Genomic DNA, 284627 nt, shown 5'->3' on the forward strand with positions numbered 1-284627 from the left:
AATGACCATTACGAAGCCCTGCCCCGAAGTAGAAGCCACTATTAAGGAGAGGTAAGATAGTAGGTCAAAAGCTCAGCAGAATCTTGAGAGGTTGCTTTCTCTTAATTTGATCCTCTTAGGTATCTCCTGGACAGGCTATTCCTCCCTTTCTTGTTTGAGGGGGTTACATTCCTGAAAGGAAAGGGCTAGCTGCACCTGAGATGGTGGTGGGAAGGAGCATCAGCCCTGCAAGCAGCTCTCTGTTGCACAGGAGAACACAGAGTGTGCGCAGAGGAGCTTTGGCTCAGGCTGGGGCACAGAGCTCTGGGTGTACTTGTTTTGCACACACAGTTGTGTCAGTGACACAAAGCAGGTCTGCAGCTTGAGCTGCCCTCCAGGGACCTCCCTCTGAGGCTTCCTCCAAGTGGAGGGTCCACAGCAGAGACAGGAATGACTCTGATGTGTTTGTGTTGTTTTTGAACTGAAGATTAACAACAGTAAACAACAAATGAGAGTTCTGTCCTTCCTGGGGTCTCAGCCGGGATGCTCAGAGAGCAAAGGGACTTGTGTCCCTCTCCTGGGGGGGCTGCCAAGGCTCACACTAAGCTGTGAACAACTACACCTACTGGAGCTCTCTCAGAAAAAGGTTTGCTTTCCACCAGCCAAATACTATGAATCTGCAACTTCCCCCCTAGACACCTTTTATTCATCCCCAACAAAACCAAAATGACGTGTGGCGAGGTATAACACCTCAGGCACCCTCAGGTCTCCCAGCACATTCCCTTACCCACGTGCATCCTCTCTGTTTGCAGGCCAAGCAAGTTGCATTTGCTCATCCTCGGGGGCTGGGAGCTCGCAGCCAGCTCCCTCAGTCTCCAGCTGACACACCCCTGCAGCCCCCAGCTCCCTCCCTTCCTACAGGGTTCCTTCACTCGCAGTTTGGCTTGCACCCCTCTCCCCAGCCTTCCCAAAGCAGCCTCCCAAAGACAGGAGCTGGAGTTCAGGGATCCCCCTCCATCCCTCTCAGCCTGGTTATCCATTTCTGTCCAGGGGAATGATTTTTATCCAAGCCATTGTTTTCTCTTTCCTGCCTGGTTTCTTTAGTTCCAGTACTGCCTCCTTTAAGCCTGCATTTCCAGTTAGCAACACAGAGCCAGGCTGGGAAAGCAAATTGTAAGGGATAATCATTTAAAAAGGAAAAAAAAAAAAAACAACCCACAACAAAAAAAACCCACCCCATACCAAACAAACCCAAACATTTTGGGTGCTTTTCCCCCACATTAAGAGCTATGCAGAAATTGCTGTGCACAAAAGCACAGGGATCTCCTGTCGGGGTGCTGGAGCACAGCGGGGAGCAGCAGAGCAGCAGAGGCTCCAGCGCCGCGGCAGGCAGGCAGGCAGGGTGCTGGGGAAGAGCCTCCCCCGAGGTCTGGGCTTTCCTGTGTTTTCCAAATAATCTGACATGTTGAAGGTTGAATCCCACAAATGAGTTAAGTCCAAGCCTTAAGTCAGTTGGTTGCAGTGAGAATGAGTTTCACCATCCCTCTGCTCCTCCCTCCCAGAAAACTGGCACACTGCTCAGGTTTTTCTCTGCAAACTGCCAAACCACTATTAAACCTCAGACTTATGCCACTGGAGAGAGGAAACTATTTATAGAATAAAAAATTGAATGAGTTTGCTGGCCTAGGTTCATGTTTGGTGACTTCAACAAGTTATATAAAGGGCAAATTTTAAACCAGCACTTTTGGAGAATCCTTCTCAGGGTTTTCCCACTTTTTCTTGTTCTTTTTCTCTCCTCTGCTGATTAGAGCTGGGTATCATTCTGCAGGAGTGTTTTAATTGGTACATTTTTAATGTTTTCTTCACGTGAGAGTTCTTTGGCCTGGCCTGGCCTGAGGATCTTGCTCAGCCTTGCTGAAAGCAGTAGGATCCTGCAGCCTCCTGAAGTCAAGGTAGAATTCCCCTGTAGTATACTCACAAGCCTGATAGTGTGGTGATGGTCATGGAATGGATGGAAGATATTCCCTTCCTTCCCATTGTTTAGCATTTATCAAAAGTTCTTAATAAAAGATATGTTGTAAAAAGCACTACAACTTAACTTGACCTATTGTTAACAAAAGACCTGTCTTAAAAAATATGTCATGGCTTGCATAACAAATGCAGGATAGTTAATCATAGTTAAATATATAAATTGAAACTCAGAACTGAGCTGCCAGAAGCCTGGGAATCATGAGTGCTCAGTACTTCTGAGGACATTAGTTGTCCTCAAAATTGAGATGCAAACAGCTACCTGATATTGACTTTTTCAGTAACACAACTCTGAAGATCAACCTCAAGACACAATTTATAATCCAGAGGAACAGAGAGACCTGCTGTCCCATTGAAAATAGCTTCTGCAGACTTCTAAGAACCCATCACAAAATGATATCAGCCCCAGCTGCCAGCAAGAGCCAAGGTGTTTTAAGTGCTCGTGCAGCATTTCCATGAAGCAGAGCTCTGGTTTGCAAGTGGTGAGAAACAATCCACAATATAAACAGGGAAGTGTATCCCTATCAGCATGCAGTGCTGCTCTCAACTCATTAAGAAGAAGAAGGATTACTTTTCTTATTTCAAGACACATCACAGCAATACCTGACCTTTCGATTAGACAAAGGTTCTGGTGCAATCTTCAAAAGCATTGCAATGCATTTGACATCTCCCAGAGCTGACATGCATTAGCTGCTGCAGAGTTTTATAAGACAGCAGCCTAGGGATGGTTTTGGCATCCCTGCCTACCTCAGGTTCATATGGCACGACAGAAAGCAGTTTCTCAGGTCACATGGAAGGTGTGTCTTGTTTCCTCCGGTTAACGGAGACAGGGAAGTGCCCCCTGGGGACCATGTTTTAGTTGTAGTATTTCCTTTGTTGTAAACAACAAGTTATGCTCTAGGAAAGGACCTGCTAAAATGATCTGTAGGGTGAAATGTGCTTTTCTTGTAGCTTGGCTAGTCTTGGCTTGGCTTGGCTTTGCCACCAGGCATCAGCCAGCTCCCACAGCCTTTAATGATGCTTTTGAGTTAATTGACAGAGAATTAATACTCTTAGTGCAAGAAATCTGTTAATATTATCTCCTTTTTTTTTCATAACTGAGGCGGTTGTAACGTTTAGGAACCTTAGATCTGTGGAACCTTAGAGCTGAAATTCTAAACTGAACTGAGAAGTGTTTCAGTCCTAAGGCTCAATGAGTGCTTCAGGTTTCCTAATGATTTCAGCTAAATGATGTGATATAAATTTAAATGTTGTGTAGGCATACACCAAAAAAACCCAAAACAGGCAAGGAACTTGCCACTTTAAACAAAAGCAAGAAGTTGCATTAAGTGCAAAAGGAAAGAAATTATATAGAGTGTTGTAATATTACTTAGATGTTAATGTTCAGTTTTAACAAGCTCTTAAGCAGTGCTTGATTAGATTAGGTTAGATTAGGGATTAGCAGGGATTAGACCTAATTAATGAATCAGACAAAGCCTGAAAAACTCTATGAGAGAAATGTGGGCAGGAGGTTTTGGTAGCACATAAGTGACATCCAGGCAGTGGGAGATGATGAGAGCAGGGGCTGTGTCCAACAGCCTCCCTCCTGTATCTGCAGCTGCTAAGGGTGAGCAAAGCTTTCCTGGCTGCACAAGTGAAATGCTGCATTACGCTCCAAATACTTCTTCTTTAGAAAGATCCCAGTGTCTTCTCCAGCTTCTGTACCTCTGGAAAGGGCTGATATTGGAGGCATGGGCAGGACTCAATTCAGCAGTAACCTCATACCTGCAGGGGTCCTGCCCCTGATACACCCAGTACAGGCATGATGACAAAGTGATAGGAGCTTTACAAAGGTACTGTAGGCAGGGCATCACTGCCTGTTGCCCAGGCATTGCTTGAAAACACACAGGACTCCAGGTTATTGCCTTTAAATTGTTTACATCCTCTTAACAACTCACTGACACACCTGGGTGAGGCAGGCACTCTTCCACTACCAGGCTTCAAGCTTTAAAGGGGGACTCAGCATCTCTCAGGATGCAGAATGACAACAGAAGGAGAATTGTCAGGGTACTTTGTGACAAGGGCAACACAAATTAGAGTGCAGGTTCTGTTGCCATAATTGTAATGCCTTTTACAGGCATGATGCACATCTTTGAAATGCTTTGACAGAGATCAGATTTCAGTATAAAGTCCTGATTACTTTATGGCCCTAATTTCTCTATTCAATTAGATTGATACAAAAAGCTGCGAGGTGCCTGTTTCACTTCATTTTCTTTGAGCAGCGAAAAAGCAACAATTCCATCTATTTTCTCTAACAATGGGATGCACTGCTGTGGCCACATTCCTCCTTTCAGCTCAGAAGCTGGCATAAAACAGGTTGGGATAGTTTTGCCAGGCATTACAGAGGAAATGTCTGCTTTGGACAATGCTTCAAAGGACAAATGCTTGAAGAAAGCAAACATCATTCAGAGCAGATCCATCCTGGCAGATGTATACCTGCAGTATCATAGGAACTAAGCTTCTCCCAAATATTTGGCAGTGAAAGCTTGCAATCAAAATGGGAATGAGCTAATTACTGTACAAACAAGGCACACTGTCTTTAGTGTACCTTAACATGTGTCACATCCTTCTGGAAGTGTGCTAGGAAGTGTCTGTCCAGATTTGGGGAAACATGAATGGTAACATTCACCCAGGAAGGTAGACAATATGATGTCCTGAGTTCAGGGACCAAATCTGCTGCTGGTCATGACTTTTTCACCAGGGGAAGGAAACCTTTCCTCTCCCCATCCCTGGAAGGGAATAGAGTTGAACAGAGGGTATTTGTTCCCTTTCCTTGTAGAAACAGATTCCAAATCCTTCAATGGAAAGAGCAAGATGCTCCACGAGGCACACTCCCTGTTCTCCTTCAGGTTAACATTCACTAACATCTATCCCTGTGCCTCAAGGTAGTGGCTTTGCAGTAGGCTCATGATCTGGTTAGTTCTCCTCCAGACCCAACCCTGACTGTGAAAAAATGTAAAGAATGTGGCAAAACGGAAAAAGAGTGATCTACTGTAAGGGATGACCCAAGAGAGTGATTTTTGTCTTTTCCTTTCCATCCCTCACTCCAGCTAGATGGGTGTCAGAGACAGGAGTTATGTACAGTGCATTTCACAAACTTGCTTTGAGTTTAACAGCATCAAGATGAAAACTCAGTACACATAAACAGTGATAGCCATGTCCAGCTGGGAGTGGTAACTCCTACTCCAGAGCACTCAGAGATCTGCTTCAGCCTAAGGACTGGTACAACAGGGGAACTACAGCTAAAACACTAATATAGGAATGGAAAGGGCAGCACTGCACAGTCAGGTGTATCTCAAGTCAAGGAGCCATGAGTTTTTCCACCTCCCTTTTGGCCTTCTGAGACAAGAGAGAGACCAATGCCACTGAAGGAAGAAAGTCACCCTTGCCTTCTCCATGGATCCTTGTAGGACAGCTTGTAGAATAGTGTTAACTAGGCTTGCTCCTGCAGTTCATGTTTTTTACTGCAAACTGGCAAAGATTTAAACCCATTTTGCAGGCAGATTCAGTAACCTGTTAGAGGAGCCTAACCCTTTCAGGATAAGAGGAAGTGGACCCGTCTTCTGAAAATATACCCTATTCTTCTACTGATATCCCAACATATTTTGCCAGATACCTGTTTTTTTCTGCAGCCATTGCCTGCCTTCTTGCATTTTGGCAAAGAGCAAAGTGCTGGTCTTCAGTATTCTAGCTGGTGGCAAGCTGATTTACCACCAGAGTTCCATACTGAAGTCTGGAACTGATGGCCTTTTGAGAAGCCTGCCTCTTGGCCAAATCCCTAGCAACTGCTTAGTGCAGAAAAAAACACAGATGAGTAATAGAGAGGGATAGTTAGGACCCTTACTGTGACAAAAATAAATAAATAGAGCAAGACTTCAAGGCTGGTACCAGGGCCTACTACAGTACACTGTTACCAAGACCTGACTGCACTCTGGTTCTGAGTCCCAGCTGGAGCATCTCTCTATGTTGTAGACAGGGAGGTACCATTCCAAAGGATGGGGCACTGGAACAAGTTGTTCAGAGAAACTGTGGATGCCTCATCCCTGAAGGTGTTCAAGGCCAGGCTGGAAAGGGCTTTGATTAATCTGGTCTAGTGGAAGGTGTCCCATGGCACTTTTCCTGATATAGGTCAGGATGTCATTGGTCTTCTTGGACACCTAGGCACAGTCTAGCCCCATGTTCAGCTGCTCCCAACCAACATCCCCAGATCCTTTTCACCAGAGAAGCTTTCCAGCCACTCTGCCTCCAGCCTGTAGCACTGCATGGAGTTGTTGAGACCCAAGTGCAGGAGCCAGCACTTCTTGTTCACGCTCATTCCTGGCCTCAGCCCATGATCCAGCCTGTCCAGATCCCTCTGCAGAGCCTTCCTGCCCTCCAGCAGACTCACACTCCCACCCAAATGGATGTCATCTTTGAACTATCTGAGGGTGCACTCAATCCCCTTGTCCGGATTGTTGATGACACGTGTTGCCTCCTCCTCCACTGAGCTGACTGCCCAGGTGATAGGGCATTATTACATCAGTCAAAAAAAAAAAAAAAAAAAAAATCACAGCTAAAGGAAAACCACAACAGTTGGAAGGTAAAGTTCTTTTATTCTAAAAGTGCTTACTGTAAACAGAGGAAGAAAACTTCTAGGCTTACAGTTTAATTGGTGCCCTCAGTTTTGAGCCAGCATAAATCATTATTATGAGGGAAATTGCTGAGGTCAGGCTATTCAGACACTTGCTAAAGGAAAGCAAATCTGAGTGTTGCTATAGGGAATTCTCTGCAGCTTTCCTGTAGTTTTCAGTGTACTTTACACTGACCTGCTAGAATTAAATTAACTTATACCAAAAGTAGTGCTGTCCCTTAGCATGAAGATTGTTCACTGACACAGCTCTCTGGTGGTGCTCAGACTGGGAGGGAGTGTGCTTGTGCCTAGGGCCCAGTGTTCTGGAGGAATAGGATTTATTTTTCATTCTCTGTCCTTATCCTCATTTTTAAAGTCCAGTTTTTCTTGCTTGCAACAAGTTTGACAGTGAGATCGTTCAAACTGAGGGCAGCCCTACACATGCCCACTTACTAATTTGCCTCTCTTGCATACCCCATACCAAAAGCAGCCATCAACCCTCCTAATGGAGACACACACAACCCCTGAAGCCTCTCCCAGTTCACAGCCTTCTACCCTCTACTCTTTCCCTGGCTATCTAGGAATCCATGCCATGTTTAATAAATTTCTCCTTGAGTTACCAGGAAAGCACTGCCATTAGACAACTGCCTTTAGGCTCAGGGGACAAGGAAGAATTTGGAAAGATAAAATCCTTGTAGCTTCAGATTTGTTTAGGTCTGGACAGAGTCTGTGAGAAAGAAGACCTAAACCTAGGAAAAAGCTAAAGGACAACTGCACTGGGTTAACATCTGTAAATTGGAAAGTAACTTCTTGGTTTTGTCCTTTGCGTGTCCCCAGATCATCAGTGTGATAAAGAGGAGACAGAAGAGTGTGAGAAAAGGGCTGATACCCTTTAGCACAACAACTTTGGGGGATCCTGGAGGGGCAGATAACTTTCCTGAAGCTCATGGTTTTAATACTCTTAACTGCTTTTTCAGATGCTTAGTAATGTAGTTTTGCTTAGTGTTTATGTGCTTCCTGCTATTTAATTTTAAAAAAGCCCACTGAAAATGTATTTCTTTCCACAGAAAGTGCAATTAATTCTGCACATAAAATAAGGTAAAAGGTACACATGAATCATGACGACAGTATTCCATATACAAGAAGACATGCTATACGCTTGACTGGTGGCTTATATAAAGACATATCTGTAGTTCACAAATGGCTGTTTGAGCCATGCCAGGAGCACAATGCATTTCTGATCTGATGGCCCCAAGAACGTACAGCATTTCTGTGAGACTCCTCTTCTGCCTACTCAGGGGTTTGGCTTGTGTATCCTCTACTTTTTCCCACATCTACACGATACCCTCTTGCTTGTTTTTCCCTTACAAAGTTGCTGCAGGAGTATTTCTGTCCTACTTCCACCTCAACATCGGTGCTGTCCATTCAATCATGATTCATCCAAATCATATTTCACAGTCCTTATAAAGCTACCCAGGCCATAGGATAGGGGGCTGTTTTGCTATCTGTGTGCAGGACAAATGACTGAAATGAAGCAGCATCCTATGAACAAGCAGAATAACTCTACAGAAGACATCAGGATTAGGCTGATTTGCTCCCATGAGGATCTCTGCTGTGTCTTTTGTTTATCTACAAAATGTACCCTGCACATCCAATTAAAGCTTCTTCAAGCTTGAGACCTTGGAACTGATCTTATTTAATACTTTCATTAACAACCTTGGCACAAGAAAATGAAAACATGCTAATGAAATGAGCATATCACAAGATTCAAAGGCTGGGTCAGTGCAGAGGAAGATCAGAGTATTGCACAGGTAGGCTAAGAGTAAAACAGACAGACTAGAACTGAAGATCATGGAGTATAAAGTCACGTATTTAGGGATTAACACCAGAATTTCTGCTAAAAACTTAGAAGCCCATAATTTAGCAGCCAACTAGGAACACCTTATATTTCCACATAAGCACAATCATCCCTTGCTAAGGTGGTGCAGGGCTGAAAAACCAAAGTTTGATGCCAAGAGATATGAGTTAATTTCACCAGTAAAAAAGTTATTGTGCTAGTACTAAAAGTCTGGAGGGGATCTAGCTGGGATATTCTAAGGAACTGGGGATTTTTTTGTTGAACAAAGACAAGTTCAGGCTCAAGAGGTACTGAGGCTGTTTTGGTAGAGGGAAGGAAGTAGATACAAATGGACTAGCACTTAGGTTTAGGCTGCACTTGCACAGACAGCATGAGTGAATTGTAAGGTAGGATTGCAGAATTTGAGGCAGATATAGGCAACCAGACATGCTCCTGCCTCGAAATGTGCACAGAATTTGTTCTCATGCTTCACTGAACAAGCACAGAGCCTTCCAACATCCCCTGTACTGCCTTCCCCCAGCATACTTCTGCTGTTCATAATTAAAGGCAAACGTGAGAGGGGAGACAGGCCTGCTGGAACAACTCCCTCAGAAGCTGCCATAGCAAAATGTGGAAAACTGATGTGGATCTTCCTTGCCAAATTGGACTAGACATAGCCATCTCCTTCCAACTAATGAAACACGTCTTTTTGTTCCCATTTCTCAGCTGTGGCTCCTATCCTGGTGTTTTGATATTTGATCCCATTTTTCCCCCTCTGCTCATATATTCTCTCCTCCCTCACCCCAACCTATTCCCTCTGCAAGTTGCCTATGTGTGTCTGAGGGATGAGATGAACTACAGAAGGGAATGTCTCACATCAGGCTCCCGTGCTGCAACATGGGCATTAAGGAGCTCTTTTGCAATGAAGAAGCATCAATAATTCAGCAACATGAGAAGAGTGCAAAGCCCATGGCTGAGTTGGAGCCAGGCAATCATTTGGGAATGTAAAAGATGCCAGGAACTAAGTATTCCTATGTTGAAGCTTTGGGAATATAACAGCAAAGAAAGCAAAGTTTCCAGGGATTGTGGACTTCCGCACTCCCTCCTGCATGTTGACTGACAAGCTATGTACAGAAATACATCTCTCCAGTAATGACTACAAAGACTGACGGAAGGGAGAGGAAAAAACACAGAGTGCCTCCATCGATCCCAGCGCAATGGAGCCTGAGGTGCACAGCCTTCACCACTCAGCAGAGAGCCCAACACACCCCATTTCCTCTGCCCAGCCTTCCCTGCCACCCACAGGGTCAGCTGCCAGCCGGGGCAGCCTAGCGTGCTCTGACCCCAGATAACAAGTGCTTGGCTCTGAGGCTGTAGGAAACACTCATCTGTGGGCTCCACTCTTTCAACTCCTACAGGTTTCTTGGAACCACTCTGAGACTCTGATGCCACCACAGCTGCTCACAACATTTTTAATTTTTTTTTTATCCAAACTGTTTCAAACTTCAAACTATGCTAAAGTCTACTGGGACAAGATTTATTTGGCCACCTTCTCAGATGCATCAAGTTGTGCTATTGTCACTGATACAAGCAAAAAGGTGGGAATACAGGCTTTACTTTTCACTCAGGCTAAAGATAAACTGTATGGTGCCTAAAGATGTAGGCTACTGCTCAATGTCTTGACTAATGGTCTGGAAAAGTGTGTGAATAGGGCAAGTTTACAAGTGACACAATGTTATCTGACAGTCAAAACAGAACTCTGAGACAATGTTGTGGAAAACCTTTACAGACCTAACAAATGCTGGTTGAATGGACAACACGAAACAGAAGAAATGCCATGTTATCAAGTATAGTCTTGGACAAAATGATTTAAGTATTGATGTGGTCAGCAAAATAAGAACACGTGCACAATGTTCAGTGTCATTTTATAAAGCCAACAGAATATCAGAAAGAATTGTACTGAGAAAAGTCCTGAAAGCATTAAACCATTGTTTAAATCAAAAGTCTCACCTTGAAGCAGTGTCCAGTACCAAGTCTTGCATTGCAGAGATATATGAGAAAATAAAGAGTCCACAGAGGTGTAACTGAAGAATTTCAAAAGTAAGGACAGACTAAATGAGATGGTACAAATCCTACAATGGGCTTACAATAAGAAATCTTCAAAAGAATTAATTAAATACAAAACACACACATTCAAAACAGGCAGCATTTTTCTCTGATTTACACCAGACAAAAATCAGGCCTTACCCTTTTAAAGTGAATCAAAAGGAGCTTGTGCTCTGGGAAAGCAACATTAAATGACTCTTGATGACAATCGCCCTACTTATCACACCCTGCAACTACTGTTCCTTCAAACAAATTAAATGGCTGTGCGCCAAGAGTAACAATAAAACAATTGCATCAGAAATAAGGAATATTCCTCTCCAGCTGAAAAAAACATATGACTTTGAATGAAAGTACATAAGTATGATGCAAAAGGGGAAAACGTAGAAAATTCAGTCCCCTAGCAAATGCCACTTTATACAGTATGAAATTGAGCCCTTCATACAGACCTGATGATCATTTATGTGCTTTCTGAGTGAACATAACCTGCTCATAATTAATATGTAATGTTTGTCTTGATCCATTAGGAGTAATCTTCAGCCATTATGAATATTCATTAAATTGTTCTCATATTTGTAGACTTTGGCTTATGTTCAGCCTATTTCGTTTTATTTAGTTGCTTAAGGATCTGGAAACAGACACTTTCAGAATCTCAGTGAGATGGAAAGAATCATTCCCTGGAAGTATTTTCCAAAAGTTACACTGAGATGCTGGGGCTACTATGCTCAAAAATCCAGTAACTACATCTATTGGAGAGAAATCCAACTCTGTCTTTCTGTGGAGCATCCTAACAGTCTTGGAAAACAGAACTGACATTTCCAGTATACACACTTCTCTTTATCTGTAAGAGAGACCTTATTTCAGCCTTTCAGTATATACAGGGGACTTACAAGAAAGATGGAGAAGGACTTTTTACCAGGGCCTGAGCAACAGGACAACAGTTTTAAATGGAGAGTTTAGATCAGACATAAGGAAGACATTTTTTATGATGAGGGTATTGAAGCATTGGTATGCGTTGTCCAGAGAAGTTGTGGATGCCCCATCCATGGAAGTGTTGAAGCACAAGTTGGATGGGGCTTTAAACAACCAGGTCTAGTGAAAGATATCCCTGCCCATGGCATGGTGGTACTTTCATTCATACTATAGAAGCATGGGTTTGGTTTTTTTTTTTTTTCCATGAGAAAAATTTTGCAATCTTCTTCTTCAGGGTAAGAATTCCTGAAGAGTTTGAGAAAGCAGGACATTTGTTTCCTACCTAGCTGTGATGACAGTAGCATGGGTACAATAAAGCAAGCTGGTCAACCAGTACTCCTCCAATATCACACCCAGGAAAGTAAGATACCACCCCTCCTGGAAAACATTTTAACAAAATAGCTAACAAAGGTGGTAATCTGTGACAATAGAAAAAAAACCTCTATGAAATATTTGATACATTTAATATAACATTTTATGTTATATTTCCCCTTATATTTCCAAAACTTTCACCTTAATTATTTTATTATTTTAATGATCCATGTATAGCTTTTAAGCTCAGCTAAATATGTATAGAAACTTTGTATTTAAAAAGGAAATAAGGCCAATTCATAGAAATGCCTGTTCTTAAGAAGGGGAGCAATGCTAACTACATAACATCTGAACATTCACATACACTTTACTGAAGGTTACAAAAACAACAACAATTTGAGGAACGCCATAAAGGAGCAGAATGAAATAAATACTGGCATTTGCTTACAGCTGTTCTGTGTGCTCTATCTGGAAGTCTCCAGTGTTCAAACACATGGAAATTAGATGTGAAAACTCCTCCCAAGCATCAATGTTTAACACTGTGAACATCTAGCACCTTCAGACTGAACTCCTCAAGTACTCATCCATGGATCAGGACCACACCTGAATCTCCTTGTTCAGAAGTGTATCTCCTGCTACAGAAGTGGCTTTAGCTGCCAACATCAGCATGTTACTATGCTCTCTATGTGGTAAGCATAGCTCTTCACCTCAACAGAAATCTCTGCTCCCTAATACGCAGTAGAACATGAAAATAGGGAAAGGGAGGTTGCATCTCTCATTTGATTTTTTCTGGAAGGCGAAACCTCCCACTGGTAAGCTCAACCCACCAATGCAGGAGGCAACCCCACACTCAGCCACTTCTTTCCCTCATCTGAAGCTTTTTTCCTTGCTTGTAGCTCCATGGACACTCACCCTGTGTACCTGAAACTTCCTACAACATTAATGCAAGTAATTATGTGATATAATTTGCATTACCACAGGTCATCATTAAGCAGTTTGCCTATAATGATGGCAGACAAGTACAACAGTGATAAAATATTTCAGTAAAGCAAAGATGTAGTATGTTAACTGCCAAAATTAATTCACGTACTTAAGACATATGAATAGTGCCCTGTTCTTGGCTTGTCAAAAGGGCATTTCAGCCTAAAATATGTACATATATGCATATGCTATGCCCTTCTTCCATTGAATAATTATTTTATTCTACATATAAATCACTATTAATAGTGTACCAGATAGATAATCATAAGTAGTGAGACATCTAATATGCTTTTTTCATAGTTCTCAGACTTCTGATTTTTGTACATGGAAGACAGTGCTGAGTCCCAATTAGACTCATAACCAAGAACCTTGTCATTAGAAATTGTATGGAAAAATTCAATACATACACATCCTATTGCCACATTGAGCTGATGGAAGAGCATGAACTTTTCCAAACCAAAATATCTCACCTTTGAACAAATTTCTGAGGGCTTCTACACAATTAATTTCGGTCTGTAAAATTCAGATGAGAAAAGATAGTTATAGTACATCTTCCCACAAGTATCTCTACTTAACCACTTGACTGCCTTCTTTCCATCAGTATCTTTTTTGTCTTCCCCCTTTCCTTACTTTATTCTTATGGCTGTTCTACACTGGGAATAGTCTGATAATCCTAGTTTGTTTTTATTGCTCCCCTAGCATGCACTGTATTTCAGAATAAAAGTGGCTTTCTTTATAGAATGCAGTTTCCATGTAAGGAATTACCCCAATTTACTTATAGTTTACAGATATAACTATCTATTCACAATTCCTTTACCAGTCAGTTTACCTGTATAAATGAACACTTGACCTTCAGACATCCATCAGTCTTAATATTATATGACACAGAACAAAAAAGTACATTTAGATTATACAGAGAAACAATACTAGTTCTTTCAATCAAATGCTTGTCTATTTTTCAAACTGTTAATTGATACAGTAAGAAATATTACCTTTCTGCACCATCTCTTCCTGCTGGCATCCCTACCCATCACAAAACCAACAGGAGTGGCCTGCAGTGACTTGCCTGCAGGACCCAAGGCTTTCTCAAATCATGCTCCCAACTACAACTCCAACTACAGCTCCCTGCTGTGTCACTTGGCTGACTGATGCCCCTTCTCCCATTTGAATAACATGCTCTTACAGCAATTGCAGAGGAAAGAGAAGAAGAGAGAAAAAAACAGGAAGTGCAGAGGTCAAACAGACAGAGCTCTCCCTGAATTCAGTAAATCTTTATGAAACCTGAAGCTTTTCCAAGTACCAGTGCATCTTCATGCATTTTGGTCTTATTCCCTAGTGCCCCTTTCCCTTCCAATACTTCTCATTCCCTAAAAGGCACACTAAATGTGTGCAGTGTTAGTGCTCTCTGACCTCTCCATATCACTTTTGCCTTGCACATCCACCCTCACTACCTGTTTCTCATTTGTCAATGATGACCATTGGCAAAACGGCAGAAGAACCAAAAATCTATACCAAGCTATTGCAATGCAGACGTTTTCTGAAACCACCAATCTCACAGCATTACAATAAACTGTTAATGGATGAGCAATTTTAATGGTCCACTCCCATAAACTGGGCAATTTTTCTTAGATAAAAGCAAAACATATAATTAGAAAAGGGAACTAGTTACTTGTAATGAAAGAATAATCAAATCATCATTAAAAGGACATGAGCTACATTTGTCTTAATTCTAGGGGCCCTCTGTTGCCTCCAGATAGGAGGATAAAATTTACTTGACAATCTGAATGATTTTTTCCAGTTGTGTTTGTTCATGTAAAAGGGGACCTTTTATCAACCTTTAGCAGAGCAAGTTGCATGTAACTGAACAAAAGCCATTAAAAGGCTATTTGCTTCATTTCCATAAAAAAGGACACACCTCAACTTTAAGGGATACCATGAACTCCAGCTGGCTCCTGTCCTCCCACTTGCAAGAGAAAGTAAAAGAGAAGCCCATGGAAATCTGCAAAAGCTTTTTGTCCAGCTAGACCAGTGCAGGGTATTCCTGGAGAATACCTTAACCACCAGAACACAGGGCCTTAATAAACATAAAATATGTTCTCTCGCCACTAAGTGAACAAACACAAGATTAGTTGTAAAGAATCTCCATCCCACTCGAGGCAGGACACAAAATGAGCAAGTTTTTCTACTGCTACCCATGACAGGACTATTTTGGATAATTCAGGAGCATGCTGCATATCCAAAGAGCTCACTCACACTGTTGTTCAGTGGTAGTCTGGGTAAATCCCATGACAGAAGTCTGTTTTGGGGGGTGTTTGTTTGTGTGTTTAGCTTCATTCACAGTGCTATACGTTTGCTTGGTGAGATGCCACTTTGACCTGCTGTGTACCTGTTGTACAGACAGTAGGAAGGAAGCTCCTGCCTGTACCATCTCAACATCCTTTGCTGTAGAGATGGAAAGCATTTGATGGAAGGGCCTGGTTCTGCTGAGAAAAAGCAAGAAAAGTCTCATAGCAAATAACAGAGGCTCTAGAAAACTGTTTTCTAACTCTGTTGTAAAGTTCACACGTAAGTCTGAGGCGTTTGCATTATATATATTCCTCATTTTTCTCCCACACCCCAATTGAGTAATTTGTGGTGTGAGCTGCTAAGATGCTGAATGTGAGTAGGTGCATCTGAAGTCAGTGGGAGGTGGACCTTCTCTACATGCAAAGTAGCATAAAGCATTTACCACCTTGGAAATTAAGGTCTTTGATATGGTATTTACCACTTGGGAAATTAAGGCTTAAATTTCTTCATATAGGTAACCAGAAGTGCTGATATTTTTAATTTCCTGCACACAAGACAGAATGATGCCAACCATTTCATAGTGGTGACAAGGGTAAACTCCTCAATGGTCAGTAAGAATATAGCACTCCTGAAATGCTCTACAGGAAATTAGGTTTTTTAATTCAATAAAGGATAATGTTATTCAGTAAACTGTACATTAAAGTACACATGGACTAAGCATGTATAAGAATATGTAATAAGCAATAAAAGAAACACAGATTTGGAAAGCTTCTGGAGCTTATTCTCCTGCTATCCCAGGCAACTACATCACATAAGCACTTTTATAAACTCATCAGGCTCTGCTCTCTAAGTGGATGGGCTTCCTGCCCTCAGCACAGGGAAACGGTCTCATGACCTCATGGCTCTGAAAATTCCAAATCTTCTAAGTTACAGTCTAAATTAATTACTGACCATTTTACACACATTTGTCTTCCATTTAAACAACAATTCTATATCCATGCCATTTACTCTTCCTTTGAGACAACATCAAATCTCCTCCTAACATTTATTTTTCTCATCTAAACACAAGAAATTCTTCAAGCCCCTTCTCTGAAAAGCTCCCCAAAGGATAACATTCCTACTCAACAATAGGATTCTTCTGGGGAAATAAGCTTATGGCTACGTGATTAAAATTGATATTGCTGGGCCAGCTTATGGCATGTTAGCCCACAAGACCCAAGACTGAAAAGCAAAGAGCACAGAGGGGGTTTGAAGTCAGACAGAAAGGCCACACAGCTGCTCTGCACACATACATCAGACTGCATTGGGCATGGAGTTCAGTCCACATCCATCACACTGCTCTGCGCACACAAACTGCTCTGCTCAGCACTGCCCAACTCTTAACTTGTTCTGTATTTCTGTATGCAGCCTCTCAATTGGTGGGAGAGAGACGGGAACTGTTAGGAGGGTAATTCTTAATATCTTCCCCTTTCTGAGGTGAATCAGTGAAGCAAGTAGCCTCAATTAAGTCAGCTGTCCTTCCTCAAATAAAACACACTCACCCATGCCTTAGAGGTGGAATGGTTAGTTGATAGAGACATGGTGCTAATAAAAAAAGTATTGTTATGCAATTGGTCGGTTTTGGTCTTTACTTCATGTAAATGAAGATAATGAATAGGGACTAATAAAAATGAGAACACATCCTACTAACAAGCAAGAATAAATGGGCATCCTAAAACTGTAGCAAGTTACCAAGAGGTAACTTCTGGGGGAGACACAGAGTGGTTTCTGAGTTTGATTACATTTGAAAAGATTGTTACCTATTGTTCTATTTTTTTTTTAAATAAAGCAATGTTTCCCAAACTCAAATGACAAAGTGTCTTGTTCACAGTACAGCTCGAATTTCCACATACATAATCCCAGTCCTAGTCCAAACACAGACCAAGAGCTTTATGAGTTGAGACAGTAACATCCTGAGATTGATTCAGAGAATTCATCATCCCATCCTGATGCTGAAGTTCCTCAGTATGACTATATTTGGTGATGCAGAAAACAAAGGTGAGAAATCTCATCACTTGACGCACAGACCTGGCACTGCACAGACATTGGAGAACCTGACCTCGCCTGAGCCCTGATTCACGAGATGCATTTGACCCGATTTTGTGCGGCAAGACCAACAACACAAACCCACCGTGTCCTCACCACATCCTCAGAGGCAGCATGAGCGCACACAAGCCATGCATCTGCTCAGCCAACGATTTGGACCTACATATGGCTATAGGTGCCTCACCTTTATCCAGCCACGGGTGGGTAACACGCTACTGTGGTATGTCAGAGCATGGTCTGACCTCTGGAGAATTAAGGTGAAATCAAGAGGATGAAAACAAGCAAGTACACTGATCGTTGCTTTTGGGAAATGCTGCCTTCACCCGCGTGAGGCTCCGGGAACACGTACTGGGGAATACTGGGGAAGCCCCGCAGTGCCCGTACTAGACCCGGCCGGCCCCCGGCACCTGGCGGCGGCAGCGCCCGGACTTCGTGCGCTCCGCTCCGCTCCGGAAGGGCCGCAGGCCGCTCCCAGCCCTGCCGCGCCCGAGCCGCCGCAGGGCCGGCCGGGCAGGGCCGGGCTCGCCGCCCGCTCCTGCGGGAGCTGCCGCCCGCCGGCGCTGCGGGGAGCAGCGGCCCGAGGGCGCGGGCGGAAAAACAGCCGCCGTGGTGCGGGCCCGGGCACCGCCTCGCGCCCCCGCTCCCGCCCCGCCGGCACGGGCACCGCCTCGGCCGGGCCCTCCCACGGGGAGCCCCGGGCCCCCTCCCATCACTTCCCCCATCCCCGGTCCCCGGTCCCGGTCCCCGGTCCGCATCCCCGGTCCCCGGTCCGCATCCCCGGTCCCGGTCCCCTTCCCGGTCCCGGGCGGGGGGGAGCAGCGAGGGCGGAGGGTGGGGTGGGGGGGGAGGGGGTTGTAGCGGCGTCACCATGGCGACAGTGACGTCACTCCACCCTGGATCTCATTGGAGGAAACCCCGTGGCCCCAGCCGCAGCCCACGGGCCCAGCCGAGCTCGCGCCCTGCCCGCGCTCGCCCCCGCGGCGGCGCGCTCCTCCCCGATTGGCCGGCGGTGCACGGCGGGGCGGGGCTGGGCGCGCAGGCCGGGCCGCTATTGGCCGTGTGGGCGCGGGCCGCGCAGCGGGTCGGTGCGCGCGCCAACGCCCTTCAGCGCTGGCTCGGCCGAGACGGGAGCGGCTCTTTCTCTCCGCCACAGCCCCGAGCGCGGCACCGACCGGGTGCGGCCCGGCCCCACAGCCCGGCGGACCCAGGTGAGCGCGGGGCCGCGGCCGGCGGCGGGATGGGCCCCGCTCCGCTGCCTCCTCCTGCCGCGTCCTCCATTTTGTGATCGCGGCGTGGAGAGCTCGGCGGCCCCGGGGAGCGGGAGGTGCATCCAGCGCCGCCATTTCGCACCCGCCGCCGCTTCCTCTTCCCGCCCCGTCGCCACGGGGACTCCGCCGGCCGCCCCCGCGCCCCCCGCCGTCCCAGGAGACGCGGCCGCTGAGCCCGAGACCGCACCCGCTGCCGTGTACCGGGAGCCGCCGCGCTCCCCGCCGGCAGCGCGGGGCCCCCGCCGCGCTGAGGTCCGGATCGGCGGCCGCCGGGGCAGACGGGAGGCCCGGGTGCGGGGGGGAGCAGCGAGGGCGGAGGGTGGGGTGGGGGGGGAGGGGGTTGTAGCGGCGTCACCATGGCGACAGTGACGTCACTCCACCCTGGATCTCATTGGAGGAAACCCCAGAGCGGACTTCGTGGCCCACGGGCCCAGCCGAGCTCGCGCCCTGCCCGCGCTCGCCCCCGCGGCGGCGCGCTCCTCCCCGATTGGCCGGCGGTGCACGGCGGGGCGGGGCTGGGCGCGCAGGCCGGGCCGCTATTGGCCGTGTGGGCGCGGGCCGCGCAGCGGGTCGGTGCGCGCGCCAACGCCCTTCAGCGCTGGCTCGGCCGAGACGGGAGCGGCTCTTTCTCTCCGCCACAGCCCCGAGCGCGGCACCGACCGGGTGCGGCCCGGCCCCACAGCCCGGCGGACCCAGGTGAGCGCGGGGCCGCGGCCGGCGGCGGGATGGGCCCCGCTCCGCTGCCTCCTCCTGCCGCGTCCTCCATTTTGTGATCGCGGCGTGGAGAGCTCGGCGGCCCCGGGGAGCGGGAGGTGCATCCAGCGCCGCCATTTCGCACCCGCCGCCGCTTCCTCTTCCCGCCCCGTCGCCACGGGGACTCCGCCGGCCGCCCCCGCGCCCCCCGCCGTCCCAGGAGACGCGGCCGCTGAGCCCGAGACCGCACCCGCTGCCGTGTACCGGGAGCCGCCGCGCTCCCCGCCGGCAGCGCGGGGCCCCCGCCGCGCTGAGGTCCGGATCGGCGGCCGCCGGGGCAGACGGGAGGCCCGGGTGCGCCGCGCCCCGCCGCGGGAGGAGAAGCGCCCAGGGCCCCCTCCCCAGCCTCGCGGCCCCGGCCCCGCTCGCCCCCAGGGAGGCGGGTCCTGGAGGGGTTTAACCCCTGCTGTGTTCCCCGGCGCCGAGCTCGCCTTGCTGCTTTTATTATGTATTTTTTCCCGCCAGTCCCGGCATTCATGCCCGTCTGCCTCCGGCGCTCGCCCGCAGGGTTGGTAGCGCACGGAGGCAGGAATTTGGGCGAGGGCCCTAGGCAGGGTGGTAACCAGGAATCATTCCACGAGCCCCTGTTAGAGGGCATATTAATATGCTCACGTAGGGCACGAAGGAAAAGCGGGGTGATGGTTTTTTTCTGATGGAAAACCGGCTATTTCCACTGCTTGGGCGGCTGGCTGCCGTCCCTTGGATAGCACCGGCCGAGTGTGACTTCTCCGCCTGGGTTTCTAGGTCGTGCTTTCCCGAGGGGTGGACCCTTGGGACGAGTCCTCGTAGCCTTGCATGGAAGGGCAGGATGTTGCAGTCCGCCTGTCCAGGAGGAGCACCTGGAGATGGGGAAGGGAAGGCAAGGCTCACAGTAAATCTCGTTTTTGCTGGGTTGCAATGGGCTGCTGTAGGACCGTGTTCGATGGTGTTTATCCTGGCATCATGATTGGTGTCTTCTTTCTGTCAGGTTTTGAGGCGCATTCTCGTGTTGATAGTGTGACATCTCCAGCTTCTTCTGCTACTGCACTGCTCTTGTCCCACTGCCAGCCACCATGGATAAGACCGAGTTGATCCAGAAAGCCAAGCTGGCTGAGCAAGCCGAGCGCTACGATGACATGGCCACCTGCATGAAGGCAGTAACGGAGCAAGGTGCCGAGCTGTCCAACGAGGAGCGCAACCTGCTCTCCGTGGCCTACAAGAACGTGGTGGGGGGGCGGCGCTCGGCCTGGAGGGTCATCTCCAGCATCGAGCAGAAGACAGACACCAGTGACAAGAAGATGCAGCTTATCAAGGACTATCGGGAGAAGGTGGAGTCTGAGCTCAGGTCCATCTGCACCACGGTGCTGGTAAGTGGGGACTTTGTGATTTCTTATATTTTGTTTAAGGTAGGGAAATGCAGTATTTAAGTGTGCTGCTGTACTGGGGGAAGCATTGGGAACTTGGTTGGAGCATATCATGCCGTGTTGTGCTGGGGTAGGTGAGGCCAGTACTGTAACTTCCTCCCGTGAGGAGGAGGATCAACTGCACTATGCTATTGACCCTGTATGTGTAGAGGTATATTTGAGATACTCAGTTTTGTGAGGTACATTTCTGGGTGCAGTGATCCATATGCAGTATTTCACCAGGTAGCTGTGGAGATACAGAGAATTTAGCCTCTGTGCTGTGGTTAGTAAACCTATGGGTAAGATAAGCTGAAAACGTGAAAACTCCTTTGTTCAGATCAACTAACAACTTGCTACAAACGTTGAAACCATGTGTGCATTTTGTTTACTTCCTCATGAAGAGAAATACTCTAAAGGCGTCTTCAAGAGACATTTTGAGGACTGTTTTAACATAAATTTGACTTTACAAACTTAGACATCTGTATTGAAGAGGGGAAAGAGACATGTAGAAATTGTCTTTGTTAGATGCAAGCTGACTTCTCAGGGTATCTTTGAGATTTTGCAGTAATTATGGAGCAATGTAAAGCTAAGGTGTAAAGACTGGAATGACACTCTAAGCATGCATCAAGCCTATAAGTACATTTCTGTGGAAGCAGCAGAATTCCAGATGCCGTTGATAGGAAAACTGTAGTGGGAGCTCAAGAGATGTGTGTCAGCAGTGTGGAGGCTGCTGGACCCAGTTCTACATGACCAGGGAATTGTACTGCAAGAAACTGCATGTGCATAGTGCAGTAGTAATTCTGTGGCAGATCATCTTCAGTGGTTGATTTGCTCCTCTTAATTACCTTTTCTTTGGTGTCTAGTGTTGCTAATGTGAGACCAGGAGGAAGCAAGTCTGTAAGGAAATAGACAATTTTGAGGTAAATTCATCCTAGATTTGTTTAGGAGATGTGAATTTAAAGGTGACTAGTTTGGAAGTAACTGATTTTTCTTCTTGATTAAGTGTTCTGGCTCATGTACAAGGGAATGCTTCTTTGGATTGTGCTGAAAATACCTGTATGCTTCCTTGTATGCTGCCACCTAGGTTTGTTCTTTCTTTCTAAATCAAAGTGAGTTATCTTGAAAATAATTTTCTTATTTATTAGCTTTATGGATCAGTTAATTCCTTAGTGCATTTAAGAGCCCATGCCTTCCACAAGAGCAAAATTGTTTCTCCAGTTACAGGTGTATTGAAATTATGAAACTTTCACCTTTGTGAAAATGATGGAACTTCTGTAGGATTCCTGCTTCCTGTGACAAGTTTCACTAGAACCCTGTGTGATGAAGTGCCAGCATTTGTGTCACTCTTTTTTCTCTACTCAGTGCCCCACTTCAGAACTAACTTCTTGGGACCTCCATGTAAAGCTCACTCTTCAGACTTAATCTCCCTTTGTCCTTTTACCAAATCTAGAGCCTTTGAGAAAGTGATGCCTAAAATCTCATACTGGTTGTGCCATTTTGACAAGGAACTTTTGTTTCCGTAGGGAGAGGCAGTGAGCCCCTTCACACAGTGTCTCTACTGAAGTTATTCCACCCCATCTGATGGTGGCCAGCAGGTATGCTGGTAGCTGTGCTAGCACAGACCTCTAGTGCAGGGAAAGCAAGCTCTTCCTGTGCTGGATGAATTTTTCAGTGCACTCTCGTTTCTCTGTTCTCGTTAATGACCTGTTGGCAGCTCTCACCTTCCGGCCTGGAAGGCTGCAGGAAGTAGTGAAGACCAAAAACCTGCAGCTGAGCATGCTTTTCCTGTCCTGACCTGCTGCAAAGATGTGCCTTCCTTTGGTAGAAGGAGATGGGGCTGTCTACTGCAAGCCTTACTTTTTTTTTATTCTTCCTTTGAGGGCCATGTGCAGTTCTGTTCTCTTCTGATTCCCTCCCTTTCCTCCTCCATGTACCACTCCTATGATCCGTGAGTCAGCATGAGAGGTTGGAATTCAGGATGAGCAGGCGTTACAAAGGATGGGTTTCCTAAAGCTGAGCCACACAATGCTTTTGGCTCCTCCTTTGAATGATAATTTCTTCTGTACTAGTACTATGGTAACAGCTTGTGGCTTTTTCAGATCTCTTCAGCTGAATCTCAGAGTTGCCTTTTTAATTCTAGGAAGGCAGCTAAACTAACAACTGCTGGCAAGTAGTATGGAAAGGTTGCTTGTCATCTGGAGTATTTGGATTTAGCAAGGGTGGGTGTGTTGGGTGGAGTGTGACTGCTGTTAGTCATACTACTAACAGTTTTTTCAAAAGGCTTTTTTTTTTAACTACTGGTGTGGCATATTTCTAAATTTTCATGTAGAAGTACTTGTGCTACCATTAAAAATGCTGCTAATTTTTTAATTAAAATTTCAGGAACATGGGATCTGTAATTACTTTTTTTTCCTGCAAAAAAATGCCCCAAGCCAGTTAAGTTAAGCATTGTTTCAGGTTTGATAAAGAACTTAATTACCACTAGAATACAAACATTCAAAGTTACGTTGAGATATCTGTATATAGATATACACATAAAAATAAAGCTTTTTCTGATGATTTACTGTCATTCTTTAACTGCCTATCTGCATGATCTGAATGCTTTTTAGCTGTTAATTTTATGACTGGTCTTTCAGATGAGAAGAGCTCTTTAATGGGGAAATGGTATGGCTGTCAAACAACTTGCACAAATGTTTTATTTGAAAGATACACTAGGAGGTTTTGCTGAACTCCCTGTATTGATTGATGAATTCTTTGGTAATGTAGAGAGTTAATGTTGAATCATCCCTTATGACTCATAGTTAAAACTGTTCTTGAAACTCTCATGTTGAATAAAGAAACAGGTTGGCAACTTAATTTTTTTCAAGATAAAGTTGCACTATGTTGATTCATGTACTCTGAGGACAAAGTTCGTGTTGCTTTCTCTTGACTTGAGTGATTTCGAGATGGGTACTAGATAATGTAAAAGGGGTGGATTCAGCAGCAACTTTCATATAGTTAGTGAAATGATGTGGACTCTTTGGAGATGGAACATACAGTATAAGGTCTGCTTAATTACATGTACACTCCACTGTTCAGTGACAATAGTTTTTCAAAAAAGTTAACTTTTGAATTGGAACCTTTCTGGGGAAGCACATTAAACTGGTGGGTTTTCTGAGAGCCTTGGTCGTTTTGCATGGCTATAACTTGTGTTGCTTTCAGGCTCCTTTGTTCTTTAGAGAGCCATAATGTGAAGGCAGGGAGGACAGCAGTCCTTGCCTGGAAGCGCTCTCCACTTACAGCTTGAGGGATTTTGTGTGTGTTTGCATGTGTTCAGTTTCTAGGTCCTGATGTGTTGGAGCTCTTCTTGGAGTAATAGAGATAAGGTTTGGTAACTATTTGCCCACAGTTTAAATCTTGATGAATATGTAAAATCATTAGGGCTTGAAAACAACTGTGTCTTGATTGTTACTTGTCTCTAGGTGAAATGTTAAAGTGTTTTTTAAATATTCTTAGAAAATTTTGTGTAGAAAAGTTACATACCTGAGGCTTTTAAGTTGTTTCCCATTATCAGTTTTCACAGTGTCCTCTGTAAACGTTTTTACATTGTATTGTGTCAGGCCCATGTTGGCTTGTTTCTCTGGAAATGAGCAATGGCATTGTGAACTCTGAGAAATGAGGGAACAGTCGCATTACTTGTGCTGTTAATTCTTTTTGCCACCCTGTGGCAGTGCCTGCAATGAAAACTATAGGTGTGTATTGTCTGTATTTTTACTATCTTAAGGCTGATGGGATGCTTTGATCTTCTGAGAGATTTTACTGTTAATTGTTGAAAGCATGTATTAGTGTGTTGCTCTTGCCAGCTCCTTCCTTCCTTCCTTCCTTCCTTCCTTCCGGTTGCAATGTTGTTCCTACTGCTGCTTCACATACTTAAGAAACAATAAAAGCTAATGAAAATGAGTAAAAAAAACCTGTCCACTTTTGATTATTATCCATTTTGTAGCTCTAGTTCTAAAGTTAATCACTTAAAATGAGTAGAACAAAAATCCCGATGCTAGAAGGTAATGTTCAGAGCAGTTTGTTTCAACAGCACAAGTTCAGAGGTCCATTGAAAGTGAAGTTGGCATTTTCTTGCAAATAGATTACTCATATCAGCTAAAATATCTGATGTCTGATGATGGATAACTTTGACCATAGCCCTGTCTCTTCCCTGCTGTTAACTTTGGCCTACAGAAAAGTAAAATCTTCGTGGTTTTTATTGTACATGTCATATTCAGTAGGTATCAGCTTCATGCTGCTATCTAAACAATTTACCAAAATTTCATATCTTGTGAATTCTTTGTCTCTGTGTTCCTATTGTCAGAGAAGAGAGAGAGTTTGTGCAGAAATATGTGGTGTAGAGGTGATACCCACTAAAAGGGTATTACATACAGTCTTTTGATACAGGAAACTGTGTAAGATGCAGTTTTATTTTGAAGGTCAGGCATGCTAATCAATTAATTTTACATTTGGACTTGAGTTAGTTGTCCCAGTTGTGGTTGGGACAGTGTTTCAAGTACTACTTTTAACCTTTTGTAAGTTAAAGCAACTGCTATTCTTAAGTGACTCACTAAAAGGAAAGGCTACTTCATAAAAGTTAGGTTGGGAATGTTACTTCTTGGTAAGTCCAGAATTGTAGAGTGAATGTGAATTGGATGAATAGTTTGGAATAAATAGTCTTTTTTTGTGAAAAGTAATTTGTGGAGAGAGAGATGGTTTTTCCTTTGTGTTCTTAGCACAACTTCTAGCAGCCATCAACACATTTGTGGTAAGAATTGTGAAATTTAATAGTTTAATTTTTTTTGGTTCCATATGCTTGAAACTTAGATCTGAACTTGACTTATTCATAGTTTTACCCTCTCTGTCATCTTTCAATAGAGTATATTGCTGGAATCCTCACTTTTGTGCGAAGAAAACGTAATCATTTCTGAAAAGGGACTTAGAACAAAGCCTAGAGTGCACGAAGGTTCTTGAGCAGACTGTGAACTGTTCAAGAGTCCAGCTGAGAATCGTTCAAGGAATTCTGATGGTAGCTGAAGCCTCCATCCCATGCAGTCATTGCCTGCTGCCCCCTCCCCTTACAGCTGAATGCTGTCTAGAATTACTAAATTTCTTGGAGGACATTTATTTCTTTGGTGGCCGTGAGAAAGTAGGATGTGCTCACTAGGTCTAACCAGACAACAAAGCCAAAAATTCTGTTTTTTCTGCTAATGCAGTGAAGCTTTTAACAGATTTTATAAATCACTGTCAGGCTTACCTGCTAGACAGTTGTCTCACAGGCACTTCTACTACCTTGGATACTAATGTGATGAGGTGCCTTTTTGAAGAAAAGCACAGAAGGCTGTATGTGGGCAAGAGAGAACTTGATGGGGAAAGAACATACTTGATTTTGAAGGTTATTACACTTGATCTCTTTATCATGGCACAAATTGGGGTTGTTTAGTACAGTGTTAAAGGAACAGATTGTACCAGTTTCTGTACAGGCACTGCAGCTTGGTATTCTGGTTTCAGTAGTGGGGGGGATGCCTGATTTTCAGAGGAAGGTAGTGACGAAAACAGCAGAGGAAGGGCTGGTAAAAGTGCATGGGTGTACTTTGGTAGGTGAAGGTGTATGCTTGATTAATCAATGTTTTCATATTTAGCTTTATGCTCTTGGCCTTCGAGCATGAGGGCCAGGTGCTTTCTTACTGCCAGTAAGAATCCAATTTTGTCACAGAGGTAAGTAATAGCACTGCACTTGTGATACTCAGTATAGCTCCACCAAATTTATTGGAGGGGTGTTTACAAGTTCCTCCTCATCCTTTCTGCGTTCCAGGAAGCTGGAACCAACATGAGAACACTTTAGTGTGCATACTGCTGATTTGGAAGCTTGTCATTTGCTAATCCATCCTGTATATGAATATATAACAGTGCCTGGTTTGTGTGAGCCAGGCACTTAGGAGAGGCAGCAAAACAGTGTGACTGCTCAGTTTCACATCTTGTAGTCTGTGCTCCCACCAAAATATCAGATGTCAATATCTAAGAACTGGAAGTCCTGAATTAGCTATGTACTTTTCTCTAAATTTGTTAAAGTAATCAAGGGTTTGATTTACCGGTTTCTAATATTGATAAGGGTTTCTTATTTGCTCTGTTACTCTTTATTCTCTCCTTTAGTTTATATGATCTATTCACTGAAGTAGCCTGATACATGAGTAGTGTTCAGCTCTGAAAACAGAAGAATTTGCATTTGCTTTAATAATAGTTTTTCTAAATACACTATATATACTCTTACTTGACTGACAGCCACATCATTCCTGGATAAAACTTCTTCGGGAAGTTTTGTTCTGAAGTCAAATATATTTTGCAAAATTATTGTAAGCAGAAATTGTTTTTAATAAAAGTAGGTAACGGGGCCTTAGCAAAAAGTCACGGCTCACTTTCTGTGAGATATAACCAGGTTATCTGAAATGTTGACTTCAGTTTTTCTGACCTAAGGTTAGACTTCATTGTTGTAGGTTGTCTCATTTGGGGAATAACAAATTACTGGCACACTCTCAGTCCCAGTAGACTGAGTAAAATAATATATTGCTGGGTTTCCTTCAAGATAAAGTTGGATGATGCGAAAGGCTCTTCCAAGCTATACTATGCAATGGGAAGAAAGTATATCTGTTGTGTTATCATTTTGAGGTTCAGTGATCCCACGCCTCTGATCGAGAGCTCCCAAAGAGAGACAAGAACTGAAGCAAGTCAAAATGAGTTCTTTGTGTAAGGGCAATGTACCTTAAGACCACATAACTCCTGTGTGCTGTTGTTCCTCTTGAGTGCTGTTAGTCTAGGTATACCTTGGCCAGTCATTGAATTTTACCTTTGGGCTTCTGGAGCTGGAGAGCATAGAAGTATTTTTAAATGAAAATTTAGACTTTTTTGGTTGATTCTGTCATATTATGCAATGTCACAAGTAGATGCTGAAAGAAACTTTTAGATGGCCAGGATTCTGAAGGGAAGGATTTGGTGCCTAAAATGTGTTTGCTAAGAGAAGAGCACTTGGAAGTATTTTGAGGAATTAGAAGTATGTAAAATGCAGTAATGGAAGAATGTTAGAATCAATTTGAGATAAATATGTCAGATACCAAGGAATTTTTCCTGAAAGCTTTTGGCTGTGCTGTATAGCCATTAATTCATCAAAAATTTATAATTTTTGAAAAGAGGAATGACTTCTTTTTTAATACTCCTTTCTACATTTGATGGGGGGAAACTGGAAAACTTCAGGGCCTTCCATAAAAACTTAAGTAGTTCTCTGACTTTTGCTGGATTGTTCATTTTGTCTGAAAAATCTATAGAAAGGAGAACTTGTATTTCCATACACTTCTAGTTCCTGGCTTACATAGTTCTCTGGGGACCACAGAACTTTCTAACTTGAGGAGAAGTATAAGCAGTGAGTGTAAATTCTAGATTAAATTAATCTCAACCCCAGGTGGGAATAGTGTGGGCAGACATGCTGCAGCTCAGTCTTCCAGTGCATTTGTTAAGTGAGATTCCAGATACTTCATTCAGGGCCAATCCTAGGTATTGGCTGCCAGTTCTTAAAACTGTATAGACAAAGACATGGAACCAAATGGAAAAGATGAATTAGGTCACCCTCTCTGTTTTCATGTCAGGTACATTTGTCTCTGCTCTCAGTAGTGCTTTGTCAGGTCATCTTAAGGCCATGCCATTACTGGAAAGGAGCACACATATTTTCCTCAATACATAAACTGAAACACTTAGTTTGGAGAGGTCTGTATGAAAATCACTTAATGTTCTCCCAAAAGGAGTTGATGCATAGAGCTTGGATCCTGAAGGATGAAGAACTCAGTTCCGCTGAATTACACTGTTGAAAGTAAAGTGATCTTACTGTTGCAGCAGGGGACTCTCCCTTTCCTGTCAAGAAAACAACTGCTGAACGTTAAAAAACACCTAGGTTTCAGTGAGTCATACTGTGGACTTTGGAATGACTGATTTTACTTAAAATAGTCAAGAAGTCTTAAATACTACTCTGCTAGACGATTAAAACAGGCAGTCATTTGTGAGTAGAAGCCTTATTGAAAGGTCTGAGCCCACACCAATCATCTCTGTCAGAGACTTCGGAATATTTGATGTGTTGAAATTCACATTTAAGTTATATTAGGTGATTATGTTGGTCTGAGCTGCCTCACCAACTTTAGCTTTGCTTTTTGACTGTAGCTGGGGTGGAAACCATTTCTGTTTATGCTGCTTCTAGGTAATTTTTTCATATGGGGTCTGGATGGACTGTCAAAAATACTTGAGACTGAATAATTTTTCCAAATATTTTGCATACTGCAGCCCTGAATTTATGTAGCCTCATACACTCATGGTGTTCCTGTGAGATGCAGGGTGCTCATCTGGGTGGGACTCTGATGTTGAATCCATGTTTCAGGGTGGTGAGTTAACTTGCTAGAAGTGTTGACATGCACTCCGTGCCTTGTGCATTATTTTTAGGAACCTTGTCTCAAAATAGGTTTATTTTGAAACAGTTTCTTCACTTGCATGTGACTTTTTGGTTCTGTGGGGTTTGGCCAATTAGTGTATGGTACAACATTAAGTGATCAGTTACTTGCTGTTACCCAGATAACATCTGTTCTGGTGGCTGTGCTCCTTAATAAACAAAACAACCCAAAAGCACTTAAAGCTCAAAATAGAGAACATTCAGTGTCAGTTCAGAAAGCAAAGAAACATCTAGGAAACAGCAATAAAACTCAGTCTAGTTCCTGTAAAACCTGTGAAAAATTGGTACTCTGTGGAGTGACGGCACCTCCTCTGCTGGCAGGTCTGAGAACACTTGGACAGCTAAGAGCTGCTGAGCAGACGTTCAACTTGTTTTTTTTTTTTTGTTTTTCTTCTTTCTTTTTTTCCATATATGAACTTTTTCATTATGCAGTGAGGAGGAATATATTTATATTTTATAAGTATTGATATTTATTAGTTTTTTCTTCTGTCAAAAAATTACTATAGGATTTTGTTTTTTCTAGATGCTTTTTGTGTCATATGAATTCAAGCCAGGTGAAGGACATTGTTTTAAATTACTAAAACCTGCAAATGCCAATTACTTCACACAAACTGTTAGGATGTTCACTTTTAAAAATAACCTTTAAAATTACATTCCCAGAAGATGGAGATGGTGCTGAAATAAGGTATTTTAAACATCTTGAAGTAAGATATATGGGCTTAAGGCTCAAGGGTATTGTTGAAACACTCTGACTTGAAAAAACAAACTTTATCCAAAATAGACTTCATTCAGAAAATTCTGTGCCAGCCATTTAGAGTATTGACACGCTCCTCCTTGCCAAATACCACGCAGCAGCTTAACTTATGGGACAAACTTTTGGAGAGCATTGCTGTTTCTGATGGTTGCTTTTACATTGACTTCTTTCCTTTTAGTGAAACAAAATTAATGATAAACTGTACTCAGTGAGAAATGCAAATGACAGTGTAAATCTATCTTTTAATACCGCAACACTAAATAACTTGGTGCTGGTGGTGTGACCCAAACATGTCATAGGTGTTGACATCTGAGTGATGGTGATATTGTAAATGTTTTTGGTTACTTGAGTTTACCACATTGAGAACTTCTGTCCTTACTTAGGCACATGCTGTCTTTAATATGCTTTGAAAATTGGCCTCAAACTAGTTGTGATGAGTAGATAGTCTCTGGAGCTGACCTGGTTCACATTTATCCTCTGGTATTGAATGGTTAAGTGTGAAGAATATATCCACTAGCTAGTGGTATTGGAATATGTGAGGAGACTCACACTCATGTACTTGCTACTCTTATTGAAGTCCACGTCTAAATGGCACAACCACTGAAGGAAGCTAAAAGGTCAGTTGGGTATTCAAGATGGGCTTTTCTCCAAATTCATCTTTGCTGGTGAGATATTTTTACAGCTGGATATGTGGGAAGAGAGAACAGCACAGACCAGATAGCAGTGGTATTTTTCTGCCACTTGAACCTACCCTGTAGTTAAACTGTATAGAAAGTATTTAGAGTACACTATGGTTGAACTTAATGTCTCAATCAGTCTTGCCTTTTAAAATAGGCTTGGGTGGGGAGAGAGTGGTGGGACTTTCTGTTGTGATGTCAGCTTTTTCAAGGAGATGTTGCCCTGAAAAGAGAAAACAGAAAGCATATGTGGAGTGGGACTGGAGCATGAATTGCAGGGGAGATGTGCCAGTAAGGAGAGGTTGGCTGGATGCACACACCACAAATAATTATTGAGGAGATCTGTCTTCAGGGAGCTGCTTTGTGTCAGACATACCTTCAGGTAAAGGTATGCCTGACATTCCTTCAGGACTTGCTTTTCATAAAGCTGGAAAAATGGGGAAGTGATGAGAGCAGATAGACTGACTTAGTATTTCTGGCTCAGGTTAGTTGCAGTGGTCAGTGAGTACCACGTGTTCAACCCTTGAGCCTACTTAAACAGGAGGGAAAAGGGACTGGGGGTATACTTACTCAGTTGGGAAAGAACAAGAGTAGAATGGAGAAAGATCCAAAAAGGCAATTGAAATGTTTTCATTTGCATGTAGAGGAATATGTTTGCCAATGGCGAGAGAAAGAAAAAAAATACAGCTTTTAGGGGAAGAAGTATCTAGCTGCCAGGCTCCCAGCCTGCTCCCCATGGCTTCTCCAGGCAGCTGCAGACTTGTTCCAGGGAGAGTTAGCCCTTAGTTGCTGACATCTCTATAATAGATAAGTAAGCCTTCTTTTCATGGGAGGGGAAAAGAATATATATGAGAGTATGATGCTGTTAGGATGACAAGAGTGTTAGCACACTGTGAAGGCAGAAATAAACTGAGATGGATGAGCAGCACTTAGGAGAAGTGGAGTGGGGAATCTTGTCACGCTCCAGGAGGACTAGCAGGCCACTTGAGCATAATATGGCAGTGTGGGGGAAGCAGCAGCTACCAACCACAGACTGTTACACTGCAAACCTACTGTAATACAACTCCAGTGGGTCACAAAGGGTCTGGTCTGAGGATGGAGCTTTGATTCCTGCATCTTCATACTGCTCCTGGTTCTGAGAGGCACCCCCCCATCAGGGCAGATCAGCGGCTCACCATCAGGTGGCTTTCCTGCAGCTTCTGAGGCATGTTTTGTGTTGCAGAGCACATAATTGCTGGTTTTTCAAGGCTTGGCTTAGAAGGTGATGGGAAGAGCTGCAATTCTTAAGTGATGGTGGCAGCTGTATTTTAATACATAAAAGGGATGGGCACATTCACTGTATGGGAGCATGGATGGCAGTCTTCTTCATCCATTAAGTATTGCCTTAATCCCAGAATCATGCCTCTGGCAGTGCTTATCTCTGCCTAGGTAAAATCACAAAAACTTTGATGCTCTCTGTGGTCTACTTCATTACTTTGCCTGCCTGTAGTCATTTTACTTAATATCAGCTGATGTTTAAAATAAGAATTCCTGGTTCATTTCTCTCTGCTGGAAAAGTAAAAATGTCCAGGTGGGGAAAGATGAGAGAAGAGATGCAGGAAATCATGAGTTTTTCTGGCTATTACTGACTCACAGCAGTGTGAAGCAAATAATTTGACTTACTGTGCTGTCTGCTCTCACTGTCCCGCCAAGATTTTGTCTCTAAGAGGGAGGGTAAGATGCCTTCCAAGAAATTATGATAATCCTGAGATGAATGGCTCATGAAGTACACCAAATAAATTATTGATTTGAAAGATATAACATCTGGCTTGATAAATAATCAGCTTCACTCAAGTCTGTTTGGATTCTGTTCTAACCTACGTGATTCATAAATGAGATCTTATTCCACTTAAGGCTATTAAAAAAACAAAACTGAGTATGTAAAGTCCAGAACGAGAATGTTCCACCCTAGCTGAAGGAAAAGGCACAGGCCTCTTCCTTACTTGTGTTATGTAAGGATTAGGAGGCCCTTAAGATGAACTGGGAGTGAGAGGTGCTGGGCTACCTCAGAGCTGCTGGGCTGCTGAGCTTCTCCACCTGAGAAGTGCCTAGGAAATAACCCACTATTTGTTGTCTGAAAAAGTGCAGCTCATTCTCAGCATCACTTTTTTCTCTAAGTTTCTCGGAAGTTTGGACAGAGCCACTGGTTATCAGAGTAATGTCTCTGTGTAATGAGGGCAGCATTTTAAGGATGCACTGACACACAGGCCACAGTGCTGCTTGCTTGTGGAGGGCTGGCACAGCAAGATCCTTTCACATTCCCAGAAAAAGTGTATGGCCTACCCCATCTGGGGGGGGGAGGAAAAAGTGGGTACTGATGCTCTAGGGAATGTAGCTTTCAGATTTGGCTTAAATTTGCCATGCTAAAGCTTTCCTGTAAACATTCTTTAGTGTCCACTAGATTCCAGGGGTTAAGTATTTTTCAGCCATAACCAAGCCAGATCAGCTCCGGAGCTAAGCTGCCTCCAAAGCCAGAATTTTGTAATAAAATGGGTAATACTTCTTGTGCGCAAAGTATACAGTAAATTTCTGTGTTTTGGAAAGCATAAAAGAAAAATGCCTGATTGCCTGATTGTTCCCTTGTTGATATAGTTGTAACATCTTGAAAATTTTATTTCAGTATGTGAAAGATGAATCAAAGATACAGTTTTGTGAGATACCTGGTTTAAAATGCCATATAGCTATAGTATCTTCACTGCTTGTCTGGTCAGTGCTCCTTACACTGTGGCACAGTTAATCTGAGCACATTGATAGATCACATCTCTGCTGCTTACTGCAGTCCCAACCATAGGATGGCTTTTGGAGGCTGGTGGTTATTCTTCAGACGTCATGGATTTATGGAACATTAGTTCTAAATCACAGATGTATTATCTGTCACGTTTCATCATTCTGGGCAGTTTATTGGAAAATCAAACTCAAATGTTAGCCTTGAGGTTACCACATTGTTGTCTCTGAGACTGAAACTGGTTTGTGTAGTGTTGCCCTTTTATGGCTGACGTAGACATTGTCATAGGAGAAAAGCAGCAAAAAAACATTGAGCCAAAATGTGAAGTTTTTTCTTTGCAGAAATCTGTAGAGTGGGAATAACTCATTCTAATATGGAATGATTAATGCACAATAATAGTATTAATACAGTGTTGTATTACCCATCTGCCTATTACGTTTTAACTCTTGTTTTGAAACAGACCTAAGGTATTGCTGCTTTTTCCATAACACTAGTGAGCTGCACTGTTCTATATGTTTGCTCAAGCCCCTGCATACTTGGCTGTGTTAAATGTGACACAGATTCCTCACTTATGCCTTTGCCAAATAGCCAGTGTCTAGGCTTTGGCAGTGGTTTTATAGCCTTATAGAAACTCCTAAAAGTGATTTGATTTGGTAGGTGCAAGGGTATGTCAGGCTTGATATCATCTTACCTTCTGCTGCTTTCTCTAGGGTGGTATCAAGAGCAGGCGTGACTCTCTTCTTGCCTTACTGCCTCGGTGGGGATCTCTGAGGGAGCTTGTCCGGGCACTGCAGTGTTGCATCCATGGGACACGTACAGTTTGGATGCAAAAATGCTTTTTTAACCCAATTGGAAGTACCCTACTACAAGTGTCAGTTTAAAATAATTGCCAAAACCTCAAATGGACTGAGTAAACACTTTGAACTGGACTGCTTTGCTTCTATTGATCATTAAAGGAAGTCATAATGGTATGGTGGTATGCATAGGGAGTAAGTTTGTGTCTAAAATTAGCTTGTTTTGATTATAGTGCTCTAGTAGTCAATTAAAGTGCTAAGGATTTTTGTGCAGAAAGCTAACAGTTGCTTGAATATTTCCTTTGTAGCTGCTTCTTGTATTTGGATACATGTTCCTGTAACAAAAATCTTAACTAGCCAGCTGCAAGCTTTGTGGAAACTTTCTGCTCCTTTTTTGACCTGTTTACTTTCCAGATAAGTAAATGCAGATCTTTATCACTTACATTCCTGCTGTGAAGTTTCTCTGGGTATTGCAGGGTTTCCTTGAGTATGTGAACTAATTTGCATCTTTTGTCAACTCTGGAGAACATGAGTGGTTGTAGCAATGAGTTGGGTAAAATCTCTGGAGTTCAGGGGCAAGGTCAGCCAGAAGCTGCTCTGCTGCTTCTCAGTTCTCTGAACTACCCTGTTCTCTCCTTTCTTCACCCCTGTCTTAGGATGATTTGCAGCCTTGGAGAGAGACTTACTTTCTCTTTCTGGAGGCTTGCAAACCTTTCCTTGTCCTTCTGGTGTCAGGTAGGGGAGCTGTGAACAAGGGGAGTGGTGTTGGCAGCAGCTCAGGGTGTGCTGGAGAGCACTGTATAGCTCTTTCCATTCAGGGACTGGCAAGGTAGATACGAAGGACGCCTCCCTGCTGTGCTGCAGCCAGGTGTTCCTTTAGAGTCTTGTGAAGAGCTGGTGCAGTTTGGTGAGGTTGGCTGCCGACTGAATGGGTTTGAATCCTTGACCCCCTGTGGTAGGTAGGCTGGAGATTCCTTATCACAAGTCTAATAAACAGAATTGATGAAAAAAAAAAAAAGTAGCTTTGGAACTTTGTGTTGTATTTTGGCTTTCCAGTAAAAGCTTACTCATTTGCAATGTTTTTGAAATGAGAGTGTATTTCCTGAAAGTAAACTTGGTCCTGAAACTGTACATCAGTAAACCTTTCCTTGTTACTTGCAGTCTGATTGGCCAGTTGTCTGTTCATCTTAATGTAGTCTCTGGTTTTGTGCCTGTAGTCAGTTTATTGGAATAAGTGTGCATCTATCTAAAATGCCTTAGAACTCCATTTAGCCTTGTAGCAAACATTGGAGTCCATTCAAACTGGATGAACTCAAATCTGGGGGAGAAGTAGATTGAACTTAGTTGCATTGGTGTTTTCAATACGTCAATGTGTGTTTTGTTGTTGTTTCAGGAGCTCTTGGACAAATATTTAATAGCTAATGCAACTAATCCAGAGAGCAAGGTATTCTACCTGAAGATGAAGGGAGACTACTTCCGATACCTTGCTGAGGTTGCCTGTGGTGATGACAGAAAACGTAAGTACAGCTCTGCTCCATGGGTGAGGGGCCAGGAAATGAAATACAGACTCCAAATACACATGAGTTAGCTGTGTTTCAGTCAGAAATCTCCAGTTTTCATACAGACAGAGAGCAAAACTCTGACTAGACCTTAAGTATGCCAGGGAATTTTAGCTGGTGTTCCTGTCATCTACGCTAAATTCCTGATTAGTTGTTCCATAATGCTTACTCAAATCTTCTGGAAAACAATGTAGGTGAAGGTATGGTAATATATTTAATGTTTCTTGTTTGTAATTATTTACCAAAATAAAGTTGGTTGGGGTGAGTAAACAAATCTCTGTAACATTTTGTACTCCATGGTAGAGTCCTGTTGGTCTTCAAATTTTAACCATTTCACTGTGAAGCAGACTTCATTGCAGTCACCTGCGTTTGTGAAGAAGCCACAAAATTACTAGGTTGATACTCTAGCAAAAAAACATGAACTGTACTCTAATGTTATTGATTTTAATGGGAATAATACTGTTCCTGAAATTTTAGTTCGCCTTTTGGATTCAGCAGGAATAGCCTGGAAACTGCCACTTGATACTGGGCATGTTGAGACTGTAGACCTTTCCTAGGAGTTAGAACAGGTGCACAGGTAGTTGTAAGTACCTCAGGAAGCTCTCCTCGGGAAGATTTTAGCTCTCTGTTGAGCAGATGTATTGAATTCATTATTAAAACTGTCTTGCACGGTGCCCAGATAGTGTTGTGATGTTAAAACTCTTGGTATAGCATAAGCTAGTGATCTGTTTCTTCATAACAGACTAAAATCAGTTGTGCAGTACTGCTGTGACACAAAGGAGAGGGACTGCTGGAACACGTGGATGCTGCAGTGGCTGTCCCCTGGGGTTGGGCATGGCCGGATCTGACCCTGCTGGCCGCCCAAAACTGATTGCAGTGCACAGCAGGAGGATGGGGCTGGTTGTCTCTTCAGTAAAGACTTCGTTGGTCTGCCTCTATTGTAGGAGCATTCAAGTTGAAAGATGAAGACATAGAGAATGGAGTAAAAGTCTTTGCATTAATGAGTTCTATTCAGAAATTCCTAACCCTTAATTTGATTCAAGTAGCAGCAGCAAGTCCATGGGTAGCCGAGAAAACTTACCTTTGGCTTTCACAAAGATCATCTGATTTATACTTTGTCTCAAGCAACAGATACAAATCTGGGCTTGTCCAAGCATAGAAATACCAGCTCCTGTTTGCTAAAATGACTGAAGATAAATGCCACACATGCTGATAGGGGATACAGTGCAGGGGAGGTTGATTGATGCAGCCTCGTTAGCAGATCCTGCTGGGGTTTAGCTCTGAAGTTACAGTTTGTGTGTATCACCATGTGGACTTTTCTGCTTAACTTCTTGCAAGCTTCAAGACTTTAAGCTTTTCTGATGTTCCACCTCAAAACATCTGTTTATTTTCTCAGCTTCAAATATATTTTATGTACTTACAAGCTAATTTATCTCCTGGATTTGCTAGCTTTTTGCCTTCTTTCACCTGTTCTCAACAAATGGATAGTCCTTTAGCACTCATTACTGTGTAAGTACTGGAAAATCCAAATCTGTCTTGCTTCTTTTCAGTACTTATTATATTTTACTTATCAAGTTCTTTTACCAGCATTTGCTGGAGCAGTGCCAGTACTAGCGAGCTTCCTCACAGAATATTTTGAGCTCTGACAATGACCTTTCTTTTCCTGCAGTCTCCTTCCATTCTGCAGCATGTTTAAGGCAGCTGTTGGCCCTTTGGTTGTCTATCAGAAGTGAATCTGGAATAGATTATAGGTAGCACTCCTGAAGTATTCTCTGACCTGGTAACCTCTTTTCTCTGTGGTGTTTATCCCAGCTATTTTGGGCACAACATTTGGGCTTTTCATCTTGGCCTGTCTACATGCAGATTTTGGATGCAAACCTTCAGTTTTTCAGGAACATGCTGTACGTGCCTTCCAAACTTCCTCAAGGAATTGGGCCTTCTTTACTCTGCACCCATAACTCACATGAACATGTCCATCCTGAGAAAGGAATGAAGTACGAGTTCTGTAGAAAAAGTAATGCACAAATGCTTCCCCCCCCCCATCCCCAAAGTATCAAAGGCCACTGAAGTAGTCTTAGATGCTTGTGTTTACCAAGTTCTGTGTGTTTATCTCTCTTGAATACCTTTGCTCTGTAGTAGCTTAATTTGCTCCCTGTGCTTTGTCAGCGGCAGCTGTACTTAAGATGGGTGTACAATCATTAATTTGATTAAAGTAAATGCACTGTTTTCCTAAGAACAGGTTTATGTACAGCACTGTAGTCTCCTACTAATGGAGTCATCTAGGTAGGAATCTCTTTAAAAAAATTCAAACAAACCCAAAACCACTTTGTTTGTCATCCTTTTACAGAAACAATAGAAAACTCACAGGGAGCTTATCAGGAGGCGTTTGATATCAGCAAGAAGGAGATGCAGCCAACACATCCAATTCGTCTGGGTCTAGCTCTTAACTTCTCTGTATTTTATTATGAGATTCTCAACAATCCTGAGCTTGCCTGCACACTGGCAAAGACAGTAAGTCACTTTTTTTTTTCCAGTATGCCTGCAGGGAAAGTAGAAGAGAGTTGACGCTTAAAACTATGAATTATTGGTTCCTAGAGTTTGTGAATGAAATTATCATATTTAAAGTTTCTGTTTTCCTGGCTCATATTTTTAGTGGGATTGAAGGGGTACAAGCAGGCTGTATTTGCAATGTGTCTTAAATTTTCAGCAGCATGGGAAGCTTTTATTTTGTCTTTAGTATGGTTTTGTTTCAAGTAGAGCAGGTCATTTAACTTCTGATGTTGCCTTTTTTTTTATTTCTTAAGCTAACTTTTCTGGTAGGTTTAGCTTCTGCTTGCTTAATGATCAGTTAATAGAAAGGCTAAAGATGATTTAATTATTCCAGGCGTTTGATGAGGCAATTGCAGAACTTGATACACTGAACGAAGACTCATACAAAGACAGTACTCTCATCATGCAGTTGCTTAGAGACAACCTAACAGTAAGTTGCTTTTTTATGTATTATCTGGTTCTTTTCTCCAGGTGTTTGCTTAGACTGAATCTGTGATGGAAAAAACCTTATTTTCCTCTCACACAAAGCACAGCACTGACTTGGGCTGTTTCCTATGATACCTTTTCATAACTTAGTTTGAATGTTGTGTAAGTTGATGCCCAAGTTCATGCCGTGTAATCTGGAATAACAGCCTGGTTAGCTCACGTTCTTCCTGGTATGATGGCCTTTATGGTAGTGGGGAGAAGGGGCATTCAGCCCAACCTAATGTGTAAGATAGGACAAGGAATTTAAAAAGGTCATTGTGATTTAACAGGGAATTTTACTCAAACTTTTTTAATGACTACCTCAAAACAAAGCTTCTCCTGGTGTACATCCAGTGTAGCTTGCTTTACTTGTTGTCCTGATTTTCATTCAAAAGCTCTGAAATTTCAGTGTAGTAAGAATAAAATCAGTTTGTTTGAGTATGTTATTATAATGACAAACCATTTAAGAAAAGTGCTTTATGGAACAACTAAGTTGTATTAAAATATGCAACTATGACAGTTTTTCAGGGAATACTGCATTTAAAATTACAACAACATTTATTATTTTGCAGTAGTCTTTCAGTAGAAATGTCTGTTGTTAGCAGAGTGAAGTGCTTAGCTTCGATAACCACAGTGGCAATCTACACTTGCATGATTCAGGCTGCTGTGTTTGAAATGGAAGTTGCCTGCGGAGCTGCTGTTGGGGCTGTTGAATGGCCTGGGATAGATGGCACAGCTCACTGTTAGGCACAAGAGCTGGAGCCATTGAGAACATGTCTGCACTGCCTGAGGAGGAAAGCTCCTTGTGCCCTGTGCACGGGGAGCTCTGTCCAGTTACCTCTCCCCCAGCAAGTGCTGGAAGCCAGGGTTGAGCAGTGCCAGTGCCCTGGTACTTTGTGAGCATCCTGAAGTCTAGTTCATTATCGTTTCCTTACACTCAGTAGTTGTCTCTTTTTGGAATTCAAGCTGCACTTGTGAAAGCTGACACTGTTCTTCTTTTCTTTTTAGTTATGGACATCAGACAGTGCAGGAGAAGAATGTGATGCTGCAGAAGGTGCAGAAAACTAAACTGCACGTGGGGCGTCATTCTCCCTTTCCTTCTCAAAAAACCTTTTTACACGTCTCCATTCCTTATAGCTCCACTTGGATTTCCTATAGCAAAGAAAACCCATCCATGTGTATGGAAATCAATTTATAGTCTTTTCACACTGCAGCTTTGGGAAAACTCCATTCCTTGATTTGTGTTTGTCCTGGCCTTCCTGGTGTGCGGTTACTGCTGTAGAAAAGTATTAATAGCTTCATTTCATATAAACATAAGTAACTTCCAAACACTTATGTAGCGGACTAAAGTGTACCTGGTATTTAAAAACAAATCTGAACCAGTTCCTGCCAGTTGACTGTGTTTTGTATTACAGTAAGATATGAAAATGTAGTTAATTGCAACAAAAGAGTGTTTCACATAGCATTTTATTCTCCACATTCCCTTCTTATTCTGCAGGGTTTCCTTTCCATAATTGACTTTCACATGCTACTGTGTATTTGTTTCAGTAGGAATATGGAAGTTCTGGGCCAGATCAAGTTGAGCATTTAAAGTTTGGAAAACCACAAATTGAGTTGCTTCCCGTATCATGTAATACAGAAGCTTGTGTGTTCAAAAACAGGGGCTTCTCTTAATCTTCAATTGCTGCTGTTTAAGTTGATATCCCTTCCCAATAAAAGTTCACTTACACTCCTGCCTTTGTAGTTCTGGTATTCACTTTACTATGTATTAGAAGCAGCATGTTACTGCTGGAGTACAGGCAGTGCTTTTTGGCAGACTAAAGTGCATGTCATTTCTTAATACACTGGAATGGGAAAACCAATTGAAGTTCACATGTCCAAGTATAAAATTTAGTACTTTTCCATGCAGGTTTGTGCACATGTGAGAAGGTGTCAAGTTTGTCCAGTGATTGTTAGAGAGTTTGGACCACTATTGTGTGTTGCTAATCATTGATTGTAGTCCCAAAAAAGCCTTGTGAAAATGTTATGCCCTCTGTAACAGCAAAGTAACATTAAATAAAATTACATTTTATAAACCACCTACTGTTGACTTGTAACAATTCCATACAATAACTGAAGGGCTGAACTTAAAAAGTAAGTATTTTGTGCTGGAAATGACTTTCTCAAATTTATTGCATACTTCTTAAAAGTCTGCTTTTAAATGAACTTGTTTTTAAAAAATACCCCGGATAACTTTTCATAGTTAATCTGACATGTGGACTTCTTAATAACTAAATCTACTAAAGGAAATGGATTCACCTTAGTAATGAGCTAAGAAAAGATAGCCAATTTCTTGATACTTTTTTATGACTTGCAGATATTCTCATCTAAATGATGCCATTTTTTTGTAATCTATTGGAGTTCTCTGCTGTGTTCTCGTGTTGTGTTTTTCCTGATGGATCTCATTACGGTGTCCCAGCTACATGTTTAGTAATGCAGAGGACTTTGTCATGCTCTAGAATGTTAGTTTGTGTGCTGCTACATCATGATCTGCTTTCTCTTGTTCTTAGGCTACATTTAGTGTTACTGTTTTTCCCTCATTTTTTGGAGCTTTTTGTAACAATATGTTGCTCTGCTTTTTCTTTTCCCCCTGGATCCCTTAAGAGTTTTTTTTCCTAAATCTCTACCTCTTACTTTCCAATGTTGGTGGGTTTTTGAAAATATTTAACTCTTTTTAGTGTTGTGGCTGGACAAGAAATGACATTACAAAAAAGGATATATATTACTAGTCTTTGAAAGCTTCTGGTGGTATATCTTCCACCTTCCATGTTTTTATTCATTGAGTGTGCACAATGAGTGTTTCTACAATAAAACTGTTCAGATTCTGTGCTTCAATTGACATGCATTGCTCTAAAAAAAAAACCTGTATAAATTCCATTTTCTTGATGCAGTCACTTTGAATTGCTGTCAAAGTATTGTGTGGCAGGACTCTACATAGTAAACTCATATGCTTCTTAATCGGTGTTTTGGTTTTGTAATTTCCCCTCCCCCCACATTTCTTACTGATCCTTTGTTTGTTTCATAAAGGTTTTAGCTCCTAAGTGCTGCCATTCTCTAGTAAGGCTGTTTGGGTACTGCACGTAGCAGTCAGCTTTATCTGCTCATTTTTTGCTTTCTTTGCTCAAGGTTTGCTTTCTTTGCAGTCTTAGCTTGCACTGCATCGTCAGCTAACACTGTTCTCTTGTTTCCTTTCTTTTGCACCTTGTTGAGAGAGTTGTCAGTTTTCCTTACAGGAACAGCAGCTGGGCCTTGTATCTAGATTATAGCTTAATTTATTAAATATGCTTTCCGATTATTATCAAGCTGGGCAAATTCTAGACTGTCTCTTGATGATTGCATCTGTGTTTTACGTGAAAAAAAAGTCTTGAAACTGCAGCATCAGTTTTTAAATAATAATAATGAATACAGCAGCATCTCTCCTCATTGTTACTTCCAAAATTCGGCCAAGTATTTGCATTGTTTTGGAGGAGAGAGGGAATGAAATGTGTAGGGGAATGGGATGATAACCACAAATAAAAGGGATGGATTGTAATTCCCTAAATAACTTTGCTGAGTCTTTCCCTCCCAGGTAAACCTGGGTAATAAATCATCATATGTAGGTAAAGGGCAGACTTTTTAATTTATTCCAGATATTATTGGAAGCATACAGACTTGAGATTCCCATTGTACAGCTGAAATCCAGACTTGCATACCAAGAGCTAACTGCCCTGTTTTGTGTGAATGTGGCTAGATGACACGGCTGCTGAAAGCTCCAGCAATTACAGCTTGGCCAGCTTTCAGCTGTATAAAATGCCAGAGTGAGAAGGGTGAAATGTTAGTACCAGCTTTGGGTTACTGCCATGATATTTTCTGCTACGCTGCAAAGACTCCATCTTCCTAGAGGAATGCTTTGTTGTCTTCTGCCACATTGTCATGAGGACACTGATAATAAAGTGTAGCCTGAAATGTCATCAAGTATTTTAAAACTTGTATTTCTGTATATGCAAAGCAGTTTAAAGGCAGTCTGTGTAGCGTAGGATCTGTGCATTGATATCATGTAAGAATTTCTGAGCAGAGATTCTGTAAATGCCATTAGAAGTTGCTCATAAGCTTTTTTACTGCAAATTATATTCTTTGTTGTCCAACCTCTTTGCGTAGTTAAATCCTCATTCCTGTTGTGGTCATTGTCATTGTAAAAGCCCTCTACTTTGTAAGCAAAAGGACAGTTTGTAAAATCTGTTTGGAGGGAGAAGACTGGGGTTTTTTTGTAAGCCTTGGCTTCAAATCGCATATGGCTGCTCATGTTGCTGCTGAGCAGATGCTGGGTACTTCCAGTCTGTTGTAAATCTGTTGGAAACAATAAAAGAGGGTCATTACAGTCCTGTAAAAAGGAGGAAAACGAGAGGGAGAAGAGATGTTTGTTTCTATGCTATGAATTACTTAAATTGCATTCTCCAGGGAAATCTGGTGTGTGACAGCCAGGGAGTGATAGAGTTTGGTTTCAGCAGTAACACCAATAACAACGCTGTACATTATAGCATTCTTCACATAACTCAAGGCTTCTAAAGAGATCTTGTGCATGTGTTAAGTGATACTGAAGCCTCTGTAGTACAGGATGTGTGAATCAGCCCAGTGAAGTTTAAAAAATATTTGTGTTTCTGTTCATAGAACAAATTATGCCAATGTGAACCAGGAGGCTGCAGAATATTTGGGCTATTATAAAATGGCAGAGCCAAGGTTTTGCCACTCCCATCCCTTCTGAAAAATCCAGCCTGACACAAAACCTGCCTTTGTTCTGTTAGCAAAATTTCATTGGTTTCAATGTATAGGTGACCTAAACTTCATTTATAGAGCTAACTTGATCAGACTGAAGGGTCTGAACAAGATCTTGCTATATGATTTAAACGGTTTCAATAGTTACTAATAGTTTATTAATTACTTAATTCACATTTAATGTTAGAATTAATCCATTTAAATACAGGACCTTGAGAACATAATTTTCAATTTTCATACACTGGGTCTTCAGTAGGGTTTTATGCAAACATAGGATACGCACCCACATAAAATATATTTTTATTTGGACACTTCAGAGTATAGATATTTGTTAATATGTAGCTATGCCAAAGTGCTTCAAATAAATATTAGTGCTCAGTAAGGATTGTGTCAAGTGGAAACTCATGCCAGCTTATTGCTGTTAAGGTTTGTGGTTTGAGAGATGGTTGACAGTTTCATCAGTGGGAGGAACAAAGAGGAACTTCTCAAGGAGTACCAGAGTATCACCAAAGAAGTTTGTGTACAGTGGAATTGCAGCTAGAGCCAATTTAACTGACCCAATTTTTGATATTCCATTTTGTCCCTCCCCTCAAGTTTTATACCATCTTGGACAGTTTCAATAATGCTCAGTGGGAAATAAAATCAGGGCTTTTGTTAGGCCTGCTCAAATTATTTAGCAGCCAAGTTCACAGCTACTTTGCTGTGATACTTCCATCCCTACAAATGTGTTTCTGATCTGGTTACTCTCCTGCTCTGCTTTACTCCAGCTATCTTGCATTGCTCTTCCTTTCTACCCTGTCCTCAGGCTCTGGAGCGAGGGCTGGGCACACTGGATGGTGGTGGAGACATTCTCAAAGGCACAAATTGCTCTCAGCTCTTGCACATTGCAAATACTTGAGGGGGTGGCCTGCACCCAGGTGCCAGGTGTGTAGGATCCCAGCAGGGACAAGATACAGCAAGATGGTCACTACTGAAAATGCTGTAAGGCAGGAGAACTGGAAAACCAGAACCTGTCTGTCAGTATTGAATACAAACATTGCTGCCTCTTGTTACTGCCTTCAGAGTGGGAAGGACTTAAGATACTTTGTCACTTAGAAGTGAGGGATGTCATGCGTGAAGGTCTGCGTGTGGTCAAGGCTGAAAAGATGTTTAATATCTCTGCATGTGCTGCTCCATTCTGTCCTCTACCGAGAGCACTCACCTCTAGTGAATCTGTGGAATATGCTTCAAAATCAGTAGCTTTGATAAATAATAAAAAATATAAATTTTGAGAAATAATAATATAAATGGTTCCTGTAGAGGATACAGCCTTAAGTGTGCCAGCCTAACCAATTGAAGACTTCTGCTTCAAAGGGGGACAACTTATGCTGTGGTTTATGTACTTCAAATAAGTCTGGGGGAGACCCCCTAGATATCACATCCCACTCTATACAGTATGTTCATCCTGCTGCTATGTAGAAATCCAAATAAAAGCTTTCTCTTAGCTAGTTTCTACCCATTTATTTTTGTGTCAGGGCTGCCTGTTAGCTAAATCTTGTAAGCATTCTGCTGTCAGCAGCTCTGCATGGAGAGGAGTCTTTGATTAACAAAGTGCTCCAGGAGCATCTTGTGGTGTGCAGGGATAATACATTATGCAGAACTTCAACACATCTGTAACAGTAATTGGTTTTCAGAGGTGGGTCCTAATGCTGCACATCCTCAAGGTTTTGCTGATTTTAATGAGTATTCAGTTTATCAATGGTCTGCAATAGTTAGATTTGTATTTTGTCCGTGATAATTTGTAAGGGAGGCAATTTTCTTTGGATTGCATCTGCAAATAATCTATTGCAAAAAGAAAAAAACAATCGATGAAAAAGGAATTGTTTTGGTTGCTGAATAGAATGATCTTTAACAGCATGGGCATTGACATTTGAAAGAAATAAACATACTTTCTTTTTCCAAATGGCTGCTCTTTATAAAAATGGCTCACTTGTTAGTTCACTGTCTTCAAAGATAAAAAGGAAATTTTGCTTATCTGTCTGGCTTGGTTGATGGGTCATTTGCAAATACTGTTGTCCAATTGGAAGTGGAGGAGAAAAGGCAGATGATTCTTGTCAAAGGTGCTTTAATTTTTAAAAGATGCTCAAGCTTTCCAAATTAACTTTTTTTTCCATCCAGGTACAAATATGAGATCGATATCAGCATCCTGGGACTTCATATTGTATTCCTTGACTTTGTAAATTTCACTTGCTGAGAAAACCAGTCAGGCCTTCCTACTAATTAATAAATCACTAGGATTTATTAATTAGTAGGAAGTAGGTGCAGTAAGAAAAGTAAGAGAAAGAAAACACGTTGACTGTTCAGTGGATTTGTAATACTGGAATGTTTTGTTTTTCTCTAACAGTAGGAAATTGCTACACCCACAAAAGGTATATAATTTAGTGTGTTCTTCTGTTAGTAACCACATCCTTCCTCATCAAGTGGAATCTAGAAACCTGTTACTGCAAAAAAGCCAGGGAAAATTGTCATGTCACCATGGATCTAATCATTATTGTTATTACAGTAAAGCTTCACAACCCTGCTGTGGAGAGCATGGCATGCACAAGCATCCAAACCCTGGGAACTCCCACCTGCCATGCTGACCCTTTCATGACCAATGAATTTTGGACAACCTTTGGTAACTGCAATGACAACCTAAAACAGTGGGATTAAGCCCATTTAAGTTAAGACAGTCAAGCATTATTTATGTAAAGGAATGAAATACAGTGTTCTCATGTACTTTAAAAGACAAGTAGAATAATAAGAATTTGACAATGAATTCAGGGTTTATAGCAGAGATGGAATAACCCTGCAGTGTCTTTGTGGTTCTGCTGGGGACAAAAGGAAAAGCTATGTGGATTAATTTGAAGATTTAATAAGGCAACTGGAGAGAGTAGCCTGTTTGATTCCTGAACTCTGGAGCACCTGAGAGCACTCTTCCTCTGTTGGAGAAGGAAAAAAGGCATGTTTTATCAAGAAAATCATATTATTTCTCTGGTGAGAAAAAAAGCAACCACATGCACTTGTACTTGAAGTTGCAGTGGCTGTGATCTTTTCAAAGATCTAGAGATTACTCATTTTGTCATGATGAGCTTGTTTCTGAACTACTGAGTTTGTACTGGAGTTCCTTAAATGCTTTTGAATCCTCCCTGGTGAGAATGTTGCTGCAGGGTAAAGTTCAAACAAAATTCTCTAGTGAAGGATGATGGTCTAAAACCATCAAGAAATGATACAGATTAAGTGTGAGAAGGCAAAGAAGGATGGGAATTTGGTAGCCAAAGTGATCCAGCGAGGCTGAGCAGAGTTTGGAGAATCCCTGCCTAACTTCAGAAAGCAAGTGAACCAAACCTTAAACCAAAATACATGGTCACATCTCTGAGTAAAAATGAAGCAAATGGGTCCTTTGGGAAAGGACATCAACCTTAGGGAAATACTTGGACTGCCACTTACTAATTGAAATAATGGATTTACTCAATGAGCACGGTGATGTAGAGGTAAAAGATGGGGGATGTTTGCATTTGAGGGCAGCATGGAAGTCATGCTAAAGCTGCCATAAGAGAAGTAGTGTGACATTTCCCTATGTGTAAGTTCTATCACTGTTTTTCCATTTGTGTTCATTAATTTTTTTTCCTTAATAACCAGTCCTGCTCTGTACAGTCTGAGTGTTGTTTGCCCATTGAGATGTTCTGCTGAAGGATGGGGATCCAAGCACTTGGAGTAATTTATCAAGGCAACCTGAAATCCCTCCAGTCAGCTAGCACTAGTGCTGGGTCTCCTGATGATGGTCTGCTAAGAGTATCACAAGTACTGGATGCTTCCTAAACTACTTACTGAATTAGTTGCTTGATCTTTTTAGCAGGAATCCTATTGTTTAATTGGTAGAATTGAGTCACAGAAACTATTTCCTGTCTAATAAAAACAGTGTCCCAAATTATCCCAAATATTGCATAATATTTCTATTAAAAAGTTTTTATTGAGAATGAAATTCTGAGATTTTGATTTTTTTTCTTTGACATGAATTTAAAATTGTTAGATCTGATTCTCTCATTAAGCATTCTTGGCAAAATAAAAAGTCCTCAAAAGCTCTGGAAGCCATAGCCAAATGGGACTCTGAATTGCATTTCCATCCTCAGAAAGACTGTTGGAAAGATAACTGTGTGGGAAGTGATCCACTGCAGGGAACAGTCATGTCCTGGCAGCAAGGCTGGACCAGATGACCTAATTTCTCTTTTCCATTGGAGTTGTCTGATTCCTCAACTAGTCATGCAATCACATTACTGACAACAAGGACAAAAAAATATGGAAAGTACATCTCCCAGTGAAACAAATAAATCCTGTTGTTCTTGATTCCATCACCTTGCAAGCACTGATTAATTGAATGCCATACAGTCCTATATCATTACGTTGGTGTTTTAGATGAAACCCTTAAAACTGACTTTCAGTCTGCTCTGTCTGGAATTCAGCACTGCTTCCTCAGCTGCGTGAGACATCTGCTTGGTGTAGTTGATGTGTGAATAGAAGCAAGGCTTGAGAAGAAGAGCTCAGAGAAGGAGTTGCAGGAGTGATATACTCTATTGCCCAGTTTTAATGTTACCCCATATAACTCATCTACAAGATTTTGGAAGTGCAGCACTGTGCTGACTACTCCATTATCATACCTTGTATACATATGACATGAGCTTGCTGAGCCAAAGTCTGCAGTTGGTTAGATTGGCCTTAAGATGGCTTTTTTTGCAGCAGTTTATGAATCAGCCATAACCTGGTTATCATGATCTAAAAGGATACTTTTTCTTCTTTGTTTTTTAATTCCTTTCCCATCACTTGGTGCTTCTTGCTGTCTGAACAGGCTACCTGTTCTCCCTGAGCGAAGTAGTCCGAGGTCTTGTAGTGTCAGATCTTACCTGCAATATGAAGAATTTTAGACTCAGCATTTAGATTATTATCAAGGGATAAGTCTTTGAAATACATTTTATTAACATAACCTCATGCTGTAGAGTTTGTACATGGAATCTTATTCCCACTTGGTGCACGCCATCTGAAATCATTCTGCATTAACATTATTCACATCATACCTACAAACAAAACCAAGCATGAAGGGCGAGGAGTCCTGACCGTAGCGTTGAGATGATAATGGATTACAAGAATGCACTTAGAAACACCTGCATCTGGGTGGAGAAGTGAGGGTGTACAAGATAAAGAACTTTAAAAAGCAGAACACACAGACCAATAAAACACTTTGCTGTTTTGATGGAAACTACACAAAACCACTGTATTGTCTGAAAGAGGATGTTTATCCTTGAGATCCTTCACAACTCTGACTTTCAATTACTAGATGGATGCTCATCTAGCCAATTAAGATGCAGGAGGAATTTGCCTCTCAGAACCACTTTGGAAGAACTGTGGTAAAGGTTGATTTCCTCCTCGGTAAGAGAAAGTGGAGTAGAGTGCTTTTTGCTAGAACTGTATGCCATATACTTCCTATTACTGCAGAAACCAAGGGCCTCTGCAATGCCCAGTCTCCTGACCTCTTCTTGTACCTTATTTTTTTAGTCTTTTTCTTTAGGTATTTTGGGTTAGAGGATGTTTAAAACCTGTCTTTTAGCTTAGATTTATTGACTACATATTTTATGGGGCCTTCTGAAGTAGATGCCTATTACAGACTGGTATGTACAAGACTGGACAAGTCGTCTATTCCTTTGGCCCTGGCAATCAATTCTTTCCTACTCATGTAGCCAAAAGGAGCACTCTCTCCACCCTGCCACCTGTGGGGCCAGAGACATGGACAAGATACAGGGATGTCAGTAGTTTTCCATGCCCTGCATTCTTCTTCTAAAGTATTTTCCTGTGCAAAGCAATCCCAATTTCTAAAACAATGAGAAAAAAATCTTTGAGCTCTTAAGAAATATAAATAAATACATGTGTATTATAAAAATATCATTGGTTAGTAAGAAAAATGCTGTGATAATGAAGGTTTAACATTTAGAAATGAGGAGTGTCTGACTACTGAGGGACCTATGTGGAAAGAATGACCAAAAATTAAAAATCTTATATTTAACAGCATATTTCCTTTCTGCTCCTGCTTGTTTTTTTCCTTTGACTTGTGAAGCTTTCCGATGTTTTCCAATTGGAGTAGAGATTGCTGCTGTTCAGGGAAACTGCCTCTGAGACCTACTCCACTGAAACAAAAGCAACTGGTAGATGCAGTTTGATGTATTTGTGTTTGGTTTTCTTCCTTGTCACTGAGCTTTCATATCCATTTGCACCCACCCACACCCAAAACTCCTGTTTGCTATTAGTAATTTGTTTACTTGCTTAATTTCAAAGATCTTTACTTTTAAAACTCTACATATTGCTTCTAAACAGTGTTGTGGGATAAAATGTATCGGTCTGAGCCTTACAAATGACAGCAATCCAAAGGCTGTGCTGATTCATACTCCCTGCCAGCGATGTCTGAAGATTTTCATTAAATGGGGATTGCTGGGGTACAAAGCTCCAGTGGCAGCCTGTCCTCCTGGGCCATGTCTCCTGTGCTGACAACCAGTTGCTGCACTGAATACGTGCTCTGGAGGATCCCTCTGAGGTCACAGTTATGCAGTCAATTTAGTCCAACACAAATCCATACTGCCATCGAAATCTTCTGCTGTCTCATCTCTGCTTGTCCCTAGTCCCCCTCTTAGGCTGGCATCAGACAGCCTGAATGCAAAACTACATGCAGGGATGGACCCCTTTCCCTCCTCCCTCCCCTGCCCACATGCTGATCCTCAGGAAGAGAAATGCATGAGAGGAAAGGCCAGGAGAACTCCTCCTCCCCATGGCAATGCAAATTAGGATGGATGATGTGGCAACATAACAAAAACTCAGGTACAAGAAATTTAACATCCCTTCTTGTCAGACTCAAGGCAGGTTTGTCTACTTTGCACTGTATTCTGGGTCTGGTCTTGTAATGTTCATTGTTGTCTCAAAGTGAGTGACACTCATTAGGCTGCATGATCAAAGTCTCTTTAGGAGTAGTATCTTCCAGCAATGAAGGCTCCTGAGTCTCCAACTGCACAAAAAGAAGAGTTGTAAATAAAAGACAAAAATTAAGATCTTCACCAAGGAAAGAAGCTTGGTACCCTTAGCAGAAGCATCAATCCATATGACAACCCAGCAGAACACAGGCATGGTCAGCAAACCTGTTTTACTACAATTTCAGGTGTTCTGCATGATCCAGTTTCTTTCTACCTTCAGAAGTTGGGCTTAAGGGTAAAAACAAATTCAAGCATCAAAAGGCAAACCTTGTTTACAGTCGTCCTGTGCTGTATTGTGTGGGAGGCTGTTTCTGTACTGTTCCAGAATGAAATGTCCTGGTAGTGACGCCTGTAATCAAGGAAACAGGAGAATATGGGATTAATGCAAGAAACAAGATGAGCTGATAATTAACCACAAAAAATTAGTTCACTAAATAAGTTTAACTCATTAGAATGAAACAATCTAGAGCAAGACTCCTATTTCTTTCAACTGAGAAGTGCATTTGTAATCCTCTGTTTAAAATTATAACCTAAAAGATGCACCATATTCAGGAGAATTAAAAGGTGGGAAAATACTGAGTAATACACCAAATAGTTTCAGTTGTGCTAGTGTGTGTATACCGAAGTACATATTTTATTTATAAGTATTTTGTTACAAATATTTACACATGTTTGTATATATATATATATATTTATGAGAATTGACAGTTTGACTGTGTCTGCTTGCAGACGACTGACTCATGTGGTGTTGGAAATTAGTTATAATCAGATGCTAACAACTTTTGGTTACTAAGGACCTAGGTTGACCCCATGCCAGTAACCACACATCATTACCTCTGAGTTTGCAGTCCTGTGAGCCACTCCTGCCTTTGCATGACTTGGATTTCTGGACTCAAATGGGGACATAAAAATGTTGTTAAAATTTTGTACCAAATACATTACTTTTATTGTGGTGTCTTGGTTGAAGATTGGTTAGAAACCACATTTAACAGTAATTAATGGTCATGTTGTCTGGAAAAAGCATAAATAAAAGTCTAAATCCTTAGAAATAAACTACTCTTTTCTGGAGTTTTGTATACAGGTAAGAACAGCCAGTTTATTTATTAATTTCACTTTTCAAATAGCTCATTTGAATATGGTTTAAGTTATGATAGGAAATACTAGAAGCTTGCACAGCAAACCAGCAATATAATAGCAAAAAACTCATACAAAAAAAAAAACAAAAAAAACACCTGCTCATATTTACTTACTATGACATATGCAGTATCTTTGCATTAATAGGAGCAAGACAAGTAATATACATTTAAGGCTCTTACAAAACATCTCAACATTAAACTGTTTTTCTACATTGTATAAACTGCACACACACATTTATAAAGTGCAGCTGTTTGTTTATGGCTCCATACTTTACTGATTATGACTTTAATAGCTTAACATCATGCCTCCATTGCTCTTATCATTACACAATGATGTCAGCCACCAACAAGGCAAATATTTTAATAAAAGCAGCTTAGTTTCAATAATGCTTTAAAGTCATAAAACCATTAAGGCTGGAAGGGACCTATGGAAATTACATGGTTCATATCTTCTCTCAGAGCAAGTCCAACTTCAAAGTTACAGGTTCCTCGGGGCGTGTCTTTCAAACACACATAATGCTAAATCATCCCAATACTCTGCATAGCATTAAAAGCATTAATGCAATCAGTTGTTCTCACTAATCCACTAACAAATAAATTAAAGTTACCCTGCGTTAAAACTAGCCACTATACTTATTTCATCTTACATAAACAACAGTGTTGCTGGTTTTTTTCCTCTAAAGTCCTTAATTTCTTTTATTTTTATACTATCTATTTTTTATTTTAGACCCCTTATTGCACAGTCATTAAATACAAATATATTTGTATGGTCAGTGGGGTTGGTTTTATTCTTGGGGAACTACCATTGCATTCTGGAGATTGGGGCTTGGTAAATTATGCTTTAGACTATTTCTTAGATACTCAGAAAGCCAATAATCTGTATTCTCAAGGGAAAAATACATGGATTTGTATCAGCTGTGGTAAATGAGAAAACCTGTCCAACAGCAGCACACTAAAATTCAACTGGTTTAATTTTGTTCTAACCACTTTAGTGCTGTAAAAGGCCCTGAAAAGTGATGTTTTCAGTAATTTCAGTATAATTGCCTCAAAAACAGCAGCAACGCATCCTTGCTTACACTGGCTCCAGCAATGTTTTCATCAAAACACACAGAAGAACTGACTTTTGACAAAAAGGATGGTTTAATTTGCAGTGGATAGTCTGCTTGTCTTACTGATTCTTACTGGGAACCGACTCCTTCAGCAAGGCCCTGGCACAGACATCTGATCAGTCTGTGACCTGGCAGAGGCACCTAAGCAGGATGGCCACTGTTACAAGAGTCCAGAGCTCTTGTGCAGACACTGCTGCTGCCCTTCCATGGAAAATGTAAGTGGAGGCCCACGGGATCCCACCACAGATGTTCACCTGTGTCTCAATCTTCCCAGTCAGCTGCCTTGGAGGAGTCTTCCAGACAATCCAGAAATCCAGCAATGGTAGACCTCAATTCTGCATGACTATTTATGCCTTCCACTCCTTTTTTACCTGTATTTGTGAACACAAATAAATTTTAAAAACCCAACCAGCCAACAAAATAAACTGTAAGTGCACCTAAGAATTCAGTGTGATTTAATTACAAACACAAACAATGACAAACCATATTCAGCATCGTTTAACTGGCCAAACTGGAACAGTTTTTGTGAAGCTCAAAGGGAAAAGAGAAGAAGGTACCAAGGAGACAAGAGCAAGAGCTCTGGTGGCACTACAGAGTTTGGATTTTTTTTTTTCTCTTAAACTTTTTCTTGGTCACCTTTTTGACCTCCTCATCTTTCATGGCCCTTTTTATCACCTGTTTCAGGCTCCTTCTTTGTCCTGATCCCATGGGTCATCTTTTCTCAGCATCCAGATAAAGCAAGAAAAGTTGCCCAGTGTGGACATCTGACAGCAGAGTAAGTCTGATTCAGCTGAAGCCCAGTACCCAACTAGCAGAGAACTAGAATTAGGCTTTCCCTGTGTGTCTTAGAGATATGAACTTTATCCTTTGAACCACATTCTTGATGATATTTGTCACACATTTCCTTAACAACTTCAAAAGTGTTCGAGTCCTTTAATTACAGTGCTGTTTACCTACTATCTTAACTAACAGGCATTTGCTCAGAACAGACATTTTCTCAAACACTCCCTTTATTATGTTTGTCCCCAAGTGCAAAAAAAATTTACAAAGAGCCATATTAACATCCCTGGTTATATATAAATCAGTATTCTTTTGAGAACAAAAATATCTAAAGAGTAATAAACAAGTATGAGTTTGTGTCCTAGATTTGCAGTAAACTCTGTGCCTGTGCTTTTTACTTCAGGGACCTTAGAAACTCCTGCCTACCAGTTCTTCACTAATAACACTTTTCTCATGTGTGAGAAACACAAGCTTGATGTCACTTTTCATAAAGAAAAATACCTCAGATAATCACTTTAAAATGGGTCTAGCACTATGCTTGTTTTCAGGTCATTTGCCAGTTCTTTTAAATTGGTGCTTTTGGTCAGCTGGTGTATAATACCTTGAACACTTGGCTCTTGCACTGCACATCTAATATATATCACTGTCTGTGCTCTACCACCGAAAACTGATTCACACACAGAAAGGTGAGGAGACTTAGACAGAGTCTCTTTAATGGTACCTTAAGTTAGTTGCAGTTCAAGTATTTTGGCCAGTGGTTTCCTTACTGGGCCCCATGAGCCACTGGACTCTACTCTAGAATCATATGAAAACATGGTTTTAGGTAGAATTTTAATAATAGAGTGCAATAAGTTTTCAGAGTTGACTACACTTCAGTGGTCCAAACTGTTTGGAGACTCCTGAGCTAGTTTGACATTTGTGATTACAGAATTACCAAAGTGCTCCCAGCTGCCTTATGATGGCAGAGCTGTGTTACCAGGGTGATCTAAGCTACAGCTCAATGAATAACACAGCCAGCATACTTACTGAGGGCAGGTCTCTTGAGGCTCTCTACTACCACTACACAGAATATACTTCCAACCAAACCACTGCAGGTAGGCCAGGAGAAGGATGAAGAGCCTGCAGAGGTGTAGAAGGGAACATGCCTTCTAGCAGCACTGTTCTGAAGCAGAAGTGTCTCTTGGAAGTGCTCTTCTCTCTTGTCTTCCTGCTGTGTGCCCTGTATCAGATCTGGCTGGTGAGCACATCCCAGAGCAGTGTAATCGGGCAGGGCTGGGGAGTGGCAATTCTATGAGTCACATTTCAAGCACACGGAACTGAAAGCCCTGGAGAGGAGAGAAATGAGGCACCATGAAAATGAGACATCAAAGGCATATAAATAAGAAGACACATTAAAAAAAATGTTGAAATCTCAGATGATGGGCAGGTGACTTGAATCACACACAGATATTAAGCAGTTCAAATGCAGCTCCTTCACCAAAGCTCCATCATGAGGACGGCCAGTCTGGGTCACCTGGACCCTGAGTGTTGGAAGAAGTGAGCCAGTGCTCCTGAGCCTGACATCAGTAGGCTGTTACAAGTCCAACACATGCGCAGGCCCATTTTGCAGTGGTGAACTGCTGTCCCAGATGCAGGCTGCTCATAGAGATATCCTTTTCTTGTTGGAAACAGGTGGAATGTGTGAATTATGGTCACATGAAGATTTTGACAGTGTTCATAGACCCAAGATATTTGGTGAATTTTTCTTTGTAAAGAAATTATTTGAAAATTAATTCTCTTGGTCTCATTCATATACTCAGGAGAGCTATTTTGTCTGAGAAAAAGCTGTGAGGACTTGGATCCAGATTGCCTGCTCAGTGCAGGCACTTACACCTATTCAGAGTGTGAAGTACTTGCTAGCCTGGAGCAGCAATGCTTCACACATTGCTCAGATCAGTGAGTCGACAGGGTCAAAAATAAGTAAGGAGAATGAAACCTCTGAACTTGTAGATAGTCTGTAGACTCCAGCATCTCGGCAAAAAACTGCCTGCATTCCTCCAGTTCTGAGGTGAATGGGTTCGTTCAATCAGTGGTGCAATTTAGGGTAACTCTGCCCTGTCCTTCTGCTGCAAAGTCACCAGGTCACTACACGAGATCCTCTTGTCCTGATCTTTCCCCTCTGTTTAGATAGTTTCTGGAGGAGCATTAACACAAAGCACACAGCTTCTCATTTTACAGAAGGAGAACTGCTGCAACATCCCATCATAGCAATTTTTTCAAGAGCATCTGCTTCTGCAGGAGGCTCAGGGCTCCAGTTCTCACTGTGGAACCCAGGGAAAATGCAAGGTCTTATTTGGTTGGCTGAGGCATTTATCTCTTTTCAAGCAACTCTTGATGATGCCTCATTCACTCACAAGTGGTCTACTACAGCTCTAATTAGGAATAGCAAGCAAAATCTAACACTACATTCCATGTATTCCATGAATTGCTCCATATTTGAGGTATTGCCAAAAAACCCTAGAAGGCACAAATCCATTCCAGCACAACCTTTTTCTAGCCCACTCTTTTTCTGTTTCTTTGTAATACAGATGGTACAGAATTCAGTACATGAATTTTCCATAGCATGTTGCAGTCTCCACTTACACTTAAATCCCATATTGTCAACCTAGCTTGCAAGGGAAAAAACCCCAGGAGTACCACCCCAAAAGAGTTTAATTTGTCTCTTTCATACTATTCTAAGCCTAAACAGGTACTCTTCATATGCATATAAAGACATAGTACATATACACACACAAATGTAGAAGCAAAGAAGTCTGCATAAGGCAGAATGCCAGCAGATCCTTCCAAACCCAAACATATGCAAATTTAGTCAGTTAAATGTTTTGGGGTGTTTTGTTTTGGTTTCTTTACTATGGTATGTGTCCAGTTGTCCAGCTGCCAGGTTTTGCTTAGACTGCTGGACTATACTGGCAGTGAGTTCCCTCTGCATCTCGTACACCAAAATAGTACAGCTGGAGACTGGCCCACATTTCATTACTTTCCACAAGGTCCACATTTGCTGCCTTTATATTAACAATACTCCTGGAATAATGTCTCGTCCTAATGTCTGATCAAAAATACTGCCCAGAAGAAACACATTTTACCTTGTGTTTAGATTCTCTTTTCTTCTATTAAATTCCACATCAAAGAAGCTTTTTGTAGGAGAGAAAAGAGAATCAATAAAAATATCTGATGTCCTCTGAAGAGCAGGAATTGATACCAGAGATGTTAACATCCACCAGTGTCTGCAACAGCTGTTGGGTGGGTAAGAGAAATCACCAGGATATATGTGAAATTTCAGGATGTATTTTAGAACCAGAACACAACAATACCAGGGAATTTGACATTAGGTCCAGTGGTGTTGTTGTTGTTGTTTGGTTTTTTTTTTTTTACTGTAGCCATGAGTGTTACCAAACAATTGCACTGATGAAAAGAAAATCTGATACCAAATAAACAAAGCAAAAAAAATTATTCTTTAAGCTTAAAAGGAAGTATGCTGCTCTGTGGCATTCACACATATTTGTAAATGTGATCAAGCAGAAGAGAATGTGTCTCTCCATTATACATTGCAAGGTCTTTTCAGGCCAAATTTTGTGAAGCGTGCTGAGTGGAACCTGAAGCCACACGACCTGTTAACACTGATGCTAACAGAACTGTCTAAATTACAAAAAGTGGTTTAGGATGAGTTTTAAAACTGCCTCTTCCTTCCATTTAAAGCAGTGTCACAACTCTTGTTCTCTGAACAGGGCTGGGATGCCTGTGAAAGTATGAACCATCTTGCCAGAGTGTATCCACAGATGTCTGTAAAGGTGAGAAAGGCATGTGTGAAACTACCCAGGAAATCATAAAGTTAAGTGGTTTCCATTCATCATCTTGCTGTGGAACACTAAAAAACTCTGGAAAATTCCTGAATGGCTTTGCCAGTGACACCTGGTGAATCTTAAATATGTATGTCTGGTAGTAAGATAGTAGTAAGCTTTAAATATGGAAAGGTGTTTTCTGTTTCTCTTAAGATCCCTATTAGGACAAAAGTGTACCAGTCAGATGGCAGAAGTATCTTCATTATTTATACATAAACATGTGCCACCTTTCCTAAAAACTGGAAAGGAAGAGATGGAAGACTGGCAGCACCATCTCCTGGCAGATAAAAGAAATGGGGACCACTTTCTGTCAGAAGGTAGGGCCCAAGTAATTTCTTTGTGGATTTTAAAAGGCTGTAGCAGGAAGTAACTTCACAAGAGTATATTCCCTCCCTAAGAAGATTAAATTTTATATGCTTCAGGGAAGAAAAGCATTATGTGTTATTATAATTATAGAGAACATATGCTCACAATAATGAAGAACAAATTCAGATTGCTTCTGCCTTTAAAAAGCTCTCTCATGTTAGTCTCCGCTTTCCTTTGTGATGCAGTAATAGCAGATTTCAAAACTAGCACAGCAGGTAAGTCAGTCCAGTTGCAGCATATTTGTGTAATCCTGGAAGACCACAGGAGACCACAGAAGTTCCTCGAAGTCAGAAAATATTGGAATATGTATATTTCAAGAGTTGTAGCCAAATTTCTGTCTTTCTGAGTAAGTAGGGGAAATGTTGGGAAATCATTGGATCACTAATGTTGAAATGTTGGAAACTCCTGGATCACTTATGTGGAGTGCTATTTTACATATTTTGAAAGTGACAATAGGCCAAACAGAGCTAAGTAAGGGTGAGACCTTCAAAGTAATGAAATGCTGTATGGGAAAGAAAAACATCTATGGAGATAAAAGAGGAGACTATGTCAGATGACTTGGTGAAAGACAGACATGGAAGAGAAGAGTGGAGGAAAAAGAGGTAAGGAAGAGAGGGATTACAGAAACTTCAGAACCGGTATGCCACAGAAGTCCAGATCTCATTTAGCAGCAAGAAGGAGACGACAACCTCAGCAATCAGGCCGAAGTATACCAGTCTTCTGCCTGTCAACTCTGGCAGACCTGCTCTTGCTGTTAGGTCCCCTGTTCCATGGTATGAAACAAACACAAAACCCTCCTTGTGCAACATAAACACAGAGGATGTTTTGGTGTTGGGGTTTTTTTTTCATGTTTTGGAGGTTATTTCACTTTGAGAAGCTCCCAGGTGCTTTAAAAGTTTTGTTTTGGTTTTGGTTTTTTTTGGTTTTTTTTTTTTTTTTTTTTTTTTTCTTTCTGCAGATGAACATGAAAGTGGAAGAGATTTATGAATATATTCATCCCATCCTTCTCCCAAAGTATGAACACTTTCTTATAAGTCACTGCACTTCACAGGACCTTGCCCAGCATAGATTCAAAAGCCACATGTTATACAGGTTTCAATAATTCCCATGGGAAAATATGCAGCTTCATGAAGCCTACATCTCCCACATGGGTGGGGAGGAGCTCTGCTTATCTGTTTAGCTCAGAGCCAAGATCAGGACTTTTTCCTCGGGGGATCATTTACGCTTCAAACATTCACAAAACAAAGGTAAGCTACCATCTTCCTCCAGGGCATGCCACAGAATCCATCTTCCTTTCCAAAAAAACTACTAAACTGTATATTTTATGAATCACTCTGGGTAGTGGGTTTACCTCTTTTACCAAACAATTGTTCCTAAAGGGACCCTTCCTTTAGGGTCAGTTACCCAGCTAGCTGTCACTCCACATCTCCAGCTTTTATTATAACACAGGGAAACACATTCACTGCCTACATATATAAAATCCTTTTTTCTTTTCTTTTTATTCAATGTGCTGTACTTGTGCGATTCCTCACCAACACACAATGTGCTGTTTCCCATTAATTTCTAATTATATCCTATCTATTTAGCATATGCTTGTTTAGTCCATACTCATATTAATAAAATGGCTCAAAGTCCTTACTGTGGGAAGGAAAGAATGCATTTCTACTAATACCGAGTATCAACACCCTCCACAAGTGGTCTTGTACTGGACACAAGATAATATATTTATATAAACAAATTAAGATTTAAAAAAAAACCCCACACTCAGACACGCCATTAAACTAATCTACTGATGCCAAACCAATTATTGTTATTAATGTGGAATAAACCATATTACTAAATCAGTGACAATTTTCATAATTAATATATAATGTTATGCTATTATTAAATAGCAATAGTCTCAACACTTTAATTTAACAACTCCATTGTGGTGGGCTCTGTCAAAACCCAAAGCACAGTTCTATAACCCTAAAAATATTTACAGGCAATCAACTTTTGTTATTAAAGTGTGCTTGTGAGATAAGAAGTAAATGGAAGAAAAAAACCTAGTCAGTGGGAAAATTCAAGTAATAATAGAAAAAGAAACTTTTTATCTGGCTTTCTGTATCTTCCTTCACAAGTTACAAAATAATGAGAGATAGAATAGTCTCTCCATGGGTAAAAACATGGATCTGTACTGATACCTCTGAAGTCCAATATGTGATCTGGAAATTGGGATAAATAATTCACAGATAGAACCATGCCATTCCAAAAAGTTCAATCTAAAGTTGATTCTAAGATTTGCAGAAAGATCCTGCGACAGTAAATCACATCTGATAATGGCAAATGAAAATCGATGTTTCTAAATGTTATATGTAACCTTCACCAACTACTTACAATGATGAAGCACTTGTTTAGTTGTTATTAATGTGGAAAGACATCTTAGAAAGCTGGTGATGTATCATCTACCTGAAACTTAAATTCTGTACTCAGTGGAGGTCAAAAATTACAGAAAGTCACTAGAATCGAGGCATGGGTAGAGGAAAATTATTTATTATATACTTCAGAATGGTTGTACTATATAAAAAAAAAAAACCAAAACCACAAACCCCAAAACCAAAAGCCAAAAGCCAGAAAGATGTTTAGATTAAGCACAAACATGGATTAATCACACACAAAGGAAGGCTAACCAAAACAAGACATTTCATTTGGAGAAAAACCCAATCAAACCTGTAACTCAGAGGGTTATGGTAGATTTCATGAATGACATAGAAGGAAAGAGTCATAAAATGCATAAAATCCAATAATAAATAATTTTCAAGAGGGTCTGAAATAATCTAAGTTTATTTCAATAATCTTAGTGTACCAGGTGCCAGAAGTTGAAACTCACCAACCAAATTGACTGCAAAACCAATAAGGAGAGATGATAAAGCCATGGTGGAAAACCCAAAAGAGCCTCCTGAGTGTGTGTTCCTCTGCCGGAACACTTCATCATTAGCCTTACCTCTGATCTGTTTCAAATGGAGACATTGACCTAAAAAGAAGTTCATGACACAAAACAAACAACTTTGAGATAAATTCTCAACTGACACTGCTCACCCAGGAAACTCAAACTCAAGGATGTAATAGTTTGTACAGTGCAGTGAAATTCTAACTGTGGTATCAATTCTTGCTTAAAACTTTCTTGGCATCTAAGAAGTAGATTGTATCAAATATTACATGATTATTTTTAACTGTGACCATTAAAAGTGACACTTATTCTGCACAGACTAGTACAATTATAATTAGTGCATACGTGGGGAGATGTGATTTACCACGGAAAGGTCAACAAGGGCTTTGTCAACATTGTTCTTGCCAAGAGAAGTCTTGCATTATAAACTCAGACTGAAGTATTTTTAAATGTATCAGCAAGCACCTGGATAAGAGAGATTGCAGAGATACAGTTTGCTGAGATTTCTGAAAGACTTTCAAGACTTTCTTGCTAAAGGTTCTTAAGGAGACTAAACAACCACAGAACAAGAGAGAAGATCCCAGCATGGACTGAAATGCAGTTAAAAGACTAAGTATATGGTCAGTTTTCACAGTGAAAGTAAGTCACTAATGCACCTTCACATCTCTGCACTTATTCATAAACAATCCGAGTAAGATAAGGAGTGACAAGACAAAGATTGCTGAAGATATCATGTTATTCATCAAAGGAGAGAAAAGGTGTGGCTGAGAATTGCAGAAAGACCTCCCTCTGTTCAGGGCTCATAAACACCCACCGATGATCCACTGCATGGGGGACACATGTGCTCCAGCACAGGACTCAGCAGGGACCCCCAGACTCTCCTAAAGCCTCACTCCGACCCTCTGTGTCATCTGGACTAGCACTGGACACCTCCATGTGGACAGCTGAACAGAGATCTCAGTGCCTGGCAGGAAAACAACAGATGACCATGAAGAGGGACAGATGTAAATCAGTGCACATGGGGACAAAACATTCCTACATCACGTGTGGAATTACGCTGTCTGAAGTGACCACTACATGTCAGGAGTGTGAGCTGGGAAGTTTAATGTTATTTGTAGGACAATGCCAGCTCAGTGGAGATCAACAGCACATTGGCTATCAGAAATATTCAGAAGCAATACTGAAAATAAGGCAGGAAATATTGTTATGCCACTTTATAAATCTACTAGATGCCTTTGCCATGAACACCACATGGAGTTCCAGTCCCACCATCACAAACAGAAATAACAGAAATAGTAAAGTTCACAGAATAGCAGCAAACACTTCCTTGGAAAGGAGATTTCACTTGGACTTGTCAGTCTGCAAGAGGAGCCTTACCAGACTGCAAGGGGATTCCATGGAGGCTCTGAAGTGGTGACTGGCATAGAAAAGGCATACTTGATGTACTGTCCTTTCTCAAGCAGGGCTGGGTCATCACATGATGTCACAAAATGTCAAGTTGAAAGCAAGGAAAGTGGCTGTTCATACGTACAGTGACACTGTGGAGCTCCCTGCCACAGGATGATATGGATGCTACAAGTTTACAAGCAGTAGGTCACAGAAACCACAGAAATCACAGCAATCACAGAAATCACAGAAATCACAGCAATCACAGAAAGGATAAAGGTGGAAGGGACCACAGTGGAGCATCTGGTCCAACCTCCCTGCTTAAGCAGGGCCATTCCAGAGCATGTGGCACAGGATTGTATCCTGGTGGTTCTGGAATATCTCCAGTGAGGGAGACTTGACAGCTTCCCTGGACAACCTCTTCCAGTGCTGAGTCACTCACACAGTAAAGAAATTCCTCCTCATGTTCAGCTGGCACTTCCTGAGCATCAAATCAAGGGAACAAATGTATGGAGGAGATACAGTGGGGGCTGCTAAGCAAGACACAACCTCTGATTTCAGGAGTCACTAGATGCAAATTGTTGGAAGTTAAAAGCAGACCCACCAGAAGTTTCCCCAGAAGTTTCACCTCTTAGAATCCTCTCATCTTTGGGGACAAGAACTGGGAGACACAGTCTTGTTTTAAGTGATGTATCTGCCTTTACAGTGCTATGAAAATTTGAAAAATGAGTAATTTTATTGATGCTTTTTAAAAATTTCAGGTTAATTAATGAGCAGCACAGCTTAAGCAGGATGGGCAATGGGCACTTTTTCTCCCTTTTTGCCAAGTACATTACTTGCAATCATCTTTGCTGGAGGCATCTGCAAAAAGGTGAGATCCACCTAATTCTGGAGAACATTAACCAGAGTACTACTGCACAGCTGCAACACAAGTACATTTTCTGTGCTTTTATCTCAATAAGGCGAGCTCTTTGGGAACAGTTGCGTCATGGACCCATCACTTATTTGTACTAAGTTCCACAATCCTCAGTTGTGCTAAGGAAATTACACAAAACCTTGTCAAGTCACTGAGTGCCGTCCCTCACATGGGCTGGGGAGAAGCAGCAAATGCAGCCGTGAGTGGCACTGCTGAGCCTGCAAGGTGCGAGAGCACCAGGCTCCTGCCCAGGCAGGTCCACACCCCACGCTGTCCCCAGAGAGGGGCTGCAGAACCCAGAGCCTTCTCCCTTCCCAGGGGTCTGTTCCTGCCCTGGGAAGGCCGTGAGGGAGCTGTGGTGAGGACGTCCCAAGAAAGCAAGCGCTCTCAGCAGGAAGAACGGTATTCCCAGCAGGTAGAAGGAGGTGATCCTGCCCCTCTACTCAGCCCGGGTGAGGCCACACCTGGAGTGCTGTGTCCAGTTCTGGGCTCCCCAGTGCCAGAGAGGCATGGAGCTCCTGGACAGGGTCCAGCAGAGGCTACAAAGATGATAAAGGGAGTGGAGCATCTCTCTTATGAGGAAAAGCTGCGAGTTGGGCCTGTTCAGCCACAAGATATGACTGAGAGGGGACCTCATCAATTCAGTATCATCAATTTCAGTATCTCAGGGGAGGGTGTCAAAATAATGGAGCCAGACTCCCCTTGGTGGTGCCAAGTAATAGGAAAAGATCCAACATTGCATCCAGCGGTTCTGGAATATCTCCAGTGAGGGAGGCTGCACAGCCTCACTGGGAAAAATCATATAAATGGCATCCCTTCATAGCTCTGTGAGGAGAGTCACCAGAGAGCCCGAAGCCATTGGAGCTGAAAGGGACCTCTGGAAAAGCTTGACCCGGAGGAGAACCGCTGCTTTATTTAACTTCTGTAAACAGTTTCGCATCTAAGCTTCTGCTTTGCTATGAACAAGTTGTAGACTTTCATTTGGTAAGCAAAAGCTTATCACTGGAGTGGCAGATGGACTCTTGCGTGAGGCAGTGGCTGTGTCTTGCCCTTAAGACAGGTGTCTTACATACTTTTTGGATCCTTGTCTTTGCTCCATTTTCCTCTTCTCTGTATCACAGTTCCTCATCACTGGAGCAGCAAAATTTTTGTTTCCTTTAAAAGCTTTTTAAAGGAAAAATGTTTGGCCCCCACATGAAAACCCCTGTTTTGGAAATCAAAGGTACTGAAATGATTTTGTGATGAGTTCTGTTGCTTTCCTTGAGCCCGTTGCTGTGCAGGGTGGGATTCGCATGGGGTGATGCTGACATTCAAACCAACAATGGAACTGTTTAAAGACACTCTGGGAGCACTGTTGAAGTGATTAATCAGCTGTACATTCATACAGAGATAGCTGTCCTGTCTCCAGTCAGTGAGGCCAGCAGGGACTGCTCCAAGTCTCCTTTCTTGGCTTACATCTCAGCACATTTCGTGACAGATGTCTGCACCTCTGCCCTCCTCTCCTGCACCTGAGGTGGATGGATTTGTGGTTCTGTGCACACCTCATCAGTTTGTGGCTGTGGGAGCCTGGGAAGGATGGGGCTCAGTGGTGGATGCTCCAGGAAGTGTAATAGAAATAAAACAAACACAGCGTGTCCTTTCAACATCAGGCAGGTCAGGGAGGTCCTGAACAGAAGTTGCATCTTGGGTTCTCAGATCTTCATGCCTTCTAAAGGACCTCTCTGCTCTGAGTTTGTGCAGTCTTTATCTGCTGGCTTTTATCTGCTTGGCCCACGTACCACTGTGCCTGGACTATGAGCTCTTCAATTTTATGAAATATTGCATGGAGGAAAACCTCATTTCTTCTGTCTCTAAATGTTGGAAGAATTACTTATTTTCTTCACACACACAGTGGAGGCACTACTTTCCCAGTATCTTATTTAGCCCCAGGTCTAGTAACTTACACGTCCTTGTTACTGTTACCTGTTTGCCTGGTCAGGACACTGAATGTATTTCTTGATTAGGCCCTTAGATGATACCTGGAGGGGAAATTGTTCTGCTCAGACCCCGTGCACTACACCAGTTGCTCTTTAGTCCCATACCAGTTAGGAGTTGACCAGTTCTGTTTTTGCAGTGCTTTGTAACTCTTGGGGTAATACATTCATATCCTGTTGATTTATTGGTCATTTTCTTGACTTGTTGTAAAGCCTCTTTTCCTAAGTCTCAAACACAGGTCTTTACATATATCTTATCATGACAAAAAGTTCCTTTTGGGGAACTTTTTAATCTCCTCTGCAGTGAATACTAAGGTCAGTTAATGGTACTGGCCTTTAGCATCCCTTCTTGGGGCTGTATTTGCAGCTTACTTGTTTTACAAGCCCTTTTGGTTATTTAGCTGTGTGGTTTCTTCTCATAAAATAAAAAATATTTCAAGTATTAGCTTTCTGCCTTTTACAAGCTGCTTTTAAAAATACCTTTGCCTATTTTATTGTGGTTTTATCTTTATCTGTTGTTGGAATTCTGTTTTCCTCATCTTACAGCGTGGTTTTCTAAGTATCATCTTTTCCTGCTAATATTTTCCTGCTAATTATATATTAATAATTTCAATATTATTAATTTGAAAGCTTTGTTTTTCCACAGCTTAATTTTTGGGAACTGAAATCAGATTTCTGATGAGCACTATCTGTAAGGAAGTTTCATGAATGAACATTTTGTGATTTCTATTGAGAACTTCTTGCTTATTACTCTGAGTTCACTTTTTCAAGGAGGAAAAAAAATTATACAGTGAAAAAAATAATTTGACAAAGAATAGAGTAAGTGATAAAACAATGTGGGTAATTTTCCAGCTTTTTTCGGCTGAAGTAATCTTAGGGTGTGGTGTTCCAGGAGTCTAAACTGATCTAAAATGGGACTGCCACAACCTGACCTCAGCTTTCCAATCCCTTCCCCATTCCTGTGAGCACATTCATGGAATGTGAGCTGTCTGGAAGCTAATCTCTTTTTTTGTTTGCTTTTTCCTTGCTTTTTTTTTTTTTTTTTGAGTGGTTTGGGGTTTTTGTTTGCTTGGTTTTGATTTATTTCCAGGAAAGGGCATAGTTACTCTCTGTGAAATCCATTTTTTTTGTGGAGCAGCTAACAGTGTGACTGTCCAAGCACCTGCCCCATCGTTTTTGAGGGGTGGAAAGGGTTGTGTTCCAGGTGAGGGATGAAGGCAGAATGGTATCCACCTCCATTTGTCTCTAGGTGTACTCTTTTTAGCAATGTTGACATCAGGGGTCAATTTCTAGAGAAGTGGGACTCCACTACTCAATACTGATACTGTAGTTTGGCCCCAGAAAAATTAATGGCAACTCTTTCAAGATTTTTCTTTGTTGTAATTTATCTCTGAAGATAACCTTTTATACCTATAAAATATTTATGCTGTTTGTCTTGGAGTTCAGACATATCTGAATGGTAACAGAGCTTAATGTACTTGGAAAGAGTAACAGTGCAAATGTCCAGCTTGGGTGCTGAATAGGTGAATAGGTCACTGAGTGTATCTAAAGAACTGCCTGAATCTGTATCACAATTCAGTGGTGCAAGTTGTGTGCTGCCGCTAAGCAGCCTGTGTGCAGGATTACCCCCAACAGAGTGTGGGTGTAAAATGGGTCTTACTCAACTGTTGCGCCTTTTGAATGAGAACTTCTTGTCACAAGCTAGGCAGGGAACTAAAATAAGATAGTCCTTTGCTGGGCAGATGATACTCTTTAAATCGCTCACTGGGGATCTTTTTCTACCTGCCAAATTGCACTAATAAAATCTGAGGCAGGTACCCTGATTTTCACCAGTTTTTTCTCCACACTGCATAAATACCACACAGAACTTAAAAACTGCGTGAGCTGGAGAAATGACCTGGTACAAATGGCTCAGTGCAAACCTACCTGATGCACGTCAGAAGACTCGGATTTAGATTTGTTGAGTGAAAAAAAACAAATGGTAGTGGTGTAGATGAATAAACCAGGGGAGCTAAGTGATACAGAGGGCAACATAAATTAATTTGCAGTCAGTTTTGAATTCTTTACACATGGTGTGACAAAATGCAGGAAGTCCAGATGCCAGGAATGTAACTTGCTGCCAGAGAATTTAGGAATTGGAAGTTTAGCTCAGTGTCAAGAATGTGCAGTGAGATAATTAGTGACAAAAATCTCAATGCAAGATGAAATTTTGTCCTGCTGGACTGAAGCTACTGTTGGAGACTAAGGCAAGACCTGGGTGAGGGTCAAATGATTAATTTCTCTACCATGATCTGCCTTTTTTGTTACAGTTTCTTATCCCATTTGGACATCCTTTGAAGCAAGATAACTGTTTTAGGGGGAGCTGGTTTTGCAGTTTGTCCCCAAAAGCTGAAGGTTGGGTGTGTTTCTCACATGGTGGAGAATTCAAGGACACACAATCCCACAGCATGTGGTCCCTGCCCAGGATGTGGCGGGATTATTTCAAAATCATTGCAGGAGCTGATGCAGTGTCTTTGTATAAACAGCAAATGCTTGATGTAGACATGGCCCTATTGAATGCAAATTGCCAATATTATTTTTGTGTTGAGTATTAGCAATCTTTTCCATGAAGTTACTTAATATCAAGGTTTTCAAGTACTTTTCTCAGGTTTGTTTGCATTTGTTCATATGAATAGGTCAGTGTTTCCATTTCCAACTGAAAAAAGTGATTGAAGTGTAATTTCTGCAAGAAGTACTCAAGGTCAACAAAAAGAAGAATGTCAATGCTACATTAAATTCTAATTAATAATAATTACTTTTAACTGTTGCAAGAATTTTGATAATGGGAGCCTAATCCAGTGCTCAGCATGGGTTTGGTTTTCAGTAGTGCCAATTTGTTCTGACCTTTAAGCAGACAAAAAGTAAAATTCCTGTTTGCATTTAAGATTTGGCATGGTTTCATTTTCTCCCCAGTAAAAACTGACAACTTCACTGCTGCTATACATTGCTGAGAGCAGCAGTGACTCATCTCAGTTTCATGCTTCTGCCACTCTGGAATTTTTGTGTGTATGTGCAGAAGCCCCAGCATGGATTTCTGCTCTGTGGCCGGAAGGGCTAAGCCCAGCCAGCCATAATCCAACATTCTGCACTCTGACTTTACATTCAGATGTAATTGTGTGTTTAGTAGTTGGCAGAGATTTGTCTTTGTGATAGAAGTTTCTGTTTAGTTTCTGTTTTAAACAGGTTCTTCCCCCCCAGCTTTTAAACTGTAGGAGTCCGAGTTTGCCTGTTTGCCAGACTGATGATGGCACGTGCTTTGCTGTGAAACCAAGAGCTAGGATTTTTTAACAAAGAGCAGTTTATCCTGCTGTCCTTTTCTGTGATCTTCATGTACAGCACATGAGCTTGCCTGTTTTGGGGATGTCCAGCAACCCTGTCAAATGTTCTAATGGACTTCCTGATGTCTTTCATTCTTGCAGATACATGTGATACTACTGCCCATCTTTGTCACTTGTGGCCTGCGTCTCTTCACAGTATCCATCCCTGTCTTCCTGTGCTGCCCTAGTTGTGCATTATCTGTACTTTTTTCCCTCCTTGATATTTGCATTTTTAACCTTTGTAGGTGCATGGACTGGGAAGTGGGAAGGCAAGGGTGCCCTGTTGTGAGGGGAGGCACCTACAGCTGCCCCCCAGTAGGTGCTGATCCATAATTACTGAGGTGTTGAACAAGAACATGATATCCCTTGGTTTCCTTTCTTGCATTTTCAGGTTTTCACTGAAATAGTAAAATTCTGCCCCTCAGTACCTGTGAGGTGCCTCAAATTTTGGAAGTTCGTGTGTGAATGGGTCCATAGTTGTATCCACAAGGAAAAGAAATGTAGTCAGAAGTGAAGAGATTGGTCTCACAAATGTAGTCTAGACAGTAATTAGTGCCTACCTAGAATCAGCTCCACTCGAACTTACGTTGTGACACAGCAGGATTTTGTCATGTGGTATCTTTGTACAGTAGCGAGGCTTGTAGTTTTTTGATAGCCAGACAAATGTTCTGTTTCCAGAGACACTGCATCCCATGACTGGGCAGTTCCCCTCTGCAGGATGTATGAAAGCACGTGATTTGGGGGTGGGTTGTGCTGGGGTTTTTTGAGCATCAATCATATGATGCTGTTCTGTTGTAAGATGGGATGGTTGTATTGCCCTCGTTTCACTTTAATTATGAGGATGTTGATTCAGTAGACTTCCTTATTTTTTATAATGTCAGTGTTTGGCAGGATATTACTTTTTTCCCCTTTGAAAAGTGGTCCGTTGTCGTTAATAGGACAGGTTTATTAAATCAAGTAGATCCAACAGTGTAAGTTTTGTTCCTCACTGGTCCTTATTTAAGATGTGTTTAGTGAAGGAGATAATTTGCAAGGTTGGAAGTGTGTGAGGTAATGTGTAGGAGCCATTGTGGGTATTCAGCTGTATTCAAAACCACCAGAAACAGCAGCTTAATTATCTATACAGCTTCTGGTAAACAGAATTTGCACCCTTAAGGAAATATTCCCACTGCTTAGAAACAGATGTTTATTTTTCTGTGGGGAAAAACTTTGGAGTAGTTAAAGGTGCTGCTACATGAACAAGTTTTTCCTGAGATGAGCTAAAGGGTATTTAGTCAGCTGTTAGGTTTCCATGATACCCATCACTGGCATGTCTGAATGTGTGATAAGGAGGGAGTAGTTGCCCCGTGTAACTGCAGGAGAAGTGCACTGTGGAGTAGCTGGTGGACAGTAAAGCAGCAGCATCCCTGCCCTCCCTGCACGAGGGCTGATTAACCCTACCCGGAGGCTTTGTCTGCTGCTGAGTGAGTGAGTGAGTGAGTGCGGGCACCTTGTTTTCTCACGTGGTTTGACTCGTTTGCTGGTTTTCTCACGTGGTTTGACGAATTAAAAACATGCCTTCTAAAACCTTCAGCAGTGCTGATGTGGCTGACCATTCTTACTAACAGGTTTGCCCAGAAATTTGCACAGAAATGTGTCCAGAGTGTAAACTTTTATCTTGTTATGGTTTATTAGAATGCTGACATGTATTTGGTTTCTTGCTTTGAACTTGTTTCTCATACAAGTTCTTCTGTTTACATGTTCTTGATGAGCATAACAGCAACCGCTCTTCAGTGGAAACAAGTAAACATGATTTATCTAAACTGTTGAAAGCATGGGCTGTTTTGTGTGGGATAAGTGTTTCAATTCACTTTGTATTGTGTTCTGTGGCAATGTCTCTGTACCAGATGTACTGGAGGAAGATGTAACAGCACCTGCAAGGAATTGTTACAGAACGGCTTTCCCACGATGAACCTTCTCAATGTGTCCTCTTAGTCAACAGTCTCCTAAAAGCAGCATAAGCTGTTCAGAGAGGGTATCCACAAACATTTAATGCAGGACTGCATCACCTCCTGCCTGACACAGACCATTTGTGTGCCCAGTTGAAATATGAATATGGTTACCTGATCCATTAGCACTCCCTGGAATGGTGCTGCAGCCAAATGATCCAGCTGTGTTGCAGCCAGTGAGCAGCTGTTAACTGCAAACACAGGGGCAGCTGGTTTGTGTAGGGTGATGGACACCTGCGTTAGCTCTTGTGCTTCAAGCTGGAAAGACTGCAGTCTGTGTTTCCTAGTCTAAATTCTGAGATTCTGAATTGTATTTCAAATTACTGTGTTTGCTTACTTCAGTTAAAATATTTTAATGTACAAGAAGAGCATACAAAACTAAATAGTAACAATAAAGAATATGGAGCCCTTCTATTCAGTCACTCCTCAGCTGAATCAGAAAAATTGTTACTAGTCAAATGCTCATAAGCTTTTGATAGGTGTTTGATACCCATTGGAAATCAGCTTGAGATCAGAACCCAGATGTAGTCGATGAGTACTGCATGAAATACAGCCTGGAGCCCCTTGAGTCTTGGAGGTGATTTAACAGTCCCACTGCAAAATCCTTCCTGAATGTGTTTGCAGTGCTTGTTCTGGAACTGTGTAGGCTTGTCATCCCATTCCAGTGCCTTTGACAGAAAAATTATTCCTGCTTTTATTCCCTTGGGATGATTGTAGAAATAACTGCAATCATTCCTGCAAGCCCCAATGATTAACTAGTGATCTTTTTTAAATCCCAAAAGTAATATTTAAAAAAAAATTGGATCTTGAGTTTTAGGTTAGATAGGAACATTTTCTATCATGGGATAATTTTGAAGAGAGTTTTAAAAAATATTAATTATATCTTCTGGGTTAAAACTTCATGCTTCTAGATAAGCTTAACCTTTCCATAAATGATGCAGTGCAAAAGAATGCTTATGAAATGGCTGACTTGCCACATTTACTTGTTGGGTTCTGGACAATAGATGGGGCATGAGATCATGGGAATTTACTGTTGTACTTATGAAAGCCAAGCTGGTTGGAGAAGACTGACATTGGTATTTGAATTGCTAGCTGAGCACTGAAAGAGAAACTTCTTTTGAAATACATGCAGTGGCCTCTAACTCAAGGAGTTAAGCTGTTCTCCCATGCATTTTTGAGCTCTTTGGTGCTGGAGCAGAGTTTGTTAAAATATACTTTCCTGTGTTAAGTCTGGAAGTCTACTGCCAGGATGCTTTTAGCCCAGAAACAAGGTGAAAAAAAAAAAGAGGCAAGAGTTGGTGAGTTCAAATCTGGGGGTAGAGGTGGATCACTGCTGTGGATTTCTTTTTGAGAGCTTTGGGATATTCTCTTTGTCACCGGTGTCCCTTCCCTGTCTCTATTACAAACCCATTTTCTGTATGTTCTTAGGAGGTTTCTCCCCGGGAAAAAGGTACCATGAGGTGAAGGCTGGTGACAATAAATAAATACTTGCCATATCAGAATGCAATTAAGATGTTCCCTAAAATGACAAGAATGCAGAAATCTAGGAGGGTGTGGAAGGGAATGAACCGCAAAAAAAAAAAAATTGTTTGGGAAGCCTAAGCTCAGATCTCTTGAAGCCCGTGGGAAATGACTCTTGGACCATAATGAAGATAATGAGGAAGGAATACCAGAAAGATTTTTAAATGTGAATAAAAAGAATATGCTTTCTGTGGCTCCCATCCACAGACTGCTGTACAGTTGGACTCTGTGCAGTTCTGTGTTTTCTTTAAAATAATGGCACTTAACATTTTATTTTCAATAAGCCATGAATGTGGATTCATTTTCACAATATGAACATTTTACAGAAAAATTTTGGTTTGAGTGTGTTACCAATATATTTGTTCCACATCTGTCTGTGATACCATAATTAATTAACAGATTATGTCTGGGAGCAGTGTGTCTTAAGCCTCTACTTATGTTGTAAGTAAAATTAAAAGCAAACAAATTTAGGAAGGGTAAGAGGAAATATGAACAAGTGCACTCTTGTTTCAGGGTTACAGGAACTGGGAGTGCCGTATGTTTCGTTTGTTACTTCAATAGAATCATCTTACTCATCTTCATGAACCTCTTAGGTCTTGTTCTTACTACCCTTCCTGTGTCTCTGTGAGGCATTTCCAGAAGGGTGTTTGTGTATATTAAGGTGGAGTAGGACTTGCCTACCAAATAAAAAAGCCTGATTTTTTTTTTAGCAGACTTCTCAGTTCTCTTGCCATGAAACTGAGACATTTTGTCTGGCCATAGTGGCAACTGCGTCTTGCTTTTTGGCACAGCTTTCTCTTGGTTCTGGTTTGTCCTTCAAAAGCAGAGGTGGAAAAGGACAGGAATGTTTTGTAGCTGGGGTTGTGCCTCTTGGGCAGACCTTGTGCATGGCAAGTCCCCAACAGCACAGCAGTGGTACCACTCCTCTTGTTTCATGCCCCATCTACCACACACTTGGTCTGTGTCATAAACCAATGTCGGAGATCCTGTATATCAGCATTCACTTTAATTGAGGGGTCAGCTCTAGCCTGAGTGTAGTGACAGAATCTCGAGTTTGATTAAAAGAATTCAGAACTAAGCAGTTTAATGAGTTTTTTTTTCCCCAGAATTGATTTCTTTGCCTGTTCCTACCCCCTTCCTAGGTGGTTCTGGATGAAGGCAGATGCCAGATAAAAAGCAATTAATTAGAACAGACTTTTTAATGAAAAAAGAGCTGTTTGGAGGGGGAAGTTAGACATTTACTCGCTGCATGGCTGTAGTGAACCAGCTCTGCAGCATATGGCAACCTAAAATGAAGGCCCTGCCTGACATGCAGCAGTGGGTCACATGTGGGGAAAATCCCCACAACAGAAAACATGGTGATGGAAACTTGTCTTTGCATATAACCTGAAACACATGGTAATCATGTGCAGGTGCTCTCGACCTGAGGGTTGTAAACAGAAATCAGGAAATTGCAACTGCACTGCCCTTCCTGTGTTGCTCAAGGCCCGGGGAGGGAGAAGCCTGGGAACTGCTGCTCCGTGGTGTCTGCTGCCCAAGAAAGGAGCCGTGTGCCTCACTCTGTGAGTGGGTCTGGTGCAGGGCTGGGAGGGCTGTGAGGGTCATCTTTGCTTCTGTGCCTTGCTCACTTCAGTGTACACAAGCACACCTGTGGCTGTACGCTGCTGGTTTATTCTCCCCGCCCACCCACCCCCTTGCAAAAGGAAAAGCAAGGTGCTTTCCTTGCCCTGATCCGTGCATGCGTTCTTAAAGCTTTCCTGGGCTTTGGAGGTGTGGATTTGGGGATAAATTATGGTACTGAGTGTCAGGTGTAAAAAGCCCATATTATTTCAAGAGCTATGAGCATGTAGATTTCAAGCTGACAGTGTTGGTTTGTTACACAATAGCTGGTAAAACATCTTGTTGGTGGTGCTGCTTACCTTAAAGGCCAATAAAACACAAGAGGTGGCTTTGCTGAGTGGGGTAAGCTAGTGACCAGGGACTCTGAAGGAATGCCATCTCCCTTAATAGAAACCGCTTTGGTAGCTATCAGGTCTGGTTTAGAAACATAATTGGAAATGGAGGGGAAGGAAACAGGAATTTTTTTTTTTTTAAAAAGAATGTCTGGGTGAGCACTTCTGTCTCTTGTAAAATGCATCTGAGTCCTCATTTAGTGCAGAGAAGAGTGGGCACCTCTGGCTGAGAAGGAAAGCGGCAGTGTGGAAATAACAGCCTTCGTTAAGGCTCTAAATAGGAACTGAATCTCAGTGCTAGTGGAAGCCAGGGTGGTTGGGTGTCTCGTTGGGTGGTGGTGGTCCAGAGAAGCAAGTGTGGATGGGTGCTTTGATGAAGGAATGACTTACAAAGTAGCAGGAGGCCTTATCAGCGAGAGCCAAGCACTGTTTGCAGCTGTCGTGCACTTGTTAATGGTGGAAACATCTGCAGAATATTGATCTGAATTTGTAATTTGTGTACTGCTCCCATAGGAATTCAGGCACTTGGTCTCCTTTCTCTGAACAAGTTTTCATGTTCTGAGTAGAAAAGGAGTTTTGCATGATGGTAAGGTATAGGGAAATCAGGGTATCTCAAATGAGTTGCCTTGTTACTTAGTTCTGATTGATTGTGCTATGCAGATACCTGTTTTCTGGCTACTGTTGGGCAGAATGGCTCAATGCAGTCCAGTCTGCAAATTAACTTGGTTTAAGTCTCCTAGGTTAAACTATTTTCTTCCTCAGACTCATGTGGGGACCAGCAGGTGAGGAGAATAATTCACCCCAAAGAAATGGAGACATTCTCCCTGTTTAGTTTCTGGGGGGCAGCCAGGGAGGGCATTAGTTCTGCATTGCTGTGGCAGTAAAAGTGATGAGTTGGCTGCTCAGAAGTTGTAGAAAAAGTGAAGCAAACTCTGTCTCTCTCAGATTGTCTTGTTTCACTCTGTGATTTCTACTTGTGTACACAAAATAGGCCATTACAAAAATGTACAGTAGTTATCCTAAAATTAGAGCAAACTGTGGTCTTGCTGTTGAAATGGGCGTCTCTGGTTTGCTCTTTTTTTAATGTGTGCATTTGGAAAGAAAGTCTTTTGAAACTAAAACTTTCCTTGTTGGTCTTTCAGACACAGTTGAGTCCATGCTTTCAGACTACGACATCCTCTCTCTGTCTAGCATCCAGCAGCACTCACTGAAGAAGAGGGACCTCCAGCCTGAGACACACGTAGAGAGGCTCTTAAGTTTTTCAGCCCTGCAAAGGTAATTAAATCATCAGCGATGAAATAGCATAATATTTTCCTTCAGTTTCTGATGAGTAATGTGCAGTTTCAAACCCAGAAACTGCTGTCTTGCTTTCTGTCATGACTGGCCAGTTCTTCTAGGTCAGTGGTCTGCGTGGTTATATGACTTCAGAGAGGCTCAGAGGAAAGGGGAAAGTAAGTTCTATTTTATTTCTCTGGTTGCTGAAGTGGCAGTAATTTAGGATTTCTTCTGCTTTATTTTTAGGTTTAGTTTCATGTAGATTACTCCCACTGATAGGGTTGGATCTCACTTACACCTCATCTGGCAATATTGTCAGTACTTCTTGACTGTCCTCTGGTTCTTGAAAATCTCAGCCTTCAGTTTGGGTAGTGTGTGAGGTGTGTTGCCAAGAGATTTACTGTATTTATTTTCATGGAGGTTTAATCCTTTTCTTACTGAGTATAAATGTCCCATTAAATAAAATACTTTCATAGTAAAATACTTTCAAATACTTTCAATACTTTAAATTATTTTCATATTTTGTTTGGTTTGGTTTTCATTTTTGGTTTTTGTTATAAGATGGGAAATAAAAGCTCAGGTCAAAGGAGGAGGAGAAATAGAAGGGAGCAGGCATGAAGATTGCAGGGACTTTATTCTGAGAGTCAGAAAAATGCCTTGCAGGTATTTTGGTGCTGAAATTGTGAATCTGAAATGGGGAGCAGGGTCAGAATAACACTTTGTATTAACAAATGTAGATTGAGTTTTGTTTGTCTGACATCTTCTGTCCTCTGTGTATTCATGTGCCTTCCCCGTGTCATCTTCAACTGTCATGCAAGTTATGCATAAATTTTGAATCTCTGAATGTTTGAAAGGGCATTTTTTTGAGTTTGGAGGGGCAATTATGAAAGGTTAATGGGATCAGATGTCTGACTGTCCCTGTTTTGCACTGCCTCATGCATGCTGCTTTAGGGTGAGGTTGCCAATGACAATTACAGAGTAATTACAGAGGAGCATGCCAAAAATCTTTGACTCAAAGCCCACATAAACCAAGAGCCCATGAGGCTTCTTCCAGAAAAGGTTATCAGCTTATTTCTTGGTATAGTTTTCAGTTTTTGTGACAGTATATTGTAAAAAATGTAGGGAGTTCAGATTTCTGTTTATGGTCTTCTGCCTGTATTATGTCAGAAAGTAAGAACTTCAAGATAATTTAATTTCAAATAGATGAAGAAATTTCGTGGTCTGATTATTTATTTATTTAAATGGTTACCAGTAACTGGTTTTGCTTAACTGCAAATGGAGAAGGCACATCATGGGCAAACTCTGACTGTTTTAGATTTGGGGGATTATTTTTTTAACTTTTTTTTTAATTAAACATCTGTGACTCTAAAATATTTACTGTTGTCAATTACACAGTGTATGTTTTTGTAGTGTGCTTATCAGAGTTAATGCTTTTGAACTTCTTTTGGACCCTCAATAAAATGGAGATTTGAATGTATTTGTTATATGTATACTTTGCCTAAAAATAAATGCAAGTAAATTCTTTTACAGGCACTTTAAATTATACTTAACTGCAACTGCTGAACACTTTTCAGAAAAATTTCAAGCATTAATTGTGGATGGTGAAGGCAAGGAAAAGGAGTACCGTGTTCAATGGCGAGACTTTTTCACCGGACATGTCGTTGGTTAGTATGGAGTAGACTGTGGGTCAGTGCTGAGAAACCACAGCTTTGCTCGGGTCTCTTGGGCAGAGTAAATGGTGTATTTCCCTCATTTTCATCAGATGTGGTTAGGATGAAGAAATAAACATAATTCTTATCCTCTTGCGTTTTCTGGTTTTGTTTTTGTGGTGTTTGGGGATTTTTTTAGGTTTGGTAGGTGGTGGGGTGTATTGCATCAAGCTCTTAAGACGGGACTCTTGTGTTCAGTTTGGCAGGACACAAAGGTATAATTTACTTAAGCAGCAGCTTGCAAATTATTATTTTTTTTAAATGCTGATGGTGGCTTTAATTCCAGCTGGAATGTAGGACTTGAATGTTCCTTGCTCCAGAACACAAATCAAAGGTAGAGGTGATGCAGTAATGCCCTGTTCAATTAAAAGACTTAAAGATAGTTCTTTGTAGATTACTTTTCTGTAAAGAAAGATGCCATGCTCCACTTTCATGCAGTACTAATGCTTCTGCTAAGTTGTTTTGATTTCTTTGTTGCCTTTGTGATGTGGTGAGACTTTTCCACTGGAATGCAGGCTGACGCCATGAAATTGCTGTCTGATAGTAGTTAGATGCATGCTGCTTTTGTTGGCAGAAATATTGTGTCCCCCATTACTAATTCCCAGAGCCATCTCAACACTTCCTGCAACATTTTCTGTTAAATCTGAGTCTCGTTGACTGTGACTATTGGGAAGTTAAGACTCGGGGGAAATGCTGATTGATTTTGGTTTTTTTCTTTAAATTGAACAGTACAGAGACTGAGGAAGGTAATTTGTCATGAAGTTTAGAAATCATTAAAAACCTCCAACAAACAGTGTCTGTGCAGGAGCACATGCAAACAGCTGAATTAATTTAATGCTTCCATGTTTATGTTAAAGGAGAGCATAATTCCAAGGTTGTGGCACATATTGGGGATGAAGATTTTACAGTGCGAATCAATACTGATGGAGAAGAATACAATATTGAGGTATGCTTTGCTGTGGAAAACTGTATCCAGACAATCACCTTCTTTTCCTCTGGGTGTTCCTCTTCCTTGTTAGTTATGTTGACACTTCTGTAGCTCAAACTAGATTTGGTGGTAGTGCTTGTTTTTGGAGTGAGGAGGGAGAGAAATAAGAAACCAATTTGGCTTGCAAGTATTGACTTTTATTAGTGAGTGACATTCTCTGATAGTTGCATGTTTTAGGTACATCAGGGAGAAGGTATATTTTAAACAGGAAGGGGTTTCAGAAACAGGAATGGATAATGTCAGAAATTAGTGGTGATCATGGCCTCTAACAAACTGTGGCAGTCTAAACAGAGTCAACATCTGTGAAGCTCTTTAAAACTGGCTTTGTTACATCTTGGAAGTTTTCCCATTCTTAGAGCTTCATTGAAAATCTGATATTTTATCTGAAAATTAGTTATTTTTCCCTACTCCCTTGTTTTTCACCATTTTACTTGCTTGTGTTATTTTGAACTCTTGGTTAAAAAAAATATTCAACAAATAGATAATTAGAGACTGTCATAATGAGATGTTCAGTGCAGTATATTCCCAGACACAAGCAGTATTTGAATGGCTGAATAACAGTAATTATGGCTGAGTGTTATATGGATATTGTAATTGTCTCCAAACCCAAAGATACGCAGAATTGTGGGTAAACCTGAGAAATCTAGTCATGTTAAAGTATAAAAATGTGATCAAAATCCCCAAGTCTCTGTACTTGTGTTTTACATTGAGAACATACAGTATCTGTTTGCATGTGATGTAAAGCGTTCTTGTGTTTGTGCTCCAGAGCAGTTGTGGGTGTGCCTTGTCTCTCCGCGCGGCCAAGGCCCTGCTCCTGGCTGGCTGTGTCAGTGCAGCGGGGGGCAGGCAGTGGTGTGCAGCCTCTGGCTTGCCCTGCTGCCTCGCTGGTGTCCCCAGGTCAGCCTTGGCCTCTGACTGCCCTGGTGAGATGATTCCTGTGCTCAGTCACAGAGGGAGCATGCCTGGTCTGTTCCCCAAAGGCAGCATGGACAAAGCTGCTCTGCCATTCCCTGCTTCTCTGTTCAAGGTAGCTGTGTATGGTTTGGAAAGGCTGTGGGCCTTTGTGTAAACCACTGGTGCCCTCACACCTTGCCTTAGTGTGTGAAGCCTTCAGTTTTGTGCTGCAGACATGTGGCTGCTGACATGGCACAATCTTCACATTCTGTGACCTTTTTGCTGTGAAGTGAAAGCACAGTGTGCTGAATGATGGCTGGCTGAAGTTGGAAGAGCCCTGCCTAGGGGCCAGAGGAGACCCAGAGCCAGGTGCACTGTGTTGTGGATGCAGGCAGTCTCTGCTGCTTGGCTCTGGCCAAAGAGCTGACCCTGTCTATGTCATATTGGGGGTGTTGCTTTAGCTTTAACATTCAGATAAGAATAGGACTTGTCACTAAAGTAAAAAGATTATTTGTATGCATCTGCTGTGGGAATTGGTGTCTTTTCTTGAGATTTCATGGTCTTCTTTGGTTTTGGAGAAACTTATATGCTTGTGAGTGACTTGGGTAGCTTTTAAACATCAAAGAGCCCACATTGCGCTGTGTGCTTGAAGACTCTCTGTTACCTGCTTCCTCCTGTGCTTCTGGTCAGTGCATTTGTTAGCAGTTAAAGATATCCTTCTGGCTCCATGCTGTTACAGAGGGGAGCAGAGGAACCTGAGAAGCCTCTTCAGCTTGTTCAGATTCTGAGGAGAAGAAAAATTCTCTCCTATGGCCTTGTCAGGTAGCTGCCACTACTTTGTTAAGATGCTCTTAGACTTTTGGACTCCCATGTAGCATAAGAGAGTTGACTTCTGTTGGCTTTCTTGGGGATGTCATTTTATCAGTAGATTTGTTGCTGTGGGTGAAGTGCATTTGTGTGTGTAGACAGAAAACTGTGGAGGTACAATGGTGCATACATAAAGTTTTTTACTTATCTAGACTTTGGGTTCATTGTGTTCCTAACTTCTCCTTGTGCTGTCAGCCACTGTGGAGATTTGTAGATGATGTGGAAGATGAAAGACTGCTGGTCTACAGATCTGAAGATATCAAAGATTTCTCAAGGTTGCAGTCCCCCAAAGTATGTGGCTATTTAAAGCTGAGTGAAGATGAACTGTTGCCAAAAGGACTGGAAGACAGGAAACAAAATGAAGGTGGGTGTCCATACCTTGGGAAAGCAGCATCTTTGAAAAAATTAGCTCTTTCAATTCATTGTGGGGATGGAGGGGGGAAGCAGCACTCCTCATGCCTCTTTAAACAACTTTGTACTTCTGTGCACTGTGCAGCGAGACCTGTTTGGCCTCTATGGTCACTCAAGGAATCCATCTTGAGCTGTGATGGGGTTTTGAGAGTTTTTGGTCCCACTTTCCTCTGTTCTTTGCCGTGTCAGCAAAAGTTGGGGTAATGACTAGGAACAGGAGGAGAGGTGTTAAGGCTGTGGTAATGACCTTAAAAACTCTATAGGTAAATCTAATGAATAAGTCAGTTTCACTGCCATGCATTCTTTTCCTTACAGTAAGTATGAGGACTGTTAGGAAGAAAAAATATAAGAATAGCTATTAAAAATTTTAAAAAAGCCCCAAACTAAAACTAAACATCCCCGTTCTCCTCCCAGGAGCCCACCCACACTCAAATTCAAATCTTCAATAAGGACAGTAGGCTCAGCAGTGGCGAGTGTTTGTTGAAATATTTACTTTAGAAAGCACCCATCGGAAGAAAAGAGCCACTCCAGAGAACTCCAAAAACACGTGCAAGATGTTGGTAGTGGCAGACCATCGTTTCTTCAAGTACATGGGCCGTGGGGAAGAGAGCACCACTATAAACTACTTGGTAAGTAACTGTAGCCTGCTAAAATGTGCTGGAATAGATGCAGGAAAACACACTGATGCAGTAGTTAAAGCACCATACAGCTTATACTGCTTTTGTACACACGGCTTTTACCTGGAAAAGTGCTAAATCATGCTTTAAAAATATTCTACAATGAAGCTAATGTAGTTCAGTAGTCTTCAAATTTCACTTAAAAGCAAATTCCTTCCTGTCATATACTTCTGTTAGCTAAGCCGTTTTTTGCCCAGGAACTTCTCTTTTCTCAGTCAGAGCTCTAGAGTCTCCTGGGTTTTGAAATCCACTGCAAATGATCTGAGCATCTTTAAAGTTCAGGCATGTTTAATGAGAAGTTAAAGCAACTCATTTAGATCTTCTTTTCCAGATTCTTTCAGGATTTTCTGTCCAGAACAATAAATTAGAAGCAGGCCCAGTGAACAACTTGTTTGGTTGTACACTGGTGGTGTGGATTAACCCCAGCAGGCAGCTCAGCCTCAGGCAGCCACTTGCTCTCTCCTCTCAGATGGAATGGGGAGAGAATCAGAAGGGTAAAGGTGAGATAACTTGTAGGTTGAGATAGAAACAGTTTAATAGCAAAAGCTGTTCACAGCAGCAAAGCAAAACAAGGGAATTAATTCACTGCTTCTCATCAGCAGGCAGGTGTTCAGCCATCCTCGGGGAAGCAGGGCTCCATTGTGTGTACCAATTACTGAGTGACCCAGCTGAAACACTGGGGTTGTCTGACAGATTTTTGTGAACTAGAACAAGGTCCTTCTCCCTTTCAGCAGAAGGGGAGAGTATGGGGGTTTGGAGGCCTGTTGTTTGTCTAAAGTCTCTTTCTGAGCTTTACTCTTTTAAATGCTAATCACTCTGTTCCACTTTTGCTGGCTTTTTGACCTTTCTGTCCCCAGAAATGCTTTTACATTCCCCAGGTGAGGGGGCCACATTCGGTGTGTTTGCAGAAGTGCTCTTATCTCAGCATCTGACATGTGCTGAGGCTGACCCCTGTTGTGTTTCCTGGGTAGACGGGTATTGTTAAGAACACAGTGATTGGAAAACTAAAACATAAACTATTACTGAGTGGTTCTGAATGCCATTTCTCCTTCTCAGCAAGTTTGGTGGATTATATTTAGTAGAAGGTGTTTTTTTAAGAGAACAGCTTGAAAAGGGAGGTATTGATTGTGAGCACTGACAAGAGACTTTCTGGAACCTTGTGCTTGAACCATAATGAGGAAAATAATAGGTTTTTGGCTGGTGAGGGAAGCAAGCCTGGGGGGTCAGTTAAACTAGTTAAGCACCATGCTGAAACAAAGCAGTTAAAACAGCTCCCTTCTCTGCCTTTCCCCTCAAAGAAATCTGGAAAATTAGTGTTTGAACAAAGTGTTTCCCAAAATGTCTTGTTCTTAATATTATTGCTATTCTGCTACACAAACAAAAGTGATAAATGGAAAAGTTTGTGCTACTTTTTTATGATGGAAAATTTTCAAGTATCTTGGATAATACCGATCCAAAACCAACAGTGCTAGGGAGTTTGTCTTGTTACCTTACACGGGGCTCAATTTTAATTCAAGTGACTGTTTCTAGGTAAGTGTGTAGCAGTTTCTCTGAATGTCTTTTTCTCTGTGAAAGCTCACTTGGGTAACTTGTTTTCTCTTCCACACAGATTGAATTGATAGACAGAGTAGATGACATCTACCGAAACACGTCCTGGGACGATGGAACCTTCAATGGGTACGGCATACAGATAGAGCAGGTATTCACTGTCCTCTGCAGAGGGCTTCCAGCTTAAAGGAACATCGTTTAAACAGCAGACCTTCCTATTATTTTGTCTGGGTTAGAGCTAAAATAATGAAATCCTGCATCATTCACTCCAGCCAGGAGCATTCTGAAATTGCATCTTGCCATTGTTAATGATCTGACATGATGCCCATTTTCAGTTCCTTGTAGTGTTTGGGATGCGAATTTCTGTATTTATTCCTGGTTCAAAAGTACATTTTTCACCTGAATATGAGCAAATTCTGTTTCATTCAGACATACTCATGCATTTATTTTCTATATCTGTTGCTAGTTCTTGGCTTACAAAGCCTGAGTGGGCCTCAAACCCAGGTGAAAACAATCTTGCCTGAAGAGCTTTATTGACTGCCTTAGACATCGTGCTAGTGTAGAGGCTTGTATATGGACACAGGGAATGTTGTGACCTCAGTTTCTCTGATGGTGTCTTGAAGTGCACAGAAATCTGGAAAACAGCATAAAAAACAGGAGAACTCCATCAGCTCAGTGTACTGCAAGAGCTGTGGTGTGGGACATGGAGACTAATGGTACAAGCCAGCTGTACTTGGCTGGGAAAAGATCTGCAGGCATAAAGAAGGAGCATTACTTGGGCAGGGAGGGGGTAGAGAACATGATGAGCTAATTCTGGATTCCTGGGCAAGTGGCAGTTCTTTAACATACATTTTGGTTAACTCAAGCTCTGAAATTATTTGGGGTTATTTATACTGGTTGTATTTGTCTGGGGTTTTTCTACAAGTAAAAGGCATCTCAAAGCAGAATTTAACAGTAAAAACTTCTGATGTTATCCTGTAAAAGGGTTACTTACAATGTAATTATGATTTAGTTGGTGTATTTAACTAGCAGAGGCTGGAAAGTTAATATTAGAATCATGCTGAGTCTGCATTTTTGTCCTTACAGATCTATTGGGATATTTAAAATTACATTGAAACCTTTTCTGTAGCTATAAAATTGACAAAAATTCCTGTTCATTGTTGTTGCCCTTTTTAACATGTAGATTATCATCCACAATGAGCCAAATCCTGTAAAACCTGGAGAAAAACATTATAATATGGCAAGAAGTTACCCAGATGATAAGAAAGATGCCTGGGATGTGAAAATGCTGCTAGAGGTAGGTTGTAACCCTTGAAAAACTGTGCCCCTTAACAGAAAATTGCTCATTTATATGGCTGCTCTGTAGTAATGGGTGAAAGCCCTCTGCTCCCTGTACATGATGTTAGATGTCACATAAAGTCAAACCAGCTGCTGTGCCCTGTAGCCCTTGGTAAAGGGCTCCCTTGCATAATTACAGAGCAGACATCAATTAGTCTTATTAATGTGGTCTGAGTCAGGCAGTCCTGATATGTCTGGCCCTGAGACTGGCTGCCTTGTGACCTTCATCAAGTTATTGTACTTGGCTTTGTCCTCCCTGTGAAAAGGGAAAATGAATAGACAAGTTATGTAAATGAATGTGTACAGTGTGTTTGGGCATTAGTTTAATTTCCTGCAGCTCTGCAGGACTGCTAAACAGCTGCTGTTTTCTGACTTAACCTGATCTAGGAGCTACTCGTCTGGCACATTAAATAAATATTAATATCTACAGATTTCTAACTGTAAGCTAACAGGGATTTGACTATTTTTTTCTTTTTTTTTTTTTTTAAAGCAATTTAGCTTTGATATTGCAGAGAAAGCAGCTCACGTGTGCCTTGCTCATCTCTTCACGTACCAAGATTTTGACATGGGAACGCTTGGACTGGCTTATGTTGGCTCTCCCAGACCTAACAGCCATGGTGGCATTTGTCCTAAAGGCAAGGCTTCTTTTCCTTCTCTCCCAGTTGTGGTTTGGAAGCTAGTTTTTATTATTCATGTTTAATTCTTTTCTCCAACTTTCATGGAGTATTTTGTGTTATGTGCACACACTCTAGGAGCTGGTTTTTTCCATAGAAGGGATGGCTGTTTTTTTTGGCTGAAGCTGGAGAAAGGGGGAAGGATAAAAGTCTCTAAACAAAGTCACTAAACAAAGTCACTAAGCTATCTGGTGTGAACAGGCTGTATAGAAAAAGCCCAGTTCTAAGGGCTGCTTTGTGTGGGCACATCCTGCAGCAGTTCTGGAATGGCAGATGCTGTTGTCTTGGAAATTTCTGCTGGTTTGCCTTTACTGCAATACATGAGCTGTTGGAGCTGTGCTTGAAAGATTCCCAATGCCAAAAACTGGCAAGGTCTCACTAGTGAGCCTGTGAGAACAATAAAGCTGTAAAGCTGTTCATTTCCCCAGACAAGTATCCCTCTCTTCCCAAAAGTACCCTGAAATTCAAGAAGAATGTTTCTCAATTTTAATTTGTTTATTTCTCACTCTTTCAGCTTATTACAGTCAAATTGCAAAGAAGGATATCTATCTGAACAGTGGCCTGACCAGCACCAAGAACTATGGGAAGACCATCCTCACAAAGGTAGAAGAGTATCCTCGTCATACATGTGTGCTGGTGGTGTGTGCCATGGGATTGTGACAAGCTCCTGTGCTCGCTCAGAAAAGAGCTGCTGGCTTTCCATTTGAGTGAGATCTCTGGGGACAAGGATAGAGATCATAAAACAAAAATAATCTTTTTTGTTGCAGCTGACAGGGGGAGACAGGACTGAATGGAACTGAAAATTGAACTCACTGTGAAACAGGAATAGGAACAGCTAGTGTCTCATAGGAGCTGTAATTTCCTAGATATAAACAGGCTTTTGATGTTTAAAGATGAATTTATATGTGTTTTGTTTTAACAAAAAATCCCCAAACAAACAACAAAACTCTTAACAAAACAAACCCTCAAACAGAACAAGCAGGCAAAGTAGGAGGTTTAGTTTGAGCCTTTTAATGAAATTCTTCCACCTGATTTTTTTGTGTCCTGAGTAACTAGCGCAGAGAACAGTATAGTAGACAGGGCTTATTAGTGCTAATACTGAGCTTAATGTAAATTGATGCTTCCTGGATTTTTTTCCATCATTTATGAGATAGTAAATGCACAAAGGTCTGAATATGAGCGTTGTCTCACTTGTGAAGACACCAGAGCAGTGCCTGTGTCTGCCTATATTAAATCTTTGAAGTTTGGCATATTTGGCTTTTGCTGACTTCTGCTGGCTTCTCAGCTGTGCTTTTCTGTAGCATGATTATAATAATAGGAATTTATAATTGATATGTGGGCTAAAACTTGGCACAGAAACTGTCAAGAAGATAGGGAAAAAAGACAGTAAAGCTTTGTGTCAGAGGGATGTTGACAGAGAGCTCTCGCAATAGCTGTTGCCATGCTATTTGCATTTGTTCAATCTCCCGACTGGAGTTCTGACTTATAGTACAAAGGAGGTTTAGTTTTCTGTCTTCCAGTGGCAGGCTTAGGGCTTGGGATGATGGTTCACATTGATTTCACAGGGAAGGTGCTGCATGGTTTCCACTTTGGCTTAAAAAAACCAAAACAACCTCCTTAAAACTGTTTTCCAAATGAAACACAGTGAAGCCCAGGAGGGACACCTGGGCAGCTCTCCTGTCTCTGGCTCCCCCGTTAGCCATGCTGAGACACGGACTGGGGCAGCTCATGGCAGCTCTTGGTCCTTCCCAGCAGCTGCAGTGACAGCTCCTCTCCGGAGCTGCCCAGTCTCCCTGTGGTTATCTTCCTTTCTGTGTGAGTTTAATTTGCCGTGGCCACCTTGTGAGCGTGACACCATCTGCAGGGGAAGGCGCCGTGGGAGGCGCGCAGCGAGCAGAGCCGGTTTGGGCTCCTCAGCACAGGCAGGCGTGTCTCGCGTAAGTGGTGTGGGAAATCCATCCCTGTTGGGCCACAATTGTAGGTGTCTTTCCTAGAAATCATGCAGTAGTGGAGTTTATTCAGCATTCCTTATGTCATCGTCCATTTAGAAGAAATAATTCTAATGGCAAGATAGGTTAAACAAGAGATTGACTAATGGTAGTAGCTGGTGTTTGTTTGGATTGGGTTTTGTTTTAACTTTTTATGCCTTCCAGCTACACAGAAGCAAATTTTCATATTTAAGCATCTGCATTGCCTTGAAAACAAGTGAATTGGTATTCTAGGACAGTATTTTGCTTTAAACAGTGATTTAATGTTCAAATCTGGTCCTTGAACTTAACTTTGAAAAGGACCACAATTTTATTTACCTTAATTTCTCCAGAAAACCAGAAAAATGTTCATAGGAAATTCCCTATCATTTTGGTGTATTTTAGAATTTCTGGTGGCCTAGAAGTACCTGGGATCTTCTGTCCTCTACTAGTCAGACTGATTTTTTCCAACATTGTTTTTTTCATGTTCAAAAAAAGGAGGCTGACCTGGTTACAACACATGAACTTGGACATAACTTTGGAGCAGAGCATGATCCTGACAGTCTGCCAGAGTGTGCCCCCACTGAAGACCAGGGTGGGAAATATGTCATGTATCCTATTGCTGTCAGTGGGGATCATGAAAACAACAAGGTATGGTTATTTAGTTTTGCATCAACACAAAAGTTTCTGCTATGGTCAGTGACCCTTTGCATGGCAAATCTATTTAGTTAATGATTCCTGTAGTTTGAAACCACCAGAATGTAATGGATTAGCCATAAGAAAACATTTGCATGCAGCTGGGTTCTCTGCAAGATAAGTTCATCTTTGTAATCTGGGTTTCACTGGAGTTCATAGCATGTCAAGGTGCATTTTAATTAGTTGTTTGTAATTAGCTGTGGCCATATGCTGCTACAAGCAAGTCCCAGCAAGAGTCAAATCCATCACCTTCAGTACCACACAGCGCTGGGCTGGTCCATAGCTGCTGTTGGAGAGGGGCTGCCAGGTGCCACAGCCGTGGTGGAAGCTTGCCCTGGCAGTGTGGAGTTGGCACTGAGCCTGTTCTACAGATGAGAAACCCACATTAGCAGGGGATGGCCTGCAGTCTGCCCTGGCCTGTGCCTGTGCCCAGCCCCTCTGCCCAGGGGCAGCGCAGTCTGTGCCTCCTGCTGCAGCTTCACATCCCGTCCTGGGGCTGCTGAAGCCGTGGGAGAGCTGCAGTTGTCTCTGAGCCAGACTGCGTGGGGGAGTCCCTCAGTGTGCAGCAGTGTCTGTTACTGACCCAGCTGTTACTGTCCCATCTGAAAGTTTTTCCAAGGTATCAGACTGACAGTACAAAGAGAATAACAGCTTTCTGGAATGCCAGAGCTCAGGGACATAGGGAGGCTGTGGCTGTCTTAGATGCCAGTTGTTGACAGAAAGGTACACTCAGTGCTGCTTTTTTCCTCTGTGACTCTCTAGATGTTCTCAAGCTGCAGCAAAAAATCCATCCATAGGACCATTGAGGTCAAGGCCCAGGAGTGCTTCAAAGAGCGCAACAACAAAGTGTGTGGGAACTCCAGAGTGGATGAAGGCGAGGAATGTGATCCTGGCCTCTTGTACCAGCTGGCTGATCCCTGCTGCTCTGCAGACTGTAAACTGAAAGATGGTGCCAAGTGCAGGTAAGGGGGAATGAGCCGCAGCTTCTCTTTACACAGGAGAGAATGTTGGGCCAGGCTGAAAACTCCTAAAGCCACCTGCACTGTCACAGGCCCTTTTCCTGGCTTTAAGGCTGAATGAGTGAGCTCACAACAGTGAAAGATTTCATGAGACACTTCTGTGTGCATGCATTAATTTTTATAGCATTTTGTTTGTTTTTCTGAGAAGTGTCAAGAGCCACAAGTCAAATCTTGCAAATTATTATTGTGTTGTCGTTGTTACCGTTATTATTATTAAGCAAACTTAGGCAATCAAAAAGAATCAAAAAAATTCCTGCACACACTTTCTGTGCAAATACAAGTTTTGTTTGTGTTGGAAGGTGGCTTTTTACACTGGTACATACTGGTAATTCCAGACTGCTGCAAAATGTGTTTGAGCAGACAATACAGTGACTGCACTGAATGACTCCTCTTTCTGTTGTTGCTTTTTGGGGTGTTCATGGCCTTGTGGCAATGCAGTGTCCAATCTTTTTTTTTCATAGTTCAGCTCTACACCATGTAGCATTAGAGAGCTTGTGCAATTCCTGTTGTTCAGCAAGAAAATCCATGCATTTTAATAAGTGCTTTTGTACTAAGGGCCTTCATGTATTAGGTGAGAAAATGAAAGTAAAGACAATACAGAATACAAAGCAGGAAACCTTCAGGGCAAACAGAAGGGGGAGAAATGTTTGGGGAAGGAAAGGGTAAAAGATCTTGTCCTAAGTTACACAGCAGGTTACAAGAGGTTGATCCATGTGCCATGAATAAATACAAGGGTCCCTCTGTTATCTCTCAATATTCTGTACTTTCTATGTGATTTGACCTTCAGTACATGAAGAGTGAGTATGTATGTAGAAAGGTGGTTGTGGGAGGGGGCAGAGAGGACAAGGGTTGAATCAATGAGTCTGTCTCCAAGAAGTAGCTTTTTATTTCCTAAACATCTTTTTTCTCTGGCTTTGTCACACTAGTACTTATTTAAAAAAAAATGGTTAATATTTATTTCTTTCATTTTGATCTTTCCCCAGTGACCGAAACAGTCCTTGCTGTAAAGGCTGCCAGTTTGAAAGTGCACAAAAGAAATGCCAGGAAGCCATAAATGCCACTTGTAAAGGAGAGTCTTTTTGCACTGGTAGGATGTGGTTCTGTCCCCTGTATGTCAGCTAGCCAAGTGCTTCAGGCTCAGTGTCCTGTTCAACCCACTTTCAGTCTAGTGCCCTTTAGTCATCCGGTACATGTAATTTTAGTGACCAGTTAAGCATCACAATATTCTCCTATAATGAGTTTCATTGTAGTTCAAGAGTCACTTTGTGATTTATTGACCAGAAGAACATAAAAAAGGTTGATTTTTAAAAGTTTTTTGTTTCTTTCCCTTAAAAGAAAAAAAAAAAAAAAAAAAAAAAAAGGCAAAACAGAGTGTGTCCCTGGGAGGGAACAAGAATGAATTTTGCATAGAAAAGGTGGAATTGCTGCAGCTCTGCTTCACTTCCCCACTTGTTTACGTCCTCCTCATAGGCTTTCTTGGAGACAGGGAGTCAAGTCAGCGTGTGCTTTGCCAGGGGGGGCCCCAGGGTCTGCACCTACTGCTTGGTTGCCAGTGCCATAATGCCCAGGCTGTTGAAAGCCTCCAGAGCTGCTGCTGCCTCTCTGCAGCTGGCAGGCAGCCTGCAGTTGAAAGGCAAGAACAAGCTATTGGGGTTTTCCTGGGATAAGTCTGTATTTCCATTATTTTCCTTCTTTCTTCTGCACACTTAGGTTCTCTGCCCTTTGCTCTAACACAGTCCTCCCACTCTGCTGACTTCCATCTGCAGGGAACAGCAGCGAGTGTCCCCCTCCAGGGAACGCTCCGGATGACACAGTGTGCGTGGACATGGGGAAGTGCAAGGATGGGGAGTGCGTCCCTTTCTGCGAGAGGGAGAAGAACCTGCGGTCGTGTGCATGCAATGGTGGGTGACACAGAGGGAACTGAAACGGGGCTGGGACTGAAATTTGTATTTCATCTCTGCTCCTGGGAGACGCTGGCTTCACTGTGGGCTGGCCTGGTGGATGGCTGAGTTTGTGGTTTCTGGAAAAGTTTAAACTGTTGGGTTTTGTCAGGTGTTCTCTTTTTAAAAAGGGAATGTGAATGTCCTCCTGTCTTCTGGTGGTTTGGGTTGAAGACATTAAGATGAGACTTAGGCTCTGACACTCCATCTAAAGGAGAGGACACTCCTACCTTCCAGCTCTACCACAGATGGAGAAGAAGGGATTGTAAGGAGGTTTCAACCAATCTCTGGATCTGGCAGAGGAGTAGTGGCCTCCAGCAAGGGGTTAAAGAAAGATTTCAGAGACATTAAAGTGCCTTGAGAATATAGAATGCCCAACTTAATTCCCCTGCTAACCTGCCTGCCATATACTTCTGCCAGTGATTTTTCCTGCTCCTTTGCTGTTCATTTTATCCCCTAAATGTGGAAAAGCAGCTGGGAGTAGGATGAAAACTTCACAGGGGCAACACAAGGAACTGCTGTGAGCCCCATCATTTGAGATGGAGGGCATAGCTGAGGAGACAGGTGCGTAGAGGACTCAGAGCCCAAGAAATATTTAAATTTGTCTTTCTGGATGTGGTTGAACCTCTTCATTGGCCTGTTGATTTGTGCAGTTTTGGGGTATCAGCTTGGAGAACTTGGTCCCACTGTACCCCTCAATATGTTGCACAGGGCATGTTGTTGAGTTTTAGGCTTGTCAGAGTGCCCAAAACTGGGCGGCTTGGTCCTGCTTTCCCTGTGGGGCAGCTGTTCAGGACTATGCTCAGCCAGGGGACACGAGGATTGTGGGTTGCAGGTGACTCTGTGCTTCCAAGGAATGAGTTTGCTGCTCTATTTCAGAAACAGATAATTCCTGCAAGGTGTGCTGCCGGGACGAGCAGGACAGGTGCACGCCATACGTGGATGCCAACGACCAGTTCCTGTTCCTGCGCAAGGGCAAGCCTTGCACTGTGGGGTTCTGTGACACAAATGTAAGTGTGCCCAGCTCTGCTCTGCTGAGAGGAGGACTGTGCTGGGGAGGAGAAGCCAAAGCTTGAGCAGGGCAATGGGTTTTAAGTACCTCTTCACGGGGTAAATGTCAAAGAATGTTGGAGGCTGTGGGTGTTGGAGTTCTGCAGAGACCCATGCAGGAGGAAGCTGTGGAAGCTGTTCCCTTCTGGAGCTGCTCATTACCCCCTCTGCTGCTCCCCACAGCTCAGCAGCCTGGCACCCTGCACAGCTCAGCAGCCTGGCACCCTGCACAAAGGAGGGGACTGAGTGCTGCTGTAAGCTCGGTTGGGTTTGCAGCGCTTGCCTTTTCGGTTGTTCCCATTAGCCCAATTAGTTTTTATTCCAGTAATCCAGGTCAGGGAGAAATCACATGGAAATCCAGCCAGCAGTATGTGAAAGGAGCCTGTGGCAGGGAGACTGGTGGGCCGCTGGCATTCAGTGGCCTTTTCCGTGGTACAGCTGCACGGGTACCTGCAGACCCCAGTGGCTGGAGCTAAACTGGGTGTCAGCAGAAGTGAATTTGGGAGGGCATGCCCCAGTCCTTCTGCTCGCAGATCTGGAAGATCAAGGTTCTGCTGTGTTAAACCAGCACAGCCAAATCTGGGAGTGAGTTTGTCTGTAACCTTGGGCTCCTGAGAGCTGCAGCCTTCTTTGTGGATAATGGGAACTGAGGCTTCCAGTGTTTAAATCTCTCCAGAAATATCAGTTTTATGTCCCCTAACATGGGCCAAAGGTGGAGTGGATTTTGCATGTTCTGAACAATAAAATGATCTGATTCAGACCACAATTGAATTCAAACTGGTTTGATAAAAATAAAGGCAGTAAAAATGGACTGCTGCAATTGGGCAAGAGAGTAATTCTGTATTCAGAATGTAAATGAAGTCATGCTGTGTCTGTAGTTCTCATTTCATTACTGTCATTGTACCTCCCTCTCCAAGAAGGCAGTACTTAATACTTTGGTAGTATAAGATCATTTTGTTACTTTTGCAGGGCAAATGCGAGAAGCAAGTACAGGATGTGATTGAACGATTTTGGGATTTCATAGACCAACTCAGCATCAATACTTTTGGTAAGATACACAACCATGTCCTTTGGGGATTTTTGAGTTCATGACATGAATGAACCTTTAAATCCTTGGGGGGAGTTAGCTGCCTGGATTTATTCACCGTGTGCAAGGGTAGCTGTGCTTGTGGTATATCGAAGTGTATTTTTGCCTGAAGTTTGACACTACTGATTGCACCTTTTAAAGCTGAAAGGATGGGAGATTGTTTTGCATTTTTCTACTCCATTTTTTTCCTAGGCATCTTCCAAGCTTGTGAAAGGGGTGATAGCCTCTTGTCTGAATACCAAGAACTAGGTCAATTAGAAAAAAGCAGGTAACAGTCAGTCTCTTTAGAGGTCAGCTAGATTCAGTAGGGTATAAAGTGGGCCTCTCAGTGGGATTTAAATGTCAACAGAAGGGGAGGGGAACACTTCCTTTCTCTGTCATTTAAGAAAACCAGAGGTCACACACCTCAAGCTGTGCCTGTACTGAGTCGCTCCCTGTGACTGAGTGGGCCTCCTTGGTCTTGATCCCAACTGTGCAACCCAAGCAGGTGTCACCTCACCCCAGGTGTCACCCCCAGTGTCTTGCTCTATTACTGGCACCAGACAAAACCCATGGTTAAGCTGGTGCTGTGTCATGAGCCCTGTGTGTGCTCATGGCACCACTGTGCCTGCACAGTGCAATTATCTGAACTGCAGCTTTCAATCTCAAGTTTCAGGGACAAAAAATTGTTTCTTAGGTAACTGATAAAGCTATTTAGCCTGCTTGGATAGAGGCAGTTTTTGAATCTTTGGCATCCAAATATTTTGTTTGTGGAGGCAGGTAGAGATCAAATGACTGTTACATCATAATGTGGTAATGGACTCTCACAGTGTGTCTTGTATAAGTGAGAGGGGCAGCTTAGCTGGCTCAGTATAGGCTGTTCCAAAACAACCCACATTCAGTATTAGAGCCTCACAGCATTTCTCTTCAGAGAACAACAGAGAAAAACCTGTTATTGTTAACATACTGGATACAGATTTTTAAATTGTGTAGTTTTATCTTTACCTACTCCAGAGTAGGCAGCCTGTGCTTCTCCAAGCAATTCTGAGGCTTCACTTGCCTGAGCAGTGGCTGCAGAAGGGGGGATAGATGTGTGTGTGTGTGTGTTCATGAAGCAGTACTGGGTGGGTAACTGACAGATTTGAACTGGTTCCACAGGGAAGTTCCTAGCGGATAATATAGTGGGCTCTGTGCTTGTCTTCTCCTTACTGTTTTGGATTCCTCTCAGCATCCTTGTGCACTGTGTGGTGAGTAAGCTGTCTTTGAGATGACTGCTCTGTTGGATTTTGCTGTGAGAACACCCTTCATATGTGAAGTGGCAGATGGCTGTGGGAGAAATGATGGGAAGCTTTTAGCAAACCCTGGGGGGAAATCCAGCATATGTAAGGCTTACTGCTCCTTCAGTAGGCAAAACTCTTGCTAAACTCTGCCAGGCCCTGGCAGACCCAGTGCTCCCATGACTATTCCCTGGAGCCTTTCCCATTCTTTCCCAGGCAGATTTTCTTTCTCTGCCTTCTGAGTTCCACCCAAGTATAATTTTGGTATTTTTATCATTAAAAACAAAGTCTTCTAAAGCCCTGTGAAGAAAAGACACCCACATTTTGAGAGAAGACCCAGAGTGGGATGTGATCTCAGTTGATCTTGCGTGGATGGATAAAGAGTCAGTGAGCTCATGGCCACTTACAGTGTGAACATGTGGTGTGTGGGCTTAGAGCAAAGGGATGCTGTGCCCACAAGCACTCCTGAGGTAAATGGGAAGGCATGGGAAGTAGGGGACCCCCACAAATTGCTGAGTCACTGGAGGAGAAACGAGTCTTTGCCATAGGGAAATTAACTTTCTTATTTTGTTGTGTGTTTTTCAATAGGACAAGAAATTGGACAAGCAATATGAGGAGAACACAAAGTCCCTGTTTTGCCCCAGTGTAAGTTGCTGTCTACGTCTGAATTGCCAGAATGCTGTCCCATGTGTATTGGAAAACCTGAACCTCAGGTGTCTGCAGAATAATAAAAGAGTAGTAAGAGAGAGCCCCATGCTGCAGAGGGTAAATCCATGAGAGGGGAAGCTGGTTTCTGAACAAGCCTCTGTTCACTCTTACCAAGCACTGCAGCATGGCAGGGTCTGATTCCTCCTTCCTGTCAGAGCTGAGCCTTGTTGGCAGAGCCCCTCTGGTGCAGCAGAGAGGGGCAGGAAGCCCTCTGGGGCTTCACCCGTGTCCGGCATCCCCTCGGCACAGCACACTGGGCAGCACCACCACAGGCTGCTAGTTCCCAGCCACTGGAGTCACTGAAGCATGAGGCTCAAAAATCTCTGCAAAATGCAGTGTCTTTGCTGCAGAATGGCTGTTTGCAGGAGGTGGCTTCTAGCACCCAGATGTGCTACAGCTTTCCAGTTGCTCAAGGGTCACATCAGCAGCACTTCTCACCTTGCAGATAATGAGCTGGGAGAGGGGAAGAACAAAAAGGTGCCAAGATAAATTTTAATTACAGTCCAGCACAGGGCACCTTGTGACATAGAGGTTTGGGTATCCTTTCCTGTGCTTTGACAATACAGCTCCTATTAAGAACTAAAATATTCAAGTTAAGGAAAAGTTGTTCTGTTAGGAGAGGGGAAAAAAAGCCTTGCAAAGCTCTTCCTTGTATAACCCTTGGAAGAAGCATACTGAAGTTGGAAACCACTGAGGCAGAGTGCCTTTGTAATCTACTGTGACAGAACTGAGGGTGATCTTAGTTTGAGTGCCCCATAGCTGTGACATGAGAAAAGTTATCTTTGTGCTTCTTACCTGCATTCAATTGAGAAAATCCCAGAGGCAGGACAGAGAGCACAGATATAGCCAATGCTCTCCTTGCACCAGCAACAGTTTAACAAACAGATTTTGTGTCTTTTGAATCTGCTGAGGATGGAGAGTTGGGAAACGGTAGCAGGTGAACATCTCATTCTTCCCAGTATTAGCATTTACTGAGGTCCTTGGGGAATTTTTATGCTTAAAGATTTCTGGATATTTTCCAAACCATCCTGAAATAGTAGCAGACATCAATGGACTTGAACTTAATCTGGGTTGAGTACGATGACACTGATCCCTGCAGTGTTTGACCCTGTGTTGAGTGCAGGTCTTGTACAAGAAACCGTGAACTCTCCAGGCTGGAGAACTGGAATAAGCTGTACCCTGGACTGTTTCCCTGCCATGAGCTCTGTGCCTGTGTTTCCAGTCCTAGGCTTTGCCAAAGCAGTTTGGGCCCCAGGAAGGAAGGGCCAACTCATCTTCCCAGTGAGGCTGTCCTCTGTGGTGCTTTATACAGAGCAGGAAGCAGAGACAGAACAGCCTTTCTGCCTTTAGGGAGTGGCACGGAGGACATGGCTGCCTTTAGGCTGTTCTCACAGGAATGCAGCTGCTCCTCAGAACGTGCCTCCTCCCTTTAAAAATGCTGCTGTCCCTGGACTAGCTGCTGGTTGCTTTTGCCAGTGACGTGGCCGCTTGTGTTTTGCAGAACGTGGAGATGCTCAGCAGCCTGGACTCGGCCTCCGTTCGCATCATCAAGCCGTTCCCCGCGGCGCAGGCCGCGAGCCGGCACCAGCCGCTGCAGCCCCTGGCGCCCGCGCCCGCCGCGCCCGCGCCGCCCAAGCAGGACCACCAGCGCATGGACACCATCCAGGAGGACCCCAGCACCGACTCGCACATCGACGAGGACGCCTTTGAGAAGGACCCTTTCCCAAACAGCAGCTCTGCCGCCAAATCTTTCGAGGACTTGACAGACCATCCTGTCATCAGGAGCGAGAAAGCTTCGTCCTTCAAACTGCAGCGCCAGAACCGGGTGGACAGCAAAGAAACAGAGTGCTAGTGTCCTGCTGCCTTCTAAATGTATGGCTCGTGTCTGCAAAATAAGGATCTGAAACCATTTCATTTCTATAAATATAAATATATGTATATATATTTTTGTGAGGGAGTGGGAGAATAAGGAAGTGACCTACTGCAGATGCTGGTCATGTGTATGACCTTCCTTAAACTACATTTATTAGAGCATTATATCTTTTAAAAAGGAAAATCCGAACTAGAACTGGCTTGTTTTTGAAGCTTTTTGGATTTGTTTTTCTACTTCCTTGACCTTTAACATTTCCTTCAACCTGTGGTGCAAAACCAAATATCCTGATGGATATTGGATTGTGTATATCAGCCTTTTTTTATAATTTAATATTTTGTAGTCTCACAGCACTGATAGACAAAATTAAGGGGCTTTTAAAACCAAAATGAACTCTGCAGTATGTTCCATAATACAGTAGATTTAGCAGTTTAAGGTACATGTAACCAAAAGATTAAGCAAATGCCTTGAGAACAGAAAGAGTCATGAAACAGATAAAAATACAGTCTCGCAGCATTCAGTAAAATGCATAATCAGAATAAACTTAAAATGCCCAGCTTCTGTATAAATAAAAGGATCACAGAGGCTGTTACACTGGACTGGCTGTACACAGTGCATGAGAAATGCTCCTCTAGCATGAAACTCTTCTGCCTCAGTGGTGAGGCTGTCTTGTCTTGGTGGCTTTTTTTGGGAGCTTCCCACTCTGCACTAAGTTTTGTGTGTCACAGGTGTCTGGCTGGAGAAAGAAGCTTAAAGGAAGAAATAATTCATGCAGATGACATTTTAAACTGCTGTTTACAGCAGTTTTGGTGCAGAAATGTTTCTCCAAATGTTATTTTAAAATAAGCAACACTATTGTTGAAATTTTCAAATTACTGAGCTCAGTTTTCTGTGGTCTCTGTGGCCTTTGGAAGCTCCTACTGCATGAATGATGGGAAAAAAATCACTCCATTGCAGGGGAGGCATTTGTTTAAAAACAATTGTGAATTTAATAAAGAAATAAACCTTTGTTAAAACTTGCAGGGTAAGTATAAGGAGGAGATCTTGTGAATACAGATACTCACACAGGTAGTAAAACATGATGCAAAAGGCTGATAATTGGATGGTGTCTTCTGTCAGGTGAGCTGGGACTGGCACATGAGCGTTGTTTTAGCTTAGCAGCCGATGGACTGACACAGTGGAGTCACAGAGCAACTGTCCTGGTGGTACAGCAGCACCTTCCTTCTGCGGCTGTTTTCTCCCACAATAATCTATTGATTGAACTGACAGAACGTGGCCAAGGGCAGAACCATTTAACTCTTACAAGCCTGCACTCAGGCACAGGGAAGTGCGGCTGTGGTGAGCCCATGTTTTTAAATGTGAGGGAAAGGAACTGAACCTGTGCTGCCAAGTTGTGTGAGTGCTCCCTCTCCTCCCCACCCAAGGATACTTGTTACACTAGTTACTTGAATGTGTGCCTTATGGTATTCCTGTCTGACTAGCTATTATGTTTTATATACTGGTTTTGAACTTTGTTTGGGGTTGTTTTTTGTTCAGGTTTTCTTTTTTTGATTCAGTGCAAAGTACACATGTGAGGAGTTAATTTAATTCCCAACAAAATAAAAGCTTTTTTATTAAAAAAAATAAGTTAAACAAGAGCTGTTTCTATGCAGTCCTTTTCTAAAAGATCTCCATTCTCTGGTTGTCAAAGCCTGGGTTAAAGGTCTGGCATGCAGCCAGGCAGGAGCCAGGATTCCTGACTGCTCCTTTCTGAGCTCAGCTGCTGCAGAGGCCAGACCTGGACCATGAGGGCTGCCTGCTTCCTGCCCGGGCTGGAGCTGGTACTGCCATGTGTCCTGCAGATTATCATCAGTTCAGATGGTGACATCAAATGCCTGAGGAATGTGCTCAGATGCCTGTTCAGCTCCCAAATCTGTGAGTACATGTTCTCACCACATAGGTCTTTACATCCCAGGTGAAAACCATGCAGTGGCAGGTGCTTGGGAGCATGCAAACAGAGATTTGGAGCAGGCCTTGGAAATCACTGAATCCCTCCCCCAGCCTGAGCTGTATTCCAGAAACTGAAAGCAGTACTTGCATGGTTTGTTCATAACACCTAAGGCAGGAAGATCCACAGCTTCCCACTAGGAACCCCTTTTGCTGTTCAGCCAGTATTTTCTGTAAGCATTTATTACAGGAAGGGTAGTCCTGTTTAATACTCATAAATATTTATATATTAAACTTGCGTCTGCTCTGGCTCCAGGCCCATGAAAAATACTTATGGTTCAGTTTATAACACTGTTACATAGTAGATGACAGGTCTTGGCCAGCTTGTCTTAATTATTTAATTAAGCAAGGGGAGTCTAATGGCACTAACAGTGCAGGACAGCATGAGAGCCTCTCATTACTCTCTCACCCCCTGCATAATAAGCACACCTGTTCCATGTCAACATAACTGTTAATACAGCCCAGAATTATGGAGGGGTTATATTTGCAGTGATATTTTTATGTGTGGTTAGTTGTATCCTCATTTTTGCTGCTATGTGGCTTGCTAGACAATCATTTCCCAAACATTTTTTTCCATACTTGTTGAATTTCATTTAGGTTGCAGACAATGGGTTTTTTTGTTTGTAAAGGCACTTCTGTAGTTCGTGTTCTCTTGGCCAAAACCTGCATAGTCTGCAGTACTTATGTGTTAGATGAATTGTAAAATTATTTTAACAACTCACTTGAAAGGTCTTCTTAACTTGATGGCAAATGGCATACAATGCAGCTTTGTCAGCAGAGATGCAGACCTTTTCTAGTTTCTCCAAGGTCATATCACCAGTTCCATACTGCTCAAAAACATGCACTGGTCAGAAACCTGTGCCTATACAGAAGAGCTGGGTATAAAGAAGCTGCTGTTGGTGCCAGACTAAGTTAAATTTTAAAAGCTCTGCTCCAAACCACTCTCTATCAATACCAAAGCCACACTAAAACTTAGGGAACTGCTGTTCCTGCTGTATTACATCCAAATAAATGAATTTGGATTGACACAAGTGGCTCTTGACAAACTCCACACTACTGCCTCTTCCGAGCTCCTCTGTGTTTAAAGCAAGTAGATGGGATTAATCATAGTGCAGTCCCCAAAGCTCAGCAGGAACTGCTCAGGGCAGCCTCTATCCCTCGGCCATGGAACAGCTGAGACTCATTTTCCTCTGCATCCTCCAAGGAAGGAGTTACTCATCCCCACAGCTATCCTGGCAACAGCAGCATGAAGAAGCACGGCAGGACACACCCCAAGTGGTCTCACCTTTATTCTCCCACAGACCAAGAGAAGGGGACAGAGGAGAGCATTGCTGGGGACTCCCCAGTGCCCTGTTCCCTGAGGATACAGTTTGCAGCACGTTGCTGGACAAGGAGCTGGCTCTGTCTGGCGTGGGTGTTACAGAAGACTGGCCTCGGGGTTCGTGTGGTCCACGTCACGCCAGTAAGGAAGCAGCGAAGGAAGAGCAGACAGTTTGTTTTCCAGGCGTGACCAAAGCTGAACTGCTAGAAAGCTGTTGCCTTTTGTCGATAAATGAAGACCATCAGACAAATAGGAAGAGAAATCCTACAAGTGAGGTTAAAACCATTTATTAGTGGATTTGCTAGCTGCAAAGAGACAGCCTTTAGTAATTCTTCAAAGCCAGCTGGTATACTGATTTTTCACTGTTTATGTTAAAATATTAAGAGAATGTTCTGATGGCCAAAATCACTGCTATTCATCAGTAAAAGACCATAGGATTAAGTGATGCAGTCAGAAGTCAACAGCCTATTGCATTGGGGAAAGCAGGGGAGAGAAAATGTTCATGGTCCAAACTGGAGTTACTTACTCACAGGGAAAGTCTGCAGTCTCCCAAGGATGAGTTTGGGTATTTGGTCAGAAGCATCAGCAACACACTTGTGCAGCCACATCTGACCTTGAAATGAGCCCAACACTGCACAGTGGGTTGGACAAGAAATCTCCAGAGGCCCCCTCCAACCTAAACTATTCCATAGCTCAAGTTCAAGGAAAAGGCTATTTAGATATAATGTACTTGGGATATTTGCCAACCAAGCACCATGGCCAGGTTGCATACAGCTTTATTTCTCATTGCCAACTATGAAGCACTCTGGATTATTTTCGTCCTTCCCTACAGTGTAATTTGGATGTATTTTGTAGCTTTTCAGTGATAACGCAGCGCCACTGGTTCCTCTATGCTAAATGATGCACTTCCCAATTCGTGACAGTTTCAAATATTTCTGATTTCATCGTACCTGATTCTTCTGCATCAGGCTCCAGAGGTCGAGCACATCCGTGCCGCATTCCCTGGCGACCTGGACGCAGGCCTGGGCGTACTGCCCGGTGGTGGCATTGCAGCGGTTCAGCTTCTCACCTAGCAGGCAGAAACAAGGAAAACGTCCAGCACCCGCCACTGACACGGCACAATTTCAGTCTCCTGTGGCACACACCATCTGCATCAGGTGCTAAACCAGCAGACAACCAATCACAAACTAAATCCAAAGCACAGCAATGTCAGGGGCTGGAAGCTACAGCTTGTGTGGTCTTTTTCAGGGCACCCTTTGGTTCTGAGTCACTTGAAAATGTCTCTTTTGAAGAAATGCATCAGGTTGAGAGAGAAGCAACAGCAACAAGCAGACAGTGTAATTCTGCTGCTCACAGCTCTCAGCTTCCGGCAAGCTTCAGGTGAAAGCAGTGCTTAGATTTAAAACTCTTCATACACCTGCTAAGGCAGGTAAAACAGAGTTACATAAATGGAAATCTATTTACAAGTTGCCTTCTGCTTTTTGTCTGAGTCCACATGCAACTGCTCCTTGCAGCAGCCCTCTTGCTACTTTTTGCAGGTGGATGAATGCTCCTGTGAAGATCACCATCCTCCTGCTTCCCATCTCTCCTTTGCTCTGAGATCTGACAAAACCAGAAACAGGCAGAGAACTCCTCCTTGGTACTGGAGGGCAGATGGGCTGATATTGCTGCCCAATGTGCCCACAACACTTCATTTGTGGTCCATGGTCTGAGATCACCCTGTCTTTTGTTCCATCCCTAGACAGTACTCTCACATGCTGGCAAATTCAATGCTGTAAATTCAAGTTCCCTCCATCCCTACCCCATAAAAAGGAGAGTTTTAAGAGGAAAATAGATTAACAGTATAAATACTTCTTGACAGCTGGAAGCGAGATAAGCAGCATTGAGGTGTGCTCACATGACATCACATCAAAGCCTCCTAATGCAACATCATACAATAATGTTGTCTGATTTCATACAGTTTAAATTTAGGGTCATCTTCAAAGTTTTATTACTTTGACTGAAAACATAACTCAGGATATGCAACACCACCTAAATCATAGAAAACTGTGCCACGAAGGTACCAGCTCTGTTTATCTACGTACCATGTACTTGTATCTGACCTAACTCAGAAGCTTTTTATAAATGTGCAAGAACTGGACAAGGTGTCCCAACAGAAAAGAGCACATGCTCTCACGAGGTATAAACTGCCACTGCTGGAGTCAATGGGATTATGGCAATTTCCACCAGCTCAGTAACATGAAGTAAGTGGTGCTATTAAGTCTCTAATTTTAGAATTAGCTTAAATAACATAATGGGAAATAATTTAACTACCTTTTTCTTCTTTTTCAGGCACTTTTATTAGCATCCTTAGAATATGATATTCTCTGGTATTATTTTTTTTTTTTAACTTTAAAATAAACCCGGCTGGGATACACTACTGCTTATCCAAACAGATGTGAAATCTGCTGTACCCAGTAAAAACGTTTCTAAGGCCCACAATGCCAACATTTCTTCAATTATTTGTCTTATTCTGGAAGCTGCTGGGACACGATGGAATCTGCCTAGGACATGTTGACAAACCCCACGTTCTTCAAGGGCAGCCACTTCTGTCAGTTCAATGCATTAACAGATCAATCAACACTTTGGAAAGGATGTTTGTTGTCACTTGGCAGTTACTCCATGAGCTTATCCAGAAGTTGTTTAGTAAAACAGCAGCCCTTTTCCAACAAGTCAGTGTAATATGGAGTAATATGGCACACACATGAAGGGAATCACCTGACAACGTGGGATCTGTCACTTACACTCCACTGGTAAAATCCAGAAATCCCATCCATCCTCATTATTCCTTTACCTTTGGCAAGACATGCCTTTTCCCAAGCTGATTCCTGAAGAGGTGGGGGTGTTATCAAAACAATCTTGTCTGCAGTAATGTCTACTGACTTCAGGTACTGCACCATGCTCTTCAGGTTGGCGGCGTACTCCTCCAGAGGAACGTGCTGTTTTGGGTTCAGCTCTGTCAGGGGTGCAGCACATGCATCAGTGGGGCTGAGCTCCCTGCAGGCTTCTTACACAGCATAACAGGACCTTTACACACTATGGCCAGGGACACACACTTCCAGTATGCAGCTCCTCTCAATCATGGAGCTGGGAAGTGTGGTAGGAAAATTCTGTTCCTCAATACCCAAAGCAGACAAATCCAGAGTTTAAAGACAGCATTTCCAACAGGCAAATAAGGCACAGAGAAAAAAAATAACCCAACAGCTGGGTTTAAGATGATTTTTTCAAAACTTTGTATCAGAAAGCATAATCACCTCAAACCTCGCCTGAACCAAAACCCGAGATTTCCAACATTCTTGGATGCAGAGAAAATTTTGTAAAGTCCCATGGACATACAGTCAGTCCTTCATGCACTTATCATTTTGATCAGACTCTGCATCTTGCTAAGCTCATCTGAAAGAGAATCCAAATGCTACCTTCCCTCCTTCCCTCAGCCCATCTGCCAAGAACTCATCAGTCTCCTTTGAAGACAGAAGAAACAGCTGGATGCCCAGCTCCAATTTTAGGCAACTGCTACACAACTAAAAGTCTTGAGCCTCCTGAAATTTTTTGTCTAATATTAAAACCTAGTGATAGGGAGAGGCACTGCATGGTTTAAATACGAATGAAATGACAGAAAACAAAGCTCTGTATAAATGGAAAGAGAGTAATCAGTTCCTGGAGAAGCAGCAGGAAAAGCCTATTCTGAAATGTTCTACCTATTTTGCTAAACTGTAAAACTGTTTTAAGAGAACAGGTCACAGGAAAAAAGAAAAAGACAGAAAGCAGGCTACCTTTCAAAGCACTGTCATTAGCTCCAAAGAAAATAGTAACTGCAGCAATGCTGTCAGCACTGGTACTTTCAGTGATCAGTCTTGGAAGAATCAATTTCGCCCATCTGCTGTTGTACCCCGAGATCCCACGGTTCACAACATCACATTTTCTGAAACAGAGACACACATCAAAAAGAACATCTCTCCTCTGTCCACCAAAACAAAACTCTGGTAGGTTTGAACCATTCTGTCAGGCCATCAGGCCACCTGCCTCCACGCCTCTCAGGAAAAATGAGATATCACACGAATTTTCAATGGGATCATGCTTTGAAAGTGCACACACAGGCTGCACATGTACTGTTTACCTGCTACACCATGGAACCAGGACAACAATCCTGACAATCACTAAGGAATTCTTGATTTCCACTCAAGCTTTGAGTGGAAACACCCAACGAGTATTTCCAGCAGTTCTGGGCATGCTGCCCAGAAGGCAGTTCCACTTCACTAAATAAATAAATGTCAATAAATAAATATGTACTAAATATTAATCGCTGTTGGTTTTCATTTAGAAAAGCTGTATGACTTTCTGCAAGCTAGAAATTACTTTTGCAATTTAAGCTCTTACCTGACCAGTCTCTCAGCAAGGTATGCCCCCCAGCCATTTTCCTGGAAAGAGTACTGAAAAAAAGGAAAATGGTTAGATCCTCACTGGAAGAACTTGTTCCCCAGAGCATAGCCCCACCACTGGCACCTTCCCACCTGAAAAGCTTTTGTGCATGGCCTCTGGCACTGCTGCTGGTGCATTTCCTCTGTCCCTGCCCTGTCCCTCTGAGGTCAGTCCTGGTGTTACCCAGGCACAGCACCGGCCTCTGAGGCAACACAGGGCTGGTACCTCTGGAGGGACAGATCTTGTGGTCCCTTCAAAATCCAAACTGACTGTTGTTGGACTGTAGTTCCATTTTGGCCTGTGAGGGTTTGCTGTGTTTGGAATATTTTTCTACTTTATTTCTAAGATCCTTTCATTCTGAAAAGCACCTCTCAAAAATCCGCCCTCTTCGTGGAGTTCAGTTTAATACCTACCTCTTCCAGAAACACAACAACGAACTCCTTCTCCTTACTTCCAGTGCTGCACCATCCTCTCTGCTACAATTCTGCAGTGAGTCGGCTTAGACACCCATCTCCCATTGAAGATGAACCTGGTCTCGGGTTAGTTTTTCATCAGAGCAGTTCCGTGATCCACCACCCAACCCATGCAACAGAAGGCAGGGAGCCAAAATCATCGCCAAAAAGCTGCTGCTGCCTCAGAGATGTTCAGCAGGCGCAGTCAGCTCAAAGGAGGAGCTGTGTCCGGGCTGGGCGAGCTGGACACAGGGAGCAGGGATGCCCAGGAGCCCGAGGGCAGAGCACAGGTCCCTGCAGCCATGGGCAGCACGCTGGGCCCCCTGGATGAAAACGCCCCTGACACCGCAACATCGCAAGCTACACCTTCACCTCCGCGCCTCCAGCACAGCGACCTCAAGAATTTCTGTGAGGCGGCTCCGACTCTCTCACTCGCCCACCAGGCGCGAAGGCCCCGGCACAGCCTCACGGCGGCTCCGGGGCCGTGACCGGGGCCAGGAGCGCTCCCGGCTGCGGCCGCCGGACCGAGCCTTTCCGCCGCCCGGCACCGCAGCTCAGACCAACGCCGGCATGCTGCTGGGCCGCCGGCCCCGCTACGGGGAGCCGGGCTGTCAGGGAGCTCCATGCGGGAATTGCGGGGCCAGGCGCGGGCGGGCAGTACCTCAGTGATGGAGTCTCCGAAGAGGACGACGCGAGGCCAGCGCAGGAGCCGCCCGCGGGCTCCCGCCTCCGCCAGCGCCATGGCCGCGCCCGGACATCCGCCGGGAGCGGCGGCTTCGCCGCTTCCTCTGCAGCGGGAAACGGGGCGGACCGGGGGAAGGCCCCAGTTCCGAAGCGGGTTCAGGTTCCGGCCACACTCAATCTTTTGTCGCCTCTTTAAAAGGCTCAGTGGCGCAGGGAGGGCGCGCCCGGGCAGTGCCTCACGGCGGCTCCGGGGCCGTGACCGGGGCCAGGAGCGCTCCCGGCTGCGGCCGCCGGACCGAGCCTTTCCGCCGCCCGGCACCGCAGCTCAGACCAACGCCGGCATGCTGCTGGGCCGCCGGCCCCGCTACGGGGAGCCGGGCTGTCAGGGAGCTCCATGCGGGAATTGCGGGGCCAGGCGCGGGCGGGCAGTACCTCAGTGATGGAGTCTCCGAAGAGGACGACGCGAGGCCAGCGCAGGAGCCGCCCGCGGGCTCCCGCCTCCGCCAGCGCCATGGCCGCGCCCGGACATCCGCCGGGAGCGGCGGCTTCGCCGCTTCCTCTGCAGCGGGAAACGGGGCGGACCGGGGGAAGGCCCCAGTTCCGAAGCGGGTTCAGGTTCCGGCCAGACTCAATCTTTTGTCGCCTCTTTAAAAGGCTCAGTGGCGCAGGGCGCGGGGACCCACCCCTCACACAGCCCTCGTGCGCTGGAAGCGCTCCCGACAGAACGCGCGCAGCTCCATTGTCTTTATCTGTTTCAAAGAGAGACTTCCTTCTTAAGAAAATGCAGTTACCTTATTTAAAAGACTACATACTGTTTAGCCTGCTAACGACAGAATTTGGGGAGAAAAGTGTCGCTAATTTTGCTAACCGTCTAACACTACCACTACTATGAAGATCATCGTTTGACAACAGCAGCAGCTACCTCAGCATCAGCCACGCTGTATTTGGAATTCTGCTGTGTGTCCTGCAGGGTCTCACACTCCCTGTCCCATCTCCCAGGCAGGGGTGGTCACCGACCTGCGGCAGAGGAGGCTGTCACAGGTCATAAGCGCCCAGTTCTCTTGCAGGTGGTGGTGTTGTTCCTCTAGTCCAGTTAAAGGCAAGCCAGCAGGCAGTTTCAAAGTTCCAACTAACCCAACCATGCAAACATGGATTCAGTTGTGTTCAACACCCTTTTGACTTCATGCTGATACAAGCATGCAGGCAATCACTTCCTCAACAGCAACAAAACTAGATATGCAAACTCAATATATCCAATTTATCCTCCAATTGGTTTTAATATTCCAAAATACAAAACTCCACTTAATCTTTGTAATTCTGAATCAGATTAAGAATTATTTCTTGTATGTGCACAAAAGAGAACACATGCACACTTTGCCTGATTTAATTGCATCTATATGCACAAATGCAGTTCCTATGAGGTTGCTGATCCATTATATGAAATAACTCAGCACTTTCACATTCACAGCATTGAAACCTTTAACTTATTCAAGAAAAAAAAATCTATTTACTTGTAAAAAATAGCTCAAATAAATTGAAAATTTAAAAGATTTTTTTAGACATCCTAAGTATCCACAGAGGTCAGTAGACAGGGCTGAGGGCATCATAAAGCCTCTGTGCTGCCAGTTCCACCATTTCACGAAGGGATTCGTCGTCTTCGCTTCCTGGCTCACAGTCAACTGTCTGGGGACAGAAAGAGAAGGATGTTACAACACGGGGCACTGCACGCTCCCTGTCAGCACGCAAAGAATGCTCCAAGGGGAAACCAAAAAGCAGCCATGGAAATTATCAAGAGCAGCACTGTATGTTTTTCACCGGTCTGCCAGCATGTAAAGGAGTTCAGAGAAGCCTCAAGCAAGTCCTGCTGAGGAGCAAGAAGCTTAATTTCGAGTCTTATGCTCAAAAGTGCTATATAAAATGCATTAAGTTTTGTGGATTACATTTGACTCATTTTATCTGTGAATTCACTCACTCTGTAGTAGGTTAACACGGCAAAACACATGCAGTCACTAGAGGTACAGGCACCACACTGATGTTCCCACACACATTATGACATTTACATAAAAATAATCCAAATAAATTAATTTTTTACTGAAAGAAATTTTCCTAGAGAAAGATGCCCACCCCAAACTTGAAACTTGATCTACATTCCTGACTGCTGTACCTGAGAAACAAAGAGCAGCATTTGAGTAGTAATACTGTTCTTGGTCCTGTGGCCTTTCTAGACTCTAAGACTACACCTCCTTTAATTCAGTATTAACTTGTTACTCTTCTGATTTTTCCAGCCATAAAGGTTTGGGAGGAGGAAAAAAGGCACTTAAAACAGCAAACCATTAAATGCACCACTAAATGCATTTAATGTTATCTAGCAATGTTACTGAAATCGTGTTAACTGGGAGAGCACTGTGTTAACATGGAAAAAAAATCCTCGTGTCCCGCCAGTCAGATCTACACTAAACAGCTTTTTATTTTAAAGCAAATAAAATTTTGTAAGATACACACACGTGAAGAAGACAGATCTGCCTTGTGAAATCTGGTTCACAAGTTTGCCATTGCCAACACAGACTGTACAGTAAGTAGTGCAAAGATACACCCTGTTGTAACTGAACTGCCACTGGGCTTTCTGGCAGTACACAGATCTTTTAACAATAATGATGTATGATAAAAATGAAATCAGACTTCTTGATTAAGCAGTATGCATCCTTTTCCAGTCTAGTTACTTTTTTCTTTATTTTAAGAGTTCTTTCACCAGTCCTGTATTTTTCTGTACTATGTACAAACTGAAATGTAGGATTTTTTATTGAAGAATTGAAATGAGATGACACAAGTTGAGTGTTAACCACTGTAACTCACTATTTTCTTAAGGTAATTAACATTCACTTGTTTTGCTTCAATAGGTAACAAATTTTTGGCAGGGGCTAACCTTTTCTTCTGGGTTTGCAGAACACTTAAAATATTTGTTGTGACCCCTTAAGCCTTAAGCATGTGAGAGGTGCTCCATAGAATGAATTTACATTATATTATTACTATGAATAGGGGCAATCCACAAGCTATGTTTAATATGTTATTAGTAATGACAAAGTCAGTATGTTAAAATGCTTAAGAACATGAAGGACATGGCTTTATCTATTCTTTACAGTTTTAAATTATTCAAATTACTAGGTGTGATGGCTTCTTAAAGCACCCTTCTAACATGCATGATATCCAATTCTGTAAGCTAGTAAATTAATAAAGTATTTCTTTTTGTGAGTATTTCAGGTTTCAACTTAGCTCCAAAAGGTGACAAAAGAATGACAAAAAAATTATTAACAACATTCCTACCCTGTAACTGTTCAATTATTCAGACTAGAGCCATGCTTTAAAAGCATGAAAAAAATTTGTGGGTTAACTCTCCTACAGTTTCTCTTCTACAATCTTTCTTTATTCCTTCTTTTTTTTAATACAACTGAGCTGCTGAAAAATACTGTTTTTTTCCCAAATGTACTGCATTTGTTGCATAAACATTGCTAGCATTTTTTAGTTAAGCATACTCTCTGTTTTGATACCAAGTACAAAGCAAGTGAGTACAAGACAGTGCAGGCAGCCCTGTGTGCCAGACAGGAGAGTGCAGAACACAGCACACACAAAGTGCTCTGCTTTACATACCCGAGTGTCCAGGGAAATGTTGGCAGTCTTTCCATCCACTGTGATGCACAGCACAGAGTCATCTTTGGAACTCACACAGTCCTCTCCAAACATATCCCTAAAGCAAAGACCCAGGAGTGTAAGGCGTGGCCAAACAGCAAACTTAGGTTTTTCTATTAACCCTGGGGTCACTTTGTCATGTGAGTATCACCTTTCAGCAACAAGTATTTAACTCATTCCAATGTAATTAAAAATATCAATCTTTATTATGACACTGGGTATCAAATAACAGTAAGTATTTTAATAAAATAATCTCATCATAAACAAAGGGAAGGATTCATTTGATTTCAAAAGAGGCTAGATTTCTACACAAATAAAAGAATACACATCAGAGTAAGTTTTAAGAGAGATGTGATCCAAAGTTGTTTTCATTAACCATTTGTAGCCCTTTGGAGACAACTTAAAAATCTACTTTTGGAAGACATAACTAGGTCCCATATTCAAAATTTTAATGATGATGAGAATTTTTTAGTGTACCTCTCTCTTTACTTAATTCCTGGCCTTCACAGAAATTAGACTGAAGTAAATTTGTGTGAAGTATTTTTACATAACTATCTTTAAACCTTTTTATACCAAGACTGTTCTATTTATGTGGCTAACATTGCTCTTGGAAAAATATACACCAACTTACTGAAGCATGATCTCCATTCTCTTCCTATATACATCCATATCTATTTTTTTGGAAATCTTACTTACTGCAGCTGAAAAGAAAAAAAAAATTACTTTCAGACATTTTCTGGGAGCGAAAAATGGCTAATTGATAGATGCTATTCACAAACTGACTTTCCTGAAAACAATTTAAAAAATTATGTATGTTTAAACAACTCATTAAAAAATGTATTTAAAAAAATTAGAGTCGAGGAAATGCATACATTTCCATTATATATTCCTGTTCTCATCATATTTTAAAGTGAAAAATTTCACAATTCACACTCTTTTTACTTCTCCTGTTTATTCTTACCACTCATTGCATCTCACATATCCTTTACTTAATAGAGAAAATAATTTACTTTTATCAGTTGTTTATAATGCCTCCATTTTCTCTTATTACACAAAACTACCACATCATGGAGGCTGGGAGCATGCAAAGAATAAAATAAAATAAAACTGGATGGTTTTGTTTTATACTGAATGTGAGCAGTAGTAATAAGCACAGACATTCCTGGAATATATTTCAGCATAGAGAAGTTGAAATAAAAACAATACCTTTTTTTAGACCTGGTTTCAAAATTAAGAGGTAGTGTAAAACAAGTGATTTTCTTTTGAACATAATTATTTAAGTATTTGATTGCTAAAGAGTCAGAAGTCTGTAGGAAAGGGTAGTTGTGAAAATTGCTACCTTTTTCACTGATGGATACAAAAACTTTAAGTCTTTTGAAAAACTGGTTTTCTGTACTTCTAAATCAGCTGAAGAAGTCAGTGGTAGTAAGTTTCTGAGTAATTCTTCGAAAAATTTGAAAACTGCCAAGTGACTGAGCTTAAACCTTAATAATAATAAAAAACCCTGAATAAATATATTAAAATTTACCATTCCTTAGATAAGATGCAGTAACTGATTGTACTAAGCAAGATACAATTTTATCCTGGGAATGAGGTAAACACAGGCACATGGTCAGCTAAGCAGCAATAACTTATTTTAATTTGATCTCTTTTGATCCTGTGTACATACCCTAAAATACACAACTGCAAGAATTCTTTTAAATGTTTTTACCCCAAATAAGAACAAAAAAAAATCCTGAAAGAAGCCACACCTGAGATTAGCAGACAAAATCAGCAACATTAAACAACATGGGAGATAATGTTAAAAGGCCCATAAAGATACAAAGAATTAATTTCAGGGTGGTAGAGGGTGGAGAAACTAGATACTGTCACTAACAAATAATACAGAGAAAGTGTGGACTACGAAAAAACAGACAGATAAGACAGATATTCCAAGAAGAAATAAAAAAAAAATATCAGGTAAAACAGCAAAACATCTTTTCCATCTGTATAAAAAAAAGGAAGAAAAAAGAGGAGGTCAAAGTATCATTCAAAAATAACATTTCTATTTTTGGTTAGTCTCACAGAGCAGAGCATGAGGACATGGCCAGAAGGGCTTATACAGTGAAAATTATCACAACCAAGATCAGAACATTACACTCTGAATTTGCATGGGTCAAGGTGACTGGAAAATCTTAATCCCCAAACAAAGTAAGAACTGTTATGGGAATTTATAAACTCAGGTGAAAGGATTTTTAAGAAATGTGTTGAGTCAGGTATGGGACTAAGCCCCTAAGGAACACTGACTGCTATTATACAAAATTATTAAAACATATAATAAAAAGAGAGATAATCCAGTGAAAATATCTGTCCATATCGAATCATAGGCCTGGATTGGGCCACAAAAAACTTAATCACTTTAGTTTTTTTGTACAAGGTTTAAAACTTATTTTGAATAAGGCCATGTTTTCCACGGGCAGTTATCAGTTGCCATTTAAGAGAAAGTTTCAACAAATGAACATGTCACAAATAATGAAGACCAACCTGTAATTCTGTTTTTAAGTAGCAAATTTTACTCCCTAGTATGTTCCATAAAACAAGGAAATACAATAAGGGGACTGCAATCAATTGGAAGGCATTATTTCCCTCTAAGCTTGACGTAAAAAAAGGAAGAAATGCCTCAGTTAAATAAACAAACACTGAACTTATACCTTTCTGTATTTTGGGGTTTGACTGAACTTCCAATATCACTGTTGTCACAGTGTCTGCATACATATCATTAGCAGGATTTGCCACCCACTAGAAGACAAAAAAAAAAAAATCATGGTTTAGACTGAGTGAATAATGCAACATAAAGACAATATAACATTAATGGCATTCTCCTTTTTGCTTTTCTCTGAATTCCAGCTTCAAATGACTGTCACACATTTCACACCAAATGATTAACTACTTTTAACTGGGTGCACTCTAGTAACTTCCCATGAAAAACTTAAGCTTTTGAATGTTTCTGAGCACGTTTACAAAATAGTTAATTACCACAACTCTTTGGGGGAGGAAGAAACACCATTTGATGCTATTTCCAATTACTATCTGCCAAATTAAAAAGGGCACCAAATCTGCCATTATACTCATGATATACAGCAAAAAAACCCAACAGGCACTGGATAAATCAAATACACACATGTACACAGGACCACAGCTCAAAGGGACCTTTGTTCTAGCCTTTGCTCTACTTGTCGTACAACAGAAAACTCCTTAAAACATTGAATTCTGCATGGCATCTCTATGGTATTATTTTGAAGAAAGTGGAGAACAAAATACTTCTTTCTCCCTCACCAATGCCCACCTCAAGGACTACCATGCCTGGTTCCTGGATCACAGTAATATTTTTGAAAACCTTCAGGGCTGGTTTTTGTTGGATTTCTATTTCTTCTACATCACCTAAGGAGTGACAACAAATGGTTAGCAATGATGAAATTATACTGGAATATTCACATAAGAAAATAAGTCAGTTTAAGAGGGGTTGTCTGTTATCACAACTGCTCAGAGTAGCTCACAAAATGGAACACCATACTCTTTTTCCTTACCTGATAATGTTCTTTGTTCTGGATTGCTTGGGGTTTTTTTATTAGTTAATTTTGGCCACTTAACTTGGTTTGAATTCTTTTATTTGACTAGCTTAGTACACTGAGTGAGTACACCAACACAAAAGAAAACACATGAGGAATTGAGTTAATTCTGCTCCATTTGCAGAAGTAACCAGCTCTTGCCCCCTGAAAGGATAACCCATTGCTCACATAAGCACAGGGCTTAAATGAAAAGCACTTGTGTGCCTGGTAGCACTTGGGTTCTGAGACCTGAACTGCAACTGAATATAGGTGTTCTCTTCACTACTGACATGAATTAGATTCTGACACTAGAGAATTAAAAAAACTCTGAGCTTTAAATCTGGGAAAGGAATCTGCAGTGTGTGTGTACCTAGGATAGGAGCTGCCCCTAACCCTTGAGAAAGCCAGAGAGAGGCACAGGGGACCATCCCAGTGTCTGGCTTAAATGGCTTCTCATCCAGGAAAAGCCAATTTGTGCCTCTTGGGGAGGCACACAGGAGGCTGCCTGCCACAGAGGAGGGCAGAGTTCTTGTTTTGATTAATTGGATGGCATTCGATCTGGGGCTAGAGATACCAGATCAATAAATAAAGTTTCCATTGGAGTGGCCAGAGCACTCACTTTGAGGGGTTGACAGAGACAGAAATCAGTCTATGCTCTATACTGCTATATGCTCATCACTTTGTAATATGAATGCAGTAGAATCCACCCCCAAAGCTGTCACACTCATGAACTGGATCTGGCAGAAGCTGTGCAGTCTAATGAAAGCTGTAAAATCTCCACTCAGAAGACCTCTGAAGACTGGAAGTTGTTGCAAAGGCTGGCCAGTGTAAGTCATGGCCGTGTCCTCCCCAGCACGCACCGGTGAGTTTCTGCAGCTGGTAATAAAGCAGATTGAAAGGGCCCGTGTAGGGAATGGCCTGTGTCTGCGTCACTGTGCTCATCGCCAAGTCCGTGTAATCTGAAACCATTTTAAAGTAAGCGCACGTTAAAAATCAGCCCTCCGAATTTACTTTCTAATAAACAGAATTGCCATTACAGATAAATAATAGCATTGATACATTTAAGACAAGGGGGCTGAAAAGGGCAATTTGTAAAGAGGGAGGTGGAACACCTGTTGTAAGATAAATAATTCATTTGTGGTTAGGTATCACTGGCTGGGGGCTATGTACAAATCACAAATGGGACGGGACTGCTAGGAACGTGCCTTGAGCTGTTTTGTTTTCCAGCAGTCTCATTGGTTATGACAATGGGAAGATGCCGTCAGCTCACATCCCAGGCAGCAGACCAAGAACTTAATGTTACAACTTAAAAGTTTTTTGACCAATCACACAAAGCAAAAGCATATTGACAGTAGTTCTATCCAATCACTATAAGCACATGTACCTTTGGTTAAAACAATGCTTATTTCGAATACAATATCTGCTTGTAAGCCTTAAAACACAATGCACAGAGCTCCATTATTAAGCTTAGAACTTCCTAATATCTTGCTAGTTAATAAACAGACCATTGTTCCATTTGTCCTTACTTTTCCACTTCTTACATAATTTTTTCTGCTGACTTATCTTATGGCTACTGCTTAGCTCTAATCACAGTTCTGCTGTCTCTGAGGCCTGCCTTTTGCAGCTTTCCCAAAACCCTCTGATTTTATGGATTCCCACAGTTAGGAAACCAGCTTGTTTTATTATCTTGCCTATTAGAGACAAACAATGAACTAGGGCAGCAGAACTGCTTTCCCCCAAGCTCTTCTGACCTCAGATTCAATTCCTCTTCTATTCTGAGACTAGATCAATTCCCCGAGTAATAAAAAGCACAGGAGGACTACGCAAATATTTTCTGTATTCTGTAGCTTTCCACACTAAAAACTAAAGACATTTTAGAAAATGGTAGGACTTGATTGAGGTGTTTTCTGGTTCTCAGCAGAATGTTTTATGCATATTCTTTCAGAGGAAAAGGTTTTAAGTAACCAGAAGGGAAATGGAATCTTGCTTCTTTTCTGTTAGAGAAAGATTTTAAGTTTGAGTGAAGAAGTTAAATGCATTTCATCTCACTACAACAGTTCAGAACTTACAAGAAAAAATAAGAAATAAAACTAAGATGTTCACTAATTGCTTATGAAACACAAAACTGCGGGAAAAAACCCCAGAATTATAAGTGTTTTAATGACACAGTAAGTTTCAATTACCCACTGATCACATGACTGTCTGTACTTACTAGAGAGGTCACATGGAGAAAGGATGTGATAGTTAAAATTTCTTTTAACTAGGATTCCAGAAATTCTCTGTCCTTGCTCTGGTTTCTTATCTGCTAAAGATCCCATCACCTGGAGGGAAAAAACACATATAGTGCAACAAAGCCATCTGAAGCATTCACAGCTTCAAGTAATTATGGAGATGAAATACGCTTCTCTCAGAAAAATCAGAGTATAAAATTAACTCTGAAAACAAAAGAAGGTCAGAGTAACCTAGAAACTTTGAGACATAACAAAAGAAAAGTTTGTAAGAGTGAAGAACCAAAAAAACCCCCAAGACAAAAAAAAGCCCAACCTCAAAATAAAAACCCCTGAACCAAGCCACAAATACAACTAAACAGAAAACATTCACATACTTTGAGACCCTGGACAACATGCAATTTGAAATCAATTAAAAATAGAGGCTACAAAGATAAAGCGCAGTTTTCACACCAGAAGAAAATACTGTTCTACATATAAGAAAACGTGCATTTCATACCTTGGCAAGTTTTTCTCCTCTGAAGTTTAATGTCACAGCTTCAGTATTCCTAGGATTATGAACTTCTATATGAACTTCATCATTATCCTCATACTCCCGTATCAATGCTGCTTTCAATCTGGCCATTTCATTCTGCTCACCATGAACTAAAATCTAAAAAAAAGACAGTTTTCTTTTTAGCAGAATTTGTCCAACCAGACATGTTTAGTAAGCAAATTATCCAAGAAAACTGCCATATTTTATCTCCTCTTTATAAAAATGCAATTCCATGAGGTCACAGTGTAGGAAACATGAGCTCAATTACAGTTGTGTCTGTGAATTCTCTGCATTATTTGAGGGGTGGGATTTCACAACCCTGAGTATTAGTTGAAAAATCCATGCCACCAGAGTGCATTACAGAGATCCCACTTAAGTTTTCACACAAATATATTGTTGCATTATGAAAGGGAAGTATTAATTTAAGTTCAACAGAAGTCAGTTAGCTTTGTATTTTTGTGTTTTCGTGTAGATATAAACATGCAATTCAAAGAGGATGCTTCACAGCTCACAATTTTCTTTGCCAAGTTAATTCTCCTCTCTTCTGTGATTTTTTTTTCTTTCTTATCTGTGTTTGGACACTGTTTCACCACCTAGATCCTAGGTCCCAGATCCTAGTTGCCGTTTTAACATTCTGGTACTTCATACCTTTTTCTTTCCATTATTTGCTCATGCTTTTCTCTCCAAGTGCTGCCTTTGTCTTTTGCTGTCTGCACATACCTTCAATCGATGTTTTCTTATTTATTTCAGGGTCAAATCCAGTGAACTATTCCAATACCAGCATCCCCAACGTAACATTGTCCCACACTGCATCTTACTTCCCAAACCACTGCTGAAACAGATTATGGCCTACACCATTGTCTGGAAAGTCATCCCCAGGGATCTCACATGCAAACACTCAAGAACAAGTTGATTTTTACTTTGCTAAGATACCTTGGCAAAAATGATTAAAATCTCCACCTTTAATTATTCAAAGCACAGGGATGCTGCCTACTGCTAGACAGCAGTCCCTGCCTTGACTCAAGGCTGTGAGCTGGTTTGATGAATCCCAATCTGGAGAAAAGGGCAGCATGGATACTGACCACATGTGGAGGCTTCAGAGCCCGGATAAATTCACTGGTTTGTTGATAATCTGTGTGAGCAGAGAAAGAAATATAATCCACAGACATCTTCAGTGGGAGTTTTTGCCCTGACATAGTTGTGATCTCTTCAGGTTCAGACATGATGTGCTGGAAAATAAAAAGCACCATAATTAAAAAAAGTAAGGCCTCCTACACATACCTTATAACTAATGCTTTACATTTCAAAAATCAATGAAATAATAGTGGCAGCCATGTTAAATGTGAAGCAGTGAAAAAAAGCTCTCAAATTTTCCAGAACACACACTGACACATGAAAAACACATGCACAACACACACCATTTCATCTTGTGCATTCTCAGCAGATCTGGGGGCTCACCCTTCTTCCAGATAAATCTCTCTGACTTGTATCAAAACAGTAACAAGTGTGTTATTTCTATCTCTAAAGGCAAAATTAGATGCTGTGGTTGCTCTTAGCCGCTGGAATTTGAAAGGATTTCATTTCCTACAGATGGTCAGTGGCACAAGGTGCACAAGGCAATCTGGTCTCTGACATGTAAGTAGTGTTAGACTTAATACCATCTTCTCTAGAATTAGGATTAGGGCTACCTTCTTGAAAAATTAAGCAGTGGAGAGGTCTAAAGTACCAATCATTCCTTCTCATGACAAGATAACTGCCCCTAGAAAAGATTATTCTATATAAAATCAATGGAAATGACCATATGCAAATTGTCTGTACTTTTCATTAGTATTAGGCAAAAGCAATCAGTTTTGACTACATACTCATACATACCCAACAACAATCTCAGTAAATCAAACAAAAACACTTCCTATTGACCAGTTCTTTCACAACCTAACATGAATGCTATCTGTAATTAAGAGGTTGTGGTGCATCAGCAACTCACCTTAGCAAGAGTTCCTTCCACGCAGTACCCTGCAATAATGACTCCATTTCTCTTATCTGTGCACCAGCTCTCAAACAACTCCCTGGATAAGCCACTCTGCATCATACCTGGGGAAGCCATCACAACACTGGGGCCAATGTCATCAAAATGGTCCATACTCTAGAAAGACACAGTGAGAATATCAGTTACCACAGCTCACTTAAACCAAGGACAGCCCAGCTGCACTCTTAAACTACATACAAGAAAGCCCCTGCATTCACAGATTATACCCCATCCTCACAAAAAGTGCCCTTTGCGGGAAAATTCATCTTACTAATACCCACAAGGAGTAAACTGCAAGCACAGGGATCTGAAGTGGAAAAAATGTTGGGGCATAAGCTTCCCTCAAACAGCTCTCCAAGCACTGGGACAGCAGAAAACTCAGATATAAACCTGCACCTAATCAATCTATTAGGATATTAAGGATATTGATTGGCTCAGCTGATGTTGCTAAAAACACACCAAGGTTGTGGGTTCAATCCCTGGAGGGGCCACTCCCTTCAGAGTTGGACTCCACGATCCTTGTGGGTCCCTTCCAACTCAGAATATTCTGTGATATCAGGATATTAAACATGCAAACTATTGAGCAAATATTCTGTCATGTTCACCTTTTTGTAAGAATTTCAAGCTTACCTTCAGATTACTAATATGCTTGAAAACAAAAGGATTGTTGATGTTGATTTGCTTGCGGATTTTGTCATTCATGGCATTGACGTATGTCTGATAAACTGCCATACATTTCTTTGCCAAAGAGGAGGCATAGTATATGGGAATATCATGGAGTTCAGGATGATTCTGCCAGTATTCATCTAAAAACACAAAACAAAAAATAATAAAAAAGAACAAAACAAAAAAACCCCAGCCACCAAACAACAAAACAGAATTCCATCAGCGGGATTATTTATGAAGCATGTGCTTCTCAGAAACATTAGTAATTCTTGTAAAACAGATTTACCAGTGGGCTTTTTCATTTTTAGTACAGAAAATCACCATCACAGCCTCTTTGCTTTCATCTGCTTTTCTAAAAGTCACCAGCTAGAACTATATACAACCAGTACAAACAAACAAACAGGCAAACAAACATGACAAAGGTGAACTTCAGGTCCTTTTGGCAGGTCAAATTTCAATCAACCACCACCTTCAGCTACAAGGTATAAAATATACATGGTACTACACTGCAATAAGTCTACATTTATGACAACAGAAGCTTTATGACACCTCTACAATAAAGCTAAAATGTCCCTGTCAAATATTAATTATACATCCAGCGCGAAGGACATGTGCACACAGATTTGTTTGTGAGAATTCACTGTATGAACATTCTGTAAAATAAATCCATGGAGTTCAACCTGAGAAGGAATCACTCCATTACCAAGCCTGGCTTTACGTATAGCATCAACAGCTGTATTTTACAAGCCAAACAGGAACAAAAACAAGGAAAGAGCCTCCATTAACCACAACTTATTTTATCATTGATGACAGCAGCCATGACCTTTCCTAAACACAAAGAAGAGATTTGAATGCAACTGTACAAATGTAACTTCTCAATTTTCCCATTTGGATACATTTCTGCTAGTCTGAAAGATATTTATGTTGCACAATTGAGACACAATAGTCCAAAAATAGAGGTACACTCTTTTGGCTGTATTTGTGCATTTACAGTGACATTACAATGTGCTTTTACCTAACATTTCTGATTTGCAGGCAAAGCTGCTCACAACATTTCAGAGAGGCTCACTGCCATGGCTACCTTAATAAGCTCAGGTGTAAGGTGCAAACAGCCAGTGAAAGATAACCAGTCACAAACTGAATTCATCATCATGATTTTCTACACCATAACACAGTATTTTATTTTTGTCATACAGTTGCAGAAAGAAGAAAAATAAACACAGAAGCCTGCAGGCTCAGCTGCATAGGCATGTGAGATGCAATTGCATTTTCTACCTAATTAAGCATCCAATTTGCATGTCTAGCTTTCCTAGATATATTTTCAAGCTGATCTTTAGAAACACAGTTTAATATCTACACACAGCAAAGAGAGGCAAACAAATTACAACCTAATGGCCATACCAGGTTGAAAATGTTCAGTTTTTTATGTTCTATATAAATGAAAAAAAACCCCTCACAATCAATGAGAAGTAGTAAATAATTCTACAACATCAAATACTACCCCATGCCTAGATCTGAATTTCTTGTTAACATTTGAATAGACCAGTAAGACATTTTGAAAACAAACTAGTTTCTAATACTGAGCTAAACTGAAATGAAAAATAAGAAAGATGTCAAGCCGTTTAGGGAACACTTCACATTCAACATAAGCATTTTAAGCTTGAGATAGCTTTCCTTTGATCTTGCCAGTCTTTGAATGAGCAGAAAGACTAGTGAAAAAAAATCACGTAACATAGTACAAACTAAATGTGCTAAAAGGAGGAAAAGAGGCCTGGGAACAATTTACTCCAAAGCTGTTTTTTCTTAAGTACCTTGTAACAACTGTCTATATATTTTAGGTGACGTAGCTTGTTGTGTTCATGGGTAGTTCTCACTTACTTTTGTTCAAAAGCCTAATTTACTTTTCGTTATTATTAGGACTTCAGAAGTGTTAGAAGTGTCTTCTATGGTCTTCTAAGCTTTTCCTATAAAGAGTTTTCCATACAGGTTTGTAAATTAAAGTGCAAAAATAGCAGAACACCAGAAGAAAATATACCCCTTTTTTAGCAGTACCGTTTAGGTAAAACAGTTGTTGTTATAACTTCTTGTTATTTTTCTATTTGCAATAATTGTCCCTAATTGCTGAAATCATGATTCAAAAAGATTCAAAAGCCAAGCACATTCTACCACACCATCATCTCTTGCTTTCTAAGTCTCCCATCCTACTTCATAAAGCAGAACTGCTGGTTGGTTTACTGGACCTTTTGCATTTGAACAAATATGCATTATATACTAAATTATCAGGTAAATAACACACTGTAAAATGGTTGAAGAGTTCTTCAAGGAATTATGATACCTGAAAACATTCTAAATCCCTTTCTGTGCCTTTCCATTAAGAGCAGCTGGGAAGGTACATACCTAAGATTAGGAGCAGTTCTTGAGCTCGACCCAGGGCAAACACCGGGATGAGACCTCGGCCCCCTCTGTTGACGATGTCGTGAACGGTGTTGCAGAACCGCGCCTCCCGCTCCTCCCTCTTCTCATGAATGTGAGTGCCATATGTGGATTCCTGCAAATGGGGGGACAGAGCATTGAAAGGGCTGACACAGACAGTAATTCCTCATCCTCTCTGAACCCAACAAAAAAAAGCAGGTAAACAGACTGGTGTTAACATGTTGGGGAGAGGAAGGAGAGAGGTCAAGGAGAGGGAAAAGTTTCCCCAAGTTCCTAAAACCACCCTGCCAAGGCAAATAACCAAAACTTCCCTGCTCCCAAATCTCTCCTAGCAATTTAGAGAGACAGATCCTGTTGGCACTAAAGAAGTTAGAGCTATTAATTTCAATGCTTCTTTTAAGAGGTTTCAAATTTAACACACTTATTTTCCTAACTGCAAATGCTGCCAGAGCTCTGATGATCACGCTGACAGGGCCCACAGTGATATGGGCCATGGTCTGACCCCAGACTTCAAATACAGGAATTACACAAAACACAAGATTTTGATGTGACTTCAAATTAGACTACTAAGTTACAGAGAACAGCTAGAAGGGACACAGTAAATGAAATAATTTTAGAAGTTCACAGTGTTTGTTTCCAGCTAAAACTGTTACTTAAAAAGTTTCCCATTGAGCTGTTGTTTTCCAATCATGGATTCAGAATAAAGTAATTTCACTCAGAAAATAAAACAAAAATATAGAATAACACTCACGGCACCTCCACTGAGGACAAATTCTTAACATATCTGGAAGTAGGTTAGGATCTACTAAAAGAGATGTCTGGTTAAATTTGGGTTGGTTTAATGCAAGTCAAAATCAAATAAATCTCCCATCTTAGAAAGGTCTGTCTAGAGCCTTAAAGAGCTTCATCAGAAGAATAATACAATTATAATTAGACTTTTCACTACAATGGGAAGCAATGTCAGAGTTCTGAACACCCAAGTATTTTGGATATTTAACACAAATCACTACCACTAAATCTCCACTGGCTTTGCCATTCCGTTTTGGCTTTAGTCAAGTCATACCCCTAATTCATAATTACGACCAGAATAATTCATGATCACTAACATAATTCATAATCACTAACAGAAAGAAATAATTTTGCAAAACTTACAATTATAAGAATGTCAGGTTTAATATTGGGAATCTCAGCTGCCATCAGGTGTCTGTCTTCCTGCCTTGAGAAATCACCTGTATATAACAGCTGTTGGAGACAAAGAGAAGCAGGTGTTCTGGTTACAGGTTCAACCAGTCAGCAGCCTTTAAAAGACTGTGCAAAGATGGTTTTAATGAATTTCTGATAAAAAGGTCAGCTGTACTTTAAATAATACTCTTCTTATGTGAGCAGTACTTACAATTTTAGGTCAATAGTACTACAAGTATTTAAACTTCAATAGTAAAGGTTTTTCAAGCGGTAACATCATTCCAACAAAACCAGGTAAACAATTATTAAGCTCTTATTTTTCATTTCAGATATCAAGGTGACATTTTCAGCCTTCTGTATATTTGCACTGACCACAAAGAAGTAAAAATAGACATAACATAAAATACAGCACCTCCTACAAGGAAGTAAATCAAAGATCAAACTGCATTTACATACCAGAATACAAATATAATGAATAACCCAATAAAATTATTTACTAAAAATTCTTCTAATATTTTCTGACACTAAAAAAAATCCTGTAATCTAACTGATTTTCCAAATGGAATAATCATGTTCCCCAATACACCAAGAAGTAATTTTTAATTGTTATTTATTTTTAATGGATTCTTAACTGCGGGGCGGAATGCAACTCTCTGCACCCAAATTGATGGTTTCAAAATTGACATGTTTTTATTTAACAATAATTCCACTGATGAAAATGTGAATAATAAATAACATACAGTCAGTGACAGCAGACACCTGGTCTGCCAGGTTACCTACAATCACAGGGAATTAATGAGAATAATGATATTAAAACCCAATCTATTGGAGTCATGCATAGTAAGAGGGAAATCTTCTTCATCATGCCTCAATCAGAAAAAAAATCAAAAAAAGAAACACAGAGATCTAAATTTTATTGTGATCACTGTAAACTCAGTTCTATTTCTAGGATTTTTTAAAAGTTAAAACTCATATAATTCTCCATCTTTATAAATCATGAACCAACTCCTACTGGGCAGCAAGCCTCAGAACCACTTTCTCTCTTCCCTCTTCAGGGCTGTGTAAAACTTTCCTTGGACAGTGATTGTCCTGCTGAACTCCAATTCATGAGATCCATTTCAAGTATCTGGCTTTGGCAGAGTTCTGCCTGTGATTATACGATTTGCTTAATCCCTCTGTGCCTAAAATTAACAATAATCTTATTTCTTTAGGTACTTTAACACAGGAGTGTTATGGTAAAAATGTAACTCACAGACATGGACAAATGCCGTTTAAGAACTTGAGACAGGCAGATACGTAAGTGAGAATTACAGGAACAAACATCTGTTCACAGATTTTACTAAAATGCAGCTTCCACACAACTGCCTCAGCCACCACCTGCCTCTGATCAGCCCAGCAAGGGAAGCTGCAAGTTTAGTGGTTCTAAATCTGAGTCATGTCTCAGACTCCCATACAATCCAAACATCTTACCTGATCTGTGTCATTTGCCAGCTTTAATCAATAGAAAATACACGTCCTAAGATAAGGCCTCTCGCCCTGACCTGAGTCAAACTCCATTGGAGAGCTCCAGCCACAGTGGTGAGGCATAAGAGACAATAATAATTAATGACTACATTAGTACTCAGGCTTCATTTCAACTTTTAAGAAAGAGAAAATACCTTCACACCAGCTATTTCAATCATAAACATGGCTGCTCCCAGAACGTGGCCTGCGTGGTAGCACCAGAATTTGATTCCTGCCACCTCTTTCACTTCATGGAAGTTGATGGTCTCAATCTTGTCCATGCTTTCTTCAAGGTCTGTTTCTGTGTACAGCATGTCATCTGCTGAGATGTTACTGCATACAAGTGAAACGGTTAAACACCAGCTCATCTGAGCACCTGGAAAAAACTTCCTGTGTTTTCCCCACTGATGGATTTCCATTCACTAACACCATGTCTCCCATGTTAGAAATCAAGCCCAGCTACTCTAATGTAGCTCACTTAAGAAGAGTTAAAGTATCTTTATTTTGAAAAGCCATGCCAGAAGAGTCTTTTCAGTTAAGAATCTGCCCTGTATTTCTCAAAAGGTTCCCAGCCCTGGGCAGAGATCTGCATTTAGCTTGTAACAGTCCTCAAAAACCACATGGATCCATGCTTTTCATACCAGCCCAGAAGAAACAAGTTAAAAGAGGTTCATCAGGTTTCTGATCCAAGCTTAAAACAGCTGAGTTGAGATACACTCAAACCCACTGCACTCACATGGAAATAATGTGTCAAGGCATGAAACACAAGAAAACAAAAAACATGAGAGAGAAAAAAACCCCAACATGTAAGTAACAGAACCCTGTATATTTAATATGTGATCTGTCCTTGTCCTGAAGAGTAAATTGTATCTTTAGGAGCTCAAAATTCACTACAAACTATCCATGATTTAGTAAAATGATTCATTACTTCTAATCTGGTTATATGTAATGTTGCTACTTATGACAACATCCAGGTTTGTCCAGCTACTTTTGGTAGCTTCACCTTAAGTTTCCCCTTGGAAAGGGAAATAGTAGGTGAAATAATTCAGGAAGAGACAGCCCACAGGCTAGCTTACCTGACTTTAACATAGTCTGAAAGAAGCCATCTGTAAATAGCTTTTGTGGCATGAGTCATAAATGTCCTTCCCTTAAAACTTGTTTTCTGTAAAAACCATGGCAAAGCCCCACAGTGATCTAAATGGAAGCTTAAAATAGACACACAAATCCAATTAATACATTCATATTACACAAAACTAACATATAATATCTATAATTCACTACTTCACTGGACTAATACAGTGTCATGAAAATCCAGAAACAGAATTTTCAACCTTGTTAACTGTGCTGGTCTACATTCTGCAGACTAGTGACTAGAAACATGATCAAGAAAAGCTAAAACTAATAAAGGAAATTCTCCACTAATTGCCAATACTATACATCTGTAGTATTAGAATTACCTTATTTTTGTAATTTCCATATAAATTTAGAGGGAGAAAAGGAACAGGAACCAGGGACATCAAAGATACATGAAAGCTAAAAACACGATCCTAATTTTGCATGTTGCACACTACAGAATAAAACATGGACTCTGAAAATTAAATTATTTCTTCACACTTCTAATTTGACACATCTTAAGAAACTACTTTTGAAATACAGGTAGAACAAACATATACCACAAAAGCTCAGGATTTTATGGAGAGCTTTTTATTACTGATTACATAATTTAGAAATGGCGCTCCTTGTCTCTCAGCCACTAAGCAATACATAAACCATATTCAAAACTTGTGTAAGTCTCCAAGAACCTTTTCAATTCAAAGCCAATAGAGCAAAAAATACAACCAATATTCTTCTGCAGTCTTTGTGTAGAAAACTCACTCCACAAGCTAGCACAATGGTGTGAGAGCAGGCCAGGCTGTAAAACAGTCAGAAATCACAGTGACCTCAGAGAAGAGCTGCAATGTCAACAGTGAACAAACATCCTCAATATTCAGTCCTTAATACTAAATGGAGATCCTTCAAACTTTTTTTAAAAACCTGGAAACTAGAATTTTTCCCTACCATCTAAATAACACCTATTTTTCAGCCTCTCTTAATAACCTACAAGTGAACACAGCTCAGACCATGACCTCAAGTTATCTGTGCTTTTAGGTGCCACTTACTGACTAATAAGGAGGAGATCAATCTCAGCTGGATCTATCAAATCAATGTAAGGAAGAGCATCCATTCCTTCCAGCCCAGGATGGATTCCACAGTCAAGCTGAAAAATGAAAGAAAGTTAAAGTTTCTAGTAGAACGTATAAAAAACCCTCTTCCATCTTGGTCTGTGATATAGTTATTAGTGACTGGTAACTTTTAGCATCACAAAAAAAAAGCTTTTTCTTCATTAACTATTACTTTTAGCATTGGATTTCAAGCAGAATATTTGGGTTGGAAGCACACACATTCTGTATGGGGAGAGGATTTTATTTTACAGCACAGCCTCTGTGATGCCTAATGTCATACATACTATACTGCTCCAGAAGGCTACAGAATGTGCCTTTTCTAGCACTGCGTCTGACTTCAGAGCAGAGGCTGAATTTAACCCGCAGCATTTCAGGTAATTTCGGTGATCTGAAGTAGCACACTGAGAGGGCATACAAACATATCCATGCAATAATTACCATTATTTTTCTTCCTTTAAACTCCAGAATGATGCATGACCTTCCTACTTCTTGGCCAGCCCCTCTGCAAAGGGATATCAAAGTCATGAGGACTGAAACAACCCACACCGCACCGATGCCTTGCCTGGGATCACTTTTCGGTGTAGAAATAACAACTGCACGGCCCTTTTAAGCTCAGCTACCCAAAATACCTGAACAGCTGTACTTATCCCAAAGGAAACGAGGCCCAACATAACGCAGCAGAATTTAAAAAAAAACAAAAACAAAAACAAACAAAAAAACAAAAAACAAAAACAAAAAAACAACCAAACTATTTAAGGAAATTATTTTGGCCTTTTTTTTTTTTCCCTGAGCACACGAGTCTCAAACTAAATACTATTGACACGTGCAATTAAAGGTCACCTAAGTAACAAATCGGGCCGAATAAGCCTGGAGTAGCAGCTCCATGCTGTCCCAAAGACAGCGCTTGTGGGAACGCTACCACCAACACCCTCAGCCTGCAGCGGCACCTTAACCAGGGAAAGAGGCGGCTCCCGGCGGCGCTGCCGCTGCCCCGGCCCCGGCCCGGCCCCCCGCGCCCCCCGGCTCCCCCGGGCGCTCACAGGGGCCGGATGAGCAGCTGGTCGCTCTCCTCGGCCGGGATCAGCGCCTCGGCTTTGCGCTTGGCCGCCATGGCGCCGCGCTCCCGCCGCCTTCCGCCGCGCCTGCGCCGCCCGCGCGACCCGGAACGGCATCGGCGGCAGCGGGAACGGGATCGAGATCGGGATCGGCAGCGGGAACGGGAACGGCAGCGGGAGCCAGCGGGGCCCGGCGCGCCCGGTGAGCAGCGCCCACATCGCTCTGTCACTTTTCGGGTTATCGGCCGGGGACGGAGGGAGGAACGGGGAGAGAAGTGAAGGCGGGATGCGGTGCTGCCCTGCCCGGCTTTCCTGGCCGCCCCCTGCACCCGCAGGAGCAGATGCCCCGCGGAAAGCCCGGGCGCTATGAGGGCCCGTGTAACGCAGCCGGCTCGCCCGGGAGCAGCGGGTGCGGAGCCTCCAGGGAGCCGCTGCAGGGCCGGCAGCGCTCCCGGAGCGGCCGCGGGCGCTGTGCGGGAGGCGCCGGCACATCCCTGCTGGAAGCCGGGGCTCGGGGCTGTGCTGGACACCGCCCTGCCCTGCGCACCGCTGGTTCCCCTCAGTGGCTTTTAGTCCGCCAGGGACCCAGTGTTTGCTTGGTGGCGGAACAGCGGCGGCCTAGGGACTGTGACCCCTCACGGCATCGCTCGCCTAAGCTCCGCCTTGTGCTTCTTTCTTTATTTTCTGCAGCGTGAGCCGTCTTCCGTAGGTTGTCATCATCCATTGTCCTCTTTCTTCCACCTGCTCAAAGTTTCTGAAGTTTTGTAATGAAAATAGTTCGTCTGTGAAGCTGATAAATAGGGCTTGAGAGAAGCAGGGAGCCAGCATCCTGTTGCTCGACAGTGGGCAGCCAAAGCTGAAGAGAAGCAAGGTGTTAGTGGGGCAGGCACGGGAAGCAGGGCCCTGGAATCCTCTCAGAACGGCCAGGAGCTCTCTTCTAACGCAGTAAATGTACCACGCATTTTGCTTAGTTTTCAGGAATATCTTAAGTGGTAATGGCTGCTCCTGTGAGTATTCCAGTCAGTAGTTGTTCAGAAGTAGGTTGGGGTTGGGATTCGGCGTTTTTTTGTGGTTTTTTTGCTTGGTTGTGGGGGGGTGTTTAGTCGGGCGGTGGCGGGGGAGATAGATTTTGCTTTTTGCTTTGTTTTACTGGAAACACGGTCGTTGCAGCAGGGAATGTGTTGTGTGCACTTTATAGGGCACTTAGATTGTACTCACAAATAAAAATCACCTAATATTTAGGTGGAAATAAATTTTAAATGTTGCCTTGTTTCTAAATCTGTCTATGCATTAGAAACTGGCCTTTGCAATATGGTGTTAGCTAGGTAGCTTTTTTTGGCAATTCAGAAGGATAGGGAAGTTTTAGCAGAGAGCTTGAGGAACTTTCCCCAGTCACGCATGAAGAGTACCAGAGTAAAATTCCTACCTCCATTCACAGAGTCCTGAGCAAATTTCCAGTTTTGGTCCACTTTGGACACAGTCACTGGTATTTGCCTGGACCTCCTTCCCTTGATGATATGAAAGACTTTAATTTTAATTTTTTTTGATTAGAAGATCTTCTTTGATCCAATTATGAAAAAATGTTTAGAAAAGGAAAAAAGAGACACAGCAGCAGCAGCTCACAGAGCAGTGAAATCAGCACTAAAAGCAAGGTAAGCTGGATGTGGTGTTTATTCTCTTCGTGAAGCACTTGGGTTTGTTCAAGTTAACAGTTCAGTGGTTCACTTGCACTGATGGTAGGGTGTGATTTCCATAAAATGCCATGTTCCACAAAGAGAACTTTCTACTTCCATTCCTCAGACTGTGTTATGAGAGTTAAAAATACCTATCAGTCATAAAGCCCATGTATTCTGAGATCAATACTCAGTCACTTCCACAGTGAATTGCAGAAACACAAGATTTTCTCGCAGCACACAGAAAGGTTTGAAGGAAAAATTAGTACATTTGTTCTTAAATTTTGTCTTTAAGGACAGTACCTGGTGCTAGGTACCAAGAATGGGTTTATTCTTCAGTACTTTTTGGTTTCTCAGTATCTCTAAAAGTATTCTTAATTTTGAATAACGTGTTTGTTTTGTCTGATTGGTTTTAGAATGATCACTTGAATATTCTGGATTTTCCAAGGTGCTGTTTCTTTTCCCCTGCACTGCAGTGTTATTTTAAGTATTGGTGACAAGCATGTAGTTGTCAATTTCTTCATGTAAAATTGCAGTACCAGAAAAATTTGGACATAACCCTAAGGTTTATGTTTCCTTTTTCCCTGGACATAACCTTAAGGTTCGTTTTATCTTCTTCTGTCATTTCCTCTTTCTTTCAAAATATCTGTGGACTTCTCAATGGTTCCTGATGAACTTTTATCAGTCCAATCTGCTCTGAGGCACAAAGATAACTTCAGGAAAGAAACAGGTGGTACTGTTTTTTCCTCCCCATTTTCCAGTGCTGCTGAAGTAACTAGAGCATAAAGTGTAGGGTTTTTTAAAAAATAAAAGTTGAGGCAGGACATCTAGAAGTGAATTATTAATACATTCTCAGTAACCTTCTGATGATGATGATTTTTTTTCTTAGTCTGTAGATTCCAGTCTTGGGGGACTTTCCAGGTCTAGTACTGTGGCCAGCCTAGATACCGACTCCACAAAAAGTTCAGGTATGTAATCAGAGCTTGAGCAGGTATGGATGGAGCAGGATTAACTTTCTGTCTTTGTATAAAACAGCAGAAAATGGAAAAGCTTAAGATAGGTATTTTTAGTAATACTAAGTGGATCTGTTAGGTAGCCTGGTGACTAATTCAGGCACAGCCCTAGGCTTTTATTATTAATAATTCATCTAGGACTGAGTCACTGTTTTCAAAGTAAAGTGTTTGAGGAAGAACAACTTAGTTGTGCTACCAGTCTGTTACTAGCACAAATCTTGTACAGTTTTTTGGATGGCTGTTTTCTGCTTTTCTAAGTTTACATTTGCACCAAAATAATGGAAATAAGATTTGATTTTAATTGTTTTTAGTCACCAGTGTATCACTGTTGGACAAAACAGTTAATTTGAAACAAATAGACCTCAAAAAGCAGAACCAGCTTTTTTATGTTTTCTGATTCAAGGTTGTTAACTTCAGATTTGAATTGGTATAAACAGTGCTGCTTATAGAAATACCATGTATGCATACAAAACTGTTGCCTTTACCAAGGGTCTGTTATAAATCAACCCAGTAGAGTTCATTAAAGAGGAGTTAATGTACTGTGATAAGTGTTTGATGAGAGTTTTCAAAATTGGGGAGTTATTATGTTAGCCCTGTTAACAGCAATTAGAATAGCATTACAGTTCTGGAAGTCTTCAGAATGGCTTTACTTTACTTTGTTGCAGGACAAAGCAATAGTAATTCTGATACATGTGCAGAATTCAGAGTTAAATATGTTGGTGCCATTGAAAAATTGAAATACAATGAGAGCAAAAGTCTTGAAGGGCCACTGGACTTGATAAATTACATAGATGTTGCACAGGTAAGTGGGCTACAAAAGGCAATACCAACAAAGTCAAAACATCTTAAACTTAGATGTGTTTTTTATTTTTTTTTTTTAATTTATCCTGTGGTTTGACATCTGTAAATGTTAGACTTACTTGAAGAAAGTGGCATACTTAGCTATTAAGCTATGAATCTCAAAAGCCATCACAGTTCTATAATTTTTAGGTCACTGGAGAAGATGCATCCAGAGAACCATTCTGCAGAAGCAGGCTCAGAGCCACGGCCCTTTGCATGAGTCCTTATTGAACAAGTCCCAGCTGAAAGCTGTTACATTGCCTCCAGCACACTTATGATTAGGATTAGAAGGAATATCTCCCCAGATTCCTCAGTATTGTAAAAGTTTTCCCATAGAGGAAGATGTCTAGTTTCTGCAAGTTTTATCACTCATGAACCTGTTACCAAAGAACCTGAATAATATTTGGGTCATCCTTGCCAAACTCTGGTTGATTGTACTTACTTTTGTACTGAAACTGGTTGTTCTCATTAGGTAGTAGGTAGCTGATTATATATTTTTAAAAGCACAGAATGTCTGTTTATCCTGTAGCAACTTGCCATTTCTGAAAATTTGCTAAAACTGTTTTTGCAGCCAAACAGTCAAAGTGCTGCCAGTGGAACATGGATCACCCTGGGCCAGTGCAGCATGATAGGCCAGGCATGATTTTTCAGCCAACGTGATTTGACCAGAGGGCCAGACTCTCCCCTGAGATGACAAATTCCTCTCTGGAACCATGTGATATTTAGAGTAGAATAGAGCAGAATGGAATAGAGTGTTTCTGCTGGAAGGGACCCACAGTGACCAGTCCGAACCGTCTCACCACTTCAGGGCTGACAAACAGTTAAACGTGCTGTAAAAGGCATTGACTAAGTTCCTCTTAAACACTCGACAGGTTTGGGGCATTAACCACCTTTCTAGGAAGCCTGTTCAAGTGTCTGGTCACCCTCTCAGTAAAGAAATGCCTCCTAATGTCCAGTGTCCCCTGAATGTATTTCACATAACCTCAAGTGACTGGGCGAGCGCATGAGCGCTGGGCAGACCCCACGCAGCAGGACCTGAGCAGGGGTTGTGGTGGTGCTGACCCAGTGGATCCAAGTACACATAAATATGTTTTCTGTTATGTATCTTCCTTGTTCATGTTCTTCTGTCTGCACTAAAGGCTTTTGTTTGTTTCCCTCCAAAGCAAGATGGAAAGTTACCTTTTGTTCCAGGTGAAGAGGAGTTTATTATGGGAGTTTCCAAATATGGCATTAAAGTTTCCACATCTGATCAGTATGTAAGTGCTTCACCCAACTTGTCTTTCTGATGAGAGTTGGAAACTGCTTTTATTTACTTCTCTGGTAGATGATCTGTGTGACCAAAATGTCATTTCTGGCTTTAAGCAAAACAAGCTCTCCCAGCAGCACTGCTTCATGTCATATCTCCACAGGCTTTGTTTTCCTGGATTTATGACAAAAAGCTGTTCCTTTTGAGATAGAGCACCAGACAAAAGGCAAGCAAGTCTTTGGTAATACTCTCTGGGCACCATTATTTCGTGGGGGAAAGTGGTGTGACTGTGGTGGCCAAGACCATAGGTTCCTCAGCCCAATTTAGTAAGGCAGTTCCTCTTGGTGTTTCTGTGAAGAGGGAAAAAAAGGATGGGGTTTTTCTAAGAATATTTGAGTTTCCCAGCTCTTTTAAGTTCCCTCCTTGCACTCCTAATCCAGCAATCCAGTTCACTCCAGCAATAAGGCCTCATGATTCCACTTTATTGATCAAGCCTACCTTTTGTTTGCATCATTTCCTTTATGTAGTTTATTTTCCCTTAGTGCACTTCAAGTAGCTTCTTTGCTAAAAATAAAAATCCGGTCTCTTCCCCAGGGCCTTCCAGTTGCCTTTGTGTAGCTTTGTGTTGCAGCCATGTGGTTTCCTTCTGGTTGCCCTCAGAGCCCCAGATACCATAAATACTTGGCCTTAGGAAGCCTTGACCCATCAACAACCCAGCGATGCCTGTTCATGAAAGCCTCAAGTATGAGCACGGAGAATAGCATTGCTTAAAGTTGAATGCTCTGAAGAGAGCCAGAAAGTTTCCTTTGGTCCCTTCAGAAAATAAAACACTTGTTTCTAATGCCTGGGAGGAAGGGTAGTACTTGTTGTTCAGACTTTGAATTCTGTTTTTGCTCTCCTAAATTCTTAATTCTCATTAAAAACATAGGTTACACTATTATTTAAATTCCTTTGTGCGTTGGTAACGATCAAATAGCTAATTTAAGACTTTCATCCATTGCTTTTCTGTCTTCAAGTTGCAAGCACGCACAAGGAGATAAAGCCTTTTGTGATTAAGCTAGCTTGCACTGACAATTTGTTGCATTGCATTGTTCCCCAAATTCTGGCTTTTTGCATCTGCATCACTGTAGGCATTTAATTTGTCCTTCTGTGTGTTAGTTCACCAAATTCTTTTCACAGAGTTCCAAGATACTGAAAAGATGGGAAGAAATTAATTTACAAGGAGACTGTACTCAAAAGAATTCTATCATCCCTCTTTTAGTGATCATTCACAAACACATTAGCACTGTAGCAAGTTCCAAGCAAGCAACCCTGAGAGTTACTAGTAATTTGGTGAACAGTCTTGGCATCTTTCTTACAGAGATGGGGGGGTGGATGCAGTAAGCTCCAGGCAGGCTCCAGCTGCCCTGAGCATGGTGTGATATTGCTGACGGTGAGAGCAATGTGAGCAATGAGCTGAGAGAGCTTCAGGATGGAGATATTTTTCATCAAGGTGACCTTAGGGCTGGGGTGGAGGTCTCTCCCTCCAGGGTTCCAAGGCAGCCAGCAAGCTCACTGCCCATTTTTACAGCTTCTGCATCAAAGTGGGCATTTCTTCAGACCCTTCAGCTGGCAGAGACAGCTGTTTGATGCCTTGAACAGAAACAGAGCTGTCTAGAATTCCTGAGACCCTGGACTCGGTATGACTGGAATAGAGCAGATGAGTATGATCAGAGGGCAGGATGGCTGGAGAAGAAAGGCTTTGTGTAGGGTACAGCTCCAGAGACCTTGTACTGGGTGTCTTCTACCAATCCCTTTCTGGAATGGCCAAAATCAGAAGTGTTGGGACTATGGTGGAAATCCTGCAGCTCTGATGGATTTCTCCCAGATGAGATGTGTGGAAAAGTCAGGACACATCCCGTGGTTTAGGTCACAAACAGCCTGGCTACAGCCACATGGCTACTGCCCCCCAAAGCAACTGACCTTGTCTGTACCCTCTTCTGGGAACAGTTTCTTGTGTGTATCCTCCCCAAGACTGAGACAGGAGAAAAATACTGGGAAAGTAAGAAGTTGTTTTAAGTTACCTCTGTGCCAGAAGGACAGTGTCCCACCTGTCACAGAGGCAGAGTGAGGATTGGTGGGAAGTGGTGTGCACTTTCAGATTATGGACAGGAATGTCACCATAGAATCATAGGAGGGGCTGAGTTGGAAGGGATCTGAAAGATTCTCTAGTTCCACCCCCCTGCCATGGGCAGGGACACCTCCCACCAGACCAGCTTGCTCAAAGGCCCCTCTAACCTGACCTTGAACACTTCCAGGGATTGGGCATCCACAGCTTCTCTGAGCAAGGTGTGCCTCACCACTCCCATAGTAAAGAATTTCCCTTAAATTCATTAACCTACTATAACCTACTCTTTCAGTTTAAAGCCATTCAAATCCCCTTTTTGTCACTACATGCCCCTGTAAAAGTCCTTTTCCTGCTCTCTTGCAGACCCCCTTCAGGTACTGGAAGGTGCCCCAAAGTCTCCCCCAAGAGCTTTCTCTTCTCTGGCTGAACAACTCTCTCAGCTTGTCTTCATAGTTCACATAGGAATGCACTTCTAAAGTAGCAGCAAAAATTAAAGCTAAACTTGTGCTTAGCCACCACTTTTTAAAATCTTGACTAAACTCTCAAGTTAAAAAAAAAAAAAAATACCCAGGAAAACTTTTCTCCTTTAAATAAATCTAAAGTATTCTTTTGTAAGTAAGAATAAAAACATGGAAAACGGAAATATCTGTTGCACTGTTCCAGAGTAACTTTTATTTGCCATGTGCTTTCAGGATGTGTTGCATAGGCATGCCCTCTATTTGATTGTAAGGATGGTGTGCTATGATGATGGTCTGGGAGCAGGAAAAAGTTTACTGGCTTTGAAGACAACAGATGCAGCCTCTGAAGAATGCAGCCTCTGGGTATATCAGTGCAATAGTTTGGTAAGAGTTTATGCTTTCAATATTTAAATTAGGTATTGGAATTCTGATTCCAATAAAGGGAGATTCTAAAATCCAAGGCCCTTGTAAAGGCTTTTTGGCAGAAGGAGGATTGCTTAACTTAAAAAAAAAAAAGAAAAAAAAAAGTGCTGGCTGAAGAGGGGAAAACAGCCCTGCTGCCTACATTGGATCAACTTTGAGGAAAATACCTACATTCCCTAAAATTGCCAGTGACTGTACTCTCCTGAGAAAGCTCTGTCCAGTCTAAAGGGTGCTATGGCAGCACCTATGGACAATCTCCACCTGTATCTCCAAACAAAACAAAAATCTCTTTAAGATGTGAAGCAGGAAGAGATGGAATAACAATTCTGGTAGTAAAGCATGCAACCATATTTGTAAGCAAGTGAGGTAATCCCTTCTTATGAGTAGGAGAATTCATTGTCAGGATGCTCTGATGGCACTGACCCTTGGCTGGCAGTGCTGGGGGAACACAAAAAGTGAGGTTCTGAATGCTGGTGCCGTGCTGTGCTGACAGCCAGCAACTCTGATGTGGTTCAAAAGAGCTCATGTAAGACAGCTCCTACACGTCATTGCAGGCCAGACAGGTGATATCTGGGTCTCACAAAGCAAAATGAAGGACACATTCTGCTTTAAATGAGTTTTGGGAAGTTCACAAGTTCTTCAGAAGGTGTTAACATGTGTGTTTGGGTTTTTTAGGAACAAGCACAAGCCATTTGCAAAGTGTTGTCTACAGCCTTTGATTCAGTTTTAATGTCGGAGAAGTCCTGATTTCCTTCGGCAGCAGTGTGTGTGTGGGAGGCACCGGGGCTCCTCGCGACACCACGGACAGCTTGGAGCCACACACCATCCTGGGAAAGATCTCTGTGCAAAGAAGAGCCACACAGCCTTGCACATGGTACTCTGGCATTCCCCAAACGTGACTTGAAGATTCCATCTTCAGTGTCCAGGACATTACAGAATTTTATATTTAACACAATTTCTTTTTCCTAAATCATGTTTTGTATGTTAATGTCAATATTGCAGAAATGTAAAATAAAACTGACACTTGCTTCTACCTCGTTGTCTGAGAAATAATTTGTTAATACAGACTTTAATTCTGCTTAACCCAGATATTAGAGGTGCTTTACCCCTCGAATCTCAGGTGTGCCATCTACAGTTTTTCTGTTCAATTGAAGTTCGTAAGAAATACATTTTTCCTCAAGTGATACTTGTTTGTATTTGTCATTTTTATACATCAAAAAGAACAATATTGCATAAGCAATACAGGGCAACAGAAGAGAAGCAGAAAAAGTGATTTTAAAAGTAGTTTTATTTTTCCAGACATTTGACTGGTTAACAAGAGTAAAATTTATTAATCATGCTCTAATTATAAATCACTGCATCCAGGACATTGAAAATAAGAGTTGATTTTAGGTTATACAATATATACAGTTGCTCTGCAACTAAACAAAATAAAAACAACTGAATTGAATATTATACATCTCATAGCATTCTAAGCTGCATTTTAAGTGTCACTTGCTCCTTTTTAAACAGTTAACACAGCAACCTAATAGTCTGTCTATTAACAGATTTTTTGAATCAGATTTGAAAAGTTGTATGAAATATGCCAAAATTTTGGACTTAAAATTCTTAATTTCATATTATAAATAGATATCTACAGGCTCTAGAATTTCATTTTTCTCTGCCAGAGGAGAAAACCTTTTCAGAAACTCAGAAAATCAAGGGATAAATTTTGCTTAGCTGCTCTTTATTGGTCCGTGGGATTTTACCTGTCTGCACTGTTAGTGCTATTAAATTGTAGTCGATAAGTTTCCTGGTTTTTAAGTAACCGGTGAACAAAGTTGTGACATTTTACTCTATTCCTCTTCTAGCAGAACTCAAGGGAAATTTGTATCATTTTTTAATGTTACGAATTGTTACATACACTATAAGATTCTGTGTTAAAAATACTGTACATTAGGAGATCTGTGCAAAATAATATGCCCATTTACTCTCTAGACTCTATCAGGGATAGAAACATACAAAATAGTGTTGCAAACTGAACATATCAGTAAGTGAATAAAACTGTAGTGCTAAACTATTACTCTATAGTTTTACTGGGACCTTTGAAAATACAGACTAATTTGCTTCAACTTGCAATAAAAATATCTTGAAACATTCCAGTTTGTTCCCCATTTATACTGCAGCAACAGCATCTAGGAAGTGAAAGTTACACATCTACGTGGCTGTACCCACACGCCCGAGAGGCATCAACCAACGGTACCATTCAGGAAGGGTGATACAGGGTGAGATCAGCGCTGCTCTTCCAGCATTTTCGCAACGTGGTTTTTCTCCAAATAAGCACAGATGGTGGTCGTGGCCTGTTTTCCATTCCTTCCAATATGAAATGGCCAATTTAAGCACCATTTGCCAGAAATTCAAAGCTCTCTTGATAAATCTAGAGATACAATGTTCACATAACGTGATCAAAGCCAATGTGACCTAGATATTGATTTTCTGTATCCTATGCCTCAGTTGTTTCCTGTAGCATAAGCAAAACCTGGTACAATTTCACAATACACAAACATCAAAATGATGTCAGATCTGTATTGGTGTTTTAAATTCCATCAACCAACTGGGAACTATCCATGGCCTAGCTTCTGTTCACAAATCAGCAAAACAAGTTTAACAACAGTGTAGCTACCATATATGTGGGTATTCTATATAAATACAGAGTGAGTTGGCAAACTATCATTGTTTGCAAGGTAGTGGCACACAAATTTCATAAACCAGAACATAACGTAGTGAACTTGTGAGGTGTCAGGTATCTTATTGACCAAGGATAATTACCTACTTGTTCCACCAAATATGTTCCCTCTGTGAACACATTGCTGGATGATTTAAAGAAAATTCAAGAACTTAAAAACAAAGACTTAATGCTATAATGAGACAAGCATAAGAAATGTTCTGCAATCCATCATCATAGTTAAGTACATTTCAGGAAGTGCAGTTTTCAAATCCTTGAGTTAATGTAGTAACTCATTAATATTGCCATAGTTTAGTTTACCAGCAGTAGTCACATTAAATGACCAAAATGGATGTAACATACATAAAGAACATTCAAAAAACAGGTTCTACACACATGCAGCATAGAAAAACAAAACAGTCTCAAGCTCACAAAATTAGAACTAGAAAGTTCAACGACTAACACAGATTTCAGATAACTTTAAGCAAATATCTACATCGATTCTGAAAGAAAGAAGTTTCTCCTGTGGTAAAATGAAGTACTTTTTTGCTTTCACCTGGCCAAAGACACATAATTGAAACAATTTCTTCTGCAACTGTTGGCATCCTTGATGACAGCCACTATGGCAAGCTACTGAGTAAGTTCATTTCAGAACTACACAGCAGCTTGCATGTTTTGGTTCCAACACTTCAAATGGTGTCAAGAACTGGATAAGTTCACTGCCCTGGTAGATGCACACACAATTTCTTTAACTGGGGAAGCAACACTGCACTGTTGTACTGTCATGTTACAAAAGGGAGAATAAAATTACAGTGAATTGATCGATAAGAACATTCATAATGTGATATTCAGACACGTGGATTTTGATTGTTAAAGCTTTTCAGTTCACCGTGAAAAATACAGGAAGAGTTGTTTCTTTTTAAAAGTGTAAACTGCTTATGAGAAGTTTTCACGTAGAAAAAAGTTAAAAAGTCCCCAAACCAGAACAATGGCAATAAAAAAGTAAGCTACAGTACCTAGGACTTGGGCAGTGCTCTGACAAGGCGGCTGCGGATAGGTAGGTGAAATGAAACAGAACAAAACTTATATCTGTGACTGCTGGAAATGAGAAATGTCTCCACTTATCAGTAGCAATCTAGTCAACAATAAAGTGCACAAATGATACAGGGAAAGCTCCTTTCCGACTGGGATCTCCATCAATATGACCAATCTGAAAGAGTCCAGATATTTTTCAAGTTAAATCTCAAAACAACATTTCAGTATCATCAAAATGAATACCAGTGACCTTCCTGCCTGTGGTACAAGCCTCCCACCAAATCTTTTCTGTGGTAGTGCTAGTTTTCTTCTGCCAAAAACTGCGTGCATGTTTTTCAGCTATAGGTTGGGTTTTTGTCAAATGCAAAAGTTTTATCCAGTTCTTTGAATATACAACATCTTACTGCAGTACCACTGCTGCATAATTCCAATGCAATTTGTAATGCCTGGCAGCCCACATTTGGCCTCTGTTGAGTTGCTTCTTTAACCATCACTGTGAGGCAAAAGGATGAATCAAGCTTCAACAGTTTCAGGTTTTACGTTAACTTATTTCTGTTTATACAGCATTATTGTCAATTTAGATGCAATCTAAAGCTCTGTTCTTCAATGGAACAGAGCTTGCTAACAGATTAAGGCAAGTGTTTTCATGCACAAGAATTTTCCAAGATTTTGCTTTAGCCAATAAGACTCTGCAATGCAAAAACTTGAGATGGTTTCCCAGCTCAAACAAACTCAGTCCTAGTCATCTGAAGACTGAGGACAATACAAAGCTCTCCTCTGATGCTGTCCTAGAGTGACTTTAGGATGCTGTATTGTATTTGTATCCCCATCTGTCTGTTTAACCCAGAAATAAGATCAGCACCTTTAAAACTAGATCTGAGAGCTAAGGGAGGCAGAAGGAGAATTGGTGGAATGTCTAAGGAGACTGTATTCAAAACACAGAGATAAGAGCTTCAGCTCTCTCTCTCGGTGTGTGTTGTCTGCAGCACAGGACAAAACTTTCCTTTGCTTTTATTTAGTTTTTAGCTAGCTGAGGCAGACAAGTTCCCTGGACTGTGGCTTTTCTTTTTCTTGGAATTGTTCAGCCCTGCTTTGGATCAAAAACCCAGAAAATCACTGTGAGCCCACCGGGGCCCAGGACGTGGCATTTCCAGCACAGGAGGGACTGATAAGAGACTGAGCGAGCTGAGCTACACACACATCTCTTCAGAACGAGAGGTTCCATTGTTTAATATTATTCATTTTCTCATGTCTGTGAGTACTTTGCTTTCTAAACAAAGTGTTTTTTCCACTTTTCTTGAAGGAGGCTTATCTCCCAAACAGGTGGGGTGAAGGGCCACTGAATTCTGCCCTTTAGGGAACATCCCTTGGGAAGTTCCCTTCCAAGTTTGTCCCAAACCAGGACAGAAACCCACTACATAGCACTTGTAATAGCAGATTCTTACATTGCTGACACTCCGCCAAAAATTTTCTGGATCACAGAGACCATCCCCAGTGTATTGTGAACCCTACTGATCAGATATAGATATCTATACATCTATATCGATATAGATACAGATATAGATATACATTTTTTTTCCCCCTGAGTGAGAAAAGCTAAAAGCTTGTTATAAGTTTGACTTTTGAAATTTCATCTCCGGTTTCCATGAGACGAAACTATTCTTGTTCTTTAGAAACCCAGCAGGGGATCTTCCAAAATGAGTGTCAACCTCGAAGATTTAATTTATTTCTTTCAAAGTGTGTTGACAGAAAATGCAAAATACTCACCCACCACTCCTGATCTTCTTCACCATCAACTACAATAATATCTCCCTCTGCAAAAGTCAGCTCATCTGGGTTATCTGCTACACAGTTGTAAATTGCTTTTACTCTCTTGGGTTTAGTTTTTGACTGAAATGAAAAAAAACCCCTGAGGGTAAATAATACGGCACAGAAGAGACAAAGTAGACAACTTGGAGTTTTTAAAGAAAACTTTTCTTTTAAAAGAAAGTTTCAGAACTGCTTCCAGCTGCTGTTTTTCACAGGTTAGAGTTCAGCTATATCTTTTATGCTGGGTGCTCATGCTTCAGGCTGAATCTGGCACCATCCAAAGCTTTTTGGAACCACTGTGCCAATAAATAATAGGCCATGTTTTGGGTGAGCCAAATTCTCCATTTTGGCTCACCCAAACCTACAGAGGGCTCACCCTCTGTCTTCAGAGCTCTACATCACTGCAGTGAGCATGATTTTGTTCAGGAGATGGGGTGATTAAATTCTGTGCAAATGTAACAGCAGCAGCATTATCAGAGTGAGGCCTGAGCCATGTGCCAATATTCTCCTTCTTAATTTGCTAAACCCATTTCAGTGGTGCAAGAGCCCAGCAAAATATCCTCTGCCTCCCAGCAGTGCTCTGAGGACCGCCAGCCACTGGAGTCTTTTGGCAGCTCTTTCAAAGGTAAAGTTTAGTAAGGAGTTGCAATATTCCAGTATGGCAGTGGGACTCAGTCCTAGCTATGTTCTGTGCAAAGTGATACCAAAATTGTTTCAGACTGGTTTTCCTCACCTCACACCTTTTCCAGTGCAAACCAGTCTGCTGCTGCATTTCTTTTCAGCCTCCTCATTCTCTGCTGCAGACCAACAATAATGCTGCCTACACAGCATTTCCATGCAAAACAACCCAACAAGTGAAGTGGCTCAAGAGCTGGAGGCAGAGTGTAAAGCTTTCTACCATGAGTCCACCCTTTTCCCAGCCATAGGGAACAAAAATCTCTCCTTTCTACCCTCAAGTGACAGAGCAGAGGTGTAAGTGCCATTTAGGTCTGAGATGGCTGTTAATGCAGTGGCTGTTTGGGACAGAAGTTCCACATGGCATAAGAAAAAGATGGCCTCATCACCATACTGGAGTTCCTCCAGTGCCTGGTCCCAGACTCTAGTTAGGTCAGCCATGGAGCAGACAGCTTGAAAAGGAACAAGAGACCCCGTTTACAACTCTCATTTTCTCCATTAGCAAAATGCTCTGCTGAGGACAGAGCTACCCAATGGTCTCTTACTGTGCCATTGTGCTAGAGCTGAGCACAATGCAGAGAAAAGAGGGAATGTGGATGGGGAAGGATGGAGGCAGCATGATTGTTATGCTCCTCTAGAAGCATTCATTTGCATTCTAGTATAAATTCTATATCAATTCTAATATAAATAAAGCTGTGGCCCGCCCAGGGCAGGCACACCCTGAGGCCCTCTCATCCTTGTGAGCTGCCAGCCTGGCACTGCAGCACAGCAATTTTTCCAGACGCTCCCTCTTAGACATGACAGTCTGAACCACAACCACCTTTTAGGTCAAAAGGGAAAAGCTTCACATCAGTACAACAGTGATGTAATTACTAACTTCAAAGTGCAGTAATTACAGGTATTTCTTGTTCTTTAGAAGGCAAGGAAATTAAAATAGATCTCATTCCCAGAGGAATAAAGTCTTCTAGGGAAATTTCCCATGTATCTACAAAATGGTTCCATAAATCTAAATATCACAATGAGGAAAAAAAAGAAATCAAAAGGTGAATCAGGAATTCCACCTCATAAACAGGCTATTGGGTAAATGCACTGTGTAGGAGATAAGCCACTGGCTAAATGTGCATGTACAACTAGACCTGTCTTTTCTTTATTCAAGGAGCATTCTGCATTCATTTTCTAAACTTGGGGCTGACCTCTGGATTCCCTGGCAGGGTAAAGACATAGCAAAAAAGCCAGGAGTATAAGGCTAAATGGAGCAATTTAGCCAAAGAACTTTAGCTAGACTGATCTAGGTAAAGCTCTTTAGCTGAGGGGCCCTTGACTAAATCTCAGCTAAGATGCTTTAGCTAGATTAATTTAGCTAAAGCGTCTTAACTAGCACACACTCCTGAGCCAGGTTTTCCCTTACTTCTCTGTCCTATGACAGAAGAAAATCACCCAGATGATTTGCTCAGTGACAGAATTCACCTTAATGAAGACCTAGAGACAGCTGGAGAGTCAGATATGTTCTTCATATTATGTGCAATTAATATTAAACATTGAAGACGCTGACCCCAAAACTATCCAGCACAGCCCATTCCTTCATAGCTAAATCAATTTGTCCTATCTAAAAAAAAAAATAAATTTATACTTCAATTATACAGAAAGTCAGGTGTCAGGTTAGGAGTTTCAGATGTGCTGGAAGGATGTAAGCAGTACTTAACACTTGAATCCCAGCACATACAACAGAAATTAAGATCAGAATCCAGTAGCTTCACAAAGTTAATATGACAACATGCAATTTACACTACTTAGACCATTTAGTTTTTTGTGGCCTAAAAAATGAAGGTTATTTTAATGCAAGACGGACAGTAACTTGGTTGAACAAGAGTGGAGGAGGCAAGAAACCAGAAAATTTTATACTCCCAACTAATGCAAGATGATGTCTCTGAGGCTTCTCATCATTATCAAATGAGAAACAGGTAACAGGGGCCTTGTGTGCTCAAGACCAATGGCAAGGCTATGCACAGAAACACACCAAGCTCTGTCCTGGAGAGCTGCTATTTCAGTGGACATGGTTAAGGAAAAATGGTTGAAGGGAGAAAGACAGGGGGCTGAAGGAAGCAGGTGTTTCCATTACAAGCATTAACAAGACCATTGCAGAGCCCAGAACAGCACATCTCCTACCTCTCTACTTATTATTTACTACTGAACCACACTCCTGAACAGAATGTGTGAAACAGCCCATACCCAGTCACACACAGCATCTGGGAAATGTACGGGCTCTACATATTGTGATTTGCTTCCTGCAGAGATATACTGTCATGATCAAGGATATGGATCTTTTACATCTATCACACAAGAAAGCAACAGAAAATTGAAGCAAGGACCAAAGACCAAGTTAACTACACATAATGTACAGCTCCTCTGACATCTGGAAACACATGCCTTTACCTACACTAGTATAAGATTACAGGTACTGACACTAATATGTGTTACATTCATGGTCCTAGATTAAAAATAAGTAAAGAGTATAAAAAGGCCACACAATCAGATCAAGAGTCCATCTAAATCCAGTATGTCTTTTCCAATAGTCACTGTAAGGCTGGGGGAGGGTGGAGAAGAAAAATATAGAATTAACCACCTTCTGCTGGGGATATGCTTACCAAGAGATTTCTCTCCTGTCACCAAGTGAATGCTGAGAACTGACAGCACAAAGAAAGAGTTTCTTTTGTTTTGAGTTTGACTCCTGCTAGTCTTGTTTGAAGTCATTTCACCTACCTACATGAACAACTGTCAGTATATCTGTGTCCATTACAAAATCATAGGAGTTCCCTTATAACTTACTTCACTGAAGACTGAAAATGAAGCCATGTTAGAAGTGCCTAACCAAGTTCACCTACAAGTCACTAACTCAGAAAGCTTATCTATCTCCAGTAAGTCCAACCCTAATTCTGTGGATTGCGTTGGTCACATCTGGACATGAACAAAGAATCCAACTGGTTTGGTTTGCTTTTTTAAACTTAAAATCACATACATATCCTATCATAGGAAATGCAAGGAAGAAAAGTTTTCATAACTATTTAGTACAAGTCACACACAAGACACTTAAACACAGGATACAGGCCTTACATGTTTCATGGCTCTCATGCTTTTACCATGGCAGGACACACTATCATATCTACAATGTGTTTGATAGAATGCAGAAGATGAATAAAATCAAACGCCACATTTTGTACTTACTATTTGTGATTTCCTTGGCATTGGTGCTGGTGGCTGGATTTGTGCCAAAGTATTTGCTGCAGAACCAGTCTGTGTTCCTGGAATTTCACATACAGAAGATGACTCTCCTGCTAAAGTAAATAAATCAAGTAAATATTAGGCATGCTTTCAAAAAAAAGTAAGAGTGATGGTATAAATTGAAACCAAACCAATTATTCTTAAAAGCATATAAATAATTTTCTACCCCATGAGTATTTAATTTTTACTGGTTCTTTCTAAATAATGGAACAGAATTCTATCCTTTTCCTTACTAAAAAAGCCACTTTTCCCAAAGACAACTACCTAAGACATTAAGCAGTGCAGATATGATAAGAGAGATAAAACAGATGAGGGCAGAACCAAATATCCCATTCCCCCTTTCCATCACTACAGACTGTATGCTGGTAGAACCTTTCTTTCCTAGTAAAGACCATCATTATCAGGGTGCTGTATCCTTCACAGGAGACTCCTGACACAGATGGCAGATAGCCATTAGCAAATTCCTCTGGGATATGTCAAGAGAAAATGAAAAAGAATCACAGTATATAACAAATGAATACAAAATATATAGTAGAAGGGCAAACAAGGTAGGAGAAATTCCACTACAACCACTACAGAATCTGCACAAAGTTCATTGTAGAGATTTTATGGAGATTACATTATTGTCACGTCCCAAAGAAGTAGTTATTTCTAACAGGAAAAACCACAAAATGAATAATGAACTCTGAATAATCTACTGTTTATGAACATGAAAAGAGCAATATCAATTTGCAATATAATTAAAAGTGATACTATATAAGCTCTGGATTTTCAAGCCAGAAACACATTTTTCTATTCTAAAATGTGTATCTGACACCTTGTTTATGACATATGCAAACAACAGTGCAAACAAAAATTTTCAAAATGCTTCCTTCGTTTGAGTGGGTTTTAAGGTGAGGTTAGGAAAGCTAAAGCCTAGCTGAAATTGAATCTGACAAGGAATATCAAAGATAACAAGAAGGGCTTCTATAAATCCATAGGAACAAAAGGATAATTAGAGAATATGTGGACCCATTGTTGAACAAGATGAGATTCTGGTTACAAACTACATGGAAAAGGCTGAGCTACTGAATGCCTTCTTGGCCTTAGCCTGTACTAGCACGACAGGTCTTCAGGAAATCTGGTCCAGACATCAGGGGAGAATCTGGAGCAATGAAGTACAAAATCCTGCACCTGGGAATGAACAGGCCACACACCAATATATGTTGGTGGCCACCTGGCTGAAAAGCAGGACCAGAGGCAGTGAACACAAACTGAAACACAGGAGCCTCTGTCTGAACATCAGGAAACACTTTGTCACTGTGAGGTGACACAGCAATGGCACAGGTTGCCCAGAGAGGTTGTAGAGTCTCCATCCTCTGGGCACAGTCCTGGATGATCCACTCTTGCTGTCCCTTCTTGAGGGAAGGGTTAGACTAAATAACCTGTAGAGGTCCCTCCCAACATCAACCATTCTGTGATTATGTTCATTACATGGTCCCATTATTGACTTTATTTGGCCCAGAGCTCTGCTCATGCTAAAGAACTTGAGGCATCAGGGCCTACACAATCACAAAGAGAAAGAAGAACAATGTTGGCACTGATTATATTTAAATTTGTAAGGTAAATGAACACATCAAACAAAACCTCAACAAACCCACATTCTCCTTTTGATTGATTATGACAGCTTAACTATAATAAAAGAAATCTCTAAACCACAATTACCAGGTTGTTGTAGAGACCCAAGTCCTCTGGTCTGCCCTTTGTTAGTTAAGCCAGATGACTTCTCAGTCCTGTGCAGAAAGTGAGAAATTGGTCCATTTCAGAAACAAACAAGAACTCAAAAAGCAACAATACAGAATACTTTCCCAATTATAAAAGCCTTGGCATGTTTTCAGTAAAATCTGGTGACAGTTATTTTGTTTTTTAAAGTACTACTTTTCTTCTGTATTTTTGATTAAGTGAATTGAAAGTTGCACCTAATTTTAAAAAAGTAAGGCAGAAAAATAATACAGGTTTGATTATTGCAATTCACGTCTTTTCCTGAGATTTGAACTTCCTTTCACTGTTATTTTATTTTATTCTTAAAATTATGCATCCATATTAGTCTGTACATTATAGAAAGCTTCAACAATTTGTGTCTACCTTTTAGGTACTATGGTACCTGTAAAAAAAAGGGCTAGAAAGGAGCTTAAGGGTCAAGGTTTCTTTCATCTTTCAGTCCCAATTTGCAAATGAAACCTTATTTCTTCCAAAATTTGCTCAATGGTCCTATTTTCTAGACTTCTCATTACCTTTTGATCTCCCCTGGTTCCCACCTCAGTATTTCATTTTACTTCAATGCCCCAAACTGAATACAGCAGTCCTGCTGAGGCATCACTGATGTTGAGACAATCAAGATAATTAATTCCTATTGTTTGCAAGCTAAGTTAAAACTATACTCTTTAACTCTTCCACAACAGCACTAGGTTGTCTGCCTTAGAATGTCCTTACAGATCCTTCTTCTAAGGACTTTTGCTTACTCATACTCTGCTGTTCTCCATGCTTAATCCCTGTAGTTGATTTTAATTATCAAGGTTGCTTACTGAATGACACCCTTCTTTTCCCTCGACTACTCCTTCAGTTTCTCAAGGATGCTTTGGATATGATCCTGTTTTCCAGCGCATATGTCCTTCCTAACTTATTTTTCTGCAAATTTAGAAGTTTTTTTTTCTTTTCCAGGTCTCTCTACTTCTGCCACAAATGGAAAGATTCAATGGAACAGAACTTATGTAAAGCACGTGAACAGTAACAAAAATGATCAGACATTAGATCCCATTATCTCCTATTTGCTACTAGATGAGAATAAGGAATTGATTATTTTTAATGGTTTTTTATCTCCATCACAGCTAGGCATTCTGGAGATATTTTGCAAGTCATATAACCTTAAATCACTAGGCTGTGGTGTTTTTAATGTAGTAATCCTTGATTGCTGCAGTAATCATTTATGTCCTTAGCATCTGCCTTCTGTTCATTCCCAAACTCTAGAACACATCATTGGCAAAAGCATGCATGCTTTACTGATGATTGCATGTTATAGATATATTGAGTTACTAAAAATGATGAAGTATATTAAAGACTAAAATGACACCAGTTACCCAGGAATAGGCTTTCTCTGAGAGATTCTGCTAGGAGGTTGTGGGGGCAGTGGTGGTGGGGTTGGCTTGTTTTGTGGAGGAGCTGGCTGCTGTTTCGATTGCTGGTTCAGAGCTTCGATAATGCTGGCTGTCTTTGCCACGGGAGGTGGTGGTGCTGGAGAAAGTACATCTATACAGGAAAGTTAGACAGAAACATGGAATTAAATTTCTATTTACCATTTCATTTCTTGGGTTCTCATTACAGGCTCCCCTGTTACAGGACTTATGTAAGAAAAATGCTTTACTACATGTAATGGAGGGAGGACCTCTGGAAAATGGTTTACCTTTTGTTTCACGTAGTCGAATTGGAGACCTCACAAGCACTTTAATTTATTCAAGCATTAAAGTGCAAGCAAAGAAAATTGTTATTGAAGTCAGTCATGTTCTTGAAAACAGTAGATCACAATATATTTTTTAAAGTGCTGATATTATTTGTTCAGTCAATGCCTTCAGTCTGTGTTTTATGGAAAAGTAACCAAGCAAGTAATATCTGGCAAATTTTATTTAGAGGAACATCTTTTCTTAAAATCTTGTTGTGATTCACAACTAACAGCAGACTAGGTTTAGCAAGTAATTAAAATTGCTATTGAATACTTAAAATCACCGCAACAGCAGCTGGCAATGAATTAAAACATCCTTTTGCATTCCAGTGGTCTGCAAGAATCAAGCACAATGTGGAGAGACAGCCCCAGGCTGACATGTAACACTCACCTTTACAACCAGTAAGAAATGCAGCACTAAAACTATATAGATAAATATATATATAAAATTATGAACCCTTTAGCTGTATGGTGTTTCTTGCTGACCCTGCACTACACCATACAGTCCTCACTGGAGCATCAGAAAAGACAGTTTGTTACTGGATGGGAACGATAGGCCAAAGCTACAGTCACCAAAAGAGGAAGTATGAGTTGTGGAAATGGAAAAATAAGCCAACTGTGATTAGATACAGTAGAAGGGAAAACAGGGGAAAGTGGAAACATACTTGTAGATGTTACACGCAATGGCGGCACAGGGGGATGAATAGCTGGTGGATCTGATGAAGACCTCTGCCTGCTTATACTTTCCACTCCTAAAGAATTTGTCTTCCACATTGCATTAGATGAAGAAATTGTCTGAATACCACTGCCAAGAACTGAAGGCTGAACTAAAAAGAGAGGAAAATACTGCATTATTATTATTGCTTACCCTAAGCACAAAGTGTTAATATTCACACCCGTGCTTTCAGAAATGGTGTGGCTAGACCACTATATTTAGCAACACTACATTCATCAACTACAGTCACTGCATCCTGATGGAATGCCAGAGCAGAAATCAGTCTGGTGTTAAAAATTACAAAGCAAGACTTCACCCAGAAACTTCTAACACTTTACCTAAACAAAATCTGTCTCCAGTCATTACTTTAAAATACGTCAGTACTTGAAAAAGCAGATTTCTCAGTAAGAAGGCAGAAAGCATGTCTTGCCACCTTCTTTAATCCCTGACTGATAACTGTAATTTTCTCAGGTACTGCAAGAAAAGGACCTCCCTCTTCCACGAGCATGAGCACACATTGCTACCTCAAAGTGAAACATCAGTTTTGACTTAGAAACAAAATAAAACTGTAAACCTGAATTTCACTCAAGCAAGAAACTATAATAACTAGTTGTGAAACAGTCAAAAAGTACTTCTTCAGAGCCTCTTAAATGACTTCTTCTGAAGAGCTGCCTCCTCTTTTCATAAAAACACACTACAGGTTTTATTATAAAGCCAGTATTTTGCACACATTATGCAATTTCTCCCTACTGAGCACATGAGTATCATATTAAGAAAAGATGAAACAGAGTAAGGTATGAACAAGTATTAGGTTGCAGGGAAAAGCATAAAAGGTTCAGAAGACTTGGAAAACAGCCTAAAGCTATGAGGATAAAGGAGCAATAATACACCATAAGCGTAACATTAACAACATCAGCAATTGACAAGAAGCTATGGTCAATGATACTATTATAGCTTTTAACTAAGTATATAAATTAATAGGCTAATACATTGCTAGAGTAAAGAATATGAACTAATAATCGAAGGCAGGAAGTATGTCTTCATGGCATGAGTTCTATTACACTGATGCCAAGAAGTCTGGGGTTGGGAATGAAATTAAAATGACACTTCTTGAAATGTGTCATTTAATCAAGGGCAAACTGTGGGGTATGATTTGCCATGATTAAAATAATGTCAAAGGATGACACAGTCCTTTTAACTACTCAATTGTATTACTAATTCAGAGATAGAATCTAACAGTTCAACAAACCAGGCAAGCTCCTGGTATCAATTTTCCTGTTTGGTGGGGAGGACATTACTTTCCATCAAGTAAAATATGTTGTTTAGATATTAAGCTTAGAGTTCATGTGAAATGTTAAAGCAATCCCACCTTGGTTAAGTTTTACACACGACCAAACTTCCCCCAGTCCCATGCTACCCTTTCCAAGTAACCCAAAACCACACTTTGCTGTTCTCAGTTTTTCTGCCCCTTTTATGCAGCCATTCCATAACTGACTTTTCATATTACACAGAAGACCAGGTTGCCATCTCAGGCACAATCACTGGTGTGTGGAGTCCTGCATTCTGACCTCTGCACAGTGCTCCCAAAGGCAGAAGCCACCCATGTGTGCCCAGAACATTTCCTGATCATATCTTCTCTTACGGAGTCTGAACACAGCACCATAAAAAAACATGTGTTTAATAGTAACTTTTCTTGAATTGAATACATAAATTTAGCCTCCATGAAAGATGGTGGATAATAAAGGTATTAAAACAATGAAACACATTGAATATGACCTGTACTAAGAGGACCTATACAGATTTTTCTATGTTTCTTTACTGTGATGCAAACAGATTACATATAAAGATAAGAATGAAGTTCACGCACCAGCTTTAATGGTAGATTTTGCAAGCACACAACCCTCTGAATCAGGATGAGACAAATACTTTTACACTGTTGTAATGATTTAGGGACAACCAGTAATTGGCAGCTGTATATTCAGCCAGCTATTAGGTCACTAAAATCATCCAGTTCTCCACATCATGACACTTATACACTTTTATTTCAACAACCCTGAAGCATGTATTTAAGAGAAACATTTGCAAGGTTAAAATCTCATGTTCTGCATACGCTCACCATTCTCTGAGGTCTTTAACAAATTTTTACAGCACATAAATGCTATCGAAATTTTATCTTTACAGTGAACTCTGACAATGATGTCTTCAAGAAACAGAAGTATGAAAAGATTGAATATAACAAAAAAAAATTGATGAACTACATTGACTGCAGCCATCCTTTTAATAAATGGTTTAACTCTGGTGAGGTTATCTGGCTATTGTTTTCCCAAACACTATTATATGCTGTCTTGCAGATATACCAAAAATCAAACTCAGAACACGTCATGTAGACTCACTTCAAGGATTTAAAATGAGGCCATCAATAACTGTTCCAATACTTACCTGTGCTAAATAACTGTAAGAGAAAACCTAAAAATTATTAAAAGAAAAAAAAGATCTTATTCTTCTAATATACAATTATATTTTCTAGTACCTTTGCCAATATTCCTTGGAGGTAGAGGAGGTGCACTACTTGTAACAGGTACTGCAGGCTGAATGGGAGGTGGACTGCCACTGAGTATTGCTCCATACGTTTCATTCTGTAATATGCTTGGCATAAATCCTCTTTGCTTGTCCTTAGCAATGTTTGCTGCATCTCTTGCCAAGGATGCTACATTAGGCTGAAGTTGGTTTGATCCAAGCTGGTAGAAGCTGACAGGCCTGTCCTCTCTTCGGTTGGGACTGGGTTGCTTTAACACAATAAAAAAGTACTCATTGATACCACATTAATTGTACTCAATTTATTTATTAGTTGACAGAAAGTTGTTCATTTCTAGAAAGAAAAAATGGCTTCTAAAATGCATTTTTGTTGCTTTTAATACATAACCTACACCCTACGTTCTGCCCTCTTCAAGACAAAGTAACTGTGCACCCTAACAATGCACCCTAACAATAACAAAAGATTTAAGGTGAATGGCACTTCAAAACTATTAATATATACTCATTTCTTCTGTAGTACGCTGCTACAAGATAATACTGTATCCCTATATATACAAGACTATACTTCTGTAGATAACCAGTATAATTTTCAGACTGGATCAAGTTTCCCTGCATCAAAATACCCAGCAGTATTTTCAAAACTAAATAAACAACTGTAGGTCCTAAACCTCATCTGAAGTTCTGCAGAGCTAAGTCCCAAATGGATAATCATGACCTCAAAACCCAGACAAGATTTTATCTAAGTATTCTACCTGCAGCTCAGCCTACAACAAATGAGTGGCCAAGACTTCTCTTAAACTCTTTTTAGCTCACTGGTATTACTGGATAAGTTTGGGAGATTACTTCAACTGGCAGCTGGGATGGAACATTGCTCATCCCACACACATTATCAAATTGTATCTGATTACCTGGTTTTGAGATTTATAGCAAGTACCTGCACTTAGCATTATTCTTCCTCCTTCAACAGCAAGCATAGTCATTACTATTATCAAGTTATAATTAAAATAGCTGGAGTTACAAATTCATGTGGGTAGTACAGCAATGGGCTTTAACAATCCACAGCCCAGAGAGCATAAATATACCTTCAGAAATAGTGCTAGATAAACATGCCATACTGACATATTGTCTGTATGAAATTAAAGCAACAATCTATAGTAATAGCATTTAGGCAGAATAAAGATTTACATCAACAGTATCACTAACAAGCAATATTTTCCTCTGAATACTTTCAATGATTACTTCTGGATTCATCATGTAGGGCCTTTAGATGTTATAGCACAGCATTATAGCTCCAAGATTTATCAGAATTATGTACATGATAGTCCCTACCCTTGCTTTGGCTTAGCAGCCTCACTTCTTATTGGCTGACACTCTCCATTCCCTGACCTCTCTACTGTCCTAGTTCTGGGACTTGTTTCAGCCCACACCTTCTTCTGCTTTCTAAACCACCAGAAATTCTTTTTTGTGTTTATGATTCAGCTTTTCACTGGCTCACCAAACTGAAGAAGTTCAGTACAGGGACAAATGTGTGACAGAGTGGAGGCAAAAGCTGAGGCAGCCACGGTGTACAACAACAGCAGAAACCAGTTGAATTATCTTAACATTCTTTTAGGTTAGACTCTCTGTTATATGAAATATTCTGAAATATTCTTACATGAAATATATAAAGAATTTAAACTTCAGACATAACCTTTTCTGACATAGATTACAAAATCTATTCAATTGCCTTACCAGCAAGACACATCCAATAGCTTGGCATTTTAAAACACAATTCTGATGTGATCCTAAGCAACAGCAGTACTCACTCGTGCGAACAACACTGTGACTCTGTGATTAATAGTCTTTAATCTCCTTTCAAAAGTCCCTGCAGTATAAACCTACTAATAGTGGGCAGTGAAATAGGAGCTTCATCACTTTAGCCACACTGCTGAGTAGCAGATACCTTCCTATATGAGATGGAGCTCAGGGACTAGTCAAAAAAACCCCTATTCAACTGCAGAAGGCAACTGGCAACAATGAAGAAAGTGAAGGACAAAACAGATCAAAAAACAAATTTAGATCATGCCAGAAAGGGATTTGTATTTGTAAATAACCAAAAACTTTTATAGCTGGGAAACAAGAGACCTCTAAAGGTTTCAATCAAAGTTTTATCAAAATTATCATCATTACTATTGTGATTATCTGGAGGGTGATAAAATATATAGGAATACATAAATATGGGGATAGCGTATGCTCATGCAGAAGAACTGGATCTAGCAGCTCACAGATTTCATATTCTTCCACAGATACCAAAATTTTAAGGAAAAATCTTAAGAGTCTCAAAAAGCAGAAATTGTGCTTTGAAAGGAATGGCCAGTGACACCTTCTATTGCTAATTAGTTCAAATCAAGCACCAGAGGTAACAGCTATCTTGGACTAGAGAGGACATAGGGAGACAGTCCTATGCATTCACAGTATTATAAAAATGGTAATTTTGCAACAGAGGAATTCCTGATGTCAAAATTACTCTCCAAAACATTTAAGCCAATTTAATGGTCTGATGAACAAACTGTCAGGTTTTAATCTTTCTGAAAACAAAGAAAAATCCCATACACAAGACTTGGTTTTATGTTATTAATTTAATGTTAGCAATTCATGCCCTCGTTGAGACGGGGGATTTTGCAAGAGAAGTATTAAAATGCTAAAGCTTGTAGAAAGAAAAAGTCAAATTTCATTATTCAGAGGAGAAAGGGGTTTTGTTAGCTACTTTCAAAAAACATTGTGCTAACATCTGAGGATTAATATAAAGCTTATTATGTATTCCTTGTACTTTATAAGGAAATCAGAAAAGGCATAAGCAAAAATAACATCACACCACACACAAAGAACAAAAACCTGTTCAATACTTATATGGAATACTTCAAATTATGAAAGTTTCAGGATGTTATTAGTATTTTGGAGCCTATACATAATTTCAAATTACTTGTCCCCGGCAAAGTCATGCCATTTTTAGGTGTCAAAACACAGTAGTTTTTTACCTGTCTGTGTGTTTAGGTGCATAAATACTTTTTCAAGTTGGGCCCTAAACTGGGAAATTAAATTTTGAAAATGCAATGAAGTTTGTGTGCTATTGAAATGGTTTGTAATATGGCCACCTGGACATGGTCCTGGGCAACAGGCTCCAGGTGATCCTGGTGTAGCAGGGAGGTTAGACTTCCAGCCCCAACCATTCTGTGATTCTGGACCTAAAAGTACCACAACTCCACTCGACATTTCAGGTATGAAAAACATGGAAATGAAAAAAATATTTTATATGTGAAGATTCAGAATTAAGACCCTACCCTGCTGTTAATGGATGCAGCTTATTTAATGCACAGGTTCACCTGAAGACAAAACAATGCATAAACTCTTCTAAAGTTAGAGCCATTGACTGGAGGTATTTCACAAACATGAGGAGATAGTCTGAGGTGCCTTCCATTGAAAAGGCAATTTTCCCAGTTCATGTTAGATCTGCTTCACAATCAGCGGATCTAAATATTCCTGATATTTTGAAGCTAACGATTGACTTGATTGAAAAGAATATATAAGACATGGCTAGTTACAATTTGGCACCATATGATCATGTTTTAAGAGGAAAAAGAAGACTAACTATAATTTCAGAAAAAAAAAAAAATCTAAGCTACTGCATTTTACTACAAAAATTTATTTCACAGTGTCTTCATACCTATAGTAAAAAGCAAAGTTATTGAAATAATTATGAACATCACACTTACACATACATGTGTACAAAAAAATAATATTGATACAAACCTGTAGCTTTTCATCCACATCATCATCACTTTCATCCAGATCTTCATGAAGTAACCGCCATTCATATTCTACATGAACATGAGAATTAAATCTTCCAGACAGTGCTTGAGTAAGCTAAGGAAAAAAAAATATGATTGTTGACACTTATGTTATGGGCAGTACTTATTTTAAAACAACATATTTAACAGCAAACAAAGTCCACAAATAGGAAGAATCTTGATTTCAGCAATCTGGAAAGTTACTGCACTGAAGTAAATTTAAATTAAGCTGTGTTACCAAATACAACACAAATAAATCAAAAGTAACTAGACATTTCATTAACCATTGTAGATCCATTCTCCATTTTTTGATAAGAAACACCACATTGTATTTGCTTTGATTTAGAAGTTGCAATTCAAAGAAATTAACTGCAATGGCAGTTTCCTTGAATCCAAGTGACTTACTAAGAAGCCTTGATCCCCCCAATATGATGAAGCATCCACAACTTCTCTGGGCAACAACATAATGGCCTTCATCCATGGCCTTCACTCATAAAAAGCACTTTAGTAATTAGATTTCAAGGAGGTGTCAGACACTTAGATTCATAGAATCATTTAGGTTGGGAAAGACTTAAAATCACGAAGTCCAACCATGAATCCAGAACCACCACATCCACCACTAAACCATAGTCCTAAGTGCCACATCTACACCATTTCTGAATACCTTCAGGAAAGGTGACTCAACCACTTCCTTACATCTGAAGAAAAATATTGTTTTCTCCTTAAAAGCATATAACTTTATGTAAGCATATGACAATTTTTGAAGATATAAGACTACTTTTGAGGATATAACTATTTCTACTACACCCCTATTGCATCTGGAATATATTTACTGAATATTCAGCAGTAAACTGTTAAATGATCAGACATGAAATGCACACACAGAATGACACGATACTCACCAACTCTTCACAGTGAGTATGTTTTAAACGTTTAGCTATATCAAGTGGTGTCTCTCCTGCTTCATTTGCTATATTACAGCAAAAAAAGAAATGTATGATGAGAAATGTCACTATTAACATGTCCGTTACTAAAGACAAACTTGCATAGTTAAGTATTAGAGCAACATTCTCGAAAACACATCTCTTTCTTTTATAGGTAGGTCCAACTCACATCAACCCTCTGAACACAACAAGCAGTAGCAATTCAACATGCCATACATGCATATGAATGATAGCCATGAAATGGCAGTATATAACTTCACAACAAAACAGCAATTAAAAATCTAAACCTGTTTAAAAACTAAGTGTAATATATGTCAATTTAAAACTTGCAATAACCAGTGAATACTGATTCTCTAATAATGAAGATTTACAGAATTATGATAAACAATGGAGGAGAAAATGCACTTATTCCAACTTCAATGTTTCTTATCTGAAGCAATGACAAATAGGAAATTGAAGTACACATTACCCTTTTACCTATTTCAATAGAAGCCTTCCCTCTCAGCAGCAGTTTGAGGCACTCAACGTTGTCTGTTAGACAGCAATAATGCAGGGCGGTGCTACCTTTACAGGTTTGTTTATCTAGATTGCCACTTTTGGAGTACAAGAAAGAAGAAAGGTAGTTAAACATAAGTTTCCTACTCTATATTATTAAGCCACTCTCAGTAGAAGATTTTCAAATAATAAAATTACATTTGCAAATGCAGCTTTATTATTTTAGTATTGTATTTATATTACTTTACATAAAAGCAATGTCAGTATTTAGCTTTCCATAGTTACCTGTTCTGCACTAAAAAGTCAACTATATGAAGGGATGTTCGATCAACTGATCTAACAGCAAGGTGCAGTGCTGTTTCATCTTGCTCCTAAGAATAAAATGAAAAAAGATATTTGTTTCTTCTGAAGAAGAAGAAGAAATTTTAATAAAACATTAATTAAATTAAATAAAACATGTAATTTCAAAATATTCGAATGTGCTACTACTAAAACATCTGTGAAGACTTACTGTGTCCCTTTTGCTCCTTTAAAGTAAATAAATAAATAAATGTGTTGAAAACTAATGGATTATTGAATGATTTAATGTTTAATGTTTTAATAAATTTAAAACAAGATAGTACTTGGAAACAGTTTTAGATTAAACTATTTAGTATCTTCTTTTTTTATTGTTAAATTACATCATTAAAATGACATGCATTCAGAACAGTGTTTCAGATATTATTTCAAATAATTTTTAATTAATGAATGCATATTGCACTTACAACAATTTGTCTAATAAAATTTACAACACTTACATGGCCATTGGCCAGTGGAATTTTTTCTGTGAGATCCACACCGTCAGCATACACTTGAACTAATCCAAGAATGTCCCTTGATTTCACTGCTTCACAAAGAGCATGCAATTTAGCTGCATTGTCTGCATGCTTCTTCCTTGCATATTTTCTCTCAATATACTTGGCAGTAATGTAATCTTTTCTTGCATTCCTGAAATTGAATATGATTTACTTCCATAACTTTCAGCTGAAGATACACATTAGCATTTCCATAAATACATGCAAAGTCATTTGAAATCACTCATTATGATAATTTTTCTTTTTAAATATGCATGTAACCATGCAGTCTCATATTTCAAGTATGAAATGTAGTTACAGAAAATGAATCAAATATCCAATATAAAGATGGACCACGAATTTCTTCCTCCAAACTCTGTGATGATATTGAGATCAAGACTATCCAGCTCTATGTACAGATATACAGCAAAGCTTTATAATGTTAGTTTATGTTGCCTTGCAGGTTTATGTCTACTTGACTTGGTACTCCTACACATGCTGGAAAGGGATGGAAGGCATGGGATTAAAAAAAAAAAAAAAAAAATCTATCTTATACCTCTGCACAGACTATCCAGGCCTTGAATTTGAATTCCCAGCAGTGAGTATGTTTTTTAAACTCTTCACCATAACTGTAACAGGGAGGATGTGTTGGACCTTTTAGCGACATTTCTACAGCGAGATGAAAACTTAGTCCACCTGACCCAGCACGAGCTATCACTTCTGCTGTAGGTGCCCAGTAACACAGCTACTCCTCTTCCCATCACTGCAAGGCAGGAGCTTGCTTGCCTCCCAAGGGCATAACACCTTATCAGCTCTTAAGATGAAGACAGCATTGCACAGATGATAATTAACAAAGTCATACCTCATCACCTAGATACTATGTAATGGGAAAGAAGTAATAAAACCCCAATAAAAAATAATAAATTGAATCAATGGATAACTTGTTCATAAAGCATTTGATAGTATTCAGGTTCTCATTTCAATAAAATAGCCCCACATTTGATAAGCAGAGGTATCAAACTAAATTATTTTTTTAAATACAAATTTTTAGAAGTGTTCTTATTATATTGATTCAGCATATGGTAAAATTATTAGTAGTTTAAATTATTAATATTAATACTCTGCATTATTATTGATAGAAGTGGTCAAAAATTATCTAAACTGTCTTGTTTAACACTGGTTTTGTCAGAATGCTAAAAATACACCTAATGTAAAATCAGCTTCATCCAAAGCCAATTCTTCTGGGGTTTTTTTCGGCATTGTTTACTAGCTCTTTCATGATGAGTAGTATCCAGCCAAGTAGGCAGCTGTCCTTGCTGTATCTCTGCCATCACTGTTCAGCGCTTTCGAGGAATTCAGTTAAATGTTCTGTCTTCATTTCACATGGACTTTGGTCCTAGGTACAGTTTCTAAATGCTGTTCTGTATCTTTCAAATAAATGTGCACTTTATTACAATTTCTATTCTGTTTTCAAATAGCACCAAATTAATTGCTTTGGTTTTAATCCCTATCCTTGTATGACTTTAAGGTTCCCAACAAGTCACAGTTAATTTGTTTCTTTCCCACAAACCACGATTCAAAGAGTTGGTAAGACATTCCTTACTATTAGGGTACGTACAGTCAGATAAAACTCAATAAAACAGACATGCAAAGCATCAGAAGAAAGGTTTACTCCTCAGCTATAAGACCATAAATAAGATATTACACATCTTCCATGGCCTGCTAGTACAAACCATAATGGCACAGCCCCCTAGCAATATTAAATGAAATGCCTGCCTTTCTCAGAAGTAGTGGCTCTGTACTTACATATCACTGCTTGGATTAGGTTTGACCACCTCATCGACTGGAAGACAGAATTCCATAATCTCATTAAATCCAGCATTCCCAATATTCTTTGCAAGCTGTTAAAAAACAAAATCCCACAGCTCAATTAATAAACATGTTCAGTTATTAGCCACACACATAACAAGGAGAGAACAAGGGAAAATGAGAGTTGGGACCTCTTATTTCTGATTCCTTGGTCTGCTGCTATGTTAGCAATAACAAACAGATTAGGGGCTTTTTTTGGATGTGAATTTTCAACTGGGATTTAGTACATGAACAAATAACTGCAGAATAATCCATCAAGACACCAGTTCATACAGTAAATGCAAATACTTTGTGCTGGGTAAGAACGCACATATGAACTGTCATGGAGCAGCTGATAAGTGGTGTAGTAAAGCTGAATAAATTTTCTTCCTTTGGGGATTAAAGTTGTCTTCTAAAATAACGCTAAATAATTAATGGGTTAAGTATTTGTGAAGTCCTCCAATTTTTAATCTGAAGTACATTTATATGTCAAACAGCTGCGTTTTTTTAAAAAGCAATTTAGGATAAAAAGATTTGAAAACACAAAAAATATTAAGCCTCTAATTTGAGTTCTAAGAGAAGAAAAAGTTTACAGTAGGACGCTATGTTCCAGAAGGTTCCAACAAAGTTCAAAAATTAAGCTTTCTTAGATTGTGTTTATCCAGAGCCAACTTCAGGATAAGAACATCTTGCTAAAGTGACAAAAAATATACTTGTGTTAGAAGTATTTTACAGTACTATTTTTAAGTTAATAAAAGCAATTTGATTACCAGAAGTTCAGATGTTCCCAGCACATCTAATGTAAGCGACTGCATTCTGGAATAGTGAACACCAAGTTCTCTATGGATTCCTGAGCATTCAATGCAAGTTAAAATTCCCAAATTTGTTGAAAGCCAGGTAGGATCTGAAACAGAAGGCACCCACAGAATTAAAATTTATTCAGGCAATTGTTGCATCTAGAAAATGGAAAATACACAAATGAAATTCTGTAAAATAAGATTCTTGTACATTAATTATAATTTTTTTCTTAATTTATGTCTTTACATTTCCTCTGCCTGGGGAAAAAAAACAGGATCTTTTTTAATGCTGAAAGAAGTGAAGAGGAGAATTTTTATTTTATTTTTGTGAAAGACATTGCTATCCAAGGGAGCTCGTTAACCAATCCAGTTTGTCATTCTTCAAACAACTTTCAGGAACTGCATTTTCCCACCACCAGTATAATGGTATCACACTCTCAACTGGGAATACAGGTGCAGTTTAAACTGAAATAACAACATTTACAGGGTTGGGGTTCTTTTGTACTTCAAATATAGACTTTCAACTAAGTGAAGCAGAAGTGATTCAGAAGTGCACACACTACTCAACTGCTCCAAAGATACGAAGGCTCATCCCTCTGCTTTCATAGCCCTTGTGGTCTTTTCTCCTGGTATTTTGCATTTACTACATCATTCCCTCCTCTTCCAGCCAAATAATTTACTTCTGAAGATTTAGACAGCTTAGCAATTAATTTGTTTGATAAAGGTTTGTAAGTTGCCATTTACACTCTCTTTTTTTTAAGACAGCAGGCTTGACTCTTCCCATAGCCTTATACAATACTTATTGCTGGAAGTTACTATCGATTTGTAAAGTGCATACAGCACCCGAGCAGATGTTTGCAGCTACACTTTTATATCAAAAAACTAAGTCCTGCAGTGCCCCTGCAACATAAAAGAACACAAGAAACAGCAGGATTTTCAAAATAATTTGAAGAGGGTTAAAGTAGAAATTCATTAATGAAGAAAACCAACACTGCAAACCACAGCCAGCAGGAGCATTCTTCTCAAAATGAGTATAGCCTTAGACATACTCCCTGTCTCACTTAAGCAAACATGATGAAAAAAGAAAAAAGAAAAAAGGTGTTTTAAGAAAATGTTCAAGTAACTTATGGCTGCTCAGTTTTACCTAAATCTTACATTATTAACCCATATTTTATGTAAGTTCATTTGATTTATGTAAGCAAAAGCTACAATTAGCAAAATACATGGGAGAAAAATAAGCTTCTTAGTAACTTTTCTCCCCTCTGATAATAAGCATACAGCAAATCAATCTTACTAAAGTAGTTCCATTAAATTGTTAGCATATTCTACTATGTGTATAATTTTTGTGAAATAATGAGTAAAAGTGAAAGTATAAAACATTAGCTTAAAGATTCTCATAAGACAAAGAATTTTTACCAATTAGAAATATGCTTAATTGAGTCACCTTGTGCTCCACAGTCACAACAAACATCATTTCCAGTCATCCTCTGGACTTCAGATATAATTTCTTTTGTCAGTTCCTGGACAATATTATTTTCTCCTGTGTTATCATCTCCTTTGAATGCATTATTTAAAGCTTCTTCTTTGCTGTTTTGTAGCACAGATGTCCATCTAAAATGGCAGCAATATTTTGCTATTAAGTGTTATGGCACTTCTGAAGTTCAAAGCAAGTCTCAGTAGACCACCAGTGTCAACAATAAAATTAGAAAGTAACTCACATTTGACATTCCTGTTCATCCTCTGCTTGAAAGTGGTATGTTCTGTCATCTGCACAATAAATAATTCACATACTGATTAAAAAAAGTTATTGAAAAACTCATCTTGCAGAAATCTCTCAATGAAATCTAAAATTAATCGATTCCTGAGGTCTCTGTTCTCATCACTGGAGTGTGTTGAGAAACAAAAAGTCCATTTAAGAAGTTTCACCTTACTACCTATAGTTCCTGTATGATTACATCTGTGTTTACATAGGGTGGCTTGCTGCATTTTAAACAGAAGCTGCTTTCTTCAGTGCTGTGTTTTTATCACACAAGCAGCAGGAGAGCAAAGGAAATGTTCCATGTTCTGGATATAACCTCCATCACCACAAGTATAAAGTTCTTCTGGGAGAGAGAGGAGTAAAATATACAGTCCATATTTGTGTTAATCTGTGTATGTAAGAAAGACTTAAAGAGCTCAAATGAGCTCTTAAAACCCAATAATCACAAACTTAAAAAAAAATCTGCCAGACACAATTCCAAACTACAACCAGCATGATTCCCAATCTGCTTCAATTAAACCAAGCTCACAATTTTTTAATTAACTACTACTTTTCTTATTCTAAGCATTATTATTATAGGATACTATTAAAGAAAAATCATAGTACATTGCAAGTCTATGAAGAATAAGATATGATACAGTTTAATGACTGAGCTGGAGTGAGAATAGTTGATGAGAACAATGGAGGTAAAGCTATAGGCAAATATATTCTAAGATGAAAATTTCTAAATTTTGAAAAATATTCAGGCTAAAAGGTATTAAAAGATAGCTTCAAGCATGGAAAATATTAAGACAGTGAAGATATATGAAAGAACAGAAAGGAAAGTGCCACATTAAGAGATTTTTATCTTGCCATGGTACAGCAATTTCCATTTTGTAAATAACAAGGAAATTTTTTTAACTCTACAGTAAAACAAAGTGAAAAAGTAATCTGGAGAAGGCTAAGAAGCCAGTTATGCCTTTTCAAGTGTGTAGTAACATTGCAATAAGCTGATACTGGGGAAAACATGACACGGTCATCAACAAAGAAAGAAAGTGCAAAAGCAAATAGGGAAGCCCAGTTGCTTGAGCAGAAATGAATTAGCTGTATGTTGCACACAAGCATTCGAGTCTATTCACATAAGCAGCACAGCTTACATTTATAAGTGCAGAAGGAACTTTATGCTTCAATAAAGGAAAAAAATGAGGAATATGTTTGTATTCTTCTCCCCAGCTAACTTGAGATACATATTTCAGTAAAATATCTTAGTTAGAAAACAAAGGAAACATTCTACTACACAATTTCATATGATCCCATTCTGATCCAAAAGTTATTCTGTTTTGGTGAGTTTAACATGCAGATTCTTTATCTCACCTTTCTATCTATTATGAGATAAGAAAACCAAAAAATGGTTTCAATATTTTCTTCACGGTTGCATAGCAACCACCAGACTTAAATTTAAGAAAGTTTAACAAGCACCTTTTGATCTTGTGCAAAGGTTTTAACTTTTCACGATGATGAGCTAAGACATTTTTAGTATGAAGAGTGATGTCATAGCAAAAAATAGTTACTGTGCTGTAAGACAGCAAAAAATTAAATAGAAAAAAGAAGTGAAGAGAGCTTCTAAATACAAGTGGTTTTCCAAAGAAACAAGCACAGTTAGTTGCATTATGTTAAAATAACTGAAAGGTCAAATTGTCATGGAAGGGCATTTTATAAAGGGAAGCATTCTACAATGGCAAAAATGTTCTAGTGGATTACTGACACATCTACAGAAATAATGCAAAATTCTGCTATGAGCTGCAAGTAAAAAGACCTGAACAACAAACCTACGTGATATGAGGTCAAAACACTTTTTCTCCTCTGGGTTTGTTTTCACTTGGCAGGTTAACAGATTGAGCTTTGCTGGAGGTCGGTTAGCCTATTTGAAGATAAAACATACACAGTTTAGTATACCCACACTGACTGAAAGCTGCAGATTGAAAGCACAGGATAATGTCTCACTGGCCAAAAAGACTTGACAAATGGCTGTTAAATTTTTAAGGCCCCCAGGTTTTCATTCATGTTTTCTTCCATATCATGGTTCATAAGCTACTTTTATTTGATGATTTTGTTTACTGGTAACTGAATTTTGAAAGGAAGAAGGGTGTCTCTTTAATTACCACTAACCAGAAATACTTACCTGAAGGAACTGGGTACAAAAAAGAGACAGGTTCATCCTTATATTTAATGCCTAACACTCAGACATTTAGTTTTAAAAAATTACTTGTTTAGTTTTCAATAATTAATTATTTTGACTTCTGCTAATGCCTTTAAGGGGTCTCCAAATAACCATTTAAGAACAAATGCTGAATTTTTAAATCAGTAAAGGGAACTAAGTGAAGGAAAATAAGAGAAGTCTTTTCACAGAGAAGTCTTGTAGCAAACATATATAAAAGTAAAATGAGCTAGCTGATTACGAAAAAAATCTAGTGAAATAATGTATACTTTATAATGACATATATTTTCTAGTCAAGTTCCTCTGAGCTACTTCAGTTCCTTTTAGAACAGAAAGTGACAGTGTTCTACTAAGAGCAAGATTCACAAGGAACCTGCATTTTGAAAGACTCAAAAAGGCTATAAAGACTTTTCAAACAGCACCTCTGCACTCTTCTTTCCCTTAGCCTACCTGTGCTACAGACCTGGGGTAGGATCTAGAAAGACTTGTTTGCAACCTTGACTTGAGGAATGGCTTTCACTTCCTACAATTGATAACTAGTTTCACTATTTTTTTAGAATAATTAAATCAGAAAGCAGATTTAACTAGTCAACCTTTTCTCTAGACAATAATATCTAAAAAATCATTAAACCAGTAGGAAATAACTGTTATATGGATAGCAATATTCACAAACACGTTACCACACTTACTGTTGCATTCTAACAATATTTATAGAAGTTGCTAAAATAAGATTTAAATATCTAAACAAATCCTTACCAAATGAGGCTGTACTATCACATAATGTTATTAACTTGCAATGAAGCATAAAAAATGTAGATATTCTCACAATCTCATCTAAATTTGTTGATGAAAACACTTAATTAAAAAAAAACAAGGGACAACAAGTCAAAAGATTACCCTTGAAACATTCTGATAAAACAATATAGCTGGCCAAAAAAGAACAGTATCATTATATCTGCAGATCAGCTAAAAAAAAAAATCAAAACCATGGACAAACATAAGAAAGGAAACAATTATGTATTTTTTTCCTGTTAGGAAAAAAAAAAAAAAAAAAAAAAAAAAAAAAAAGCACACAAAAAAAAAGCATGGTGTCCTTGAAAAATAGTAGGTTCATGCTTTGCCCAGCATAAGCAGCAGACAAAACAAAGTCATGCAAGCTTTGAAACAATAAATGTGCAGGTCACTTGCTGGGCAATGTAAAACAAATTATACCCAAGAGAGGTTTTGGAGGCAGCAAGATGACAATTTATTGACAATCACATTGTATTCTCTGCCTAATAAATAGCTTTTCAAATTCCAGCCTTCCTTTTAGTAGTAAAAGTGCATACAGTTTTAATTATTTAGTTATAAATTATATATAAATATATTAAAATATTTCTAAATTATTAATTATATAGACACTGGGCAACTCATATATACCTTTTTCACAGGCTCTATCAGAATGTAAGAATGCAATTCATGTTTAAGAGAAAATCCCCTCGCCCCAAGACTTTGGATCTGAAGTGCATTTGGGACCTAATTAGTTTTCTCTAACTTATGAAATATGAAGCTGTAAATGAATGCAGTAAAATGCTTTAGAGGGGTCTGAAGGAGCAATGCCCACAGGACTTGTCCCTTGGGACAGGAGAATGCAGCAGAAGCACTCAGTATCACAATCTGGCAACCCAAAGAAATGGCTGCAACAATAATAACATAACCTGGGCAAATATGCTGATCTTGGAATCCATACATATTCTTGAGCTTTTATCTGAAGAACTCCTAACCTGAAGTCAGCATTAACAAGGGTATTAAAAACCCTGTGCATGTGGCTGATAGCACCTCATTCATGCTTCCATCCTGCAGCTGACTAACAGTTTTTCTCCAGCAGCCTCCCCGGCCTGTGCCTGCTGCTTGTGGACAACACACTTCCACCACATGGCAGGCACTGCCTGGGGAGAAGTTGAAGCTTAAAGACAAAGGGAGGTAAGGCTGTGTGAGCTCCTTAGCCACACTGATTCAGACACTTGGCAGGATTAGGAGACACTAGACATGGAAAAAACTAAAAAATGTAACTAACATTACACTACTCGTTTGAAACCTCTGAGAGTCACTTTCCTGATCGAGTCTGTGATTAAATTTCAGACTACTGCTGAGTTTTTGGGCACTCATGTTAACATGCCAACACCCTGAAAAGGGCTACCACCTTTCATAACATGCACAGATCTGAGCATCAACTCATGTTCTTTTCTGCAAAATTGGCAACCCTCTATCCATCAAAACTGACTTATAAACTGTTCTAGCAACAAACAGAATTGTAGGAATCAAAAAGTTAGGCCTCTGAAACAATACAGGAGACATAGAGCAGATTTTACAAAAGGCATGAGCAAATATGTACACTAACAGGCTGGGTGGCTTTTTTCATCATGCATTTCTCCTGGATATCAGTGATTAACTTCAAAATAAAAATATGAAATCTGATCGTTTTGCCTTCAGATTGTCCTTTTAATCATCATGGTAAGGTTTTCAGCAGTAAAGAAAGACCAACAAAAAAAGTTTTGATAAGGAGTCTCTTATATGCTTTCTTTTGCAAACAACCAGCAAAACTTCTTTAAACACAAATCCAGCTTTGAGGAATCTAATATTTCTGAAATCTTTTTGCCTTGTGACTTCTTGATCTGCAAAGGACTTAGGAATTCCTAATTACATGTTTCAATCTTCTTCTATAATTTTTTTTTTTCATCCACGTACATTAAATGTACAAATGCTGATTTCTTTGAAGCTTTTAGTTGTCTATAACTTCTGCACATATTCTAATGCAGGCAGACATACAGGGTAACAGCTGGGTGACTGACAGAGAACCAAACATATTCTCTCCATGCATCAGGAGAGCACTTGACAGGCCAGTTTATGCACCTGCAATTGCTTGAAGATAGCTGTTCTAGGGACTGACAAAGTAGTCCCTCATTAAGAGAGGCTACATAACCAAAGAAGCGAAATCCATCAAGAACACTTAGACCTTAAAGCAGAAGTATTTACAAATTTGTATTTGATAAGGAAAGCAAAAGTGACAACTGAATTTCTGAGATTCTGATGGGATGAGAGAACAATATATCATATTTCAGAGACCAGGAGATATCAACCCTGAGAAGCCTGGAAATTCTCAGAAGACATTCGGAGCAGCCTAGAAAAATTTTAACTAACAAAAATTACTTCTACCTGTTTCAGTGTCTGTGAAACAACAATCAATTTTTTACATAAAGCTGTCATCAATATATAAGGGGGAAGTAAGCAAATAAGTGAAAATACCTTTTAGGAGTATATTTTGAAACAAAAGGGGACTTTTCTAGTGTTGTAATGTAAAAACATCGAGACCAAACCTATGAAATGCACCTATCTAAATTCACATGTGAATATTTCCCTTAGCAACTGATTTCCAGCTACGACTCCACTGATTCCAGTGGGAATGTACTGCTTCTAAAAACGTTAGACCATCCGGTAGACAGCTTATAAAAAAGAGAAGGAAACAGTATCCTGATAAACTCAGTAACTGTACTTGCAAGTGAAAGTTTTCAAATTCTGCTCCACAAGTGGATTTTGTAGCCTTTGCCAGCTCTGAGCTCCCCCAGTGACATTCCTACTGGTACCAGTACAGCATGTCCAACATCAGGCACAATCATAGCACATGGAGACACCAGCATCTCTGCCAAAGACACACTCCTACACACCCAAATGAGAAGAGGCATAAACAAGTGGACAATTCCAAAGCCATAGTAAGGACTCTGCTTTGCAGGCCTGACTTTACACTCCTCCTTAACTCCTGATTATCAATTCTGAAGGCAGCAGCTTGTGCTTAGATGCACAAATGAGAGATTGATTCATTTTTGCTGCCAGGGTCAACTTGTAGTCATAGCAACAGGCGTAACAGGATGAAGAACAGAACAGTTCATAACAGGAACAAGAAACAGGACTGTTTATTAGACCAAGAATGGGAAATACTGACACTGAGTTATTTTTTGCCTCAAGAAACTTTTTTAAAAGTTTTGAGAAAACAATATAAAAATGTTATAGGAAAGCACAACCAAGTTGAAGGCAAAGTGCAAAAAGTCCAAACCATGAAAGCATAAAGTTGTAAAATTTTAACAAATGGTTAATAGTTATAGTTAATGTGTTCAAATATTGGTAGCAGTAATAAAGAGGAATTTGTAATTCTCTATTTCTTGTCATTCTGGTAGAAGTTGTTTTCAGACTTGATTTTCCCCAACAGCTACTCCAAAGACCCTAAGGAACTAACAGACTACCATACAGCAGCAAATCTGAGGGAGAAATGCAATTCAGCATTCAGCAATTCAGCATAAACTCTCAGTTTATCTTGCAAGTTTAAAAAGTTGTTCAACTCATATCTAAAAAATGGCTTCATGCCCAACCATACCTTTAAAAAAGAAAGAAAAAAAAAAAAAGTAAGTTTGAATTTTTATTTTTAGATAGCCTGGTAAAATATGAACATTTACAGGAACTGAGTCACTAAATAAGCCTTTTTTTCCCATTAACAGTCATGAACATTAAAATAGCTGTATTTTTAGATACTGTGTATGTCTTGATATATTTCTAAAATGCTGCCTTAAAAAATATATCTCTCATATTCAAAACACTCTATCAGGAATCTAGCTAATTCCAAACCATAAATATAGACCAGCATAGCTTGCCTTTCTGTATTAGCAACCATGTACATAAAATACTGTAAACAAATACTTACTGTACCATGGGAAATTGTAAGAAAACCATTTTTAACTGAGCACTTCCTTTTCTGCCACACTTTTCTGATTCTAGTTTAAAGGAAAAAAAGAAAGGTGACAGTTTTAAATATATTTTGTATTACATTTCTTGAGCTCTTAGGACCTAATATTTCTCCCAGCAAACTCCAGCAGTACTTACCCATCACTTTTCTTGTACAGACTGCCACTCCGCTCAGTGCCATGCTCCTTGTTTCCCTGAGGCTGATGTAAACTGTAAGCTGTACTCTGACGAATCTGAGAATCCTGAAATAATCAACAGCAATTTGTGATGCATTCCACACTTTCAACTAAACTACTTCCCCATTAATGAGTTTCAGAGCTTTTCCTTCCTGCTTTAATCCAACAGGCCAAATGAAGCACAATTTTGCTCCTCAATGAGAGAGAACAAGATCCATTTATTTTTTCAGAGGGCACAAAAAAATTTTAAGAAGTATCCATTATCAGCACCTGCCAAAATCTTTTTACTTGCTTTTATTTATATTTACTCTTGGCCTTAATATATAGGGGTTTTAACCCAAAACTTAATTGAGCAGTGGCCTTTCCAACTCATGTAAACACAGCAAGGTACAAACACTAAAGACTGTTATTACCTGCAATTGCTAGTGCACTCTTCCACTGTAAAGATAATTACATACATCAATTTGAAGAAGTGATTTTCTTTGTGGAAACTGAGTCAAGTTATTGTCAGAAAATCAGAAGAATTCTCCTGGAAACATAGTTCAGGAGTCATACAGGAAAACTGAAAAGTTATTTCCAAAAAATAACAACTTAAAGCAAAATATCTGGAAGAAAGTAAAATTCTGAGACACAAAGAGACAGGGACCCTTCTCACTGCTCTCAGAACTACCCAGAGGCAGGACCCACTTCTATAAGAGTCCAACTTCTTAAAAAATAAGAACCTGAAATTGAGAAATCTGATGTGTCACACCATATTAACAGCAGTAACATGACAGAATGGACTTTTAAATGCACACAGTATCAGTGACTATTACTCAAAATTTTCATTTTTTTCTTTTCTACTGTCATTGCTCTATGGACATAATTACTCTTGTGCTATACACGGCATCTAATAAAAGTATAGTAAGGACAAAAAAACCACAAAGCAGCTCACTCATATTACTGTGAGCTATTATAAACATGATGGTAGAGACAGAGCTCCCACCTACACCTCTGTTCAGAGTACTTAGGACTCCACACCTCCAAGCTTCAGGACTTCAGGCTCATCCTGAATACACTGCAGGAGCTCAGTGCTCCTGAGAGCCACGAGCTGTGCTCTGCACAGGCTGAAGCTCTCCTTGGTGTTCCTTTTCAAGAGAAGCCCTCTCCCTGCCTTTCAGCAAGTGATCCAGGAAGCCATACCAGGTACCTACAACATCACCTGAGCCTTTTAAAGCCCTAAAGAACTACCACTTAGCTGTCTGTGCCTGACAAAGCATCTCTTTAGATTTAAACCAGTCTGTTTATCGTTCCTTTCTAGTTTGTTTACATAGAATTATTCGGTTTTGCACTCTGCACAACATAAAGCCAGAACAACATTTAAAAAATATTCCTGTCATTCATTAAAAACTGTTGCATGCAAACATTTACTGACTTTTGAAGAAAATCTGATCTGACACTGCCTATTGTGCCCTACCAATGCCTTGATCTCTGCCTTCCATTAGCCAGTAAAGGAACTCCATTCGCAAGATTAGAGTCCTGACAGGAAATTAATTTCAGTTCTCCCCATCCTCAATTATGTAAAGATTACTGATGACCTCCAACGCCTGCTCATAGTACCATTCCCATTAGTCTGTGCTGCTACTTTTTGTGCATTATTTTCTGCCTCATTTCAGCTACCTTCCTTCATCTGTTTATGCTCAGCTGCTGTTTGGCCAAACTGGCAAACCAATAATACAAGCTTCCTGCCTCATTTCAGCAGGAGAGGAAGCTGCAGCAGCTGACGTGTATTTCCACGCATTCATGACTGTGAACAGTATCTAAAAAATTTAATACTATTTCATGAAAAGATCTTAAGGACAAACATATTGTCCATTTTAAATTCTCAGTTCAGGTCATGTCCAGATCAATACTGTCCAATGTGATTGCTAAATGATGGTTTTCCACAGCCATCTGACAAGAAGTTAATGATTTTGATCCAGCTCCTAAGACACAGTAACCACCCCACAAATCACCACCACAATTAACATCCTTCCTTTCAGCATGCCTTTTCCATCCAAGGAGGCATTCCAAGGATCTTCCCTTATTTCTGGCTTGCATACTACACAAAACAGAGATAGAAATCACAGATAACAGGGTCAGACCCAATAGCCTCACTGGAGAGCAGCAACAATGTACATTACCTATGGGAGGAAATGGATCACTGCAGGCTAGGGGACACACACCTAGTGCAGAGTATTGTCATTTTAAGTATATCTTGAACATAACAAAATCAGAACAGGCTGAAGTACACAAGCCTAAGGAACTGAACTTTGACCACTTTATCAACTTGGAAATATAGATAGGTGTATAAAAAGAAGTGAGTAATTTAAAATTTGCAGCATGTTCTTAGTGAATCACTTCAGTGACCACAGAAAGGTTTGAAATTCTTCCTCCCAAAGTCTATGAAGATATACTGGGGCTTTTAAGTCAAGCTGAACAGCAGAACTAAAAATGAAAGAAATGTGAAAACAGCATTCTCTAAAGATGGTCTGTGACTACTGATAAGAGATATTCTGAGATCCTATTTGTCAGCTCCACTACGTGAACATAACAGAACTTTTCATACAAGGTGCTTCAACCTGTACACAACAAATTTTGGCTAGCCATTCCACAGCTCCCATGGACTGGATTTTTAGACTGTTTAGACCATTCCTGTGTGTAAATCTGCTAAAAAAAGCTCTCATAGTTCTCGCAGAGCCTGAGCATCTCTGCCATTTGCAGGATCATTGCCAGGAGGATGCTTCAGAGATCCATTCCTTGTCTATCCCATCCCTATACCTATTACAGCCCCACAGTCTCCAAAAGATGTATCTATCAGAACCCCCTGCAGGCAGCCTCTCCTACAGCAAAACTACCATAATTTTTGTCAACAAACACAACATTTACCCCATTTTGCAGTGGTCTAAACAGATTATAGGTTCTAACAAAGAAGTAGAAATGAATCTAAACACTACAGTCACAGGAGGTGACCTCACCCAAGGTCATGGGAACAACAGTTAAGGCAATGCAATTCTAATGTTGACTCTAAAACTTGCAGAACTTCTACATTTGAAAAATAAAAGCTTAAAAATTGAAAATTATGAAGGTGTACAAAAAACGACATTCAAAAATAAAGTTTCAATACTTTTTGAGGAAGTTGTGTGCAGAAAGAAACTATGCATATAGGCACAACAAAAAAAAGGTTCACTAAGAGTGCTTGTGTGTGTTAAATTATTTAAACATAACAGGAAGAATGTTTGTCAACATTCTTTCATTTCATACATGAAGTCCATTTTAATTAAAAATACATACAGCTTCAAAATCTTGCAAGAACATCAAATCAAGCAACTGGATTTAATTTCCAAAAGAAAGTACAAAGGAAATCACCAATTTGTCTTACAACAATTTTTTTTCCCGAGAAGAGTGTGATAAATTTTTTGATAATATTTTTCTTTTTTTCTTTTTGGTAATAAAACACACCAAAGAGGAGAAAGAACCAGTCTTTTCATGCCAACAGACAAATGCTTAGAGGAAAAATCCAGTTTCTTGAAATCTGAATGAAAATCATGCCACTATTTTCATTAAAACATAGTAACACTTACTCTCCTAGACTTCGGTCACAAAATGTAAATGCATTTTAGGAAGGAAAAAGAAATCAGTTATAGTAAAGAAAATTACAGTGCAACAAGAATAATATTAGTTGGTTGTACAGTAAATTATATAAGAACTCTTTAACATCCCACTGGAACTCTCTGGCATCCCACTGATTAATTGATGTTTTCAAAAAGCTTTAAAAATAATTATAATAATTCTCATGCTCTGCAGGTAAGCATCTATATCTAAATTTGAAGAATTAATAAATAATGACTACAGCATAAAGCACTTTTATACTTGTATTTTTAAATGTCACAAACTCAGTAGAAATAATAAATGTATGTGTATTATTAATTTTTGAGTATGTGGAAAAATGTGTACTTGTCACATCTTCCATGTATATTTAATATCAATATCACTGATAGACATTCCCAGCAACCATGAAAGCCACAGACCCAACTGAAAGAGGACACCTGCTAACACACCCTAAGCACCAAAGGCTCCTTCTTGGGAGTGGGCAGTCAATGGCTAACCCAAAGCAGTCACCTCTTCCACGAGGTTCCCTAGTGTCTCATTCTACCAAGCTCAAATTTGGAAGATTTTGGCAAATCAGTGAGTCCTCAATGCCAAGCAGAATCTAAGGAAGTGCCTGCTGATCTTGTGGGACTTTGTACACAATGGTCATTATCACAAACTTCCCAAGGTAACAAAGTGAGGAGTGTTCGAGACCATTCCAAATGCCTGTCTGCAAGTCACAGAATCACATGGACTGGGTTGGGAGTGGCCTTTGAAGATCATCCAGTCCAACCCCCAGCTGGGGGCAAGAACACCTTTCACTAGATTACATTGCTCCACAACCAGCATCTGTCACCAGTAAGAGCTAGGAGTCACCATAACTTTTATGGGAAGATCAAAGCAAGACCGGAAAAGATCAAGGAAGTCTGAGCTCTGTAGACTAAACTATTTCATTGTAATCCCTCTCAGAAAGAGAATCTGAAAAGTGGGGGGTGGTTCATTCATCACTTACTCATGGCCCAGCAGCCACACAAAGGAAGCTGGCTAGGATTTATTTATAATGAAGAGGAGGCACTAGCAATCTGAAACAAAAGTAGACCCAGTATTTAGGATTACATTATACAAAAGATGCTTACCTCCAGATCAGAGTTTGAGACTACTTTAGAATTCATTAAATCTAATGAAAATCATAACTGCAACTCAAAAAATACTTATTGGATTGCCAAACTGACCCAGCTCTTGCACATCTGAACACTGGCATTTTGCAGCTGAGTACCAAACTTGATTGTCATTTTTTGCAGATGATGACAGAAGTGTTTTGGCATTTGAAGTTCAGTTTTACATAACCATTATACAGTTTGGAATAATATTGTGAGATAAGGTTCTATATGGTCTTCTTGATACTGCCCAAGTTCTTTCATTCTCAGTTTGAGCAGCAGTGCACCATCTGAAATATTTTACAACACTGGTAATGAAAAGAAATCATTTTTCAGTAAGTCATGTTTTTAGTGGGCATTTGTTTTTTCTAAAAATGTGTTTGTCAGAAACATTCAACATCAGCCTCAAAACAAAAATGAATTAACAAAAGGAATTAAATGTCTGATAAAAGTTAAAATAACTTTATCTTGAATATTAACATTACAAGTAATTAAAATAGGTATTCCAAAGTTAAACCACCTTATATACTCACCTCTTTCTGATCAACTTGGAGTGCTGATTTTAAAATATCTCTGAGCTGTGTTAATTGTCTTCGTTCTTCATCTTGTGCTTGTTTAATCTTGAATGAAGAAAAACACAGGTTAATAATAACATTTTTTTAGCTTTCAATGCAGGTCTTTCAAATTTGCTGATAATTGGTTCATTTTTTGAGAAATATTCAGTGAGAATAAAAGCAAAAAGAAAAGATAATATGATCAGTTTATTTTCCCTTGTATTTTCAGAAAACTTGATAATGGTTAGGATATTGCTGGGTTAAGGCTTTGATATTGCCTCACAATGCTCTTGCTTCCTTGTGTTCCATTTGAAACCACATGTTATTTTCCACTTAATAAACACTTTTGAGCAAAAGCTGTTTTCGTAACATTTTACACAGTGGGGTCCTGAATTGAAACTAAGACTTCTGAATGTCATATTAAAACAAGACTTTACCAACAATCTACTCTAAACCTTAAATGCTGACTATTAAAGCAGACAGGCAACCTGAACCAAAATGATCATTCTTCTACTGTAAAAAACTAAATTTACCACATAAACATGAGATGTTGCTACTCACTGTATAAAGATCTGTCGAGAGTGTCTCAATTGAAGGTTTGAGACTTTCAACTGCTTTTAACCCATCCTGAAAGAAACTTAAAAAGAAAAGCAAAAAGCCAGCTGTTATGAAACCTTACTTTGAATTTTCTGCTTAAAAAGTTGCCATAGTAAGACATGCATATTATTATGCCATAGCATAAACTTCAAAACAGTAAACTTTTTAAAATTAATCTTTGACTGATCCACCTCTTTATTTCCATCATAGCTTATTCTGACATGCAAAATCCCCAATTAGATTCAGAACTGCCACAATCCACTGCCACATAAATTTTCCTCATTCTCATCTCAAATACAAGTTCTCATCACACTTAGTGAAGGCCCAGAAAAGAAAGATTCACTTGAAGGACAGCAAAAGCTCCATATAAAATAATTGTGATTTCTTGAAGCCACATAATTTTATGTCTGATGCAATCTTTTACTAAAGGAAAACCCCTTTGTTTCCCAATCATTAATTATGCTCTATAAGCGAGCTTATAGAATATGCTACATCTTTCTGCAGTACATGCATTTTGAATCGGCAGAGTAATGCTGTCTATGCCAAGTATTCCAGTTCTTTAAAAAAAAAACAAAGATATTTAAAAAAAATTCTAAGAAATGCCAGTTACATGCATATTTGTTTAAATATTGCTGCACTGTTCGCAACATAAAATATTTTCACTCTGGGAAGCAGTCATGAAAGTGACAATGCAACACAGCACTTACGTTGCTAAAATTGTATTAAACGGACAGAGCAGATTAATGAGACATTACAAGTGAAACTGATTTTAAAAGCAACACAGGTATTAAGGAAAAAATTCATAGATGCAGACTGGTGTTTTAAGATGAAAACTTAACTGATTTCAACAGGTGAGAGCAGTGGCTCTTTCAAGTTTGTAGCTGTGACTTCATTGCTACATGACAGATTTGTAACACTATCATAACAAAAGCACATAATTCTAATGAGAACTTTGTGTTTTACTACTGGGTCCTCCTCCAATAAACTAGAAAAAGAGTGACTATTTCAATATAGTTTTATTCCACTACTTATGCAACTTATTTTTCTTGAGCACATAATTAATTTACATCATTGTTAGATACACTCAAAGTCCATCAATACTAATGGACCACTAAGTAATAGATCAAACTAAAAGCCCTGTTTCAAGAGTAGTTTATAAACATGGCAAATTATTGTTCGGTATTCCTTTGGAGCATACAATTATATTCAATGTAACAAGCTCAACCTCATTTCATGTTTCTGAATATAGTAACAAAAGCTATGACTGATCTGTCAAAAGCAATCTGTCAAAAGACATCAGCAAGAACAGCTGAAACTTAAGATTTTGAATATTCTAGAAAAGTGTTATGATGATGTCAAAATTTGAAAACAAAATGTTGTTCCAGTTAGTGTAGAGATTATGAAAAGTAAAACATACTTGCACTGAGCATGAAAATACTTGATCAAGTTCTGAAGCAAGTCCACTCCTTTTTTAATCTTGATTTCATTGACTTTCAGCAGGTACTGTTAAAACAGTAATTCACAAAACAAATTATTTATTACTGCTACAGGGGGGTTTTTTAACACTTTATTTTCAATTATATTTCAACAAGTTTTAATAGTTACAGATTTACAAAACCTAAAAGAAAATGCAGCAAAAAGTGGCTTCAAGAGTTAAATCACACAAAAAGAATTCTTGTCACTGCTGACTTTTGATATCCTGTGAGGATATTTCACTATGATATGTCCAAATTGTTAGAATATCCTTTGGGGCTCCTAAGGAAAGCCACTGTTAAAGAAAGTATGAAAAGGTTTGTGGAGTACATTAAGGAACCCATTCTTACACCTAGCAGCACATCTAAAAATTTATCTCACTAGTTGTTAAATTCATTACTAAACAGATGTCATTAAGGAGGAAAGCAGTTGGCTAAAATTAAAGTGAGTGTTTATTTCAACAAGTTTTAAAATTTGCCTGTTGATTTCATAGTTTTCTTTATCAAATCCTTATACATGGTAATTACAGCAAATTACAGTTTAGCAAGAGATTTTTCAATTAATCTACTGTCAAGCATAAAAGAAGTGTAACTACTGTCCTCTTGCATAAGGCACAAAGTCCACATTAAGTGGCAGCTCTTCCCCTGAATATCACAGCCTAAAATGTCAGCCATGCAAGCAGAAGTATGATTGATCAAATATCCAAGTCCTTAACTGTCCATTAAATGACAAAAAAATTTAACCCCATCTCAGCCGGTGACCTCCAAGTGAAGAAATTAATGTCTTAATGGTGCTCTAATGCATCTGGGTTTCCCCTTCTCACCATACATCCTAAATGTTGTAAATCATCTAAAGTAAAGCAGCATCCAAGTGCCGGATTTCAATGCTGCAGCTTCTTATGCTGGTTCAGGTGAACAAATGATGAGCCTAAATGTAGACATGTGCACTGGATAGTATTTAGTTACAACAATCACCTCTCCAGTTCCTGTTAATTTAAAATGGAGCTCTAGGCATTTGGTATTCAGGTCACTTCCATAATTTACAGAGAACTAGTCTGTACTTATGATAAAACTTCAATATGTCACCCTTCTCACTTACTATCAAAACAAAACCAAAGTCCTCTTTCACAACTATTCAGAGGTGACCTAGTATAAATTTCTTTTCCTCAAAATCAGAAGAAATACAGGATACACTTCAGCTATTCCACATTTAGAGTAATTTAATCCAAATTCAGACTTCACCCTTCATTATCACTACAACTGACTAATGTGAACTCTTCCTTTATTGTGATACAGCAAGAGAGAAGCATCTGTTCCTAGTTGTTTCTTAGGAAGGATACAGATAGGCAATTAGCTGACAACATCCATATGTTTATTTGTTACTCAAATCCCTTAATCAGTTTTGAACATTTCAGTCTGATTCTGTATAGGAATGTGAAGCTTTTCTCTTATGTATGAGTGCATGCAGTTACTAAAAGAAATATCTAGGACAACTGCAGTTATGCTATGCTGGCATATAAGTCAAATTAGCTATCATCATCACAGGAAAGGCAGTAGAAACACCCATGGTGTATTTTTGGGCTAATGTGTACTAAAAACAAACACAGCAACTTGAATTCCCAACCACAGAACCAGACATATCCTTAAATGAATCAAACAAAAAATATTCACATCAGATTTAACATACTGCAAAATCACAGAGATTTTGAAGTAGAAACATTCTGAAACAACTTGAAAGACAACTGGATTCCATCCCTAGCACTTTTTTCCTGTACCAACCCAGCAGTGTGCTAGACTAGAGACTCTCCTAATAACGCAACAGCTGTCAGGACAGGAACAATTCAGAGAATGATCAAGGGCTTAAAATAACTTACAGTGAAGTAGTGGTGTAAAGACTGAGTTATTATAATCTCTTGGTGTTTTATTTGCATTAATTTAGCTGTTTAGTGAAATTAAAAAATATCTAAATTCCCTATAAAGTTTGCCCATCAGGATAATAAAAAAATGTGTTTTCACAAATGGAGTCAATAAATAACCTGGCATTTCCCTTTAATATCACAGCTACTCTTAAACAATTGCATTTTTCAAAATTTTCCTACAAACAGCACCATAATAATAATAATTTCACACTGAATCTTACCTCACACATCTGTAACTGGAAGAACCTTCTTTCTTTCTCCATCTCTTCTGCAATTTCAGCTCCACTTATTTCTGTACGAATCATCCCATGAAGCTTAGCATGCTCTTTTTTTTCCTTCTCTATTTTTGTACTATAAGGCAAAAAGAATCAGTCAATGAAGTGAGAAATCCACAGCCTCTCAGGAAATCAGATTATTCACAAAGTCTACTGACAGATGCGGAGCCAAACTCCTGTAGCTTTGCATATGACTTACTTCCAGATGACATTTCATTTGAAATTTGACAATGACTAAAGATCAGCAATGACATACAGTAGCTGAAATCTAATTAATCATCTGTTAAAGTAATGTTCTGACAGATATTCCAAAAGACAGTACATGAGAAGTACGTACTAAGTTCCTGCTCCAAAGAAAGAAAATACGGGAAAAAATAATGAGTTTTAATTGAAAACATAGGGGGATGTTTAATCCCAACAGAGCAAACACTGGTTAACAAAGTTCAGTTATGTCACCAGATTTATTGAGTCTTGCCTGTCATCAAGTCATCTTCTATATATACAGGGTTTTCCTAAGCCAAAATCACAGTTGCTGTCTCTACTTGCTGCTGAGCCAGTTGGCACTGGGAATGCCGACCAGCCGGCTGTGTTGCAGACTTCAAAGTCTGCTAGACCAGCTGTCCTAATTCCCTAAAAGTTTCCATGAACATTTTCCAAGAGCTCTGAATAAAACAGGTTCTCCTGCAGAATATAAATGAATAACCAATGCCTGGCCTATTCCCATAAACTCACTTCTGCATTTGTTAAAGCTATTCTCCATAATATTCCTAAACGCAGTAGTATAATTTGACAACCCAGTTAGATAAGTCTAAAATAAATACAAATACATGAGGGTATTTACTTTTTGAAGACTTAGCTTGTCACTCATACTGTTCAGAACCTCAAAATTCTGAAAAGAGCTTCCTGAGGAAATGCTATACTGCTTTTGAACAAGGAATACAGGAAGGAGATCAGAGGAACAAATAACACGCACAACTGTCCTCCCTCCTCTTGGGCAGTCAAGTGTCTCTTAGCTCTCTCTCTGAAAAAGTGACATGTCTCAAGCACTCTCTTAACCTGATGTTAACATTACCCTAACAGCTTATAGGAAAATGTCTAGAAGGTCTAAGGACTTCCAGTCAACAAAATGTTCTGTAATTCTCAAAAATGAGGAACTGCCTCCTATTACACCTCAAGCAGCAAGGGAAAACAAGAATTAATTCCATTAATCCTTCCCTTCAACATTCCCACTGGGAAGCATTTTGAGCAGCAATTCAAGAAGCCCCACTGTGCTTTCAGCACAGGCAGGCACAGCAGAGCCAGCCCTGTGCAATATTGCAGCAGCCAGTGCATCCAGCCAGCACTGTGCTCCTCCTCAGCCCATCACATCCTACCAGAAGAAGACGTTTGAAGGAAGCTCCTCTCCTTTGAAATAAATGTTCTGAAAACCTCCAGTTGCCTGAATTAAAACTCAATTCCAGAATGTTTTATTTTCATGAAGCATAAGTCCTCACTCTTACCCAATTACTACCAATTACGCTATTTTGTAGGCACAGAAAACAAGAGTACAGACACAAGAGTTAAGCAGACAATCCTGAACAAGAAAGATAAACCACTACAAAAGATTCACAGAAAATTATGAATATGCAGCTCATTTCTAGCACACACTTTAGAGGAGTTATGTCATACTTGATAGTTCTAAAGCAGTCAAACCTCAGAGGAAAGATCCAGGATGTTTCCATTCTCTCAATTTCCAAATGAACCAGCAGTTCTTGAAGCCAGAGAGCTCACTAATGTGTGACCAGGTGTGAGTAGGCTAATAACTACCAATTACCATTGTATAATATTTTCACTTTTTACAGAGAACAATACTCAAGTGTAAGAAAATGAAACCACCTCCAAAATCTTGGGAGTTTATTCGCGTGCCATAAGGTATCTCTCAATGCTAGTTAAACCAAAGACAGCTAACACTGCCAAACAGTCAAACATCATGAACAATACCACAGCATACATTGTACTCCTCCTAAAGAAAGCTAGATTTTGGTGAAAGAGTGCTTTCTGCTTTTTAAAGGATAAACCATACTCCACAGGCAAAAAAATAGTTAAACCAAGATGAAAATATACTGACCTCTATCAAGCAATTCAGAGAAAGATATCCTTGAAGCTACCTGTTTCCAAAAACTCAAAAACATACTTTACCAAAAACCCCAAATCACCTCTCAGCGACAAGTATCAGAGATACATGCCTCATGCATTTCACATTTACATTTTCTCATTATTTTACTTTTAATATCTAACTACATCTTCATCTTTGTAATTCAGAATTTACCCTGTTGTTTTGCCACAATAATAGGCTACCTCCTATCTGACTGATACTACATCTAGGGAAATAAAGAAACCCCTCACAGCCCTTTTGCATGCAAATCTTCTGAGTGCTAAAGGCTGGCTGAGTGTCCTATCCAAATGCAAGGATCAACTCAGCTTCAAGTGTCAGTCTATTGTGACATTAACCAAATCCTTTTGGCAAAGACAGTCCTGTAACACTACATTGTGAGATTTCCAAATGTTGCAGGGTATTCAGGTTTTCCAGGCAGATCAATTAACCCAAATTAATAAGAAAATTGTGAAAACTCTAAAAAATACCCTAGAAGCAATAAGAAAGCAGCAAATGTTTGGTAATGCTGCTATTCTTGGAGCTCATGCAGCACATATCACATATACACACTTTGCTGACTAAGATTAAAATGTGAGCACACGTCAGTCCATTTACAAGACAGCTGCACATAACAAATATACAGTGAGATCAGATGTGTATCACAGACAAGCAAAGCTGAAATACAGGATGAATAATTACAAGAGTAAAGGTAAAGAGATACAAAGTGAATGGTTTCACCCATTCAGTTTCCAATATAGGACTATTTTTAACACTTCAATTTGAAAAGCAACTATCTGTCAATATAACTCGTAATTTTCATTTCGAACAAATCAATTTTGTCATACAGATTGTGGTATAAATAAGCACCAAAGACATGTATTTATTTTCTGCCAGTCAGTAAGGGTAAAAAATCAGAGCACCCTGTGTACATGAAGCAGCAGTGAACTGGCTGGCTGGGAAGCAACTCTGTCATTCTTCCTCTACTTCTCCATACAGCAGTCAGCCAGGCTGAGTCTGGGTACACACATGAGACAGTGCAGAGACTGACAATAGCACCTGGAAGGAACACACTTGAATTGGTAGCATTCTGGAAAAAGTGCTTCTGAAGGCTATTTTGTTTGACAAAATAATATTACATATTTTAATTTCAAATATCCTTTCTTTGTCTAGTCTTCTTTTTCAGCCTGACTCTCCAGGCTTGGGCCCTCCAGCTTTTTGGTGAAAGAGCCTCCATTTCATTTCACCCTACTGTCTGTCAATGCTCACTGTAAAGTATATCTCTCCTAACTCTCAAATCCTCAATGAAGAAGTTGTATTTTCCTTTTAGAAATGCTTGAAAGGTTTTCCTTTCCATACATCCTGCTCTGAATGATAAAGGGAAAGAGGACAGAAGGAGCAAAATGTGCTCAGATATTTTCATCATTTCACCCACAACATGTGCAGATTAATTCAGAGACTTTTCCATTTAATTTGTAGGTAATCTCTTTCAAAATAAAAATACTTAATATGAAATCTTAGACTTGAAACAGTATATTGTGGATGTGGTTACCTGGACTTCAATAAAGCCTTTGACACTGCTTCCCACAGGATCCTCCTGGAGAAACTGGCTGCTTATGGCTTGAATAGGCACACTGTTCACTGGGCAAAAAAACTGCATGGAGAGCCTGGCAGATGATGGTGAATGGAATTATCCCAACTGGTGACTGGCCACTAGTGGTATTCCCCAGGCTCTGGGGAATACCACTAATGACCAGTGGTATTCCCTAGTTGGGGTCAGTCCTGATTAATACCTCTATGAATCACCTGGAAAAGGGGATTGAGTGCATTCCCAGTAAGCCTTCAGATGACAGTAAGCTGGGGGGTATGTGGATCTGCTGGAGGGTAGGAAGACTGCTGGGGGATCTGGACAGGCTGGATCAATAGAGAAAGGCCAGTGGTATGAAGTTCAATAAGGCCAAGTGCCAGGTCCCTCACTTGGATCACAACAACCCCAAGCAGTGCTACAGGCTGGGGACAGAGTGGCTGGAAAGCTGCCCCTCAGAAAAGAGTCTGGAGGTCCTGGTCAGAAGCCAGCAATGGCATTCTGGCCTGTATCAGTAATAGTGTGGTTAACAGGACCAGGGCAGTGATAGTCCCCCTGTACTCTGCACCAATGAGTCCACACCTTGAGTGCTGTGTCCAGTTCTGGGCCCCTCAAAGACACTGAGGTGCTGGAGCAAGTCCAGAGAAGAGCAACAGAGCTGGAGAAGCGTCTGGAGCACAAGTCTGATGAGAAGTGGCTGAGGGAGCTGGGATTCTTTAGGTTGTTGAAAATGAGGCTCAAGGGGACCTTATCACTCTTTACAACTACCTGAAAGGAGATTTTAGCAGTGGAATTTCAGTTTCCTCTCACAGGTAACAAGCAATAGCACAAAACCAAACTGCCTCAAATTACAGTAGGGGAAGATTTGATTGGATATTAGAAAAACAATTCTTCTGGAAAGGGTTGCCAAGCATTGGAACAGGTTGCCCAGGGAAGTGGTTGAGTCGCTATCCCTGCAGGTATTTAGATGTGTAGATGTAACATTTAGGGACATGCTTTAGATGTGTACTTGGCAGCGTTAGATTTATGGCTGAACTTGATCATCTTAAAGGTATTTTCAAACTTAAATGATTGTATTATTCTATTCTATGATTCTATATTTAAGCAACCTTGTTTAGCACTTTCATTCTATATCACTATTTACAAGCTATGACTCCACTTCCATCTTATGTACTTGCATTTAAAGGAAACATGACAGAAATATCTAAGAGCTATGAATATCAATGGCTTTCTGAGTCAAGTTAGAGCTCTGAAGAAGTAAATTGAGAAATTTACTTGCAGAATTTTCAGATAAAATTGTTTCATATTGTGTAAAAATTGTTTCATATTGTGTAAAACACGAGTTTACTAAACTGGAAATAGCATCACTTAAATAGTTGTGCAGACTTCTTAACAGATGACTGTATTTGACTTTGTTCATTTTTCCATTGACTTCAAATAGTTCAGAAACAAATGAACGATAGTTATTTCTAGATACGAGCACTTGCGTTTCTTCACAGTAACATATTGTTAATGCCTGGATCTTAAAATGCCATAAGCACATTCAAACAACTTGTTCTCTTCACTCAGTTGTATAAAAAAGACCTCATGCCCAGTTTTTAAAAGGAGAATGGCAAAGAAGGAGAGGTAATCAGCCTTCCCAAAAATAGCTCACTAGTTTCCATTAAACCTTTACATTTCATAGAATGAGCACAACACTTGTTAAAGAAGACTTCTGAAGATAATAGACATTTACAGGCCCCAAAATAAGACAACTCTATTTTTAAAAATTATTATTTTTTTTTCTTTTCAGGAAAATCAGGTTTATGTCCAAAATACAGATATATTCAGCTAAAAAAAAATTGTGAATAATATGCTTCAGTAAGTTCATATTTCTATTTTCTGTGTAAAACTGACACAAAGTCTTTACCTCGGAATCTACCACAACAGGACCGACCAAACTGAAGCATGTGGGTGATATCTGGCTCAGCGCCTTGCTGAATCTGATCTGCCTGCTGGGAGAATGAGCAGTTTTTATGACACGTGTACTCCTTCCCCATATGGTCCCCCGGCACGCCTGCCATTAGTGTTTAAGTACACAGGGGAAAGCAACTGCCTTGTAACAAGAAGAGCCCAGCCTGAAACAGCTCTCCCAAAGGACACAGACCAGTCCTGCTGCACTGCTCTGGTGGCATCTCCCAGCTCTTATGTGGGAAACAACATCTGTAACTGAGGTCCCATCAGAAATGCACTGCTTTAAGGCTTTAAAAACATTTTAAAATCTTTATGGTTCCAACTGAGTCATGTTAATGATTGGTGGTGAGAAAGTATAAATTATTCATGAATGCCACCTCAGGATAGTCCCAATTTTTGACTGAAGTAGGTTTGCATGAAGCTATAGGTTGCTTTCTCCTCATACTACCTTACTCAAGAGCAGCCCCAGGGTACAGAGAAATAGGGCTCCAACTTCCCTCTTTTACTTCAGCTAAGGTGATCCTGAGGAAAATAGTCTGAGAAGTTAGGTGGCTCCAGAGCAAAGGAGGTGCATAGTAATCAACAATGATGGATGGTGATACAGGATCATCAGAAAGGATCTTAACATCTCTCTCCCAAACAAGAACTAGATACATCAGAATTTTTAAACACACCTAATTACAGAGAGAGGTTGAATATCGAAAAATGTTATGGGAATAAAGCAAAGCAGATGCAATTTTTAAATTAACTTTCTTTCTTTTCAAATATGTCACACTTGGGTATATTTGCACCCAAGAGGTGATCACAAAGGTGCAAGGAAGAGAGATGAGATAGTGTGATAAATAAGCTTAAAATTTTTCCTTATAAAGACAGCAATCAATATGAAAACTATCACTTCTCAACAGACTACAAAAACACCAATTCATTATTGGGCATGTAGCTTCACAGGTCTGTACTTGTGACTAGGAAATGCAGATGAACAATATGATGTTAAGCATATGATACAGAGGCATGTGCAGAAAAAGAGCAGCCTAGCAGCCTTGAATAGATTGTTAACCAAAAGGGAAAAGGAAAAGAAAGAAAAAAAAGGGGGGGAAGAATTTTAAAAAGAGTTATTCACATGTTAGAAGAAATCTCACTGGAAAAGACAGCTCACTAAGCACACACCTAGAACTGGTTTTAGGCAGAATTCAAACAAGGAGTTATCTAAAGTAACAGACTGAAGAAGGCTGAGCAAACCTCTGGCTATCAGCACGTACATCCACCATTCTCATTCTACTCTGGCAACACAAGCTGTAGGTGAGACTGAGGTTACCTCTCCCCATTCCTTTGTCCTTTTTATTGAAGCAGAGAGCATGAAGATGCCACAACAAAACCCCCAAAATCTGCAATTAAGACTTCTTGAGGTGATTCTGCATCCACCCACTGCTACAGATGATCAAAACACACAGCTATAAGGAAGTTTAGATTCATTCAGGACAGCCACAGAACGAAAAGAGTTATTTTCTTAAGAAACCTCAGCGGCATGTATAATAGCAACCCAGAGAAACCTCACTGTTTTCCTATGTCAAAAAATTAGTATGAGAAAAAAGATGACCTGAACAAATTCAAGCTCAAATTAATATTCTCATCCTAAGTTGAAAATCACATTATTAAAATTCCCATCTCCAGTTTTTAAAGACAAATGCTCCATAATGACAGGTCATAACATCTCAATTTATCTGGGAACTGATCTTATGTCCAAGAGGTCTGACAAATTTCACGGTCCTATGGGGTCTCAGGGAAGTTCCAAGACTGAATTTAACTCAACAATACCATGGAAAACTGGTCTGCTCCTCGGTATAAGCAACACAGCTTGTATCGAAAAACAATATTCCCTGACTGCTCACCTTATGCCATGAAAAGTGGCAAAAAAAGAGCAGCTCATTATTTGAAAGAATTGTCTTGTACACAGAATTCCCAGGCTCCCTATCCTGAGCCTCAAGCAGATGATCCTTTGGTTTTCATCAAAGTCAAGGAGTCCAACAGACTGGATTAAGAGCTTAAAACTTCAAAATATTGATGTGGAGCTTTCATCTAACCACTTAAAAAACCACAGCACTCAGTAATTGTACCAGCCCACCACTTAGAAATACCAAAAAAATAGTTCACGGATCTGAAAAATATTCCTGATGAATGTGTGCTACCTTCAACTTCTGCATGTTGAATAATCTGACACATAAATGTCTTAGAAATGAGCATTGTCAAGTAGGTCTGCTTCATTCGTTAAAGAATCTTGCAGAAAGTAGAGATAACTGCGGAAAAGGAAACCCATTTCAGATCAAAACCCAAGTGTCTTACTTGAAAGCAAAGTCATGAAAAAGGTTTTCTAAAGGATAGCCAGTTAAAGGAAAAGAAAAAAATCTCATTATATCATACAAGCAACAATGGATTCAATGCCACAGACAGAAAACACATCGTCAGCATCACGTTTTCAGGTCCTGAATGACACAGCGCACAAAATAAGATTTCCAACATGTCCGTAACCTCAAATGAAAATCCCCAAATATACAAATACATTTTCTAAGGGTATTTCTTACTTCTCAAGTACTTAATTAAATTAAATAACAACTGAAAATATTTCTGGTATATCTGACTCTGAAATGCCAGCTCTGATCAAGTACAAATGATTTACATCACTTCAACACACTCATCCTAGTGAATATTAGATCAGAAATCCTAAAAGCACTGGAGGTCTTGGTCCAGTAGTAACATTCCTCTTGGTGTATGTCCCAGCAGTGCACAAATTTATTTCAAATTCTGCACATAAACTTTGTGGGTTGTCAGTATGAATAGTCACACACAAGTAAACAAGCTTCCAGATCCAGCAATCAAGCAGTGCTAGACAGCAGCAGACTAAAATATAGGACTATTTAAGGCCTGTCCTCAGAGATCAACTACTGCCATAGGCAATGATTAGAAATCTTAATTACTTCAATAGTCAATAACTGGTATGCACCAAATGACACTGCTTACCAGTGTCAGGACCATAAAACATTGGAGCGAACACAATCTTCTGTGGATTTAGACTGTCAGACCAGAGGTTTATCTCAGTATTTCAGAATGTCCTTTTATGAAAATCCAGGCAGTTTCAAAAACCAAAAGCCACAGAGGTCTTCCTCACAATTTGATGCTAGAAAGCAATAACTGGACCGTTCTCATTGTTATTCACAAAAGGAATAATGAAATTTAGCTAACTGGTTGCTTTTGTGGGTAAACCAGTTACAGGAATAATTTCTGAAGACTTCAAACAGACTAACTAAGTGGGCACCAGAGAATCATTATAACTTTGTGCAATTAAAAAAAAACAAACCATAAATGTTGCTAGATTTTCAGCCAGACTAGTTGGCTGTGGATCTCCAAATTATTTATGTTAAATAGTGTCATCATACTTGATTCTTCTGGACCTGTATCATCAGAGATGGTCTGATGCAAGGCAGCATTATTTCAGAAGAACACAGACACTGGACACGTGACACAAAACTGATAGTCAATCCAGGTAATACTGTAATGTGGAATAAAACTCACTACAAAATTCTACTTCAGAGACTGTCAGCTGTACTAATACAATTAACCTGGCCAGCCTTGGAAACAACTGTCCCTGATGCAGGACACTGAACCACTTAAGATTTACTAGGAACCAGAAATAAATTGTGTTTGATATTAGGTGTTGAGCTTTGTTGACTCATTCAATTTGTTTAGCTAGATATAAAATTCCAGTTTTTATAAACTTATTTTATTGCTGTTTATTTAAACAGTGTATCTGGTAACTCCAAACAAGTGGCTTATGCTAAGTGAGGTTAGATCCAGAACATAAGACACAACTCCCCAGCCTCAGATAGGTGTACGTCCACTTCTAGTACATGCTGCACCTGCTGAGAGCATCCAACCTCAGCATTAAGCATTAATAACCTCTACAGATTTCAGTTACATTTCACTCTTAAATAAAAGTTTAAAAGATACATACACTTTTGTTTCATAGTCCTTCCAAGCTTTATCAAAGGGTTTTTTCAGGTCCTGTCAAAAGAGAAAAAATAACAGCCAGCTATTTACATGAAAAATACTGTGGCTCTAACAATGAAGACACACCTTGGACCCTTGCAGTGCCTACTAGAATAAGGGACTTCACTCTTTCTTCTAAGGGTGGTGCAAAAGCAATCTCGCACATAGAATACTTGTACAGAATTGTACAGAGAATTAATACACTCATGTTTTTAAAAGCATCTCTAGGATGCTCTTTACTATGATTTTTATTGCTCCATTTTACTCCTTAAAAAGTATAACAACATGCTGTCCCAAGACCACGCTATGCAATTAATCCAAGTAACTACTTTCTCATCATTCTATCTCTGCCTCTACTGGAAAAAAGTCCCTGTCCCAAGGCTGCAGTATAGCCTTGGCTAAGAACTTGATTCATCACACTGAAGTTTAAAAAATTTGATTTTTCACTGACTTAATGGGAACAGTATAGACCTTATGGCTCAGCATAACTAATTCCATGAGAATTCTGAATTACTTTTATTCCAAATGCCTTTATCTTCTTTCCTCTAAATAAGGTAATTTCACTGATGTCTAAAAATGCAAGAGCTGAAATTTTGATGAAGTTCAAGAGAACAGACAACTACAACTCTCAGATACTGGAAAAATTTTCCAACTACAGATTAGGAACTAATTCTTACATGTTAATTAATTATTGAGCCAATTATTAAATTAACTGAAGTAGCATTTGATTATATTCTCAAGGCAGAGGGGAAGCACTGTATTGTAATAAATGTATTTATTCTGACATAGAGAAAAACATGAGTGAAATGTGGTAAGCAAACAACACAAAGATAATATAAATAATCTATTTATCCTCCAGTAATTTACAGAAACCATTTTTAGTCTATGTACACATTTTTCTCCTTCCTTCGATGTCCTAGAACAATAGCTGCCAGTCACTTCCTGTTTGCTCACTAGTAAACAAAGCAAAAGCCAAGTAAGTTTGCTCGCCATAGGCTCTGAAATTTATCATAAACACATCATCATTTGAGTCTTAAGTTGCTGTTATTTCAAATAGGAAATGTCCTTGGGGCATAAAGAAATAGATTTCAGCTTCTTTAAAAAAAATATGCTCATACACTCTAATGTGTGTTTCTTAATAGTTCCAGGTAAGTTTAGAATGCTAAAAATCCTTAAAAATACAGTACTACCCTTAATGCAACTAAGTAAATATCTGAATCTTACACCTCTTTCTCTGCTTATCTTCTGTATCTCAGACCTGCTTTTAAAGCTTCTCAAATGTTGTTTTGTATACATACTCAAGAACATGAGGTATGTGAATCCACAAACAGAAAGGATGACTTGATTCACAAAAAAACCCTCAAAATACAAACAAAAACCCCAAAGTCCTGTTTATTGAGCTAATACATTACTTGAGTATCCTACACCTTCCAACACATAAGATCAATACACTTGCTAAATGTATCTACTGTACCAACAACAGTCCTATATATTAATAGGAGGAAAGACATACCCCTTTCACTCCCTTCAGGTCTCCCTTCAGCAAACTGTCCAATGGAAAAGTGATTATGTTGTTCATATTCTGAATCTGTAACAAGAAAATTACACCAAATCAGTTAATATATTCAGACACAGAACATAAACTGTCTTAATACACACATTTCAGAAAGTTTCACAAGGAAATATTACATATTATTTTCCTGTCCCTGCCTTATGGAGATGTTTATCAGCATAGCCAGTAATCAAAGATGGAAGCAACACAAGTTAATCAAACTCACTCTGGAAACACTATAACCCAAACCAGCAGGAAACCTCCAGAATTACTCCTGATTATAAATATCTCATCCCACAGTGTCTGCAAAATAAGACCACTAATTTTTACATTGCCTTATTTCCCCATTTAAATTCTATGAAAATAAGCATTTAATTTCTAAGCACTGATAATTTTAGGTTCATGAGCATATTTTATATTAACCTTTTTTACTTTCCAGCCTCTTCAGACCTATTCCATAAAGCACATTTGCCACTCTCCCTATACATGGCATTTTACTCTGACAGAAGTTATAAAGACAAAAAATGCTGGCCTGTAAAATAGCCACCATTCCAATATTTTCCATTTGTTTTTAAAAAAGCAATACATCTGCCTTATTTATCTCATGCAAACTTTGAAAAAAGAATTTAATGAGGTCTTTAGTATGTAAGTAATTCAAGAGAAAATAAGTACTTCAAGAAGATAAAAATTATTTCAAATTAAGACAGTGGTAAAATAATAATGGGTTTTTTAAAGTATTTGTATGATAATATTTTAGGAAGTAAAAAGAACCAAGAAAGACTGTAGGAATAAGACAGCTAGGAAAAGATTGTATATCAACTCCTTTATGATTCAGGGAAAACATTCAAGGTATGGATCATAATATCTAGGCAGAGAGTTTAAACTGTAACTATTCAAAAGGATTTGTTGCTCTGAGGAGCAAACCCCAAAATACTTTAGAATAACACAAAAAAAATCAGAATAACTTTTGCAGCAGTTCAGTCAAAGCTGCCCTTGCATGAGTTACTTCTTTTTTTGGTATTTTACGATGTTCTTTTAAAATGCGATTTTTTTTCAAGAAGCTCTGAAATCCTGACATGAAGATGGATTTCAAATGTTCCAGTTACAGAAAGAACTTTGCATCATGTAGGAACAAATGCTTTTATTTCTTCAGGAATTATGACAGGGACATCCAAAGTATAAAAGCACACTACAACAAAAGTCCCCTTTAGTGTAACCCATCCAGAGGTGAAAGAATACTAACATTTCAAGGAAAAAATATTTCCAATTATGGATGCTTCAGTCTCCCCAGAATTGTAAAATACAAAATATTATCACCCTGTAATTACTTGGTGGCCTCACTAGAACAGAGTCCGTGATACATAACAGTTGTTGTTAAAACAAACCAGCAAAGCCCCACTGTCCCCACCTTTCCTCATCAAAGAAACTACCTTACTGCTTTTGCTTGAAATTTCAGCCACCAGTCAAAGTGAATCTTCATCAGTTTTAATGGTTACACAGATTGTCTCTGCATGAAAAAGCTAAAGAAACACAGAAAATCTGGTCTTTCAAACTCTTAACACAAATCATATTTCCCCTCCTCCACCCTACTTTTTCTCCCACCCAACAAGCTGCAGGACCCAATCACAGCCCTTCAGAATAAACAAGTTATGTTTCAGCTCTGTATTGGGGCTGTTTTTCTTAAGTACTTCCTGTAAAAATTGAATTAGCAACATGCACACATGCTTAGCTGGCAGTGCTGGAGACCATCCACCTCCCCAGTCCTCAGCAGTGCTACCACATGCACCTATCAGCACAACCATTCCCACAGGTAACAAAATTAGGTCACAGATACAGGGGATAAGTGCAAAGGTTTAAACTGCACAACACTACATTAAAAAACCCCAAAACTTCTAGAAGCTGCAAGTGCACATCCAGAATGGTTATTCAGGTGGAAAAGAGGTCTCTTTCAAGATATCTTCCCACGTGAGGTTTTCTACTTTGTTATTCTATTTTATGAGTATGATGTAGTCAAGTGTCTAACTTAAGGATCAATACTTTCACAGCCTCCATTTAATTATTCTTCAAATGCAGTAGACAGGAATAAAGAAGAAAGCATTTCTCAACAGCAGACGCAAGACAACTGATTTTTCTTTAAGCCATAAAAAAATAAACCATCTGAAGTACTATCCCAAACATACTCATGTGTAAACATTAATCAGACTCCAAAATAGTTATGGCTATTTGCTTGAATTTCACACCATGAGGCCTGGAATCCAAAGCAACTTTAAAAAAAAAAACAAAAAAAAAACCCCAAACAAACAAACAGAAAAAAAAAACAGGACAAAACCTCTACATTTTTTTAAAAAGTTTAGAGAATGTTTGCCTATTCAAATTAATTCCTTCTGTGTGCTATCACCTGTACATTACCATCAGTCTATTGTATTCCCAATGCTCCTATTCTATTTGTAACAAAAGTAAACATACATAATGCATGAACTTGTCATTATTAACCCAGTTAGATGAATCATACTCCCTCATATTTATAAGTCAGCAAGCAATATACAGATGAAAGATCTTACATCTTTTTCCCCTCTTTCTTGAGAAGCATAAGCTGAACTATCTAAAAATATAGACCCATTTTTGGCATACCGAGAAGCACTAATATGTGCAGCTCCTACTCTGTGTGCAGAGCACAAGGAGCTAGAACATATGCAATGGACTCTACATTTTGACGACTTCATGTTTTAAAATGCACTTTAAAAAAATACACCAAGATGCAAGAAAGCTTTACAGAAATTAACGTCATCCCGTCTCAGAGGAACACTAGCAAATTTCACATGGTTAAAAAACAAAGAAAGGAAAAAAAAATATTTGACCTTGTTTCCTCTTCCAACTTTGCTGCTTTGGCACTTGCAGTTTTCCTCTGACAGTTTCCAACAAGATGACAGTGTAAAAAATTAAAACTTCCTAAGTTGGAGAAGGCTCAGAGAAGAAGAAGTGGCAGGGGAGAGAGCACATAAACAAAACACATAGCTGCCAGAAGTGCTGGTAGAGGCAACAAGCAAGCCAGCATTTGTAAAGGGGAGAGATGTTCAAGTGGTTTAAGGGCCTATGGTTAAACATTTAAATTCACTGCCAGCCCTCATTTGCCAGCCCTCCTGATTACTTTAACATAAAGCTCTTTTCCATAAAAGCTTTGTATACTGGTGCCCACAGTACTTCTGTAAATCCAAGCAAAAAAATCCAAGCAAAAAGGGAAAAAAAAGCCTTTTCAGTATACTTCAGAAGTTAAATACTTGTCTTAACATGCAGAACTTAAAACTTTTTCAGTTTAAACTAAAATTCAGGCAGTTGAGCAGTATGATATGTCTCCTATTGCCATTACTAAACCTTAGGTGCAGTCTGTGTACTTGGCTGTGGGCTTCTCAACCATCAGTGAGCTTGTGTGTGTGCAGGTGATGGCAGTACTGCTGGCTGACAAATAATTATTTAAGTTATTTTCTATTTTTTATAGCAAGTGCTATTGGATTTAATAGTTTCCAATAATTTTCCTAGTGACATGAGCTTTAGTAGGACAAGGCCAATCAACACAGCAAGGAGAAAGTGGAAATCAGAGCATCCACAGATGCTCTGATGAGCACTGTACAGATGAGACACTGTTTGTCTGAACTTTAAGGTTTAGCATCTATCCCCAAAACTTCAGAAAAATGTGTAACAAAGACTGGTGGCACAAACTTTCATCTTTGCACTATGTCTTCCCCTCGCATACAAGGACACAGTGCTGTCCTTCCTCTGTCCTCACCCCCTTTCCCCTGCAGCATGTGGCTGAGCTGGGACATCACCCACCACCCATTATGTCACAGAGAAAATGACTCCAGAAGAACAGGAGCTGAGCACCACTAAGTGCCCACATGGAGCTGCTGGCACAGCTGCCTAGGAAAATGCCTTCACACAAGATACCAAGTGTAGCCACCATGGACTACTCAGAATCAGCCCCATTATTAGCACCAATATGCAAACTACAAACTGGAAACTTCTCTATTAGGAAGTATTTCATCGGAAATCTGAAAAGCATAAAAAGAAGATCTGCAAAAGAAAAGGAAGGAAGAAGCTTGGGGTTATTCTAGCCCTTCTTCCTTGCCAGTGGAGAACTCCAGAGTGCACATTTTCTAACCTAGGTTGAAAGACCTAAGTGGTAGGCTTCTATCACTTCCTCTGGGACACTTCACCTAATATTTTCAGAGTGAGATTCCATTTATACACAATTTATTATTTTCTTCCTCCACAATCAAGAGTTATCTGTGAAGTAAACATTCTTCTAAACTTTCTTCATAAATCGAGCTATTGAAGCCCTAATAATGTTTTATTACTGTCCTCTGAATTTCCTCCAGTTGGATCAATACCCTTTGGCAAAAAAATAAAGATTTGACTCCAGGTGGAGCTGAATCCATGCTGCTAAGGAGGAATTATTACATCTTGGTTTATATGTCCACAAGCATAAATCAAAGAGTACCCTTTTTTAACTCACACTGTTAGCCAAGTTTTCCTCAGGTGTACTGGTGAAAAACTGAAAGCTCACAACCTAAATCATTAAGCTCCACATATAATACTCCAATCTCAAACATGTACACCTGTAGAGTTTTCTCATGGACTTCAGCAAGTCCTTCTAAACAAAAATATGTTTGCGAAGGTTCAGGCACCAAACATTGTGTTTTAATGCCTTGGTCTAAACAAAGAAAATTCTGGGCATAAATTGTTCTAGTTCATTACACAATACAGAAAAGATAATTCCTTCAGTTTTGCTGTTACCTTTTACAGTTAAGCAAATTTTCTTTCTTCTTACATTTAAAAAAGTAAGTAAAGCAAGAGCATATGGTCAGAAAAATACCACTGCTGTTCTTCAATTTTTTCTGACTAAAACTCCAAGGATTATTAATAAAAATTAGAATCTCTTAGTTCCAGCTATCTTCCACAGAGTGAAAATATCAGATCCACTCCTCTCAATGCAGCTTGTTTCATCATCTTTAAATTTATATAAATGAAAAATAAAGGAAAAAAGTAAGTATAACAGCAACAAATACAGAAAATGGTACTTGTTAAATAGCTACTTCATTTTCAGAGATCAAACCCCATTTCAAGGACTGTTGACAAAAATGCACAGCTAGAGTTTATTTCTTCTCAGTGTAGCAATTTAATAGGATTTAAAGGAGAAAATATTTTAAATGCAAACATATTGCAATGAGCCTTTCCTTGTCCTAACATTTTTCATATTAAGACTCACATCTTTATCCCTTGGCACTATACCTAAGAAGGAATAATAATTAACACTACAAGCAAGTACCATACAGACCTTACCCCCCTGGGAGCACCTCCTACTCTAGCGGGTGGTCCAAGTCTATTAGGAATTAGTAACAAGGTTGCCATCAACAAGCAGTATTGTGCTTGCCACGAAATGTAGTATGTTATCTCTGAAAATGGCATCTAGTATTTTCAGATCTCTCACTACCAAAAAGACAAACTGATTGCTCAATCTTCTTAAAAAAAAAGAAGTTGAAAAAAAAACTTTTAAGTTTATATCAGAGATTTGGCAAGAGAAAGTAGTTGCACAGTATGTATCACAAAGTGATCCAAATAGTGCAAACCGGGGCAGAATGGCTAAAATGAGTGGTTACAAGGATCTTGTACACATTAAATATAAATTCATTTCTTGAAGATGCATTTATAAATCCCTTCAAAAGTGAAGAAAAACTACAAAGGTTGGGGTGGGGTTTTTTTTTAATTTTATGCACTATTTGAAAGTGCACACATGAAAGCAGCATAGCAAACTTATAGAAACCTCAAGACCTAAACCTTAACTTGAATAGTAAATATACAGGTTTTAGGATTAAAAACAAAAACACTTCAGCTGTTATTGAAATAATTTAAAACACTGATGCCTTGATAAGGCCATAAAAACTTCAAAGTCTTTTGGGAAACTTTAAAAATTGTTAGGGAAAGCAAGCACCTGAAACTCCAGTTAAAGCAGAACAGCTTTATAATGGCTTTCCTCTACCTTGTTTAAGTTTAAGGAAAATCTGTGTGCTGAAGCGCTGTAGAGCTACAGCTCTAAATGCCGTCCAGGCCAAGAGCTGACAGATCACTTCAGCCTCTAGAAACAAAAGTAAAATATATGACAAAGCAAAACTTGACAGTAGCCCTAAAGCCTTGCCAGTGTTAATAGCTTTGGCATCTGTTCCAGTCTGAACATGTCCTCTCACTTCCTTGCACATTCCCCATCCACTTCAGTTAAAATCTTCTGTGGAAGTTCAACACCGTGTGAAACTCCAGAGATAGGTCTATTTAAAGAGTACCTTTCAGAATGTTTTTTCAACAGTAGCAGGTTGCATGGCCCCAGCTACATTTTTGATGAAAATATTTACAACCAAAACATGTGGAGTGCTACAAGGAAACACCAGAGGAGAAGCATGCTTTTAATATCATTATGATGAGAGCATTCAGAGTTGGATACGTCACCTCATTATGAGAATGCACATATGGCTATAACTCAAACAAAATACACCCCAAATTATTTCCAATTCCTGTACAGAAATTTTTATACTGGTCAATACCCTTTTAACCTTCTGGAAAACTGGACCTCAAACACTGAATTTATGAAAATATTTTCAAAGTGACCAGTTACTAAAAATTTTTTCTAGTGGCATTAACTTCTAATAGGCAAAGCTATATAAGGCTATAATTTTTCATTATTCCAGATTTCTTTTTCATAAATGTGGCAGATACAAACAATAATGAAGTTCACGTCTTTTTTTTCATATGTATTTCTTTCTGGAGGAAACTATTTTCCTATTGAGACACCAAATTCAAGGACCATTAGGTTTCCTTTGCTAGTCAGGAAAAAAACAAAATGCTTCAAACCTCAAAAATATGAGGCATATTAGGAAGGAGCAGAACTTTACAGAGACCTGCTCTTCACCAGACAGTAATAAAGAGAGAAGGTGCCTATGCTACTGCAATATTAAAAAAAGAAATTGCATTCATGCCTATGCAAAGTTATTCTTCCCTTCAAAAACAGAGTAAATAAGAACCACAAAACTGAGAAAAACTACAGACTTAGCTACTCTCTTATGACAGAGCCTCTTCTTATACACACAAACTGAAGCAAAAGGACATAGCTGCTACTAAAAAAAAAATACACAGCAAAAAACCCTACAACTATTCCTTGGAGAAGACACACAAAACACTTAGGTAGATAACAAGAGGTAACAAAAACATGCATTCCAACTTCCCATAGATACTTATTTTGTGTTTTTCCTTTCCAAAGTGTGGAAGAAAATTTATTATTATCAGAAACATTTTGCAAAGATAGTAGTTTCTGGTTTTAAGAGAACAAATAGCTAAGATTTTTGGTAAAAAAGCAACACCTTCCAGCCTTCAGAAGTATTCTTGAAATGTAATACATTGAAAGATTTTTCTGGGGAGCGGGGGTAGCTTTTAGCAGATTGCTTTTTAAAACCACTTAAACATCACATTTCCCAGATCCATTTGCCTAATGAATTCATCATACTGCAATTAATATATGATAGAGAGGGGGTTTTAGTCAACAGAAGGTATCAATTAGAAGACCCATTCAATTTTCCTTTCCATAGGAGCTGCCTGCCTCTGTATGAGAGATTTGGGATAACTGACTCACACTGAATGAGGATGTCTTTTCTGATACATAATCTCAGATAGTATTTGCACATCCAGAGAAGTTCAAATCAATATAACCAATATGCAATACATTTCATTGTTGATAAATACATTTGTGGCTATATTCATCAATGTCACGATTGGGTAAAAAGACAGGACAACATCAGAGAGTGAATGGAACTGGTCTAAATCCCATCAGCTGGAAACATTCCCCAAAGAAGTGATTATGACCAGCTGGCTGCAAACTACCGACATTTGGTCTAGACTCACAAAAGCATTTGATGTGTCTTCATGCCATTGATTTCAGCAGACACAGACTTTTAAATGCTCCTGGGAATCTGGGTCATTTCCCTTTCCTAGCCCCTGGTATAAGAGTTCTGTGAATTCAAGTAAATTTGGTACTTAAGATAGGGGAAAGCTCTAGCTCGTAGGATGTAATCTGAATCTGCCCTTTTTGCACCCTCTGATTAATGTGAAATTGAGGCTGAAAATTCTCCATTTATAATTAAAAATCCCGTTCTTCCATTTGGCTCCATCCCATTTGGCTCACCAAAGAGGCTTTTAAGACTTACTGGCTTCAGCTGTAGGATTGGTCCCCAATGGACGCTACTGTTGTTTTAGCATTTTGCTTGATTTTTGTTTCCCTGACTCACTTCCCTGAGAAGTAAAAATACTCTCTGCCAGGGCCACTAAAATCTCCCTTCACAAATACAAATGGAAAGTGGGAAAAAGTAAAGTAAAACATTGTGATCACACAGTAAATCAAGTTGGGTTTTGCTGGTTTCACAATTTAAAGCAAATTGAGATGTGTGTTTTATAATGCATGTTATAACTACTTTATTGTGGGAAGCTTTTAGGTGTGAGAAATGTTGGAAGAGGGGGATTTGTTGTGGTTTTATGTTGTGGTGGTGTCTTTTATGATTTCTTTGGTTTGGGTTGAGTTTTGACTTCAGCAAGGGGAAAACCTAGCACATGAGATATTTTCATAAGCTGAGAATTTTTTAAGAACAGTGGTTGCTAAAACACAAATTGTCTTCAATATGAAGAGCTGTTATAATTCCAAAATACAGCCTTTGGCTTTAAAAGTCCAACATGTTTTTCTTAAGTAATTCTTACCAAATTTTTGAAGAGTGCAGTTAATTCCTTTGTAAACACAGAAAATTTTAAAAACGCTGTTCCCAAATCTGGGTCATCCCTGCAAACACAGTTGCCACCAAACTTCTCCAGTGCTTGTGTATACTGTTCTTCATTTTCCACATGAGCTTCAAAAAGAGCAAAACACGAAGATATCATCATCAGATAAAAGGTTATTGAAATCACAATTTATGGGGCTTTAAAAAAAAAAGCTTTCCAGAGTTATTGCTAAAAATGTTTACTTGATACAAAAACCAGTCATTATTTACACTTTAACACTGATATGCCAGAAGTATGACATACCTCATTCTGGTTTGCATGTACCTATTCACATGTAAAAATGACAACGTGCCAAGACAAGACAAACATCTGACACCCTAGAAAGACCCAGAAATAATACTTCTGCACCATATACAGAGACATCACAACAACTCCCAACTCCTATAATGAACTTTTAGATTTTAATATTTTATTAACACTTATTTTAACTGTGTGCTATTATGTTCTACCGTGTGCTGAAAAAGAAGCAGAGGAGCTAAAGTGTGCTGGCAGAGTCTTGGATCTCTACCACAGAAAGCAATAGATCAAATATTCTTGGGTCATCCTAGGAAAAAGGACTACAAAACATGTTACAGAGCACAAAACCATATCTATGTTAGTTCTCCAATTCAGGACAGCAGTGGGGATCTGAAGCAAATCCTTGCAATCTGCATTTACCACAGGCCTGTTCAGTTCTGAAAGCAGTTCTGGTTCATGACAACCAGACTCCCTTCTGAAACAACAAAACCAGAAGCTTTGCCCCAGAAGTCATCCAGTGGTCCTGGGCTACACCAGGACAATTAAAGCAGCACACATCTAACATCAATGTTCAGAAAGCTTTGAGCTGCACATGTTGGGTGGTTATTCAGCCCAGGACATGAGAGGAAATCTAGGCATAAAATAAATTCAAGTATAAAGGAAATCTGAGAGTCTTAACTACTTTGCCCAAGTCACCAGGTTACTTGCCTATACAGACAGGCATAAAAAGTCCCTTTGTCAAAAGTCAATTTGACCTGTGGAAGAAAACAGAAAGTTTTCCTGAACTCAAGTTTAGTGACCATGTCATGCTTGAGCATGTGGACAAAGCACACAAAGTTGGCACCTGAGAAAGCTAACATTGCCTATTTCTTATTCTAGCTGTAGACAATTTCTAAAGCTTCAAAGGAAGTCAGGGAAAAAAAACAAAACAAAAACCTCCACACCCTAGAAAACAAATTATGCATTAATAAGGACAAAGACTGTCTTGTTCATTATATGAGACCAGCATAAACCCTGAAGATTATTTAGAGAGGATTAATCTGTTTAAACAAGCAATGATTCCGTTTCATTTCAAGCCCATTTTTACACATAAATACACTTAATATCCAAAGGATTTTTGATATAATGTCCTTTTCCAAATTTCAGTGAATTGGTTATATAACCTGTTCAATAAACTTATCATGCTCCAGACTAAAAACAAACCTGTCTGTTCATGTGTCCCATCTGGAACACCATTCAAGAACTTTTTTTTCTCAAAAAGCTAAAAATTTTGTCTGATTTCCAATATATGAAACTAAAACCCTATGCTGTAGTGGTATAACACTATGTAATTAAAGACTGACATAATGTACAGAATGGGTGTTACACAAACAGCATTAATTCTTCAAGTCTTTAACTTGAGCACTTGAATTTGCAGCCTGTGACAGATAGTTTGCAGATAGCTATTAAATTTAAAAACTGAATATTAGCACTGAAAGTTACTTATTTTCCTCAGCATCAACAGCAAGGGCTGAGCACTTACCAAAATTTTTGCTGTAGGATGAAGTAAGGATGCTCAACTAATTCTATTGTGTGACATATATACACCTGAACAAGCTTCCAATGAACTGGCACAGGCAGCAAAAATGAGGACGTGGCAGGTCACAGCTCCTTTAGATCTCACATCTACCCAGTAAAGTGAATTATTTCCACACTGCTTTCTGCATTTTTGCTGCTTCCTGCATCCAGCTTAGCTTACATGAACCCAGGTGAGAGAAGAGGTCAGGCCACAATTCCTACAGCAAAAAGAGCAAGGTGCCCCTGCATGAAAGCAAGGTGAAAAGGCTGCTACCATTAGGTGTTATGGTTAGATGTGCAACCAGTAGCTGAGCCATGCAGACTTTTTACCTTAGGAAACAAGCACGGCACCCATTCCACACAGCATCCCCAGGAGTCTTCTATTCCCCAGCATCCTGGGGACTGTTCTTCTGGATTCTGAGACATTCCCCAGAATGCTGATGGCAGTTTATTGCAACAGTACTATTAACTGAGCTGATACCCCCCAAATGCTTCTGAAGAACACAAAAATCTACTTTTCCGATGGAACCCTCCAAAATACTCTTCCTGCCCTATGGTGTTTTCCTGACAAATTTTAAAAGCTTCTCTACAAATAAAAGGTATGAAATAAAAAAAAGAAATCTGATCCAGTTTTGAGGGTTTAGAGGCTTTCTTTAAGTAAAAACCCAAGCTATGTACAAACTGGGAGTCACTATGTAAGCCTTAATAAAAAAGACAACACATTATTTTATTACAACATTATTAACTATTTAGGGAACCTATGCTAAAAATCCAGTCACTGTGCTCTTCTGAGTGTAGGACCATGGGCTTTGTTTTGTTAAAAGAAACCCCAGGGGCTGACAAGTGGCTTGGTTAGTGATGTTTCTGCTGGTGGAAGATAAAAGCCTCCAAATCTTTCTTGTCAAGATTGCGTGGGCAGCACAAATTTAAAATGTGGGCAAGGTACTGATTTTATGCAAAGACTAGTGATTTGCTACAATGTTCTAACAGGTACTCTGATTATGAGGTATAGTCTAGCATTCTAGAATAAATTTTTTTAAAAAACTTAACAGCCAAAAAAAACCCAGCCAAGCAAGAAAAAGAAGAGAAGAAAGGATGCCAAATCAATGAAACAGCTCCTAATGAATCTTAAACTGAACCCTCCACAATCCAAAGATAACAGCTTTATTACATTCAACAAGGAACTTCCTTTCAATTACTGGAGATGAATTATACCACAACAGCAGTTCTTGTTCTAACCTTGTCTGAACACCAACATGGCCACAAGTTCTGTCAAGTACTGGTGGCTCTCCAAGGTCGACAGGCCTACCTATTCTGCATTTAATATAGGTTTTGTTATCTCTACTTGCTATGAACTGCACAATGAGAACAAAAGCCAACCAAATGCCATTTCTTATCCACAAAAACAAATGCTATTTCTTATTCACAAAATGCTGCTGATCCACAAAAACAAAAGCTTCAATTATTTTTTCACAGAAGATCAACATACACAATTCTAAGAGATTGGCATACATTTAAAAATGCATGCAGCAATAGTTCTTTATATTTTATACAGCATTGTGTGAAAAATATCTGACTTTTTACATCATGACAATAAAAAGTTGCATCTCATCAGCTCCCTCTTGTCATGAAGTTCTCAACATACATAAGTGGAAGCCACCAGGGAGACTGAAGTTTCACAAAGCAGTAGAGCCAATGTAGCTTCTTATTGCTGCCAAAGAGTAATTTCACCCCCCACCGCCTTGATGATACACATGGCCCTACCACTTCAGGTGCTCATCTAATCCCAATTAAGTTGATGCAGCTTTATACAAGCTTAAAAACTCATCTAGGGATCTGCCAAGCAGCAAGGGTGACAGAAGGAGCAAGGAGCCCACACCCAGAGGAAAGAGCAGAGCACAGCTTTACCACCTGGTACCAGCATGGCAGCAAGAGAGGTTTAACTACCCCACAACATCTCATCCTTACTGAGTTCATGATCAAACAACTAGTTCAAGATTGCCATTTAAAATGCACATATCTCTCTTCTCAGAGTTACCTCCTTCTGATTCAGTATGACATCTGACTGTTTAAATCTTCTAATTTCACCAATACAAACTAATAGGAATTATGTACTTACCCAGACCAGATAAGTTTATGGCTTTGACAGATTTCTTCATTTTATAGAGAACAGTTCGGTCAACATCCAGAGCCTAAAAAAAGAGAATAACGTAATAGTGGATTGTCCTTTGGCAAATTTCTACCCTGGAAACCTGCTGTAGTTACAACTATTACATAGTTATCTTTATTTCCATAATTAATAAATTACTTGCTATTTGCTTCCACCCCCATCCATACAACCTATTCTGTCCCCTTGCCCGAAAAACACCCCCTCCATCTCTGGCTGGGGACCAGCATCATGTAAACTCAGCAGGAAACAATTTACACAGTATCATCTTTCCATGCTAAATTATTAAAGAAGCTTAAAACAGTTCTCACCCATCATATATTCTGATGTTGCTGAAGAAATGAGACATATCACTTCCTTAGGCAGAATATTGAAAATGGAATTTAATTTCAGTTTTCCTGGATAATTTAGTTAATTGCTTTCTCAACTATATGAACTTTCTATCTGTTATGCTGAGCAAAATAAATTGCATATCTCTCAAATATCGTTCACAGAGTTTAACTAGGCTAAGCTTTCCCCAACACTATATAAAACTCAAGTTTAAAACTTGTGCAGAATGCTCAAGCACTTACAATCAATTTGTTTCAAAGAAAGAAGTAAAAGCAGGTAACCATTTTGCTTACTGAAGTGAAATATGAGCATACTCAAAAATGGGGAATTGTTCCAGAAGGGAGAAGCAGAATGATGGTTATACAAATTGATTTTTTTAAAAAGTTGTGAAACTTGAAGAAAATATATGTTTCAGAGATGGGGTATCTTTAGACCCCACTGAAAAACAATACTGAACACTACAAATTGTATTATGCCAAGAGATGTTTACCATGATACATGATAAAGCAAAGAAAACCTACCAAATTTATTCCAGTTTTCATTCAAAACATTTCAACAAATTGCAGCAGCTACACATCTGACAAACCATTGTTTTATGCAGAAAAGTCAGCCCCCAGGAGTCTATCCAATTATTTTAACACAGTGAATGCAAAAAGAAATATTAAGCCCCCTGATTCTGGGAGTATTCTTAAACTGAATCTATTTAGACCACAAATAGCTGAACAAAATCTTCACAGCATTCCATGGTCTGCAAACCAACCAATTCAGACCATGCCTTAACATTAATGGTTACAGTGCCATGGTACTGCTATATCCATTGGAGGTTTTACCTCCAGCATCTTTATAGTTCAGACCTGAAATATATCAGCAGGAAAAGTGCACAGGCCTTTTCATCTGGAATTCTGAAGTACAGAGGAAGGGGAAAATAAAACAATCTACGCAAGCCCATAAAAGCCATGCCAGATCTGTTCACTCTCTTCAGCAATTTGAATTCCATCTACTACAAGTCTGTATCTAGTGTGATCTCCAAGGTTAGATTAGTCACCTGTTTGGATGGGAGTACATGAAGTGAATTCCCTCATTGTATATTCGGTGATTTCTAAAAATAACCTTGGAAGAACACCTTCCAATCAGCTGAATACAGAGGAATTATTTCATTGATGACTGCATCAAAGGGCAACCATCCTTCTGGAGTAGAAGTGAAAGGAACGTCTCCAACTACAAGCAATATGAGCAACAGTACAAAGAGAAGGCTGACAGCCAGAGACTTAAAACTTACAAATTCAATTCTCAGCCAAGTCTTAGATTTGTGTGTGCAACTGAGAAAATTTAAACCTCTGCACCTTATTTTGTGGAAGATAATTCTTAAGGAAGAAAAATGTCAGAAGGATACATGCATGGGATTAATTGTATTCACATGGTCAGGGATCCAGACATCTATGGATTAACAAAATCCTCTGGCCCAAGACTGCCTCAGTCAGAAAGCACAAACTCCCAGCAAGAAAAAAACCTCAAATCCGCTTCCTCGACTAAAGTCATCATTTTGGTTTGAAATGTCTCTCAACCAACTTCCACTTTCACCAGGATCAGGCAGCAGAGGAACAAACCCACAAGGCACAACCAGAGACTGTCCAACAGAAATGGCAGCTAATGCCCCTAATACACCAGTGACAACTCAAGCATCAACCCATTTCAGACAGCTGGTCCACATAAAAATTAAAAAGAAAGGATAATGGGGGAAATATCCCACTGACAGTACCAAGGACAACACAACAAGCAAAACCTAAAACTTTAATGTGCTGGAACTGTATAGGTCAGGCTTTCTTGGGTCCTCTCTTCATCCCCTGCCTGTCTTTTCAGCTGTGTCAGTGCAAAGCTGTACCTGAACCTTAACAAACTGCTACTAGACACTGGGTGGAAAAATCAGTTCTGGAATGCTTTCCAAACAGGAAACGAAGGATAACAAATATCTAGTCATTTGAAGAGGGATCTGGATACATTTATGAAATACAATTACTATGTTTCCAACTGTGGTAATATAACTACACTTGCTGTTGCAGGAAGTTTTGTCAATTCCTCCCTTCCTTGGTGCAATCTTCTCGTAGTGTGTGACATTTAGGAGTGCCTACGTGTGCCTACAATGGGTAAAATACTGAAAAGCTTTGCATCTTTAATACTGTATTTCACTGTTGCTTACAGACCAAAAAATAGAGAGGAAGACTTTGCCTTTGTTTAATCGAGCAGCATTGGTGTTTATTCACATTTAGTGTTTCAAAGGAGTCATTTCAGGACAAAACATGAATATGTCAGCTCCTTGTCTTTAGTGTTGTTCTTCATATTTCCTTGTCCTTTTCTTTGTCCACATTTTAGCACTGGGAAATCAGCTCAAATCCAGCTGTAGCTTCACAACGGTTCACAAGCTTCTGCTTGTTTCATAAATATAGACACACTGTACCAATGCACACACATGCATCAAAATGCATCCTAATTCAACTTCTTGGTGCATTCTCAGTAGTTTCAGGAGCAGGACATTTTAAAATGGTTTTGGATGTTGCATATACTAGTGTTTCTTTTTATTCACTTGAAAATGCCTAGTAAACTCCTGAACCAGAAGAAAAGTGACCCTGTATTTCACATGGTGGGATCAGTTTGTCCTCTCAGGTAATATTTCTAGTTTAGCCTTAAAAATCTCTGTTGTAAGACTGCTTATTTTAGCATCTGTTTCAGCACAACTGAGACTATGAGGCCATATAAATAATTTTCATAGTCCCACTCAGCTTCTACTGATGAGCACTCAGACTGATCTATTGTTAAAAACAGTAAATACAGCTTTGACTTAAGGGGGGGGCAGGAGAAATTCTCTACAATACACAAGACGTCACGTTATTGTGGAAATGGTGTTATGCACATGAACTGGAACAGAAACTCCAAAGTGACCTTCTTGAGTGTGTCCTTGTCTGTGCAATCTTTTTTCCAAATACAGTATTTATGTCTTCTGTTCATTTACTTTCATGTGATTTCTGATGGCAATCTTATGAACCATTTTTAAGGTAAATTACTGTCTACTCAGAAGTATACTAGGGAGAGGAACAAGCATATCACAATCAAAGGTAGATTTTCAAAGGAACACAGGACAGAGGACTCAAGCTACCAATGATAAGTAGCAAAGCTTTTTTCCACATGTAGGAACAAGGTCCAGTTTCACTTGCCAAAGGCCAATTTCTATTTTCACTGCTTCAAAGGTTTTTACTTTGAACAGTAAAATGCGCCAACTAATTAGAACCAAATCCATCTTACCAGGAAGAAATCAGTCTGAGATTACTGAAACATCCTAAAATGCTATTCTACAGCCTACTCTGTATGCTTCGTTCTAATTATAATTATTAATAATAATAATAATAATAATAATAATAATAGTTCTGCTTAAGTCTGTTTCACATTGCCTAGAAAGATTTAAGCCCACCAGGGGTTGCAATTTTCAAACATTTAATTGTGCTGCTTCCCCACCAAAAAACTCAGAAAATAAAAAGATTGGCATCAATCCCCAAATCTATATTATCTAAATAGATCTGTGCAGTATAGATGGCTGGCATAAAAGATGAATGTATTATTTGCTCTCTTCAGTGGAGAGAGGAGAAACAACTGTTCTATTATTAGCATATTTAACTGGGGGAGGAAAAAAAGCAGGAAGACAGAAACTCAGAAACTGAACATCCCAGAGATGATTTTGGCACCTTTTACAGAGCCAAAGGGTATGGGGAAAACCAGGAGAGTAGCAGCATAAGTGGAGAGTCCCCAGGCTCTAGTGGTTCATTAAACATATTTTGTGCCAAACTTACAGCAGAAGTCTGTGTCTTTGTCTTATACAAGTGTCCTCACACCAGCGTCTTTTTTATTTGTGGCCCAGAATATAATTAATTATCTGTGAAGGAATAGAAAAACAGCCATACTGGATCAGATCAACACTGCATTTAACCTGATATCCTCTATCAGGAGCAGCCAACAGCAGATGTTCGGGGCAGCAAGCAAGGAAAAGCACGTACACATCCTTCCCCAGGATAATCTCCCAGTTTCCAGCAATGAGTTTAAAAACAAAAGACTGAGATACTCTCAACCATAAACACTACATAGCCCAACAGGCTATTCTCAAGAGAAACAAGAAGCCCAAATTTTCTCATTCCAGACAACGGAAAGAAAAAAAACTAAACCTGACAGCATACCATGGGAAGTAGGGATGGAGGAAGAGGAAGGAGTTGGCCATCACCTTTACTTTACTTTGCATTTAAAACAGTTCAAAATCTCTAACACATTCCTTCCTTCTTACCCACAGCAGCTTCCTTTTGGAAAGTGTAAAAGTAACTATTTCACATTTTCACCTATTTGGATGGGGTTTTGCTGAAAGTATTCATAGAACTGCATCTGAATTTGAGGAAAGTCTCAAGATTACCATTTTGTAAAATAAATGCTTGGAAGTACTGCTAAAGCAGTAAAAAAAATTTTGGGAAATAAATCTTGTGTCATTAGAAAAATCCTGGAGTCAGGAACCTACGTGTTCTCTATAATGAGCATCTAACTGACAAATATACAAAAAAATATTAACACACTGATATTTGATCTATTATACACAGTTATCTTAACACTATTTCTTTAAAACAAAATCAGATCTCACTCTTAATTTTAGCAATTTGCTTTAAAACATTGGTCTACTCAACAGTCATAAATCCTGCACTTCATCCATTCCAGTATTTCAGAATAAGTAATAATGCCAGAGGCTGCTGCAGATGCTGAACACATATAGGAACATCCTTCCCAAAAACAAAAGGGCACAGGAAGAAACTTGGTCAGTTAAGGAAAAGAGAGGCAATCAAGTAGTTATTGTAGAGACAGCAGAAAAAGACAAGGTTCTTGTGCCTCACTGGACTGGTCTTGTTTAAAAATTAACAACAGCAAATTTTTTATACTTGTATCCAAGAACCACAACAGTTTGGCTTTCCTCGTGTATCTTTACAGGCAATCTGATATTTGCTGTAATTAATCCTTGCTGACTCAAAAGATCAGAGATATCCACAGACATTCTATCTCAGCTTATTTTTCTACTAGAAATGAACTGTCAACACTGCTGGCTTCAATCCACTTTTCTGTTACAGAGGGTGGTAAAAAAACTTCCCAAATTATGTTATCCCTCTTCAGAATCCTCTTTCCATTCTCTTACTCTTATACAATTTCCTCCTTCAATGTATTAGTTTCTTTTCTAAACCCTCTCCAGTTTCCTTCCACTGATCACCTTGCCTATTCGCAGAGGAACTGATACAAAGGATGAAAAAAAACCCTTACAGACATAGTCTGGGGCAAGGCATTGTAGCTTCTGAATGGATCCTAGAACAACAGTAATTTAAAGACACTTTAATTTGGGGCAATTACTTTACTTGGAGCAGTAGCTATGTGAAAAACTGCAGTAGCTATGACAGTTAATTTGTAAAAATGAGCTCTTTGCTGTGAGACCTGTCAGCTAAATAGACTGAAGGTTCAGAGACAAACCTGCAAAAAAAGGACAGAGTTTATGGCAGAATAATCTCTGAAAGGTCCCTTTCCACAAAAGCGTTGTTTCTCCAGCATCTGGGTTCGTGGTTCTTGAGGGCCCGATGCCAAGGCAATCTGTTTAAACAAGCACTGGTGTATTTGGCAGAAGAATGTAGTAAACTCTTGAGCTAAGGATATGCATGGTGGAAAAAAGTAACACTAATGTGCTTTGGGAAATGAATATGTGAAAGTGCAAGGTAATTCTGCTGCAAACGTAAATGATGGGAGAATTTGGCACTGCTGTATGCTGTGTATAAAACCAGACCTGAGCATGACTTTGTACAATGCATTTATTAAAACAAAGAAGGAATTCTAAAAACTAGAATTCTCTAACAGACTACTTCTGTCAGAAGAGAAATCCCAAATTAGAAGTTCAGAGATATAAAATGTTACATCATTAATAAAAGTCACTAAATGAGACTGTTTCACACTAAACAAAACAGGTGCTGTATCTGTGTATTAACTGATTTCCACAGGCCTCCCTCACTACAAAAAGTTAGAAATGCAACAGATACTTAACTAGGAAACAGATATCAAGCATTTTTGTGAAATAAAATATCATGCTTAGAGAAAGAATGGAAGCTGCTTATGCCAACTATTTCTCCAGAACACATCCACCTCCTGCATTAACCAATTTTTACACTGAGAAATATACTTTACTTCTCCAACACTGTAGCTATCTGCTTTCAAAGACGACTGGACTTTAAATACAGATCTTATAAGCAACGTAACATATTATCCACTTAATCTCTACAGTCGCTCATTTATAAACAGAGGGGGTGCAAAATAAACTCCCTTATTTAATATTTAATTGTTGTTTATTTTTTCAGTTGCAGTAGCCAATTCTTGATATCCATCTCCATTTATTTAATATAACATGCTTCAACATCCTAATATATATCACCAAGTAAAATAAAGTAACATAGGCAACAGAATCAAAGTTCCAGGGATGATTGTCTTAAATGGACTAGTAAGATTTACCAACTCTCTACCCACGTCAAAATTCTCTGGTCCTCACCCTGCAAGAGACTTTTTTCTAGCTGCCATTCATGGTTGAAGTCCAGCTGTTGGAAGAGGCTGATCCTCACGCTGTATCATTCAACAGCATTATGATGAGCTGGCTGACAGGATTTTCCTTTTGCAGATTTTTTTTAATTCAGGAACTCTTTTTCCCCAGCATTAAATCTTTTTAGACACCATCAGAGGCAACAAGAATTAATCTTTGCAGAACATAATGCCCTTTTATTCTGCATGTGATAAGCTTTCTGAAAAGAGAATTTTTAGTTATTTATGGGAGCAATTAACAAACCAAAACACTTTCCAGGTACTCAAAAGTTTCCATATTAGTGGTCTAATTTGGTATTTGTAGTCTTTCAAACCTCTGCTTGAACCAGGCAGACACTCTTGTCACAATCTCTACAAAACAATGAAAAATAAACAGTTACATTCCCCCTATGTATTATGTACTTACTCTATACTAAAAATGAGAACCTTTGCAGTGTGTGCACAGATCAGCTGGATGCCATAAACTGATCTGTCCCTCCACATCCAACACACCTTTGTCTTTTTCTTCTTTAAGTATCTAATAATTCTAGGGACAAGAAACTAGCCTAGAAAAGAGAAGAATCTACAGCAACCCAGCAAAATTGAACTTCAGTCTTAACAGGCCTCTGAGAGCTTCTTAACAGAAATAAATAATAAATTGGCATCACAAACATCTCTGGCAGACACATACACACTACATTGTGAAAGGGAATAGAAGGCACACAAACTCTGTCTAGTTTATGATACACCTGAAACTCTAAGGATGCCATATTCCCACAACAAAGAATGGCAGAGGTACCTGGAGGGGACTTCAGGAGAGTAGGACAAATCACCTCAAATGAACCAACCATTCCTAGGGACATAGGAACCAGCTGTCAAAATAAGGTTCATGAGAGGTAAAGCAGCACATTGGACATCATCTCTCTATTATCAGGGCAAAAATTTATTAACAGCATCTACCTATAATACTAAAGGTATATTATTATTACACATAAAATCCAGTGTCAAATTATGTCACTTATTTTCTCTTGAAACGCTATAAAATTATTTCTGTTCTATAGTGGCTTTCAGACTTCAGCCTGTGATTTGCACTCCAATTTCTCTGTAATTCACTATACTTTTGAAAATCTCTGCATGGTCTCAGTATCAATACTTAAATGAAAGAATGCATCTGAACTGTCATTCATTTTATGTACTTAACACAGAAATCACAGGACACTGTAACAATCTTGAAAGCAATGATCTTAAATTCTACTGGAATTTCAGCAGCTTTAAGTATAACTAAAATTAACAGTTCAGACATTCCTGTCACTAGAGACAGATGCCTCAATGTGTAAGTGAAACTTAAAGCGATGCAATTATTAGTGCACCAAACAGTAGAGATACAATATTCATTTACATAATATTGATGCAAAAATAAAAGCTTTATCCCCAGAGTGGACTTTGCCAAAATAATGAGAGAGTTCATGTCATGGAAGGTATCTATAGAATGGAAAAGGTGGTACTTCCCTGTATCATCAATTTAGATTAGGAAGGTAAATTCATACACAACTGTTACCTAAGACAAAACACTACCTAAGACAAAGAACTTCTGCAATTAAAATTGAAGCAATTTAGAGCAGAGAAGCATGTCCAGTTCTATCAGAACTTCTGTTGCTCTTAAATGAAATAGAAAAGAGCTACTGAATCAACTGATTCAAGCAAGAGACAAATGGCTGAATCTATATGCAGCCAAGCACCGTGTGTCCCCGCACCAGTGCCACATCCATATCGCCTGGGGGAGAGGGAAGGCAGTGGCAAACATGTTCCATCCCTAGAACAGACTGGGCTGGAAATGCTTATATGAAAAGCTTATCATCTATATCCAGACCATTTAAGCAACAGAAGAGAGTGAACTAAGCAGAAGAATGAATGAAATCAAACAAAAAGCAGCTTAGGAAAGATTTACTACTTCGTTGCTTCTTCAAAGCTATTCTCATCAGCACAATCAGCATCTAGTCGACATGCAGCTCAGAGTGTAGGAGGACTCTGCTGGCATTTTTTCTATTGCTGTGTAACATACACCTACAGTGCTGGAAAATAAACAAATAATTAAAAACATGTGCTTTGCAAAACTCCATACTGCATGTTTTGCATGTGACTATGGAGCAGGAGTTCTGTGTTTGCAAATGCTAAGGAAATTTCTACTCCTATTGCAATAGCCAAACAATAATCCTGGTTGATTGAAGGGGCTTAAAATTATTACTTCATGCATTTGTTTCTGAGTTGACTTCCCTAGAATACAGCCTGAAATTCCTTGAAATTGCATATTCTAGGAAAGAAATCTTTCATTAACAATGAACAGAAATCATAAAACATGCGAAAATAATCCGTAAGAACATCCACATCCCTTCACTACAACTTTCCCTTCCTATATGCTTTTTAGGTGTAGTACAAAGCTTTCAGGAATGTGGAAGTAGTTTGTTCATCTCTAATCACTTCAGCTGTTTTGATGTATCCACATGCATACTTAGCATAATGCCTAGACAGAATTATAGATTTCAGGCTAGAACTACATTGATAATCTGATCTTTAATCAGAGCTAGCTGAGGGGTCCACAAACAGCAGATGGTTCTGAACACCACACTGCTGCAAGACAACAAGGAGCAGAGTTTCAGCCTCCTCTCTCAGTTCTCTATTTCTTCTTGTATAACAAGTCAGATGCTAGAATTTATATTATAGCTTTTTTCATGTTAACTTTTACAGCCACCTCTTAAAGCATACACTCCAAAGAAATACACTTCACTGCACAGTATGTCACTTACATAGTAAATATTTTTGTGAAGCAGAGTTCACACACACAAAGAAACACATTTTTCAAATTCTGTCCAACACCTACTCACTTGAAAATAAAGCCTCCTACTTGAGATGAAAAGTACTGAATCACACCACCCAAGCTAATTTCCTGCAAAGCACCATTGCTCATAAGACAAAGCCTATTCAGGTACAATACTGTATCTCGGTTCCTCCATCAATAAATTCTTAGCTGTAAGATAAATTATTTTCTCTTTCCAAATAAAATTGAGATATGTATAATATCTCATAAAGTCTGCATAATTGTTAATTACATCTCATTTTCTGAGGGACTTCTTTCATTCCTAAACTACACAGTAGGATATAGCTGAGATCACCATTATTCCCTGTCCTCCACCACTACCCCTTCCCTATATTCCTGCCCACCTCGTTGCTACACTGATCCTTTTCACAGTAGCCCTGCCCCCACGTTCTCAGGCCTGTTTTTATCCTACTTCCTGTGAACACTGCCACACTCCCTCTTCCTTTGCAGTTCCCGTCAATTCCAATTTCTCTGAACTTCCTCAGACTTCTTATGCATTTTCTTATCCCCTCCTTAATGCTTCTCCCCAAGTGGCAATTCCTGACCCTTCAGTTCCTCATTTGCCATCACAGTACTTCTGCTTCTGAATAACTCTCTCAATCTCTCGATTTGTTTTTAGTTCAAATTTCCTTTTCCTGTTCTTCACATTTGACTGATCTCCATGTTACCTCTTAAACATTTCAGGTGCCCATTACTTTGTGAGTCTTCCCTTTCTTGTGTTACCATTTTTTTGTTGCTTCCCAGCCAAATTTACTTGACCACTTAATCTCTAGATTGATGTAAACTTCAGAAAAGAAGTCTAGCTTTAGTCAAAACAAAAGAAGCTTGTGGTCACCTTAATCACAGAAAATCTCATCTCTAATACTAAAACTCTTTGAGCTGACATCTCTGTCCCCACCAAGAGCAGCTACACATACAGTAAGCATTTTGCATACAGAACAGCTTCGTGCTAAGAAACGTGAGACTGTGTGGGAAAAAGGCTGCCAAAAGAACCAGAAGTCCTGCCTTCAATTCGCAATAAAGTTAATAGTTACAAACTTCAAACTTCTGCTTGTACCATAACTAGAACTACATATTCCAGCTGGGTTAAAGAAAAAAATGTCTCAGTTAAAATGGACCAAAGGAGAGATTTTGATGCTATATGAAACCTGGGTATAACCACTTTGTATAGCTTTACAAGTATGGTTCTCAGTAATTCTGATTTCCCACTAGCAGCTTCCAGCACTGCTGAAAGAGTAAATAAGGAGACACACAATTTCTCCTATTGTGAACCTCTTGCACATTTGACTATGCTACAAATGTGAAAGCACCGTCTTCTTGAATAGCAGTGGTAGTTGCTGTAAATGCACGTTTAGAATGTTTTTCAAGCATTTCTGGCAGCAAGAGGGGAACCAGTACTTGCTTGCCACTCATCCAGGAACACTTACAGTGTTTGAGTAAAAACACCTCTCCTCAATTTAATGGTCATAGTCTGCATTTCTGCATTCATTGCAATTTTTTTTTTAGATGTAAATATTTCTTCTCTTCTTTCCATCCCTGCCTTTTTTACCCTCTGTGCTACATCAGATATCAAGCTAGACTTCAGAGGATTTGTCAGAAATATTTGCTTAGTTCTTTCAGGATCCTGGGAAATAAGTCAACCAGCCCCAACAAACTGAGTGCTTCAAGCTCACAATTTTATTTATTGCCTTGCTTACTTGTATCTCTATTCCTGATATCCATTCTACCTTCTCCCACACTTTGAACTCAAAAATTGCAGCATAGCATTTGATTTGGCAATACCTACATTATTTTTAATACAACTACATTCTAATTGCATATTATGTCTTCTTTTTCATCTTGCAATTCTATGTGCTTAAAAGTGTTTTTGTTTTCTTTACTGCCTCCTGTCACTCCTAAAGAAACTTGACCTTTGCAAGTTTGTCTTTTATCTTTACAGATATTCCTTAAAACAAACCTTCCTCTGGATATCTGGCTTTTTCTTCACATGTCTGACAAGCTCAGACAATTTGTGACATTCTTCCTGGGGTGTTTCAAGTCTGTAGATTTGCCTATAATTTTCCCCTTTCCTGGAATATTTAATGGACATTTTTCAGGTTTTAGTATATGCACTCTTCAGTTCTTAAGAACTCACCAGCTCTTAATGATTTTTTCCCTATATATATATGTGTGTGTGTGTGCTTTGCTTTTAGTACATAATTAATTCAGCCCCTACTATTCAATAAACACTTCACTTGTTTCCACAACTTGATTCCTTCCTTTAAACCAGTGACTCTGACTCTCACATTAGCCCCTCCAGCTTCTGTTTCCTTGTATAAAAGTCAGCAGCTTGGCTTGCCATGACAGATGCCTGACTATAACATGACTTCTTCCCTCTCTAGCAACTTCACAAAGGAAAAAAGATTTATTTGGAGACAGCACAGGCTGAGAACAAGTGAAGGCTCTTGCCACTGGCCCACCCATGAGAGTCATTTCATCTTAGCATGAAGCCCACCTGAGGTTCAGCCATTGCTCCAGTACCTTGGACAGGGCTGGGCCAAGGCAGGGACCTCCACAGGGCACCAATAATTGCTGTGGCAAAGGAGTTTCAAGAAATCAAGAAACTATATAGTCAAGGAGACTATAAGCATTTCAAAAGCATAGAGAAGCTTGATACCCAAGACAAGAGAGGGAAGAGTCAGCCAAAACAAGGCTAGAGTCGACTTTTGTGGAGCTTTAAGTGGAAAGGTTGTTTCTGGGAAACTGGAGCAGACAGATCATGTGGGCTGTCTAGAGTGAGGCTCAGGTGCAGTGCTGGAGCTCGCACAGGGAATGGCTGTATGTAACACATGCACATACACACATGGCAAGTGAATATTATAAAACAATCATAGATTTAGGAACTAAGTGTTTGATAACCACTATTCCAAGGCATATGAATTAAAAGAAAGCATTTCACAGTGGTTCAGCTACTAACACACTACACTAGTCAGGTGCACCAAGTTTTCTTGCATTTCTCCATCTGTATTCATCAGCCAGATTCACTTGACATGTGGACTGTAAGAACTCTGGAGCAGGGATTAGGCTTTAGTCCTGTGACTTTGCAATGCATTTCACAATAAAGGCTTCACCTTTATTCACCTTTACCTAACATTGCTGCATATTATGGTATAGAGAAAACAACATGAAGAGGAAGTGAAGGCTAAGCAGAAGTAGCCACTTCCTACATTACTGTCTTTAGCATCAGCATGAAGTACACTAGATTCAGATAAGATGGTTCTGAAAAATACACCAACATTATGGAAAACTCAAAACACAAAACCCCCAATGAGTAAAATACTCATGAGAAATGAGAAAGATATATATCCTTCTTTATAAATCTATATTTTTCATTCATGCTCCTAGGAGGAATGGGAGTATTTGGTAATGTGAAGCAGATTCATTACCAAATACACTAAGGTAAGGTGCACAGAAATCTTTTTTTGTGGTTTGACATTGTTTTAACTGACTGCATGTTGATGTTAAAGCTTTAAAGTTGAAACTGGCTATCTGAAAATATGCACAGAGCTCCAGCTGAAGCCGTACAGTTTAGCTCCTGTATTTCTGCCATTTTCATCCTCTATATTCCTCTCCAAAAGAAAACAATTCCCACACTCCTTTTGAAATCATCATGCCTTTTGCATTATAATGACTTTTCCAGAAACCTCTGGTTGCTGATGACAGAGAATCATGATTCCAGAAAGGAACACAAAAAAACATTTTAAACAACAAGTATTTGTGGAAATGTATTTAGCAATGAGGTAAGAAAAGTGTGCAAATATGTTCTACTAAAGAGCATGCTGTAGTGGGCATAAAGATATATTTTATTAAAAAGAAATATACAAGAGACCATAGTAAATTTCTCAAAATGAACTATAGTATATGACATTTCCTACTGCTTCTCAAACTATACAGAATCACTCTCTTCACGTAACTTTGAAATGCAAGGCACAATCATCAACTATAGGAAAACAGAATCCAGTCCTATAAATGTAGCAAGCAAAAAGTAAATATACAGGTGTATCCATGTGTCCAGACTCACATTCCCCCACACTATGAGGCTGTTTTTATATCTCCCCCTTGTTAGCTTTGCAGAACCAAAATGTAGAAAAGCATGCTACAGAATTGTACCATACAAGAGGGAATCAAATTCAATAAACATCGACCCCTTACACCACTCCAAGCCTGCTGAAAACCGTGGATTGCCTTAGGTGGTAAGAAGATGTTGCCATTTCTGATAGAAAATTGCATTATAAATGACAGTGAGGAAGAAAATGATTTGATACAGAAATGACATGCTGCATTTGTAGGAGTGGTAATTGAAAAAAAAAAAATCTTTGAAAGTGTAAAATAACAGAATTATTGAGGTATAATCATCATGGAATGGGACCTACAAAACAAAGGCAAGTTGAGACTTGAAATTACAAGTTATGCCTTTAACATTAATTCCTCAGCCTTTACAAAAATTCCTTGAGAGTGGTTTTTAAATAGACTGTAAGCAATTGAAATCTATTTCTATCCAGAGAACTAAATCCATCTTTGGTACCACCACACTGTTTCTTTGTTGTACACTCTACATATTTCCCCCACATTTGTTCTCTCTACTTTTTAGGACACATTTACTCCAGTGGCAAATGCCACTGTGATGTGGAAGTGTTCCAGTAACCTATTAAACTTCTCTCAGTGCTTCCATTCTCCTCCCTTCATAGGGAAATCTGTGCATGCAGTGAAGTTTAAGTAGGTGGGTAAATTTTGTACCTCAATCCTGACTTAGATGGAAATGTCTTCAGCACAGGTACTGTCTGCTACTCTCTGTTTACATATTAGTCTACAGAGAGTAGCAAAACTGCTCCCTATCCTATTTACTTGGTCCAGCACTGGATCCCAATAAACAGTCAGAACAGAAATAAGGGCTTTACTTCCACTCTTTATTGCACAGCTTAACTCATGCTTCAAAAAAAAAAAAGTGGTACAATTAGATTCTAGTCATTCAATTACTCCTTAAACTAATTTCTGAAAATCTTTAAAATTATCACAGTTACTAGGACCACTTTGCAGGTTTCATTACAATTCAGGGACTATTTTATTTAACTTACAGCACATAAAAGAGAGAAGCATGTGCTCTAAGTAACAGCAGTACTGAAACCAGATATTTAAGCATTCATAGTTAAAGAACAGTCACCACAAATTTTTAGATCCTGTTACCTTTAGTAGAAACAGACAATTAGAAAGGCTGCAGTTCTCAGACCAGATTACTGATTTCAAGCAACCCCTCCCCCAATCATGTGACCATGCTCTGCACTCTGTCAATTAAAATTTATTTAATCTTAGTCACTGTCACATTTGTAAAGATTAAACAATAACCTGTAAGAGCCTGTGACATATTGCTGACTAATAATTTTGTTTCAGAAGATGCTAAATATTCCCAGCGTTTTGCTAAGCAACATCCTAATCTGAGAACAATGAAGAAATTATATGATTCCTTTTCCTTTGAAATCACTTTGTGTTCCACAACCATGTCTTCCCTAATCCCTTTTCCACTACTGAGAGCAAGCAAACAGATTCAGCCAAGAATCAGATGCTCTTTCTGCAAGTGCTTGAACAGGCACCAGCTCCCAAACTGCAATGCAGGTGTTTCTGGTGATCTGAAAAGCCATGATCCATGGTCTGTAATCAGTGTATATAATCATATAAAACAGTAAAACTGAAAGTATTTTCAACTGATACTAAGAATCAACCATATTGTGAAACTGACAGAGGTCAGTTAATCCAAGTTCAGATTTAAGGCAATACCACTGCCCACAAAGATATACAGATAAATTATACACTTTAATTGTCCAACATCTTATTGCTCACTTAACAAGGCTCTTCCACTCCACCACAGAAAGCTTCATTAACTAAACTTTTGAGATACTATTAGATACCTACTAATTAACAAAGACAGAATTACAAAACTAGTAGTCAGCAATGTTAAGTGCAAAAGACATCCCAATGGGATGTGAAAACATATCTGTGTTTGCAGACAGTTGAGCTCAGGCTAACAAGTCACAGCAGCCTCCCCTCCTGTGCTTCTGCACTGCCTCCCCAGCTCCCAAGGGAGCACCAGGCTTGGGAGCCTAGAGCTGGCTTCACGCAGGCAGTTGAATACTCCATTCCAGAGCCATATTTTCTGGGAGTAGCAGGAAAGAGACATCCTCTAAGTATCAGTAGTAACCACTTAATTTGTTGATTTAATAAAGGTATACAATATCCTGGGAAGTAAAAATGTGTCTTCAGTGACTAAACTAGCTCTTACAGTCACTTGTTCAAACCAGTGCATACACAAAGTCAGCAGTCAGCCAGCTTCAACTTACCTATTAACTGCTTTAAAGTAACACATTCCCTCAATCATACACAGCCAGACTTCCTAGTTCCCAGAACTACACTGCTTGCTGCAAGAGAGCAGTGTGCTCTGCAAATCAGTGCTTCACACTACCAGTGCCACTGGAAATGCGCAGGTTCTTTGTATTCCCTGAACATTTCTAGTTACCTGCTTTAATAAGCTTCAGTTCATAACAAGCTGATGAACTACTTCTTGCCCAGCCTCCCAGAAAAAAGTTGCTGAGCCTTGACTTCTCTATTACACAACTTACAGACAGCGTTTTATCCAAGAATCACATTTAACCTGAAAAACCAGGCACGTCATGGACCTGAGTATTTCCAAATCAAAGTCGTCCAAGCCTGAAAAAAATTTCACCACTTTGAAACTATAAAAATGTATTTGTTGTTCTTGACAAATCACAGAGAAAAAGATTCAGTAGTCATTTCCACACATGCTTTCAGACAGCAGCATAAACAGGCAGGAACTGCTGATATTTTGCCAGAAGTGCCAGATAGATCAACACTATTAAAAACTACTGCCAGTCTCTGCAACCTCTCACCTCCTGCCTTGCAAACTTTACTAGGCTCATTGTTTATCATCATTATTACTAAAGATAATTTTGTACTAAGCTAGCAGACAACATCTAATACCAGAAATACGCAGATACAAAGAAAGATTTAACATTCTGATTTGAATTCCATTAAAAATCAAACACCGCTCCACTAAATTCAACTCACAGAAAAAACAATTTTTTTTTCAGAACTGCAATAAAAATCTCTAAATCTCACAAAACTGCTTTCGACACAAATGCTTATACCAACTTGGATCTTGTATTAATCAATTATTAACCACTTCTACCTTGCAATTAAAATTATTCATTACTATAAATATTCAGGAAGAGGTTGTCTTTGTTACAGAATTGTTGATCTCAAGACTATCAGGTTAATAAAGCATAATTAAATCCAGGCATTTAAGTGCAAGCTTGCAGGGCAGAAAATTACCTCAGGAACAAGATTATTTTGAATTCAGCTCCTTGCTTTAGTGGTTTTGGGAACTGGCAAAACAGGAAAATCCTGAAAAGGGTGTTTAAACACCTAACCTGGGTTTTGTTCACTTAAGACACGTTAATAATCCATTGCTGGTGGCAGTTCTTTTGAAAGAAGGGACATCAACAACTGACAAGATTCCTTTTGCTGAAGAGGCTCTTTTTAAAATATATGCTTACTGCAAAACAAATCAACTAAACACACACTGTAAGAACTGATGTAACAGGTAGATGGAGCAAACTAATCTGCAGCACAAGTAAGATTCCCCCCTTCTACAAGTTACTTCAGAGAAGCTGCTAGGGGAGTCAAGATACACAGACGCTTCTCATTTCATTGTGTGTGTATGACTGGGATGTGGAATGTGCTCTCACTGTGTTCAGACCTGTCCCAGATTTCCCTCTGATTTGAAACAGGAGGGAAAAGAGCCTCCCTCTCCCGAGTGCTGGCAGACATCCCCGTGGGAGGGAGGCTGGGCTCTCACCATCAGGTCCAACGGCACGTTCCGAGTATCTTTAAAGACAGAAAAACACCCGGCTCTCGGCGAGACAAAAGCGGCTCACGCCAGGCACCCGCAGCCCGGCTGTCCCGGCGGAGGCAGGGAAGGGGGAGCTCGGGATCCCGACACCGAAGAGCGGGCACGGCCCCGAGGGCGCGGATCCGCAGGGAAGGCTGCCTTAAACCGTATGGCCGGGGGAAGTGCGTTTAAATTTCTGTGTGCGGGAAATGGAAAGCGGATTAAATCCCACCTGTGCCCGGAGGCAGGCAGACACACTCAGGGAAAGGACAAACAGGGAAAGCCGAAGCCCCACACGGCAGCTGGCGAGACCAAGGCAGTTCAGGTGCCGGTGTGAAGGAAGGGGCTGACGGAGGAGACTGCAGAGTTCAAGTTCCAACCCCCCTCCCCCCCATTTACGAGGAAAGCGGGCGGAACCGCCCAGATCGGGGCTCCTCGGGCGTCAGGAGGCGCGAGAAGCGACGGCACGGACTCCCCCAGCTGAGGGCGGCGGACGACCCTGCCCGCCGTGCGCTGAGGGGCGGGCGGAGCGTGAGCCCCGCGGGCCGAGGTAGCGGCGCCCCGGCCCTTCCCCCCTCCTTTTCTTTCCCCTCTCCACTCGGGCGAGCCCCATTTCCATTTCCTCGAAGCGGCAGCCGAGGGCGCTGCTTGGGGCCGGGCGGGAGAGGGAGCGGCAGGAGCCAGCGCCGGTAGCGCCTTGTTCTCTGCAGCCAGGCCAGAGAGGGCTGCGCGCCCCGCGCCCCCCGCCCGGGCTCACCTCCTCGATGGCCGCCACCGTGTTCCTGCACTGGGCCATCCGGGTGGTGAAGTTGGAGGCGGTGGGTGACTTGTAATCCTCATTGGTCTCGGACACGAATTCCGACACGGAGATCTGGTCCGGCATGGCGGGGCGGGGATGAGCGAGGGGAGGGAGGGGGAAAGCAGGCGGCTCCAGGGGCAGGGAGGGGAGGGCGTTGGGGGGGCTCCCCCTCACATCGCTCGGCAACCGGCGGCAGCGCCCTCCTCTTAGCCCCGCTGTCTGGAGCGGTGTTGTTCCTCAGCCGCCACACAAGGAAATTCCCCGCACCCACACTCCTCCTCCTGCTCCTCCCGCGCGGTCACGCAGCACCGGGGGCCGGGCACACGCCCAGCCGCGGGAGCTGCCTCCACCCCGCCCTCCCGTTCGCTTTCTCCCTCTCGCTTTTCCTCCTCCTCCCTCGCTCCCTCACACGCTCGCGGAGCGGGGGCGCGGCCGCGCGACCCCCGGCAGCCCCCGGAGCGGACCTGCCGCCGCGCACTCGCCACCGGCGCCCGCCCTGAGAAGATGGCGGCCCCCTCCCTCTTTCCCTCCCTCAGTCCGTCCTCCCCGAGCCCCGAGGGGAGAGGAGGTGGCAGGCGCCGGCTGGGTAATCCCAGCGACAGGCAGGACGAATCCAGCCGTGTGGTTCTGGTGGTGTTTAACAACAAAAACCCAAGGGCAGGGGAAGGTGAGGCGCCGTGCCTGCCTGGCAGGAGGAGGAACAGGTTGAAGCCCACAGGACAGGTCTCCGCACTGTCCCCTCCGGGACTGCTCGCAGGTGCAGAGACAGTCTCTTCCCTCACAGCTCGTAATTTATCTTTCAACAGTTTAATCTGTTTTACGAGTTCGTTGTCTAGTTTCGAGGGAGCTAAAGAGAAATGTCGTTCCCAAGAGGTCCGTGCAAAAAATATGTTTAAGCTAAGTAACGTTTAAATCTAAATGCTTAAAAAGCTTTTTCTGTACTCAAGGAATAAGAGCTATCAGAGGAGGTGCTTTGTTCAATAGAAAGCCACAAGGATCACTCAAGGCAAAAAGGGGAGTGAAACTCAGCCGGAGCTGTGGCGTTTGTGACTGATGCAGCAGGAGGGACCCTGGCAAGGTGTCACTGAATGAGCATGGTGTTGCTTGCATTGGGAATACAGGGATGTGATCCATGGCAGGGGTTTCTTTTGGCCTCAAAGCCCTTAGGACTTCTAGCTGATTCCTGCAGAAAGCTTCAGAAGTCTGTATTTTGGCCCAGAAGCTCTCCTGTGGCTCTTTCACTCCCCTCTGGTGATAGTTATTAGCTTTCTATAAGTGATTCTTTATTACTCTGTTTTAAAACTCTTCAGGGAATCAGATGAGTAAGCAGGTACTCTTTTGCTGCCGTTTGTAAAATGTCCAAATAAATAACTGTAAGCCTGCCCAGATGTTACTGCCCTTTGCAATCCTTGCTAGATCCTTTAGCATAAATAATAAAGCTTGTCAGCCATATTTATTTTCCTGGTTGTAGTAAATCAGATGAATGAATGCAGGGTCTATCTGCATGTTCTTTCAGTTTTTTAACTCTTGATAGCTTTTCCATCCTAATCATTCCTTATTTTCTCCAATGAAAGTCACCACTCTTATTTTGCTTTTAACTTCATTGCTGTTCTCCTTGTTAATACTTATGTGTGATCAGTTACTACAGCATATAGAGGTATATATTGTTCTGCTGCTAATGCATTAAATTTCTTGTTTGTATTTGTATGTCATATAATAAATATAGTTGAGTAGAAATATTAATTCTTGCTAAAAATGTGTGATCTTACATTTTCTTTTTTGCATTAGCTGATGGTGGTACCTTTAAAGCAGCACTTATCACACTATTACCCAAACTTAGTAAACACTAGCATTCTTAAACTGCCTACCATATCTTCCAGTGTAGCATATTAGTTGATATTTTGAAGGGGATCTGAAAGGCAAATACTCCTAGACTTTGACTTTCTGCAGCAGCTCTTCTATCAGATATAGTGCAAATCTGCAACATAATAATGCAGCCTCTAGTGGTTGCATCCACAGTTTGATATTGGAGTATATGCAACTGAGGTGGTGTCATGGTTTAACTCCAGTCCAGTACAAAGCAACAAAATACCACACAGACACTCCTCACTGCTGCTCTGCCCAGTGGAAAGGAGAATTAAAAAATACAGGAAAAAAACTTGTGGGTTGAGCTAAGAACAGTTTAATAATGGAAACAAAATATTATAATAATAATAATGATGATTATAATAATAATTTTCTTGAGAAGAAGAGAGAGAAAGGATGAAAACTGAAGATGAACAAGTGATACACAGGACAATGCTCACCAGCTGCTGGCCAGTACCTGTGCCATCACCGAGCAGTGGTTGATGCCCCCAGCCAACCCCAGTTTATGTGCTGAGCGTAACATTCAATGGTCTAAAATATCCCCTTGGCCTGGTCAGATCAGCTCTCCCAGTTATGCTCTTTCCTGGCTTCTCGTGCACCTGCTTGCAGGCAGGGCATGGGAAAATGGAAAGTCCTTGATTTAGAGTAAGCACTACTTAGCAACAGCTGGATTGGTGTGCTATCAACATTATTCTCATACTAAATTCCAAATTCAGGATTGTGCCATATGTGAAGAAGGAGATTAACTCTGTCCCAGCTGAAAACAGGACAGACAGTACCATCATGCAATGAGTCTTTGACTTCTACAGATTCTATTTTGTACAGGAGGTGAGGTTACATGATTGCAGTGGTATCTGATCTTCTGTCTTTAACTTAAATAGATTCAAACATTTGCCATCCCAATGAAACTGCAAGGCCTTTTTGCTTGACAGACTGCATTTGCTTCAACTCTTCTCTTTATGAAGCTAAAGACTTGTGCTTAGGAGAATTTAGATTTAAACTTTCTAGAAGTTGTTTAGACTTGATATCAAGGCTCAATAGTTCAGAGAATTCCCTGCTTCTGTTGTGTTTTAGAACATCAGCTAATTGCATCTACATCTATTATTCCAGTTTTTCAGTAGTTAAGGAATTATTTGGTACTCAAGCTTTTCTAATTGTAAGCATTCTTGTACACAGACATGAAGTAATTTCCCAGTTTATTTCTTGATAAATCAAACTGAACAACTCCCCTCTTTTAAAGAGGGCAGAGTTAATTTGAATTGCTTTGCATTGGCCACAAACCCAGACTGAGCATCCAGGTGGTGACTGTGAGTCAGCTGACACATAGCACCTCATTACTCTGCAGTAACACTTTTATTGGTGTGTGCGAGTCCTGTGTCTCTCACTGAAAGGCTGTTTTCTCAGCCCTTCCATCATTTTTACAGTTCTAACACCTCAATAAATTATTCTCCTGGTTCTCTACTCCGTCATTGTTATATTCAAGAGTATTAGACTTTCCGGTCCCAATGTCATGCTCAGGCTCATCAAACCCTACTTTCTGGCCTTTAAGAATTTAAGAATGATACTAAATGTCAACACTCCATTCTTTGAACCTGTGAATAAGTATTGAAGTGGAATACCTTGTTAATGAGACTGCTGTGAACAAAGCTTGCTTGTGCAGAATGGGGTAATACTATTTTGTCTCTAGGTTTTCCTGCTTGCTTCCTCACCATGGCTCCTCCTGTTCTGATTTTGGACCCTCCCTCCCTCGATAAAATGCCACTACCTTCTTTGACCCAGTCACTCAGTTAGAGATCTTCTACTAAAGAGAAATAAATAAAAATATTTTCCAAAGATTCATGCTCTGCACATTTCTGAAAAACTTTTAATCTACTGGATACACACTGACTACAGCTCCATTAGTCAGAATACTTGATTTATACAAACATTTCTCCCAACACTTACTTCAAAACAGCATTAATGGTTACATCAGTCAGTGTTGTTAAAAACATGTCATCTTCAAAATAGTAAGACAGATTTAAAAATAACTGATTTTCTTATGTTTTTGTTTATTTGTATGGTTGGTTTTGAGCCTTTAGAAATCTTATCTGTATGTCAAAATCTTTATTTGCATCACTGCTAGTGAGAACTCAAACTGAGGACCAGGTGCTATAGAAACAGAACAATAAGGCAGTCTCTGGAGATCTTGATATTTAAAATTAGCTAATGAAAGGCAATTGAGTTAATATAAGGAAATACTGGACCATTATTAGTCTGTATTACAGTCCATGATCTTCACACACTGCTGCCCAAATGTTTCTTTAGACATTTTAAGTAGGATTTTCAAGAAGGATTATGTGATAGATTGGTGTGTTTAAGGGGGAATTATTGCAAGAATAAGGGTCAACATGAAAGAAAGCACAAAAGACTTTGTGTCCTTGAAATTTAACATGTCAGAGTCGGAGGTAAATGTCATGGATCAGAGGAAATAGTAATGTCTCTTTAATGAGAGGACATGCTAATGGACTTTTGAGAATAGCAGGGAAAGAACGTGATGATCTGGTTAGAATATGATGATCCCTCAAGCATAGGGTGACTAGGATAGGACCCAAAATGTATAAGGTTTTTTTTGTAGCCCACAGCAGTTGTGTCATTATTGCCCTCCACTAACCAGCTCCATGACAGATTGTTTCTGTTTGCTCCATTTTTATTTTATGTCAATGGTTTTTCACAGAATTTCTTTCTTTGGTAGCTTTAGATAGTTTGAGGAAATACTTTTTATTGTCCTTCTTTGTGTGTACTCAGTACTAACAATGAATCTGAGGTATATTTGTTAATTCTATTAAGGGTGTTTTGAGGGAACACAACAAGAAGATGGTTCATAGAAAATCTCATTAGCGTCATCACTTATCTTTGAACTTTAAAAATAAGCATGCAAATAAATGTAGTCTGGCAGCTGCTAATTACTGGGTGACAATTTTCAGGCAGGTGGATGTTAAACTCGGGAAATTTCTATAGTATATATAATTCATAGCAGATTAGTAAAACACTTTGTGGTGAGCCTTATTAGTGGATTCTGTCATTTCATCCCAATTCTTACATTCTTTCCATGAAGTATCAATCCCTGGTGTTGATTGCTCAGAGAACACTTTCAAAACAGCCTCCACTTTTGAAAATTTGTTACCACAGTTTAGGAGAAAGATTTCTTGTGATTTCTAAATATATTAACCCCCAGAAGAGCAGATACCTGGTTATTTTAAAGTCTTTCATATGGAGATTTAACTCATGTTTTAATGATACCAATTACAACATGTAGCAACTTTAGAATAGCAAGTGTGTCTGCTCTTTTACAATTAACTTGAAAATAATTATTATTTGAAAATTTATTTGGTGTCATAGGACTATTTCCAGAGATTTATTTCTACAAATTAGTGCAAATTCTGAAAATGAAAAAAAATTAGTTCGGAAAAGTAAGTTTTTTCAGATCCTTTTGCTTTTGGAAGTGCCTACTTGAAAATCTGGTTTAAGCACATGTGATCATATGCTTTTCCCACCCTTACTACATTTTACATCATGTACCTTTGCGTTGCTCTCAGACTTTTGTGAAGAATTTAAAAATATTTATTTTGCCCAGTGCTAATAGTAACAACATCACCTGTAATTGAAATAGTAGTGTGTAGACAAAAGCAAGAAGGAAAACACGGAGTAGAGTGTTGGCATTATTTTCTATTACCCTCAAAGCCCCCAAAGATATTATTTAAACCCGCAGTGGGGGAACATGCTACTCCAAGGGTGAAACTGGACAGGATGGAGTCTGTAACATCTCCCAGTGTAACCAGAATTTTGCTTACTGAGATTTGGGAGAGCTACACCACATGTTTTAATTTAAATTCAATATCAATATCTTAGGGTCACAGTATTTGTAAGGGATGCCCTGGATGAATGTGGGCACTGCTGTGTGTTACCTTCCAGGATGCCCTCGAGCGCCGCCCCTCTCACGGAGCCTCGGGCTGTGCTGCGTGTTGTGATCAAGCCTCAGGCCCCTGGGCCATCTCAGGAACACACATCAGAGGGGAAGCCCTCAGGGATACCGACTGCTGCAGTTACCTTGCTACAGGCCCAGAGAGATTCTTCTAACATTCATCTGCTGAAGCTTGTGTTTCCCCTGGCTGGGCTGCTCCCTCACCCTGTGTCACCATCCCTAACCACCACAGCCGTTCAGTCTCTGCATCGGGCCATAAACCAGCCTGTTGAAACAAGGGGAGGAGAGTAACATCTGCAGAGGGAAACTCAGTCTTTCTAGTACCCAGGCAGTTGTAAATACCTCTGCAGTCACAATGTTCATGAGAAGCACATCCTGAAGGGTCACTTCTCAAACCTCAGGTCATGCTGAAGCACATCATTCCTGTCAGCAGCTCAGCTGTGTCTAAAGACTACACAATGGAGGTACCCTTACATAGACATGGCCTTTTGATCTTATTCTGATCCTACAGCTCCAGATCACCAAGGAAAATAGGCAAGGTCAGCAGTCTGTGGGCCACTTTTGCACTCACCAGACCATATTCAATACACTGCTCTGTTGTGTCAGATCCCTGATATATAGCTTGAGATAAGGTGATTTCTCTTCTGAGAAATTAAAGAATTGCAATTCAGTGCCAGAATCAGCAGTTTCAGGTGTCAGCACTTACATGGAAGACAAGTTGATGGTGTTTAGGAATGAAGAGACATTAGTTCCCATGGGCACAAAATGAAAAGACGAGGAATGTTCTCAGATTCACGAATTTTTAGAAAGAAAGGCCTGTATTGTTGTCAAACACAAAGCACCTTTATTCCTCTCATAAATTTGCTGTAAAGGACTGATTCCTGAAATTTAGTTCAGAAAACAGCAGGGCTCCATTGCCCACTGGAATTTAGAATCTTGAAATTGGTCTGTCTTCAAAAAGCTACTTAAAGTACTACAAAACTCTAATAAATGAAATTTAGTAGACAAAGACTGTCTAAAAAAGAGAACTAAGACTGAAGTTCACCTGGCTTTCACATGGAAAACAAGCACAGAAATTCAAAGTTTCCCCATTGTAATAAAGTATGGCTCAAAACAAAGTAGAATTTAAACAAAAGAACATAAATCTATTTTGTTTCCCAGAGTCAGGCTTGCAATCAAGGGTGTAGCATATGAAATCAAGCACTTCATGAATTTCTGCTAAATAAAATATGATGACCTTTAAAGTGAAGAACACATTTAGAAACAAAAGTAAGCCTACAAGCCTGGCGTCTTCTATCCTTGTATGGTAAAGTCCTCACTTATTCAAAAATATGCAGGATCAACTGCCTTGACAGGCAGTTGGAATATGGAATATCTGGCAGTGATGTACTTAAAGCAACATGTTGTAGTGGAAGGTGTCCCTGCCCTTGTCAGGGGCATTGGAACTGGATGATCTTTAACGTCTTCTCCAGCCCAAACCTATTCTATGATTATATAAACTATGCTTTTGCTTACATCTTTTGCTTGCCTGCATATGATGACCTGGAATCCACAGCAACAGTAGGAAATTAGTTCACTTGGTGGGACAACTTCTTGGTGGTAGGGGACACAGCAGGTCCTAGGCAGTACAGAAAGAAATTCTCTTCAGAGTGGTGGTTCTGCTCTTGAATTTTGCCTGAATATCATAGTCCAGAGGTGATCTGGACTATAAAAGCTGCTGACGCTTGTATTTAGCCGTTTGGCATTCCAGGCTTACAAAAGACTTGCATCCTCCTGTGAGAACTGTTCATAGCTGCTCTGAGTGGTAGGGAAAGACCCTACAGAGACTGTACAGCTTGGGCCAACCCCTGCCTGAGGAGGCTCAGGCAGAAGGATTCAGTGGAGAAGTTATACTGAGAAGACATAGTTTGTATAAGATGGTACTTTGACTATATGGATAGACTGGAATAGAGTGTTTCAGCTGGAAGGGACCCATGGTGACCATCTCTCCAACTGCCCCGCTGCCATGGCTGACCAACATTAGATGTTGTTAAGGTTGGTGCCCAAACGCCTCTTAAACACTGACAGGTGCAGGACATTGATTGTCTCTTAAGGAAGCCTGTTCCAGTGTTTGACCAGCCTCAGAGTAGAACTGCTTCATGATGTCCTCTCTGAACCTCCCCTGGAACCATTCCCACATGTCCTATCACTGCATCCCAGGGAGAAGAGTTCATCACCTCCCTCTCTCCCCCATGTCCATTCCTCAGGAAGCTTTAAAGCTTCACCCTCAGCTGCCTTTGCTCCTAACTAGACAAAGCAGTGTCCTCAGCCACTCCTCAGCCTTTTTCACCAGCCCTGGTCCCTCACTTTGCTGATTATGGCTGCTTCAGTCACAATGACTCTGCACTTTGTAGGTTTGAATTTAGCATTTTGTAGGTTTTAAGCACACCATTTTATTTCCTGTGCTGCCATCTAAAAATAACTCTGCAGTCTGCTCTCATCACACTTACCATAGTACCACAGTCTTAACTTTGCTTGGATCTTATCTGTACATGCACAACCTGAGTCATTACCTCCCAATACTAGTAGCTATCCATTTTAAAATGCAGTCCTGAGTATGGAATTGCTGCCTTGCACTTTCAGAACTCAAGGGGAGATCTAGCAGTATTCCTCCAGTTGCAGGACAATTGGATGTAGGGATTATCCTTGGATAATGTGGTCATTTTAAGTTAGACCTAATATGAAAATGGAGTTTCTTAGAGTACAATTATAATGTTTTGAAGCACACAATAAAAGTATGTGGGAAATGGTGAGCAGGTGAAAAAGCAAAGCATGTGGATTTAAATAATCTCTGAGGCTGCTTCAAGAACAGCACAGGCACTCAGCAGCAGAAAGATGTGCATGTCAGAAATGAATAGATTAGCCAGCACCTAAAGGCTTGTAGACTTCAGAGAGAAAACAGAATGAACTAAACCTAAATCAATACAGAAAGATGTGTATTAATTTTCCAGTCTTCCTTATTGCTTATTAAACAGAGTTTAAGGAAACAAAATAATTTCATTAAACAGGGAGAATTGGGATAACTAACTAACCAACTTTAACTCTTGAAGACAACTTTTATAATGGTAATAGTAAATCCACCACAGGCAAAACATTCTAGCTTTGAACTTTAACCATGCAGTCATTATTTTGCTACTGGAAAGAAGACCAAAAAAATCAACTGTTTATTTATGAGGCATTTATTTTGGATAGAGAATTAAATCATAAGAATGAAATATATATAAAATATTTGTGATAAATGGAAATAACACAAAAAACCCTGAGAAAATAAAGATTTCTCTGAAGCACTGCATTATACACACTGTTAATGTTTGCTAAGTAACAGACAATCTGAATGAGGCTCACAAGGTCTTCAATATGTACAAAAACCCAGAGTGCTGTAACAAAGACCCCTTTTCATTGATGCTATCAGCAGCTGATCCCTACTGAGCTTTGTGGGATTAGTGGCAGACAGTGACGAACTTCAGTAGAAATGTACAGACTTTTGGATGCCACAAAGCTCAGTCCTTTTACATCAGCTTTATTTGTGTTTGAACTGAGTTACACTCACTCTCTTAAGGTATCTGACAGTATTTCTTTTGGTGTCACTATCTAATATCTAAAAGATAGTGAGAAGTAGTAATGAGAACACAGTTCTCAGTGGCTAAAAGAATGTGTCATCATTACCTAAAGGAAAAAGAGAAAACAATCCATTGGTGACGTCCAGATAGGATGAAAAATGTACATAATCATGATGTGCATTAAAATAACAACAACAAAAATATTACTACCTCAAAAATTCATTTAAATAGTCCATCCAGAAAATATTAACACTTAGAACCCAAGGAGATGTAATAAATACCCTGTGCTGCAAGTAATTAACTTTTCATGCCTCAGCACAAAAGCCTCTGAGCATATTATCAATGAAGTGAAACAAATCACATGCCAGCATGTTGCTTGGTGTGTAGGAGATGATTAAAAATAATTTTTTTAATCCTTCATTTATGCTAACATAAACATTTACAATACTGTATGAAGGAAACAAAAAAATAAACACCAATAACTGATTTGCCGTTAAGAATTCAAATGCAGTAGTGCTTGGATGCAGCGCAGTTGCTTACTGTGATGCATGTAAGGAGCCTTAAGGCAGCCCCTTAATTCCTCTGCATTAGCATCCCAAGTAGCAGCTCACGAAGGAAATCTGGCTCCACAGAACTAGACTGTCCATATGGGTCAAAGTAAGCTGAGAAGAGGATTTGCTTCACAATTGCTGCCTGCATGAATGGCAAGTTATGGAAAGTGTCTTCACGGGCTGAGAGCTGATGCAATCCACTCCCTCCTGTGGTTTCTGAGCACCTCTGAAATGAGGCTGCTCTGGTATAAACTGCAAGCAACCTAATTTGATATTTATGTGTTTACAATCTAGTTTTGTCCTGTAGGAGAATAATAGATTCTGCAAAAACATATAAAAAAATTCCAGTATATGCTTCAAAGCACATATGTTATTATGAAGGCAGCTCAGTTCTTCTGATGCATTTTTAAGTGTTAGAAAACTTGTTGAGTAAATACTACATTGTTTCATCTCTAACCAGGGAAAAGAATTAGTGCAGTAATTGCAAAGCAATTTATGAGAGTCAATCAAGAGGTTTAATACAGCATTCCAAGGAAATCACATGATTTCCATTCACATATTTTCATTATCTTTACACACACAGACAACACAGCACTCTGTTCCAAAGCTATTGTCCTGTGATAATGCTCATAAGAGAGCCATTACAGTGCACAGTTGGTTTTGGCTGAAGGTAGATATTTGGTTCACAATACCTATGTTTAAAAAAATTTTTAAAAAAATATAATTGAGGATGTTATCTAAAGCAGGATGTCTGATTATTTGCCCCAGTGATCCTTATGGCTTGAGTTGTTATGTTTTTACTTTTTCACATATACTACAAAATCAGAACAGTGTAGGTACACCCTACCAGTAAAAATAAGTTAGTTCTTAGTTTCCTGCATTTAAACAAAAAAAAAACAGTCTAGATATTGGTAGGTCCTTTTAAAAAAATTAATATGTAGGAAAAGGATAAGCATAGCTGCAAACTGTTTTTCAGCTTCTATAAATGTACAAAATGAAAGGTAAACAAAACAAAAAAAAAAAAAAAAAAGAAAAAAAAAAAAAAAAAAGGAAAAGAAAACAAAAAAATGGAAAATAAAAATACATAGCCCATCATTTCAAACCAGTTATACAGGAAAATTTATGGAAACCTAGAAAGTGGAGTTAATTTTCACATACATATATAATGAAATATAAAGTGCTTGTATGTTAAATATGTATCATACTAAAAAAAAAAAAAAAAAAGGAAAAGAAAACAAAAAAATGGAAAATAAAAATACATAGCCCATCATTTCAAACCAGTTATACAGGAAAATTTATGGAAACCTAGAAAGTGGAGTTAATTTTCACATACATATATAATGAAATATAAAGTGCTTGTATGTTAAATATGTATCATACTGATGGAGCCTTTATAAATGTGTAAGAGAGAGATTTATTATTTATATTGCTCCAGGACTGTACTTGATTCTTTTCAGTATAAAGCATGAGGATGTGTCTCCTTCCTGAAAGAATATAAAATGCCTCTTAAGCAAATATATTGGATTCTGTACCTTTAAATTTGAAACAAGCTATTTTATGGGGATAGGATGGTGTGCAAAATGAAATGTAGCCATAAATGTTAAGGTTTGTGACATACTGTGTATGGCTCAAGCTGTTATATCTATTCCTATACGCATTCAATTAAAGAACCCATCTTCAATGATGTAGTCTAGCACACTCCTGGGAACTAATCCAATGTCTTTAGCTATCTGTTTTACATGAAACCAATTATTGTAATATCTCTAATGTCTAAGTGGTATTGTCCTGAGTGCTATTTTCAGCATGGTCCAAAGTATTGATTTCAATGAGCTTATCTATCTACTCTACAAATTTATTATGCTCTCAAGAATATCCATGGAGTCACATTAGCATTTTTTTATTCCACAGCCAAATGTTCAAGCAAAATGTAATATGAAATAAATAATCAGCTGACTAAATTTAGTGCTCTCCACTTCTGTTTACATAAAATGACCTCTTGCTGGTGCTTGATCTCTCTCTATCCTCATTTGGAGTTCCCTGAGACAGCCCATGTCCATTATGTGTTTTAATGCTCTGTTTTTCCCTGGTGCTGTGTGATGCTAGCTCAGCTCTGCTATAGACTGCAAGCACTGTCCTGAAAACTCTGGAAAAGATAATTAAAGTAGAGTTATAGGAGTTTGCAGAAGAAAACTTCTGTCTCTAGCTACCACAAATTATCGTTGTTTTACAGCAATAATAAAACGTACCCACAGGGACTGGGGTCTCAGTTGGGCCAGTTTGACCACGTCTGAGTGAATGCAGTTCTCCTTTGTGCAATTCTGCCTCCAGAAGTACAAGGGGGATAATTATCTAGTCCTAAAGAGTGTTTAGGCTTTGTTCATTAACATAATGCCTGTTTGTTGCAGAACAGTGTGTTGTTTTCATACACTATTGTTAGCAGGTTCTGACTTTCTATTTGCATGACAAGTGCAAGTTTGTGGAAAACTTGGAGCAACTGTGAGGCAGCTACACATCATTATGACTTCTGTTGCCATTGTCATGGTTTGTTACTGATAACAACTTGTCCACTTTGACTTGCTGGCATTGTGTAACACATGCTCTATGAGCTCTTCAGTGACCTCATGTAGCAATCCTGTACTGACCTCATTTTATAACAAAGTTTTCATTTATGGCACGATTTTATAAAACTTAGCAACAGAACATGTGGAAAATTTAGATTTGGTGATTCTTTGGACTCCCTTTATTAAAAGAAAATAGCTAAAACGTAATGGAGTGACAAAACCCAGTACTTGCATCTCAAGCACAGGAAAGGGAGGTATGCAATGATTCAGTGGCAAGGCGCAGTGGTGTGACCTGGTTTTCATTTGAGTGAATTTACTGTATGTCTCATGAGGAGCTTGCCTGCAAAGCTTTAAACAAAGACCATGTTTTAGGGTCTGTCTTGTTAAGGAGGTCTCAGGATGATTTAAAGCTTTTCAAATGAGACAAATACATACAGCAAAGTGTGCTGTTCCAAAGGAAGAACATGAACTTGCTGCTGACTGTGGGGAGGCAGCACTAAAACTGCAGTGACGAGGGATGCCTGCATGAGTAGCATAGTAAAGGTACCAGAGTAAGACTAAATATCTGTCTGGAAGCTCATCTTGTAATCTGTTCTTGTCACAGGTAGCCAAGACATTGCATGCCACAGTCATTCTAGGATAAAATCTCTCAATTCACTTTTGTTTTCAGTCTGAGAAAACAAAAGAAGAATTCTGCTCAGTGAATAAAAAAAAAAATATCTTCTGTCATTTGGATGGGCAGGATATATTAATTTTTTTGATCCTAAAAATCTCAAGATGTCTCTCCTTTCTGCTAAGTTTTCTGTTGGAAAAGCATGCAGTTATCCTTTCTTCCACTAGCACTGGATGTCTGTTGAGACTGGAAATAAGCCTGAAGCTGAATCAGGCTTATGGACTCAGTAACAATGGGAAATACACTTCTGTTGGCTCTTTCTGTCATATGCTTATCAAAACTGCTAATACATCGAGTGTATTTTGATATGCAACATATAATAGAAACAATAAATCCTGTGACTTTCACTTCATACAGGATTGTGTAGAAACATAGCCAAACTGTAGATGTGTTTGCTTTCATTTTCCTAATTTCTGGGTAGTAAGTTCTTAAGCACTAGCCTGCACTAACAACCTATTGAATTAAGATTCCTCAGGCTCATGGTGATGGTGATTTTCAGCTAAAACTATAGGAAATATGCATTGGAACAAACATTATCCAATAGCAGTTTTTAACAGAAAGGAAATTATTATTTATTGAATAATGCTGGAGGGGCTAAAATAGCATAAATAAACAGAAGAGAAGACAAAGGCCAAGGGAAGTACAGTCTACAAAGCTAATTAAAGCATATTTGAAACCTCTGCAAAATTCACATGAAAAATAAAAGGATTGCTTTATGATATTTTTCTCCACTTGGCCTGAAGTCCTATATTGCAGTAAAAAAATCAGGATTTATTAGGACTTTCATCAAGGATGAGTATACAGTTATGTATAGGATTCCTCATTTAAGATTAAGTTACTAAACACTTTCATGGCAAAAAAGCAGCTGAAGCACCAGCTGGCTTCATCCAAAAGAAAGCACATATACATATATACAGAGGAATTTGTTGGGTATTGTTTCATTCTTTTTTGGTTTGTCTTTACAAAAAGAGGCAGAAATATGACTTAGATAAGTAAATAAATAAATAAGGGATAGGACACACCCACAGAAATCTGGTACTGATGATCTGAGAAAAAACTGAGAAAGAAGAAGGGATTTTTAATCAGGTTTTGAATGGGAAAGATTTGAGGATGGGAGCTATAGAATTATACACTATTATTTTGATTTTTCTTGCATTAAGAAAAAGAGAATTTATTTGGAAATAAAGGGAAGAATCAGGGCAATTGCCCTCAAATCAGCTCCCCCTTCTCCCTGGCACAACCTCCCTAGAATCCAGTAAACTGGTCAACCTTTTGAATCACAAGACAGTAAGAGTGTGTGTTTGGAACCAGGGGATAGGAACTATTAATAGGATCCAGAATAAACCTGCAGTGAACCAGGATGTCTATTCTTCCAGGATTCATTTTACCACCAGAAAAATCTGGAATCAGATGATCACAGCTTGTATTCTACATTGTCATTCAGCACTGGAGTGTAAGCAGCAGCAAAGCACTAAATGACATTTCAGCCTGTCCTTTGGGACACAAAGCGGGGCACCGCTTCCAGGCTTCCTCTCCTTGTGGCACTGCATGAGCACATCCAGGCAGATGAAATGACACAAACAATGAGATTCAGCTACACAAATGCATAAGTAAAAGGACAAGCTAGCTACTAAAGAACAGTAAAAAGTGGAAAAGCTCAGCAAAATTACTATTTTCATAGAGGAATTTAACTGAGGAGTACAAATAGTTGAAAGAATTCCTGTGCTGAGCCTCTGTTTCATTATTATTACTTTCAGATCAGATCATGCACGTGGTTCAACAAAATGGGTTAAGTTGACAAAATAATTACTATAACCATTCTGATGCTATCTTAAAAGACAGGAGGTGATTCCAGAAGCATTTTCCCAGAGTGTACTTGTTAGTGCAACACACTGAAGGACTCAAGGAAAATTGGATAGAGAACTTAATGTTATTCAGCAGTCCTAAATCCACAGAATAGTGCTCAAATAGGTGACAACATATAATATATACAAAAGTACAACTTATTAAATCCTTCTGATTTTGGTAAATATGAGTAATTATTTTTATTTGAGTTAAATTAATTCAAGCAAATTCAAATAAATGTAATTAAAAGAGCAATTGATTAATAACTTGAAGACTGAAGAGGAGTGGTGTTGGGAGTATGGATTGCAGAGTTACCTGGGCTTCTGATTTCTGAGCAAAATCCTTTCAGTGTGCTAAGAGGGGACTCTGATTGCTTATATTATCTGTTAATATAAGCAATATTCTTAACCAAATCCCTGTAATTCTCTTTCATGTTTAATTAATCTCTTTATTGCTTTGTTTGCTCTGGGATGCAAATGCAATGATGTGTATTGATTATAAGATCATAAAAATTTAGTCAGAGGTGGCACAGGTCATCAATTCATCCCGAGATTGTATCACCAGCTACCTTACAAGCCTTGTCTGACCACATCCTAAAAAGTTAGTGAGTGTGATTGCTGCAAGCAGTGTAATTCCACTGCTCTGCTCCTCTCCACTAAAAAGTTCTGGAGGCTATTATGAGGCTTCCCTTTGTTTTTCCTCCACAGGATAAATATCCTTTATTCTTCAGTTCCTTCCTTGTGTTTCTAGACTTCCAATTGCTTTTATTGTTCCCTCCCATATCGTTCCCTCCCATATTGTTTAAAGGTTCTGTTCAGGTGATGATATCTTCTGTGTTTTTGTTGGAGAGAGAGCAGGTGATGGAGTGGTAGTGCCAGTGGCCAAGGGATCTCTGTGCTTTGTGCCACGTTCTGCTCTCCTGCAGCTTCCTCTACCACCACACCATGGCACCTGTGCCCTACGTGTGGCAGCTGGTATATTTCCCAGGACAACAAGATTCCTTCTAGCACTGAAAAATCCTTCTGTCTAAGGAGCAGTGGATTGTAGGAGTCACTAGATGGGATGGACACAGAAGGACGCATGATGGGATCCTGACCTTTCCAGTTCTCCACAGTCCCTCTGTCTGTCAGACCTGCACTGTCTTTTCATAGCTCAGCCTTTGTTACACTTTTAAAAAAATATGTTACATTTTAACAGCTCTGGGTTGTCTGAACTTTTGCCAAGCAGAAAAGCTGGAAGAGTAAATTGGAAGGATTAGTAACCCGGCGTTGGGAATAATCAGTGAACCAGCAGCCTGGGGTATCTAGGCCTTGCCAGCCCTATGCCAGGTCTGGAAGAGGCTGGGGTCCAGGGTGGGTGTAGGAATAACACCTTAGAAAAGACTAGAAGCAAGATTTGTAGAGCACAGTTGTTTCCTGCTTTCACTCCAGCACATGCATAATTTCACAGCACAGCAAGCAGTGGTCAGGGATTGTGCACAGCATGGTCGGTCAGGGCATTCTCCACAATTTCCCCCTCCCATTTGTCCCGGGTGAGTGAACAAGCTGTGGCAGGCACAGGTGGTGACCGGGGCTCCATTTGGGCTTTTTGCTCTCTGTCTAGTGCCATCTGCTCCTCTTTGCCCCTGCAAATGCCATGCAGGAGACAGCAGAGAAGCAGAATCCTTTTCAAGTTAGTCTGAGATTTTTCTTCCCTTTAAGGAATATTCCTCTGGCCTTCAGGTGATCAAGCAGAGTTTCTCCAGCCACCCATTGATGCTCATTCCACAGCTATGAGACACCTCCTTTCCCATGGGATGATTTCAGAGGGGGCGTCTCTTTATTCACATTGCTACAGTGACTTCCTAAAGTCTTAGTTGAGGCCTCTCTCTCTTTGCAGTGCTATGGCACCTGGAGCTCGTCACATCCAAGCTGCTGAGTTCCTGCTGCCCCTCTCAGCTCAGACACGTTCCCATCCCTCACATTACACAAGCTCACAGAATTATGTGGTGAGCTGACTCTGAGAGCTGCTCTGACAAAAAAATAATCACTTTCTTGGCACAGCCAGCTGTCAGCCCCCTGAACTGTCTCAGCATGTGGTTGAATTAGAAGCAGTGGTAGCAAAAAAGAAAAGAATGGGAATGCAGCTGGGAAGTCCTGCAGATGGCAGAACTACAGCAGCCCAGATTTAGTACCACTGATAGCCATACAATTGCACTGTCCCTTTGTGACGAGTGCGATGAGCTTTAGGTGGGTCCATTCTTCTTCACACAGCTCTCTGACCATTTCCAGGTAGACATCCAGCATACTGCTGCTGCGTAAGGTAGAGGGGAACATGGCATGTTGCTCACGTGGCAATAGGTTGGAAATTATTATGATAAACATTGTATCTGCAACTAAGTGAAGTGGTAAAGGTGGATGATTGAGCAATGCACAGATCTCACGTGATTGTGGAAACATGGCCTAAGTATATAGGTTTCCATCACTTGCTCTGAATTCCCTCTCATGTCTTCTTCTGAGTTTTTTTCCTACACGTCCAAACCATTTTGAATTCTGATCCTGTCAGCCAATATCCTTTCAATCTTATGTGGTTTCATGTTGTCTGTAAATTTAATAGAAATGTTGTCCATCATCCAGGTTACAAATGAAACTTTGGATGAAACTGGACCCGGGCCAGATTTCTGTAGCCCCAAGCTTGATAGAAATAGGTTTCTTGATCAATCCCTCAATTTAAAAAGTGGGTCCATTAATAACTACTCTTAGCATATTGGTGTCCAATTAGATTTTGTACCTACCTTCCCTTACTTTCAACTAAATATCTTCTGAAATTCATCCCTCCCAGCTGCATCCCACCTTCACTGTGTTAATGGATTCTCATATACCAAGATGATAAGCATTTTCAGGGACAGTTTATTTCACCTCTAAAGGCAGCTTATTTCTACACTTAAGGCCACCTGAATACATAGTAGCTAATCTTCACACAATGTTGGGAAATTAATATGGTGATTTCACAACAGAGTGACAATAAATACCTGTCACTGGTCTGCAATTTCTGTGAGCATTTGCAGAGTCTAGAAATCAGCATCTTCCTCATCCCTTTCTTTCATGCCTGTAAATGAAAATACCTGCTGACTTTTTCACAGAAAAGCAAAAGAAGCAGAGCCTCATTAGTGGTGGCTGTTCTCCATAGTTTTGCAGCCAGCAAGACTGTTTATGCTTTTTTTTTATGGAAGTGTGGCATGTACGTGGCATCCCCATGGCAGGAGAGAACACACATTGTTTAAAACAGTAGCTCCCCGCAAATTTTGATAACCAGTTGACGTTGCAAACCCAGCTGCTCCCAGTCTGTTGTTATTTTATGTCACTGTTTTATAGTTCCCTACTTTCTGCAAGTAATTGGCACTAAAGGGAAGGAGCTGGCAGGTAACCCCTGCCTCATGTGTACTCTATGTTTAGACATTACATTCATTGGTAAACTGAAAGCCAAAGAAAAAGGTGCATGGCAGTGGAACTGTAGAAATAATGCCAATTAATAATAGCTAAAGAAAGAGAAAAGGCTACTCAGTCTTTCCTTCCACAGTATTCTGAGGAAAGCTTAACTGCAGGCTCAAGAACCAATTCAATTCCAAACATGAACCGGCTGCCATCTCTGCTTTTGCCCAGTGGCCAGTGCTTGCAGCAGGTGGTGTCTAGAGGCAGTAGTTAGTGAGAAGGTATTATTTGGAGTGTGCACATGTATGCCACCAATCTTGAAGGCACAAAATCTTCTGTACACATAAGCAGAGAAGCACCTGAGTGTAAAACACTTAATTGAGGTTTGATGTTACTGGATAACATATGTATGGTGATACAAGTTCACTGTGATGACAGTATTAAGCTCAGAGAAGTTATTTTCTCTTTTCTTATACAAGAGAAATTGTAGAAATCACCAGATTTTTTTCCCCTTTCTAACAGAATTATTTTGTTGGTGGTGATAAAGACGTCTCTGTAGCAAGATGGACAGAATTATGTCACAGCAACATGCAGTCAGTCTGTAAGTCTGCCAGATATTTCAGTTTTGACCTTTACTGTCTGCAGTACTGGAGTTAATTATGACTGGACAGTACTTACCGCTTTTAGTCCTCACAGAAATCTCTTAGCCAAACTGCTTGCTAATGATAGCGTAGTGTCTGTTCATAACTTCTGTGTTTTTAAAATCTGCATTGGCACTGTTGTAACAGACCATGATAATGACCTTCAAATTGTGTTACACTTAGATGTCACATCTGGTAATCACTTAGCACACTGATACTACATCAGTGTGGAACGGGGGACATGAATCCTTTGCCCTGCATCTTGCTAGGTAACACATGTTGCTATAAAATCAAGGTAAATATGATACTGCTCTGATATTTAATATTTTATTGTCCATTTCTGGGATATAAATTAGTACCTCACCAGGAAGAGGTGAAAAACATCTTCAGGCAGAAGGGCTTTAAGTCTTGATCTTCCCCTGTGGCAGAAAATCCACGGGGTATGATACTGCATGTGGAATTGTGATTTAGAATTTTAGAAACTGCCAGAGAACTTCCAGAAAGATGTTGATACTACCCCACTATTTGGAAGTAGTAGAAAAAAAATAACAGGAAAACCCCAGTCACCAACAGAAGACCACTGTCTTGAAACAGAGAAATTTAATCTGACTGCTCCAAATAGAAACAGATTTCTCAGAAAAACGTTCAAGGTCTCTTTAAGGCGATGTCTCCTGGAGAAGCATTAGGTTATTGTTCCCTGCAAGCAAGAAAAAGATCAGAGTCACAGTAAGGGCTGTGTGGGAGGTCCTTTACAATATGCCTTGATTATAGAGAAATTAGTATATGTTTAATTCTGATTTTACTGCCTGAAAGAAGAAATAAGATGCTTATGAGAAATTTATTCCTAAATTAAGTGAAATCCACCACAGTCTAATAGTTTTAAAGCCAAGATATCTGCCCACAGTCTAATCAGAGAGACATTTTATTAAGCAAACAGCATCTGACATTACTGTTGCAGTGTCAGCCTACTCTTGCTAGAATGAAACACCCAATAAAGCTACGTAGGATGTAATTTTAGAGTTTTCTAAGCTGTTTTTTTCACAGATGTGGAGATATTTCTCCTTAAAGCACAGGAAGTAGAAATCTCAGTAACTGCTGTTGTAGGTTACCACCCTCCAGACTTTCTATGAATGAGATGTAAGATTTCAAGCTTTAAGCACTCATTAATTTTTTAGCTACCAGTAACTACAGTATGCATTTTATTAAAAACTCTTTGAAGATTCTCAGCAAGTTCATGAAATCCAGCTGGCTAATTCTGATAAAATTGACTCATATTGGGCAGTTCACCTTAAGGATTTACACTTTGTCAGTTTAGTTAAAAACCTGTTTGACCCAAAGCAACACAATACAGCAGTGATGCATCCCAGATGACAAGACGAAGTGTAGAGAAGGAATCCTATAAGGGGGCATGTGGTGAATTTTCAGAGTCATAGTTCATCTCCAAACCACATTTATTCTGTTGGCTTAAACATTGAAGACCTTGGTTTGTTGTTTGCTTTTGTTTTTGTTAATACCTTCCCCCCCCTTAAATTTCAGGCTTTAAGATAAATCTACAAATCACATCAAGGTAGCAAACATACTTCAGCTGCAAGTTTCCAAGGCTTTATTATTAACAGTGATCTGCAGAAATGTTGTTTTAATACCAGTTCCTCACAGACATTCTGGATACTCATGTCATATATTTATTGTCAACAAATATTTGCAACATCTTGCAAAAAGATTTGGTCATTTGCCCACAGCCTAAATTTACATCTTGTGGCTCAAGATGTAAATATCACTGGTTTAAGCCATTGCAGCTTATTAGAGACAGCCACTACATTTTTAGCATTTGTTTTTATATGGTTTCTTACAGAGATGGAAGAGACTAATTTCTCTCCCCAAGCATGGGAATAACAGAGGGTGTCAGTCAGGTAGAACTGCCAGGGTGTGTATGAACAGACAGTCAAGAGATGAGAAAATTTACTTTGGAAACACAGAAGAGAACAACAGCCAAAATGTCCCTTTTCATAACTTGGGCAAGAATTTTCTCCTTCCTTATTCATCTTCTCTTAAGCCCAGGACAGTGGTTGGGAGTTATTTCAAATGTATTCATATCCATTTTTAAATTTGAAAAGGGAGTTTGGAACAAGGACCAGGCTGAATGTCTTGCAGGAGGGTATTGAATTCCCAAAACTTGAGCAAAATGGGCTCTCACAAAAATGTAAACTTTGCTTTTCCATTTAAAGGCTTGTGATGAATGAGTGGTCAGAAAAGCAGACATAAAGTCTTTCAGTCTCTAAAATCTAAGAATACATTCAAGTGCTGGCTTCCAAAACCACTTTTCTGTGCTGCAGCAGAAATTTACTCTGATTGTAGAGTCTTGGTAGTTTTGTATGGTATTTGCAGTCTACCAGAAATGTTCCTGTAGGGATGTTGGGTCAGTGAGAAGCTGCTCATGAAGCCAGTCACCCTTTCCCATGATATGTGGACTATGTTAAGAAGCAGTGGCTTAGGGTCCCATGCTGAGGATGAAAGATTCTGGAAAACATAAAAAAGGTGTAATAATTGACTGGACTTGAGGCAACATCCTACCGCCCTTGAGCGTTTCTCACATTTAGATTTTCTTCTTCAGAGAGTTCTTGACTGAAGAAATTACATGAAAAACCATCTGTTTTCCAAGGCACTGGTTCACAGAAAAGCATAAAAAAATGGAATACACAAATCATCTGCATAGCTTTTCCCATGACAAGAGATTTGATGAATCTCCACTCATAGAGCACTTTGTAGGAGAGTGTAAGTCTGCCAATCCAAGTCTGGCAAGGCCCTTTCAGCTTTTGGTCATAGCTCTGCCCATTCCATATCTCCATGATTCATTCTTGACCAGCTAAAGGGGTGTGATTTCCCATCACAGAAACCCAGCCTGGGACATGTCTATTTGTGCAGGTGTAGAACACAAGATGCCTGATCAGACCCCAGCCTAGTGGCTGCATGGTCATGGTGTTTGAAACAGATTGCTTTGTTTCAATACCCTCTCTCTAAAATGGCATAATGTCAGGTTAAAAAGAATATTTGTAAGTGGAAAAATTAAAAAAAAAAATCAAGTGAATAGTGGGGTTTTTTCTGTCTCTTTGAAAGGTTAATATGTTAAGGAAGGAAGCATTTCACGTCTATGTAAAATGCCTGTTTATAATTCTTATATTTATAATTCAAACATTTGAAAATTTCTCATTTTTACAAGCACTTGTAGTGACAGGGCAAGGGGGAATGAATTTACTTTTCAAAGTAAAAGAAAGTAGGTTTAGATTAGATATTAGAAGGAAGTTCTTTGGTGTGGTGATGGTGAGAAACAAGTTGCCCAGGGAGGTTGTAGATGCCCCATCCCTGGAAGTGTTCAAGGCCAGGCTGGAGGGAGCTCTGAGCAACCTGTTCTAGTGGGAGGTGTCCCTGCCCATGGCAAGGGGGTTGGAACTACATGGTCTTTAGAGTCACTTCCACCCCAAACCATTCTATGATTCTATGATCCTGGGATTTTAGAAATGTCCTGATTTAGAGCAAAATATTAAAAAATCTCAGTTTCTGATCAGCTGAAATTATTTATGACATTTTCTGCACCTTCATATGGGCAAAACTTCTTGTTTTCAAGCAATTTTGTCAGATCTTTGAGGAAATTGCAAAATGAATGAGGTGTACGTAAATTCCAAGTGTTCTGGAGCCTGTGACAGCAGTGCATGGGACAGCCTGGCCCTGAGCTGCAGGACAGCTGGGTTGCTGTCCATCTGCACCACCCTCTTCTGACACTTGAGATCATGGGACACCAGAAGTTCACTGATTGTTTCCCATGAGTCTCCCCACAGCAGTGGTCCTCTTCACACAGCTCCTGGGCTTGAAATTTTTGCCTCCTCCTAAAGTCCCTCTTCCCCTGAAAAAGAAAGTGCACTTAGTCCCCATTTCACAGCCTGGGTAACTGCCAGGATGATGGGAAGAGATGGAACTTCAGGCAGAAATTCAGGTAAAAAGTGGCCTTTGTGGCAGATTCATCAGAAGAGTTTGTCACACACTGTTTGCTGCAGGGATTCCAGGGGGGTTTAGACTGAGATTAACCAAGACTGCTGACTATAGCCCAGCTCTGTGCTGGGCTGGCTGCTGTTCTTGCTGCTTGCTGCAGGAAGGATGTAGCTCTTTCCACACCACTGCTCTGAAGCCCCTTGCAGCTGTTCCCAGAGACTAGAGTATCCTGTTTGTTATTACAATAAATTATATCCTGAAGTACACAGGCACATGTGTAGAAGTGGCACTACTCTTCAAGTAAATGTGAGAAAGACGGGCCTTTGTGAGTAGGAATTTTTCTTCAATTGACAGCTGTCCCTCACCTTGGAGGTTTAATCTGTTCCAGTTTACGCAGAAAATTTATTCAAAATCTTGGCCTATTAAAAAAAAAAAAACAAACCACAAAACCCAACCAAAACAAAACCCCACTCATACAAAACTTCTGAGAGATGCAAACTTCCAAAATTCCACTTCCAAAAATCACCTAGTGCTTTGGCACTAAGCAGAGGTGTGTGGGAAGCAGGAGCTGAGGACCTTTTGGGAAGTTGCACACATATCTTGTCTCTACTTCTGTTGCTTCCTGAGAACTCTGGCATTCATGGAGCCACAACAAACCCTGAAAAACCCTGGTACTTCAGGGTTTATATTAGAATCCTGGTGTCTTAGGAATACAAAGATCATTTTTTTTTTGGACCTTACCCTTTACTGACATGAGGATTTATAGCTCTGTCAGTAGCATTAGTCACAATATTTTGGATCTTTTTTCATTAACTGATAAGAGTTCTGCTGTCAGATCTGAAGTGCAGCTGAAAACCACACTAATGCAAAGAATGGTTTTAGTGGTGGGTGGGAAAAACAGGGATTACCCAGGCTACTGGAAAAACTTACTCCGTCCTGCAGTCAAATTCCTCACGAAGTCAAAGGGGAAAGCAGAGGCTTTCAGTGATTATAAATTAGCCTGGCAACAATAACTTCAATTATGGTACAGCCACAAGCAAGTTCCCAGTCCACTTCATCCTTCCTTTCTGAAAGTCAGTTTAGATTTCTTCTGACAGACACGTATCAAAGATCTTAAGAACAATTGAGTGTCCCATTTCCTGCGTGGGACCTTAATCTTGTAAAAAAAATCATTGCACTCAAAGGTTATTTCTGTCTTGTTTTGACGCGACAGATTTAAAGAATGAGATCATTTCTGTTGAATGTCCAGCTGTTTAGAATCTGCATCTCTGTTTTAGAAGCACAAGAGGAAAACACAGTGTCTCTGCCAGAAAAACAATCAGATAATAAGATTGCATTCTGTTTAATTGGGAAAAAAGAACGGGACATAATGTGTTGTGTCAATGAATCTGTACTGACAAGAATTCCCAGGCCCTAAAATTTTAGTTTAGTCTTGAAGTGACTACGATTCTGTGTGTCAATTTACTTTTACCTCTTGTACTATATTTTTCCATCTTCATGCATAAGATATTCCTAATATGGTACACTTCCATGCTGAGTTAATTTTACTGATTTTATCACAGGACTTAGGACCATTGTTTGTCTTCATCATGCCCAGTTCTGGAAGTGATAGAGGAGTCTTAGATATTGTTTTATTATTTATTTATTTTAGATATTTAAAGGTTAGTTTCTGATCACAATTGCTACAGGAAAAAATTATAAGCATAATGAACATCAGCCTGCAGTTTCCACAATATTTCCATGCTACTCATCACCTGATGAGTTTTTTAAAGCAGAAGAGTTTATGTGTTTTAGATCCTTACAGAATTAAAAGAAAAAACAGTGAAAGTTAGAGTAGAAGTTGAACATGCAGCAAGACAATTATTCCAAATTTTACACCATGGGAAGGTGGAGGAGAAATGCTGTGGGGTTTGCTCAGTGGTTGACATACAGTCACTGCCTTGCTGTTGTGGGATGTATTGGATGGAATACAACATGGTCACTGTATTATCAGAGAAATTATAATTTTCCTCCCTTTACCATTCCTTTAGATTATTTTTTTTATTTAATCTTGTTTATGGGTTTTGAAATTAAAGAACTATTATAAGAGTTTGAGATACAAAAAATTCAATAATTTGAAAGATTTCAGCATGTTGATTGATTTATTATGATGTATGCAGTACGGAGAGAGTGTTTAATTATGGCAGAAGGCACTTTTCCTTTACCTGGAGCTGTTCAATTATGAATTCTGTGGTGGCTCACGAGATGGAAAGAATGGTTGAGCTTGAACAATAAAGCAAGACAGACACTGCTAATGCTGTACTGGGATGTGGTAAAGACAGACCTCAGGGGAAAGCAAAGTACTCACACAAATGCAATCACCACATAATCCATTAATTATTATTTAGAATATTTTCCACCAAAATCTTAATGCTGATGAATGAAAATAAGTCCTGATGCCATCCCTGCTGTTATGCCCTTACCTTCCAAAGGAATATGTAGCTTTATTATGATTGCTGAAGACAGAAATACAAGTCTTACATTCAGTCTGCTTTGATGATGATGATTTGCTACAGTGAGAAACATTTACACAAAGATATACTGCAAATTAGGCAGAATTTCCTTCACACACCTGTAGTATTTTTGTAACTAAAGTGCAGTTGAAATTTTAAAAAGGTTAAGTTCTACTGAATATTTTTGCTATGTTCCTACTCTATACATTGACAATTATAAATGCCCTTCTACTTGAAGCAGCTGACCCATTTTCCTGTTTTTCTGTCATCTGCACAAACTGAATGTTGCTTCTTGAGTCTGCCACTGTCTCCTACTTACAAATTGTCACAGTGGAACAATCACTCTTAAATCCACAAAAGACTTTTTTCTTTTGCACCATATTCAATAATGTTAGTAATTTTCAGGCATCTGATGCCAAAAATAATTTTAAAAAGGAAAGAAATCTCTGTTCTCACAGGGATAATTGCAGGCATGGGATGTGAATGCTAAGAGGATACAAACCACCCTTCACGTTACCTTCCTGACACCTGTCCTGACACCTACAGAGAATGCAATATGCTGAAGTGCTTTTCAGCTCCTTGTTATCACACACTGCTGTATCACTACCATTTTAGAGTCATATCTTACGTCTTCTTGACCTCTGGTACAATACCCTTTGTCTCCTTCATAACTTGTCCTTTTGGAAAGCAGAGTTTGCCAGAGGACACGAGCTTTGGTGAGGACCTGGCCGTGGCCTGCTGGGTCAGGCTCCTCCCCAAGCAACACCATTGCCAGCAGTGGCAGTGGGAGAAGGAGCAAGCATCTTGGCAGCACATCTTTGTAATCTGCTTTACAGGTCTGAAGAGCAGCTGGAGACAGTAACTTGGCAGTCAAAAATGTCCTTTGACCATTTCTAGTATGCTGACATAGCAAAAAACCCAGGAAGAATATATATAAATTCTCTAAGTTCTTGATTGGAGCTGAGTTTTTTTTCTAAAAGTTAACTAGCAGAAATTGCATTGGAAACAACACTGGTCTTCCAATTGAAGAGATAATAGTTATAATAGTTAATAATAATATTATAATAGTTAATGTCTGAATTAACTATTGGGTTAATTCTTGGGTTGTTTAGCCTGGAGAAGAGGAGGTTCAGGGGTGACCTTACCACTCTCTACAGATGCCTGAAAGGAAGGTGCAGCCAGGTGGGGGCTGGTCTGTTCTCCCAAGCAACAGGGACAGGACAAGAGGACATGGCCTGGAGCTGTGCCAGGATAGTGTGTTTAGGTTGGACATCAGCAAGAATTTCTTCACAGAAAGGCATTGGGACAGGCTGCCCTGGGAGGTGGTTGAGTCACCATCCCTGAAAGTGTGCAAGAAATGCCTGGACATGGCACTTAGTGCTGTGGTTTCATTGATATTGTGGTGTTTGGTCAAAGGTTGGGCTCAAGGTTCTTTTCCAGCCTTAATGATTTTACGATTCTATGATTCTACTCTATGATAAATGGTAGAGACACTTCAGCCACAAGAGGAAGGCTATCCAAAAATCACATGGGATTTCACACATGCAAAAGAGAAGGCCGAAAGGATTAAGTTTCAATTTGATGATCTACATAAGTAGAGGCAGCAACTGCTGCCCAAATGGACACTTGATCCCATCCCCATGCCACCTCTTCCCTTACTGTCCCTTGCACTGGAGCTTGTCTGACCACCTGGTGCCCGAGCTAAGGGAGCTGAACTGGCAAAAATGCATTGACTTGTATTTTTCCAGTGGGTAGTGTGTTTTCTGTCAGTTTAGTCTTTTTAACTGGCATGTGATTTCATCACACAAGTACCAGCTCAAGGGCTAAAGCCAAGGGTGGGTAAGAGGAGGCAGGCTGCATTTTGGCAACTTTGCTGTGTTTGAAACAATACCCTCGTACTAATTTCTTTGAAAAATATTTCGGTTTATAGTTCTACCATTATCAATCACAGTACAAGAACATTCCTCTTCTAATTTAATTGTCAAATAATCTTTAAGGAATGGGAAGCAGTAAACATTTCTGTGGTTGTAACTACCACTTTCTTCTGTGTTAATTTCTTTATTTTTTCCTAACACAAAAAAGTGAGAGCCTATAGCTGCACGAACCTTTATAAATGTATTTAATCTCCCTTTTCTTTTTAATGGTTTATGTCTTCTTTCAATAAAAGCTCTCAAGTTAGCTTTTAAAAGGAGAATGGTTCACACAGCAATTGTGACAAATGTAAACCAATTTAATTCAAATTGTCATATTTTTATATGTCAAACACTCTTTTTAGGTGATAGTTTCTTTCTTAATCAGTACTGATATTCTTCTCTGCATTTCTTCAAAGAGTGGAGTACTGTTTTTGTTTTTCTTCCTTTTCCTAAAAACTATCTTGGAAGAGTCATATGGACCACTAATCATCCTGTAAAATTTTATTTTTATCTCTAGGATTTCCAGTGTCCACAGCAAGGATGTAAAGAACAAACCCAAGACAAGCTGCTAAGCCCAACCTGTAATTTCTAGGCCTGCTGCATGCTGGAGATGTGATCATTGTCATCTTGCACAGGTTTTGTTTTATAGGTGTACTCACCGTCATCAACTGCAAATCCTTTCTGAGATTCCTACCCTTTTGTATCCCAGTCCAAAACCAGCTTGCTGTGAACTCTGCTGAAAAAACTCCTTTCCAAATTAGAACAAGTTAAACCAGTTTTGATAGTGGCCACCTTAGCTGCATGAACAATTTTAACAACATTTGTGTGTATTTCTGGCTTAGCTGTGCCCCCTCCTGAAACTCCACCTTTGCAGATGAAGGAGTAAAATATTGCTTAGCATGCTCTGTGTATCACAGTAAGAAGCACTTTAAGCCTGTTCTTAGATCCTCTCATGAAAGGGGAGTTGGCTCTATAGATCTAAAATTCCTTTTAATGTTCATTACCAGCTTGAGGACTTACACAGCCTCAGGCACCAAGAATTTGCTGTTTGCATCATCACAACTTTCAGAACGGCTTCCAATCTCACAAGTGCAGCAAAAAATCTTTCATAGCTTAATGAAAATACAGGATATTTCTAATGGAAGATAGAGCAGCCACTCAGTAAAGTGTGTTTTTTAAGCCAAAAGACTTTTTAAAATTTACATAAGGATATTAATTCAGAGATCAATAAAGGTAGATAGGTAGATACATAGGTAGATAGATAGATAGATAGATAGATAGATAATACATACACGTTCCAGCATTAAAAAAACCCCTCCAAATCTATGTGTGCAGGTATTGATTTACTCTTGGCTCCACGTCGCCGTGTGATGAGGGAGAGTCGCCCACGGGCCTGATGCAGCAGCGCCTCTCAGTGCTGGAAGTCAATTCTGCATTTAGCTACTACGGGAAAAGGAACATTTTTGCTTACCTTTCAGTTTTCTTGATTCCCAAGTCACTAACACAGCAGACAAACATTTTAGCTTCCAACAACTTATACCTGAGAGTTATTGTTATTATTCAAAACACAGTTCTTGTTGTTTTTGTGGGTAGGCATGGATTTGCACCACAATCTCCCCTTCAGATCATGGGTTGATGTTTCTTTTTTTTTTTTTTTTTTTTTTTTTTTTTTTTTTTTTTTTTTTTTTTGCTTAGATATACTTTTAAAATCTGAAACACAACTTTTAACTGTTACTGAAACAAATTCACATCTTAAATCTACTAAGGATGCTTTTTGATTACAAGGTATTTGATTTGTTAACCAATAGAATTTCCAAAGAGATTGGAGTCTGACTTCTTATTTAGTCAGGATTTTTTTTACCAGCTTAGCTGGCTGAAATTCAATGGAAACCTTTTATTTATACACAGGTATTGATATTGAAATACAGCAAAAACAACTTTTCAAACAACCTTTGCCTCTTGCTGGCTTTCAGTCTGATAAGCTTCCATCACAAGCGTGGTGGAGAGCAGCATATTACTGAGAGACTCGATCAACATGAGTTCAAAAGACTCATGAAAGTGAAAAAAAAAGTACAAAAAGAATGGAAGGGACTAAGTGAAACTCATTTAAATCTACTGGTTTCTGCAATAAAAATTTATTTGAGTTCTTGATACAAATTACTGCAGTGAAAAAAAAAAAAGTGCATTTGTTATTTTTAGAGTCACCACTGTAAACCTCTTATAAAATCCCGAATAATTTTATTTATTGGGAAAAACTGGTAGCCTGCATATCTTCCTTCCTATGCCCAGAAACACTTCATTTTATGCCAAGTATGTTTCAGAAAAAGTGATTCAGCTGGTCGGATGGGGGACTATGACACTGAGGTCCCACACATTCGGGGCCAAACTGAACATGCCTAAAGCCCTGAGCAGTTCACGCTGACCTTCTTGTATGCTCCTCAAACCTTAGCATTAGAAACTTTATTATGGGCTGGTTTAGTGTTTCCTCTGGTTCCTTACCATCCTTGTGAGCCTCGTTTCTTCCCAGAGTGCTTTAGTCGCGCTGCTGTCGGATGAGCTGTGCGGGCCGCTCCGAGCAGCGCCGCGGCAGGCCCGGCCCTGAGGGCCCCGGCAGCGCCTCAGCCCGGCTCGCCCCTGCTCGCTCGGGATGGAGGCGGAGAGGAGCCACTCCAAGAGCTTCTGAGGCTGCTGGCAAATTGCAACCACATTCGCCAGAAGGATTGGTGGTGTAAGGCAAATCAGAAAGCAAGCGCCTCCTGTCCTGGAGCTGTGTTGATTTTCAGCAGCGTTTTGGTTCTGCCAGAGCGCTTTTCCCCCGGGGCTCTGCGCCGAGGGAGAGAAGCAGTTGCTGTTGGAGGCCTCCAGAGGGAGATCCTGCTCATCTCAACCCGAACGCACATCTGTCTTAATCCCCCACGGAATTCCTGAATGTTTAATAAAAGAAGATGATCAGGGCGTGGAGGGGGAAGCTAGAAACCCTGTGGCTGAAGGAACAGCTGCAGCACGAGTTCACTTTAAATCGAGAGAGACTCTTACCTGGAAAAACATCCCAGTCCCTCCAGTCAGGGGAAAAGCTGAAACGAGAGTTCACAGAACCCGTAATCCATTATCTGGAGAATCCACCATTAGGAATGTAGCCATTCATCACGAGAGAAAGTGGTATTGAATTGTCAGTCTGGATATGCAGGCCATACTGAGTCTTAGCAATTCTTTACATAGCTCAAAAAAGCACACAGAGACATGGAGGAACAGCTGTGGTCACTACAAGATGGTTCAAACCAGAAGCAAATCCCTGCAAAAACCAGAAATGGATGTGTTTTGAATTCAGGGAGTTGAATTCACTGGAGTGTGGTTATTTTTATTTAAATGAAAATATGTTATAATAGTGTTTTTGAGATGCTATTCTCCTGGGATGAGCACTAGTAAACAACCACCTCTTTTCCAGAGTGTTACTTGTACTTAACTGGCCTAGCAAGTGCTTAAATTGCAGCAGTTTGAAGATCACAAGTGGGAGGGGTTGCCAAGGAGAGTTGGCTGTCCATGGCGGATGTAAAGCCCATGACTGGGCAGAACCACAGCTCTGCATAACACTTTAGCCATGATGGCAGTCAGAAAACATCAGAAAAGATGGTCCTTACCAAAAATCCTCAAGGGGGACAATAAACATGACCAAAACTGCTGTTCTGTACCAAAGAGCAGTACCAGAACCGAAGAGCCTCAGACTTCCTTAGGGATAGCTAAGAGCTGGTCAAATCACTTTATATTTGCTGTACTAGACAAAGAGTTAGTTTAATCTGTTTGGCAGTTGCTCACTATTGCCACCAGTAAGGTGTTTGTATTACTTTATTTTGATCTGGAATATAATCTTTGGATCTGGTCCTTTGGATCTGGAATAATTAGTGGTCCTGACCGAGGGTTCCTTTCCCAGCCTTGCCACCAGGAGCAGCTGGTGAGTGAGTGGTGAGAAGCATTGCCTGGATCACCTCCCTGGCTGCAGAGCGGCAGCAGTGCCCAGCTGGTGCAGTGCTCATATCAGCTCTTTAAAGGTGCACTTGTGGAAGTTTATCAGCTAAAAACATTGATGAAAATGAACATGATGGAAAAAGCCTTTGCTGCATGTGCCTCAAAGGGCTCTGCCCTGATGCTGTGCTCCTGTCCAGGATGAGGGTGATCTTACCCTGCTGCATTTTTGTTTGAGGTTTCTAAAGACTCTTCACTCCTAAGTGAAAATATCCAGGTGTGTCAGATTTATACTGCATGGCTTCACATCCTCTGTCCCACTGCTCTGTTCTCTACTCAGTATTGGGATGAAACACATCTTTCAGGAGGGTTTTTTTGGTCCAGTTAGGATGGATGCAGAGAAAATGGAGGGGAGGATGCCAGGATTGTAAAGGGCCTACACTTACAAGGAAAGGTTAAAAGAGTTGTATTGTTTCATCTGGTGAGAGGAGGATGAGGAGTGTGATGAAAAGGTAAATTCTGTAGGAAAGAGACAAACATCAGGTGAAATCCCATGCATATCCATAGACCATAAGCACAAGGCTTTATTGATAACATACTGCTCAGTCATAAAGAGCTTGCAATATCATATGGTTACTCTGATTAAATTAAAAATATTTTCTAGTTGTCTAATACATCAACACATAAGGCAGTCTATGACACTTCAGAGAGAAAAAAAATATTAAGTTATCAGGTAAACATAATGTAGAAAACCTGCTACATTCACAGAAAATACAGAATGCAAAGTTTGGCAAATAATTCTAAAGTTGGGATTGAAAGTAGAAAAATAAACTATAACTATATAACTATTAACTATAAACTATAAATAAAATTATAAATAAATAAACTATAAATAAACTATTAACTGTAAACTTTAAAATGTTTTAACAAAGTCCTGCTTTGTGACAATATTTATTTGTCAGTAGCTTTTACCATGAAAAATGTTTGACACAGATAAGACAAATCACAGCTGCACTCTTGGAGTAGAAACACAAAACCTCAAAATCAGGCTGGTGAAAGTCAAAGACAAGTTATGTAAACTCTTTAACTAGCCCTCAGTCTAACATTCTTCATCATCTTCATTTTTCCTTTTAATTGGCAATCACCACGTTTAGGTCAGCCAGCTGGCAGCTGGGTTTTGCCCAGCAGTACCTAAGAATAGCTATGCTGCTTTGGCTTCTTGCTCTGAAACGTCTTTTTGTTTTCTGAACATTTGATCCCTTAAGTGTGCTGACATTCAGGGCCGGTTTGAGTCACACTCTTGTGAGAATATTTCTTGAAGTTTTGAGTATTACTACAAGATCTGTCACAGTGTGAAACGTAGCATGTCATGTTCCTGTTTGGAAATGACTTGCCTGAAAGCTGTGACCCTGATCCTGCACACAGAAACACACATGAGGATGTTGACACTGCAATAACCCCCAAAACCACTGGAAGTATCTCAGGCACAAAGCTATCCATATAACCATGTTTGTGAGTTGCTGACTACTGCAGACACATGTACTAAGATGATTATAATGCAGTTGAATACATAATACAATCTAGCTGTGGTTTAATAAGGTGAAAACAAGTAGATGAACGAGGTCCTTTTTTACCCATGAACCCTTGAAACCTGTCCTCAGCAAGTTTAAATCGATGTAAAGCAGAGTACCTGGCCCAAATATTTTATAACTTGGAAAGGGAAGTGAATTACAGAAAAAAAGGAGTGAAATGCATCAGAGCACTGAAACTGATAGGAGCAGAGCACTGAAGTGATGGAGGCAATATTTTGATCGCTTCCACAAATAAGAAAACTATGCCAAACTGAATGGAAAACCACAGATGTTTGTCACCATCTTAGCCTGGGTTAGGCAATCACAGAATACATTAAATGAAAGAAAACAGTAATTGGCCTATGAATCCTTCTTTCTTTATGTTGATAGACAGCTAAATACAATAATAATTATGATTAATTTAAGATAAAAATGAACTCAAATAATGAAACCAGTAAACTCCAATAATTTAATAGTTATGGGCTACGATTATCAGGTCTGTTTATGGACAAGTATAGTCAGAGCCTACAGCTGACTGGCAGGACTGCAGGCTGCAATGCCTTGCTTGTGGCAGAGGTCTTTGCTGGGTAGTAATGAATCATGCTGAAGGTTGACTGGCTCGGACAATTCCTCTCCCAGTAGCAAGTGCTATATATCAAGTGCTTGGGCTGAGTATTCCTAAATAAATCACAGTTTATTTAAGCTTACAGGAGCAGACAAGTGTTACTTATTTTTGAAACTTCAGTAGTCTGATTTCTTTAATTACTGAGAAAAATTTAAAAACATGAATGCCAGTATTACATTTAAGTTCCTTGGACTAAATAGATGTCGTATTCTTTGAAGTGATAAGGAAACAGAAATCTGAAACCCCTTCTGGTTTGTGTCCACGAGTCTCCATCAACTGTTTCACCTTCTTCTGATCCAAATACCATCACTAAGCTCTGGCCACTTGCCCTCAATCACATTGTGCTGAGTGTGTTAGAAGCCAGCCATCGCTGTTGATTGAGCCAGAAGGTGAAGTGAGGAAGGAGGAATCTGTGTATAAGAAAGTACAATCCTGAGGCTGTAATGGCCTGAAAGTGCAAGTTTTAGTTAGTGAAACCTTAGCCAGTATCCTGGAGGCCCTCCTGATGAACTTCACACAGGGAAAACACGACTCTTCTGCAGCTTAAAGCGCTGTTGCACCACAGGGTGCTGATGTTTCACTGGTAAGGAACACCACCCTGGGCTCGGTGAGCGGGGCACCCTGCCAGCGCGGCACGGACGGAGCCCAGCTGCCCTTCTCCAGCCCGGGCCAGCGCCGCCTCCAGCGCCCCGCAGCCCCGAGCGGCTCGCTCGGGCCCCACCGGCGCAGGGCTGATGGATCTCCTCATCCACCGGCTTCTCCTGAGGTGCCCAGAGAGGGATCTTCCTCTGCCACGGCAGGTGAGCCAGGAGCAAAACGCAAGCGGCACTCGTGCTGCTGTGCATTTACCCAATCTAACTCTCCCCCACACTAGCACACACCTTAAGCATCTCTCTCTGAAACCCCTTCCCAGGTTGTGCCTTCATCAGCCCACAAGTGCTGCTCTGCACTGCTGACCTCTGTCCCAGCAACATTATGATGAATATAGCAATTTGTTCTCTTGGCAAAGTTTCTGTGTGATACAGTAGATAGATTACATCAATCAAACAAGCAATCCACCCAACCCAAAGGAATAATAAAAAACTGTAAGGACTGATGTATTGAACCAGGCCAGAAGCCCACCTAGTTCATTAGTCTTCCCTGAAAGTGGCTTACACAGGGTGCCTGAGAAGCGTGTGGTAATTCTGCCCCAGCTCACCAGCCATTCCTCAGTGATTTGCAGCTAACTGACTTGCTGAGAGTTGACATCTTTCTTTTCACTGCACTTGAGGTGTTTTTCTTCCATGAATCTAATTGCTTTATGAACATGTATAACATTTTGAAATCCATTACACCCTCTGGAAATGTTCTGCAGCTTTTTGCTTTGGAGGCTTGCTTAATTTCCATTTTTGTCTTAACCTTGCTCTCCTTGTTTTATTAAATGAAAGCCTGATGTTTTTATTACTTTCTGACTAGTGAGCTGTGGTGGATAATTCAAGGAAGGTAGAGAAGGAACTGGGGGATTTAACAGGAAAATAAGTATTAAAAAAGGCATTAACACTCACGATGCTGAAAAATTTTGTGTAGTAATAAGAAAAAAATGAAGGGAAGAAAATGACAACTCTGTTTAGGTTGTGAAGAAAAAAATGCTGTCCAACAGTGCAATGTATTCCTATCCAAAGTATCTAGTAAGAGATTGTCTGTGTCTAAAAATGGCCTGGACTGGAATTCTTAGGAAAGACTGGGTAAGGATACTTCTGCATTGGCATTAAATAGCTACTAGATGCTTTCTCTCTTTGCAGAGTTCCTTTATGTTCTTCCATACATGAGAACCAAACTACACATCTCATGTTTGTGTCCCTGCTCTTTGTGCCTTGGCATCTGATCTAGTTTGGGTTTTGTTCCATCAGTTTCAGATAAGGGTTCTAAATGGATCATATAATGGTTTTTATCTAATCGTCATTATATATTACAGGAAGAAGTTTTAAATCCATTTATTGCTTGTCCATTTTATTTCCCAATATCTAATAAAGATATGGCTAGTTTAGGAAATAGTTTCAGAACAATTTTCTGGTCAATACCTGCAGAACATTAGCTCAGTTGGCTCCAGGTGCCAGGCAGTTGTCCTTCCTTTTGTCCCCTGGTCCTTCTGCACCTGGACACACACACAGCAGTGGTATGGAAGCAACTTCTGCAGGGCTTTCTGGGCTTTTTGTAGGATTTTGCATATCCTCCATGCCCTCTAAGGACACACAAAAAATGCAAGAGGAAATAGTCAGCTTTGCATCTGTGTGGATTTACTGCTTATTAAAACACCAGTATTTCTGGACATCAGATGCCCAGACTGGAAATCTAAATAAGTTGGTAAAAATAAACAGGGCAGACAGAACTCAGTGCATTAGGTCTAATCCCGACGATAGCGTGGTGTGGCCTCATTTCACACTGGGAACTGGCAGAGGTAGCAGATAAGGAGAGAGTGCTGACAGATGCCAGTTGGCACTAGATGAGGAAGCCTGGGTTTATAGTCCACACTGTGAGTTAATAATGGCCACAAAAGAGGACACACAAACCAAATTGTATGCACTGGTGAGAAAGCTTCTTAAAAGTCAGTCCCAACAAATGAAAGCTGGGGTTTTGTGTGCTCCAGTGTAATGATTGTGCTGAACAGAATACATGCACTGCTGTGGATGCAATTGCCAAAAACCTTTTCAAAATTCCTTTAATTTTTCCCTTCCATAAAAAAATCACATAAAACACAGCTGAAAAAAAAATAACTCTCTGAATGACTCTGGCTTATGAGTGCAACTTTTCAGTCTGTTATAGCAAAGGATAGTAACTGAACAGAAAACTGTTGGGATTCTTCAGTTACAGAGCATCTTTTTAAAAATTACTGAACATCTATACACATAACTTTCTACTTTCTTTAAGAAGTGGTGTGCTTACAAATAGCTGACTAGGAGAAATTAAATATCAACATACATCTGTTCTGTTTTTTTAGGGTAAACAGAGAAACCTTCACATTTTCATTCCTTACCTTGGGGAGAATGAGGTGCCCTGCAGGGCAGATTCCTTCACTGCTGCTGCTGTGTGAGGCTGTGCCTCTCACCCACATCACAGTGTAATGTGTGCAGAAGTCTAGTAAGGAGTTTACTTGGAAATAAATGCTTGGAAATGAGATGTAGGACACAGGGTGTAGAACTAAGTGAGACAAGCCATTACTACAAGCAATACAATGAGGAATTTTCATAGATATAAAATGATTTGAGGTAAGATGTTGAGCAAATTGTTTCATCTTCATACAATGGTTCAAAATGAGGATAATTATACTTATCCTATTGAATAAACTAATTAGAGATCTAAACATAGAAGCACAGTATGTTCCTAATGTGGTTATCCTCAGCTCAAGGAAGAAAGCATATCAGAGAGACAACTGGAAAGGGAAACAAAAGGAATGTCAGCCCTCGGTCTGATGCCAAAGTGGCAGAAAGGCCTCTATGACATTTAGATAAGGACTGCCATGAGAAGTTCATCAGGCACCTTCACAGCTCTCTTGCTCCTTCATCAGCATCAACTCATGTACCAGTGGTTGTTCAGGTGCCAGTAAACTAAATAGAAATGGCATCTTCTTCATTTGACTACGTGCTAACTCCAGCATAGGGTAAACAATTCCATTGTTTCATCTGCTGATCCTCAATGGGCAGCATGTGCTCCTGTGGAGACAGCCTGTCACTGACATCAGATATAAGATGGGAGGGGGATATTTAATGTATTTGGTAAGCCCAGGGAGGATGTGGAAAGACAGCAGAAGATGAAGTCAATAGTTTGTTTTTTTAATAGCCTTCAAAATGCAATACAACGTTGATACAGTGAGGAGTCTGTGCTAAGTCAATATGTTGGTACCTAACTATTTTCTACACTAGACACAGATCAGGCATCCAGCAGGGACAAACAGTGCCCTTTAAGAACTGGAGACTGAACATAGACCAGGAGCACCTCATAGCAGAGCTCAAATAGAAAAGCCAGGATCAAAACAAAGCCAAATAGTTTTGCAACATGATAGCCTCCATGTTACTCTTCATTTCATTGCTCCAGATTGAAAGAGGTTTAAACAAAGTATTATTTCTCTCCATAGAATGCAGCATGTTAACCTCAAAAGCTTGAAAAAGGAGAATATCTCCTGGTTTGGCCTTGACTGGCCTGTCTTCTCATTCCTTTTCTGACCCATTACATTTAGATGTGACATACTGAAAGGTAAAGTTTTGGAAAGCATTACAGTACACCTGTGCTGGTAGACCCTGTCAGTAGAATGGTTATGATAAGTACCTATATTTTTGTTAGTATGGCAGAATATCAGCTCTCCTCACTGTTTTAGTGAAATAAATGATTTGGGTATTACATAACTGGCTCTAGATCCAAATCTTTAGTCAATAAATATTCATCTGCTGCAAACCATATTGTGAGCTGGCAAAGCTCTGACAGCAATACAGGGCTTGGCTCAAGTAAACTGCGCTCTATCACACAACTCTTAGCTGCTAATACTATTTCTTTGCATTGTCTTTTCAGCTGTCTCCACCAAAGCAGACAAACCTAATGAGTGGAGATTGTCCCATCTCTGCTCACTCCTCAAAAGAACACCTCGAGGCTGGCTCCCTAATTCTTCTTGCTTTTTGTCAGAATACATGGAAAAGTATCTAAACATGAAACCATTGTTTGAATCTTGGTTCCAGGGTGAAAGTCACCCCACAATGGGTTATGAGAAATAAATTCAGTATTCTGGGCAGATTTTTCACAGTGGTGATAAATATCCTTAGACTGCTAAATGCAAGACTAACCTATTTTCTTTTCTGCTTTTCTGCTTCCCTAAAATTCCATTGGTTTCTCTCTCTCTTTTTTTTTTTTTTTTTTTTTTTTTTACAAGGTGGACAGAAGATTTATTTTCAGAGGTTTATTGGTAGCTGAAATTCCTTGCTTTGTTTTATTAAAGGTATGCAATAATCCCTCTACAATGCACTACCTGTCAGGTTCAATTGCTTAGTTAAGGTATTGTGGTGAAGTCATTAGAGCTATAACAGTGTATATCAATTACCCATAGCCAATCCACCATCAGTAATAAAATCTTGGTATCTTATTTTGAAGTCTGGATGCTACCTTTCTGCTAGGGAGCAGAAATAATAACCTGACCATGTAATTGAAATTGTTGTCTCCTTTTTATGGCCCAGAGTCAGTTTCCTCTCATTGTCCATGTATGTAAGTCCTTTCTTATCTACAACAGTAAACTGACCAAAAATAAACTAAGAAATAGGAAACTGTTCAGCAACAAACTTCATAATGTGGTGTGTAACTGAATGTTGGTAAATTACAAACAGTGCATCCATATGACTGCCAAACTAGGCATGATTTGAAAGGAATATGGATATCCATACAAATCACAACTTCTGCTAAATATTGTTCCAACCTTGCTTATGTCTATATGGATTTTTCTCCAGGATTGAAGCTAAGTTTGAAATGAGCAAAGAAAGAATGGAAAAGGTGCACATGAACATTCTTGGTAGGAACATTGTAAATTAGACACTGTAACAAGAATGTTACAGATCGTGTGCTCTTAAGAACTGAAGGAAACTAATAGTGCCATTCACCTGTGGGAGAGATGGCCAAATCCAGAAAAAAAGCCAGGATTTAATGTCTTCCATAATAAGGTAACATCTGATTCTCTGCCCATTGCAGTCATAGCACAGACTATTCTCTCAACAAGTCAGAGCTATTGTTCAGGAGCAAGTGGGGCTTTGGGATCAGAAAGAGAATATTCAGCATTTGGACTGAATTTATGTGTATTTAAGATCCTTATTAAAATTAAAATGGATAACAGTCTGTATAGGTAGCCAGTGTCAGTAATAAATCAGCTCTAACAAGTTAAATAGCTGACATACAATGTTTCGGACAGCTTTTTGTGTCTCTTGTTTTACCACAAGCTTCTTGTCCTTGCCACAAGGATTTTCACTGCTACAATATTTTAGTTGATATACATTAGAGTCTCTTTGAATTAAGAGGGTATGAGTACCAAATATAACAAACTATTTCCTGAATGTTCTGTGAAAGCATAAAAGAGCTGTCCATATTGTGCAATTGGCTGTTGGCTTTATCTCTGTGCTGGTCTATGTTCTACTTCTTTTGCTTCAGTTCATGAATATAATTATTGAAATAAAAAATAAAGTTGCTGGAAATGACAAGTCCATGCAGTTTTCCAAGCATGACGTCAGTGTTCTACGGTGCACACCACTACAAAGCCAAGAGCTGTCCACTTTTGTGAAGCGCTGTACAGGAAAAGGTGCTACATAACTGAAAATGTCTTTTTTTAAAAAAACTACAAAGGAAAAATACATTGGGTATAAGATCCAGACATGATTGCATAGCTATACTAAAGGGTAGGTTACATTTAGCAGAGGCAAACTCCATCTGTTTCTGTGGAGCTGAACAAGGGATGACTGACTGCTGGCTTCTAGGCAGGACTGGGTCTGCCTGAGTAAATGGCCAGGAGAAATACCCTCTGCCTTACATGCAAATGACACTGATGCTAGATAGAGTCTCACTGTAGACACAAAAGAATTGTAACAGCCAGACCTTTTTTCAGGTTCCTTGTTCATTTCTGTTAACATCAAGACATCATATTTGTGCTTTAGTTTAGACAACACAGGGCAACCCTGTGGCACTTTATGCAGGAGGTGGTACTGCAATGACAGCATGATACTGCTGAGGAGGTAATAGAGAACTCCAGCCTTCTTGTGAGCAAAGAGTCCATATGCCTATAAATGATGGATGCTGGAGATGAATAGGAAGAATAGAGCCAGCTCCCTACATATTCAGAACTGAGAGAAATTATTTTTTGCCTTCTCCCTGCAAAATGGAAGCCCAGTCTGAAAGAGCTTCAGGTTCAATGCATTATAGTCAGGCACTGCCAATCACTGACGTTATCGCTTAATCAGTACTCACTCAGGGAGGTCTAGGCTGGGTATTAGGTAAAGATTCTTCACCCAGAGGGTAGCTGGGCACTGAACAGGCTTCCCATAGAAGTGGGCACAGCACCAAGGCTGACAGAGTTCAGGAAGTGTTTGGACAATGCTTTCAGGCACATGGTGTGATCCAGGCTTGTCCTGTGCAGGTCCAGGAGCTGGACTAATAATCCTTGCAAGTCTCTCACTGCCAATCACTGACGTTATCGCTTAATCAGTACTCACTCAGGGAGGTCTAGGCTGGGTATTAGGTAAAGATTCTTCACCCAGAGGGTAGCTGGGCACTGAACAGGCTTCCCATAGAAGTGGGCACAGCACCAAGGCTGACAGAGTTCAGGAAGTGTTTGGACAATGCTTTCAGGCACATGGTGTGATCCAGGCTTGTCCTGTGCAGGTCCAGGAGCTGAACTAATAATCCTTGCAAGTCTCTTCCAACTCAGGATATTTTAGTGATTCTATGAACAAGGAACATATATTCAATTCAGGATATTTTAGTGATTCTATGAACACATTTTTTGACAAGGAACATATATTCAACGTTTCTCTTCAAATGTCAGTGTAAATCTTTTTCAGGCATAAAATACTGAGTTGGCTGAATTTGAATAGAAGTAAGGTAGAGAAAATACCCATCCTTATTTCCCAGTTTGATGATTTAACACACTTCAGCATTTAAATTATTTCAGCAGCTATACATTAATTTTTTAATCCATCACCCTGAAGACTGCATAAAATAGCTACTCTCAAGAATTGGAGGAGAAAGTTCTTGTCCACATAGTGCAGTGAAGTTTTGTAAGAAGCCTCCCACCTCTGACTAGGTCAGAGAGCAGCATTAACATTCCACTTCTGGGTTATCACTGGCAAATTGCAGACAAATTCCAAATCTCTATCCTGTCTACTTACCAGTCATCAAACTGACTGAGAAATTGTTTGAGCTTTGGAGTTGGTACATAGCTAAAAGCTGCTGGTGAAGCCTGGAAACAGCTGGGTTTGTTCAGCAACACGAGCCTGTAGTGAGCTCCTCTTGAGCTGGCTTTAATATCCCTGTGCAGAACAAAGACTGATGGAGTGGAAATCGAAAAGGCAAACCTAGCTTTTATAGGCATCACTTGCTGAACAGAGTGCAAAGAAGTATTCCACATTTTAATATTGACAAATAAAGTAAGAGAATGAAAAGTCATATTTGTAGAGAGGGGAATAGCAGCTTTGAAAGCACTAAAAGCCTTAAAAGTGGCTGCAAAGCAGCAGTTAGAGTGAATAACAATTATAGTGAATAACATCCTCTACTGTAGAAAGGCTGTGTCTCAAAGTATTCAAATACCAAATATATCAATGATGCATGAACTGGCATTATGATTGCCAGGCCATGACTGGAATAATGGGCTGAAGACTTCTTCCCATCACACTCCAAGTGTCTCACATTCTGAGAAATGAAAAGCACAGCTCATTTGCACTGCTTGCAAATATTTGCCTGAACTATCCATGGACCTCAGGTTCTCCATCACTTAAGAACTACTAAACCAGCTGTCTACATCAAGAATTGCTTTCTTTATGTGCTGGACATGAAAGAAATGTGGGAATACAAATGCTGACTGTTCGATTTGATAAAGTGCATTAGAGTTGCCTTTTCAAATACCCTGTAGGTTTCCTCTCGACTCATTATATTTTTAGTTTTGTAATTGAATAATGTTTATTTTTACAAGAATGCTTCATTCTTTAAGCATATTATCCACAGATTTTCTGCATATTTCTTTGGTAATTACCTCAAAAGAGTGAACTAGAATCTGAAATGGTAGATACACAGACATGTTAATCATTTACGTGCCATTGTTTTTGTTAAGACTAACCAAACTGACTAATACTTGCAGCACATGACAACAAAGTGCTGACAATACAGAAAAGGAACTACTATAAAATATTTATTTTAGCCTCTCGGTAACAAAATTGCATACAGAATGCTGATGGAGAATTGCAGGGGTGTGATACAAAAGGGGAAGTTTACATCATATTAGAAAACCTATCAAAAGACTTGATGTCAGATTTTATCTTGTGGATTGAATTTTTACGAAAAGAGACAATGGTTCATGGAACATAATTAAATCAATCAGTGAGTACATATTATAGTTCTCATGATGCATGATGGCTCTGCTCGTACAACATAAAGCCTGTGTATGACTGTGGGTTGTCTACACAGGACAGGGATTTGTGCTTGCTACTGCCTTTCAGCACTGGATTTCACTGTTTAGCCCATTGCCATTACTGGTGCAAGGAGCTGAGACTCATCTGAAATCCGCCTCCTTCTGTCCGCCCTCTGCCATGGATCCTTCCCAGAGAGCCCATCCACCTTTCCCTGTCAGCACTGACTGCCATTTCACATCAGTGGGTGATTTCTAGGCATTGCATTCATTGGACTCTCTTTCCAAGCCTCTAACTTTTTCAAAACTCTGGCTGTAGTGGCCTCAAGATGATAGAATCAAGCAATATTGCTCAAAGTTAACTTGAAGGTTAAGTAAAAAATGCCCACAGATTTTGAAATATTGATGTGAATTCTGTAAAATGATAGAGAAATAACTTTGTTCTCATGGAATACGAAAGGAACAAACGGCACCAAAGTACTTAGGTAACCCAAACAACTCATCAGCGTTATTGGACTTCTCTGTGTCACTGGAAGATAAAGCTCATTTTGACAATTAACTGGCAAAAGTTAACATGAACAGTTGAATTGTTAGAATTGTTAAATAGCATTCCCTTCTGTACCTATTGTTATATTACTAGTCCCAGGGCATCTGTGATGATTCAAACATACAACACCTCAACAAGCAGCTATGTTTTATAATTGTACCAGAAAAAAAGCTAATGTTAATATATATTTTTAAAAGGGTTCCCAAACAAACAAGAGATTTCCTTATTTAGACAAAGGTAGAAGCTTTATTTATGTAGATGAATAGTTGCAATGAATTTGGGGAGATTATTTATCTGTGTTTAACTACCCCCTAATCTTCAGCCACATGGTGTGAACGGAGTCCCTGCTGACCAAGGTGCAGCACAGCCTTGCAGTATTGACAGCCAAGTTACAATATTAATCACGTTTATGTAACATCTCTTGTCTAAGTACCTCCAAGCACTTTACGAATGTTAACTAACAAGAAGCCTGCCCATGCTCTTTTTGAAGTCAGTGGCAGCTTTCCAGTTGTCCTCAAAGGGAGCAGCACAGGCTCTGAGCCTCATAATAACGTAAAAGTAGGTTAAGGATCTCTGTGTTCACTGGAGAAGAGAGGGATAGTGGAGATGAGGAACAGAACCCAAAGGGCTTTTCTCTAACTGTAGGGCTGCCTTTCTTTGGAAGAAACTGTAAAATAGTTTATTGGTGAGACCACAAAATGAACCATAAAGAGGGAGCTGTTTATAAAGGCTTAAGCCATTGTTGCTTTAGAATGTGATCTTTTTGTTATTCCAGTAACAACAACTGGAGACAAAGCTGGGCTTCCAGGGATATCCCTCTACAATTGCTGCAATGGCCCTACAAAAAGCTGCTCCTTGGAAAGGCTTTTTTTTTCTCCCTGAGGCACTCTCTACAGAGGTATACAGCATTTCTAGAAGTCTAGTTTCTTTACTACTACATTTTCTGTGCCCATGACTGACCTGTTTGCCCACCAATGCTCTTGATTTCTTGAGCCACAGTAAGTAATTTTAGAAGGACGTCAGTAAGTATCTGCACCTGCACCTTAATCACTTTCCTGGTAGCTGTCCTCAGCACAGATTCCCATTTTGGCCAAGTGCTCTGGCATCTCATCTTCATTCAGATTCTCACAGGCAGCCAGTGGTGCCCCTTTTGTATCATATGCAGAGGCTCTTGTGCAGGCATGAAGCTCATGGCTCTGCCAGAAGCTGCAGGCTTCACTATTCCTTTTGCAAAGATAAATAGCATTTAGTGAAATGGCACCATTTCAGCAGTAACTGGAATACAGTTGTAAAGAGGATGTTATCAGAGACAATAAATGAAAGGGGAAGATTTCGCAGCCTAATTCAATGTTTTTCAAAAAGATCCCAACCATGCATCCAAAGTGAACGAACTTGTAGCCTGTACTAATTTTCTGTAGTCTGCCTATATTTTAGAAGATTGAGTTAATTTTTTGTGAATGGTTCTGCCAGGGAGGCTACAGCCAATTTCCAGGCAGCTCTCCGTCAAACACCCATGAGACATAGAAAATGTATATGAAGGCACTGGAAGTTCCTGTGATGCCATGTGTGTTATGCTGTGGCTCAGCGAGGAGAACTGCTGTAGCAGGTTTCACCAATACAAATTAGATTATTTGGACCTTATAGAAGACATCTTCACAGAAATTGTCTCTGCTCAGCAGTGTGCAGAGGGAAGAAAGGCTCATAATTGTTAAGTGTTATGTTCCGATTCATCCACAAAGGATATTTAAATGGACACTTTTTATGGGTACAGACAGGACCACCATCCTGCCTCACCCATCACATCATTCTTTTTCTTTTAGTATATGCTACATGACATCAGCTCTAGAGATGTAAAAGTTACTTCTCTCTGCAACATGATCCCCCCGCCCCAATTTCTGACCAAATTTGCTGCCTGCCTCCCAGTTTGCAGGCTCACCATCCATCTTCATTGACTTTTCCCCTACACCACTGTGAGATTAGAACACCACAGGAAATTAAAGGCAGTGCATATAAATCATGTTTATTGTTGCCTCAGACACAGAAAGATAACAAGAATCAATAAAAAAGGAACGATGACTCATGGTTTTATTAGTATACTCAGTTTTTCATGAGTTGAGTCTTCAATGGTTTAATTGGGCCACTGAGATCTTGATGAATTCATATATTCCTGGCTATTTATCTTCTGAAAACTCAGTTTCTGCTTTTCCATAGCACTTAAAATCATGAGGGAAAGAACTTTATTACTCTCAGAGAACCTGACAAATTTCTGAAAGCTAAAGAGGTTTGTGAAGGCAGAATTCATCTTAGGCACAGTACCTGAAGCAAAGAGGTTGTGCTCAGGTGTGTGAGCAGCCTTAACTGAGGAGGAAGGGAACTGCCAAAGCAACAAACCTCACTGGTGGTCCAGATGACTCAGCTGTTGTCCTTCCATCTTCTATGCTCACAAGGCATAAAAACCCCACTGCTAATGGAACTACAATTTGTCTCTGCCTAATTAGAGGATCAATGTATCAGGAGAACCTTATTTTGACCATTCCTTGTGATTTTTGGTCTTTTATCACAACTTTTGGTAATAACTTTATTGCTATAAAAATTAATTATAATATTTAAACGTTGCTACTATTTTTTTTTTCTGGAAAATGTTATTCAAATACAGTTTGAATACCTATGGACATCAGAATATAAAGTTCATACAATCATCCATAATAAAATCAGATGCAAATGTGTTTCCCTGCTTACAGCATAGTCCTTAACCATGGTTTTCTCTTTCCAGAAAATTGGAGGATTTGTTTCCTTTACTGCTTCATAAACTTCCTGCATCCTTTTTAGTTGCTGAATCTTGCTTTTATCCCTCTCCAAGAAGTAAACATTTGCTCTCCCCAATGTTGTACAATAGCAAACAATATATTACTTGATATAACAAACCTTTTTTGCTTGAAATTGTTCATCTCTAAATGCACTTGTGAAAAAAGTCTTGATAAAATCACAATTGAGTAACAGTTCTTTATTTCAGTGTTAAGTACAAATTATTTATTGAATATTTTGGCCAATTCTTTCCATCAACTTTTCTTATTTTTCCACAACAAAGTTTAGGGACTGCAGCTAAAAAGCAGTTTGCTACTAGATTAAGTATTGAGTTGTGGTGCATGTCATTCAGAACAATTTGTCATAACTATATCAACAGCCTAAGAAGGGGCAACCAACTCTCTATGAAACAACATGCACTCTTGCTTAATCCTAGAATAAAAATGGCTATTGGAGTTACATTCAAAGATATTAAGAGTGGAAAGTTTTAAATCCCATCTGAATTGCATGAGACATGCACTGGACTTTATGCTTAGCACTCACCTGTCTCTTAGTCACAGGTTGTGGTTTATGTCAGGTAGCACTGGAAACTCATAGCCTGTTTTTCAATCACATTTTACTTCTGATTTTTAGCTGTACATAGAAGCAAAATTAATAAGTTTTTCTAAATGCAAAAGCAATATTTTCTTCTTAAGTGTAGGAGAGCTCAGTAGATTCCTCTGGCTGTCTGACAATGGTTTGAAAATGACTTAAAGTGCATTGAACAGCTGGAATGACGCCAAACGTACAGCATTTATTTAATGCCAGCAAAGGAAGTATACAGCTTTGTTAACTTGATCTCCATTCTTTCTGCTAAGGATCCCTGAACACTGTCAATGGAAAAGAAAAAATCTTGTTATGCCAGGCAGCACAAGTGAATACTGAATTCTGGGCTGTCAATCCAATCCAGCATGCTGAGTGGTTAATTCAAAATAACACAGAAATATATGAATGGAATAATTAAAGAAAACCTTTAAAACACACATAGCAAAGTAATAGCAAATGCAGTTCACTGTAGTTAAATTGTTGTACTTACAACAAATTACTTGTACTGACTACTTTAGGGCACTGGCAACAACTGAAAGAAACAACATACAGATAAGTTAAAATACTGGAAACAGCAACAATGCCAGGTGCCCTGTAAGGGAAGGTTCCAGGGCCAGCAGTGGGAATGGGACTTTAAAGTAAATTTTGAGTTAAAGAAGCAGATGAAAGGAGGTGTGCTCTTCAAATTAAAGCACACAGTAGGTATCAAGGTACCCAAGTGAGTTTTACTGACACTAGAATAAACTACTGATTTCCTGAAAAAACTTTCCAATGGGAGGAAATTGGGAGGACAAATAATAAAACAGAGCTTATAAACTGATTTAATTTATTTATAGAAGGAAATATGTGAGATAGTTGTCAGATAAAGCCAGAGATTGGCTATGCAGAGGAGACACTACTCTGGTATTCCTCGTATACTTTCTTCTTCAAATATCCCATCTCAAAGCAGATGCAGTTCTTATATGAAGAGATGTTGTGCCCAGTCTTCTCAATGACACAACCAGTGTAACTTGTCCCTTTCTGGAATTTGACAACCATAAAAAAGAAATAAAATGAGGAAATAATTGCAGGGATTACAGTGTCCCACCCTATCAAACCCTTCCTGCCTGTACAGTCCTTGCCCCTTGTCCTACACAGCCACTCCCCAGTTCTTTTAACTCGAGTTTGGTTACATAGTGAGTCAACAGGCTTAGTAAATCAGCATAGAGCATTACACTTTTATTAGTCACATGCATTACCAGAGTAGTTTCATGTTGAGTGCCCAAATTTATGCTTACTTACATTATCTTGGCACTATCAGACTAAATCCATCAATATTTGTAAAGTGCTATGCACTTGTGTAATAAGAACAGTACATGTATAAGTAGTAGTAATTACTACACTTTATCATTAAACAAAAATTTGCATTTCAGTCTAAATTCCTGAGTTATCTTGACCTCAATCTAGACTTCTACTTCAGAGCACTGCAAAGAAAAGAAAAAAATAATACTAAAGACAATAGTTTTATGGTGGTGTCAAAAATTCATAATTAGATCATATGTTAAATCAAGAAATCTCAAGCTTATCGTTGGTGGGAAACAAGGATGTAGTCACATAATGAAAACACGTGCTGGGTGAATCAGAATTATGTGGCCACTTGGTTCCCCCCTGCTCGCTGCCCTCTCAGCCATTCCTTGGGAAAGACTCAGACTGCTCCAGAAATTCAGGAGAGTGCCTGCCTTCCTGGGATGATGTAACATCCAGGAAACAAATAAAGAAAATGTGTGTCCAATTTCGCTATGTTTAAAATCTTGCTTATGGGCAAACCCTCCACATTCCTTATGAGGAAAGACAAGGATTTATTTTTGGTGTAATCCAGTCCCTGAGCACACAAAGAACCGATGCCCAGCTGGGTTGGGAGTGAGTCCCTGCTCAGCCTCTGCCCAGAGCCCCGGGAAGCAGCCCCGTGCTCCTGTATTCGCTCTGTGGCCTAAGCGCAGCCCGGCTGGGGGCTCAGATTTCACCCCTGCACCTGCTTCAGCTGCTGGCTCTGCTTCATGCTGCGCTTTTGCACTGCGGCTGCAGCAGAACCACAAGCTCCGGGAGTTAAGCCAGTACATCCTTCACTCACCGTCCCCAGATCTCCTGCTCTTTGGACAACTTTCCCATTTTGCTGCTTTGCTGAGGCAGTATTGTAAAACTTTGTTTGGCCTACAGCCTCTCATTACCAGGGGCTGCTCCAGGCTGTCTGCCCAAGTCATGCACGTTCCTGACATCAGTAGGAAGAGTACAGTCAAATCCTGGAATCCCGGTCAGATCCCGGCAGAGACACACGGGCCCCATGACTTCAGCTGATATATTAAGCACATTGCAGCAGTGCCATTTTGAGTGAGGGTGCACATGGCAATTTGAGGGGAGCAGCAGGCATATGTCTGTAATCTCCTGAAGGGCAATGGATCTGAACCACATCTGGACATGCCCTGACCTCCAGTCTTTGCTAATTAGAGTCCAATAAAGTGCTTATATTTCCTTAAGTACTGAGATTTCAGAATTTTTTTTCTTAAGAAGTCACTGTTTCAAAGGACAAAAATGACAGGAGAGTAGAAAGGCATTCCATGAAGTGTTACTATGGCACAAGTGTGGCCATTTATCCTAACACCTTGTCTGGAACAACTTTCTTAACAAACAGTTCCCTCACAAGCTAGAAGAATAATTGGGGGACTTGATGCACTGGGAGAAATCTTTCCATGCTCTGAGTGACATTGTCAAAATGTCAAGCACTGACTTTGTTATGGTTTGACAAACATCTCTGTAATCAGGGAGGAAATTTCTGGACAGATGGTTATAATCTACAGTTAGAAATTGAAGAAACCAAGTTAGAAGTTTATGGCTGCTGCTTGCATGGACAACTGCCAATAGGAGGGGATTTTATATACATAAACTGAGCAATTTTATCACTTTGAATCTGCATAGTGTTGGGTGTTTTAAATTATGTAATAAAGCATGTCTCAGTAATTGCCACAAAAGGTTAATATATTTTAAATACACAATTATGTGTATAATTATTAAAATGGCAAGAAGTCTGGTTTTGTCATGGTTGCAGCACTTGAAGACAAGTACAAACAACTAACATGGGAAATAGCTTTCAGAGCAGCTGACAGCTTGTGCTGCATTACTTGGTTTGAAGGCTGTCTCCAGCCAGGTATGGCATAGTGATCTACAAAGGAAACCATCTCATCCGGTTTTTTCCCCTAAAAAAACCGCCTTGTATACTTGGCCAATTTCTTCTCAGTGAGACATCACTGATGGATGTGCTGTTTCAAAACCCATGATAATGGTGCAGCACCTTGCCCAGTGCTGCCTCAGTAAGGGCTGCAGAACTGTTCAGTCAGCCACCTCCGTAAACCTCTTTCTCCAAAGTTAATTTAAACCAGCAAGATATGTTTTTGTAGAGGGCTGTCTCCTAAGTGAAGATGGTTTAAGGTGTGTGGTAAATTTTGCAACCTGTACTTCACTAATAACCATTGTTATCATTGTCTGTGTAAGGATAGTGCTTCTGAATTAGTCTAAGGAAAAGTTTAAGCAAAGTTAAGTTTTGATTAACTTTTAAATTGTGAGGCTGCTTTAGTGAGTGACGTCTGTTAACATGAAAAGTCACCAGGGATCTGTTCTACTGGTCTGGTTTAGGTGGATGCTGTCCCAGGCAGTGCAGCAGCCGATGCTTTTTGTCAAGGAGTCCTTTGAACAGTCACACGGGCAGACCTCTATCATGGAAGGTCCTGGTGATAAACTACATACAACACTTCTGCCCCCTCTGCTGCACCAGATAAGCAATTCTTGTGGCAATGCTGGTTGGCAGGTATAACTGAAAAAGCAGCTACTTCAGATCAGCACTCTCCCAGATCTATATTAAAAATAATAATTGACAAATTTAAGGGAAAAAGCATTTCAGGCAATGGATTTGGTCAAATAATAGTGCAGTTTGTGTTTGAGCTTTTGTAGTTTAGAAAATTTCTCATTTTACTTACATATTATGGTGTTCAGAAGGCTATTCCAAAACTTTGCAGAGTCTGAAGAGAATGTTCAGACCATGCTGGGCTTAGACATTCCCTCTCTTTTCCATTAGGGATCTCTAAGATATAAATATCACCAGTGGGCTGCCCAAGCTCAAAGAAGGTCAAACAGGCCCAAGATTGAGATGCTAATTATCTGTTTAGACACATTAATACCAAAAGGCAAACCACTTCCATAGGAAGTTAGGAAGCTATAAAAGGTGATTTAAACAAAGCAACAAAAAACAAAAGCCACTTTCTCACAACAGGATCTGTTGTCAGTCTGATATGATTTCCCAGAAACCTCTGATCTGCTGAACTCAAAGGGAAGATAAGAAAAAAGTAAAATTAAATCTGCAAAGTGCATTTCTGTAATGTAAAAGCAATTAATTCTCACATTGAAAATCCAGGTCTTGATATCTGAAAAAGAATATTGAAGAGACTTGTTTTTCCCACTGCAAATACTGTGAAAACAGAGGAGCATGAGTACATGGTCACCACAGTGTGAGGACAGGAGAAAATGCACCCCTTACCTACATTAAGAGGCAAAAAATCACAAAAAATTATTGCAGGCATGGGGGAATTGCAAACTTTGTCAGGGTTCTTGAAAAATGAATTCTTTTGTGGACAGAGACCAGAAATACTTTGAGCATTGGCTCAGTGATGAAGCTACCACTGGCACTTTTGACAGGCTCTGAGAAAAAAGTCTCCCACAGACACAGGGACACATGATCCCCATCCCATAAGGTCCCCTCCAGTTTCAGAGGCAAGAATCCCAAACTGCTCTAAACTTGGGTCTTTTGCTTTTCAGAGAATGAAAAAGTCAAAGATGAGCATTTTATGAAATGCTTGTGTGACGTCCCATAGTGGCCATAGTCCACGTGAAATGAGGAAGAGATCTGTGAGAAAAGAAAACCCTCCAATGCAGAAGAAATTACAACTCCTGTCCCAGTCCAAGCATTTCACAGGTTGAATTTTGGCTTGTTTTCATACAATATAACAGTTTAAAAGTACATTTACTTTTTTAAGCAATCTGATGGGGCTACTTAAATATTTTCTTGTATGTTTTGTGAATTAATCTATGACAAAATACCCCAGGCAGAACAGCCACAAACACTAGAAAATTAAGCAAATATAGACCACACAGCACGAAAGAAAATAAGACAATGTGTTGCGAGGCATTTTGCAACTTACCACTGTAAATGGTTGCAGGCAACTACTTATTAAAGTATCTGTAAAGGGCAGGGAATTAAACAAGTTCAGCATTCATTTCACTAGTGCCTCTTGGCTTAGGTCAACACTGTTTAGGTGACTGTTTTATGACTGTGGAACTCTGTTACCTATAAACAACTAAGAACAGTTCTGCATATCCTGTATTGTGTCAGGCTGCTTTCACGCCACGTCAGAAGATGACAAACTCAGCTCTCCCTAAACTGTGATAGAGAAGTGTACATGTGGCCATAGGTTTTGGCTGTCCAAGGAGGTGTGGACTCATTTGTTTTGGAACATGTTGAAACAGAGGCTTCATCCAAATGGGTGCTTGTGAATGTTACCCAACAGTCTCCTTATCCTGGAGGACAGAGGAACACTACTATTTGAGGTTAACCTGGCTCTTTCATATAGTGCAATTAAGGGAATATTTGTATCCTGTAACTATTACACTCTAAAAACTAAAAAGTATTTCAGGTGTGTTCCTGATGACATTCTTGACAATTTAGTCTAATAGTTTACTTCCAGTGCCAGTCCAGGGTAGCCAATCTCTACCATTTCTTTACTAAGACACCAGAGATTTCAGGCAGATTTTCCTGCTCTGAAAAGCCTACAAAGTATCAAGTCTTCAACACCTGTACTGCTTCCTTCCTTCCTGCTTTATCTCCTCAGTGCTGTATTGCCTCTGTGCAGTAAGTCTGCTCATTGTTCCCCAGAAAGAAAACATCACTTGCAGAGATAAAGAAGATCCATGTTTTTATTGCTGTAGTTTGTTGTTTTGTTTTGTTTTGTTTTGAATTCACATTAGTAAGCAGGAAAGTCAGAATCTAGTTCAGTAAAGTGCAGACTTTGGAGGATTAAAATAGCCTCCAGCTCTGGACTAATAAAAAAGCACAAATCACTTTCCCAAGGGGAGAAGGTTGTTTTAGTGGGTCCTGTAGGAAACCAGAAATGCTCCTCCCAGTAAAATACAGACCAAAGTTCCAAGCATGCATATGGCTATCACAACCTTATAAAGTCTTCAGGAATCAGACAGGGATAACCAACCAAAAAAAAAAAAAAAAAGCTTTGGATTTTTTGGATTTTCCAATTTGCAGAACAAACCCAAGTATCTATATGAGCAAAGGGGAGAATAATGCAATTAAACAGCATAAACTTTCCAGTGCCTTCAAAACAAGCACATCTGTTAACAGGCTTTTTCACGTCAGGTATAAAACACATACATAGTCTTCTATAGTGCTCTGAAATATAAAAACAAATGTCTGCCCTTTTTTTTAGGATCTATGGTGGAATTGTATACATGAGATATTTACTTCAAACATTGAATTGCTTAATATTTTTATGGTTTGTGATGCAACTTACATACCTGTATGAAGCCTCAGTGATTATTTTCCTGGCATTTCTCTCTTTTTACTGTAATTTTTTTGAGTGGGAACCACACCTTTTTATTTATTTGTGTAGAACCATCATGCCAGAGACCCTACTATTCCTCTTCCATTAACATGGTTTAAAGAAAGAGGCTGACAAGGAAGCAGATGGCTGAGAAATAGATGTCCAGTCTTTGTCTTCTTTCCCAAACACACAAGCAGTAACATCCATCTGTTACTGAAAAACAAGGAAGGAAAGGCTTTGCAGTTGTTCTGGACAGAATAATTACATGTTGCCCAAAAAGAGACTACTGGAGCCTGTGATGAAAGGAAAGGGAAATTGCTGAATCTTTGCTGAAGTCCTCACAGCTGAAAATGCAGATCCATGAGAAATGTCTGAATTTTGAAGAATCGCTGTAGAATCTCCTATCCAAGGGAGAACCTCAAGCTTAAGTGTGGTGTGTCTCCAGGTGTGTGACATGCCATTCTCCACAAGGAGATGGGAGGGAAAATAAAGAACACAGGAACAAAAAAATCAAATAAAGAGAAAAAAGGGAAGAAAAGTTAATCCAGAGTAGGTAAAACCACAGCTAAGAATAACCTGCAGGAAAAGGAGCGATTTACCTGAGTGCCGTACCTGGCACTACTCAAAACCTCACACCAGCCCAGACAACTCCAAGATCCGTAAAGTATATGGGAGCTACTAAACAAAGATTCAATAAAATGGTGGAGAGAAGCATCTTTATGCTAATTCCCCTTTATTTAGTGACATTGTTGCACATATACATAAAAGCCACAACTTGCAATTTCTTGGACTTGAAAGTTGAATTGAGTCCTTCAAAAACACATTAAAATACAAATCTCTGCATGGTTAAATAATAGGGTTTCCCAGCAGACTTGTTGAACTAACAGATTTCAACAGAAATTGAGGACTTTAAATTATTTTTCCATTCAGAGGTTCCTCTACAATTAAAAATCCCAATCTGCATGATATCCATTAAAAAATTAGTGAAGAATGCCAAAAGGAACAGTTTAGGTCCACTCTGCAAGCATTTGTGTTTATATGTATTGATCTCCTGATATGCACAAATTCTGTATTCTTGAATAGAAACTCCTAGCCAAAAATTTAGCTTGAGGCTTTACCTTGCTCCTTATGCTCTTATGCTCCACTTGTAAATGGCAGAATTTACCTCAAACCTTTCTGACTACCCTAATTTGGTGGACTCACAGAAGAGTAATAGTTGAACCAGGAAGGGACCTCAACAGAATGTTGAGTTCAGCCCCTACCCTGCTCAACCTTTAGTCAACTACACCAGGTTGTGCAGGACCTTATCCAGCTGGATTTCAAAGGTCTCCAAGGCTGAAGACTCCACAGCTGCTCTGGGATACCTGTTTCAGTGCCTGACCACCCTCACTGTAAAGAAGTTTTGCATATATTTAAGTGGAATTTCCTGTCTTTCAATCTGTGCCTATTGCCAATTGTCCTTTCTGGGCAGCAGTGAAAATATACTGGTTCTGTGGTCTTTTACTGCCTTAATTCCTTCTGGTATAATACACCTTATTGGCTAAGGTCTACTGAGCCTTCTTTTCCTCCCCATTAACAATTCCAACTTTCAGCCTCTCCTTGTATGGCATATCCTCCATTCTCCTAATTATCTTCGCAACCTTTCACTTAACTTTCTCCACTATGGGCATGTATTTCTTGTGCTGGGGAGTGCAGAACTGCACACATGTCTCAAGTTGTTGTCTCACCAGGAAGAATTATTTCCCTTGACCTACTGGCAATGACTGGATGTTGCTGGCTGCCTATTCTGCAACTGCATCTTGCTGGTTCACAGTCAACATTTTGCCCAGCAGGAGCCCTGGATCCTTTTCTCTAAAGCTGCTTCCCAGGCTCCAATGTGTACTAGTGCATAGGGTTAATCCTCAGCTGCTAGAGGACTTGGCATTCCCTTTGTTGAATTATATGGGGCTCAAGAACAAGGGTTGGCCCATTTCTTGAGCCTGTTGATGTCCCTCTGAATATCAGCACACACACACCTGGTCTCAACCACTCCTCTCAGCCTTCTATTGTCTGGATGCTTGCTGTGGGTGCACTCTGACAGCACCACCCAATATAAGCCCTGGTATCAATCCTCATGGTACTTTATTACTGACTGATCTCCAGCTGGACTTTTTGCCCAGCACAGCCCTTTGAGGCCAGCCGTTTGTCCAGTTTTCCGTTCATCTCACTGTCCATTTATCTAGTCTTTGTCAAATCTTTGTCTTATCTAGGCACTTTGTCAGTTTGTCTGTATGGAGGTTACAGGACGCAGCAGCATTGGAAACCTTGCTAAAGCCAAGATAAACAACATCCCTGAGTCTCCTCTCATCCACAAAGCCAGCTCTTCCATCACAGAAGGCCACCAGATTGGTCAGACAAAGTTTCCTCCATTTAGATCTATGTTGACAACTCCTAATCACACTGTTAATTATATATTTGAAAATAATTTTCTTGAGGATTTTCTGTATTACGCCCTCCCAGAGATTTAGGTGAGGCTGACAGGCTTGTAGTTCCCCACATTCTCCTTCTTGCCCTTGTGGAATATAGCACGGACATTTGCTTTCTTATAAGCCCTAGGAACATCCTCTGATTTCCATGACCTTCCAGATACAACTGAGAGCAGCCCTGCATCCATGGTTGAATCCCACCAAATCCGACTGACTTGTGTGTGCTCTATTTGTTTAAACATTTCCTAACTCAATCCTCCTCTACTGAGGTTAAGTCTTCAGAGCTCTAGACTTTTTCACCGGTCTTGATGGCCTAGGATTCCTGAAATCAAATCTTACCAGTAAAAACCAAGGCAAGTAATTTAGTTCTGTGGTATGAATAATTCAGTTTTATTTAGCTGTGGCATTTTTGTATCTGTATTATAAGTAGCAAATTAATGCAGGCGATAACTGAGGGATGCTTCTTGAGCATCCTGCACCTGAACAATATCTGTTTAAAACTACTGTTCTTAGTGGTGAACATGGACCTTGAAAGATGAAAAACTGTTATAAGTATCTGAGGGCATTTTCCTGCAGAACCATATTGTGATATTGGCAACATAAATCTAGCCCAGGGAAAGAAAGAAGAATGATAAATCTCTCACAAAATTGAACAATATTTTAATTACCGTAAAAAAGCCAAATTCCTTTTTGTGAAAAGAATATGATGAAAGTATTCCTTTTCAAATAAAATCCATAACTTTTATACCTAAATACTGCAGCTAATGCAAGAATGAAAGCAATCGTTGTCATGCTTTGAGAACTGAATTTTGAAGTTTCTTATTGAATTCCTGTTATTGTATTGTTAAGGAAGTGGCCTTGTTCACTGAGCTGAAGCAACACTGGAAGAGCTTCCTGTTTAAAGCAGCAGGGAGTGCAGCCCTGAGAACATCAATCACACAGTCCATGATATTAACTTGACTGGAGCATTGCAGGAACAGGGCTCTAGTCAGCTTCAAGGGTCCCCTGCAGTGTTATATATGGCAAGATCCTGCAGTTGGTATTTCTTCACTGTGACACAATAACTCTCTAACAGAAATGGGAAGAGAAGGAACACTAAGGAATTGATCAGTGGTTTAGCATCCTCTCTCTCCCCAGTACCCTTCAAAAAGGTTCAAAACATTTTAGAAGTCAATTACATAATAACCTACATGTAAGTTTCTTTGACAAAACAGTAATTTCTTAGCTTAATAACAAAGTCCAAGGCTTAAAGATTTATATCCTTTGTGATTTCAAATTATCTCTGCTGTTGCTCTTATTTTATAAAATAGATTTAAGAAGGCTTTTATGGTCTGGTAATGATTTCCAAAGAATAAATACATACTTTTAAATTTATTATTTGTTCTACATTCTTTCACAAAATTGCTAGACAAGGAGATGCAGTGGTCCTATGAAACCTTTAATAGTTAATTCTTTATTAAAAGTAAACATAATCATAGTTGGTCAATAAAAATGCCAAAACTAGGAGCAGGATCTTCAAAAAAGCAGCAATGTCAGACAGATTTGCCGTCTACAACAAAGATTTGTGGACAAAACATCATGAAATGGACTATTCTGATCAGCATAGGAATGGATGTTATGAACAGATTTTGTTATATGCAGACATAAATCCTGATTTTCAGAGAAGTGATGAAGGTGCTACCAGCTTGAAGAAAGAGATGGAAGACTGCTTTTTCATTCAGGCTGTTTAATTATTCATGACCCTAAATACTCACACCTTGATTAAAGTACAGTTTAGAAACATTAAATTTACTTTCACCATAAACACCAATCTCAAAAACCATGGAGGAGATAATAGACAAACCCTGCTTTTACACACAATGTAAAGGGTGAAGAAGAATGAAGCACAGCACGATAAATAAATCTAATTATTTATGATTATGATTTAACTGAACTATCAAAGAAAAAGAAAATAACTTATATATACCAATGAGTATATTTAATTTAATAAAATGCTAAATTTACATCCTAGAGTGTTTCAGGTACACATACTGCAATTTTAGGAAGAGTGGTCTTTGCCTGAATGGTTGAACTTTATGCAAATGGCTTCACTTATGCAAGTAACACCACTTATGGAAATGGAACACGTATCTGCGCTTGTGACTTGAAATAACTCTCAGAAACCTAAACACCAGCATGCATCTTTGACTGTTCTTCCCAGAACATTACTTACTAAAGTTTTGGGCATGTTGTTAGGAGGACTATGGTATTATGACTTATCTCACAAATTCGTATTTGGAGAATGCTCATACTCCATATCTCCTTATGCTTGCAGATGGACACTTAGCAGACAGGACATCAAGCAAAGATACAATGAACAAAAGTAAACCTCAGTGGAGTATTTTTATGCTCAGTGGCTGACAGTGTGAGGCTCTTGGTCCATTTCCTCTCAGGTCTGTAGACCTCTGAGCTGACCAGCCTGTCCTGCTGCTCTGAACAGCAACGGCTCAGCCACTAGAACAGCTTCTCGTGTGTTGTGCAAAGCAAGAGAAAGGCACTGGTGGAGCAGGTGAGTACCAGAGCAACTGCAGAAACATCCAGTGAGGAGTTCAACTGCACTGGGCTGTCTCTGGCTGCAGCCAACAGGTCAAATATCCCAAGAACTATTTTCCATTCAGCATGTCCCTCAGGCTGGTTCTGCCACACACCACCAGTTCTGATCACTAGAAAGTCCCTTGTGACCTAGTGGCTGCCAAAGAGGAGGTACCTCAAGCTGTGCTGATGTTGTTGGAGTCAGAAGCAGCAAGGGAGAAATTTTAAGAGCAGGAGTACCAATAGTATGTGGAGAAGAAAATAATAGGAATGATGAGACAAGTGGGAACGAAGTGTTGTATGTCCAATCTTATCCTTTCTAGTGCAGATATGTGCAACTGAAATAAAGAATTTAAAATGAATAGCAGACAATTAAACTAATAAGGCACATGAACACTGAGGATGTCTTATGACAAAAACTTAAAAGATGTTTCAAAAATAGAAGAATAATTTAAACTCAAATGAGCACACAAGACTAACCCCAGAAACTCCTGAAGGAAAATTTCCTCCTTCTTACTGAACAGAAATATGACAAGATTGAACACGATAATGCATAAGAACAGGAAGAATCATCCCAAACTAAGTAGCAATTACCATATGGACTGAGAAAGCTATTTAGTGCCAGCCAGTCCTGGGATAGAGGAAAAGAAAATGCCATAGTTCTCCCTTTCTCTCCTTCAAGTTAACTGTGAACTTGAAGTAACTGAAAGGAAGACTTACTTGGTAACCCTAATTTTAAATTGCATTTTTGTTATTTACTTTGCATCCCTTCCTACAGGTCAACCTTTGCTCTTACAGTAAACTCATTTTATTCTGAAATCTTATCTTGGCATTGAAAGCAACTCTAAAGCAACTTTGGGATTAATAAGGCATATTATTATTTGGAAAACAATTAATCCAACTAAAGAAGAATCTTAGTCCTATGTTGTTGCATTCAACCTATGGCAAGTGGGAGGAATCTTGGGAACTGAGCTCTCTAAGCAGCAAAAATCAGTTTGAGAACTTGTAACATCTGGTATCGAGGAAAGTCAGGTCTCCCCTTTCAGCCAAGGAGACACAATACTCAGACATCGCAGAAACCTGAGAAACTTGTAAAAACTCTTATTTCTATGCCCTGCTGTTACAGTATGACAGGAAATAAAACTTAATTATATATTCACTGCACACTTATTCATATACATTTCATCTGAATGTGGTTTTTTTTTACTAGTTAAATCAATAAAAAAGGTAGATTTGCGAGTTTTTTACTACTGTTTTATAGTAGTAGGTTCCTTGCAAGGTTATCACCAGCCTCTCCCATCCTCTGCATCTCCCACAGTCTATAATAAATAATTAATTAAGCTCAAAACAGCTGTTCTTAAACTCATAACCTAGCTTTGAAGTTCATTGCTTTTATTTCAGTTCTGAAAAAAGAGCTTCTGTGCCCTAAGCTTTTCAATTATCACAGTGACAACAAATCCCAAACTGCCTGTGGCACTGGTTATTACATTTTGAAATGCTGTACACTATCAGTTTGGACTGTTTCTCCATAAATTTTTTTTGGTAGAATTTGCTTTTAAAAGGTAACCCATTTATCAGAGTAACTTGTTGTTGAAGTCATTAGCTTGACCTTATCATGAAAGCAGGAAGTTCCTTTAGCAAAGAAATTACAACTCCTAAGATCTGTACATAAGAGTGGATATTTACAGCTGAACAGTAAGCTTTAGTCAGCTTTCACTCATCCTTCTTTAGAAGCTCTGCCTGATTTTAACAGACTTTGTGCTGTAATCAAAAACCAAAATGGTCTGAGCTGAACATGACTCTATGTTTTCGAGACACCAATGCATTTCCCCATAAGAGAATTTCCAAGATGTAAGCACTTAGAAGAAAAAAAGTTGATCTAAATCAAATATATGATTGAAACTGATTGCTGCCTTAATAACAGAGAAGGTTGTTCACTCTCAGAGCAGCTCTAAGACTAAAATAAGTCAAAAATCAGAAACCAAAGCATTCTGCTAGAAGAGCCAAAGGGAGACTTTATCTGTCTTGTATCTAAGCTGTGAAAAGGAATTTATATTTTTCCTCATAAGTAGAGAGACAAACAAATGTTACTTGAACTAGCAATTAACAGTATCATCATGAAGAATTCCAACAAATATTAAGGAATCGCACAGAGCACTAAATTACTAAAATAGCTGAAATGGCTAATTAAAGATTATATAATTTCAGAAAACATCTGATGCATGTGAAGTTAACTGTGCTGTGCAGAATATTTAAAGATATAGCAAAAGACTGCTTTGCAGGAAGGGTGAGGCAAAAATACAAATACCTAAATTTTTAGAGCAGATTTTTTAATTAAAAGTATTTCCATTTGACTGGCATCAGCTTTTGCAGATACATTTTTCTCTTTGTAATGAAGTCTCAAATATTTCAGGCTAAGCAAGCCAGACAGGAAAGTCTAAAATAAGATTTTACTGTGCAAAAGTGGTTGACTCTCTAACACTGAAACTCATTTTCCTTTTCATTTATTTTGTTAGAAGGAGTTTCAGTAATTGTTCCTATTTTCTGACTGTGAATATGTTCCTAGAATGGCCTTATAAAACAAAGAGGAACAAGAACTGTACACAATGGTGCATCTAGAAACTTTATCCCTTCCTGTCCCCCGCCACAGTGCTTCTCGTTTTGTTATTCTATCGTAGAGTGTCATATGGGAAGGACTGGTATTGTTAAGCACCTGAATATCTTACAGTGTCATTCAAATAAACAAAGTTTACAGGAAACCTCTAGTGTTTGTTACTTCATTCTGACAGACTGAGGAATCTCTGTAGGGCTGAGATGCCTTTGTGATTATTTTTGTGCCCAAGAACTATAAGCATTTATGGGACCATAAAAACTTAATCAGAAGTAGAAAATCAGAAGTTGTTCATGGTATGCCAAGCTACTCTCCTGGAATTACTTAAATCACCACACCCTCCTGCATTCTGTCTGACAGGCTTCGGTCTTTTCTTCGGAAAGAATTTCCTTGTGGAAGTGAATTACTTAAATCACCACACCCTCCTGCATTCTGTCTGACAGGCTTCGGTGGAAAGAATTTCCTTGTGGAAGCATCACTTCTTGTTCTCTTACATTAAAATATTTTAAACAGTAGGTATGTAAGTCATGTTTATTGAAAACTGTCCAATTCACATGAAATTTTACAGATTCACTACTTTCAGTACATCAGCTCCTGTGTATCACTCACCAGCCTTCTTTTTCACAGCATCATTTACCTTTCAGGACCAACTGCATTGTCATTGTGTCGATGTGATGCAGAACGCTACCTGTCGCCAGACAATGCTTCACCTTCCCACACCCAGTATTCGCACACAGGCAGGAAGTTCTCTGAAAACACCTGTAATATAACCTTCTTTCAAAGAAAAGAAAAGAAAAGAGGCAAAACAGAAGACCTAGTTTTACTGCAGTGACAGCCCTTACCATACATTTATACAGCAGACATCAAAGACAAGCCACATTTCCTCTGTCAGAAATCCCTTATTTTCCTGTTACTTTCTTCTCAAGCAACATTTGTACACTTCACTTTTAATTGCAAACTTCGATTTTCAGCTCTGTGGGGCAGGACACCTTTTGTTCTTCCATGTAACCAATCTCCGCCACCAAGGGAGGGTTTCAACACAGGGACTATTATTTTGTAACTGTTTTCAAGATGTATTTCTGTGATGCTGTGTTCCCCAACACACACCTTCCTGAATAAGAGCACAAGTCAGTCTTCCCAAAGCACCACATTTCTCCACTGAAAACTTGTGAAAGACATAACTGTGTAACTTAATGCCATAGGTGCAAACTATTTATGATAATACTGTGATACACAGTATAGATGTATCTTTGACAGATGAACTCCTAAGAGTCATACAGGAAAGAATATTTTTGCTATTTTTTGGGCATTGCAAGAATAAATACACTCACAAAAGAACAGAATTTACCAGAAAAATAAAACATTGTGTTTTAAATCCAACCAACATTTATGCTGTGAAATCATGAGTTTGTTTCTTTTGTTAATTGGAAACAAGGAGTTCGTTCAGTAGGTCAATTCACTGCTGCCAGTATTTCATCAAAGTGACAGTAATGGCATCTCCACAGATTTATACACATGCACCAGAATAATTTCTTGTGATTAGACTGATTCAGAATTAGGTATCAGCCTTTTCTAAAGCAGCTCTTTTGTGGCTTCATTTGAGAATGTTTAGGTTAAGATTTCCAAAGATTTCTCTGTGTAGATATGTATCTTAATTAAAGAAAATCAGGTAAAGTGAGCTGAGTCTTCATATACATATGTATATATGTATAGTGTAATGCAGACTGTACTGAGCCTAGTGACACTGCACTCCTATGATGTTATTCACACACACATATAATTTGCAGGTTTAGATGTAAGAAACTGATTCAGCATTAATTGGGAAAAGTTTGGCGGTTTTTTCCCCTTTCTGAAAGCAGCTCTTTTTTGCTTTACCACAAGAACATTATGCTATTGCTTCTGCAGATGCTACCCCAATTGTAATTGCCTGTCATGCAGTGAAGCAATCTAATTAAAACCACTTATTTGCACCTATTAACCGGTCTCTTTAAATTCAGACAAAAGACCTTACCACAAGATAAAACATAAGTACAGAGTGTGGTCTGCAATTTAAGGTAAGAGAAACAACATGTGTTTTCAGATAATTACACTTACCTCTATTTTCCTGCTATTACCAATTAGCATTAACCATGAACTTAAATGGCTATGTAAATCACTACACCTGGCCACTAATCCAGACACAGACTGCTAGTAAGACATTGGATAATGCATTTAATCTTTTACGTGCTTAAAATGGTGACATTTTTTGTGGTGAGGGCAAATTTCTGATTGTATTGTGGTTTAGAGGTGCAACATACAAAAATGATAAAAACTGTTTGATAAACTGCAAGAAATAACTTGCAGTCTGATCCCAAGAAACACAGGGATCTTGAGCAGTTTTATAGATAAGACCAGATTATTCCTTTGCAACCTCCTTCACCACAAAAATATTAATTGCCTTTTAGAACAATTAATATTTCAGATATTTCATAGGGAAAGAAAAATTCTACAGAAAGCTCTAATGTAAATAGCAGGCAGGGCACTAAACCAGAATGGCTTAATAAGTAGCCTACTGCATAAGCTCATCTGGTAGAGTTCTCTGCACTTCCCTAATGCCTTCACTGAAGTGCTTTGTTTCACACTGGGTAATGTTGACTGGACCAGTGGAAGAGTTGTGCTGCACACCAATTCACTACTATGGCCACCACATCACTTCTTGCTTTCTTAAAGGAAACAGCGCTGCTAGATTGAACCCACTGATGAACGGGTGCTTTTATTGCTTTTATTGTGTTCTGTATTTAAGAATTAGGCCAATAATAAAATAAAACCTGTATCTTACAGCATCATAGACAGACTTCCTTAAGTTCATGGGTGGCTTTAAGAACACAGTTTCTTTATCCATTTTTTGAGCCACTTCTTCAGGGTTCCAGGTCACCCTGAAGAACATGCCCAGGGTTTATCCATCACTCATCCAGCTCTGCCTACGCCGCTGCTGAGCGCCCATGTGCCCGTCTGGGCGAAGGGCCGATGGTCCGGAGCCGGGCGTGGGCCGAGCTCTTCATTACCTCCACAGTTACCTGCACCCACACGGTCTGGGCTACCCTCAGCGACGGACACCACCTCAGGGGCCACCTGGGCCACTGGGAACCGACCCAGCCAGCACCGTGCTCCTGCCCGGCTGTCCCTGCCCGGCTGTCCCTGCAGGGACAACTCCTGCCCGGCTGTCCCTGCCCGCCCACCCCGCGCAGGGAAGTGCCACTTCCCATGAGGTGCCCGCATCCATCACCCAGCCGCGCCCTCAGCGCTCACCCCGCACACCTGGGCGCGGGTCAGCGCTCCGAATCACAGCGTCAAGCAGGAAGAGACTCCGCGATTATCGAGTGGAGTTCGATCTACGAGCGAACGCCACCATGTCAACCAGACCGGCACTGAGTGGTCTTTCCTTTAACGCCTCCAGGGATGGTGACTCCACCACGGCCCTGGGCAGCCCGTTCCAATGTCTCGTCCTGAGAAGAATGTCGCAGCAGAATGTCCCCCAGCGCAGGCTGGGACCGGCGAGGCAGCGCCGGGCCCTGCGCGGTACCTGCGCGGTGCGCGCAGCTCCCACCCACCCTCAACGCGGAGCGGCGGCCGCGGCACCGCCTCGTCCCGCCCAGCCCGCCGGGGGGCGGGGATTGGGCGAGCCCACCCGTCACTCCGCTGCGGCTCCGGGTAGCGATTGGTCGCCGGCGCTGTCAGTCATCGGCGGGACCGCGCCCGCCCCTTGTTGTCACGGCGCCGTGCGGGGCTGGGGCCGCTCGCGCCGCTGTTGTTGCCGCCGCCGCGGGAGCCCGGGCGGGGAGCGGCTCCCGGCCTCGCCATGGCCACCAGCACCACGGGCTCCACGCTGCTGCAGCCCCTCAGCAACGCCGTGCGCCTGCCCGTCGACCAGGTGAGGATGGGGAGGCGCCCGCCCCGCCGCCGCTCCCGCGGGCTCGCCGGGG

The 284627-nt window shown here is 40.1% G+C and overlaps 7 protein-coding genes across 17 annotated transcripts in view; 4 read left to right on the plus strand and 3 right to left on the minus strand.

Annotated features, from left to right (window-relative positions):
- Positions 1 to 18300: 18300 nt before the first annotated feature.
- On the plus strand, positions 18301 to 40778 carry YWHAQ (tyrosine 3-monooxygenase/tryptophan 5-monooxygenase activation protein theta). Of its 2 annotated transcripts, none has more exons than XM_041477849.1 (6): positions 18301 to 18439; positions 20220 to 20598; positions 35520 to 35643; positions 38033 to 38196; positions 38570 to 38665; positions 39709 to 40778. In XM_041477849.1, the coding sequence occupies exons 2-6, from the start codon at positions 20305 to 20307 to the stop codon at positions 39766 to 39768; spliced, it is 738 nt and encodes a 245-aa protein (XP_041333783.1). In that variant the 5' UTR covers positions 18301 to 18439; positions 20220 to 20304; the 3' UTR covers positions 39769 to 40778. The 2 variants fall into 2 exon arrangements, with proteins under 2 accessions (XP_041333783.1, XP_041333782.1); XM_041477848.1 differs by lacking the exon at positions 18301 to 18439 and adding an exon at positions 19040 to 19195.
- A 32621-nt stretch (positions 40779 to 73399) lies between these two features.
- ADAM17 (ADAM metallopeptidase domain 17) lies at positions 73400 to 97406 on the plus strand. Of its 2 annotated transcripts, XM_041477869.1 has the most exons (17): positions 73400 to 73419; positions 74952 to 75084; positions 76615 to 76748; positions 77651 to 77739; positions 79738 to 79906; positions 80452 to 80582; positions 82240 to 82329; positions 83362 to 83475; positions 84007 to 84151; positions 84705 to 84793; positions 86656 to 86808; positions 87616 to 87815; positions 88856 to 88959; positions 89583 to 89773; positions 90692 to 90822; positions 91832 to 91910; positions 93087 to 93176. In XM_041477869.1, exons 2-16 carry the CDS (start codon positions 74966 to 74968, stop codon positions 91860 to 91862), a joined length of 1890 nt encoding a protein of 629 aa, XP_041333803.1. In that variant the 5' UTR covers positions 73400 to 73419; positions 74952 to 74965; the 3' UTR covers positions 91863 to 91910; positions 93087 to 93176. The 2 variants fall into 2 exon arrangements, with proteins under 2 accessions (XP_041333803.1, XP_041333804.1); XM_041477870.1 differs by lacking the exons at positions 73400 to 73419; positions 74952 to 75084; positions 76615 to 76748; positions 77651 to 77739; positions 79738 to 79906 and adding exons at positions 93794 to 93850; positions 95415 to 97406 and having other exon boundaries at positions 80519 to 80582; positions 82240 to 82307; positions 89639 to 89773; positions 93087 to 93175.
- Positions 97407 to 99042: 1636 nt separating this feature from the next.
- IAH1 (isoamyl acetate hydrolyzing esterase 1 (putative)) lies at positions 99043 to 105223 on the minus strand. Of its 2 annotated transcripts, none has more exons than XM_041477872.1 (6): positions 105117 to 105223; positions 103507 to 103559; positions 102903 to 103051; positions 101924 to 102085; positions 100041 to 100159; positions 99043 to 99354 (listed from the first exon to the last, which is right to left on the minus strand). In XM_041477872.1, exons 1-6 carry the CDS (start codon positions 105195 to 105197, stop codon positions 99187 to 99189), a joined length of 732 nt encoding a protein of 243 aa, XP_041333806.1. In that variant the 5' UTR covers positions 105198 to 105223; the 3' UTR covers positions 99043 to 99186. The 2 variants fall into 2 exon arrangements, with proteins under 2 accessions (XP_041333806.1, XP_041333805.1); XM_041477871.1 differs by lacking the exon at positions 105117 to 105223 and adding an exon at positions 104662 to 104812.
- A 713-nt stretch (positions 105224 to 105936) lies between these two features.
- On the minus strand, positions 105937 to 125937 carry CPSF3 (cleavage and polyadenylation specific factor 3). The gene is given in 19 exon segments (XM_041477853.1): positions 105937 to 106367; positions 108330 to 108426; positions 109000 to 109069; positions 111059 to 111146; positions 111694 to 111788; positions 112816 to 112914; positions 114168 to 114276; positions 114683 to 114835; positions 115801 to 115947; positions 116703 to 116861; positions 117375 to 117550; positions 119808 to 119958; positions 120996 to 121085; positions 122684 to 122861; positions 123605 to 123733; positions 124688 to 124785; positions 125189 to 125252; positions 125791 to 125895; positions 125897 to 125937. Coding segments are annotated over 19 exon segments (2136 nt in total). The 5' UTR covers positions 125923 to 125937; the 3' UTR covers positions 105937 to 106265.
- On the plus strand, positions 125905 to 134598 carry ITGB1BP1 (integrin subunit beta 1 binding protein 1). 6 transcript variants are annotated; one of them, XM_041477855.1, is made up of 7 exons: positions 125905 to 126007; positions 127360 to 127457; positions 128368 to 128446; positions 129157 to 129293; positions 130495 to 130587; positions 133377 to 133526; positions 134241 to 134598. In XM_041477855.1, exons 2-7 carry the CDS (start codon positions 127386 to 127388, stop codon positions 134310 to 134312), a joined length of 603 nt encoding a protein of 200 aa, XP_041333789.1. In that variant the 5' UTR covers positions 125905 to 126007; positions 127360 to 127385; the 3' UTR covers positions 134313 to 134598. The 6 variants fall into 6 exon arrangements, with proteins under 6 accessions (XP_041333789.1, XP_041333788.1, XP_041333791.1 ...); XM_041477854.1 differs by having other exon boundaries at positions 125928 to 126007; positions 127357 to 127457; XM_041477856.1 differs by lacking the exon at positions 125905 to 126007 and adding an exon at positions 126700 to 126812 and having other exon boundaries at positions 127357 to 127457.
- A 237-nt stretch (positions 134599 to 134835) lies between these two features.
- ASAP2 (ArfGAP with SH3 domain, ankyrin repeat and PH domain 2) lies at positions 134836 to 220143 on the minus strand. Of its 3 annotated transcripts, XM_041477850.1 has the most exons (28): positions 219638 to 220143; positions 201065 to 201137; positions 197074 to 197219; positions 188248 to 188322; positions 186700 to 186749; positions 176971 to 177100; positions 174776 to 174861; positions 173323 to 173398; positions 172741 to 172827; positions 167404 to 167507; positions 167225 to 167294; positions 162108 to 162195; positions 160255 to 160303; positions 159981 to 160147; positions 158510 to 158643; positions 157698 to 157792; positions 155856 to 156045; positions 155344 to 155429; positions 155041 to 155156; positions 154522 to 154589; positions 153582 to 153695; positions 149788 to 150043; positions 147208 to 147369; positions 146184 to 146352; positions 144772 to 144839; positions 143011 to 143120; positions 139072 to 139194; positions 134836 to 137479 (listed from the first exon to the last, which is right to left on the minus strand). In XM_041477850.1, the coding sequence occupies exons 1-28, from the start codon at positions 219761 to 219763 to the stop codon at positions 137405 to 137407; spliced, it is 3093 nt and encodes a 1030-aa protein (XP_041333784.1). In that variant the 5' UTR covers positions 219764 to 220143; the 3' UTR covers positions 134836 to 137404. The 3 variants fall into 3 exon arrangements, with proteins under 3 accessions (XP_041333784.1, XP_041333785.1, XP_041333786.1); XM_041477851.1 differs by lacking the exon at positions 147208 to 147369; XM_041477852.1 differs by lacking the exons at positions 186700 to 186749; positions 188248 to 188322; positions 197074 to 197219; positions 201065 to 201137; positions 219638 to 220143 and adding an exon at positions 177224 to 177279.
- Positions 220144 to 284503: 64360 nt separating this feature from the next.
- The window catches only part of MBOAT2 (membrane bound O-acyltransferase domain containing 2), an 87350-nt gene continuing 87226 nt past the window's right edge, over positions 284504 to 284627 (plus strand). The window contains exon 1 of the mRNA XM_041477923.1: positions 284504 to 284575. Within this exon, the coding sequence (XP_041333857.1) occupies positions 284504 to 284575 (72 nt within the window). The remainder of the gene's footprint in view (positions 284576 to 284627) is intronic.

The sequence above is a fragment of the Pyrgilauda ruficollis genome, unplaced genomic scaffold (assembly GCF_017590135.1).
Source record: "Pyrgilauda ruficollis isolate IOZ18807 unplaced genomic scaffold, ASM1759013v1 scaffold42, whole genome shotgun sequence".
NCBI classification, from domain to species: Eukaryota; Metazoa; Chordata; class Aves; order Passeriformes; family Passeridae; genus Pyrgilauda; species Pyrgilauda ruficollis.

Excerpts from the sequence above, each read along its gene's own strand:
- YWHAQ (XM_041477849.1), top strand. The coding sequence starts at position 20,305 with ATGGATAAGACCGAGTTGATCCAGAAAGCCAAGCTGGCTGAGCAAGCC. Across the intron at positions 35,644-38,032 it reads CTGTGGTGATGACAGAAAAC|AAACAATAGAAAACTCACAG; the intron begins GTAAGTACAGCT and ends ATCCTTTTACAG. Across the intron at positions 38,666-39,708 it reads TGCTTAGAGACAACCTAACA|TTATGGACATCAGACAGTGC; the intron begins GTAAGTTGCTTT and ends TTTTCTTTTTAG.
- ITGB1BP1 (XM_041477855.1), top strand. The coding sequence starts at position 127,386 with ATGTTTAGAAAAGGAAAAAAGAGACACAGCAGCAGCAGCTCACAGAGC. Across the intron at positions 127,458-128,367 it reads AAATCAGCACTAAAAGCAAG|TCTGTAGATTCCAGTCTTGG; the intron begins GTAAGCTGGATG and ends TTTTTTTCTTAG. Across the intron at positions 130,588-133,376 it reads TTTCCACATCTGATCAGTAT|GATGTGTTGCATAGGCATGC; the intron begins GTAAGTGCTTCA and ends ATGTGCTTTCAG.
- ADAM17 (XM_041477869.1), top strand. The coding sequence starts at position 74,966 with ATGCTTTCAGACTACGACATCCTCTCTCTGTCTAGCATCCAGCAGCAC. Across the intron at positions 75,085-76,614 it reads AGTTTTTCAGCCCTGCAAAG|GCACTTTAAATTATACTTAA; the intron begins GTAATTAAATCA and ends ATTCTTTTACAG. Across the intron at positions 82,330-83,361 it reads ACGGCATACAGATAGAGCAG|ATTATCATCCACAATGAGCC; the intron begins GTATTCACTGTC and ends TTTAACATGTAG.
- IAH1 (XM_041477872.1), bottom strand. The coding sequence starts at position 105,197 with ATGGCGCTGGCGGAGGCGGGAGCCCGCGGGCGGCTCCTGCGCTGGCCT. Across the intron at positions 100,160-101,923 it reads AAAGGCATGTCTTGCCAAAG|GTGAGAAGCTGAACCGCTGC; the intron begins GTAAAGGAATAA and ends TCTGCCTGCTAG. Across the intron at positions 99,355-100,040 it reads GCCTGATGCAGAAGAATCAG|GATTTCTCTTCCTATTTGTC; the intron begins GTACGATGAAAT and ends CCTCACTTGTAG.
- ASAP2 (XM_041477850.1), bottom strand. The coding sequence starts at position 219,763 with ATGCCGGACCAGATCTCCGTGTCGGAATTCGTGTCCGAGACCAATGAG. Across the intron at positions 167,295-167,403 it reads CTGTACAAGAAAAGTGATGG|AATCAGAAAAGTGTGGCAGA; the intron begins GTAAGTACTGCT and ends CCTTTAAACTAG. Across the intron at positions 139,195-143,010 it reads TGCCAAGGAAATCACAAATA|TCAAAAACTAAACCCAAGAG; the intron begins GTAAGTACAAAA and ends TTTTCATTTCAG.